Source organism: Cnephaeus nilssonii, assembly GCF_951640355.1.
Source record: "Cnephaeus nilssonii genome assembly, chromosome: 3".
NCBI classification, from domain to species: domain Eukaryota; kingdom Metazoa; phylum Chordata; class Mammalia; order Chiroptera; family Vespertilionidae; genus Cnephaeus; species Cnephaeus nilssonii.
The window spans coordinates 109,340,914-109,629,271 of NC_137074.1; the positions used below are offsets into that span (position 1 = coordinate 109,340,914).

At 41.7% G+C, this 288,358-nt stretch overlaps 1 protein-coding gene across 2 annotated transcripts; it reads left to right on the forward strand.

Annotated features, from left to right (window-relative positions):
* Positions 1 to 2,832: 2,832 nt before the first annotated feature.
* On the forward strand, positions 2,833 to 237,603 carry PLOD2 (procollagen-lysine,2-oxoglutarate 5-dioxygenase 2). Of its 2 annotated transcripts, XM_079765498.1 has the most exons (20): positions 2,833 to 3,495; positions 88,589 to 88,680; positions 98,729 to 98,865; positions 119,761 to 119,924; positions 133,757 to 133,869; positions 135,872 to 135,935; positions 140,732 to 140,829; positions 165,924 to 166,025; positions 190,842 to 190,967; positions 192,619 to 192,740; positions 197,208 to 197,312; positions 209,754 to 209,879; positions 213,114 to 213,255; positions 214,378 to 214,440; positions 216,241 to 216,354; positions 229,548 to 229,613; positions 231,197 to 231,301; positions 232,888 to 233,034; positions 233,144 to 233,269; positions 236,285 to 237,602. In XM_079765498.1, exons 1-20 carry the CDS (start codon positions 3,387 to 3,389, stop codon positions 236,438 to 236,440), a joined length of 2,277 nt encoding a protein of 758 aa, XP_079621624.1. In that variant the 5' UTR covers positions 2,833 to 3,386; the 3' UTR covers positions 236,441 to 237,602. The 2 variants fall into 2 exon arrangements, with proteins under 2 accessions (XP_079621624.1, XP_079621625.1); XM_079765499.1 differs by lacking the exon at positions 214,378 to 214,440 and having other exon boundaries at positions 236,285 to 237,603.
* Positions 237,604 to 288,358: the final 50,755 nt, after the last annotated feature.

Consider the following 288,358-nt stretch of genomic DNA (forward strand, 5'->3'; position numbering starts at 1 on the left):
CTATGAGCAAGTTATTTAGTACACAATGTTAAAAAAAATTGAATCTGCCCTCTGCCAATAAACAAACTAATAAAAATATGTCAAAAATGAGAGAGGTTTGTTTAAAGAGTAAGCATAGAACAGGGGGTAGGCTGAGGTACTCAAGTTGGGAGGAGGAGAATTTTAGAGAAGAGCTTTTTAGATAGAGAGATAACATGAACAAGAGCAAGCTCTAGTCACCTACTGTCGAATATTTAATAATGCATCCATTACAGCTAACTTCCCTTTCCTGTATCACTTTGTCTTCCACTATCCCTTTTCCTTCAAACTCTCAACAAACTGCTGGTCATTAAATCTGGGTTCCGGGCTGGCCTCTGGAAGACCCCAAATGAAGACAGTGATTCTCACCCAAACTCTAGAGAAAAAACGACAGTCTTTGGGAGATAATACAGCAAACCAGATTGGCTGGATACAGGATTTGATTAGATTTGATAGCAAAGGAACTTGAATTCTAGGTTAAGGGATTTGTTTAGATTGTTTCCAATTTCTTTATGAAATCTTTGAGTTTGGGGATGAGGTAACCAAAAGGATATCTGAGTCTGATGAATCTAGCTGTGGCATCTAATGGTATAATACTGGAGGCAAGGAGAGTCTACAGGGAGGAAACAATTCCAACAGCATAGTTAGGGTAGTCAGAAATGTATTAGTGAGGTGGCAGTGAGCATGGAAAGGAACAGATGAAGAGAAAATGTGAAAGAAAAAAATGACAGGATTTGTTGTCAAGCTGTGTGTACTGTAGGGTTGTGTGTGTTGCAGGACCATGTATGTTAGAGAGCAGAATTGTCATTAATAGAGATGAGGAAACTGTGCGTGGGATCTGGATTTGATGAGTTAAAGACATTTGCACTTTGTGCCAGTGGAATGTTCAAGTAGAGATGTTCAGCAGACAGCTGGAAATACAAGAAGGCAGGAAGGATTTTGTTTCAGAATTGGGGCTCTTTCAGATGGTGATACATGTGTCTGGCTATTTTGAAAACCTCAAAGAAACACTTGCTTTATACAATTCTTACAGTCCTCACCTTGTGACTCTCAATAGAGAAGGGTGAATGTCATGGTAACCTGCAATGCTTGGCAGACTTTGTAGTAGAAGCACGCACACGCTGTGATGTGGAGAGACTGTAATTGTGCATGAGAATATGAGGGCATGAGGGAAGGCAAAAAGCTAGGTTTTCACCATGCAAGTTCTTGAAGATATTGGACAATAGGAAAGCAAGAAATCAAGTTTAAGGAGTTTGACAGAGTCTGACTCAGTACACAAGTTAGGAGGCTGAGATGTGGCCAAAAGACCAGCCATTCGTAGCAGAGAATTCAGACTCAGAGGATTAATGCTATTTGCTTTCTGCCTAGTTTTTTTAAAAAATGTTTTTATTGATTTCATAAAGAGGAAGGGTGAAGGAGAGATAGAAACATCAATGATGAGAATCATTGATCTGTTGCTTCCTGCATGCCCCATACCGCAGATCGAGCCTACAACCCCTGCACATGCCCTGATTGGGAATTAAACCGTGACCTCCTGGTTCATAGATGGATGCTCAACCACTGACCCACACTAGTCAGGTTCTGCCTAGTTTTATAGAGTGGCGCTGGCCACACACTGAGGGCTATTAAGGAATCCATCTCTTAGCTTTTTTCTCCATTCTAAATAAAGCTAATTTGATTCTCATAGGTCATACTTACCATTTCTTTACTTGTTACTCTTCTCTGAACTCTCTCCAATTTTCCTTTTAAAAAATTGAGACCAAACCTTTAAAGCACTGTAACAACTGGCTTAGTTCTGGGCACAGGAAATTATTCTTTTCTAAAATGTCACACACCAGGCAACATTTCTTTGCAGGTTTTTCCACCTGTTTTTATTTGATTGATGAGAGAGAGAGAGAGAGAGAGACAGAGAGAGAGACAGAGAGAGAGAGAGAGAGAGAGAGAGAGAGAGAGAGAGAGATTTGTTGTTCCACTTATTTATGCATTCATTGGTTGATTCTTGACCTGAATGAAACATGCGACCTTGGTGTATTGGAGTGACACTAACCAACTGAGCTACCCAGCTTGGGCTTCCACTTTTTTTTTTAATCATGCTAATTTTATTTTATTTTTTTCATCACCATTTATCTACTCTATGCCTTCTTCCATCTTCACCCACCCCTCCCTCATATCATGCTAGTTTTAGACAAAATGTGATCAAATTGGGACATATCTTTTTCAATAATTTTTTTGTTTTAACTTCAAAGGTTCAGAGTTGGAAAGGGTATTGGCTCAAATCAGGCTTCCCCACCCCTTTTTAGGAAGAGAGATGCAGAATACTGCCATACTGCCAGTCTGAGTCTTTTTGTCCCATTAAACAGCTCATGTCAAGAAATATATGAGGCAACATCCTCACGCTTTCTCCTTTCTTTGTGTTTTTGCCCCTGCTCATCCCCGCAGAATAAACACCGGATTAGCTAAAATGTTGAGAAGTAATACAGAAAAAAGAAATTTGCTTAGAGATGAATAAAAACTGGAAGCAGGGGAGGACGCCCAAGGACGGCTCGGAGATCCCTGGGCGCAGCCTTCCAGGTGACCTGAGGCCGGTCTGGTAAGGAAGGCAGAGCCCCAGGTGACCCCGCTGCCTCCAGGCACGCAGGATTTACAGCCGCTGTCTGTGGCTCTCCTGGCACTGGAGAGGAGATGTTCACCGGACAGTAAGAACCTTCAGTTTGCACGGCAATCCAAACGGGGCCTCCTTCTGCAGGGAGAAGAAACTGGACCCCTGAAGCTCACAGGGCGGAGCGGAGGGACTCATTTCCCGGCCAGCGGCTGGCCAGGCGCCCGCGCTCTCAGACGGATGAGCATTCACAGTCACTGGGACAGGGCAGGCTCCAAGGCGGAGCGGGGCCCAGGCTCAGCCTCGGGCGGACGGAAAGAAAGCAGAGCGTCTGGAGCCGGGGCGGCCGAGGCCGGGGGGCGGCTCCTCCCGCCGCAGGCCCACTCCCACGCGCAGCGCGCGTCCGGTTCCAGCGGGCCTGCGTGCGCCTCCACACGTAGCCGCGGACGGTCCCTCCCGAGGTCTGCGAGGAGCCCCGTCCCGACGCGGGGCCGGAAGCCGGCCGCCCGGGCGCGCCGGCCAATAGCCGGGGCGCGGCCCGCCCATCGCCGCCCCCGGGGAGGCTATAAGTTGCCCGCCGCGCCGGGGCGCCTCCGCGAAGGACCGACCCGGCTGCTGCCCGGCTGCCCGCGCTTGGCTCGCTCTTTCCGGCCGTAGTCGCCGTAGGGGTCGGCCGGGAGGGACCGGGACTCTCCGCGCTCTCGCGAGAAGTTCGCCGCCGCCGGGAGGTGGGGTGCCCGAGCACGCGCGGGCCTTCGAGGGGCCGAAGATGGGGGGTTGCCCCGTGAAGCCGCAGCTGCTGTTGCTGGCCCTCGCCCTGCAGCCCTGGAGCCCCTGCTCAGGTGCAGACGCGGAGAAGCCCTCCCGCATCCCCGCAGGTGAGCACCCGCCGGGCAGTCCCTTCGTCCTGCGTCTCTGGGGTCGGGCCTGGCCAGGTGAGCAGCTGGGTAGTCCGCCCCCCCAGCACCGCGGGGCTCAGTGGATTCCCTGCGCCCTCCAGCCCGCCGAGGTAGGTGGGATGGACTGCTCCTCCGCGCCGGACGGTCCCCTCCGGAACAGCTCTCCGCGATGCTGGTCCCGGGGCAGAGTGGGGGTGCCCTCTCTCGCTGCTCCTGGAATTCCCAGTAACCTGAGCGCAGGGATTTTTGTACTGCAAGTTGGGATTTCCTTTTGGTCTTGCAGGTCCCTAGGCACCAACACCTTTCCTGCAACTCTCCTTTCTCCTTTCCTGGAGGTGCATGATTCATCCGTGTTGGACGAGGCCGTACTCCCTCCCCGACCTAAACAGTGTACTTTCTGATTGATGGTGACACATTCCTTCCAAGCGCCCCGGGAAGCAGCCGGTAACACCTAACTTCTTGCCAAAAACAACGCTCACAACTGGTTGTTTTCAGTAGGCTGCCTAGCTACTCAATACCTTTAGGCAGCAGCTTTCCTCCTTGGGGATTTGGAGGGGCAGCTGTGGACACAGATTCTCCCCTTAGCCGCCCTTTCCCTAAACCTGGTGCGGGTTCTTGTTTTCAGAAGCTGGATTTGCAGTGAATTGGCAAGTTCATGTAAAACAACACTTTTTACATTGAGCTAGATTAAAGACAGTCTCACCACATGTTTGTCTGAACATAACTTTGCTGCCATTTGTCACACATGAGGTATTCTTGCAGTTTTCCACTTTTGTGCTTTAACTCTAGGCTCAATGATCTGAAATTAGATATTGCATGTAAATGTCCTGCTATACTTTTTTTTTTTTTTAATTAGGATCATTTTGGCTTTCTTTCTTTCTTTCTTTCTTTCTTTCTTTCTTTCTTTCTTTCTTTCTTTCTTCTTTCGGTAAGTACAGAAGCCACTTTTCTGCTCGAATTTTGCTTTCAGGCTTAAACTCAGAAGTAATAGTTTTGTCTTTTTTTAAAAATTTTATTTATTTATTTATTTTTTTAATATATTTTATTGATTTTTCACAGAGAGGAAGGGAGAGGGATAGAGAGCCAGAAACATCGATGAGAGAGAAACACCGACCAGCCGCCTCCTGCACAGCCCCCACCAGGGATGTGCCCGCAACCAAGGCACATGCCCTTGACCGGAATCGAACCTGAGACCCTTCAGTCCGCAGGCCGACGCTCTATCCACTGAGCCAAACCGGTCTCGGCAATAGTTTTGTCTTTATCTTTAAAATCCTCACCTGAGATATCTATATATCTATATAATTTTTTTTATATATATTTAGAAAGGAGGAAGAGAGGGAGAGAGAAACAGCCATGTGAGAGAAAAACATAGGTTGCCTTCCTTATATGCCCAACCAGGCATGGAACCCACAAACTAGGCGTGTACACCGACCAGGAATCAAACCTGCACCCTTTTGGTGCACAGGAGGAGGCTCCAAACAACTGAGTCACCTGGCCAGGCCCTATCTTCATCTTTAAATGTTTAAGAAGACTTAAATGGGTAAACATGTTTCTACATTCCTGCTTTGATAGCTTGAGAAACTTCACATTTAAATGGGTTTCTGTCAGTTAATACAATGCTTTTCTTTCTCTCAGATATATCTGATGGTTTCAAAATGCATTTCTGACCCCTGTTTGGTTCCTTTAAATTTGAACTGAATTTTTTCATAACAAACTTTTTCTTTTAGTGTAACAGCTAGAAAATAGGCAAGTAAATGTCTTTAGCATACTTGGAAATGGAAACATTTCAAAAAAAAATTCACCAGAAAAATGACTTTCTTTGTGAAACACCCAAGGAGTCTTACTGGGAAATAAAATAACCTCTAAGGACTTTGCTACTTTTATAGAGACCTCTTCAGCCTTTGTCTATTTTATCTCATTAAATCACCAACACCCTTTACTTTTTATAGAAGACATTTTTTTTGTTGCTGCCTTTAAGTTTACATCCAAATCACCTTCCTTTCCCACTCTGGTTTTTAAATTTCATGGGGCTGCACAGTAAAGTTTTAATGAACTATAACATCAGAGAAAGGGAATTTCAGATATGAATGTTTTCCTAAGAAAATGACCATATAAAACCCATTGCTGAAATCTGAGGACTGGTTGCTTTTGGTGGGTGGCCATGGGAAATTCAATTAACTCCTAAATACAGAAAAATATTAATTTATAATACATAGAGCCAGCAGTAGCCAGTTTGGTTATGAACTTTTTTAAGGTAGATGTGATAAGCTAATAGATATAGATGGCACACTGATTGATACTATGGCTAGAATTCTGGGCTATGCTTCATTTTCTCCCTAAAATACTTCAAGTGAAAATTACTTAATAGGAAACTTTTATTTGTCTATGGAAATATCAAGTAAACTCTAGAACTCTAAGTTATGTAGCTTCATAGGAGGTCTGTAAGAAGAGTGCTTATCATCTCTAACTTCCTGTATTTGTCACCATGTCCCAGCTAGCCGTGAAGAAATAGAGTTTCTTGGGCCTACTGACATTTTGAGCCAGATAATTATGTATTGTAGGTGTTGTCCTGTCCTTGTACTTGGTTTAACAGCTACCTTGGCCTCTACCCACTAGCTGCCAAGAGCACCCTCTTCCTGGTGTGAGAACAAAAAAGGCCTCAAAGTGAAAATTGGCCAAATGTCTCCTGAAGGGTTGAAAACCACTGGATTAGGAAAATATGTATGTGAGGCAATGTTGCATTATAGTGTTATTAGAATGATAATAGCAACTCTCTTTTTGAAAGTAAACATTTATAGTGATTTTCCACTGAAGTAAAGAATGTACTAGTTGAATCACATTAATCAGAATTTGAAATAAAGTTTTTCCTAGCTTTGATGCTGTGTATTGACCAAAGTTAAGAACACTGCTTTTTGTTACGGTTACTGAGCATTCTGCTGTGTGCTATTTTTATTCCTTTTTGGTTGTCACTTTGTTTTTACCATGGAAAGAATCTAAATAAGATTCTGGTTAAAAACAATCATTTTTCTCCTAGATTCATTTATGGAATTTGACCTTAAAATTATATACCCTGGACCTCCCTGGTCACAGGGCTGACTGGAAGCCATTTCTATTTGTTTTTCCATGGTGATTCCCTGAGACCCCACCCCATCCAGTTTGCAGCCCCACCTGACCGGTGTGCAGCGGCTTTTGCATGTGAATGGCCTGTCCCTCCTCAGGCTTCAGACTTTGCTAAAATCTCTCAAACAAGCTGCAGCTGGGTCAGGGAGCCCCAAACCTATTAATAAAAGACCCAAGACCTGGCAGTAGTACCAGCCTGCCTTGCTTCATAGCTAGGCCTTGCCTGGGCACTTCCAAACCCAATACAAAAAGGAGGAATCTGCGGATCTCTCTGTAGCTCCTGCTGGGTGGCTCCAGGCAGTGGCTGACTTTGCACTTCCCCAGAGACCCAAGAGCCAATGCAACTAGTGGTCAGTGTCAGACTATACAAGATTGTAGCTCTACATATGCAAGTGACACACTCAAGGGGCAGACTCAGTGAGCACCAAAGCCCCACTGAAGCAAGAGCTTCTCCATAGGGATGTCTCCTGCACAGCTGCTCTCCCACTGTAGTCTCTGGTCTCCACAGCCAATTGGCCTGGAGTTCAGTTCCTCCCAGTGACACCAACAGCAATCAAATCTCAACTACAACAAGACTGTGCACACAGCCCGCAGAGGGGTGCACCAGGAGTGTCCACCTCAGGTTATTGGGGAGGCTGAGCCACTGGGCCCTATAGGACACATACTACACAAGGTCACTCTATCAATTCAAGGAGACATAGCAGCTCTACCCAATACATAGAAACAAACACAGGGAAGCAGCCGAAATGTGGAAACAAAGAAACATGTCACAAATGAAAGAAATTGAAGAAAGCAAACTATGAGATATAGAGTTCAAAACCATTGTTATAAGGTTACTCAAGAATCTCCTTGAGACCTCCAAGGGACTTTAGTGAGCATACAAAGACTGAAATAAAGAATAATTTACAGGTATTCAACTGTAGAATAGAGGATTCTGAGAATCAAATCAATGATTTGAAATATGAGGAAGCAAAAAGCACCCAAACAAAAGAGCAAAACGGAAAAAACTTTAAGAAATGAAGAAAGTGTAAGTTTGACATGCTTGATGTAAGGATCTTCTGGGACAAATTCAAGCATACCAACATTTGCATCATGGGGGTGCCAGAAAAAGACCAATATATTGAAAACCCATTTGAAGAAATAATGACAGAAAACTTCCCCCACCTGGTGAAAGAAATAGACTTACAAGTCCAGGAAGCATAGAGAGTCCTGAACAAGAGGAACCCAAAGAGGCCCACATCAAGACATATCATAATTAAAATGCTAAGGGCTAAAGACAAAAGAGAGAATCTTAAATGCAGCAAGAGAAAAGCAGTTGGTTACCTACTAGGGAGCACCCATAGGACTGTCAGCAGATTTCTCAATAGAAACTAAGCAGGCCAAAAGGGAGTGGCAAGAAATATTCAAAGTGATGAATAGCAAGGACCTACATCCAAGATTACTCTACCCAGCAAAGCTATCATTTAGAATTGAAGGTCAGATAAAGAGCTTCACAGACAAGGTAAAGCTAAAGGAGTTCATCACCACCAAACCAGTATTACATGAAATGTTGAAGGTTATTCTTTAAGAAGAGGAAGAAGAAAAAGATAAAAAATCCTATATAATAAAGAGGTAATATGCAAATTGACCATCACTCCAACACACAAGATGGCAGCCCCCATGTGGTCAAAGATGGCTGGCAGGGGAAGGCAGTTGGGGGCAACCAGGCCAGCAGGGGAGGGCAGTTAGGGGTGACCAGGCTGGCAGGGGAGGGCAGTTAGGGGCAATCGGGCTGGCAGGGGAGCAGTTAGGCATTGATCAGGCTAGCAGGGGCATGGTTAGGGGGTGATCAGGTTGGCAGGCAGAAGCGGTTAGGGGCAGTCAGGCAGGCAGGCAGGTGAGCAGTTGGGAGCCAGCAGTCCTGGATTGCGAGAGGGATCCCAGATTGGAGAGGATGCAGGCTGGGCTGAGGGACACCATTCCCCTCCCCCCATGCATGAATTTCATGCACCAGGTCTCTAGTATAAACAATAAAAAGGCAATAAATACATATCTATCAACAATTGAATCTAAAAATCAAAATAAATAAGAATCTAATGAACAGAATAAACTGGTGAATAATAATTGAATCGGAGGCATGGAGATGGAACAATAATAATTGAATCAGAGGCATGGAGAGAGAAAAATATCGATGTGAGGAATCTCAGAAGGAAGGCACGGCGGGAAGAGATTAAACAAAGATGGTATATGCAAGTATACATTACCTGTGGACACAGACAATAGGGTGGCAAAAGCCTGGGGTGGGGTGGGAACCCCAGGTGGAGGGGAGAAATGGGGGGAAAAAAGGCCATCTGTTATACTCTCAACAATAAAGATTTAAAAATAAATTATATCCCCATGGAAGCTTTTGTGGCAATACCCTCCAAATGAGTGTCAAAAAAATTGGGTTCATACCTTGCTTTATCTTTCCTGCACTTTTTTTACCTTCTAGATGTGAGGAGAAGAGTGAATGCATTCCTGCCAGGGATTTGCAACCAGATCTCCAGACCTGGATCAGATTTTTTTTTTTAATTGTGATGCAAATTTTAATACAAGTAGAAATCTTCCCAAAGATCATGAATCAGTTTTCATTAGAGACTTAGAGTAATTAAAAAATAATTCAGGCAAATAAGCTGTGATTTAACATTAAAGTGTTTAACTGTCCTGTCGAGGCACCATTTTACATTCCAGCCACATTGCTTTCTTATTCAGTCTGAGAATTTCTGCCCTTTAAAAAATTAATCCTTGCTTGAGGATATATTTATTGATTTTAGAGAGAGAAGGAGGGGGGAGAGAGAGAAAAACATCAATGTGAGAAACATTAATCAGTTGCCTCCGGTTTGCACCCTGACCAGGTATCAAACCCACAACCTAGGTATGTGCCCTGACTGGGAATCGAACCCTCAACCTTTTGGTGTACAGGACGATGCTCCAACCGACTGAGTCACTCAGCCAGGGCAAATTTCTGCCTTTTTAAAGCAGGATTCAGACTTTTGGGGGATTGCTCATTCTGAAGGTCTTGAGTGTCCCTTTCTTCCTTGGCCTCAGGTAATCCTCACATATGAGCATTGTGGATCAGAATTTTTGTGTGTTTCCTAAGGCATCTTGACTTTCGTAATCTAAGTTTGGCAGAAATCAAGTTTTGGGCAAAAATGGAGGAAATGGTTTCAGATATTTCTGTCAAGACCAGTATTTTTCAACCATGTTCATTTATAAACTCTTTAAATTACTCAGGCACATTCAAGGAGGAAAGAAGAGGTTTGTCTCTAACTGCTGATGTAAACCAGCAATTAACGGGGTGGAGAGGGAAAGAACAAGTTCCCAGAGAAACCTCTGGAAGGAAGAGAGAGGCTATCCTCTGTTCACTTTCTGTGTCTTGGGCTCCAGCCACATACAACTCCTCATTCTTAAACATACTGTGGCATTTATTTCATAGTATAGAAATAGACATATGAAACAGCTCTAGACAATGTGAGGATAGGAAATAAAAATTAAAATGAGATACCCTTTTCTACCCATCACATTGGCTAAAGTATTTTAAAATGAACTCTGATTACATACTATGTGTTGTAAAGATGAAAACTCTCAGACAGTTGAAAGAACAACATCTTTGGAGAATAAATCAGTAATGTCTAGTGACATTGAGAATCCTCTTGTCCTACAGTCCTATAGTATAATCAGCCCTCTGTATCCATGGGTTCTATATCCGAGGGTTCCGCATCCTCAGAATCAACTGGCCGTGGACTGAAAACAGTCTTTTCAACCTGCAGGTGGGAATCCATGGACTGCATACATTGTGTGTGTGTGTGTGTGTGTGTGTGTGTGTGTGTGTGTGTTTAGAAGAGACTGTGATTTTATTTTCAAATTTTTGGAAATAGTTTGCATACATTGTTGTACACCATTTTATTTAAGGGATTTGAGTATTGATGAGTTGTGGTATCTGTACTGTACTGTCAAATTTCTGTCTGCCTGTTCTTTTTTTTTAAAGGGATGGAAATATATATATATATATATATATATATATATATATACACACACATATATATTTGAACTTAATGCAGTTAGTTTATACTAATCATACCTGCTTTGTATGATAGATGTTTATGTTTATTAACTTATAAATTTTTTGAAGTAAGGGCTGAGTCTTAATCATCTTTGTGCTCTTCACAGTACTTCCCTATTTTTGAACATAGAGAAGATTCTTAATTTATGTTTGTTACTTTTAGTCCACTCAGAGAATTATGAAAAGTGTCATGCAGTCAGTGAGATTGCTAGCTGCTTCTTTTCCTAGGATTTAATTAAATTCACTGAGTTTCCTTTCTCTACCCAGGATCATACACTACACTACCATGGTCTCGCAATTTACCAGTGAATCATCAGGCAAGGCCTTGTTTCTGAATTGTGGTGGGCAATTCTTCTCCAAATGTTATATTTTTTGCTCATTTCTGAATTACCTGCTCATTTCTGAATTACCATCCCTGCTCATTTCTGAATTACCTTCAGAAATGCATTCATTGGTTGGATACCATGATCCTCTTTTTATACATGGTGAAATGGAGATTTGGAATGGTTATATAACTTGCAGAAGATCACATAGCTGCAAAGCAACATGAGAGGGGCACGTGCCCTTTCTTCAGTCCGTGCTCCATGTCTTTCTTGACCTCTTTATTGTTTTGTTGGACTTTGGGACCTGTGGGCATTAGAGACCTAAAGAAGCAAAGGAACTCATTGCTAAAAGAAAAGGCACATACCTTATAGGTTTACATTATGGGGGGATAGGTAAAAAGTGAAGGCAAACTGTGACCTAGGTCAGGGTGATAAACTATGAACCAAGGGCCAAATCCCATGGGACAGATATGGCTACTTGTTTAAATATGGTTGGTGAGTTAACAATGGTTTTTATATTTTTCAATGGTTGAAAAATAGCAAAGGAAAACTAATGTATTGTTCCATGTGAAAATACATGAAATTCAATTTTCAGGGTCCATAAAGTTTTATTGGCTCACAGCCACAATCATCCATTTACATATCGTCTGTGGTTGCTTTGGTGCTAAGTGCAGAGTTGATTAGTTGTTTAGACTATATGACCTTCTGCCCTGTAGACAAAAGTTGTGCCAGCCTGTGCCTTAGAAGGCGACAGTCCCACTTAAGCTGTGGCTTATGCAGATCTTCTGCTCCCTTGGAAAGAGCCAGACTTTGGACATTCGCTGTGGGCTCTGGGCATTTGAGAGACCTGTTATTTATTGATTTATTTTTTAAAGATTAAGGTGCACAACCTGATAAATTGATTTACATATAGTGTGGAAATTATTACCACATTAGGTTCAGTTCACATCTATGTACTCATATAGATACAATAAAAGGAAGAGGAAAACATTTTCTTCGTTGATGAGAGCTCTTAGGATTAGTTCTCTAAACAACTTTTCTATATAGCGCACAGCAGTGTTAACTGTAGTTAGCCCTAATACTTATTTATCTTATGACTGGACATTTCTACCTTTTGGAGAGGCCTGTTTTTCATTTTAGACCTTTGAATTCAAACATAGAACTTCTCTGTTACACCATTTTAAACATGGCATTTGATGCTAACTAGACAAGTACTTTGGTGTAAATAGTGTGCTTATGATCAGAAATGAATGAAACACTCTGATGGCTCTTTGGAAAGGAGATGCATATTTCTTCAGAGCATGTGTGTGTGTTTTTTTTAGAAATTTGGTCTAGAAACTTGATTATAAATTTGTGGCTAGGTTCCTGGCAGGAAATGATTAACACATTTATCAATGGGTATTTTTATTCTTCAACCGTTGCCATAAATTAGGCTAAACTGAGACATTGGTTACTTTAAAAGTGGAAGATATTTTTCTGTTATACTAGCTTTTTTTGTGTACGCTATGTGCTTACCTCACTAAACTAAAGTGAAATGATCGAACTGGTAATCAGAGCTATTGAGATTTTAGTTACCCAAGAAATAGATATCCAGAGCAGTAGAATCGTAAACAGTGTTATGGTTTGTTGTCCTTATACTACTTACTAGCCAAGACCCATCTGTTGCCACCTGTGTTTTGTAATCATGCTACTGAAGGTGGTCTAGCATTACAGAACTGATTATTACCCTACTAGAGGCCTGGTGCACAAATTCGTGCACCAGTGGGGTCTCTCGGCCTGGCCTGCGGGATTGGGCTGAAACCAGCTCTCCAACATCCCACGAGGGGTTCTGGATTGTGAGAGGGCACAGGCCAGGCCAAGGGACCCCACCGGTGCACGATTGGGGCTGAAGAGGGATGCAGGAGGTTGGCCAGCCGGGGAGGAACCACGGGAGGGCTCCAGAGCGTGTCCAGCCCATCTCACCTAGTCCCTATTGGCTGGACCTCAGCAGCAAGCTAACATACCAGTTGGAGCGTCTGCCCCCTGGTGGTCAGTGCATGTCATAGCGACTGGTCAACCGGTTGACTATTTTCCCCCTGGTGGTCAGTGCACATCAAAGCGAGCGGTTGAACGGCCTTAGCATATCATTAGCTTATTATGCTTTGATTCGTTGAATGGCTGACTGGTCGACCAGACACTTAGCATATTAGACTTTTATTATATAGGATTAACAGTGTCACAAGAACACCCCTTCAAAAAATACCGTTTATAATTTAAAAATACAGTAACTTCAAATAACTTTAAAAAATATGTTTTTATTGATTTTAGAGAGAGAGGAAAGGAGAAATACAGAGATAGAAACATCTATGGGAGAGAAATACCTATGGGCTGCCTCCTGCACTTTCCACACTGGTGATCAAGCCTGCAACTCGAGCATGTGCCCTGATTGGGAATTGAACAGGTAACCTCTTGGTTCATAGGTTGACACTCAACCTCTGAACCATCCTGGTCACGTTCAAATATCTTTTAATGTTTCCCACTCAGGGTAACTTTAAAACAAAATTCAAACTGCAGAGGTATGTTCAAACAACTAACATGGGAAACTAAATGGTGAGGAAATGTTTGTAACAAACATGGTTGAGTTTCTAAAGTGGTCCAGAGTTGAAATTAAATTTCATTTGTGATATTAATTATCATGTTGACTTTACTATTGCTTTTATTATTTTGGATGCATAAGACATCCTAGTGTTTATTACATTAATTGCTCACCTGTGCATTTTCTTTATGGTTACATTCTCAAACATTTAAAAGGAATTGTATTTATTTTCTAGTTACTACTATTATGTAATTACTAGAGGCCCGGTGCATGAAATTTGTGCACAGGGGGGTGTCCCTCAGCCCAGCCTGCACCCTCTCCAATCTGGGACATCCCTCTCACAATCCAGGACTGCTGGCTCCCAACTGCTCGCCTGCCTGCCTTCCTGATTGCCCCTAACCGCTTCTGCCTGCCAGCCTGATCACCCCCTAACCACGCCCCTGCCAGCATGATTGATGCCTAACTTCTCCCCTGCCAGCCTGTTTGCCCTAACTGCCATCCCCTGTAGACCTGGTCACCCCTAACTGCCCTCCCCTGCAGGCCTGGCCCCCCTCAACTGCCCTCCCCTGCAGGCCTGGTCCCCTCCAACTGCCCTCCCCTGCAGGCCTGGCCCCCCTCAACTGCCCTCCCCTGCAGGCCTGGCCCCCCTCAACTGCCATCCCCTGCAGGCCTGGGTCCCCCCCAACTGCCCTCCTCTGCTGGCCTGGTCACCCCTAACTGCCCTCCCCTGCAGGCCTGGCCCCCCTCAACTGCCCTCCCCTGCAGGCCTGGTCCCCTCCAACTGCTCTCCCCTGCAGGCCTGGGTCCCCCCCAACTGCCCTCCTCTGCTGGCCTGGTCACCCCTAACTGCCCTCCCCTGCAGGCTTGATTGCCCCCAATTGCCTGGTCCCTCCCCTGCTGACCTGATCGCCCACAACTGCCCTCCCTTGCAGGCATGGTTCCTCCCAACTGCCCTCCCCTGCTGGCCATCTTGTGGTGGCCATCTTGTGTCCACATGGGGGCAGGATCTTTGACCACATGGGGGCAGCCATATTGTGTGTTGGAGTGGTGGTCAATCTGCATATTACTCTTTTATTAAATAGGATAGAGGCCTGGTGCATGGGTGGGGGCCGGCTGGTTTGCCCTGAAGGGTGTCTTGAATCAGGTTGGGGGTTCTCTTGGGGCATGGGGTGGCCTGGGCGAGGGGCCTGTGGTGGTTTGCAGGCCGTCCACACCCCCCTGGCGACCCAAGCGGAGGCCCTGGTATCTGGGATTTATTTATCTTCTATAATTGAAACTTTGTAGTCTTGAGCAGAGGCCAGGGCAGGCCAGGAAGCTTGGCTTCCTCCATCGCTGGGGAAACCCAAGCCTCTTGCTCGCTCCGTGGCCGCAGCCATTTTTGTTGGGATTTATTTATCTTCTATAATTGAAACTTCGTAGTCTTGAGTGGAGGCCAGGGCTGGCCAGAGTGGGTGGGAAGCTTGGTTGGGTTATTTTGCATTCTTGCTCCTGATTGGCTGGTGGGCGTGGCTTCTAGGCATAGCAGAGGTACGGTCAATTTTCATGTTTTTCTTTTATTAGTGTAGATTACTATTTTTTAATTCTCACCTAAGGATATCTTTAGAGAGAGGAAGGGAGGGAAAGGAATATTGATGTGAGAGAGAAACATCAATCAGTTGCCTTTCCTACGCACCCCAAACCAGGATCAAACCGACAACCTGGGTATGTGCCCTGACCGGGAATCAAACCTGCAACCTTTTAGTGCATGGAGCAACGCTCAACCAACTGAGCCACCCAGCTAGAGCAACTTACTACTAATCCTAATATATAAAAAGCCAAGGGCCGTCACGACCTATGACCAGACAGACAACGGAACAGCAGGCTGTGTGGGGCAACCAGGCCAGCAGGGGGGGCAATAAGGAGTGACCAGGCCTGCAGGGGGGCAGTTGGGGGTGACCAGGCCAGCAGGGGGGCAGTTGGGGGTGGCCAGGCCAGCAAGGGGGCAGTTGGGGGCAATCAGACTGGCAGGGGGGCAGTTTGGGGTGACCAGGCCGCCAGAGGGTGCAGTTGGGGGCGACCAGGCCAGCGGGGGGGCGGCAGTAAGTGGTGACCAGGCCGGCGGGGGGGCAGTTAGGGACAATCAGGCCAGCAGGCAGAAGTGGTTAGGGGTTATCAGGCTGGCGGGGGGGGGGGCAGTTAGGGGTGATAAGGCAAGCAGGCAGGTGAGCAGTTAGAAGCCAGTGGTCCTGGATTGTGAGAAGGATGTCCGACTGCTGGTTTAGGCCCAATCCCCTAAACTGGCAGTTGGACATCCCCTGAGGGATTCTGGAATGGAGAGGGTGCAGGCTGGGCTGAGGGAGGCTGGACTGAGGGGACCCTCCCCTCCCCCCGGCCCCCCGTGCACAAATTTCATGCACTGGGCCTCTAGTATGTTATAAAGTTCTTTCCAAAGACAAAGAGGGTTTTCCTCCGATTTAAAAGCTGTGTTTTGCTCCTCTGTGCTATGACACCCATTTGGTAAAGATTCTTGTGGCACAAAGAGACTTTCAAACACATGCAGTTTATTGCTCTCCCACCACTCCTAGTCAGCCCCAGACATTCAAGGACACTAAAGTGATTTAGAAAAGGAATTTTGCCACACAGCTTCCCCCTCTGCAGGCACAGCAGGAAGTGGAAGAAGTTTGTGGAATCCTGGTAGTCTTGGGTTTCTTTTTTTAAATATATTTTTAATGATTCCAGAGAGGAAGGGAGAGGGAGAGAGAGACAAAGACATCAGTGATAAGAGAATCACCTATTGGCTGCCTCTCTCATGACCCCCCTGGGGATTGAGCCTGCAACCTGGGCATATGCTTTGGCTAGGAATCAAACCGTGACCTCCTGGTTCGTAGGTTGATGTTCAACCACTGAGTCATGCTAGCTGGGCAGTCTTGGGTTTCTAATTCTGAGACATTGTTCAGGAAAAGTCCCAGAAGCTATACTTCTTAATTCCATTGACCACCGAGTCCCAACACAGAGCCCGTGTCCTATCAGCCCACTGACTAGTCTGTTTTGCTGTTTTGAAGCCAAACTTGCATGGGTCCTTAGGGTGTTAATTACTCAAAGGTGCAATACACTGGACTAAGAAGGGAGCCAGTTACTTTTAGGTATTTTAAATCTATTCTCTAGCTGTTTTTTGTGTTTGTTTTGTTTTTTTAGTTTTCACTAGAGGAGTGAGGCTATTTTATTTTCTCCATTTTTAGAGAGTGGAGGGAGGAGGGAAGAGGAGAGAGAGAGCAAAGAGAAAGATCCATGTGAGAGAGAAACATGGATTGGTTGCCCCCTCCACCATGCCCCGACTGGGGGCAAGGATAAATCAGCAACCTAGGTGTGTGCCCTTGACTGGGAATTGAACCTGTCACCCTCTGGTGCTCAGGCTGATGCTCTAACCAATGAGCAATGCTGGCCAGGGCTCTAATTGGATTTTTAAACATGTAATCATATTTTTTTCTGATTCTAGCAGTATACTAAACACCAGCACTATTTTAGCATCCCCCCCAAAAGGAGCAAATACAGAATTTAAATCATTTCTTAAAACATAGAAGCTGGCTAACAGTTTAGAGGCAGACTAAAATGCTCTCCCTAATGCCTTCCCTGGGGAAGTCTTAAAGAGCTAATAAGATGAGGGCAAACTGGCCCTTTGATGGGATTTTCCAGTCATGCCCACGCCAGCTGTGAGGCCCCTCGTCTTCAGAGGTCTTCTCTCTCCATCTCTAGCCTTGCTGGGTCATTTCTAGCCTCGAGTTGGCACCACAGCTGTGACCAGAGTGCCCTGCCAGTCCAGACTCTCTGAAATTCCTGTCAACCATGTCTGGAGAAGGACAATTCTCCTTTTCTTCTTCGTTTAGTTTAAACATGGTTGGAATTTTTTAAACAGTGACTTTACTAAGCAACAGAGGGCAAAACAAAAAACCTGGAACTGGAAAACCACCAAAGCAAAGAAATGAGCAGACTTACAAAGTAGGGACTCAGAATTCTGCTCTCCTCTGACTCTAGCTGAGACCTGCATACCTAGCATCCTAGTGGCTCAGGTTCTGTGACCTCGCTCAGCTTTTCTTTCTCCACTCTTCTATTCCACTCTTTACTTCTCATCGCTTTCTTTTACCACAGCTCTTTCTTCTCCAGGCTTGGAGTGCAGGAAGTCCATGGGTAGATAGTTATTAATAAGTCATGAAATAATAAAAATATATATATTTGGTCTCTGCCCCCAGTTCCTGCTAATATTTGGTGTTTGACTTTGGTTCCAGACACAAGGCTCTTGGGTGATAGGAGCATTTTTGTTCTAATGAAACAGCTCTTGGTAGGCTCTGGGATAGAGGCTGGTTACTAGAAAGACAAAGCCAAGATTAGAAGCCTAGAACTGTGAGTCCCACCCACCACCTTCTGAAGAGGGAAAGGGGTTAGAAAATAAGTAATCATTCATGCCTACATGATGAAGCCTCTATACAAATCTCGGAAGTACAGGATTTGTAGAGCTTCTGGGGTGGTGATGCATTTATAATCCAGGAGGGTTATAACTCTATGGGATCCTTTCTGACCTTACTCTATGTATCTCTTCATATAGATATTCACTTGTATCTTTTAAAATACTCTTTGTAGCCCTAGTTGGTTTGGCTCAGCCGATAGAGCATCGGCCTGCGGACCAAAGGGTCCCAGGTTCGATTCCATTCAAGGGCACGTACCTTGGTTGCAAGCTCCTCTCCAGCCTGGGCCCTGGTCAGGGCTTGTGCTGGAGGCAACCAATCGATGTGTTTCTCTCTCATTGATGTTTCTCTCTCTGTCTTTCCCTCTCTCTTCCAATCTCCCTAAAAATCAATGAAAAAAATATCCTTGGGTGAGGATTAACAACAAAAAAATAAAGTAAATAAATAAATAAACTAAAATACTCTAACCCAGTGATGGGCAACCTTTTGCGCTTGGTGTGTCAAACTTTGCCAAAAAACTGAGCATAACTCGGGTAGTGTGTCACTTTGAGGAAAAAACATTATTTCGCAAATGTTTCATCCTCAGGAGCAGCAAATGTTTCATCCTCGGCATGCGGCCACCTCGGAGGCCGCGTGTCATCAGAAATGGCTACGTGTGTCAGTGCTGACATGCGTGTCATGGGTTTGCCATCACTGCTCTAACCAATTATTGAACCTGAGAGGGTCTTGGTAACCTCTGATTTGTAACCAAGTCATACAGAAGTTGTGGATAACAGGGACTTACTACTTGCAATTGGCATCTGAAGTGGGAGCAGTTTTATAGGATTAGTAATTTTAATCTGTGGGGTATGCAGTCATTCTGGTTGAATTAAATTGAATTAAATTGAATTACAGGATACCCAGTTGGTGTGGGAGAATTGATCAGTGTGTGTGGGGAAAGCCGTATCTCTTGTCGCAAGTGTTGTGTGTAAGTAATGTAGGAGAAATGGTTTTTCCTAGACATGGGGAAGCTAGACATTTTTATACTTTCATAAAAATGATATGAAGGACATATCAGCATAACCGTAGCTGGTACCAGGGGTGGAAAAAGTCTGGCCCATAGGCCGAATAAGGCCCATGAAATCATTTTGTCTGCCAAGCATTAGGGGTGAATTAATTAAATGTTTGACCAAATATAGCAGGCTAATTTTTGAGTTGATAATTTCATATGGCCCACAAATGATGTTATAAATATCCAAATGGCCCTTGGCAGAAAAAAAGGTTCCCACCCCTGGTTAGATAGTCTGTTTTTTTTTTTTGTTGTTTTTTTTTATAGATGAAAGTTTCATATATTTTTGTCTGTAAGTCTTTTGGTATTGCTTTAATTCTTGGTTTTGAGTAATTTACATTTGCTAACATGAATTGACATACTTTCATAAATCTACATTTATTTAATTAACTAAACTTCAAAAATTCTCCCAGAATTCATTTTCTCTCTAGAAGTAAATATCTCTTCACTTCTTTTTTTTTTAAAAAATAATTCCCCCCTTTTTATTCCTTAAAATAGTTCACAGTATAAACATGTTTTCATGTTTTAAAAGCTTAAATCATAAGTTTACGGTAAGGATAAAGAAAAGTGTTCTTTAGAAGATAAACACTTATCCAATAATTTTTATGAAACATGAAAACTTTCCATTTTTCCTTAGTTGTCAGAAAGCTGAAAGCTGTCTCAGTGTTTAATTTCAGAGATGTTGCTTTCAAAATTCTTAATAGTTATTCATCTTGTAACCTTTATCATTTAACAATATATTGTGAATATTTTAAGGTAGTACTATACATGACTTTTAATGAGTGCTTAGTATTCTTCCAATGGATGTACCACAATTTACTTACACATTGTTCTAATATAATATAGCAATGGGCATCTTTGTTTAGAGATGCAGTTAATTCCGCAGGATAAATTTTCAAAGTGGGTTTGTTCCCGGAAAGGTGGTACCACCATATTCATTTTTTTCATAGAAAGTAGAGAAGTAAAATAAATATCAGTAGAATATTGCTACTTTGACAGGAACACTAAACTACAGTTGTATACATATAGTAGTTTCCTGGGAAAGGTCAGTTGGTTGACAGTTGAGCTGTCCTCGAAAAGTCATTTGGCAGTTCTGATTTCCCATCTGCTTTCTCATTAACTGGGCAACGGGCATATTTTTTTATTTTTAAATTATTTTTTCTTTTTTTCCCCCTTTATTGATCAAGGTATTCCATATGTGTCCTTACCCACCATAAGCCCTCCACCCCCCGCTCGTGCCCTCACCCCCTGGTGTCTGTGTCCATTGGTTAGTCTTATATGCATGCATACAAGTCCTCTGGTTGATCTCTCCCCACTTCCCCCAACTGCCCCTGCCTTCCCTCTGAGGTTTGATGGTTTGATCCATGCTTCTCTGTCTCTGGATCTGTTTTTGTTCATCAGTTTATGTGGTTCATTATATTCCACAGATGAGTGAGATCATGTGATATTTATCTTTCTCTGACTGGCTTATTTTGCTTAGCATAATGCTCTCCAGTTCCATCCATGCTGTTGCAAATGGAAATAATTCCTTCTTTTTTACCGCAGCGTAGTATTCCATTGTGTAGATGTACCACAGGTTTTTAATCCACTCATCTGCTGATGGGCACTTAGGCTGTTTCCAAATCTTAGCTTTGGTAAATTGTGCTGCTGTGAACATATGGGTGCATATATCCTTTCTGATTGGTGTTTCTAGTTTCTTGGTATATACTCCTAGAAGTGGGATCACTGGGTCAAATGGGAGTTCCATTTTTAGTTTTTTGGGGAAACTCCATACTGTTCTCCACAGTGGCTGAACCAGTCTGCATTCCCACCAGCAGTGCATGAGGGTTCCTTTTTCTCTGCATCCTCGCCAGCACTTGTCGTTTGTTGATTTGTTGATTATAGCCATTCTCCCAGGTGTGAGATGGTACCTCATTGTCATTTTGATTTTCATCTCTTGGATGATTGGTGACTTTGAGCATGTTTTCATATGTCTCTTGGCCTTCTGTATGTCCTCTTTTGAAAAGTATCTATTTAGGTCCATTGCCCATTTTTTAATTGGATTGTTTATCTTCCTTTTATTAAATTGTATGAGTTCCCTGTAAATATTGTATATTAAACCCTTATCGGAGATAACATGGGCAAATATGTTCTCCCATGCAGTGGTCTTTCTTGTTGTTTTGTTGATGGTTTCTTTTGCTGTGCAGAAGCTTTTTATTTTGATGTAGTCCCATTTGTTTATTTTCTCCTTAGTTTCCATTGCCCTAGGAGCTGTATTGGTGAAGATATTTCTTCTGCAGTGTCTGAGATTTTGATGCCTGTGGATTCCTCTAAAATTTTTATAGTTTCCAACCTTACCTTTAAGTCCTTTATCCATTTTGAGTTTATTTTTGTGTATGGTCTAAGTTGGTGGTCTAGTTTCATTTTTTTGCATGTATCTGTCCAGGTTTCCCAACGTAATTTATTGAAGAGACTGTCTTGACTCCATTGTATGCTCTTGCCTCTTTTGTCAAATATTAATTGAGCATAGTGGTTTGGATTGATTTCGTAGTTCTCTATTCTATTCCATTGGTTTATATGTATGTTCTTATGCCAGTACCAGGCAGTTTTGAGAACAGTGGCTTTGTAATACAGCTTGATATCTGGTATTGTGATCCCTCCAACTTTGTTCTTATTTCTCAGGATTGCTACAGCTATTCGGGGTCTTTTTTTTATTCCAGATGAGTTTTGGATAGTTCATTCTAGGTCTGTGAAATATGCTGTTGGTATTTTAATGGGGATTGCATTGAGTCTGTAGATTGCTTTGGGTAGTATGAACATTTTATGATGTTGATTCTACCAATCCATGAACACGGACATATTCTTCCATCTGTTTATGTTTTCCTCTATCTCTTTTTTCAATGTCCTGTAGTTTTCTGAGTACCGGTCTTTTACCTTCTTAGTTAAGTTTATTTCTAGGTATCGTATTTTTGTTGTTGTTGTAGTGGTAAATGGGATTGTTTTTGTAATCTATCTTTCTGTAAGTTCACTATTGGTGTATAAAAATGTCATAGATTTCTGGGCATCATTTCACAGGAATGATGAAAGTGGGCATCTCTGTCTTGTTCCTGTTCTTAGGTGAAATGGTTTTAGTTTTTTTTTTCCTTTTATTAAGGTTTTATATGTGTACATATCTTACCATTGTAGTTTTTGCCCATTGAGTATGATGTTGGCTGTAGGTTTGTCATATAAAGCCTTATTATGTTGAGGTATGATCCATCTATTCCTACTTTGCTGAAGGTTTTTATCAAGAAAGGGTGTTGGATTTTGTCAAATGCCTTTTCTGCATCAATTGATATGACTATTTGAATTTTATCTCTCAACTAGAGGGCTGGCGCACGAAATTCATGTGCAGGTACGGTCCCTAGGTCTGGCCTGAATTCAGGGCCATCTTTCCCAGCTTCCCGCAGCTGACCCTGCCCCCCACTGCCACCCACCCTGACTCCCCGTTCGCCATCAGGCAATCAGAGCCTGATGGCTGGGGGAAGGGACCAAGAGGTCGACCGTTCCCATCCACTCGTGGTCCCCCCTCTGCCATGGATTTCCCTCTGTGTGTGGGGCAACTGGTGGGGCGGAGGCCTTGCCCTGGTGCTACCTGCATCCCCCACCACCCACCTCCAGTTCTCCGTTCACCATGAGATGGTCATCACCTACCGGCCCGGGAAAGGGACCAACAGGTGGTCAGTGCACCTCATAGTGAATGGTTGAGTGGTCGTTCTGGTTGTTCCACCATTAGAGTCAATTTGCATATTACCCTTTTATTATATAGAATATAGGCCCAGTGCCCAGGTGGGGGCCGGCCGGCCTGCCCTAATGGGTGCCCCTGATCATGGTGGGGGTCCCTGCTGTGGGGCCAGACTGGCTGGGGTGAGAGGTCATGGGGTGTTTGCAGGCTGGCTATGCCCCGATTGGGGTGGGGATCCACACTGGGGAGTGGGCCTGGTCGGGGTGAGGGGCCAGGGGTGGTTTGATGGCTGGCCCCATCCCTGATTGGGGTTGGAGTCCCCACTGGGGGGCAGGGCCAGCCATGGTGAGGGGCCACGGGTGGTTTGCAGGCTGACCATGCCCCCAATGGGGTGGGGGTCCCCGCTGGGGGCGAGGCCGGCTGGGGCGAGGGGCCGTGGTTGTTCTGGTCTCTGGTTGTTCTGGTTGTTCTGCCGTTTTGGTTGCTGGGCTTTTATTATATAGGATATTGTAGTTTTTCCTTCAGGCGCTGAATTAGAACATACTTTAATATTGCTTATTTCCTAACTAACTTTTGATTTAGAGGTAAGAAAGTAAGGCCAAGAATAACTGGAATTAAATTTACATTTTAAAATATTCCAGATGTTTTAATATGATAGGAGAAAGCAGTCTGGTGTTTACATGAAGCTATTTTTTTTTTTTTGTCTTCTGTGAGGAATGAAGTACTTTTCAGTACATTTAAACATTGCAAGCTTTAAAAAAATAACTTTATATTTCTCTGTTTCATTCCTGACTGTTTAAGTCATATTGGTTAACAAAAATAGTGCTGGTAACTCTTTAGAAGTTAAAAACGTTTTTTACATAAACGTGCTATTTAAAAATTAGAGGCTGTCTTCCAAATTGTTCCTGGGAGTTACCAAATCTCCTAGATCTGCTTTTTAGATGCATTAAATATCTCTAAAATATGATTGCATTTAGTAAAGTAGGAACACGGTAAATAAAGTCTGTTTATGGGAGAGAAGCAGTATTTGTGTGTGTGTGTGTGTGTGTGTGTGTGTGTGTGAGTGTGTGTGTGTGTAAAAGCATGTGTGTTTCTCGCTGCAGAGACTACTGTTAGACCTTGAGAGTGGAGTAGAAGGTTGGAATGCCGTTTGATCTGCCCTTTTCTTTGATGTGCTGCTCAGTTGCCCTCTCAGTGGAATGCAGAGTGCGTGCCTGCACCTCTGGAGTGGAGCACATCTAGTGAGTGAGAGTCTGAGACTCGGTTCCTGGAGGAGAAGGTGGGGTCTTTTCCCCCATAACTGTTTGTAGAGGGATTTTATATGAAGTAAAGAAAGCAGTTCAAATAAAACAATTGTAGGAGGAGAGGGTGGCTTAATTTAAAAAATATATACAGTTGTTACTTTTTCAAGGGTAAGATTATGGGAGATCACAGTACCATTTAGTCTGGATGTTGTTTTTGGAAATTAATTGTGATTTATTGAATAAACAAGTAAATATTAGTTGATGGTTGTACTGTATAGTAGGTAAGCTTAAAGAAAAATCTTTTAAATAATACAGTAACCTTTGTATTACTATTTAATATAAAGTAGTTGGTATTTTTATGTTTCTCAAGTGTACATGTAGGGTTTTATCAGATGGTGTGAAATCCCTAACATCCAAGCCCGTCACTGAAAGGCTCTTCACCAGAACCAGCAGCACTAGGGTTACAGCTTATGGCTTAATGGGTGGCTAGGATTTTTCAGTTTGAGGTAAAAGTTAAACTAAGAAGCCTACTTTAAATCATACATATAAACTTAAGTAATGAATACAGATGTTACTTATAGTATATCTCCTTTTTCATAAATGGATTTAAATTCTTGTAGTTACAAAGTACAAATTTTTCTTAGTGTCAGAAAAGTCCACATTTGAATTAGTGTCAAACATATTCAGATTGTAGAAAATCCTTTTGAAAATGAGCTTTATTCAGTGTGAAGAGGTGATAGGGTAGAGGATAAGGGGAGAATGGGGGTGAAATTGCTTGCAAGCATGTTAGAAAATTATAAAATACTAGAGGCCCGGTGCACGAAATTTGTGCACTTGGGGGGTGTCCCTCAGCCCAGCCTGCGCCCCCTCAGAGTCTGGGAGCCCTCCGGGGATGTCCGACTGACAGCTTAGGCAGTTGGACATCCTTAGCGCTGCCGTGGAGGTGGGAGAAGCTCCTGCCACTGCCGCTGCGCTCACCAGCCGTGAGCCCGCCTCAAGTTGAGTGGCTCTCTGCCTGTGGGAGCACACTGACCACCAGGGGGCAGCTCCTGCATTGAGCGTCTGCCCCTAGGTGGTCAGTGCGCATCATAGTGACTGGTTGTTCCACTGTTCAGTCGATTTGCATATTAGTCTTTTATTATATAGGATCTTTTATTTCTAGAAGTTTCTCTTTGCTCTTTTTTATATTATATATATTTTTATTTCAGAGAGAAAGGGAGAGGGAAAGAGAGATAAAAGTACCAATGATGAGAGAGAATCAGTGATTGGCTTCCTCCTAAAAGCCCCCAATCGGGATCAAGCCAGCAATCCAGGCATATACCTTTGACTGGAATCGAACCCAGGACCCTTCAGGCCACAGGCCAACGCTCTATCCACTTAGCCAAACCACCTAGGTTACTCTTTGCTCTTTTCTATATCTTCTATTTATCTCCTTATTATGTTCATGCTCTCCTTAAGTTCCTCAACATATTTATAATAGCTGTCTAAAATTCTTGTCTGCTTTCGATCATTATTGTTTTTTTTTTTTTTTAGTCTATTTGTATTTCCTGATTTTGATTCTCACTTTCCTGCTTCTTCCCAGTAATTGCTAAGTGTCTAAATTTTTTGTTCTTCTTTTAAAGAACAGCTTTACTTGGAAGACAGTTAAATTGCCTGCAGATCAGCTTTCAAGACTTGAATTTAAGCTCTGTTGGTATGGACTTACAGTGGCCTTTAATCTAGGGCTATTTAGCCTTAATATCAAGGCATGGCCCTTCTGGCGTCTCTGTTAACTGTACCAGATGTTCAAAAAGGTCTCATTACTGTCTGGGGTCAGAACTCTACCATCTCTCAATTCTTTGTTAGTGCTGGGACTTGTTTAGCTTATAGCTTCCTAGTAGTTTGTTCTGTTCTCAGTAATTGTTCTTTGACCCACCACTTGAAAATCTCATTCTAAGTATGCAGGGCACAGTATTCAGCTAGAGACTCAATGAGACCCTATGCCAGTGATGGGCAACCTTTTGCGCTTGGTGTGTCAAACTTTGCCAAAAAACTGAGCATAACTCGGGTAGTGTGTCACTTTGAGGAAAAAACATTATTTCGCAAATGTTTCATCCTCAGGAGCAGCAAATGTTTCATCCTCAGGAGCAGCAAATGTTTCATACTCGGCATGCGGCCGCCTTGTCATAGGTTCGCCATCACTGCATGCAGATGTTTGGGGCTCTTTATCTGGGCAATGCCCTTCTCTCTGATACACTGGCCCACAAAGTCCAGCCACTGCCAGCCTCCCTGGTCCCCAGTCTGTTTCCCCAACTCATTGAGACCACCATGCTTTGTTTAGAATCCCCTTCCACGTACTATTTATGATCCAGAAAGTTTCTCCAGGAAGAAAATCAGGGACGTACTTATTAGGGTTTTCTCCCTTTGTTTCCTTTCTTTCAGTGATCAAAATTGTGCATTGCCAGTTGTCCAGTGTTTGCAAACAGATGTTTCATAGACTTTGTCCAGTTCTTTCTTTATTTACAGTATAATGAAGAAAGGCAGCTGGGATCCGGCTTCCCTTGCAGCCCTGGCTTCATCCAAAAGAATGTACGGTCTAATGAGCATATTACACTTTTATTATTATAGATGTGACTTAAATGTGGGGTCAGACAATTAGTTCAGAAAAACCAGAACTAGAAGCCACTGCCCCAAATGCTGGCAAAGGGGAACTTTATTCATGTAAAATTGGACATGCCCTAAGCAGAGATATGGTATGAGTAGCTTCATGCTAGGGATTTATTGATCAGGGTTATGCTAACTAATGACATAGTGTTTCATATTAACCATAATAAATTGTATATCCCAGCCGTTCCTGCCATGCCTCCCAGTCTGCAGTCCAATGTGTGTTGACTCTGGCAGGACATGCACACTGAGATAGTGTGTGGTACTAGATTTGCTTTTCATATGGATGAAGGAGTTAGCTAGTTGCCCTGGTGATCAGCAGAGGTTCAGAAATATGGACACTATGACAGTGGTGCCAACCATGGATATATTCCATCGTGGAAGAGGGTACTTCACATCGCTTGGCATTTCTAAATTGAGGTACATGTCTGTTGTGCTTTGAATTATATATAAAGCTGTATTGGTCTCACTTTAATCCTGAATATATTATTAAGAATTTGAGAAAGATGCTACCTTGCTCTTCAGACCTTAGGGAAACTGCAGAAATAGTGTAGAAGAGAGTGTTTGCTTTTTAGATCTAGTCAGAGAGGGTTTGCCATACAGGAAGAGGGCTAGGTGCTTCTAACTGAATTAAAGGTCTATATGAACTTGTTGGCTTACTGGTATACATGGTTTATTTTAGGGCCAGATGCTCATAAACAGCTTGCATGCTAATTATGAAAGATGCCCTGAGGGAGATAGTGTAGGGTAATGGATAAGGGGTTGAGGTTTTGGAATCCAGTAGTCTGAATCTAAATCCCATCTCTGCTCTGGCTGGTGTGGCCCAGTTGGTTGGAGCATGGTCCAGTACACCCAAAGGTTTGCAGGTTTAATTTTTGATCAGGGCATATACCTAGGTTTCGGGTTTAGGTATGTGGGCACAGGAGGCAACCAATCCATGTTTCTCTCTCTCTTCCTCTCCCTTCCTCTCTAAAATCAATAAAAAGCCCTCAGTGAGAAAAAACACATTCTATCTCTAACACTTATTTGCTGATTATCCTTGGAGTAAGTTACTTGTCCTCTCTGAGTTATAGTTTCTTTCTAATGGTGATTGCCTTCTAGAGTTGATTTGTGGGTTAAATGTGATAATTCCAGTAAACAGCTTAGTACAGAGTCTGCAAACGGAAATTGTTCAATAAATGCTGCTAACTGTTGTTATTATTTTAAACAGTAAACTTCTAATTAGCATTTTTCTAAAGTGAAACCAAGAATATATGGAATTAATTATTGTGTTTTAGTTGATGATGGGGAGAAAAGTGTAGGCTGGCCAACGAATTCTGGAAAATAAGTTGGCTCTCCATATCTCTGAGTTTCACATCTTTGGATTCAACCAGCTGCAGGTTGAAGGTAATATTTTCCATCCACAGTTGGGAATCCATAAATGTGGAGGGCAACTGTATGCATTATTCTGCATCATTTTATATAAGGGACTCCAGCACTCATAGAGTTTGGTATTTTGGGGATCCATAAACCAATCCCCTGTGGATACCAAGAGTCATTTGGGGGAGTCAAAAGTTACATATGGAGGTTTGACTGCATGGTGATTGGTGCTCTAATCCCCATGTTGTTCAAAGGTGAGCTGTGATTGCATCTTAAATTACTATCCTTGCCTAATTTTTCTCATACTAATCTTGTGTTGAGTCCAGTGGCTCTTACACAAGGGTAATATTGTCCCCCATTGGATACATGATAATGTCTAGAAACATTTTGATTGTCATGAATGGTGGGTACCTCTGGCATCCAATGGGTGGAGGCCAGGGAAGCTGCTAAAACATCCTACAATGCATAGAATGCCCCTCACAAGAAATAATGATCTGGCCCTGATACCAGTAGAACCGAGGTTGAGAAAATGTTCTAGCCTGATAGCACAGTTCTCATTTCCCTGCCCTGCTTCCAGTGCTTCCCCTATTTCCAAATGTACTTATCCTCTTTATCCTTATTTCCCAATTTTTGCTCGATATCAGCGATTTTTAGCCTTTTTTCATCTCTTGGCACACATAAACTAATTACTAAAATTCTGCAGCCTACCAAAAAATATATCTTGTTGTGTTGGCTGTTGTCACATTTTTATTTGACAGTCTAAGGGAAAAGAGGTCAGTGCCACTGATTAAATAGTCAGGTATTGAATGTTTTAAAAATTCTGCGGCACACCAGTTGAAATTGCTGCACTGTATAGGTACTGGTCTCCTCACTGTCCAGTCACAATATGCTTTCACTATCTTTTTTTTTTTTTTAGTAATTCTAACCCAATGATATTTTTCCATTGATTTTTAGAGAGAGTGGGAAGGAGGGGGGTGAGGGGGGAAGAGAGAGAGAGAAACATCGATGTGAAAGAAACACTTTGATTGGTTGCCTCCTGCATGAGTCCTGACCAGTGCTGAGGATCAAACCTGCAACTCAGGTACTTTCTCATGATCAGGAATCGAACCCGAGACCCTTCAGGGGGTGGGCCAATGCTCTAACCACTGAGCAACAATGGCCAGGGCATAATGTCACCTTTTAAAAGTCCTATCTGTTTTTCCAGGTCCCTCCCACTGTCAAAATCCTACTTATCATTTCTAAGGCCTCTATCTTGGCCATTCATAAAGTGGTTTTTGATCATACCAAAATCCTTTTTTAAGTACTGGAAACTTTAAAAGGAAGATATATTTTAACATTTTCCCTCATTAGTGTCCCTACTTCACCAATCCAAGAAACTGAATGTACAGTCATGTTGTACATTACATCCCTAACACTTATTTGTCTTACTAGAGGCCCAATGCACAAAATTTGTAAGAGTAGGCCTTCCTTCTCCCAGCTGCCAGCACCGGCTTCCCTCTGTCACCCGGGACCCAGGCTTCCCTCCGGCCGCCAGCAGGCACCCGGGACCGAGCTTCCCTTGCAGCCCCAGCTACATCTGGAAGGTCGTCCGGAAGGACATCCACTCTAATTAGCATATTACACTTTTATTATAGACTGGAGGCCCGGCACATGAAATACATGCACGGGTATGGTCCCTAGGCCTGGCCTGTGATCAGTCGCAGAGCAGAGGGAGGCCCTTCCCACCCGGCCTGGGCTCCGCCATTCGTCACCGCCCACAGGGAGGCCCTGCTTACCCTGCCGGGGCTATGGGATCAATCGCAGAGCAGAGGGAGGCCCTTTCTACCCAGCCTGGGCTCTGCCACTCATTGCCACCCCCAGGGAGGCCCTGCCCTCCCTCACCACCCTGCCGGGGTTCTGTGATCAATGCTGCGCAGAGGGAGACCCTGCCCACCAGCCGGGGCTCTGTGATGGGCCCTCCCAGGGCTTGCCTCGGTCCTCCCAGCCGCAACTTTGTCTGGAAGGACATCCGGAAGGTCGCCCGGAAGACGTCCGGTCTAATTAGCATGTTACCCTTTTATTAGTATAGACTAGGGCCAGATGCTCATAGGGTTTTATATACTCTTATATGCTCTTATATACTACAGATATTAACCCTCTTCAGGCGGCCTGCACAAATTTGTGCACAAGTAGGGTTCTAAGGGGGGTTTTGGAGGAGGCAGGACCCCATCAGCCCTCTGGGTGGGCAGTGGGATGCCCTTGCCGTCCTGGGATCCAGATCCATCCCACAGATGTTCCTGCCAGTTGTCAGGAGCCACCTGGCAGCCCCCCCCCCCTTTTTTTTTTTTTGACACTTCAACTGTTTATTCCATAATCAGAAATGGATCTATGTTACCACAGAGGATGAAACCCCACTGTAAATAGATTGAAAGCAGAAAAAGGTAATTTCACACAATGTCCCAGTTATCAACCCAGATGGGTGCACAGGTACAATAACACACGAATGAGAAAAATCTAACAGGCTGAGGGGTTCAAGAAGAATGTCACCCACATGGTAACAAAATCCAAGTGCTCTAGAGACCAGCACCAGGCTGGCCACAGGCCTCACTTCACAGGACGGCCTTAATGTGCACGGGGTGCTGGGCTCTGTGGTGGCTGTGGATCTTTCTGTGTAGCTGTCTGTGGGCCAGCTGCTCTCTTCCTTCTCACTTAGGCCCAATGTGAGGGCATGGTAGGGCAGAGCACGCTGTCGTGGAATGCAGAGGGCTTCCCTGAGCTGAGGGGCGTGGCCGGGCCCACGGGGTGAGAGGCGGACAGAGAGGATGCTATCTTACCCAATTTTGGGGCGGGCTGGCCGGCCTTCATCTGCCTGACCCCACCCAGGGAGGGACCGAGCAGGGTGTCCGCCTCTCCATTCTCCATCCTTCCATCTGTGACACCTGTCACCCTTGCCAGGCCTCCTCCAAAGTGAGTTCAGCTCAATCCCTGAATGTAAAAGGGCAGGGGGAGCAGGGGGCTCCACTCCAGAGCCCCCTGATTCCCAGCGACAGGACCTGATCTCAGGATGGTGGCCACAGCTGCAGAACATAGATTTGTTTCAAGAAAAGTTGGGAATGCAGACTTTCCTATGAGCCCTTATTCCAAAAGGTGGCAATTTATTCACATTGTGGCAAAGACACCTTCAAGAGTGACATAAGTGGGTAAAGTCAGGGCCAAACTGGGCCATTTCCTCATCCAATCTCTCTGAGGCACATGGACAAAACCAAGATTCAGCTCTTTGCGGGACACTTCCGGGGTTTTTTTTAAGCCTGAAGGACAGTAGTCTGTCTCCATTCTTGTTCTTTGGGATTTTTTCATCGTCGGATAAAAGGATATGTACATTGGGGCAATCCTCTTGAGGTACAATATTCCAGTTGCACCCATGTGACAATGACAGCGCCCCTCAGAGGGAGTGAGCCAACAGATGGGGAGCAGGGAATTCTGAAAACCAAAGCAATGACAGAGATGCTAAGCCTATCCTTCACTCATCTGACACCCCTCTTCAGACGGCCTGCAGGCCGGGCGTCTGCTGGACCTTTACCACTTGGTGTCCTGGCAGGCTGCCCTGGGCCCTGCTAGGTGGTGTGCAGGACTGCCTGAGTCCGGGGGGAGTCGCCCTCCCCCCCAACCCTCCAGCCACTCCTGGTACAGCTCCTGCACATGGGTGCTGGTCTCCGGGGGCCACACCGGCATGGCAGCGTAGATGCTTTCCATCTGCCGCAGCAGTATCCTGTCTGCATGCCTTTCCTCCGCTTGGGCCTGACCCCTGCCGCTTAGGCATCTCCGGCACAGGCCCGGACCTCCACGAAGCGACAGGGGAACTTGCCCCTCTACAGCTTCAGGACCACTTCTGGATGTTCCGAAAACCGTAAACAGCCTCAAAGCATAGCAGAACCTCTCCGTCCCTTTCAAGGGTGACCTCCTGGAAGTCTTTGTTCCTCAGGGTGCGGTAGGTGTAGGTGAGCACCCCCACCTCCTCGTTGGAACAGCTCCTTGGCTGTGTTCCTGAAGATGCGTGCCAGGTACCCGTTGGAGCTGCCACCCTCGTGGAGCCTCACCTCCTTCTCCTTCACGTCTCCAAACAGAGTGTCCATGGTGGTGGTGTTTGAGGCGAGGTCATTTTGCTGAATTATCTGGACAATTTCACCTGAGGGTAACACGCAGTCAGCACCCCAGGAACTATGCAAACTGTGGGAACATCTTCTCGAAGGGCCTCCAGTGTCTTGTCATAACACAGGGGCACAATGACATGGAAAATCTTGGGGACAGGTTCTGCCATCTGGCGAAGTAATCCTGCACCAGAGAGCCCATAATCTGCTAGGGAGACTTGGCCATGCAGAGGTGGGGGGTGATGGGGTGACCCAGCACGGGGCAGGCGGAGGTCAGCATGGGTATCTGGGGCTCTTCCTCTCGGTGCTGGCAGTGCCAATGCACAGATTCCTTCTGACTCTCCAGGATGCTGAAGTCCGCAGCTATCTTCATGTCAAAGACAGTGCGCCCCAAGGTTTTGAGGAAGCTACAGAGCCTTCTGGATGCATCAGTGATGCTGAGGCTGAATTTAGCAGCAAAATAAGGCAGAGACTGAGAACATACGGACACTGCCATCACCTTTCTTATTAAGGTTCAGAACACGGAAGAAGTCCTTGGTGTTCTGCTGAGAAACTTGGACTCCTTCCTCTGCGGTCACACAACTGTCACACGCCAGGCAGTCACTCAGAAAGATCTTGGCATCGGCCAACTTATGCAATTCTTCCTTCTCTGTTCTCCTGAGCCGGACTCCGGACGTTGACTGCGGCATTCTCTTGGTCATCGGTTTTTGTTTTTTTACTACATTCCTTCTGTGTGCAGTGCTCACACGTCATCTGGAGTGGGGTGGGCGGGGGCCGGCTCGAGTGACCTGGAGGAAGCATGGCGAGAGCAGTCACCGCTGGTCACCCCTGGTGCTGCTGGTGGTATCCTATCTTCCCTGTGGAGCGTCTAGGGAGGGGAAGTGGCCGCAGTGCCCGAGGCTAAGTTCCAGGAGGCCGGCAGTGCTGTCGGGATTGTGCCGGCGGCGCTGGTTATTGGTGCCTGGCCTGTCCTCTGGAGATTGAACCTGCTGGACTACTGAGGGAGCCAGTCCCCAGTTCTGCCCCGCCTCTGCCACCGATTGATTGGAGCATGAGGGCTGGGAGGAGGGACCAAGAGGTCTGCCTTCCACCCGCTCCCCAGTCTCTGCTGTGCCACTCACCCTGGTTCCCCCATTAGCCATCCCCTGATCAATCGGAGCCTGAGGGTGGGGAGATGGATCTCATGGTGACCGGTTGTTTGGTCATCACAGTCATCATGGACACTAGCTTTTTATATATATAGATAACTGGAAGTTTATACCTTTAGTCCACTTTTTCCAATTCTCCCTCCCCCATCATTTATCTCTGGAAACAAGTCTGATCTATTTTTCTATGTTTTTTTATTTTATTTTAGATTTCTCATATACGCGAGATCATTGCAGTATTTAAGTATTTATCTTTCTCTGTCTGACTTATTTCACTTAGCAAAATGCCCTCGAAGTCCATCTGTTACTTGACTGGGTGTGGGCCCGGGACTGGTCTGCCTAGTGCAGTGATGGCGAACCTATGACACGCGTGTCAGCACTGACACGCGTAGCCATTTCTGATGACAAGCAGCCGCTGAGGCGGCCACATGCCGAGGATGAAACATTTGCGAAATAATGTTTTTTCCTCAAAGTGACACACTACCCGAGTTATGCTCAGTTTTTTGGTGAAGTTTGACACACCAAGCTCAAAAGGTTGCCCATCACTGGCCTAGGGTCTGTGTGTGGGTTCTTGACTTCGTGTAGGAAAGATTTCACAATAGGAGTCCAGGTGATTTTAAGAGTGTGTTTATTAAAGCTGGGGACAGTGAAACAAAGGAAGGGCTTAAGGCAGGAGAAGCAACAGGAGAAACTCAGGGAAAAGGGGACGTTGGAGACAGGCTCGGGGGTTAGCCCAGGTCAAGCTGCCACTGCTCCCCTGGTTGCACATGTCTTGGGGTCCCTTAGAGTTTAGGAGAAAAACATCAATGATACAAGGCATGGGCATGCTCTTGTGAGAGCATGCTGTAGGTAGAGTATGTGTATTACTGAGGACAGTGAAATGAAAGAAGGGCTTAGAATAGAAGAAGAAACAGGAGAAAGCCAAGGCAAGACTGCTCTGGCTTTCTGAGAAATTAAAGTCACAGTGTCAGAAGTGAGCTGACTGGGAAGTTAGAGAGAGAAGGGGGCCTTGGAGACAAGTTCAGGAGGAAAGCCCAGATGAACTGCTGCTTTCCATTGCTCCCCTGGTTGCAAGTCTTAGGAGGTCCCTTAGAGTTTAGCAGATGCATGCATGTGGAGCAGAAAGTGAGGGAAGAGAAAGGTGTGGGCCTGCTCCCAGGAGGAAGAGCACAAGAGCAGGTTGTGGATCTTTAGTCTTGAAGCTTTTTATCTTTCCTTGGCTGGTGGAATCCTAGGCGGGATATCAAGGGAGGGTCTTAACATAATATTCATTAGCTTCTCAAATGTGTCTTTTAATATGCTTATTCATCAAAATATGTGTATAGAGGGACCAGGTTATTTTCTGGTTAAAGAACATTACTGAAGAAGGACTGGGACTGAGACCAGTCTGCCCCATGATGGTTTGGAATGTGTAAACCATTTGATCCTGTCTCCTTGGTTAGGGAAGATAAACCTTGTGATTTATTAGCTGGCTGTAAATTGCTCAAATTGTTTGGCCTTGTCTAATTATTTTGTCTCAGTTTCCCTTATTCCACTTTTCAAGGAATTTCCCTAGCTTTTTACTACCCTGCCTCACATCCATGTTGTCACACATGGTAGGATTTCCTTATTGTTTAAATGGCTGAATAATATTCCATTGTATGTACACCATGGTTTCTTTATCCATTCATCCATCTATAGACACTTAAGTTGTTTCCATGTCTCAGCTATTGTAAGTAATGCTGCTACGAACATGGAGCAGTTATCTATCTTTTTGAGTTAGTGTTTTTGTTTCCTTTGGATACATTCCTAGAAGTGGAATTGCTGGATCATGTGGTAATTATATTTTTAAATTTGAGGGGCCTCCATACTGTTTTTCACAGTGGCTGCACCAACTTACATTCCCACCAGCAGTGCATGAGGGTTCCCTTTTCTCCACATCCTTGCCAACAACTTGTTTGTTGATTTATTGTTGATAGCCGTTCTGATAGGTGTGAGGTAATATCTCATTGTGGTTTTAATTTGCATTTTCCTGAGCACTAGAGATGTTGAACTTTGTTTTATCTTCCTATTGGCTATTTGTATGTCTTTGAAGAAATGTCAATTCAAGTCCTTAGCCCATGATTAAATTGGCTTGTTTTGTGTGTTGGGTTTTTTTGTTTTGTTTTGTTTTTGCTATTGAGTTGTATGAGTTTCTTATATACTACAGATATTAACCCTTGTCAGATGTGTGGTTTGAAAATATTTTTCTCATTCCATAGATTTTATTTTTACTTTGATGGTTTCTTTTAAAAAAAATACATATTTTTTATTTATTTTCTTGATTTCAGAGAGGGAGGGAGGGTTGAAAGGAGGGAGGTGGAAGATAGAGATAGAGAGAGATAGATAGAGAGAGAGAGATCAATGATGGGAATCATTGATCGACTGCTTCCTGCACAACCAATTTGGGGATGGAGTCTGAAACCCAGGCATGTGCCCTGACTGGGAATTAAACCGTGGCCTCCTGGTTCATAGGTCAAAGTTCAACCATTGAGCCACACTGGTTGGGCTGATGGTTTCTTTTACTATTTAAAAGTGTTTTAGTTTGATGTCACCCCATTTGTTTATTTTCAACTTTGTTGCTTATCCAAACAGTCATTGCCAAGATCCATGTTGAGGAGCTTTATTCCTATGTTTTCTTCTAGGAGTTTCATGGATTTAGGTCTTACATTTAAGCCTTTAATCCATTTGAGTTAATTTTTTTGTGAGTGGTGTAAGGTATGGCTCTAGTTTCATTCTTTCACATGTGAATATCTAATTATCTCAGCACCATTTATTGAAAAGACTATCATCTCTCCATTGCTATTCTTGGCTCTCTTGTCAAGTATTAGTAACCACATATGCATAGGTTTATTTTTGGGCTCTTTATTTCATTTCATTGGTGTATTTGTCTGTTATTATGCCAGTACTGTACTGTTTTGTTGACTAGCTCTGGAAGTTTGTTTGCCTGTGGACCCTACAGAGGCGTAGTCAGGTAACCCATGGCTCACCCTGGTTGCAGCTGACGAGACAAGTGGGCACCTGTGTTTGTCAGGGTGCCATTCAGCAAAGAGAAGCCATTTTATTTTATTTTTTTAGCAGTTAATTGATTTTTAGAGAGAGAGGAAGGGAGAAGACAGAAACATCAATGTGAGCTATGCATCAATTAGCTGCCTCCTGCATGCCCCCCACTGGGGATTGAGCCTGCAACCCCGGCATGTACCCTGATCGGGAATCAAACCAACAACCTTTCAGTGCACAAGTTGAAGCCCAACTAACTGAACCACACTGGCCAGGGCAAAGAAAAGCTGTTTTAGATATCTGGAGCCAGAATTACAGGCTTACATAATTACTGGAAAGGCTTTAGTCTGAGGCTCATCATTGACTCCTAGAACAGTACAGATTGCTGACCAAATTAGGAGGTTACTACCTTAATCCTAATTAGGGACTCAGTAGCCCTCCAGTAGAACTGGTATGTTATGAATTTTCTATAAATGTAATTCAGGGATCAGGAAGCTGGTGACTAGACTCCAAAAAGCAGTGTTGTGGAGCGGATGCGAGTGAATGACCACTGGAGCCCAGACCAAATTAAAATTTAGGGAGCCTTTATTAGCCGGGTGGCTGGGCGACCCGGCGACTGCTCTGCCATTCTCCATGCAGGGAGACCAGAGAGCAGCAGCGACCCTTTGTGTAGGACCGCTTTTAAGCACATTAACCACATCCGGTTTTTGCAGATCAAGTAACCCAAGACAAAACAGTTTTTCCCAAGCAACGTCAGGATCATGCCAATGACGACCATGTTATTCACAGGGTCATCCTGTTCTTCAGAAAGCTGACAGTGTTCTGTGAAAGAAGGCTACGTGCTGGGAAGGGGCCATGAGACCATATCTCAAGGCTTGGCCTGGTGTCAGCACTGACATCTCTATCTGGAGCACAGTCCACGGTCTCTCTGGAAGCATGCTCAAAAATTCCCACTCTCCAACAAGCAGAATCTAGCTATTGCCTCTGCAATGTGTCTTTCTGTCTTTCTTTTCATCTCCTTACTTTCTTTCCCTCCATCTCCTTTCCCTCTTTCTCCCTCCCTCTTTCTCTTCCTCCCTCCATCCCTCAGTTCCTCTCTTCTTCCCTATACAAAATAGAAGACTGGAACACTAATGGAGAATGACCCCACTTCTTTTGAACATGCTTACCAATAGAAATGGCCAAAAGTATTGGGGAGAGGACAGTCTTGTCTTCCAAAATCATACAACTTCACCTCAAAGAAGGGGCATAGTTTTCATCTAGAAGCTTAACTCTGAAGGAGTTGGGGAATGTAGCTTTAATATCTGTATTTTTCCATGCCTTTCTTTCTTCAGTATTGTTCTTCTCAAAGCTTTACAATTCACTCAGTAATTTTAAAATGTTATGTTTTTGATAGTAGGGAAACAGTTATGGGCTCAGCATTACATGAAAAACATACTCTACTTATTAACATGGGGTCTTTTTATAAAGTTTTAAGATTCTTGAATGCGTTCTCAAGTTTCAGAAGAACAACTATTGAAGATAGTTATGAGGAAAATGAGGTAAAACTACAAAATAGAGGCTGCCAAGTAATAGGAATTTATCTCTCCTCATCCTCCTCCCCCCCCCTTTTTTTTAGGTCAGAGGATCTTCACTTATGTGGGGGACTGGATAGTGTAGCTTATCTCTAATTACAATTTTATAGTATTTGTTTGACTTTCAGCTACTTAGTCATTTTCTTATTTTCTAGTGCTTTCATTTTATACAGCACTATTAATTTTCAGTAAATATTTGACTAGCTTCAGTCACTTTTCTGAGATGAAACAACTGGGGCTTACTCAAGGCTTCTGGAATTTGAGAAGGTCAGAGATAAGAAGAAATTCTGGCTCATTTAGGAAGGAATGATTTAATTGAACTTCATTTCTTAAGTATTCATGAGAGAAAAAGTACAAAAGAAAATTTTATGGATCATCATAACTACACTTCATAATTATAGATTTATTTCTAACTAGAGGCCCGGTGCATGAAAATTTGTGCATGGGGGAGAGGGTGTCCCTCAGCCCGGCTTGGCCCCCCCTCACAGTCCGGGAGCCCTCACGGGATGTCCTACTGACGGCTTAGGCCCGCTCCCTGTCTGGCCTCCCTCTGCAGGAGGCGACCGGCCAATCAGGTATATAGATACTTTCTGGAGGCAGCACGGACTCCTTCCTTATTTCTTTCCTCTGTGGTTGGAGAACAGGGGACTAAAAGGTGGAGACAGAACTGTGGCCGGGTCTGGGGCTTCTGTAGGCAGCCTAAAGAGGGAGAGGGCTGGGGAAAGTCTAGACACATTTCCTTCGATTGTTCTCCCTTCCTCTGGGCCCCTCCCTCCGTTTTTTCCTTCTCGTGGTGGATGCTCAGGCCTCGGACCGACTGCAGCCCACCAACAGTGGGGTTCAGCCCCCTCACTTCTCAGCTGAACGTACAGCCGCCTCACATTCCAAGTGGGGCTGTTTTCAAGTGACTAAAGCACTGGGAATGCACAGCTCCCGGCTTCTCTCCTCTCGGTTTCCTCCTTGGGTTGGTTGCAAAGTTCACCGGCCGAGACACCAAAGCAGCTCTGTGCTGGGGAGCGGGGGGACACATGCAGGCAGTGCCATGTCCCAGGTCAGGGACACAGGCAGACAGGGTCATGTCCCTGGCCAGGGATGCAGGCAGGCAGCTTCACCTCAGCACTGGGCAGGCCTGGCCATGCCTCCGCTGGGGGCGGAAGTCCCCGCCCCCCGTCCTGCCCCCCAGCCCCTGTGCATGCACAACCCCTGGCTGGGTGTGACTTGGTCACTAGTAATGGACAAATTAGCATATTACCTCTTTATTATATAGGATTTTTTTTTTTATTTGAAAGCTTTCTTTTTGTGTAATCCTTTCTTTACTTTTATAGTTTCTTTGCTTATAGCAGAGAAACTATAAATAAACTTGTGACTGAATTCTGCTGAGCAAATCTACAGAGGAGTGTCTTGCATTAGAATTAGAATGTTGGTCTTCCTCAAAAGTATTTGAAGTTGGGACATGCAAATGTTGGCTCATTTTACTTGACTTCTCTACTACATGTGGCATTTATTTGTTTTTAAATTGTATTTGTTTTGCTTATTGTTTATGACAAGTTCAGTTGGTAAGTAAGTACACACATTTCAATATTAAAATGAATAAACAAACAAAGCTAGATTGGGAATGAATGGGTTAGATTAAATAATCCTATCTAATAAAAGAATAATATGTAAATTGACCATCACTCCAACACACAAGATGGCTGCCCCCATGTGGTCAAGGATGGCCACCCACATGTGGACACAAGATGGCCACCACAAGATGGCCAGCAGGGGAGGGCAGTTAGGGGCAACCAGGCCTTCAGGGGAGGGCAGTTGGGGGCGACCAGGCTGGCAGGGGAGGGCAGTTAGGGGTGACTGGGCTGGCAGGGGAGGGCAGTTAGGGGCAACCAGGCCTGCAGGAGAGGGCAGTTGTGGGTACCAGGCCTGTAGGAGAGGGCAGTTGGGGGCAGCCAGGCCAGCAGGGGAGGGCAACTAGGGGCAATATGGCCGGCAGGGGAGCAGTTAGGCATCAATCAGGCTGGCAGGGGAGTGGTTAGGGTGTGATCAGGCTGGCAGGCAGAAGTGGTTAGGGGCAATCAGGCAGGCAGGCAGGCGAGCGGTTGGGAGCCAGCAGTCCTGGATTGTGAGAGGGATGTCTGACTGCCCGTTTTGGCTCAATCTCACTGGTATTGGGCCTAAACAGGTAATCGGACATCCCTCGAGGGGTCCCAGATTGGAGAGGATGCAGTCTGGACTGAGGGACACCTCCCTCCCCCTGTGCATGAATTTCGTGCACTGGGCCTCTAGTGATACATATAAAAATGTTTGCTTTTATTTTGGTGGCGATAATAAGTATTTGAATCTGGATTTATTTTTATGGTGTGTACCCAATATAATAAAATGTGCCCAGTATTCAGTCAGTTTAGCTCTTTCTAATAATGATTTTCATCTGTAAATCATTCTGAATGCTACAGTAAGAAATTACAGATATCCTGTAAGAAAGTTGAGGCACCAGTAAGAATCAGTTAAGCACTAGGATATAATGGACTTCATGAAGATGGTATAACTTCTAAAAATTGTATTTTTGGTTTTAAGGAAAAACTTGTTTATAACTAAAAATGAAGACATTTAAGAAGATTAAATTAAATTTTTCCATACTCTCATTATCATTGATAAACAATGTAAAACATTATGATAGTACTTTTTTTTCCCCGTTCATATATCTTTGTGTGTTTTATTTATAAAATCAGGATACATGCACTTATTTATAAGCACAAAGAGATAGTTTGTATTTAACCTTACTCATAAAACACTATATTGTAATTATTTCCATATGGCTTCACATACTCTTCAAATCATGATTTTTAAGTAACATGTTAATGTTTGTCATTGGATTATACCATAATTTGTATGAACCATTATTTTTGGAATATAGTTTACTATTTTGTACTAACAAAATAACATTGTAGGGATGTTCTTCAAAATGAGTTTGGTTTCCATCTTTGTAGAATAGGTGCAAGGAACAAAGTATTGGAATCAAAGGATATGAATTCTTATATCTCTTGTTCTTTATTATCAAGTTGCTACACCAGTACGGTCCCAGGTGGTCTGTTGTATAAAATTCTCAGCAGCACTATTTTTAAAAGAAATGTTTTCCAATTTTAGGGAAAAATAGGGTTCGATTTTCTTTATCCTCCTTTTTTATTTTTTAAATAAATAGCGATTTATTTCTTTACTTTTTTTTTGTCACTGCTATTTTTTCTGTGAGTTGCATATTCATGTCAATGGAACTTATGTTCTAGTGGCATTAAAAAGGACGTTAAACAGATGTACTTGGTAGATATAAGTCCTAAGAAGAAAAATAAAATAAGATTAGGGGAGAGAGTGCTAAGTTTGGAAAGGTGGTTTTAGGTACTGTTTTCAAGGGAGGCTTCTCATACTGATTACATTTGAACAGCAATTTGAAAAGGAGGCGTTGTTGCTAGGAGAAGCAGCATTGCAGGCAGCGAGTGCTTGATGTGACCCTGCAGTAGGGATTGGGAGAGGCTGGTGGTTGAAGAAATCGGAATGACAGTCAGGACTCAATCTCTGAGGGACTTAGAGGCTATGATAAGGAGTTGGAATTTGAGAACAAGAAGGAAACCATTGGAATATTCTGAGGAAAAAAGGGACAAGATCTCTGTGAATTAGAACGGGTTACCTCCTCCGATTGGAGGAGGGCTGGATTTCAGCCTCCTTTTCCCTTTGGCCCTCTGCTGGGTGGCTGTGTTCAGTACAGCTGCTCAGCTGCACATTGTAGCCCTCAACTACTGGAGTGTAGTCGTGTCGCTGTAGTGGCAGTGTGAAAGTGGATTGAAGTGGGCAAGGTAAATGCAGGGAGGCCATCTCAGTAGTCCAGGGAAGAAAGGATAGGGCCCAGGTGTAGGCCAGGCCCAGAGAAGGTGGTTAGGTAAGGCTGGATTCTATACTGCTGAGAGAATTTTCATATAGATAGGATATAGGGGGAATGTGAGAGGAACAGAGGAGTTAATATTTTTCCTGTTAAAAGTTTAAATTTGCCTAAGCCTGCATAAATTAGGAATACATTCTGCCTGCCATTCTTCACATTCTCACTCTTGTTTTACATGGATTGGACCTTCCTTAAGAGACTTCGGTGACTATTTTACAGTTTCTTTAATAATTACCGTTATTAATATTTTTATGTAGTAGTATTTTTATGGCTATAATGTTGTTATTCAGTGGAGTATATTGTAGAAAACAGGCCCCTACAACAGGAATGGTGCAAGGGAAGTCTTAGTGCTAACCTCTAGGAAGAAGGCCAGAACAGCTACTGCTTGTTGAGCTGAGTGTGGGAGAGAGCACACTGGAGAATGGTAAAGTGCTGAAAAATTACAGAGCAGCTTGAAACAGATTTCTAAGTTTACATAAACTGTCAGAATCAAACCAAGGAAGAGGGAACAAATGGGAGCCTGGCACAGGGCTGTGGGAACAGTGCTGCGGCCACGTCTGCGTGACCACAGTTGCACCAGGCATCATTGTGCTGAACCTGATAGGTGGGAATGTGCTTGTGGACTGTGCCCCTCTCATACAACTCATGCAGTGTACTAATTAAAAACCTTTCCTTTGAATTTAGTGTTATTGTTTCTTATGTGTTATGCTTAAATTATGTTTAAGGGCAAGAACTTGGGAGATTTATGTGCCTGGAAAAGATTTCCCTCTTTCTTGGTTTCCGTTTAGTTCAATGGGAAAATTAGTCTTGTAATAGAAAAGGTTTGTGTTTGTAGTATTTTCACTGACCATGCTTTTCATAAAAATGCAGCTACCCTGTAGTTGGCTATTATTATAAGTGCCACTTAATTTTCTAGAGCAGATGGAGGGGAAAAAAACAACAGGTAAAAGAGAGTGGAAATGAGTCTGCAAGGAGAGGGAAAAAATAGTAGAGAGAAGCATCAGCAGGGAATAATTTGATACAGCTGAACAGTGAATTGGCCACTAAAATTTTTGCTAATTTACTCAAATGAGGAAATTTGTTGGATTACATAATTTTCTCTGTACTGAAAAAGGAAAATGCTATGCACATATTGATGTAAGCTACAGAAATATGTGTAGAAAAAAATCAGTTTTTTAAAATAAAGTATCCTATCTAATAAAGAGGGAATATGCTAATTGGCCATCACACCCTCACAAAGATGGCGGCACCCACAGCCAATAAGGAGGGAATATGCTAATTGACTGCCATGCCCTCAAAGATGGCAGCACCCACAGCCACAAGATGGCGGCGCCCAGTCCCCTCAGCCCCGCTGGGGTGGCAGGCGTGCAGCACGGCCAGGCCCGCCCTCAGGTGGGTCTGGCTGCTCCACGCACCTGCCTTCAGAGTCCCCCAGTCCCCTCAGCCCCATAGCCACGGAGGGCCGGCCCGAGGCACAGGCAAGCCTTGGATGGCAGCTGCCCAGCCAACACCCGAGGCACAGGCAAGCCTTGGATGGCAGCTGCCCAGCTGCCCAGGGCCGCCTGAGGCTCAGGTAACCAGGGCCGGCCGAGGCTTGTACTGCTGGCAGTGGCAGCAGCAGAGGTGTGATGGGGGCGTCGCCTTCCCCTGATTGCTGGGTCGCTTCCTACCCCTGAGGGCTCCTGGACTGTGAGAGGGGGCAGGCCGGGCTGAGGGTCCCCCCTCCAGTGCATGAATTTTCATGCACCAGGCCTCTAGTATTAAATAACAGTAGATAGTAGCTTCAGTTGTAGCTATTTAGAGTTACTTTCAAATGGATGCATATTTTCTTCATCTTTTTGAAAAGTAAGAAAGAAATTGTGTTCAATTATAACTTTGTAATTGCTATATTTATTTATTTTTCTTTATTGATTAAGGTATTACATATGTGTCCTTATCCCCCCACTCCCCCGCTCACTCATGCCCTCACCCCCCTGGTGTCTGTGTCCATTGGTTATGCTTATATACATGCATACAAGTCCTTCTGTTGATCTCTCCCCCTTACCCCCACCCTCGCCTACCTTCCCTCTGAAGTTTGACGGTCTGATCGATGCTTCTCTGTCTCTGGATCTGTTTTTGTTCATCAGTTTATGTTCTTCATTATATTCCACAAATGAGTGAGATCATGTGATATTTATCTTTCTCTGACTGGCTTATTTCGCTTAGCATAATGCTCTCCAGTTCCATCCATGCTGTTGCAAATGGTAAGAATTCCTTCTTTTTTACTGCAGCGTAGTATTCCACTGTGTAGATGTACCACAGTTTTTAAATCCACTCATCTGCTGATGGGCACTTAAGTTGTTTCCAAATCTTAGCTATGGTGAATTGTGCTGCTATGAACATAGGGGTGCATATATCCTTTCCGATTGGTGTTTCTGGTTTCTTGGGATACATTCCTAGAAGTGGGATTAAAGGGAATGGCAGTAAATATTCGAAGGGATGAACAGCAAGGACCTACAACCAAGATGATTCTACCTAGCAAAGCTATCATTTAGAATTGAGGATCAGATAAAGAGCTTCACAGATAAGAAAAAGCTAAAGGAGTTCATTACCACTAAACTAGTATTACATGAAATCTTGAAGGGTATTCTTTAAGAGGAAGAGGAAGAAGGAGAAGGAGGAGGAGAGATAATAAATATTAACAATAAAATTGCAACAAATACGTATCTATAAACAATTTAATCTAAAAATAAATAAAAGTCATCTAATAAGAAATCTAGTAAACAAAATAAACTGGTGAATAAAATAGCATCAGAGACATGGACACATGGAGCAGACTGATGAATCTCAGAGGGAAGGTGGAAGGGGGAATGGGAAGAAAGTAACTAAAGATCTTACCTATGAACACAGACAGTATGGTGGTGAAGGCCTGGCGTGGGGCAGGAACTAGGTGGAGTGGAGTAGTGGTGGTAAAATGGTGGATATATGTAATACTCTCAACAACAAAGATTTTTTAAAAATGGTTGTTGAGGGGCAATGGGGAGGTAAGGACACATATGTAATACCTTAATAAAGATATTAAAAAAATAATTAACAACTAAAAAATGGTTGTTGGATTTTGCCAAATGATTTTTCTGGGTCTGTTGATGTAATCATGTGATTTTTGTGTTTCAGTTTGTTCATGTGATGTACCACATTTATTGATTTGTGAATATTGTTCTAGCCTTGCATCCTTGGAATAAATCCTACTTGGTCATGGTATATGATCTTTTTCATGTATTGCTGGATCTGATTAGCTAATATTTTGTTGAGGATTTTAGCATATATGTTCATCAGGGGTATTGGTTTGTAATTCTTTTTCTTTGTAGTGCCTTGGTTTGGTTTTACTATTAGGATAATGCTAGCCTCAACAAAAGAGCTTTAAAGTGTTCCTACCTCTTGGATTTTTAATAATATTTTGAGGAATATAGATATTAGTTCTTCTTTCAATGTTTGGTAAAACTCCCTGTAATGCCATCCATAACAGGGCTTTTGTTTTCTGGAAGTTTTGTTTGTTTCAGTTTCATCAGTTGTTTTCGGTCTATTGGGGATTTTTTATTCTTCCTGATTCAGTTTTGGGAGATTGCATTTTTCTAGGAATTTTTCTATTACATTCACAGTGTCCAGCTGGTTGGCATATAGTTGTTCATAGTATTTTGTTACAATCTTGTATTTCTGTGGTGTCAATTGTTACTTCTCCACTTTCATATCTGACTTTATTTATTTGCTTACTCCCTTTGTTTTTTGATGATTCTGGCTAACAGTTCATCAATTTTGTTTATCTTAAGAACCAGCTCTTGATTTCATCGATCTTCTGTATTTTTTGTTTTTTAGTCTCTGTGTCATTTATTTTTGCTCTGATATTTATTATTTCCATCTTTCTACTTACTATGGGCTTTTCTTGTTGTTCTTTTCCTAATTCTTAAGTTGTAGGGTTAAATAATTTATTAATTTTTCTTGTTTTTAAGGTAGGCCTGTAGTACTATGAAATTCCCTCTCAGTTCTGTTTTTGCTGTGTCCTAGAGATTTGGGATTGCTGTGTATTAATTTTCATTTGTTTCCAGGAAGTTTATTATTTCTTTTTTATTTACCTCATAGGTAAACCACTCATCCTATATAATAAAAGAGGTGATACGCAAATTAACCCTCACACCCTCACAAGATGGATGCCTACAACCAGGCTGGAAGCAGGGTTAGTGAGGAATGACCAAACGCAGGCTGCGTGGGGCAACCAGGCCAGCAGGGGGGTTAGTGAGGGACAACCAAACGACTGAACAGCAGGCTGCGCGGGGTGACAAAGCTGCGGGGGGGGGGGGGCGTGAGGGGCAACCAGGCTGGCAGAGGGGGGCAGTTGGGGGTGACCAGGCCGGCAGAGGGGGGCAGTTGGGGGTGACCAGGCTGGTAGGAGGGTGCAGTTGGGGGAGACCAGGCCAGCAGGGAGGGCAGTTGGGGGTGATTAGGCTGGCAGGGGGGGCAGTTAGGGGCAACTAGGCCAGCAGAGGGGGGCAGTTGGGGGTGACCAGGCTGGTAGGGGGGCAGTTAGGGGTGATTAGGCCAGCACACAGAGGCAGTTAGGGGTGACCAGGCCAGCAGGGGAAGGCAGTAAGGGGTGACCAGGCTGGCAGGGGGTCAGTTAGGAGTGACCAGGCCATCAGGGAGGGGGCAGTTGGGGGCAACCTGGCTGGCAGGGGGGCAGTTAGGGGCAATTAGGCTGGCATGCAGAGGCAGTGAGGGGTGCTCAGGCTGGCAGCGGGCAGTTAAGGGCGACCAGGAAGGCAGGCAAGTGAGCACTTAGGAGCCAGTGGACCAGGATTGTGATAGGGATGTCTGACTGCTGGTTTAGACCCGGTCCTGGGGATTGGGCCTAAACCATCAGTTGAACATCCCCCGAGGGGTCCTTGATTGGAGAGGGTGCAGGCTGGGCTGAGGGTACCTCCTCCCCCATGCACAAATTTTGTGCATCGGGCCTCTAGTTGTTTAGTAACATGCTATTTAGCTTCAATGTGTTTGAATAATTTGGGGTGTTTTTACTGTAATTGGTTTCTAATTTTATTCCATTGTCATCTGAGAAGATGCTTTATATGATGTCAATCTTCCTGAACTTGTAGAGACTTGTTTTGTGTCCTAAAATGTGGTCTATCTTTGAGAATGACCCATGTGGACTTGAGAAGAATGTATATTCTGCTGTTTTGGGGTGAAAACTTTATAAATGTCAATTAAATCCATCTGATCAATTGTTTCATTTAAAGTCTCTATTTCCTTGTTAAATTTTTATCTGGAAGATCTGTTCATTGAGGTCAGTGTTGTGTTATAATCCCCTGCTATTATGACTATATTGCTGTTGATCTCTCTGTTAAAGTCCTCTAGAAGTTTTTATTATATACTAGAGGCCCGGTGCACAAAACTCATGCATGGGGGCGGGCTGTGTCCCTCAGCCCAGCCTGCACCCTTTCCAATCTGGGATCCCACTCACAAATGGGCAGTCAGACATCCCTCTAACAATCCAGGACTGCTGGTTCCCAACCGCTCGCCTGCCTGCCTTCCTGAGTGCCCCTAACCACTTCTGCCTGCCAGCCTAATCACCCCCTAACCACTCCCCTGCCAACCTGATTGATGCCGAACTGCTCCCCCACTGGCCCGATTGCCCCTAACTCTCCTCCCCTGCATGCCTGGTCGCCCCCAACATCCCTCCCCTGCTGGCCCGGTCACCCCTAACTGCCCTCCCCTGCTGGCCTGGTTGCTCCCAACTGCCCTCTCCTGTAGGCCTGGTCACCCCCAACTGCCTTCCCCTGCAGGACTGGTACCCCTTAATATCCTCCCCTTCAGGCCTGGTTGCCCCCAACTACCCTCCCCTGCTGGCCTGGTCAGCCCTAACTTTCCTCCCTTGCCAGCCTGGTTGTCCCTAACTGCCCTCCCTTGCCAGCCCAATTCCCCCTAACTGCCCTCCTCTGCAGGCCTGATCACCCTCAACTACCCTCCCCTGCAGGCCTGGTCACCCCTAACTGTCCTCCCCTGCAGGCCTGGTCACCCCTAACTGTCCTCCCCTGCAGGCCTGGTCACCCCTAACTGCCCTCCCCTACCAGCTTGGTTGCCCCCAACTGCTCTCCCCTGCAGGCCTGGTCACCCCCAACTGCCCTCCCCTGCTGGCCTGATCACCCACAACTTCCCTCCCCTGCTGGCCATCTTGTGGCGGCCATCTTGTGTCCACATGGGGGCGGCCATCTTTGACCACATGGGGGCGGCCATCTTGTGTGTTGGAGTGATGGGCAATTTGCATATTACCTCTTTATTATATAGGACTAGAGGCCCAGTGCATGAGATTTGTGCATGTGGTGGGGCATTCCTCAGCCCATCCTGCACCCTCTCGCAGTCTGGGACCCCTCGGGGGATGTCTGACTGCTAGTTTAGGCCCGATCCCTTCTCGCCTGACTCCCTGCCTGATCACCCCTAACCACTCTACCTGGCTGCCTGATCACCCCTAACCACTCTGCCTCAACCCCTGCCACCTCGGCTTTGTCCAGAATGACATCCCGAAGGTTGCTCGGCTGTCTGGTCTAATTAGCATATTACACTTTTATTATTATAGATTTGGATGCTCCTATATTGGCTGCATATATGTTTTGTTTTGTTTTTATATTTTATTGATTTTTTACAGAGAGGAAGGGAGAGTGATGAGAGTTAGAAATATTGATGAGAGAGAAACATCAATCAGCTGCCTCCTGCACACCCCCTACTGGGGATGTGCCCGCAACCAAGGTACATGCCCTTGACCGGAATCGAACCTGGGACCTTTCAGTCCGCAGGCCGACGCTCTATCCACTGAGCCAAACTGGTTTCGGCTGCATATATGTTTACCATGATTATATGCTCTTGTTGGGTCAATCCCTTTAGTATTATGTAGTGACCTTTATTGTCTCTTGTGATGGCCTTCATTTTGAAGTGTATTTTCTCAGATATGAGTATTGCTATCCCAACTTGTTTTTCTTTTCCATTTGCCTGGAAACATTTTTTTTTTTATCCCTTCATTCTCATACTGTTTGAGTCTTTTGTTCTGAGGTTTTTTTTCTTATAAACAGCATATAATTGGGTCATGTTTTTGTATTCATTCAGCTACCTTATGTATTTTGATTGGAGTATTTATTCCATTTGCATTTAAGGTTATTATTTGTAGGTACTTACTTATTACCCTTTTAAATTTGTATGCCTATGTTTCTTCCTCTCTCTATTTCTTCCTATTATAGCAATCCCTTTAGGATTTCTTACAGTGCTGGTTTGGTGGTGATAAACTCCTTTAGCCTTTTTTTTTTTGTCTGGGAAGCTCTTTATTTTACTATCTATTTTGAGTGCTAGCCTTGCCAGATATAGTAATCTTGGTTTCATATCCTTACCTTGTGTGCTTCATGACATTCCCTTCTTGCCTGTAGAGTTGCTGATGAGAAATCAGTGAAAATCTACAGGAGCTCCTTTGTTGGTAACAAATTGCTTTTCTCTCGCTGTCTTTAAGATTCTTTGTCTTTAATTTTTGGCATTTTACTTATGATGTGTCTGGGTGTTGGCCTTGCTTGGGACTCTCTGTGCCTTCTGACTTGTGTGACTGTTTCCTTCACCAGATTAGGGAAACTTTTCTGCCATTATTTCTTCCAACATATTCTCTATCCTTTTCTCACTTTCTTCTCTTTTTGGCACTCCAATTATGCAAAAATTATTATGTTTTATGTTGTCCTACAGCTCCCTTAAGCTGTCCTCCTGCTTTTTAATTGTTTTTTTTTTTTTTCTTTTTGGTTTCTGCTTGAGTGATTTTTTTTTCTACCATATCTTCTAAGTCACTAATCCAATCCTAAGCTTCCTTTAATTTTCTGTGTATTCCTTCCAATGTGTTCTTTACTTGTGCTATTTCATTCTTTCTTTCTGACTGATCTTTTTAAATAGTTACTATCTATGTTTTTTTTTAATGCGGTTCAGTATCTTTGCCATCATTATTCTGAACTCTATATCTGATAGATTTCTTATCTCCTTTTCTTTTATCTCTTCTTCTGGAGAATTCTTTTGTTCTTTCATTTGGACATTGTTTTTTTTTGTCTCTCCATTTTGTCTGCCTATTTGAGTTTCTGTCTGTGTATTAGGTACTTCTCCTATGACTCCCAATCTCTAATGCAGGAAAATGTCAGATGCTGTTTGTGACCCGAGTGCCCTCTTCGGTGCTTTCTTCAATCAACAGCTTGTGGCTTCCTCTGTTGGGGTTGGGTGCTTTTGGAAAGGACCAAGATGTGCTCCATGGTCTGCTTTTTCTTGCTCCAGGCCCCAGATTAGATCAGGAAAAGGTTCAAAGCCTCCAGAGACCAGGATCTGCCTACAGTCCCATTGATACTCAGTTTTTATTTTGCTCAGGCTATGGACCACAGGATGGGAGAGAGGTCTTCCAACAGGGTGTGCCTCATTCAGAAACCACCTGGATAGCAAAGGTCTGCTGGAGAACAATGTCCTCCGCAGCTTGAGGGGATAACTCAGCACAGGAAACCAGGGTGGCTGCCCTCTGACCTCCAACCCCAGACTCCCCAACCCTGGACTCTCCTTACACAGCTCCGGTCCACTCTGCACTCTCTCTGCCCTCTCTCTTGCAGAGCCCAAGGTGAGTGGCTACACACACAATTTTGGACGTTGGCTCTTTAAGAGGATACCTGTGTTTCCAGCCATCTCTCACTAGTAAACAGCAACCCTACTGGTTTCACAGCCAGGTGAATGTGGCCACCCTTCTGAGTTCTGGTGCTCTAGGCTTGGGAGCTCACTTTGGGGTTTAAAATCCATAGTTCTCAGTGGGGACCCCCTACAGCTGAGATATCTCCACCACACCCACCCGCCTCCCCCCGGACCCTTAGCTGCTGTCTGTGGGAGCCTGGTCTGCCTTTTCATGCCTCCATAGTTCCTACCAGTCTCTATGCGGTCTCCACTTTCTATCCTTAGTTATCAGGGTTCTCGCCAGCTAGTCTTCAGTTGATTTTTCAGGGTGGTTTTACTGTATTTTAGTCGTATTTCCAGTTTGGTCCTGGGAGAATGTCAGTGTAACTTCCACTTACTCTACCACCATTTTTTAAATTTTCCTAAAATATTTATTGAATACTTACTATGTGTCAACTTGGAATTGGGGTGCCTTTGCTGCTGGCATTTACTGTCCTACATTTTTACCATTAACTCTAACATTTCTCACAGTGCCTGTTTCACAGAGAACAGTCAGTAACTATTTATTGACGAAATGAAAATGAAAACCATGGAGGATTATATGCAGGGTCCCAAGGAGAAGTGGAGTCAGGGTTTAAATCTATAGTGTGGGAATAAACTTCTTTCAAGGCTGGGCCTCCTTCTCTCTTTCCCAAACTGAAGTTTCCAAGTATATCTGCCTCTGTGGTACACCTGTGGTGCACAGGAATTCTCTGCCTCTCTGAAACTGGAAATGCGAAAACCCAGCAATTCTGAGTGATTAATTGGTGTGACTGAGGAGGGTCCCAGACATTAGTATTTTTAAAAGCTGTTTAGGTATCATACGGGGTCCAAAATTACTATCCTAGTGAAAGAAGAGTATGGAGTTTATGTCTAAAGGGTTCTTTCCTCTTTAAATACTACTGTTTTATTTTGGAAGAAGAATATGTAGGTAGGGTGTGTGCATTTATGTGTATGTATTTTTCCCCCAAGAGTTTCAAAATTTTTCCATGCCATTCTAATAATTATTAGAGCAACATGACTTTTCACCAAATACTGTGGAAGCCTGAGGTAATTTTCACTGCGTCAGCCTGAGAATGTTTTAGGTCAGTCTGACTTTTCTTTCAATAAAAACTAGAACATTTCTAATGTTAGATCTTATTTTGTAAACTGTATCTGGGGAGTGTTTACTGTTTAAGATGTAAGATAAATTTCTACTTCATGTAGTAGTGATCCTTTTACTATTGGCGAATTTATGAAATATACCCTTTTTAATTTAATAGTTATATTTGTACTTTTTTTGCCCATAATTAATCTAAACATCCAAGTGTTTCTTTATATTGCTTATGGTTAAAGATAAGAAAACCATTTACTGACTTTATTTAATACACAATATGAACAAATGAATTTTCTCCCTCTTAATACACAATATAAAAATTCTAGGAGGCAGGATTAGAGAAGCATGCTGTGCCATTGACATAGGCAGGCATGCTTACTCTCAGACACTAAATGGCGACCAGGGAAAGAGCTAAGGAGCAGCATGTGAAAAGCATTCTTTCTTGGATAGTTATTATGGGGATTAATAGGTCTGTAGAATAAGGTGTGTTTTATAGAATTACTGTATCTCTGGAAAGTACAGTAAGAAATCATAAAACATCAGGAAGCAGTTATATTTGTTTGGTATGCTTTGCTTAATTATACCCTTTTATATTAAAACTAGAGGCCCAGTGCATGAAAACTCATGCACTGAAGGGGGGGGGGTCTGTGGGCCTGGCCTACCCCCGCTCACAGTCCAGGAGCCCTCAGAAGTGGGAGGCAACCTGGCGATCAGAGGAACACGCCACCCCCATCATGCCTCTGCTGCTGCCACTGCCGGCAGTGCAAGCCTCAGCTGTCCCTGGTTACCTGAGCCTTAGGAGGCCCTGGGCTGCTGGGCAGCCACCATGTGAGGCTTGCCTGTGCCTTGGGCTGGCCCTGGGTGGCTGGGGGGCGGAGGGGACTGGGGTACTCTGGAGCAGGTGCGCAGAGTACTATGGGTGGGCCCGGCCGTGCTGTGTACCTGCCGCCCCAGGGGGGCTGAGGGGAGTGGGTGTCACCATCTTGTGGCTATGGGCGCCGCCATCTTTGAGGGCGTGGCAGTAAATTAGCATATTCCCTTCTTATTGACTGTGGGCGCTGCCATCTTTGTGAGGGTGTGACAGTCAATTAGCATATTCCCTCTTTATTAGATAGGAAGTGTTTAGTAAAATATCAGAAGCTCCATGGTTTAACTAACTGGAATGCTCAATGTCTAGAAGAAAGTACTTTGTGAATTTAAGAAATCTTTTTTATTTTTATATTAAGTCACATTTTATATTTCTGAAAAATTACACAAATAGTGGTTTAATCTCAGTTATTTGAGGTACACACATTTTTAACAGTATATGGCTTTATGACATTATTATAGATTTTCTTTTACTTGGAGAAATTCTGCAATTAAGAGTGGGTGAAGAGTGTTGGCAAAGTCATTCATGCTAAGAAAATCCTGAATGCTTCCCCTTCCTTCCAGGTCACAATGAAGTTAGACCTTCCTCAGGTGCAGTTCTGTGATGAGTAATGCTAGGACCCTGGTCAGCGGGGGGTGGAGGGGAAGGGAGGGGGCAATCTCCTCTTTTGACTTGAGTGCAGTGGCTTCTTGAGAGCTTGGACTTTTGAGGCCTCCTTGCAGCATCTGGACCCTTGTGAAGCTGGCTGAGCTTTCCAGCCATGGTATCTGGTTCTTGTTAAACAGATTTCCTGAATGAGCTGCTGACTTGTCCAGATACACCCTGACCCAGTACATTGGAGCTTGCTGCCCTGTGTGAATTTAAAATGCTGATATTTGATTGCATTCAAAAGCACTAGTTTATAAATATTTTTTAAAAATATGTATCTTGTTTATGATGACTCACTGTGTTTTTGTTCTTCTTGAAGAACAATTCATTTTTAATATGTTGCAGCTAGATACTGATTGAATATAATATTCTGAGAGACAGAGAGAAAGTGGGAGGGAGGGTCAGCTTTTCACAGTGACCTTCCTCTGACAGTATTCATTGCTAACTGCTGATTTCTTTTCCCCAGTTGCTTTAAAATGTACACGTTCCAACCCTTGTTACACAGTTCTTACTAATGCTTAAAGTGATGGCATTTATACAGGAATGTGCAACTATGGCTTGCTTATTCTACAAATAGGTTTTTATAAAATAAAGAACCCTGCATATTGATTTCTGCTAAAACCAGTAAATATCTAAGTGAAGTATTAAAAGGTACAGCAAAGCTTTATATTTTAGGATGAGTTCAGTCACTATCCTGTTTTAGGTATTATGATAAAACTAGAGGCCTGGTGCATGGAAATTCATGCACTAGAGGGGTAGTCCCTCAGTCCGGCCTGCCTCCTCTCAGTCTGGGAGCCCTCAGGGGCGGGAGGCGACCTGGCGATCAGGGGAAGGCGATGCCCCATCACACCTCTGCTGCTGCCACTACTGACAGTGCAAGCCTCGGCCAGCCCTGGTTACCTGAGCCTCGGGCAGCCCTGGGCAGCTGGGAAGCCACCATCCGAGGCTTGCCTGTGCCTCAGGCTGGCCCTGGGCAGCTGGGGTGCTGAGGGGACTGGGGGACTCTGGAGGCAGGCGCCCCGGCAGGGCTGAGTGGACTGAGTGCCGCCATCTTGTGGCTGTGGGCGCCGCCATCTTTGAGGGTGTGACAGTCAATTAGCATATTCCCTTCTTATTGGCTGTGGGTGCCGCCATCTTTGAGGGTGTGGCATTCAATTAGCATATTCTTTTCTTATTGGCTGTGGGTGCCACCATATTTGGGGGTGTGACAGTCAATTAGCATATTCCCTCCTTATTGGCTGTGGGCGCCGCCATCTTTGCGATGGCATGAGGGTCGAAAAGCATATTTCCTCTTTATTAGATAGGATACTTAAACTACATTTAGGGCTCTGGCTGGTGTGGTTCAGTAGATAGAGCATTGGCTGTTGAACTCAGGTTCAATTCCCAGTCAGAAGCATGTACCTGGGTTGCAGGTTGGATCCCAAGCCCCAAGTAGGGGGGTGCATGTGGGAGGCAACCAATCAATGTGTCTCTTTCACATTGATGTGTGTGTCTCTCTCTCCTCTGTCTCTCTCCCCTTCCTCCCCTCCTTTCCACTCTCTCTGAAAAGCAATGGAAAAAATCTCCTTGAGCGAGGGTTAACAACAACAACAACAAAACACCACACACACAAAAACAAATAAAAACTAAATTTGGGTTATTTGATAGTTATAGGGACTATATCCCTTCAAGATAGGGAATATGGCATTTAGATTACTTACCATTTAGAAGGTCATAGTAAAACTTTTTTTAAAAAAATTCTCACTGAAGGATATGTTTTCATTGATTTTTTTTAGAAAGAGGGACGGAGGGATGAAAAAGAGAAAGAGAAACATTATTGATGGTTTGCTTCCATACTCATATGCACTTGGACCAGGGATTAAATCTATAACCTAGATATGTGCCCTGACTAAGAATCTGACCCACCACCTTTTGGTTACATTCTAACATAGGTAGACAAAAAGCAAACAAAATATTTTCCTGTAAATTATATGGCTAAAGAGAAAGGGGGAGGGGCACGGGGCATCTTGAATGTGTTGCAGTTTGGGATAGCATAACCAAGTTTCACTGGGAGTGTCCCATGAAGCATAGGAAGTGAGCTAGCTATGCAGATATCTGAGGGAAATCTTTCTAGTAAGAGGAAATTATAAATATAAGAATCTTACTGAGTCCGGTTCACATGTGGTGAAGGAGAGAGGAGGGACACTACGGGCCCCAGAATGGTCAGGAGAGACTAAGCAAGACAGAAAGTGAGGCGCGTTCACACGTTAGAGGGAATGGATTGTGTAGAGCCTAGCAGGCCATTGCAAATATTTTGGCTTTTACTCCAAATACAATATGAAGCTATTGGAAAATTTTGAGTAAAGGATAACATAATAGTGTTAAAATACTATTATTATTGGTAATGATAAGGGTCTACTATGTAGATTGTTGGGGTGAAGCCCCAGAAGACTAAATTCAGCAACAATTCAAAAAAACTGGCAGGTAGCCATATTCAAATTCTGGCTTTAATAGGAGAAACTTACAATGGGCAAAGCAACTGTTCCCACTGGTGGCTGCTGGGAAGAAATCCACCCCCTTTCAGGACAGGGTCTCCTTTTTATAGGAGGTTAATAATAAAACCATATGGTGGGTAGTCACATGGGCCACCAGAAAGAATAATGCATTCCTAAGCTAACAGATGACATCATGCAGTTATACTTGACACATTTATTAAACTCCTTTGTAGGGGCATGATGTTCATCTTTGGGTGGCATTCTAGTTTTCTGGGTAGTCAGCCAAATCTGAGGCTACAGAGAATTGAGTCCAACATTTCCCAAGATGCCTTTGCTACTGGAGCCATATTGCATCTCTGAGTCCCCCTACATAGATACAATTAATTTATTTAATCCAAGTACTACAGCTATTCCAATTTTACACTTAGTTATTTTATGTTGTCCAAAATTAAATAGACTATAAATATCAAGGGCCTAGAGTTGAACCCAGACAGCCTGTCTCTAGAGTCTGTGCTCATAACTGCTGTACAAATACAGGGTGGGGCAAAAATAGGTTTACATGGAATATAATACTATTACTTTGTTTTGTTTGTATGGAAAAGAATACAATAAAAAATGATACAAGAATAAAGTCTGTATTTCACATGCTCAAAACTGTATATCTACTTTTGCCCCAAACTGTACTTACAGAGTTCCTCCTTACAGAGCCCAGTGCTCTTAGCCTTGGCCTCCATGGTCTGTCCCAGCTCAGCTTCCAGCTGTGCTCTCTCACTTCTAAATGATGATTTGCAATTAACTATTTCCTATCATTCTGGATACTGATGACACTGTTATTTCACCTATTTCTGACTAGCTAAATCTTAGCCCATCTTTGAGGCCCACCTTAAATTTGCTTTCTCTGGCACTATCCCATCTGCTCCTATTTGTTATTAATCCTCACCCAAGAATATTCCTTCCATTGATTTTTAGAGAGAATGGAAGGGAGGGAGGAGGGGGAGAGAGAAAGAGACAGACACATCGATTGGTTGGCTCCCACACTGAGGTAAGTGCCTTTGATTGCAATTGAACCCTCGACCCTTCAGTCCATGGGCCAATGCTATAACCACTGAGAAACACTGACCAGTGCCCATCTCTCATGATTTCATCTTTCATTGTTTAACCTCCTCACTGGGCTGTTTTCTAGAATCAGAGATACCTAAGTGTGTATATTCACTGGCATACCTAGGATATAGTTCTTTTTAATAAAATCTTTATTGTTGAAAGTATTACATAGGTCCTCCTTCCCCCCACCCCCATTGAACTCTTCATGTAGAAGACCTTTCTAAAGTATAATACAAAACCTAGAAAATGACAAGGCCATTAGAACACTGTCAACAGAAAAGGAATTCTGCCTGCCAAAATCATAGTCAAAACAGAGTCAATAGATGAATTGTAAATGGAGGAAAATGTTTGACCCAGAACTTCTACTTGGAAGTTATTCTACACATGCAGTCTTACATGTAAGAAATTACTTACATATCATTATCAGTTGCAATTTATTTATTTATTTATCCTCACCTGAGGATATTTTCCCATTGATATCTTAGAGTGGAAGAGAGAGGGAAAGACAAAGAAAAATATCGATGTGAGATAAACATCGATTGTTTGCCTCCTGGCATGCGTCCTGACCAGGGCCCCAGCTGGGGAGGATCCTGTGATTGAGGTATGTGCCCTTGACTAGAAGTGAACCTGGGATCCTTTGGTCCGCAGACTGACACTCTATTCACTGAGCCAAACTGGCTAAGGCCAGTTTTTTTTTTTTTTTTTTAAAGTACAACATTGGATTAGAAACAATGTAAATGTCTGTTATTAGCATAGTGGTTAGTTAAGTTATGGTTCATTCATATGATGGAATACTCTATAGCTAGATGTCATTTGAAAATATCTCAAAGATATGCAAATTTTTAAAAAGATGCAAAATGGGTATAGAGTGTAAGGTATTTGCTTGTATATGTATTATCATGTGTCTTGAAGCATTGTAAGAGCAATGTCATATTTATGTCCTGAGGGAAAGTCAGCTAGATGTCTGGGAGAAAGTGCTGGGAAAGAGTATCTCTTTCTATATCATCTTCTTATACAAAAAATTGAGTTACAAAAAAGTGGCTGGCAAAGAAAAAAAACCAGTCCTTTGTGTTAGTATATACAAATATACTAGGGGCCTGGTGCACAGGCTCTTCGACATCCCTCGAGGGGTCCCGGATTGTGAGAGGGTGCAGGTCAGGTTGAGGGACCCCACCAGTGCACCATCGGGGCTGAGGAGGGACCGCGGGAGGGCTCCAGGGCATGTCTGGCCCATCTTGCCCAGGCCCGATCAGCCGGACCCCAGCAGCAAGCTAACATACAGGTCGGAGCGTCTTCCCTCTGGTGTTAGTGTGCATCATAGTGACTGGTGGAATGAATGGTCAGACACTTAGCATATTAGCCTTTTACATATATAGATATTTTAAAACCTCTGGTTTGGCACAGTAAATACTAGAATGTTTATAATACAAAACAGATAATACTAGAATGTTCACAATCTAAAACAAATAATAAAGCTCCATTTTTTTTGGAGTCTTGTAATTCTATAGGATATACCTTTAATTGTAGATTTGTCCCTAAAATACCTAATATACTGATTCACTTTTCAAGTATTCTCTTAATAGAAACTTCAGCTTGTTGAACAATGTAGAGAACTAGCAAGTTTGGAGGGAAGATTCTTAGTTACAAGGTAGATGCCGAAAAACTCTCAAGACAGTGAGGACAGGCTACCGTTCAGATTAAATGTGCTAATTCTATGCAAGGTGCATAGAACAGAAAAATGTCCTCAGAGGATATGTTTTTACTTATTTTAGTGAGAGAGGAGGGGAGAGAAGATAGGGAAAGAGAAAGAAAGGAAACATCGATGTGAGAGAGAAACTGATCACTCAGTTGCCCTCCATAAGTGCCCTAACTGGGGATGGAACCTGCAACTTTTGTATGTGCCCTCCCTGGGAATCGAACCTGTAAACTTTGGGTATATGGGATGATGCTCCAATCATCTGAGCCACACCGGCCAGGGCTGAAAGGTCCTCTTTTTAAAAATATTACTTTGACTTTGGGTGGTGGGCACACAGTGTCCTATACAGATCTTGTATCATAGAATGCTACACCTGAAACCTATATGATCCTATTAACCAATGTCACCCCAGTAAATTTAATAAAAATTAACTGTTTTTAAAAAGTATTGCTTGTTTATGGCACTGTGGAGTGGAAGATGCATATGTTTCACTATACTTGAAGATGATGAATAAAAGTTATGACTTTCTCCATTCTTATTTCCATTTCAGCCATACCACACTTTATCAGAACTGCTTTTGGTTTTTTGTTGTTGTTGTTGTTTTTTGAGGGGGTGAGGGAGGTAACTATATAACATTACATTTAATTAGGATACTAAATTATAAACTTTGAAATTATGCACAATTAAGTGCCCATTTAAACTATCCTATATCATAAAAGCCTAATATGCAAAATGTTCGACCAGGAGTTTGACTGCTCTCTGACATGCGCTGACCACCAGGGGGCGGCGCGGAACATGGCGGGCGCTGGCAGCTGGTGGCAGTGGAGGCACTGCCAGCCCCTATGGGCCCCGATAAGAGCAGGGCCACGGCGGATTGGTGGAGCAGGTGAGCAGGCCATGCCAGGCCAAGACGAGTGTGAGCTGGGGGCCCGATCGCCCCGCTGATTGCCCTGCAGACAGCAACCAGCAGTGGCAGCAGGGGGAGGGCCGCCACCCAGCTCCCAGGTGCCGAGGGAGCCGGGCAAGGGGCCTGGCCCTGATCGCGATCACCCCGCAGATGGTGACCAGCAGCTGGCAGGCCCTGATCGCCCAATCAAGGTTGGGCCCTGGGCTAGGATGGGGACCTGGGAGTGTATGGCAGCAACCAACCTCCTGCGGTGCCCAGGTCAGGGGTTACGACCTCTTGCTGGCTACTTGAGGGTGGGGTTGACGGGGACGGAAGTGCAGTGAGAATGCGGGGTGTTTGCCAAGCTCGCTCTCACTCCCCTGCTACCCTCCCCCAGGACACTAGGGCTCACATGCTGGGGAAGCTCCTGCGCTCAGGTGCTGGGCACCCACCAGGAGCCTGCCCCGCACCAACACAGCCTCTTCCAGATGAGCCAGGCCGCATCTGCCAGTACTTCAGGGGCTGGCCGGGCCCCCTGTGGGTTCGCTCAGGAGCCGGTCTGTGAGGCTGGCCAGGAGAGAGCACGCTGCCCGCCTGGCTTCTGTGTAGCGCCGCTGGCTGGCCCAGAGGCCCATGATGTGCCCCGGCCTGCAGTGTCTGGCTGTGCTCACTGCATCTCCACGTGGGGACTCAGGCACCATGACTCAGGTGGAGGGAGGTGCATGGGGGCCTGGAGACCCAGGTGCTGCCCAGGGCCCAGAGGCCAGCTGGCACCTGCCATCCATGCCAGATGCTCACACTTTTATCGTTGGCCAGACCTAGGGACCACACCACACAAATTTCATGCACTGGGCCTCTAGTCTATATATATAAAAGCCTAAGCAACTGTTCGACCATTTGACCGGTAGCTATGATGCACACTGAGCACCAGGGGGCAGATGTTCCAACCGGTAGGTTAGCTTGCTGCTGGGGTCTGGCCAATCGGGACTGATCAAGATGGGCTGGACACGCCCTAGAGGCCTCCCTTGTTCCCTCCCAGCCCCGATCATGCACTGGTGGGGTCCCAGATTGCAAGAGGGTGCAGGCCAGACTGAGGGACCCCACTGGTGCATGAATCCATGCACCAGCCCTCTAGTCCTATGTAATAAAGAGGTAATATGCAAATTGACCCTCATGCCTTCGCACAAGATGGCCGCCTCCATGTGGTCAAAGATTGCCGGCAAGGAAGGGTAGTTGTGGGCGATCAGGCCTGCAAGTGAGGGCAGTTAGGAGTGACTGGGCCTGCAAGGGAGGGCAGTTGGGGGGGTCAGGCTTGCAGGGGAGGGCAGTTGGGGGCAATCAGGCTGGCAGGGGAGGGCAGTTAGGGACAATCGGATCTGCAGGGGAGAGCAGTTAGGGGCAATTCAGCCAGCAGAGGAGGGCAGTTAGGGGCAATCGGGCCTGCAGGGGAGCAGTTAGGTGTTGATCAGGCTGTCAGGGGAGTGATTAGGGGGTGATCAGGCTGGCAGGCAGGTAAGCGGTTGGGAGCCAGCAGTCCCAGATTCTGAGAGGGATGTCCGATTGCCCGATCCCACAGGCCTAAACCTGCAGTTGGACATCCCTTGAGGGGTCCCAGATTTGAGAGGGTGCAGGCTTGGCTGAGGGACAACCCCCACAGTGTATGAATTTTGTGCACCGGGCCTCTAGTCTCACATAAAATAATGAGTTTTGTTTGAATACTGCTAGAGGTATAAGGTAAGTGATCCAAGAGAGGTGTAGGGAAATAGCACAGGATTGTAATAAATCATCTATGGATTCAACACACTTTAGCACTACAACCTCCTATGTTACAGCAAATTGCTCTATCACTTTATTGTACCACCTGAACACATTATTTTTATAATGTGATTGACTATGTCACTTTCAATTTTACATTCCAAATTCATTTATTTTCATTTCTTTTGATTAGGAAGACTTCTTTAAAAATATTTTTCTTTTTCCATTATGGAGAAGTAAAAGCCATCTTGTTAGACACCTTACCCTTACAACTTTCTCTTAAAGCTAACCACAAGTTCATCTCAAGGTGGCCTCTGCCCTAGGGCAATTCTTCGTTTGTAGGCAAATGAGCAGTAATATATTATCTCAGCCCCTGCTGTTGTGCTCTGGTTGTTAAATTTACTAATGAAGCTCTTTGCTTATGAGTGTGGGAAATATTTTTAGTGCCAATGTAAAACATGGAATAAACAGCAAGAGATCAAGGTTGAATAAACTACCAGATTTCTGGCAGGCAATTCATAGTCTCTGCTAAAGCATTTGGCCAGCAGATGAATTACATAGTCCCACTCAAAGGATGTTCTCATTATTGGAACATCTTTCTATGTTGGAGGTTGCTGCAACCATGAACCCTTGAAATTTAACAAATTAAAATATGCTCACCCAGCTGGTGTAGCTCAGTGGTTGAGTGTCAATCTATGAACCAGGAGGTCACGGTTCAATTCCTGGTCAGGGCACATGCTGGGGTTGCACCCTCAATCCCTGGTAGGGTGCATATAGGAAGCAGCCGATCAATGATTCTCATTCTCATCATTGATGTTTCTATCTCTCCCTCTCCCTTCCTCTCTGAAATCAATTAAAAATATATATTTTTAAAAAAACAATAAGTCTGCTCTGTCTGAAAGGGGCAGATCTCTTTTCCCTTGACATTAAAACTACATTCGAGATACAAATTTTATAACTTTTGAAAGGATTAAGTGTGCTCTCTAGTTCATAAATCCTGCAAAATGGTCCTTTGCTCTTTGTATTAATTTTTGTAGAGATAGTAAACTGCTTCTCCAAGACAAGTCCATTCATTCTACATTCTTTTACTTGTACTTTGTATTTGCTATGGTCTGAATATTTCTCCCCCCCGTTCCACAAATTCATACTAGTATGTTGAAATCCTAATCCCTAACGTGTGTTAGTATTAAATGTGGGACCTTTGCTTAAATCATGAGGATAGTCCTCACAAATTGGGTTAGTGGTCTTATTAGAGGTTCCAAAGAGACTGCAGCCCTTCTACCATGGAGGACACAGCAAAGGCACCGACTGTGGCCAGGGAGAATGCTCTCACCCGACCATTCTGGTGCCAGCCTCCAGAACTGTGAGAAATTTCTGTTTTTCTATAAACTACCGGGTCGGTGGTATTTTGTTATAGCATTTGAATGGATTAAAACAGTGTCAATATAAAATCTCTGTCCTCTCCATGAATTCTTCCCCAGCCAGGAGATAGCTAGTTACTGTAAAATAAGATGAAGGAAAGCTACTTTTTCTCTTCAAATATGAGGAGATGGGGAAGTGCTAAACCTCTCTTTTTTTTCTGATAGAAAATGTTTTAATCCCTCAACTATTCCTAGCTTCTAGGAATTCTTTTTTTTTAAATATATTTTATTGATTTTTTACAGAGAGGAAGGGAGAGGGATAGAGATTTAGAAACATCGATCAGCTGCCTCCTGCACACCCTCCATTGGGGATGTGCCCCCAACCAAGGTACATGCCCTTGACTGGAATCGAACCTGGGACCCTTGAGTCCGCAGGCTAACGCTCTATCCACTCAGCCAAACCGTTCAGGGCACTTCTAGGAATTCTTGAGCAGATTAATAGCCCTTTTGACTCTGTCTTGAGATTTTATATATATATATATATATATATATATGTATATATATATATATATACATATATATATATATATATATATATGTATATATATACACACACACACACAAACATGCGCTTGCACGCACACACACATTCAGAAAACATGGGTATCAAAAAAATCAGAAAAAAAGAAAGCTTTTAGTTTTAATATGTGTACATCATTTTTTTTTTGTTTGGAAAAAATGTTTAAAAACATATATTATGATTTGAGTATTTATGAGGGACAGAGTTGATCGCAGTCCACTTTGACCTGCTAGGTTCCTCTGGTCCTGTTTCACTTGATTGCTGGTGTTGGTTGACATTCTGGTCTAGAGGAGTTTATCCTTCATTTACTGCCCTTCTACCATTTGTCTCCCAGATCATTTCTCATCCAGTCTTTTATATGTATCTGGTGATACCCTGTCTAGTCTTATTCACATACTGCTAAGGTGACCAACTCACGCTGGTTTGCCCAGAACTGTCTGTGTTTAGAGCTAAGGGCCCTGTGTTTTGGCAGTCTCATTAGTTCTGGGCAGACTAGGATGGTTGGTCATTTTACATACTATCTCCCCCCACGACCTTACAGCACATATTATTTGCTGTATGTCTGTGTATTGTCCACAGTGGAATGTGGAAGCTCAGGCTTCTGTCTGAATGCTAATGGTTGAAAGTTACTTTTCTGAAGCATTTGTTTTTTTCACCCCCTTTCCTAAAAAAATGCTAAAGTATCCTCTGATGTCTCTTTGATGCTCCTTTATAGGTTTTTCCCTAGTTGAAATTGTGGTGTGAATTGCTCTTGAGGATTTTCTGTCTTGAATTTCTTTCAACAATTCCACAGAATAAAAATTGTTTTCTTGCTACCTAGGATCTATGGCTCCAGTTTGTCATATTGTTTGGGTGACTTAGTACTTAATAAAGTAAAACAGTTGTACAATTAAGCCTTTGGAAAGCCATATTTTTAGTAATTGGGAACCCTGAGTTCAGTTAGATTGGCCACCAGCTCCCTGCAGGACTTTGGACAAGTCTAGTTTTCCCTTTAGATCTTGGATCACTCCTATGTAAAAGAGGTGGGCTTTGCTAGATTGTTCACAAGGCCAGTTTATGCTGAAACAAAATGACTGTCAGTGGGAAGCAGGGTATCATTGCCGTATGTAACAGTTCTTTTCTGGAGTCTGTTGGGAGGTTTTTCTAATCTCTCTGTAGCCTGACCTCTGAGCCCAGAACCCAATATCCAACCCTCTATTAGACCATCACCAATTAGTCCCAGAGGGCCTCTTTCAGATGAAAACTTGCTGCCTGTAGCTAGAAGCATAATGGGAAGGGCATCCCCAGGTTTAACCTTTCACCAGGAGGACTCAGAGGATTCAACTTACAGTCATATTCATGGTATCATTTAGTATAGTGGAAGGATACCAGGCAAAATCATCCAAGGGAAAGGCACATGGGTGAAGCCTAGGGAAACTAGACACAGCTTCCGACAGTCCTTCTCTAATACTCACACAGGATTTGGTTGATTTCCCCCAATAACTAGTTGTGACAACACATGTGAAATGATATTTTTCAGGAAAGCTTATTAGAAACTCGGTACCCAAGGTTTTTATTGGGGGCTGGTCAAAAAGGCACCCTCTGTTCCAAAATCCCCAGTGTGTTCAGTATACATATATTATTTGTGCAGTTTAGACCAGTGAACCATTCTTATCTGGGAATGGGGGGAACCCTCCTCAAATTTAACTTTCTAGATGCCAGCCAAGGAGCAAGGCTGCAAGCAGGTCTTTGTAAGGATAGGAGTCTCAGGGTTTGCTACAGTATCTCTTTTCTGCACATGTAATAAAATTCAAAGTTTACCCCTGGCCTCTTGACTCCTCACCCCAAGTAAAGCCGCATGACACCTGGGAAATTAGACTTTGAGGAATAGTTGAAGGTCTCCTGGCTCTGCTTGTAACTGGGTTACTTTGGCTAAGTTGCTTTACAAACCTGACCTTCATCTGTGAATTAGAGATAATAAAGCTAACTACATAGGGGTTTTATTGAGAATACATTTTTTTATACACACATACATCTGAAACACATCATCACTTGTCCCTGAATCCACTTATTCAACAAATTTTTATCTAGAACGTACTATGTGATAAACATTGTGATGGGCCCAGGAGGTGTAGTGCTGAGCAAAAGACATCCTGCCTTTCTACAGTTTATAGTTTAGTAGGGAGAGAGACTTTAATAATAACTATGAAAGTTAGTATACTATTAGAGCAATAATCTGTGGTAAGTGCATAGATAGAGGTAGTTATATAATGTGGTTACTGACCTATATTAGTAGGTCAGGGACAGCCTCCCTGAGGAAATGGCATATATGTAACAATCTCAAATTGGAACCTGCAGTAGCTACATTAAGAAATCAGGAGAGCCCTACCAGTGTGGCTCAGTGGTTGAGCATTGACCTATGAACCAGGAGGTCACAGTTCAATTCCCAGTCAGGGTATATGCCAGGGTTGGGGGTTGGGCTCAATATCCAGCAAGAGGCAGCCACTCAGTGATTCTCTCTCATCATTCATATTTTTATCTCCGTTTCCCTTCCTCTTTAAAATCAATAAAAATATACTTTAAAAAATAAGGAGAGATACTAGATAATGGTTTTGCATAGGCTCTTTTCTTCTGGTGGGAGGGAGCAGGCAGTGTTGGAAAAATAAAAAAAGGCCAGTGTGATTGGCATAGAGAGAACAAAGGGGAGAGAGATGGTGGATGAGATTGGAGAGGATAGAGGTAGTTAAGGACCACTTTTAGATAAAGGAGCTCAGCCACCATCCTAAGAGCAATGGAAAGCCATTTAAGGGTGTTTAGCAGTGGGTGACATGTTCAAATATCGAAGTGTTTTAAAAAAAGACCACCCTGCCTACTTTGTAGAGATATTGGAATAGATAAAGTGGTTCAGGGGGCTATTGCAGAAGCCTGGGCTAATGATGATTATAACTTGAGTCAGTGCTAAATACAGGCAGTCCTCGGGTTACGTCAGACTATGCATACGTTGTTTCGTGGTTACACCGCTATCTCCCATTTATTTATATATAAAAAAGTTCCGTCATTTCGATGTATGTACAATGTGCTTTCTGTTTTTTATTATTACCACAAATAAAGGTCAGGAATTGTTATCTTTTAAATTTTTTTTTACTGTTTCACTTCATTACTGCTGTGTATGTGCTCCATATGAGTGATGTAGGTGCTTATGCAGGTGGGTTCCGACTTATGGCTCTTGTTACATCATGTCATAGGAATGGATCTCCGACATAACCCAAGGACCTACTGTAGCTTGCTTGGAGCTGAAGAGAAATGTAAAGATTTGAGGAGGTGTATCTACAGTTACTCGCTGAATTATTTGAATCAATAGCTTCAAGTTGAACAGTTTTTACTATTTTTTTTTTACCTTTACTACTATAAAATATTGAGTTGGAAGAGATATCAGATTCTTTTTTTTTTTTTTAATCTTCACCCAAGGATACTTTCCCATTGATTTTTAGAGAGAGGGAAAAACAGAGAAATATTGATGTGAGAGAAACACATCGGTTAGTTGCCTCCTGCATGCACTCTGGCCACCTTCCAGGCCAGGGAGGAGCCTCCAACTGAGGTATGTGCCCTTGACCGGAATTGAACCCTGGACCCTTCGGTCCACAGGCGAACACTCTATCCACTGAGCTAAACTGGCTAGGGCAATATCAGATTCTTGAGTGTATAATTCTTGTAAAGAAAGAGATGAAGTTATACACACATTCATCTGAAATTTGCACAACTACAGCCTACCTTATCCATGCATCTATTGAGTAGAAATAATAAGGAAGATACAGGAAGAGAGGGGAAGATGGTGGCTGGCACGATGGCAGTGAGGAAGAGAGTGAGGGAGCGAAATGGGAGTGTGTGGATGTGGTGTGTGTGTGTGTGTGTGTGTGTGTGTGTGTGTGTGTGTGTGTGAGTGTGAGTGAGGGACAGTTAGATCCTGCAAGGCATTCCGGGGCTGGTGGACCAGGATCTCATAGATGGGGAGCCCCCACTACCACTGCAAGCACTCCCTAGTGGTGGTGCTGGCACAGAAATCATGCCATCTTGAAGGGCAGAGCTGCTGTGACTAGGAACCCAGCCTCATCACCACTCAGACTGGCCTCAGACAAAAACTAAGATCCTAAAGCCACTCTGGACAAAGACCTGCTATCACAGCTGCAGACCCACCGACCCTGAGACTCAAGCCACCCTGGCCTCGAGCACTTGTGAGTCCCGGAGGGTGTTCCTCTCCTGCCTACCTGCTGTGGAAGCATAAGTTCCACGCATCTCAAGCCACTCCTGACAGTCTGTGTGTGCAACTCCCGCTGGCTGCACCTCCCGGACACCCAAGACGGCCCCTGGCTGTTGGTATACAGCTCCCGCCAGACTGTGGCAGCCACCCCTCTCCCCGGAACCTAAGCTGGCCCCCGACTGTCAGCACACGTGCCTCCCACCAGACTGTGGTGTCCACACATATCCTGGGAACCCGAGCCAGCCCCTGACTCTTGGTGCACACAGGGCTCTCCCCAGCCTGCGGTGGCTGAGCCTCCCAATACCCCAAGCCCACCCTTGACTGTAGGGGTGTGCTACACTCCTGCCAAGCCCACCACTGCAGCTCAGGTCCCACACAAGTCGGCAATTGGACCATTCAGCGATAGCAAAAATGGGGAGACGAAAAAAGCAACCCCAAAATGAAAGAAAAGGAGGAATCACCCCCCCCCCACACACACAAAAGGAACTAAATAAAACGGAGGAATGCACTATGTCAGAAAAAGAATTCACAATAATGGTCATACAGTTCATAAACTGGATGGATGAGAAAATCAATAACCTATGTGATAATCAAGAAGAAATCCAAAGTGATATGGCTAAAATAAAACAAATGATGGGAGGTTTCAACAGTAGACTAAGAGAAGCAGTAGACTGAATTAGTGAGGTAGAAGATAGGGTAGAGAAACAAGTCCAATTTGAACAGCAACTGGAGAAAAAAAATTGGACAAGAGGAGGAAAGCCTAAGGGAGCTTTGGGACAACATGAAACGTATAACAGGGGTGCCAGTAGGACAAGAATTGAAGCAAGGATTAGAGAACCTATTTGAAGAGATAATGGCAGAAAACTTCCCTGACATGGGGAAGAAGAAAGTCACACAAGCTCAGAGAGTGCCAAACAAGATGAAACCCAAAAGACCTACACCAAGACTCATTGTAACTACAATGGCAAATGTTAATGACAGAGAATCATAAGGGCTGCAAGAGGAAGACAGAGTTACCTACAAAGGATCTCCCATTAGATTATCAAATGATTTCTCAACAGTAACACATCAAGCCAGAAGGGAATGGAATGAAGTATACAAACTAATACAAAGCAAGGGACTGAATCCAAGAATACTCTATTCAGCAAGGTTATCATTCAAAATTGAAGAGGAGATAAGGAGCTTCACAGACAAAAAAAAAAAAAAAAGGCTAAAGGAATTTATCAATACCAAGCCAGCAATGTAAGAAATGCTAAAGGGACTATTGTAAAAAGAAGGAAAACATAAAAAAGGGAAGAAGGAACACAGGGACAAACAATAAAAATGGCTATAAACAAGAACCTATCAATAATAACTTTAAATGTAAGTGGACTAAATTATCCAATCAAAAGATATTGAGTAGCTGAATGGATAAGAAAACATGACCCATATACACCCATATACATGCTGTCTACAAGAGACCCACCTCTGAACAAGCAACTCACAAAGACTGAAAGTGAAGGGAAGAAAAATATCTGTCAAAGTGAAGACCTTAAAAAGAAATAAGGAAGGCCACTTCATAATACTAAAGGGATAGATACAACAAGAGGATATAACTCTGGTAAACATATATGAACCCAATGCAGGAACACCAAAACACGTAAAAAGGAAAACTTCTGGAAGATATCAAGGGAGAGATCGACAGCAATACAATCATAGGAGGGGACTTTAATACACCACTGACATCACTGGATAAAGTCTCTAGACAAAAAAATCATCAAAGAAACCGCAATTCTAAATGACTCACTAGATCAGATGGACTTAATTGACATCTTCAGAACATTTCACCCCAAAGCTACAGAATATACATTCTTCTCAAGTGCACATGGGACATTTTTGAAGATAGACCACATATTAGGACACAGGCAAAATCTCGTGAAATTCTATTAACCCTTTGCACTCGCTTGCTTTTTTCTCGATTCCTTTATTCTAATGCTAACCGTGTCGAGTCACACTTGACATCTGAGTGCAAAAGGTTAATATACCTATAATTATAACTGCAAAGCTTTACCACAAATCCTTCATTTTAGTTACATCCATGTTTCAACAATTTTGAGATTTTAAAGCCAATTATTATTATCCAAGGCATTTACTTTGGTAAATTCTGTAACAGAGATACTTTACTATCTTTCTGGTGGCCTTAATGTTAACTTTGGAATGTGGTCCATTACTATTCAAAAATTACCCTTTAATATGGAAATACCAGTCTTATTGCTTGGAACCTAGACTGTATTTTTTCATTTGGTCATCTCCGCCATCTTTTTGAGGAAAAAACAGTGTTGGATTCATTCTGTAGCATCCATAAAGAGATTAAACTTAGCTCAAAACCTTGTCCAATATTGAATGGAGCGCTCTTTTGTTTTAAGCTAACTTTCTCTCTCTATGAGTACAGAAATCCCAGATGCATTCCTAAATTTTGTAAAATTTTTAAATGACGGACCTGGAAAAAACATGGCGGAAATGGGATTTTTCTAATAGTACTCTCGGAAGTGGGCATCCATTTTACAGGATGGTTCCATTTGCTATCACCATGTGTCTCTCCACCCCCACATCCTGCTTCCTTTGGGGGAAATTTAGTAAATGGTCTGGCCACTCAGGTAAACAAAGCATCAGAGAGTTCCTCTGCAAGAGAGCTGATGGCTCCACCCTGTCTAGCTGCTCTTGAACCTCTCAACACCAGAAGCAGAGGATCCGGCGGCTTTTTAGAAATTACAGACTTTTGATCCCAAATCTGAATTAGGCATTTTGCAATTAGAATAAGAAGCAACATTAAATATGACAATGGCACTCCTTTTCCTTGAGCCAGATTTTAAAAAGTGCCTTTTGACATTCCAATTTCTTTATCCTTGAGCATACAAGCTAAAAATTTACAATGATATTTTTGCCTTTGAACCGAATTCTTCCCAATTATAGTCTGGCTTGACACAAAATATGTTCCTGCCCAGTCTGGATTAATGACTTCCAAAGCTAGTGCAGGCTTTATGCACAGTTAATCTCCTCACCAAATTTTCGGTGACCCCCTCACCTTTACTGGTGATTAACTTCTTTCTTCGCTCAGGTGAAATCTTCTCCAGATGTCATTGTCTCGGGGACCATAAATGCTGGGGTCTTATCTGCATCTACAAGGGTTCAGGAATATGGAGAAGGGGCTGTGTATAAATGAATAAAGAGGCTAGAGAAGAAATATGATTTTGAAAGGCATGGGGGAAAGCCAGATGGAAACTTAGTTCTAGTGACTAAGCTCCCCGAATGTCCAGACACCTAGCTTTTTAACACATTTTGCCCTAAAGCAAAGCAGATATACTTATCAAAGGTAAGGTTTGGTATCAGGTTGGGGGAACTACCCTCAGCAATCTGGCAGCAGGCAACAATATGTAGATCTTCAGCCCTGCTGAAGCCCCAAGGTTCATCAACCTTTTGATGAACTTCTTACATTTATGACCTGCTGGAATTAGCCTCCAGCATGTACTCTATTTTGTTTATTTCTGTTCTGACATTTATCATTTCTTTCTTCTGCTCCCTCTGGGCTTTGTTTGTTGTTCATTTTCTGTTTCTTGAGATTTTTCTTATTTCTTTAGGTAGGCCTGTAATGCTATGAACTTCATCTCAGGACTGCTTTTGCAGTGTCCCATGGAGTTAGGATTGTTGTATATTCATTTTCATTTATTTCCAGGTAAGTTTTTTTTCCTTGATCTCATTGGCAACCCATTCATTGTTTAATAACATGCTATTTAGCCTCCACGTGTTTGAGTGTTTTAGAGGGGTTTTTAAAATATATGTTTTATTGATTTCAGAGAGGAAGGAAGAGGGAGAGAGAGAGAAAAACATTAATTATGAGAGAGAATCATTGATCGGCTGCCTCCTGCCCACAACCCACGCATGTGCCCTGTACCAGAATCAAACCTGGGACCCTTCAGTCTGCAGGCCAGCGCTCTATTCACTGAGCCAACCCGGCTAGGTCTAGAGTTTTTTATTGTAGTTGATTTCTCATTTCATACCATTGTGATCCTAGAAGATGCTTGATATGATTTCAATTTTCTTGAATTTATTAACACTTATTTTGTGTCCTAACATAGTGGTCAGCAAACTCATTAGTCAACAGAGCCTAATATCAGCAGTACAACGATTGAAATTTCTTTTGAGAGCCAAATATTTTAAACTTAAATTATATAGGTAGGTACAAAGTAATGATTAAAACTTTCCGCAAATGCTCATTTTTTTTTTTTTTTTGGCAAGAAATTCGACATTTTTAAGCGTAAAAATGCATGAGTACAACCCTTCAAGCTGGAGGGGGCAGTGTTATGGTTTGGGGCATGTTTTCCTGGCATGATTTGGGCCCTTTAATCTATGATGTTAACACCTTCAGAAAATTTGACATATGAAGTTTTGAAGCTTGCTATCAATACATCAAAATAGCATACATATCAAATCGCATATACACTGAGTGGCCAGATTATTATGACCACCCATAAGTACTTCGTTGGGCCACCTTTTGCCTTCAATACTGAGGCGATTCTTCTTGGCATTGACTCCACGAGTTGTTGAAGGTGATGTGAGGAATCTGACACCATGCCTGATGAATAGCACTGTCCAGTTCTGTGAGATTTGATGGTTGTGGAACCAGCTGCCTGATGGCTCTTTTAACTTTGTCCCATAAATGCTCAATTGCATTGAGATCTGGTGATTGTGGGGGCCACCTAAGCAAGGCAAAGTATCCCTCATGTTCTTGAAACCACTCCTGCACAATATAAGCACTGTGGCATGGCGCATTGTCTTGTTGGAAGAAGCCATCTCCATTGGGAAATGCCATCAACATGACAGGATGAACTTGATCAACAATGATACTTAGGTATGTTGTGCTATTCAGATGTTGTTCCACACGAATTAAAGGGCCCAAATCATGCCAGGAAAACATGCCCCAAACCATAACACTGCCCCCACCAGCTTGAAGGTTTGTACTCATGCATGAGGGGTGCATGCTTTCATGCTGTTTCCATGAAATTCTCACTCTGCCATCTGCATGATGCAACTGGAAACGTGATTCACGGACCACATGACTTTTTTCCAATGCTCGACTGTCCAATCCTTGTGTTCCTGTGCAAATTGGAGATGTTTTATCTTGGTAACTGCAGACAGCAAAGGTGTTCGAACAGGCCTTCGGCTTCCATATCCCATACAATGCAGTGTACGGCTAATTTGCCTACAAACGTCAGTGGGCATAATAATCTGGCCACTCAGTGTATATCAACATATGTGTAACTCCATCTATTGAAAAAAATCTGCATTATAACTGGTACACCTAGTAAATCTTTTGGTTAATCTCCCCCCACACTCCCCCCTACCCCTCACCTTCTCAATGAGGTTGGATGGTCTGTTCGATGGTTCTATATCTCTCAGTCTATTTTAGTACATCAGTTTATGTTATTCATTATATTCCACAAATGAGTGAGATCATGTGATATTTATCTTTCTCCAGCGGGCTTTTTTCACTTACACATACTCTCTAGGTCCATCCATGCTGTTGCAAATGGTAAGAAATCCTTCTTTTTTACTGCAGTGTAGTATTTCATTGTGTAGATGTACCACAGTTTTTTAATCCACTCATCTGCTGATGGGCACTTAGGCTGTTTCTAAATCTTAGCTATGGTAAATTGTGCTGCTATGAACATAGGGGTGCATATATCCTTTCTGATTGGTGTTTCTGGTTTGTTGGGATATATTCCTACAAGTGGGATTACTGGCTCAAATGGGAGTTCCATTTTCCACAGTGGCTGCACCAGTCTGCAGTCCCACCAGCAGTGCATGAGAGTTCCCTTTTCTCCACATCCTCACAAGCACTTGTAGTTTGTTGATTTGTTGATGATAGCCATTCTGACAGGTGTGAGGTGGTACCTCATGGTTGTTTTGATTTATATCCCTCTGGTGATTAGTGACTTTAACGATGTTTTAATATGTCTCTTGTTCTTCTGGATGTCCTCTTTTGTAAGGGGTCTATTTAGGTCCTTTGCCCATTTTTTGATTGGATTGTTTATCCTGCTTTTGTTAAGTTGTATGAATTCTCTATAAATTTTGGAGATTAAACCCTTATCAGATATCACATTGGCATATATGTTCTCCCACATGGTGGGCTTTCTTGTTGATTTGTTGATGGTTCCATTTGCTATGCAGAAGCTTTTTATTTTGATGTATTCCCATTTGTTTATTTTCTCCTTAGTTTCCATTGCCCAAGGAGTTGTGTAGGTAAAAATATTGCTATGACTTAATTTGGAAGAAGCCATCTCCATTGTGATACGCCATCAACATGATAGGTTGAACTTGATCAGCAATGATACTTAGGTATGTTGTGCTATTCAGACGTTGTTCCACACGAATTAAAGGGCCCAAATCATGCCAGGAAAACATGCCCCAAACCATAACCCTGCCCCCACCAGCTTGAAGGTTTGTACTCATGCATGAGGGGTGCATGCTTTCATGCTGTTTCCGTGAAATTCTCACTCTGCCATCTGCATGATGCAACTGGAAACATGATTCACGGACCACATGACTTTTTTCCAATGCTCGACTGTCCAATCCTTGTGTTTCTTCTAAGATTTTTTTGATTTCCCATCTTACGTTGAAGTCCTTTATCCATTTTCAGTTTATTTTTGTGAATGGTGTAAGTTAGCACTTTAGTTTCATTTGTTTTTGCATATATCTGACCAATTTTCTCAACACCATTTATTAAAGAGACTGTCTTAACTCCATTTTATACTCTTGCCTCCTTTGTCAAATATTAATTGAGCATAATGGCTTGGGTCAGTTTCTGTGTTCTCTGTTCTGTTCCATTGTTTATATGTCTGTTCTTGTGCCAGTACCAGGCAGTTTTGAGAATAGTGGCTTTGTAATATAGCTTGATATCTGGTATTGTGATTCCTCCAACTTTATTCTTCTTTCTCAGGATTGCTACAGCTATTTGGCATCGTTTTTTATTCCAGATTAATTTTTGGAAAATATTTTTTCTAGATCTGTGAAATTTGCCATTGATATTTTAATGGGAATTGTATGAATGTATAGATTGCACTGGGTAATATGGGCTTTTTAATTATGTTGATTCTACCAACCCATTACCATGGTATATTCTTCCATTTTTTTTTATGTCTTCCTCTATCTCTTTTTTCAATGTCCTGTAATTTTCCAAGTACAGGTCTTACTTATTTATATATTATTTTTATTTTTTTAAAATTAAATTTAATTTTTTTACTAGAGGAGCGGTGCATGAAATTTGTTCATGTGGGGGTGTGTGTGTCCCTCAGCACCCTCTCCAATTTGGGACCCCAGCCTGCACCCTCTCCAATCTGGGACCCCTCGAGGGATGTCCGACTGACCAGTGGGATCGCGCCTATACAGGCAGTCGGACATCCCTCTCACAATCCATTACTGCTGGCTCCCAACTGCTCGCCTGCCTGCCTTCCTGATTGCCCCTAACCACTTCTGCCTGCCAGCCTGATCACCCCCTAACCACTCCGCTGCCAGCCTGATTGATGCCTAATTGCTCCCCTGCCAGCCTGTTTGCCCCCAACTTCCCTCCTCTGCCGGCCTGGTCACTCCTAACTGCCCTCCCCTGCAGACCTGGTCCCTCCCCAACTGCTCTCCACTGCAGGCCTGGGTCCCCCCCAACTGCCCTTCCCTACATGCCCGGTCACCCCCAACTTCCCTCCTCTGCCGGCCTGGTCCCTCCCAACTGCCCTCCCCTGCTGGCCATCTTGTGGCAGCCATCTTGTGTCCACATGGGGGCAGGATCTTTGACCACATGCGGGCAGCAATCTTGTGTGTTGGAGTGATGGTCAATCTGCATATTACTCTTTTATTAGATAGGATAGAGGCCTGGTGCATTTTTCAAATGCTTTTTCTGCATCAATTGACATGACTATGTGATTTTTGTCTCTCAATTTGTTTATGTGATATATCATGTTTATTGTCTTGTGGAGATTGTCCTAGCCTTGCATCCCCAGAATAAATCCTACTTGGTCATGGTGATCTTTCAAATGTAATGCTGGATCTGATTTGCTAAAATTTTATTGAGCATCTATGTTCATCAGGGATATTGGCCTATAATTCTCTTTCTTTATAGTGTCCTTACCTGGTGTTAGGATTAGGGAAATGCTGGGTTCATAGAAAGAGCTTGGAAGTGTTCCTTCCTCTTGAATTTTTTTGGAATAGTCTGAGGAGGATCGGTTTTAGTTCTCCTTTGAATGATTGGTGAAAGTCCCCTGTGAAGGTGTCCAGACCAAGGCTTTTTTTTTTTTAAATTACTGCTTCAATTTCATCAATAATTATCAGCCTATTCAGGCTTTTTTTATTCTTCCTGATTGAGTTTTGGAAGATTTTATTTTTCTAGAAATATGTCCATTTCATCAAGGTTGTCCAGTTTTTTGGAGTAGAATTGTTCATAGTGTTATTTATTTTTATTTTTATTTATTTACAATCCTTTGTATGTCTGTGGGGTCAGTTGTTACTTCTCCTCTTTCATTTCTGATTTTATTTACTGGGGTCCTCTCTCTTTGTTTTTTGGTGAGCCTGGCTAGAGTTTATCAATCTTGTTTATCCTTTCAAATAACAATTGGTTTTATTGATCATTTGTATTGTTTTTTTGGTCTCTATGTTGTTTATTTCTGCTCTAATCTTTATGATTTCTTTCCTTCTACTTATTGTGGGTTTTTCTTGTTGCTCCATTTTTAATTCTTTAAGTTCTAGGGTTAGATAATTTATTACCTTTTCTCTTGTATTTTGAGGTAGGCCTGTAGAGCTATGAACTTCCCTCTCAACACTGCTTTCACTGTTTCCCATAGAATTTGGATTGTGTTTTCATTGTCATTTGTTACCAGGATGCTTTTTATTTCTTCTTTGATCTCTTTGGAAACCCAGTCATTGTTAATTCGCATGCTATTTAGCCTCCAAGTGTTTGATTTTTTTCCCATTGTTTTTATTATAGTTGATTACTAATTTTCTGCCATTGTGATCTGAGAAGATGCTTGGTATATTTTCTGTCTTCTTGAATTTGAAGAGAATTTGCCTCTGTCCCAATATGTGACCTATCTTTGAAAATGTCCCATGTGCACTTGAGAAGAATGTGTAATCTTTTGCTTTGGGATGAAATGTTCTGAAGATGTCAGTTAATTCCGTCTCATGTAGTGAGTCATTTAGCATTCCTGTTTCTTTGCTGTTTGTTTAGAGGATTTATTCAGTGGTATCAATGCGGTATTAAAGTCTCCTACTATGACTGTATTGCTATCAATCTCTCTCTTGGTATCTTCTAGAATTTTTTTTATGTATTTGGGTGCTCCTGTATTGGGTGCATATATGTTTACCAAAGTTACATTATTTTGTTGAATTGCCCCCTTTAGTATTATAAAGTGGCCCTCTTTATCTCTTATTATGGCCTTCATTTTGAAGCCTATTTTGTTAGATATAAGTATTGCTACCCAAGCTTTTTTTTTTTTTTTTTAAATTTCCATTTGCCTGAAAGTTTTTCCATCTGTTAACTATCAGTTTATGTTAGTACTTTGTCCTGAGGTGGATCTCTTGCAGACAGCAAATATATGGGTCATGCTATTTTATCCATTCAGCTATCCTGTGTCTTTTGATTGGAGCATTTAGTCCATTTACATTTAAGGTTATTATTGACTAGAGGCCCATTGCACGAATTCGTGCACCGGAGGGATGCCTCTGCCTGGCCTGCACCCTCTCGCAGTCCGACATCCCCTGAGGGATGTAGTAGTGTGCATCGAAGTGGCAGGTGGTCAGGGAGGAGCCCGATATGGGGCTGGGTGCCTTGCTGCTCCCATTCATCCCTTCCCTGCTGCACCTGCCACCACTGCTTGGTATCGTGCTGCAGTGGAGGCTCAGAGGCTCCTGCCACTGCAGCTGTGATGCCCAGCCATCAGCCCAGTGTCTGGCACCCGTCAGTCAGCTGATCAGTACTCCCACTGTGGGAGTGCACTGACCATCAGGGGGCTGCACCTGCGTTGAGCGTCTGCCTCCTGGTGTTCAGTGCACTTCATAGTGACTGGTTATATGGTCATTTGGTTGTTCGGTTATTTGATCGCTGGGGCTTTTTTATATATGGGTAGGTACTTGTTTATAGCCATTTTTATTCTTTATGCCTGTGTTCCTTCTTCCCTTTCTATTTTTTCTTTTTACAGCAGTCCCTTTAGCATTTCTTGCATTGCTGGCTTGGTGGTAATAAGCTCCTTTACTCTTTTTGTTTGTTTGTGAAGTTCCTGACTTCACCTTTAATTTTGAATCATAGCCTTGCTTGGTATAGTATTCTTGGACTCAAGCCCTTAGTTTGCATCACTTTGAATATTTCAATTAATTTCCTTCTGGCCTGATGTGTTTCTTTCGAGAAATCATTTGATAGCCTAATGGGAGATCCCTTATAGGAAACGTTCTGTCTCTCACTGCAAGCCTTTACATTTTTTACTTTGTTGTTTATATTTCCCAATTTAATTATGATGTGTCTTGGTGTCAGTCTTTTCAGTTAATCTTGCTTGGAACTCTGTGTGCTTCTTGAACATGAGGAAAGTTTTCCATCATTATTTCTTCAAACAGACTTTCTATCCCTTGCTCAGCTTCCTCTCCTGGCACTGCTCTTATGTGGATGTTGGTTTATTTCGTGTTGTCCAAAAGCTTCCTTAGGCTCTCCTCCTGTTTATTAAGTTTTTTTCCCAGTTGCTGCTCTGTTTGGTTGTTTTTCTACTTTGTCTTCTAACTTGCTGATGTAGTCCTTAGCTTCTTCTGGTCTACTGTTGAAGCCTTCCATTGTGTTCTTTATTGCAGCAATCTCATTCTTCATTTCTCCTAGATTCCTTTTTAAAGTTGACATTCTCATTCAGCTCCTTATAATTCTCATTGAGTTGTGTGTATTCCTCATCCAGCCATTTGAGCATCCTTATAACCATTACTCTGAATTCTTTCTCTGACAAGTTACTTGCCTCCATTTTAGTTATATTCCTTTTCTGGTGATTCCTTTTTTCTTTCCTTTGGGGATTGTTTCTTTGTCTCCCTACTTTTGCTATAATGTTTTAATAGTTTTTATGTCTTAGATCCAAATTCTATGCTACCCATGTACTTTTGAGGGTGGTCCTATGTAGTTGGTTATTTTTGCGATCCATTGGTGCTCAGATCTCCTGAGCTTGGTGTTCTAGTGGAACCCCCTACCTGAGTTATTTGGGTTCTCCTGATGTAGTTGGGTCTTGAATGTTAGTTTCTCATTAATGGATATAGTCTCATCATGGGTTGTCTGGCAATGTGACCCCCCCCCCCCCGGCCTCGTTGTGCAAGCTGTTCTGGATATGCTTGTGGTTCCGGCTCTTGTGGAAAGAGTTGCCTGAGGTCTCACTGGTATATGCTCACTGTAAGATCCTGGAGACCACGGCCTGGGAAGAAGGAGTCTCATGGTCTGAGGCTCAGGTAGTGTGACTTTGGCCTGTGTTGTGTGACTCTTGCTGGGGTAGCATCACTCTGCAACTCACTATGAGGGTGCTGGAGCCCGTGTTGGTGGCAGGCAGATGTCCAATAGTCTGTGGTTGAGGCCGTGGGACTCTGGCCTGGGTGATTGCCTGGGTTGGATACACGCATGCCCAGTGGCAGCTTACAGAGGCACCCAGGAGCAGCCTGCTGGGGCAGTGGGCTCAGGGGGACCACACGCTGGAGTGGTGCAATGGTTTTCGGAGGCCCAGGAGCTGCCTGCTGGGACGGTGGGCTCAGGGCCCCCACATGTGCACCTGGAAGCAGCTCACAGAGGCGCCCAGGAGCTTCCTGCAGGGACAGTAGGCTCGGGGAGGCCCGCACACTGGAGCAATGCAACCGCGGTGTCCAGAGGCTGGCAGCCGGGGAGGGGGAAGTCCCAGTGTCTGATGAGGGAGCCGTGTGCCCTTGGAGGTGGATTCCTGGGGCTGCAGGTCTGTGGGTGAGGCAGCACAACCTTGGCTGGGGTGGCTGCAGGGTCCCAGGCAGTGTCCAAGGCCAGTCTGAGTGGCAGTGAGGCTGGGTTCCTAGTGGAGGCCACTCTCCCCTTCAAGATGGCATGGGCTCCGTGCCCAAGCCCTACAACCCGGGGAGTGCCTGCAGCGGTGGTGGGGGCTTCCTGTCCAGGAGAGCCTGGTCTGCCAGCCCCTGATACTCCTGCAGAATCTAACCGTCCCTCACTCACATACACACACCACACATGTCTATACATGCTCCTTTCACTCCCTCACTCACTCACACCCTCTCCCTCACCTCATCCTGCCAGCTGCCATCTTTAGATCATTCTCGCCTTCAGTTTTAAATGATTGTCTTGCTGGATAGAGTAGTCTTTATTTTAGGTCCTTGCTTTTCATTACTTAGAATACTTCATTCCAATTTCTCTTGAAAACTCAGCTGACTGCATTATCCTTATAGTAAATAAGTGTTTCTTTCTTGCTGCCTTTATGATTATCTCTGTGTCTTTAACCTTTGCCATTTTAATTATGATATGTATTGTTTTGTGTCTTTTTGGGTTCATCTTTATTGAGACTCTTGGGGCTTCCTAAACTTGTTTTCCTTTTTCCCTTCACCAAGTTAAGGAAGATAATTTGTCATTCTTTCTTCAAACAGGTTTTCTCTCCCTTGCTCATTTTCTTCTCCTTCTGATTGCTGTGGTTCATGTTGTTCCAAAGTTCTCTTAAACTGTCCTCATTTTTAAAAAGTCTTCATTTTCTTTGTTGGTCTGATTGTTTTTTATTTTTCTACTTTGTCTTTCAAATTGCTGATTCAATCCTCTGCTTCATACATCCTATTTTTAATTCCTTCCAGTGTATTCTTTTTAAAAAAATCTTTATTGTTGAGAGTATTACAAATGTCCCTCTTCTCCGCCCCCCCCATTACCCCCCTTCACCTAGTTCCCACCCTGCACCAGGCCTTCACCACCCTACTGTTTGTATCCATAGGTAATGCATATAAGATTTCTGGTTAATATCTTTCTACCCCCTCATTCCTCTTCCCTCTGAGATTTGTCAGTCTGTTCCATGTTTCCATTCCTTTGTTTCTATTTTATTCATCAGATTATTTTGTTCATTAGATTTCTTGTTTGTTTATTTTGATTTTTAGATTGAATTGTTGCCAGATATGTATTTATTGTCACTTTATTGTTCATATTTTTATTTTTTTCTTCCTTTCTTCCTCTTCTTAAAGAATACCCTTTAACATTTCATGTAGTACTGGTTTCTTCCAGTGTATTCTTGAGGTCAGATACAGTATTCTTCATTTCTGACTGGTTCTTATTCGTAGTTTCTATGTCCTTTTTCAGGCTGATGTAGTTTCTTGTAGTTTCCATTAAGTTTCTTGTAGTTATCACTAAGTTCCTTGAGCATCCTTATAACCATTACTTTGAATTCTGTGATAAATTGCTTGCCTCCATTTCATTTAGCTGTTTTTCTGGTGATTCTTCCTTTTCTTTTATTTGGTGGTTGTTTCTTTGTCTCCTCATTTTAACTGTCTCTCTGTGTTTGTTTCAATGTATTAGATATCACTGCTATGACTCAGAGTCTTCATGTGGTGACTTTATGTAGTATCTGTCCAGGCTGCTGCTGGAAGGGGCTGGTGCCTCTATGACTGTACCTCAAGTGTGGGTTATTTGGACTCTCCTGTTGTAATTTGGTCTTGATTGTTTTTATCCCATTCTCTCCTGCCAGAATATTTTTCTGACCTTGGCAGGGTGGGATCTCTCCTCGTCATACAAGTTGTTGTATAGAACAAAAGAAAACAAGAATCAAAACAAAACATACAGACACACACAATTACAAAAATAACCACAAAAGAAAAAATAGAGAACAAGAATAATACAAAAATTTTGAAAAAAAGAATATGAGAAGGAAAGGGGGAAAGAAAAATGAATATGAAAGGAAAGAAGGGAGAGAAAAAATATAGAAGAATAAAGAATAACAAGGCCTGGCTGGTGTGGTTCAGTGATTAGAGTGTCAGCCCCTGCAATGAAGGGTTGCAGGTTCAATTTCTTGTCAAGGGTGCATACTTGACTTGTAGGTTCTATGTCTGGCCCTGGTTGGGGCTCATGCAAGAGCAACCAATTGATGTTATCGCTTTCACATTGATTTTTCTCTCTCTCTTTCCCATCTCTCCCTCCCTTCTACTCTCTTTAAAAATCAATAGAAAAATATCCTCTGGTGAGTATTAACAAAAAAAAAAAAATAAGATCAGCAAAAGAAAAAATGGTAAAAAGAAAAGACAAAAATTAAAAGGGAAAAAGAAGAGAAAGAATAATATTAATTAAGAAAAGGGGAAAAAAGAGAAAAAAAGAGTAAGAAAAGGAAAGGGAAAAATAAAAGGTGAAAGAAAAGAGAAAATAATAACAAAGCAACAATAAAGAAAATGAAAAAACAAAGCAAAAAATAGAGTTTTTCTTGGCTGAATTTAGGGCCTGCTGGGATCTCTCTTTGGAACCTGCACTTATGTTCTCTGAGGCTTACTGTTTTGTGTGTCAGTTCTGGACTTCCAAGGAGGTTGTTTGGTGAAAGCCAATGCCAGAAACTGTCCACATTTGGCTCTCAATAAACTGTTCAACCTTTAAGTGATCCACAGTTCATGGCTGCTGTCTCCACTGGCCTTGGCTGTTCATGGGAGGGGCCAGGCTGCGCTCCACGCTGACTTTAGAGCAGGCCCAGGGGCATGTCAGAAAACATCCCAAGGAACTGTGGGATCTGCCTCTGCCCACCTCTGCCTGTTGGTTGGCTGTCAGACACAGTCACTTAAAGGCCATTTCTGAAAATGCTTTTGGCAGAATCAGGAGAATGGAATCTCTAGGTCTACCATGATGGTGAGGTGCTGTTCAGATTTCAGGCAAGAAGGGGTGTGTGTTCCCCTATCCCAGAGTCACATGTCTGAGTCTGTCTCAGAATATTTTTCTGACCTTGGCAGGGCAGGGCCCCTTGAATGCAGCTGGTGGGGTCTGTTAGAAACCAGGAGTTTCTCTCAGATTTCCCTTGAGGGGGAAGTGCCAGTCAGGTTCCTGAGAAAGTAGGTGTAATGGCTCCACTCCAAAGCCGGTCACTGACAGCCCCTGAGCTTGCCCATACCTGTGAGTCCAGCCACTGCTGCTGCCTTCTCAGCAGGGATTGAGAATCAAGGTAGGGTGACCTGTATCCTCAAGGGCAGTGTAATTGCCTTTCTCCAGGCTGCTGCTGGAGGGGCTTGTGCCTCTAATGGAAAATGGCTGTTGAGATATTGGGGGCGGGGGATGACTGATCACAGGGATCCTGGCAGCTGATCTCCCATGTCTCTTTCCAATGTCTCCCATCCCTGAGTCTCCTCAGGTGACTCCAGTCTGCACCACCCTCACTCTGCCAAAGCCCAGGGTGAGTGGCTGCAAATGAAAACCCTGTACCCTTAGACAACAAAAGTGTCTTTGTCTCTGGCAGGCTCCATCTCTCCCTGGTGGATAGAAACCCCGTTTTCATTGCTGGATGTTATGTGGGTAGCTATTACAAGTTCTGGGCTCCATGCCCTATAGCCCAGCCTGGGGTCTAGGTCTCACTCTTCTCAGGGGGATCCCACCGGGAGCAGAGATATCTCTCTGAAACCTCAGCCTGCCCCCCCCCCCCCCCAGTAAGAATGGGATCACCCCATCTCCCAACCCGGCCTTTCCTACCAGTCTCCCAGTGCTTTCTGCCCTTCCTGTTTTAAAAGTCTCCCCTTCAACTAGTCTTCAATTGGTAATTTAGGGTGAATGTTCCTCAATTTAGTGGTTTTTTTTTAAAAAAATATGTTTTTAATTATTTTAGAGAGAGGAATGTAGAAGGAAAGAGAGAGAAACATTGTTAAGAAAGAGAAACATCAACTGCCTCCATTATGCCCCCTATTAGGGATTGAGCCCCAAACCTAGGCATATGCCTTGACCAGGAACCAAAACTCCCCTTGCATTTGACAACACTCAACCAACTGAGCCAAACTGGCCAGGGCCCCAATCTGGTTTTATTTCCATTTTGATTTTCAGAGGAGTGTGAGAAAGAGCAATCTACTCTGGTTGCATTATTGAAACTTCTATGGTTCATTCTTATACAGCAAAAGTTTGCTGCTCCTGTGCTCTGCTAACCCTTGTAAGAAAGCATTCCTTTAGTAAAAGTTGAGAGCTACTGATCTTCACAGAAGAAGGACATAAAATCAGTGAGTTGCAGAATGAGAACAATGAATTCAGAGTTCCTGTGGTAGAATTCTAGATATTTGCAAATTTTTAATTAGGGACTGATTTGACTATTTGTAGAGAAAGTTTCTTGGGAAGAGAGGAGATTTATCCTTCAGTGGTGGGATCAAAGGCAGATGGGTTTTCAGATGGTTTTTATGTGCTGATTTAGCATTTAGATATAGGATCTATGAGCAAAACATATGTCTGTTTTAAATCCATGGTTTGTATTTGAAAGAAAAATTAGATCAGCACTAAGTACTAATAAATTCTGCTCTTATACCAACAACTATTTGTAAAAAAAATGGACTCTTAAATAATGCATTTCCCTGGCAGAACTGTTGAGTGCATTCATGACAGAGACATTGCATGTTTTGACCTTTCTAAATAAATTGACTTCTTGATTTTTGGAGAAATTCTGATATTCATCTGAATTTTTGTAGAAAGTTTAATAGTTAGCTACTTCAATATTTATTAAATCTTATACTAAACTAGAGGCCTCATGCACAAAATTCGTGCATGGGCAGAGGGGTCCCCTCAGCCCAGCCTGCATCCTCTCCAATCCAGGACATCCCTGTCACAATCCAGGACTGCTGGCTCCTAACTGCTCACCTGCCTGCCTGCCTGATTGTCCCCAACTGCCCTCCTCTGCCAGCCTGGTTGCCCCCAACTGTCCCCCCCACCAGCCTGGTCACCCCCAACAGCCCCACTCTGCTGGCCTGGTCACCCCAAATGCCCCCCTGCTGGCCTGATCACACCACGCAGCCTGCTGTTAAGTCATTTGGTCATCCCTCACTAACCCCCTTGCCAGCCTGGTCACACCACACAGCCTGCTGTTCGGTCATCCATCCAGTTGTTTCAGTCGTGATGGCCTCTGGCTTTTTATATATTAGGATGATAGGCAGTTTACAGGATATTGTAAAGATGATTACAGAAGTTTTTGTTGTTGTTTTTCTGTGATGTGATTTTCATCGATAAATGGTTGTTCTAATCTACCACACTATAGATGCAGTGCATGTTTCTTGTTCATGCAAACTGTATTAATCTGTTTTCTATTAGACTCACACAGTGGCTATGGAGGTTATATTTGGCCACAGTTGAGCTTCCATTGCCTTTTCTTTGATATAGATTAGTTTTGGTAATGTTTGATGGGTGTTTGTTTTCAAGCTCATTCCCCCTATCATCTCACTTTATAATTTCAGTTATTGTGAATGCATTGGATAAGGTACTAATTATAGTTGTTTAAATTACAATTTATTTTGGTTAGAAAAGTTCTGCTTTCTCTCTATTTCATTTTTCCTTTTACTTAGGTGACTTAGACTGTTACAATTTTTTATTTTGAATATTTTTGTCATTTTTCTGGTAGGAAGATTAGGGACTGTGCATAAAGTTGAACTCTTTGTTTTTAATTATAGGAATTTCCAAACCTATACAACAGGAATCTAGTTTTAACAATCATCACATATGGCCAGTCTTGTTTCATCTTTATTCTTTTTCTCCATTGCCTTTCATCCAACCCCAAATAATGTTGAAACAAATTGAAAACACTGTATTCTTTAATTGTGTAAATACTTTTGTACCTGTCTCTAAATTATATGGACTTAAAAAAATCAGTATCATTAGCATGTTAAAAATTTAGTAATTTCTGAATATCAACAAATATCCAATTAGTGTTCAGATTCCCTGAATCTTCTCATATATACCTTTTGCAGTTAGTTTTTCAAATCACGACCCAACAGAATTCCATGATTTACCTTTAGTTGAATTATCTCTTAATTCTGTTAATATATGTAACAGTTTCCCTTCCTTTTTTTCACATTTGCCATTGATTCTCTAGGTCAATTGACTTGTCTTTTCTATTTAGGTAAATTTATAGTGTAAATTTTAGTGAAATCTAAAGTATGTATATCAAATATAGGTTAATTTTTTTTTCAAGAACACTTCATAAATTGTGAGCAAGTTAGACTTTTGATTTGGTTGGAGAGAGCTTGGGAGTGGTACATGTCAACACTTTCTTATTCTACTTCCCCCAATTGAGTAAGATTTATTTCTCATCACAATAATGATACTGATTATCAGGTGAGAGGAAACAGGTGTTTATGTATAATGTTATTCAACATACCTTCAGTTAACAAAATTACTTATTAGTATTTTTTTGTAATTAGCAACAGTATTGGAACAGCAGGAGTCCTCATTTGGCATGAGATTGCCAGACTACACATTTTTAGTTTTGCCTTCTGAGTCATTGCATTAGGTAACATCTCTCTGCTCAAGGGTCTGGCCAACATTATTTTTCCTGTTAAGGATGCTGAAATAAATGCTGTTAATTTTATATAGGAAATGGTAAGTATAAAATCTATTCAGTCAAAATCTAAACTTATAGCTAATTCTTATGATTTATATAGAGAAAGTTAAGAAAGAAAGCTACCTTTAAATAGTCATTATATTACAGAGAAAAGATACTTTTAAAAGCATGTTCTTTACTTTCATAAAATAAAACTTAGTGTTCACTATTTCAGATTTTCTTCTGAATGGTAATATGTCAGATTTTCTTAATCAGTTACTGTTTGAAACATTACAATTGATTTTTTTAAATAAAAAAGAATAGTTAATTGAAAAAGTACTCTTAATATTTACTTATTAAAATGACTTACTTTTCCTTGAATATTTATTTCTCAGAATGGTGAGAAATATCTTAACAGAAAAAAAAATCTGAGAATGCTGATATTTATTTTCATGGAACTATTTTTCTTTTTTGGTTGATTAATGAATGTGTGAATGTATTCTTTATATATATTGCACTTATTTATGTTCTGTGGTTTAAATTATTTTCAAATTTTGATGATTACCTTGGATCATATGAAATTGTTTTTAATTGATTTCTTTAATGCCACTTTATTGGCATTAAGTTCTGTTGTCAATGATTGTATACTGCTTAGGGGACACTTAAGACAGTCTGGATTTTTTTCTAATTCATAACAGGCAAATGACAATCAAATCATAGCTCTGTGCCAGTGCCCTGAATGTCAAAAAGATGTTAGTTTTGCTTTCTTAGTCCACTGGCCATACTGTATGCTCAGGTTAAAAAAGAAAAGAAAACGTCCTAGCATACTTGGCACTTGCTGATGCAGTTGTGTTTTCTTTTTTTTCTTATGCATTTTAAGACATGTATTTTCCTAATAATCATTTGCTTTAATAGCTTCTATAGGTATTTTGAAATGACTCCTTAAATCTACCTACTGTTCTACTAAGAGGGAGTGTTTTGTTGGACTGAAAATAATAATCCAGTATAAAATGGGGATTAAAACCTCTGTATTTACCAGGCAGTGCTGATTCTGGTTCCTTTTATTCTTTTTTTTTTTTTCATTGTTTAAAGTATTGCATATGTCTCCTTTTTCCCCCATCGACCCCTTCCTGGCCACTCTCACCCTCCAGGAAAAGCCCCACCACCCCAGTGTCCATGTCCATTGGTTATGCTAACATGCATGCATTCAAGTCCTTTGGTTGATCTCTTACCCACCCGTCCCCATCCTCCCCGGCCTTCCCTCTGAGGTTTGATGGTCTGTTCGGTGTTTCTCTGTCTCTGGATCTGTTTTTGTTCATCAATTTATGTTGTTCGTTATATTCCACAAATGAGTGGATACTTATATATTTCTCTGACTGGCTTATTCCGCTTAGCATAATGCTCTTCAGCTCCACCCATGCTGTTGCAAATGGTAAAAGTTCCTTCTTTTTCATAGCAGCGTAGTATTCCATTGTGTAGATGTACCACGGTTTTCTAATCCATCCATCTGCTAATGGGTACTTAGGGTGTTTCCAAATCTTAGCTATGTACTGCTATGAACATAGGGGTGCATATATCCTTTTTGATTGGTGTTTCTGATTTCCTGGGATATATTCTTAGAGGTGGGATTACTGTGTCGAATGGGAGTTCCATTTTTAACTTTTTGAGGAAACACCATACTGTTTTCCACAGTGGCTGCACCAGTCTGCATTCCCACCAGCAATGCAAAAGAGTTCCTTTTTCTCCGCATCCTCGCCAACACTTGTCGTTTGTTGATTTGTTGATTATAGCCATTCTGACAGGTGTGAGATGGTACCTCATTGTTGTTTTGATTGCATCTCTCAGATGATTAGTAACTTTGAGCATGTTTTCATATGTCTCTTGGCCTTCTGTATGTCCTCTTTCGAAAAGTATCTATTTAGGTCCATTGCCCATTTTTTTAATTGGATTGTTTATCTTCCTTTTGTTAAGTTGTATGAGTTCCCCGTAAATGTTGGAGATTAAACCCTTATCGGAGATAACATTGGCAAATATGTTCTCCCATGCAGTGGTTTTCTTGTTGTTTTGTTGATGGTTTCTTTTGTTGTGCAGAAGCTTTTTATTTTGATATAGTCCCATTTTTTTATTTTCTCTTTAGTTTCCATTGTCCTAGGAGCTGTATCAGTAAAGATGTTTCTTTTATTCTTTAAGAAAAAACAAAAAGTGTTGAATGATGTAAATGTTGCGTTTACAGACTTATCATATACAAAAGTTCATTAATAGTAAGAAAAAATTGATTGTGTCTCTAAGTATTTGCTCCCAATTTATCATAACTTATTTTTTAAAATTAAGACCAGTCTCATGATTGGATCTTTTATTTTTGTACATGCTAGTGTTTTGAGTAATATCATGTGGTTCCAGACCTCACTGATGTGTAATAGGTCAGTGATGATTTATAGGTGACAGTGAAGCTGGTTGATTAGATAATACCTAAGAAAGTTTATCTTTACAGATAAAATTTTTGTGTATTTTATGGAAATGATTTTTTTTTGGGGGGTGGGGTGAAAATCTTGTCAAGGGTGTGCTTTTTTGAAAACATTATTGTATTTTCTTACCATTAAAATTATTCCTTTGCTGTGGTTCATCATTTGGCAGTAGTATAACCAGCTTGAGATGCCTATTTTTTCAACAGCTCTTTGTTTATCCTTATGTAGATTAGTAATCTGGAGCATTCCCATGGGTGGAAGTCATTGTAAAGTGGGAGCACTTAACTTCTTTCTTGGTAAACCATCTTATGACATTTCCTTCTATCTTTGCAGATAAATTATTAGTTATAACTGTAGCAACAAGAGAAAGTGATGGATTTCACCGGTTCATGCAGTCAGCCAAATACTTCAATTATACTGTGAAGGTATGGTATAACTTTAATTCATGGAGACGTTAAAATATGTGCCTAAAGTACATTTTTATAACAATAGTAACAACGGGAAGTGTAATCCAAAGGAGGAAGGTGAAATTTGGTTACATAGTTGCTATTAAAATTTATATATGCTTGATTGTTTTAAAGACACATTTTGGCCTTATTAATACTCTGCCACTCAGACAATAATTTCTTAATATTTGCTAATGCTTTAACTATATTTGTTAATGCTTTGCTATAAACATGTTTATACAATAACAGAAAATACGTTTATATATTTATATTTCTTTGGTGGGGATGTCATGTGTAGGTACAACATAACTAAGATTTGACAGTAATTTTTTTTGTCTGCTTCAGTGTATTTGTTATAAAGAATTGGAAACATGACTAAAGGGGATGCCTTTTCTTTCACTTATGGAGAATTGCTTCTTCTGTATTTTGTTTGTTTTAGGGGAGTTTGGGAATAAAAAGGCTTTAGAAGACATCTTCAGGGTAATATTTCATTGATAAATGATGAGAAGAAACCTGAAGAATTTGGTAGAACTAGTAAACTGAGGTGTGAAAAGCCTTTTGTTTTTGTTGGCTTTTTAAACTTATTTTTTAATAGAATGAGGATCTGTCAGCCAGTTTTTTTTTCCCCACAAGTAAGAGGAGAGTGGGGATGAATCCCAGGTAGGAAAACAACCAAACAAACAAATTAAAATATTTATTAAAAAAAGAAAAAACCCAAAACCTTAAAAGGGCGGCACGGGGCTTTGCCTAGGGAAAAAATTAGCTGTTCCAGTATGTAATGTAGAAAGAAGGTAGACTTTGGGAGAGAGTGTGAGTGAGTGAGGGAGCTAAAGGGGAGCGCGTAGATGTGTGGCATGTGTGTGTGTGAGTGAGGGACAGTTAGATTCCACAGGACTTTTGGGGGATGGTGGACCAGGCTCCCCTAGCCTGGCAGCCTCTGCTACCACTGCAGTCTCTCCCGGGGCGGCTGGCTCTGTCACAGAGAACACACCATTTTGAAGGGGAGAGCTGCTGTGATTGGGAGCCCAGTCTCACCTCCACCCAGGGTGTCCTCAGACACCACCCAGTACCCTACAGCAACTCCAGCCAGGGATATGCTGCCTCGGATACAGGCCCATGAACCCTGAGACTCCAGCCTCCTTGCCTGCAGGCTTCTGTGAGTTCTGGAGCGTCGTGACCTGAGCATAGCGACTACGTGCAAACAGCCACAACTTACTCAGCCACCCCAGGCGACCTGTTCGTGCACAAAAACCCAAGCCTTACACAGCAACCCCAGGAATCCCATCTGCGTATGAACACCCAAGCCTTACGCAGCAACCCCATACGCCACAACTGCAGTAGCTGCCGCCAAGTTTGACGCAGCAACCCAAGGCACTGCAACTGAGTGTGAGCAGCCAAGCCCTACTAAGCAACCCCAGTACATCAAGCGGCAAGCCCAGATGCTAGCCGTTGCCACACCTGAGGCAGCAACCCTCTGCGTTGCAACCAATGTAGGCAGCCAAGTCCTACTGGGTGCCTCACACTGCAGCCCCAGGCACCGTGACCACACAAATTGTGGCCAAGCCTGATGCATCGACCCAAACCCTGGTGACCGTGCGAACCACTGCCAAACTGGCCACTGTAGTCATAGGCCCAATGTGACTCAACGCCTGGATCCTTTGGTAAGAGCAAAAATGGGGAGACAAAAAAACAACCCCCCAAAAACAGAAAGAAGGAATCACCAGAAAATGACCTAAATGAAATGGAGGCATGCAACTTGTCAGAAAAATAATTCAGAATAAGGGCCATACAGTTCATAAACCAAATGGATTAGATAATCAACAACTTATGTAAGAATCAAGAGGAAATAAAGAGTGGTACAGCTATGAAAAAACCACTATGGAAGGTTTCAACAGTAGACTAGAGAAAGTTGATGACCGAATTAGTGATTTAGAAGACAGGGCAGCAAAACACTTCCAATCTGAACTACAGTTGGAGAAAAAAATTAAAAGGCAGAAGGAGAGCCTAAGGAAGCTTTGAGAAAACATGAAACAAAGCAACACACATATAATAGGGGTTCAGAAACAACAAGAACAAGGGTTAGAAAACCTACTTGAAGAAATAATGTTAGAAGACTTCCCTGATTTGGGGAAGAAGAAAGTCACACAAGCACAGAGAGTCCCAAACAAGATGAACCCAAAAAGACCCACACCAAAACAATCATAATTACAATGGCAAATGTTAATGACAAAGAGAGAAACTTAAAGGCTGCAAGAGAGAGACAGAGAGTTACCTACAAAGGATCTCCCATTAGATTATCAAAAGATTTCTCAACAGAAACACATCAGGCTAGAAAGGAAGTATACAAAGTGATGCAAGGCAGGGGCCTGAGTCCCAGAAGACGCTATACAGCAAGGCTATCATTCAAAATTGAAGGGGAAATCAGGAACTTCACAGATAATATAAGTCTACAGGAATTTATCACTACCAAGCCAGCAATACAAGAAATGCTAAAGGGACTGTTGTAAAAAGAAGAAATAAAAAGAGAAGTAGGAACACAGGAACAAAAAATAAAAATAGCTACAAACAAGTACCTATCAATAATAGCCTTTAACGTAAATGGATTGAATGTTCCAATCAAAAGACATTGATTGGCTGAATGGATAAGAAAGCATGATCCACTCCACACAACCACATTTGACTGACTTAAAAAAAAAAGAAAAGAAAGCATGATCCATATATATGCTGTCTACAAGAGACCCACCTCAGAACAAGGGACTCACACAGACTGAGAATGAAGGGATTGAAAAATATCTGTCAGGCAAATGGAAATGAAAAAAAAGCTGGGGTAGGAATACTTCTATCAGACAAAATGGACTTCAAAGTGAAGGCCATAGCAAGAGACAAGGAAGGCCACTTCATAATACTAAAGGGACCACCACAACAAGAAGTTATAACTCTAGTAAACATATATGCATCCAATACAGGGGTACCCAAATACATTAAAAAAAAAGCTTCTGAAGAAATCAAGGGGGAGATTGACAACAATACAATCCTAGTAGGCAACTTTAATACCTCACTGGCATCTCTGGATAAATCCTCTGCACAAAAAATCAGAAAGAAACAGCAATCCCAAATCACTCACTAGATCAGATGGACTTAATTGACATCTCCAGAACATTTCACCCCAGAGCTACGGAATATAATTTCTCAACAACTGCACATGGGACATTATCAAAGATAGACCACATATTATTAGGTCACAAGCAAAGTCTCCCCAAATTCAAAAAGATAGAAATCATGTCAAGCATCTTCTCAGACCATAGTGGCATAATATTATAAATCAACTACAATAAAAGCAATTTAAAATATTCAAACACTTGGAGGCTGAATAGCATACTATTAAACAATGATAAGGTTACCAAAGAGATCAAAGAAGACATTTAAAATTCTGAAAACGAATGACAACAAAAACACAAAAATCCAATATCTATGGGACACAGTGGAAGCAGTCCTGAGAAGGAAGTTCATAGCTCTACAGGCCTACCTCAAAAAATAAGAAAAAAATGATAATAAATTGTCTAACCCTGGAACTTAATTAAAAAGAGAGCAACAAGAAAACCCCAGAGTAAGTAGGAGGAAGGAAATAAACAACATAGAGACAAAAAAAAAAAAAAAAATCAATGAAACCAAGACCTGGTTCTTTGAAAGGATAAACAAGATTGATGAACCTCTAGCCTGGCTCATCAAGAAACAAAGAGAGAGGACCCAAATAAACAAAATCAGAAATGATACGGGGGAGTAACAACCGACCCCACAGACATACAAAGGATTGTAAAAATATACTACAAACAACTCTACTCCAACAAACTGGGCATCCTTGATTAAATGGACATATTTTTAGAAAAGTACTAGCTCCCAAAACTCAATCAGGAAGAATAAGAATACCTGAATAGGCCGATAACCACTGAAGAAATTGAAGCAGTAATAAAAAAAAAAAAAACACATAAAAAAACCCCCCAAAAAAACAAAAAAAAAACAAAGCAAAACAAAAACAAAAAAAATCCAGGAAACAAAAGCCCTGGACTGGATGGCTTCACACGGGAGTTTTACCAAACATTCAAAGAACTAAAACGTATCCTCCTCTGACTATTCCAAAAAATGCAAGAGGAAGGCACACTTCCAAGCTCTTTCTATGAAGCCAGCATTATCCTAACGCAAAAACCAGATAACGACACTACAAAGAAAGAGAATTATAGGCCAATGTCCCTGATGAACATATATACAAAAATCCTCAACAAAATTTTAGCAAATTGGATTAGCATTATATAAGAAAGATCATACATCATGACCAAGTGGGATTTATTCCAGGGATACAAGGCTGGCACAATATCTGAAAACCAATAAACATGACACATCACATAAACAGATTGAGAGACAAAAATCACATAATCATATCAATTGATGCAGAGAATGCATTTGACAAAATCCAACACCCTTTTCTGAGAAAAACTCTCAGCAGAGTGGGAATAGAGAGCTCATACCTCAACATAGTAAAGGCCTTATATGACAAACCTACAGCCAACATTATACTCAGTGGGCAAAAACTAAAACCATTTCCTCTAAGAACAGAAACAAGACAGGGATGCCCACTTTCACCACTACTATTCGACAGAGTACTGGAAGTACTGGCCATTGCGATCAGACAAGAAGAAGAAATAAAAGGTATCCAAATTAGAAAAGAAGATGTAAAACTGTCATTATTCACAGATGACATGATACTGTACATAGAAAACCCTAAAGACTCCATAAAAGAACTACTAGACTTAATAAATGAATTCGGCAATGGAGCAGGATACAAAATTAACACCCAGAAATCTATGCCTTTTTTATACACCAATAATGAACTCACAGAAAGAGAAACTAAAAAACCAATCCCATTTACCATTGCAAAAAAGCAATTAAGATACCTAGGAATAAATTTAACCAAGGAGATAAAGGACATGATCTCAGAAAATTAGAGTACTTTGAAAAAAGAGATAGAGGAAGACATAAACAAATGGAAGAATATACCATGTTCATGGACTGGTAGAATCAACATCATTAAAATGCTCATACTACCCAAAACAATCTATAGACTCAATGCAATCCCCATTAAAATCCCAATGGTGTATTTAAAAGATTTAAAACAAACTCTCCAAAAATTCATCTGGAATAAAAAATGACCCCAAATAGCTGCAGCAATCTTGAGAAAGAAGAACAAAGTTTGAGGGATCACAATACCAGATATCAAGCTATACTACAAAGCCACTGTTCTCAAAACTGCCTGGTACTGGCACAAGAACAGACATATAGACCAATGAAACAGAACAGAGAACACAGAAATCGACCCAAGCCATTATGCTCAATATTTGACAAAGGAGGCAAGAACATACAATGGAGTCAAGACAGTCTCTTTAATAAATGGTGGGGCCCCTACGTTCATAGCAGCACAATTTACCATAGCTAAGATTTGGAAACAGCCTAAGTGCCCATCAGCAGATGAGTGGATTAAAAAACTGTGGTGCAGCTACACAGTGGAATACTATGCTGCTGTAAAAAGGAAAGAATTCTTACCATTTGCAACAGCATGGATGGACCTGGAGAGCATTATGCTGAGTGAAATAAGCCAGTCAGAGAAAGATAAATATCACATGATCTCCCTCATTTGTGGAATATAATGATCAACATAAACTGATGAGCAAAAGCAGATCCAGAGACAGAGAAGCATCGATCAGATGCTCAAACCTCAGAGGGAAGGTAAGGGAGGGTGGGCGTAAGAGGGAGAGATCAAACAAAGGACTTGTATGCATGCATATAAGCCTAACCAATGGACACAGACACCAGGGGTGTGAGGGCATGAGTTGGGGGTGGGGGGTCAATGGGGTGATAAGACACATATATAATACCTTAATGAATAAAGAAAAATAAATAAATAAATGGCATTGGGAAAATTGGACAGATACATGCAAAAAATAAAACTAGACCACCAACTTACACCATACACAAAAGTAAACTCAGAATGGATAAAGGACTTAAACGTAAGACGGGAAACCATTAAAATCTTAGCGGAAGCTATAGGCAGCAAAATAGCAGACATTTGTCATAGCTATATCTTTACCGACACAGCTCCTAGGGCAATGGAAACTAAGGAGAAAATAAACGAATGGGACTACATCAAAATAAAACGTTTCTGCACAACAAAGAAACCATCACCAAAACAATAAGAAAACCCACTTCATGGGAGAACCTATTTCCCAATGTTATATCCAGTATGTGCTTAATCTCCAAAATTTACAGAGAACTCATATAACTTAACAAAAGGAAGATAAACAATCCAATCAAATAATGGGTAAAGGACCTAAATAGACACTTTTCAAAAGAGAACATATAGAAGGCCAAGAGACATATGAAAACACTAGAGGCCTAGTGCTGGAATTTGTGAATGGGTGGGGTCTGGCCGGCCTGCTCTGATAGGGGCTGATTGGGGCGGGCCTACTGGGGGAGGGGCTGTGGGTGGTTGGTGGGCAGGCCCCGCCCAGAATCAGGGTTGGGGGAGGCGATCGTGTGTGGGGCTGGCCGGGGGAGGGGGCTGCAGGCAGTTGGCCAGCCCTGCTCCTGATGGTGGTGGGGAGAGCCGATCAGGGGCAGGGTCTGTCGGGGGGAGGGACTGAGGGTGGTTGGCCGGCCGGCCCCACCTTCTGGTCGAAATCCCAGTTGAACTCGTGGTCTAACTCCTAGTTGAGGGGATAATTTGCATATTAGCCTTTTATTATATAGGTTGCTTAAAGTCACTATCATTCGAGAGAAGCAAATCAAAACAACTGTAAGGTACCATCTCACACCTGTCAGAGTGGCTATCATCAACAAAGCAACAAAGGACAAGTACTGGCGAGGATTCGGAGAAAAAGTAATCCTCTTGCACTGCTGGTGGGAATGCAGACTGGTGCAGCCACTGTGGAAACCATGTCGTTTTCTCAGAAAATTAAAAATGTAACTTTCTTTTGACCCAGTAATCCCACTTCTAGGAATATATCCCAAGAAAACAGAAAAATCAGTCAGAAAGGATATATACACCCCTATGTTCATAGCAGCACAATTTACAATAGCCAAGATTTGGAAACAGCCTAAGTGCCCATCATCAGATGAGTGGATTAAAAAACCGTGGTACATCTACACAACGGAATATTATGCTGTGGTAAAAAAGAAGGAACTTTTATCATTTGCAACAGCATGGATGGAACTTGTGAGCATTATGCTAAGAGAAATAAGGCAGTTAGAGAAAGATATAAATATCACATAATCTCACTCATTTGTGGAATATAATGAACAACATTAACTGATGAACAAAAACAGAACCAGAGTCATAGAAGCATTGAACAGACTATCCAACCTATGAGGGAAGTTGGGGGATGCAGGGGGTAAGAGATTAATCAAAGGACTTGTATGCATGCATATGAGCAAAACCAATGGACACAGACAGGGAGTGAGAGCATGTGCTGGGGGTGGGGTTGTCCAGGGAGTGGTCAATGGGGTAAAAGTCATCTTAAGTAATACTTTAAACAATAAAGAATTTTTTAAAAAAGAAGGTAGACTTTGCTGCCACTGGAAATCTAGGTACAGATGTTAATATAGAACAGTTGATAAAGAGGTTGAACTTTGCTGGAAAAGAGATCTAGTATTAACAAGAGGTTTAATGCAGGATAAATGAGAACGATGTTGTAAGTTTGTTAGGATAGAGAAGAAATACTAGTATAGTAGAATGCACTGATAGGAGGCATATGGGAGTAACAGAAAAATCAGGGGAAAATAATGCTGAAATACAATGAGGGCAGCTTTAGAGTTCAGGCTGGGGAGAGCAAGGTATGTTTCTTATGGGTGATGCACCATGTTAGGAACTTTATATATGGTGTGTTCTTGATTCATTAAATGAACTATGAAAGTTAGATACTACTTTGCTTATGGGTACGGAAAACTTGCCCTAGACTCTAACAGATAAATTAAAAGGTGTTCAACTTCACTAGCTATTAGGGAAATGCAAATCAAAACTACAATGAGATACCACCTCACACTGCAGTTTTTAAGGATCTAGGGTAAGGAGCTATAACATCAAATCTTGAACCCCAGTCCTATTCAACTGACTGGAGATTTGATCCTCCTGTCTTCCCATTATAAATGCAATGGTTCTCAGAGTTCATTAGCATCATCTGGGAAATAGAAATAATGATTTTCAGATGCCACCCGAGACCTGCCGAATCAGGAACTCTGGGAGCAGGATGTGGAAATCTGTGCTTTAACAAGCCCTCCATGTGATTCAGATGCAGGGTCTAGTTTGATACACTGATTTAGTGGAATGAAAGGAGAAAATCAAGCACAATTGAGCCTACTATAGTGGGCACGGTATTACTGTGGTATCGGAGAAGTCCAAGAGGGCTGTGGAATCAAAGTATAATACTAGTAAATCTCCAGGCCAGAGGAGGCCACTTTTTGTTGTTGTTGTTGTTGGTAATCCATATCAGAGGATATATTTTCCATTGATTTTTAGAGAGTGGAAGTATAGGAGGGAGGGACTGAGGGAAAATGGGAGGGAGGGAGGGAGGGAGAGAAACATTGAAACATTGATGTGAGAGACACATCGATTGGTTGTCTCCCACATATGCCCCAACAGGGGATGGAAACTGCAACCCAGGTACATACAGACTCTTGAGTGGGAACTGAACTTGAAATCCTTCCATTCACAGGCTATCACATTAACCACCAAGCACACCAGCCAGGGCAGAAGCCCACTTTAAAAAAAATGTTTTCATTGATTTTAGAGAGGGACAGATAGAAACATTGATGAGAGAGAAACACCATTGATTGGCTGCCTCCTGCATGCCCCCTACTGGGGATGGAGCTCACAACTCGGGCATGTGTCCTGATTGAGAATCGAGCCAGTGACTTCTTGGTTCATGGGTCAATGCTCAACCACTGAACCACACTGGCCTGGCAGGAGGCCAGATTTTAGGGCCAAAACTAAAATATCTACTAGATTAGCCTCAGTATTAATCCAGATTCACAGCAGTTTGTTTTCTTGGTTAACCTTTTTCCTCCAACCTTCATGAAGTGATAACTAGAGAGGTAAGGCTGGGAGCCCATGGACTTTGCCAGCCAGGTTTATATTTGGTTCAATGTTAAGTAAAATTGAAACCAATACTATTTATTTTCTAAATTTATTTTATCCTTTTCTTTTGTATTTATTTTTTATTTCATTCCACCTTAATTTCAAAAATCTGCAAGTATATCATTATTTTGGGAATTTCAATCTTCAGATGAAACAATGATACAAGGTTTATGTTTGGGGGAGGGGCAATATACTTCTTGCTCCCTCACAGCTAGGCACATTGTGTCACCTTGCACTTTTAATTCAGGAGAGATCTGCTTATTGAGAACAGCTCCAAGTTTAGTTTTGATTAATTGTGCTTAGGCGTTTTCTTGCATAGATGAGTTACTGTTAAGCTTTTGAGGGTAATGTATAAAGAAGGGAATATTTGATTGATGCCCCCACCCCTTGTGTTTCCCTCATAAACCCATTCTGGTTCAGTAGGAAAACTGTCTGTGGCCCCATCAGGAGTCACTGAGCTTTAAGGGCTTTCAGTGTTTCTCATACTGATTTTTTGCCCTATTGAAAAGAGTTATGGAAACTCTCTTCATTTTTTTAAAAATCTGGACAAATAGAAATAAAATATGAGAAATACTTTCTGTGACACCCCACCTACCACCCCTCTCCCAGATTAGAGTCTACTTCGGAATGATAAAATTGGGAATGGTATTTTTATGGGGTGGAAAACATTAAAGAATTATTATCTGACTTAGGTATCACGTTGTTTGCTTTCTCGTTTTATGATTTAGTGAAATGTTTAAAAAGTGGTTACTGTGTAATACTATGCAAGTTACTGATGACTTACAGTTTTTATGGTACTGTCATTTGAAATTTTGCTCAGGGATGAAATGTTGATTTTATTTATAGGTCCTTGGTCAAGGAGAAGAATGGAGAGGTGGTGATGGAATTAATAGCATTGGAGGAGGCCAAAAAGTAAGATTAATGAAAGAAGTTATGGAACATTATGCCAGTCAAGAGGATCTGATTGTCTTGTTTACTGAATGGTAAGAAAAATAACCTATGATTTTTAAGTCTACATTAAATTATTTTTTAAAAGAGTTTAAATGCATATGTATAGATTACATATTAAATCATTTTATTCACAAGGAATCATTGTTTTAAGAAGTAGGTTTTACTCATAATTATAAAACCACGGTCTGACATAGTTATGTAATATGATCAAATCTGATGAGTTACTATAAATACCAATGAGAAAACATGGCATGAGCTAACACTTTTGTGAAATTTGTGTCTTAATCTTAATTTAGAGAAAGAGTAAAGATCATGCTAAGCTTTTCTATTGAGCAGAGTAACTCAAGGGATTCTGGTCAACCAGGAGGAAATAGATCATGTAAAGTTGTAACTGAGAAATAAAAAAACCTGTGTTTATTGAAAGAGAAAAGCCTTTCCAATGTGTAAATATCTTTTTATATGTGGCTCTACTTTGCTTCTATTTAATTTTATGTCTCTACTGTCTTTATTTACCTTCCTACATGTTTTTAATAATGTCATCTGGTAATGAGGCACTAGTGGTTGCCATATATTTCCACTTTCTCTATCTTTTTAAAATTTTTATGTTTTGGTCATTGATTGCTCATTTGAAACCCCCATGCACTTTCTCCTCTAACTTAGGAAAGTTTCTTAATATCTCTACTACAATTTGAACATCTAAAACCACAAACTATTGCAGATGAAAGTAAGACTAATGCTTTTTATGCAAATATGTAAATAGCAAAGGCATCTATTTTGAGAGGAAAATATATGCAGTGAACTCCTAATGCCATCAAAACTTAAAAGTTTTGAAAGGGTCTATATACTTGCATCTCTAAAATTTTCCTAATATCTGGTACACACAAAAAAAATAAGTCCTGCTTATAGTTACCTATTCTTGCAACATGAGATGTAGTATAGCTGATGTTAGCTTGTGTATTGGGATATTTCTATTATTAAATACTAGAGGCCCGGTGCACGAAATTCGTGCACGGTGTGTGTGTCCCTCAGCCCAGCCTGCACCCACTCCAATCTGGGACCCCTCGAGGGATGTCCGACTGCCCGTTTAGGCCCTATCCTGGTGGGATCAGGCCTAAACGGACAGTCGGATATCCCTCTCACAATCCAGGACTCCTGGCTCCCAACCGCTCACCTGCTTGCCTGCCTGATTGACCCTAACCGCTTCCGCCTGCCAGCCTGATCACCCCCTAACCACTCCCCTGCCAGCCTGATCGATGCCTAACTGCTCCCCTGCCGGCCTGATTGCCCCTAACTGCCCTCCGCTGCAGGGCTGGGTCCCCCCAACTGCCCTGCCCCTCAGGCCTGGTCCCCCCCAACTGCCCTCCCCTGCAGGCCCAGTCACCCCTAACTGTCCTCCTCTGCTGGCCCAGTTGCCCCTAACTGCTCTTCCCTGCAGGCCTGATCACCCCCAACTGCCCTCCCCTGCTGGCCTGGTCCCCCCCAACTGCCCTCCCCTGCAGGCCTGGTTCTCCCAACTGCCCTCCCCTGCTGGCCTGGTTCCTCCCAACTTCCCTCCCCTGCTGGCCTGGTTCCCCCCAACTGTCCTCCCCTGCAGGCCTGATTCTACCCCAACTGCCATCCCCTGTAGGCCTGGTTCCCCCCAACTGTCTTCCCTTTCAGGCCTGGTCCCTCCCAACTGTCCTCCCCTGCTGGCCTGATCGCCCACAACTGCCCTCCCCTGCCAGCCATCTTGTGGTGGCCATCTTGTGTCCACATGGGGGCAGCCATCTTTGACCATATGGTGGCAGCCATCTTGTGTGTTGGAGTGATGGTCAATTTGCATATTACCTCTTTATTAGATAGGATATTTTTATCCTTGGCAAAAGAGTAGGAAGCTTATAATGTGCTTAGATTATATATTAAGTGTGTTTTGGTTTAAAATCACTGTGGATTTCAAACAACCATTTTGGGAAGCTTGAACTTGCCACATGTAGATTTTGATTTTGACCTTGAGGTAGAGTCTTCTTGTAAAAGTTACCTATCACATATTAGTGATGGTTTTAAAAAGAACTTTCGCTCTGTCTTTACCCACCTATCCCATACCCTGTCCAGTCACCCTTATCTAAGATTTAGACTTGAAAGAAACTGGTTTAATAAGGAGCCAGTTTGTTTCTAATGAGGGAAGGGGCACAGAGATACCTGAAGACTCCTTGAGGTTACATTTGTTTATTTAGATGAGGAGACGGATGTCCCTCAGCCCGGTCTGCACCCTCTCGCAGTCCGGGACCTCTCAGGGGATATGCACCTGCCAGCTTAGGCCCGATCCCTGGGGAGATCGGGCCTAAGCTGGCAGTCCGACATCCCTCTGGCAGCCCGGGAGCCCTCGGGGGATGTCTGACTTGGCTCCCCAGGGGGAGCAGGCCTAAGCTGCAGTCGGACATCCTTAGCGCTGCCGAGGAGGTAGGAGAGGCTCCCACCACCGCTGCACTTGCAGTCATCAGCCTGGCTTGTGGCTGAGCGGAGCTCTTCCTGTGGGAGTGCACTGACCACCAGGGGGCAGCTCCTGTGCCGAGTGTCTGCCCCCTGGTGGTCAGTGCACATCATAGTGACCAGTTATTCCCCCATTAGAGTCAATTTGCATATTACCCTTTTATTATATAGGATACTTTAAGATCCCACTTGGTAAAAAAGACTGCAACAAAATTTTAATGGAAAGTCACTGTGTACCAGGCATTATTAGTGTTTAAACTATATTAGTGAACCAAACAGACAATATTTCTGACACCTTTCTCTGTGAGAGTAGCCAGCTAACTGAAAACATGCAGCCTCGCCCAAGCCAAGTCATTGTCTAAGAAGAATCATTAACATTTTCTTTATCAACCACCTCTGTCCTGGAAAAATCTAGCAATGATGAGCAAGTAATCAAGGAAAAGAGGGATGGACAGTTGTGCCACTTTAGAGCTTTTTTCTCTATTTTTTAAAAAAATAACTCCCTTTTTAAAAAGTATCATGTACAAAATCATCAATACAATTGAAAATTATTATGAATGAATGAGAAATGAATTAGGTTGTTTGTAAATTATTTGAAATAAGATACCCATTCTATTTAATATAATTGCTAATCTAATTAAGCTTACATCTGGTTAAGGTTAGAATTCAGAATACATTAATTTTAATAAATCAAACAAATTCCTATTTCTTACATGATTTTTTTTGGACCATTCAACTGTGATAGTTTTATGAAAGCATGGGCAACTACTATATGAAAAAAATACAAAGATTTATGTACTTAATGGTCTAGATAGGCTTCTTTAAACAACTAGAGGCCCAGTGCACGAATTTGTGCACCAGTGGGGTCCCTCAGCCTGCCTGTGGGATTGGGCCAAAACTGGCTCTCCAACATCCCTTGAGGGGTCCTGAATTGCGAGAGGGTGCAGGCCAGGCCGAGCAACCCCACTGGTGCATGATCTGTGCCAAGGAGGGATGTGGGAGGTTGGCCAACCGGGGAGGGACCATGGGAGGGCTCCAGGGCATGTCTACCCCATCTCGCTCAGCCCCGATTGGCCGGACCCCAGAAGCAAGCTAACCTGCTGGTCGGAGCACCTGCCCCTGGTGGTCAGTGCATGTCATAACAACTGGTTGACCAGTCGACTGTCTGCCCCCTACTGGTCAGTGCACATCATAGCAAGTGGTTGAGTAGCTTTAGCATATCATTAGTATATTACACTTTTATTGGTTGAATGGATGACTGGACACGTATCATATTAGGCTTTTATTATATAGGACTAGGGGCCCAGTGCACGAATTAATGCACCCTGAAAGGAACTATGGGCCGCGAGGCTGCGGTGGATATAGGGGTGGGTCTCGGCCCATGATCCACGCCCGCACCTGACCCCTCCTGCCCCAGCCCCTGGTCCTCTGTCTGCCACCAGCCCTGCTCCTGCCGATGCTGCTCCCACATGCTGACAGTACCTGCCCCACTCGCACCCGCTGACGGCACCAGCAGCAGGTACGAGCGGGGCCAGCGCCAGCAGTGGGTGCAAGTGGCAGCTGGTGCCCGATCACCCCTCAGGAGCAGGGGTAGGTGGAGAAGCCCTCAGGGGCGATCGGGGCCAGCAGCTGCCACTTGCACCCGCTGACGGTGCCAGTTCTGCTCTTACCTGCTGAGGGCACCGAGTGATCGGGACCAGTGCCAGGTGTCACAGTGGGTGTGAGTGGCAGCTCTGGCACTGGCATTGAGTGCTAAAGGGGCCAGCACTGGCAGCAGGTGTGAGCGCTGGGTGGGATTGCAGCGTGCGGGAGCAAAGAATTTTCTGTAACCACCAGAGGCTCCCCCTGAGGACAGCAACCAGTGACCCACCTTGGTCTGGAGACCACACTCATCTGCTCCACCATCCTGCCATGGCCAATGCCTGCCATGTTCCATGCTCTGCCGCCTGCTGCCGACGCCTGCCATGTTCCACGCGCACCCCCGGTGGTCATCACCCGTCATAGAGATGGGTTATTTGGTGGTTCGGTTGTTCTGCTGTTTGGTCTATTTGCATATTACCCTTTTATTATATAGGACTAGAGGCCCATTGCACGAAATTCGTGCACAGGGGGGTGGGGTGTCTCTCAGCCCAACCTGCACCCTCTCCAATCTGGGATCCCTTTCACAATCTAGGACTGATGTCTCCCAACTACTTGCCTGCCTGCCTTCCTGATTACCCCTAACCGCTCTGCCTGCCAGCCTGGTCACCCCCTAACCACTCCCCTGCCAGCCCGATCAATGCCTAACTGCCCTCCCCTGATACCCCGGTCACCCCCAAATGCCCTCCCTTGCATATTCCCTCTTTATTAGATAGGGTTTTTTCTTTAGCAGATTGGACAGTCCTAACTGGTTTGGCTCAGTGGATGGAGCATTGGCCTGCAGAATCAAGGGTCCCAGGTTTGATTCTGGTCAAGGGCATGTACCTTGGTTGGGGGCACATACCCAGTGGGGTGTGTGCAGGAGGCAGCTGATCGATGTTTCTCTCTCATCGATGTTTCTAGCTCTCTATCCCTTTCCCTTTCTCTCTGTAAAAAAAAATCAATAAAATATATATTATAAAAAAAAACAAAAACATTTAAGATTCCTCCATATCTGCCTGGCTGGTGTGACTCAATGGTTGAGACCCCAGGCTGCCACCACTGGAAGGGGATTGAGCCCTGGCCAGGCTGAGACCCCAGCCCAGGCTGCCGCCTCAGCCAAGCCAGGCTGAGATCCCTGCCCAGGCTGCCATCTCAGCCTGGCTGGGGATAGCCCGGAGGGGGTGCACGGCTCCAGCCCAGGCTGCCTTCGCTGGCCTGAAGATAGCATGGTGGGGATGCACCGCCCTCCTGGCCTGAGACCCCAGCCCAGGCTGCTGCCACTGGCTGGGTGATCATGCAGTGGGGGTGCCCGGCCCTGCAAGCATGAGATCCCAGCCCAGGCAGCCAGCCCGGCCAGGGGATCCTGCGGCTTGGGGGCAGGGTCTCAGTCCAGCTTGCCAGGGGATCCTGTGGCTTGGGGGCGGCTGAGACCCCTGCCCCCAAGCCGCCCCGCTTTGCCAGGGGATCCTGCGGCTTGGGGGCGGGGGTCTCAGCCCGGCTTGCCAGGGGATCCTGTGGCTTGGGGGCGGCTGAGACCCCCGCCCTCAAGCCGCCCCGGCTTGCCAGGGTATTGCGAGGCTTTGGGGCGGGGGTATCAGCCGGGCTTGCCAGGGGATCCTGTAGCTTGGTAGCGGGGGTCTCAGCCCAGCTTGCCAGGGGATCCTTCAGCTTGGGGGTGGCTGAGTCCCCCGTCCCCAAGCCGCCCCGGCTTGCCAGGGGATCCTGTGGCTTGGGGGAGGCTGAGACCCCTGCCCCCAAGCCGCCCCGGCTTGCCAAGGGATCATGAGGATTTGGGGCGGGGGTCTCAGCCGGGCTTGCCAGGGGATCCTGCAGCTTGGGGGTGGCTGAGACCCCCGCCCCCCAGCCACCCTGGCTTGCCAGCGATCCTGCGGCTTGGGGGTGGCTGAGACTCCCGCCCCAACCACTGAGTTATGCAGGCTGGGCTTACTTATTTATTTTTAATATGTCTTTATTGATTTTAGAGAAAGGAAGGGAGAGGTGTAGAGAGGAACACTGATGAGAGAGATACATGGATTACTGCCTCCTGCATGCCCCCTACCTGTGATTGAGCCAGCAATCCAGGCATGTGCCCTGACTGGAAATCTAACTGGTGACCTCTTGGTTTATGGGTGGGTGCTCAACCACTGAGCAACACCAGCCAGGCATGACCAGGTTTTTTTAAAGAATTATAGGTAGCCTAGTATGTAAAAAGAAGTATTTGAGTAGTTGTGAATAAATTTGATACATACTAACTATTCCTGCAAACTTATTCTGTGACTAGGGGCCCAGTGCACGAATTCATGCATCTTGAAAGGAACTGTGGGCCGCGAGGCTGCAGTGGGCACAGGGGCGGGTCTCAGCCCATCCTCCATGCCCCTGCCTAGCCCCTCCCGCCATGGCCCCTGGTCCCCTGTCAGCAGGCAGCCCCACTCCCGCCGCCACCAGCCCCAGCCCCACTCGCACCTGCTGATGATACAGAGTGATTGGGGCTGGCACCAGCAGTGGGTGTGAGCAGTAGCTGCTGCCCCGATCGCCTCTCAGGAGCAGGGGGAGGTGGAGAAGCCCTCAGGTGCTATCAGGGCCAGCAGCCACCACTGGCACCCGCTGACAGCGCCGAGCAATCGGGACCGGCACTGGGTGCCAGGCACCGGCAGCGGGGATGAGCAGTGGCTCCAGCACCAGCTATAGGTGTGAGCAGGGCCGGCACTGGCAATATGTGCGAGTGGTGGCTCTGGCGCTGGTAACAGGTGCGAGTGGTGTCGACGCCGGCAGCAGGTTTGAGTGCCGGGCAGGACCATGGCATGCACGAGCAAAGCATTTTCAGCAACCACCAGAGGCTCCCCGCCTTCGTCTGGTGTCCCCACTGACCTGCTCCAACATCCCGCCATGGCCAACACCCGCCATGTTTCGTGCTCTGTTGCCTGCTGCCGACACCCTTGTGGTCAGCACACATCATAGTGACTGGTTGTTCTGTTGTTCGGTTGTCACGCTGTACAGTCTATTTGCATATTAGCCTTTTATTATATTGGATGAGTACAGTAAGATAAATATAAACCAGCAGGGTAAATCCTAAAATAAGTATGTGGAAGAATCCTTTTGGGTTTCAGATAAATGTCTAATAAAAATTTTGGTTATTTGTTTTATTCTTTTTATTTTAGACTTATGAAAATTCTTTAGAGGAAAAGTAGTTGAAATAAAGTTGGTGCAATTATTTGAATACTAGTGACCCGGTGCACGAAATCCATGCACATTAAAATGGAATTAATTAGAGGAAATATTTTAATACTGCTATTTTCCCTTTCTCTATAACAGAAGTGTCAGAGATGAAAGAAAATTAGTAAAATGTATATGAAAATCTTCCTCTTGTCAGAGTCTGGGGTGCGCCATAGGAACCAGAGTCAAGTCTCTGCCCACCCACATGCACCTTGAAATCGTGCGAGACCCAGACCCAGCTGCACCCCCCCCCCCCATTGGGCTACATCCAGACCCAGCCGGCCCCACCCCCGTCAAGCCTCGCTGGGTAGGGGGGGGCTCAGCCTTAGGTCCTCCATCCCGGCGCCGGGGTGGGGTGCACGGCCTGAGGTCCCCCGGCCCGGGCCAGGGCAGGGGGCATGCCTTGAGGTCCCCCGTCAAGCCCTGCAGGTGGGGGGTGTGGCCTGAGGTCACCCGTCAAGTCCCGCATGGTGGGGGGCCTTGGCGCCAGGGTGGGGGTGCAGCCTCAGGTCCTCCAGCCTGGCGCCCAGGTCGGGGGCATGGCCTGAGGTCCCCCGGCCCAGCACCAGGGTGCGGCCTCAGGTCCCCTGGCCTGGTGCTGGGGCAGGGGGTGTAGTCTGAGGTCCCCCGTCAAGCTCTGCTGGGTGGGGGATGCAGCCTGAGGTCCCCCAGCCTGGCACTGGGGGTGGGGGGGGGCAGGCGGTGCAGCCTGAGGTCCCCTGTCAAGCTCCGCCAGGTGGGGGGCGCAGCCTCAGGTCCCCTGCCCCGGCCCAGCACCACGCAGCCTCAGGTCCCTGCTGATTGCTCATTAAGGCTCATTAAGGGAACTCGGCCTCTGCTTTGGGCTCAGCCATCTTGTGTTACGGGGTCCGTGCCTCTGCTGTGGGTGCAGCTGGCTTGTTATAGTGTGACGGTCAATTTGTGCATTCCCTCTTTATTAGATAGGATAAATTTAGACTGAGCAGACATTTATATATTTTTGGCAGCACTATTACACCATTAATCAGAATGCAAATGTGCTCCATTTTGAAAGACTCCCAATTTATGAAATATTTGAAAGACCTTTCATTGGTGGTTATTTGCCTCACCAAAAAGAGTATTTTTTTTTTTTTTTTATGAAACATCTACTCAAGCATTTTGGTGTATGAAACTCCCAGTTTATATTTGTTTAAAAATGATTAAATTAATGTTGTAATTTATGGGCTATTGCTAACTAATGATAGCAGTAAAAAAGACTACTAGAATGTCACTTAAACTAGAATGGTAGTCAATGTTACAATACAAAAGTTATGTAGAATTAAAATGAATATAAAATAAAGCCATTATTATGGTCATTTTATGAGTGGCTCTGGTTTGGGAGATTGATCCAGGCTGAAAATCTTGGTCACACAAATATTTGCTGTTAGGGTGTGTACCTTATCACTTTGATTCTATATTGCTAGCTTTATTCACTTACCAAATTTAATTGTAATTGTTTGTATGTTTCAGACAGTGAAGCTGGGGGCTGTACCTGATTTACATTTTGTCAGGGTAGAAGCAAGGAATCAGTAATATTAGGTAAATTGCAGTAAAAGAGGGAGAAACTGAACTTCCAAGAGGGAGAAATAAAGTGGATGCTTTGAAACTAATTTTAAAGTTTGTTCTTCATTCATTTAGAGAAATAAATGATTACAAAAGCAGAAAAACATTAAAATTTTTTAAATCTCAAAGATTGAAATTATTTAAAAATGAATTTAGATTATAAACTATGAAAATAATGCTCTTTCATATCAGCCAGTATTCATTTATTTTGGCTGGTAACTGACCCAGGCATTGAATTTATCACTACAGAAAAAGAGATAAACACAGCTTCTACCCTCAAGGAATTCTCATATTGTACCTATTCTGCAAACAAAACTGAGCAAACCTAATTTGGAAGAAAAATGTAGGTTTTACTATTTATTTATTTATATTTTTAAATATATTTTTATTGATTTCAGAAAGGAAGGGAGAGGGAGAGAGAGATAGAAATATCAATGATGAGAGAGAATCATTGATTGGCTGCCTCCTGCATGATCCCTACTGGGGACCAAGCCCACAATCCATGCATGTGCCTTGACCAGGAATCAAACTGTGACCTCCTTGTTCCTAGGTCAATGCTCAAATACTGAGCCATGCCGACCAGGCAAAAAATGTAGGTTTTAAAAATTTTTTTAATGTTGGCATAATCTCCTTAGAATCACCTACTTTTAGAAAATTGTGAAAGTTGACTTTATTGATTAGTTTGCTAATGTGAAAATATTTTTATGATTTTCTTATTGTCATAAGTATAATTTATATGTATTATTCTTCAGCTCATCACATTTCTATCTTATTTTATTGTACAAAATAAATATTTTATGCCTCTCATAATTCAGGTTACATATCCAATATGCATACATTTTATATTATCTTACATAGTTTATAAAAAAGACAAAGTAAAATTTTTCTGAAAGCAGAGATTTTCAGGTATGATGGCTATACTTTTAACAAACTATGCCAGATTTATTTGATAGACTTCTCCATTCTGGCAATGGTGACAATTAAAGTCTGCAGACATAAAGAACTTTGTCATCAGTGGTGGAGAACAGTTCATTACATTATGATGAAGGAAAGCCAAAACACATCCACGTTGTCTGTCTCTACTGCCTCCCCCCTCTTTTTGAAGGAAAGATTGAGTCATTAGCTGTTACTTAAATATATTGCACTGCCTTTTAGAAATTACATAGGAAATGCATGACTTATTTTTTCAAAGAGTTCAGATGTTCTTATTAATATTTACTGAGTGTGTTAGTGGATATGTTGGAATGAGGAAGGAACAGATTGCATGCAAAAGAAGCATTGGATGTTGATATATATTTAGATTGACATATGGTACTCTTGTATGACAGTAATTTATTTTATGTGTATGTATATGTGTGTGTATGTATACATACATATGTATGTGAGTATACGTGTGTGTGTGTGTATGTATTCCCTCCCCCCCCAAAAAAATAAAAAACACCTGATTGTTTACTGTGGGAATTTAGTTTTTTGAGTAAACATTTATTAAGCATCTGTTAAGTGGAAAATATGGGGGGCTGACTTGGACAGAAACCTTCTCCTCTGCATACATTTTTCTATTCATAGCTCTCTATATCGCCAGATATAGATTATATTATTCTGTTCTAGCTACATAATAATAGATTCTAGGGATTATAAAAAAAGGTTTCTTTATTTCTTGCCTGGATGAATACATATTGTGCACTAAATATGTGTCAGTTCTAAGTACTCACGTTGCAGAGATTATATTTAACTATCATTTTAAAACTAAAGGGAGATTTTCATTAATTAACCATATATTAACATTTATTTAAAAAATAAAGAGGCTGACCCAGCCACAAATGCTGGTGATTATGGTCCTGCAAATAGCCAGCAGTTGGAGCAGTTTTTTTGTCTTCCCACCATTGTCTCCTTAGCTGCCTCTCTGCTAGTTGTTATTCCAGCACTAGGCCACACGCCAAAAATAATCTAGAGAAAATGACTCTCCAGCCAAACCCTGTCGAAACAATTATATTCCATTTAGAAGAAAATCTTCACAGTAATATTTCATTTAAAAAATGGTACCTACTTTTCCATGGCTGGTGTGGCTCAGTTAGTTGGAGTGTTGCCCAGTGCACTCAATTTATGGCATATACCCAAGTTGTGGGTTTGATCCCCAGTCAGGACGCCTGTGGGAAGCAACCGATCAATGTTTCTCTTTCCCTCTCCTTTCCTTTCTCTGGAAAAAAAAAGTTAAAAAAAAGGACCTACTTTATACAAGCTGATTCTTTCCATTTCCTCCAAAATGTCTAGAATAATTTAATCATCCCACTTCTGAAATTTAATTTAATTGCTTCCACTGTGATTTTATTGTAATTTATTCTGCAGGTTCAACTGGGTGGACATTATCAACTTTTTTGGGGGTGTAGGGGTGGTTTCATCATATTGGTTTATAGTACTAATTATCTATGGAAATAGATATGTATTTAAGGTGGAGGCATGATTAAAGGCAGCATAGGTGTGTTGCTACTTGTATGCTTCACTTTCATCAACTTTAAGCTTTTAAACACTAGCCACTACTAGTTTGGATGATTACAGCTTTTGGCTTAATGATGATGAAGAAAGTGTTGGATTGAGGAGGAACAAACAGAGAATTAGGGAACACTTCTGTTGCTTTTTTTCTAAATACCCAGCTTTTTGTTGAAACTTGGGATTAATTTATTCATTTACTTGTTCAACAAATATTTATTGGCTATCTTCAAAATCTAAGATTAGAGGAATACACAGATAAATAAAGATGTGGATCTGACATACGAAAGAAAACCATGCCGTCTGGTCCCAGCACAAAAAGAAAAAACGTTCTGTGAAAGGGGAGAGGAAATGAGCTGTGGAAGTTAAGAGGAAGGAAATGATCTTTTCCATTTAGGCTGATGCAGGATAGGTTTGAAGAGGAGGTGACATTTGAAATAGACCTTGAGGTTGAATGGTTTGGACCTCTTTGGGAAAAGACATGCTAAGCAAAGGAAATACCATGAGTAAAGACATGGATGAGAGATCAAATACTTTAGTTTGTCTTTAGAACAGGTTATTTAATGGAAAGTTATTAATGTGAGGTTGATTCGTTTAGACTGTTCTATAGGCCAGGATGGGAAACTGTGGTCTGGCCCACTGCCTGCTTTTGTACATAGTTTTATCAGAACACAGCTATGCCCATTTGTTTACATATTTCCTGGCTGCTTTTGGACCATAACAACAGAGTTGAGTCCTTGCAACAGAGACCATATGGTCCATTGGGAACCATTGATCTATTCTGAGACAGGCACAGAATGGTTTTCAGGAGAGGTGTCCGTCCTTATTAGAAGTGGAAAGGGGATGGGTAACATGGAGCCCGTTTTACGGGCTTTTGAATTAATCTAGGCCAGGGTCTTCTATGGGAGTGGAGAGGATTTGAATGCTAAATAGATTAAGTGTATTGAATCAATGGTATTTGGCAAACAATTTGAAGAGAGAAGGCAAGGGAGAGAAAGGGAGTTGGCAAGGTTGCATGAAAGATTTTCAGTTTGGGTGACTATGGTTGATGATGCCACCAAAACAGGGAAGACTCTAGAACAGTGATGGCGAACCTATGACACGCGTGTCAGCACTGACACGTGTAGCCATTTCTGATGACACACAGCCGCTGAGGCGGCCGCATGCCGAGGATGAAACATTTGCTGCTCCTGAGGATGAAACATTTGTGAAATAATGTTTTTTCCTCAAAGTGGCACACTACCCGAAGTTTGACACACCTAGCTCAAAAGGTTGTCCATCACTGCTCTAGAAGGACAAATGGTTGTAAAAGTTTCAGTTACCCATTTAAGATAGAACACTGACCAATTTGATCCAGGACTCAGTCTGACCCCACAGGCAGAACCTAAGTGTTTTTGCATGACCCAGGAATATTTACCACAGTTAACTGTATAAAGTTTTATTTTGTTCTTCATATTTAAATGGACTGAGTTCCTCCTATGAGAATTATTTTTCTGACCTTTTTGACTACTTAGGTTTTTGTAGCCAAAGTAATTTTAAATAGAAAAACTTGAATGAAAAGTTTTAAATTGATTCAAAGAAATATTCTAAAGTAGTTAAACACAGAAATAACAATGGCATTAGAATAAAATGGAAATATTTCAGCAACCTTAAATTAAAAAAATAAAATTCTCATTTTATTATGAGAATAAAATACTTTTGCCTTCACAGTTTGCTTTAAAATAATTGCTTTTTGTTACAATGGTAACACATGCTTATAAAATACTAAATTATAAAAGTAAAAGTTGCCACAATTCTTCCTTTTCAAGCTATTGACTTCTGTAAATACTTCATATGTACTGACTGTGTAGATCTTGTGTCCTTCCCTAGGCTTACAGAGACAGAAGACATTCGCTTTCCACATGTGCATGTATAACTTTGAATCTGTGATGCTGCCTGCAACATTTTTTAATCAGTTTGGCCCAAGTCTCCACTCATGATTCTCTGATATAAGCACTTTGTGTCCAACTCCAGACAGTGTGTTGGGGCTCCTCTGCCACCTGCCGGACATTCCCAGTCTCGGATGGTTTGGTTCATTTGCCTCGCCTCTCATGGCTCAATGACTGATAAAACTAGTCTTATTTCCTAATATTTACTAATAAAATTATATCAACAAATAGTAGTCTTGAGGAAAATTCCCTTGTTAGAAAAGATAAAATTATCTCAGGGGGCAGAATTTGAAAGTGGCCATACTGAGGAAATAACTTGTACTTATTTATAAAAAAAAAAAAAATAGAAACGATATTGTTATATAAATATTATTTTGTGAAGTCAGATTAATTCAATATTTTATGTCAACAGTCAGAAAATTGTTTTGAGGTTTTAGTTAGAACATATTTATTTTTATTTAAAATTTATCTGGCCAAAAATAAAATTATTTTATTTAATTAATTAATTTTTAAAATATATTTTAATTGATTTCAGGGAAGAAGGGAGAGAAACATCAATGCTGAGAGAGAATTATTGATTGGCTGCCTCCTGCACACCCCACTGGAGATCGAGCCCACAACCTAGCAATGTGCCCTGACCAGGAATTAAATCGTGACCTCCTTGTTCATAGGTCAACACTCAACCATTGAGCTACTCCAGCTGGACAAAAAATAAAATTATTTTAAATTATAAATTGGTGTAAACTCAAAGGGGACTTTTTCTCCAGCTGCCCCTCTTATTTCAGTCCCTTTCAGTTAATTTTTGTTAACTTTATTGTGTTAATGTGTTGTTCTTAATTTATATTTTTTACAATAACGATGAGATAGATGCTACTTTCTCTTTGATTTTATACATAAAGAACTGAAGCATAAATAATTTAAGTAACTGACTTGGTTAAGGTCAGATAGCAAGTGGCAGAACTGGGATTTGAAGGAAGAAAAAGTATTTAAATTAAAAAAATAAAATAAAATAAATAAAAAAGTGAAGTGTTGTTCATTTCAGCTGTTTTAATGCCCTATAAGGGCTAGTTTAAGACCCCACTCTTCGGTTCTGGCTGCCACTTCTCAGTTTCCTGTTAGGTAGTGAGCACCCTGTTGAAGTACCAAGGGATCCACCGCTCCTCTGTTTGTGTCTGTGTCCACAGCATTGGCTGCAAGCAGGTGGGACCAATCTGCCCGCTTTGCCTGTCTGCCTGTTGTTAATCTTAATCACTCAAGCATCTGTTTCTGACAGGGCTTTAGGTGGGGGTGGTGCTGTATTGAACAGCCCCTTTTTAACCCAGTCCCTGAGGGCTCTTCAGAGTCTTTGTGTCCTTTGTACAACTCAAGGTGTAGGCTGGGTGTGGCTGTATTAGCTGTCTAGAGGCTGCCTTAAGGGGCTGGTTCTTCAGGAAAAAAATTGAAAAGCAGGAGAGACTAAAGGAGCTTTGGGACAATAGGAAATGAAACAACATCTGCATAATAAGGGTGCCAGAAGGAGAGGAAGCTGAGAAAGGAATAGAAAACATGTTTGAAGAAATAATGACAGAAAACTTCCCTGATTTGGGGAAGAAAAAAATCGCACAAGCCCAAGAAGCACACAGAGTCCCAAACAAGATGAAACCAAAGAGTTGGACACCAAGACACATCATAATTAAATTGGCAAACATCAATAACAAAGGAAGAATTTTAAAGGCTACCAGAGAGAGAGAGAAAGTTACCTACAGGGGATCTCCCTTTAGACCAGCAGTCTCCGAACTTTCAGACCTCATGGACTACCAGTGGTCCTCGGACCACCGGTTGGTGACCACTGCTTTAGACTATCAACTGATTTCTCACTAGAAACACATTAGGCCAGAAGTGAATGGAATGACATATACAGAGTGATGCAAATCAAAGGACTGAATCCAAGAATACTGTACCCAGCAAGGCTATCATTCAAAATTGAAGGTGAAATCAGAACCTTGACAGACAAAAAAAGGCTAAGGGAGTTTATTACAACCAAGCCAGCAATGTAAGAAATACTAAAGAGACTACTGTAAAGAGAATGTTATATTGTAAATCAGAAGGTGCCTAAATCAATAAGCCAAATTAAAGCTGTTCATTCCACTAGCGCTAGCAGGCCCAGAGGAAAATCTTGCTTCTCAAATTCTGGGGCCCAATATGGTGGAAGTCTCCCTTATATATGTTTTTCAGCTCTTTGTTTTCCAAATTTGGAATGAGACTTCCGGACCTTCTGAGAAAAAGTCCTGTTTGCTGGGACAGGCCGTGAGACCATAACTCAAGGCCTGGCCTGGCACCAGCACTGACAACTCTGTTTGGGGCATGGTTTATGGCCTCTCTGGAATGGGAGTAGTCTTATTTTCCCTATTATTTAAGCAAGCAAATGTTTACAGAAGCCAGAATAGCAGGGTTAAATTTTAAATAGCAGTTTTTACCCAAGATGGAGGTTACTATGCTTCAAGAAGAAATAGAAAGAGAAGAAGGAACACAGGAATAAATAATAAAAATGGCAACAAACAAGTACCTATCAATAATAACCTAAAATGTAAATGGATTAAATGCTCCAATCAAAAGACATAGGGTAGCTGAATGGATAAGAAAACGTGACCCATATATTTGCTATCTACAAGAGACCCACTGCAGAACAAAAGACTCACACAGACTTGATAGTTAAGGTATGGAAAAATTTTTTTTCAGGAAAATGGAAATGAAAAAAAGAAGCTGGGGTAGCAATATCTGACAAAATAGACCTCAAAGGGAAGTTCATAACAAGAGGTAAGGAGGGCCACTTCATAATACTAAAGGGAGAAATTCAACAAGAGTATATAACTCTGCTAACCATATATGCACCCAATACGGGAGCACCAAATGCATAAAAAAAACTCTGGAAGATATCAAGGGAGAGATTGACAGCAATACAATCATAGTAGGGGACTTTAATACCCCATTGACACCACAGGATAAATCCTCTAAACAAAAAAATCAGCAAAGAAACAGCAATTTCTAAACTAGGTATCTTGCAAAGGATTATGAAAAAATACTTTAAACATCTCTGTTCCAACAAACTGCACAACCTAGATTAAATGGACATATTCTTAGTAAAACACAAGCTTCCAAAAATTAATCAGGAAGAATAAAAAAACCTGAATAGGCTGATAACTACCAATGAAATTGAAGCAGTAATCAAAAATCTTTCAGCAAATGAAAGCCCTGGTCTGGACAGCTTTGCAGGGGAGTTCTACCAAGCATTCAAAGAAGAACTATAACCTATCCTCCTCAGACTATCCCAAAAAATTCAAGAGGAAGGCACACTTCCAAGCTCTTTCTATGAAGCCAGCATTACCCTAATTCCAAAACCAGAGAAAAACACTACAAAAAAAAAGAACTACAGGCCAATGTCCCTGAAGAGCATAGATGCTGAAATCCTCAACAAAATTCTAGCAAATTGGATCCAGCATTACATTAGAAAGATCATACACCATGACCAAGTGGGATTTATTCTGGGGATGCAAGACTGGTACAATATCCCCAAATCCATAAATGTGATACATCACATAAACAAATTGAGAGACAAAAATTACATGAGCATATCAATTGATGCAGAAAAAGCATTTGACAAAATTCAACACCCTTTCTTGATAAAAACTCTCAGCAAAGGGGTAAGGGAGGAATCATACCACAACATAATAAAAGCCTTATATGACAAACCCACAGCCAACATCATACTCAATGGGCAAAAACTAAATCCATTTTCCCTCAGAACAGGAACAAGAAAGGGATGCCCACTTTCACCACTCCTGTTTGACATAGTACTGGAAGTGCTAGCCATAGTGATCAGACAAGAAGAAGAAATAAAAGGCATCTAAATTGGAAAAGAAGTAAAACTGTCATTATTCACAGATGACATGAAAACCCCAAAAACTCCATCAAAAAATTTTAGACTTAATAAATGAATTTGGCAATACAGCAGCATACAAAATTAACACCCAGAAACCTATGGCTTTTTTATATATCAATAATGAACTCACAGAAAGAGAAATGAATAAAACAATCCCATTTACCATTTTCTGTGGGATTGGTTGTTATTTCACTCTTTTCATTCCTGATTTTGTTTATTTGGGTCCTCTTTCTTTGCTTCTTGGTGACCCTGGCTAGAGTTTCATCAATCTTGTTTATCTTTTTGAAGAACTACCTCTTGGTTTTGTTGATCTTTTATATTGGTGGTGGTGTGTTTTTTTGTTTTATTTTTTTGCGTGTTTTTTTTTTTTTTCTGTCTCTACGTCGTTTATTTTCTCTCTGATCTTTATTATGCCCTTCCTCTGCTTACTCTGGGCTTTTCGTGTTGCTCTCTTTATAATTCTTTAATTGTAGGGTTAGATAATTTATTACCATTTTTTTCAAGATCAATATGTTTATTTATTTTTTTAATTTCTTTATTGATTAAGGTATTACATATGTGTCCTTATTCCCCCATTAACCCCGACTCCCCATTCATGCCCCCACTCCCCTGTTGTCTGTGTCCATTGATTAGGCTTATATGCATGCATATAAGTACTTTGGTTGATCTCTCTCCCTTACCCCCACCGTCCCCTACCTTCCCTGAGGTTTGCCATTCTGATTGATGTTTCTCTGTCTCTGGATCTGTTTTTGTTCATCAGTTTATGTGGTTCATTATATTCCACAAATGAGTGAGATCATGTGATATTTATCATTCTCTGCCTGGCTTATTTCACTTAGCATAATGCTCTCCATCCATGTTGTTGAAAATGGTAAGAACTCCTTTTTTACTGCAGCGTAGTATTCCATTGTGTAGATGTACCACAGTTTTTCTAATCCACTCATCTGCTGATGGGCACTTAGGCTGTTTCCCAATCTTAGCTATGGTGAATTGTGCTGCTATGAACATAGGGGTGCATATATCCTTTCTGATTGGTGTTTCTAGTTTCTTCGGATATATTCCTAGAAGTGGGATCACTGGGTCAAATGGGAGTTCCATTTTTAGTTTTTTAAGGAAACTCCACACTGTTCTCCACAGTGGCTGCACCAGTCTGCATTCCCACCAGCAGTGCATGAGGTTTCCTTTTTCTCCACATCCTCGCCAGCACTTGTCATTTGTTGATTTGTTGATTATAGCCATTCTGACAGGTGATTTGTTGATTATAGCCATTCTGACAGGTTGATTTGTTGATTATAGCCATTCTGGTACTGTATTGTTGTTTTGATTTGCATCTCTCTGATGATTAGTGACTTTGAGCAGGTTTTCATATGTCTCTTGGCCGTCCTTCTGTCTTCTTTTGAAAAGTATCTATTTAGGTCAGTTGCCCATTTTTTGATTGGGTTATCTTCTTTTTGTTTAGTTGTATGAGTTTCCTGTAGATGTTGGAGATTAAACCCTTATACTTGATATCATTGGCAAATATGTTCTCCCATGCAGTGGGCTTTCTTGTTGTTTCGTTGATGGTTTCCTTTGCTGTGCAAAAGCTTTTTATTTTGATGTAGTCCCATTTGTTTATTTTCTCTTTCGTTTCCATTGCCCTAGGAGCAGTATCAGTGAAGAAATTGCTTCGGCATATGTCTGAGATTTCTCTGCCTGTGGATTCCTCTAGAATTTTTATGGTTTCCCGTTGTATGTTTAAGACCTTGATCCATTTTGAGTTTATTTTTGTGTATGATATAAGTTGGTGTTCTAGTTTAAATTTTTTGCATGTATCTGTCCAATTGTCCCAACACCATTTATTGAAGAGACTGTCTTGACTCCATTGTTTGTTCATGCCTTCTTTTTCAAATATTAATTGAGTATAGTGATTTGGGTTGATTTCTGGGTTCTCTATTCTATTCCATTGATTTATATGTCTGTTCTTGTGCCAGTACCAGGCTGTTTTGAGAACAGTGGCTTTGTAATACAGCTTGATATCTCATATTGAGATCCCACCTACTTTGTTCTTCTTTCTCAGTATTGCTGTAGCTATTCAGAGTCTTTTTTTATTCCAGATGAATTTTTGGAAAGTTCATTCTAGGTCTGTGAAATATGCCATTGGTATTTTAATGGGAAGTGCATTGAATTTATAGATTGCTTTGGATAGTATGGACATTTTGATGATGTTGATTCTACCAATCCATGAACATGGTATGTTCCTCCATCTGTTTATGTCTTTCTCTATCTTTTTTTTTCAGTGTCCTATAGTTTTCTGCGTATAGATCTTTTACCAAAAAACGACTAGACTTACTAAATGAATTCGGCTATGTAGCAAGATACAAAATTAACACCCAGAAATATATGGCTTTTTATACACCAACAGTGAATTCAGAGAAAGAGAAACTAAAATATAAAAATCAATCCCATTTACCATAGCAACAAATAAATTAAGATACATAGGAATAAACTTAACTAAGTAGGTAAAAGACGTATACTCAGAAAACTACAGGATGTTGAAAAAAGAGATAGAAGAAGATATAAACAAATGGAAGAATATACTGTGTTCATGGATTGGTAGAATCAGCATTGTTAAACTGTCCATACTATCCAAAGCCATCTATAGATTCAATGCAATCCTCATGTATAATTCTTTTTACTACAAAGAATTTAAATTTTCATGAAGTTACTAAATGTTTCTTGATGTATTACTACTATCCTAGCATATTAACAAGCTCCTTGAGAGGAAGTCTAGCTTGAAGAGGCAGCCTCTTTCCTCCTCCATTTAGATGTCACAGCAGTGCCTCTGGACTATTGACTTGAGGAAGACATGGTGCTGAATTAAAGAGCATTAGTTTGCTTTATTGTTTGTTACCTGGGATGTTAAGTCATAAAGTTTTCATCTTTGGAAACCTTTGGCCTTGAGGTACTCTGATGTAAAATAGGAAAATGCAAAAGAAGTTGTGGTTATAGCAAGAATAGAGAACTTATTATAGAGTAGGAATATATTAGGTAGTGGCTTTTATATTTCATATTTTGTTATGTCATTTTGATGCTGTAAATAGGCTCTGAGGAATAAAGTCTGTATAAAATCAGTGAAACTATAGACATTAAATAAAAGTATCAATTTTTATATTGTTTTTCAAATTTATTGAGGTTTAAAAAGATGTGCTTATCTATACACTATTTTAGGATTTCAGGCTTAGTTGTGATTAAAATATAAATTTCATATATAAATATTGATGACACTTAGTAGTTGGTCACATTTTTTTTCAAGGCAATGAAATCTTCAGAAATTATAATGGATGGGTACAAATTAAATTGAAACATTAGGTAGTTACAATGGTAAGTTCTATCAATGATTGTGTCTATATTATTAGATAGCAAGCTACTGACATTTTAACATTTCAACACTTAAAATTTTGATTTAGTTGAACAAGTGATTAATGAAAAATAGTAAGACTAATACTACAAAAGTTGTCTTTATATGGACCTCAATTTTCAATGTAATGCAAACACTAATAATTTAATACTATGCATATACTTTAAGTTGAGGTAAACTTTTTTGGTGTATTCTCTAAATAGTTGGTGTTAATCTTGTGTTGTAGTCTAAATTCTGACTGTTATTAGAGACTGTTTCTTGGTTTATGTATGTTTTAAAATATATTTTAAAATGTTTTCCCTTCACTAAACAGCTTTGATGTCATATTTGCTGGCAGTCCAGAAGAAGTTTTAAAAAAGTTCCAAAAGTCAAACCACAAAGTGGTCTTTGCAGCAGATGGAATTCTGTGGCCAGATAAGAGACTAGCAGACAAGTATCCTGTTGTACATATTGGGAAACGCTACCTGAATTCCGGAGGTGGGTAAGATTCTGGCAGAAAGTGTAATGTAAGTTATAGTAATTATATATAATTATGAAACCACCTTTTTATATGTATAACTGTAGACATAGTTTTAAATAACCATTATCTTATTACTATGGAAAAATTACATACTATCTAATAAAAGAGTAATATGCAGATTGACCATCATTCCAACACACAAGATGGCTGCCCCCATGTGGTCAAAGATGGCTGCCCCCATGTGGACACAAGATGGCCAGCAGGGGAGGGCAGTTGGGAGGGACCAGGCCTGCAAGGGAGGGCAGTTGTAGGTGATCAGGCCAGCAGGGGAGGACAGTTGAGAGGGACCAGGCCTGCAAGGGAGGGAAGTTGGGGGTGATCAAGCCTGCAGGGGAGGGCAGTTAGGGGTGACCAGGCCGGCAGAGGAGGGAAGTTGGGGGCGACCGGGCCTGTAGGGAAGGGCAGTTGGGGGGGAACCAGGCCTGCAGGGAAGAGCAGTTGGGGGAGACCAGGCCTGCAGGGGAGGGCATTAGGGGTGACCAGGCCTGCATGGAGGCAGGAGAGGCTACCGCCACTGCCGCTGCGCTCACCAGCCATGAGCCCAGCTTCTGGCTGAGCAGCGCTCCCACTGTGGGAGCACACTGACCACCAGGGGGCAGTTCCTGCTTTGAGCATCTGCCCCTGGTGGTCAGTGCACGTCATAGTGACCAGTCATTCTGGTCATTCCGCCATAACGGTTGCTGGGCTTTTATATAATAGACTAGAGGCCTGATGCATGAAATTCATGCAAGAGAAGGCCTTCCTTCCCCTGGCTGCCGGCACCTGCTTCCCTCCAGCACCCAGGACCTGGGCTTCCCTCCGGCCGCTGGCAGGCACCTAGACCTGGGCTTCCCTCCAGCCGCTGGCAGGACCCGGGACCCAGGCTTCCCTCCAGCCGCAGCAGACACCCGGGACCCAGGCTTCGCTCCGGCTGCTGGCAGGCACCCAGGACCCGGGCTTCCCTCGCAGCCCCAGCTTTGTCTGGAAGGTTGTCTGGAAGAACGTCCGGTCTAATTAGCATATTACACTTTTATTGTTATAGATAATGCCCCTAGCAACATTAGACAGTGTGTTATTATTTCCAAATTATAAGTGAAAAAACTTTGTTCTCCCAATTTAAGTGACTTCATTGAATGACTTTAAGTGTTAAAAGAAAAATAATATAGATCCAGGTCTTCTGGTTATAGTGTCATTGAGAATTTTCTGGCTATAGGACAATGCATTTAGTAAATTCTCTAACTTACAAAAAAAGTACAAGCTACAATCAGGTAGCTTTAAAAAATAGGCATTGCTTAATTTTATCTATGTTTTACATATATTGGAATAAATGAGTAATTTGCCTTGAAATTCACTAGTCAAAAAGATTCAACTTGCAATGTCTGATATACTTCAAATGTTGCATTAGCTATGCCACCATGGATTAATGGAACAAATTATCTCATTTTTCCTTTCTTTTCAAAAAAAAAAAAAAAGAAAGAAAGTAAAATTTGACATTGGACATTATTATGACTCAAAGAGATTTTTTAGACTGAGGTTAATGTAAACATCTACCCAGAAGGTATACTCAAACAAGATGGGGGGACATGTTAGACATGCAAGCTGCATTGGAAGAATAGATGTTTTTCAGTGATTTACCTATAGCTATTTAGGCTAGTTAAAATACGTGCTCCTTTAAGTAGCAGCATGTCTGAATTCTAGGCTTTGCTCAGCCAGTTATGGAATGAAACCTTTAGCAAGTAGTTTAACGTTCTTTGAGATGCCTCAGTTCCAGCTCTTTTCATCTGCACTTTAAAAAACATGTTTATTGATTTCACAGAGGAAGGGAGAGGGAGAAAGGTATAGAAATATCAATGATGAGAGAGAATCACTGATCGGCTGCCTCCTGCATGCCCCCTACTGGGGATCAAGCCAGCAACCTGGGCATGTGCCTTGACCAGGAATTGAACCATGACCTCCTGGTTCATAGGTTGATGTTCAACCCTGAGCCATAACTCATAATTGTACCTGGGAACTTTGTTAGCCCATATAAATATTACACTTCCAAAACCTTAAATTCCAGTTTGTCACTCCATCTTCATTGTCTTAGCAGCTTCCCTTAGAGTTCCAGTTCATGCACTGGCAAAGCCTCTCTCTCAGGAGGCTTCTCACTCTTGACTTCTTGTCTGAACACTAGCATTGTAGATTGGTGCTACTTCTGCCTCCAAACTGTCAGGCCTTCAGTAAGACTAATCTTTTAAATTATCGTTAAGTTCTAGGTAGTTTAAAAACCCATTTTGCTGTGGAACTCTGTGATGTTTTATTTTGTATTTATGATTTTTTTCCCAACCATAACATGTGTAATGAAATATGTAAATTCATCTAGATCATGAGATAGCTACTCAGGAGTTTAATTTCAGACAGATGCACAGTACTGTAGACATAGCAAAAAGACACCTACCATGTGAGTGCCTCTGTGAGCAGGTTTCACTAAGGAAAAGTATTTATTAAGTGGGAAAGAGATCATACAAGGGCATCAAAACATAATGCTCATACTTCTATATATATAAAAGCCTAAGCGACTGTTAAGACCAAACGACCGAACAACCGGTCAACTGGTTGCTATGACACACACTGACCTCCAAGGGGCAGATGCTTAATGCAGGAACTGCCCCCTGATTGTCAGTGCTCTCCCACAGCCAACCTCCCACAGCCGGCCAATCTCCCGCGGTCCCTCCTCCTAGCTGGCCAACCTCCCGCGGTCCCTCCTCCTAGCTAGCCAACCTCCCTCTGTCCCTCCCCTCAGCTGGCCAGCCCGCCCCCCACCCCCCATGGCCCTGATCACCTGCCAGGCTGAGGGACTCCACCTATGCATAAATTCGTGCCTCTAGTTTTGTAATAAAATACTTAAAGATATGGTAGAAAATCTAAATACGCTCAATAAAAGTTTATGTAATTTTATGAATGAAATATTTTAAAAAAATAGTTTTATTGATTTTCAGAGAGAGGAAGAGACATAAAGGGAAACATCGACATCAATTGGCTGCCTCCTACAAGCCCTCTAGCTGGGATTGTGGCCATGTGCCCTCACCAGGAATCTAACCAACAACCTTTTGGTGCAGGGGACAACATGCAACCAACAGAGCCACACTAGTCAGGGCCATTAATATATTGAGAGTTATTTAAGGGACATGAGTTTAGTTTCTGGGTATATCATTAAATTTAAAAAATCTCCATCATGGAGAGTGAACATGTTTCCATATAAGGAAAATTTCAGAATATGAGAAATTTTATTTATTTGAAATATTTGAGTTTAATAGAAAAATATAAATCATATAAAATATATATCACGTACTATGAAAATATATGCACATTTGACCTTTGGACAGAATGGGGTTAAGTGTACTGATCCTCCCATAGTAAAAAATTCACACATAACTTTTGACTCCCCAAAAACTTCAGTAGTCACTCAGTGTCTGAGAGAAATTGGTTCCTATTAGCAAAATCCATGGATACTCAAGTCTTATATAAAATGGTGTAAAACAGTGCATATAGTCAGCCTTCCACATCTGTTGATTCTCAACCTTGGATCAAAATTGCTATTTTCCATCTACAGCTGGTTGAATACATATATAGGAAATCCAGGGAAATGGAGGGCCAACTATATATTTATTGAAAAAAATCCATATCTAAGTGGACTTAGGTAGTTCAAACCCATGTTGTTAAAGGGTCAACTGTAATTACTTTTCATTTTTTTAGGATGTTTGGGACTTATACAAAAAATAAGGGAATATAATTTTTGAAAAACAGTAAAATGTCATGGTCTGCTTGCATGTATTTTTTATCAGAGAAGGTTGATCACATGATTAAAAATTGCATTGTTCAGTGTTTTTTTGTTTGTTTGTTTTGTTTTTTAATCTTTATTGTTGAAAGTATTACATATGTCTCCTTCCCTCATCCCCATCAACACCCTCCAGCATTTCCCCCCCCCCCGCCCCCGCAGGCACTTACTACCCCACTGACTGCATCCATGGGTTATGCATATATGCATACAAGATCTTTGATTGGTTACCTCCTACCCCCATCTTCCCACCGAGATTTCACACTCTGTTCCATACTTCCATGTCACTGGATCCACTCCAGTCATCAGTTTATTTTGTTAATTAGATTCCACATATGAGTGAGATCCTGCAATACTTTTCTTTCTATGACTGACATATTTCACTTAGCATGATACTCTCTAGGCCTCTCCATGCTGTCTCAAAGGGTAAGAGATTCATCTTTTTAACTGCTGTATAGTACTCCATGGTATAAATGTACTACAGCTTTTTTATCCACTCATCTGCTGATGGGCACTTGAACTGTTGTAAATGGTGCTACTATGAACATAAGGGTTCATACATTCTTTGATTGGTGTTTTGGGTTTCGTAGGCTATATTCCTAGAAGTGGGGTCAAATGGCAATACCATATTTAATTTTTTTGAGGAAACTCCATACTGTTTTCAATAATGGCTGCACCAGTCTGCATTCCCACCAGCAGTGTACTAGGGTTCCCTTTTCTCCAACAGCACTTGTCATTTGATGATTGGTTGATGGTAGATGTTCTGACAGGTGTGAGATACCTCACTGTCATTTTAATTTGCATCTCTCTGATGATCAGTGACTTTGAGCATGTTTTCATATGTATCTTGGCCATCTATATGTCCACTTTGGAGAAGTGTCTAGTTAGGTACTTTGCCCATTTTTTAATTGGATTGTTTGTCTTCCTTTTGTTAAGTTGTGTGAGTGCCTTATATATTTTGGATGTTAACCCTTTATCAGATGTATCATTGCCAAATATGTATTCCCATAAAGTGGGCTCCCTTTTTGTTTTGTTAATGGTTTCTTTTGCTGTGCAGAAGCTTTTTATTTTGATGTAGTCCCATTTGTTTGTTTTTCTCCTTAGTTTCGTTGCCCTAGGAGATTTATCTGCAAACATAATGCTATGAGAGGTGTTTGAGATTTTGCTGCCTATGGTTTCTTTTAGGATTTTTATGGTTCCACGACTTACATTAAGCCTTTTATCCGTTTTGAGTTTATTCTTGAGTATGGTGTAAGTTGGTGGTCTATTTTCATTTTTTTGCATGTATCTGCCCAATATTCCCAGCACCATTTATTGAAGAGAATGTCTTGACTCCATTGTATGCACTTGCCTCCTTTGTCAAATATTAACTGAGCTGAATGGCGTGGGTCTATTTCTGTGCTTTCTGTTCTGTTCCATTGATCTCTATGCCTGCTCTTGTGCCACTACCGGGCTGTTTTGATTACGGTGGCTTTGTAGTATAACTTGATATCTGGTATTGTGTTTCCTCCAACTTTGTTCTGCTTTCTCAGAATTGGTACACCTATTCGGGGTCTTTTTTAATTCCATATAAATTTTGGGGGTATTTTTCTAGTTCTGTGAAATATGCTGTTGGTACTTCAATGAAGATTGCATTGAATTTTTAGATTGCCTTGGGTAATATGGACATTTTATGATGTTGATTCTACCAATTCATAAACACAGAATATTTCCCCCTTATTTATGTCTTCATCTATCTCTTTTACAATGTCTTGTCGTTTTCCGAGTACAAGTCTTTTACCTCCTTAGTTAAGTTTATTCCTAAGGATCTTAATTTTTTGTTACATTGGTAAATGGGATTGTTTGTTTAGTTTCTCTTTCTGAGAATTCATTATTGGGGTATAAAAAAGCCATTGATTTTTGGGTATTCATTTTGTATCGGGCTACATTGCCAAATTAATTTATTAAATCTAGTAGTTTTTGGTGGACTCTAGGGTTTTCAATGTACAATATCATGTCATCTGCAAATGATGAGAATTTTACTTCCTACTTTCCCATTTGGATGCCTTTTATTTCTTCTTGTTGGATCGATATGGCTAGGACTTCCAGTACTATGTTGAATAAGGGTGGTGAGAGCAGACATCCCTGTCTTATTCCTGTTCTTAGGGAAAATGCTTTTAGTTTTTGCCCATTGAGTATGATGTTGGTTGTAGATTTATCATGTAAGACCTTTATCATGTTGAGATATGCTCCCTCTATCCTCACTTTGCTGAGAGTTTTTATCAAAAATGTATGTTGGATTTTGTCAAATGCTTTCTCTACATCTATTGATATGCTCATGTGATTTTTGTCTTTCAGTTTGTTTATGTGATGTATTTGTTTATTGATTTGTGAATATTATAACAGCTTGCATCCCTGGAATAAATCCCACTTGGTCATGGTATATGATCTTTTTAATATATTGCTGGATCTGATTTGCTAATATTTTGTTGAAGATTTTAGGATCTATGTTCATTAGGGATATTGGCCTGTAATTATCTTTGTAGTGTCTTTACCTGGTTTTGGAATTAAGATAATTCTAGTCTCATAAAAAGAGCTTGAAAGTGTTCCTTCCTCCTGTATTTTTTGGAATAGTTTGAGGAATACAGGTGTTAGTTCTTTGAATGTTTGCTAAAACTCCCCTGTAAAGGCATCCGGTCCTGGGCTTTTGTTTGCTGGCAGTTTTTTGATTACTGCTCTATTTCATTAGTTGTTATTGGCCTATCCAGGTTTTCTGATTCTTCCTCATTCAGTTTTGGAAGATTGCATTTGTTAGGAATTTTTCCATTTAATCCACATTGTCCAGCTTGTTGGCATATAGTTGTTCTTAGTATTTTCTTACAATCCTTTGTATTTCCACAGTGTCAGTGGTTACTTCTCCACTTTTATTTCTGATTTTATTTATTTGGGTCATCTCTCTCCGGTGGGTAATGGTTCATCAGTATTGTTTATTCTTTCAAAGAACCAGCTCTTGGGTTCACAGGTTTATTTATTTATTTATTTATTTAGTCTCTGTTATTTATTTCTGCTCTAATCTTCATTATTTCCTTCCTTCTACTTACTCTGGGCTTTTTAAATGCATTTTATTGATTTTTTTACAGAGAGGAAGGGAGAGGGATATGGAGTTAGAAACATTGATGAGAGAGAAACATCTATCAGCTGCCTCCTGTACACCCCCTATTGGTGATGTGCCCACAACCAAGGTACATGCCCTTGACCAGAATCGAACCTGAGACATTTCAGACTTCAGGCCGACGCTCTATTCACTGAGCCAAACCGGCCAGGGCTGTGCTTTTCTTGTTGTTCTCTTTCTTTAAGTTGTAGGGTTAAATAGTTTATTATTAATTTTCCTTGTTTTTTTGAAGTTGTTCTGTAGTGCTATGAACTTCCCTCTCAGGACTGCTTTTGCTATGTCCCAGAGATTTTGGGCTGTTTTCTTTTTTCATTTTCATTTGTTTTCAGGAGGTTTTTTATTTCTTTCTTGATCTCATTGGTACCCATTCATTGTTTAATAATATCCTATATAATACAAGTCTAATATGCAAATTGTCCCCTCTGGCGGTCGTTCGACCATTCGCTATGACGTGCGCTGACCACCAGGGGGTGGCGCGGAACATGGCAGGCGTTGGCAATGCAGCACTGGCAGAGGGCGGCAGTGGAGGCGCTGCCAGCCCCAATAGGCCCTGACAAGAGTGAAACCGTGGCGAGAGGGTGGAGCAGGTGAGCGGGCGGCACCAGGCCAAAGCAGATGCGAGAGGGGGCCCAGGTTCTGCCCAGGGCCCAGAGGTCAGCTGTGACCTGCCCTTCCATGCCAGATGCTCATGCTTTGATTGCTGGCCAGGCCTAGGGACCACACCCATGCATGCATTTCGTGCAACAGGCCTCTAGTTGTTTAATAACATGGAATGTTTTTGTGTGTTTTTACTATAGTTGATTTCTAATTTCATTCCATTGTGATCTGAGAAGATGCTTGATATGATTTCAATCTTCTTGAACTTGTAGAGATTTGATTTGTGTCCTAACATGTGGTCTCTCTTCGTGTATGATCCATGTGCACTTGAGAAGAATGTGTATTCTGCTGCTTTGGGGTGAAATGTTATATAAATGTCTATTAAATACATCTGATCAAGTGTGTCCTTTCGAGTCACTGTTTCCTTGTTAAGTTTTTGTCTAGAACATCTATCCAGTGAAGTCAGCAAGGTGTTAAAGTCCCCTACTATGATTGTATTTTTGTCAATTTCTCTGTTAAAGTCCTCTAGCAGTTTAAAAAAATATATATTTAGGTGCTCCTATACTGGGTGCATATGTGGTATATTTATCATGATTATATCCTCTTATTGGATCAATCCATTTAGTATTCTGTAGTAACCTTTTTATTTCTTGTTATGGCCTTCATTTTGAAGTATATTTTGTCATATGAGTATTGCTACTCCAGCTTTTTTTTCTTTTTCATTTGCATGGACAATTTTTTTCCATCCCTTCACTTTCATTCTGTGTGGGTCTCTTGTAGACAGCATATATAATTGGGTCATGTTTTTGTATCAAACCAGCTACCCTTGTTATAGAAGACCAGAGAATAACCAAGCATTGCTGTGTAAATGGAGTTACACAGCTTTATAATGCCAGCGGACTCAGAGGAGGTTGCCTCTCAAATTCTGAGCCAACCAATATGGTACAAGCCCCTCTTTTATACCCTTTTGGTGTCTTTGTCCCCATAATATGGATTATACTTCCAGACCTTTCACGGGCTTTGCAAAAAGCGCCAGGTGTTGGGGGTCTTGAGAACATACCTAAGGGCCTGATCTGGCGCCAACGCTGATAACCCCCCTCCAGCGGCATGTGTCATGGTTTATGGCCTCTGTAAAATGTGAGCACTTAGGTAACAGGTCTTGCAAGACCAGTTTGTGGAGAAAGGGGCAATGACTTAATTATAGGTTATCAAGAATGTACATTAGATTGCTGGCACAGATTCAGATTGATTGCTAGCCCCCCCAAATATCAGGGTTACATTGGAATTAGCCTTTTAGCCTAATCACCCTATGTCTTTTGATTGGAGCATTTAATCCATTTACATTTAAGTTTATTATTGACTAGAGGCCCAGTGCATGAGATTTGTGCCCACGTAGGGTCCCTCTGCCTGGTTGGTGATCAGGGCCAATCTGCAGGGCGACCGGCGGGGCGATGGGGGTGAGGGGAAGCCCCTGCTGGTACCTGTCTTGGCTAGCCTGGGGCCTGCAGGCTGGGGGCAGCTCCTGCATTGAGCGTCTGCCCCCTGGTGGTCAGTGTACGTTATAGTGACCTGATGTTCCATGGGTCATTCCGCCATTTGGTCGATTTGCATATCAGGCTTTTATTATATACGATATGCACTTATTTATTTATTTCCATTTTAATTCTGTATGCCTAGATTTCTGTATTTCTTCTCATTATAGCAGTACCTTTAGCATTTCTTGTAATGCTGGCTTGATGGTGATGTACTCCGTTAGCCTTTTTTTGTCCAGCAAGCCCTTTATCTGACTGTCTATCTTGAATAATAATCTTGCTGGGTATAGTAATCTTGGTCTCAGATCCTTTTTTCCATTACCTTGAGTACTTCATGCCATTCCCTCTGGCCTGCAGAGTGTCTGATGAGAAATCGGTGTCAGCCTTATTGGAGCCCCTTTGTAGGTAACAGTTTGGTTTTCTCTTACTGCCTTTAAGATTCTCTCTTTGTCTTTTATTGTTGGTATTTTAATTATGATGAGTCTGGGTGTGGGTCTTTTTGGGTTCTTGCTTAAGGTTCTCTGTGCCTCCTGGACTTGTGTGACTTTTTCCTTTACTAGGTTAGGGAATTTTCTGCCATTGTTTCTTCAAACACTTTATACCCTTTGCCATTTCTGCTTCTTCTGGCACTCATGCTATTCTAATATCTTTACGTTTCACATTGTCCCACAACTCCTTTAAGCTGCCCTCCTGTTTTTTTCATTGTTTTTTCTTTCTGGTTTTCTGATTGAGTGATTTTTTTTCAACACTGTCTTCTAATTCACTGATTCAATCCTCAGATTCCCCTAATCTGTTCTGTATTCCTTCCAATGTGTTCTTTATTTTTGCTATGTAATGCTTTATTTCTTTTTTCATAGTTACTATATCTTTTCTCATGCTATTGAGCATCTTTACCATCATTATTCTGAACTCTGTATCAGATAAATTTCTCATCTCCATTTCATTTATCTCTCCTTCTGGAGAATTCTCTAGTTCTTTCACTTATGGGTTGTTTCTTTGTCTCCTCATTTTTGCTGCCTTTGTGGGTTTGTGACTATGTATTAGGTAGATCTGCTACACCTCTCAATCTCTAGTGCAGGACAGTGTCAAGTGCTAATTAGACTGGGAAATATTCAATTAGGTCAAGGAAATACTCAAAGCCTCCAGAGACTGCCTCTGCCTACAAACTGATAGGATTCCATCTTGAATAGCCCTCAGGCAATCATCTATAGGTGTGGTGATAGTTTTTCACAGAGTGGGGCAATTGCTTCTGTCTGGAAGCTAATTGTTATTTCAGTCTATTAATGGGTCTCAGAAATTCCACCCAGTGGGGCAAGGTGTTTTCCAATAAGGTGGTCAGCTGTCTTTCCCCCAGGCAAATCCACATGTATAGCCAATGTCTGCATTAAGGAATGAGTCAGCACAGGAGACTAGGGTTTCTACCTTCTGAAATCTAACCCCAAAGCCCCCGATCCTGGCTTCTGTTCACATAACTCCAGTCCACTCTGCCCTCCCTCTGCCAGAGCACAAGGTGATTGGCTCCACAGGGAATTTTGTGTGTTGGCACTTTATGAGGGTGCCTGCATTTTAAGCCATCTCTCCATGGAAGACAGCAACCTCACTGCTTTTCACAGCCACATGTTATGTGTGTACCCTTCTTAGTTCTGGTGCTCACTGCTGGAGGTCCCAGCTTGGGAATTAGACCCAAGAATTCTCAGTGGCAATCCCTCACAGCTGAGATATCTTTCCTGAACTTCAGTTGTTATCTGTGGGAGCCCACCAGCCCACCAGTGCCTCCTCCCCTCCTACCAATCTCTTTGCGCTTTCCTCTTTACATCCTCCAGTATCAGGATTCTGTTCATTGAGTCTTCCATTGATTATTCATGAAGTTTTTCTGTATTTTAGTTATAATTCCAGTTTGTTCCTGTGTGTGTGTCCATGCAGCATTGACTTACTCCTCATTCAGAGTTTCCATTTTTCAGTGTTTTAAGATTTTTTTTTAATTTGGTAAAAATAATTAAAATGAGCAACCAGTGGTTGATTTAGCCATGTTCTTATTTTGTCTTATTTTCTCTAGGTAGCAGTAAAATTGCTGGACTTATTTCGTTTATTCTTTTATGACATTTTAATATTAAGGGTAAAATTCAGTTTCTTTTAATTCAAAGGAATAATATTGGTCTTTTTAAAAAAGTATTGCATGTCAATGAGACATGGTTTGGCTGCATTTCTGAAACTCAGAGGAAGACTCAACCAAGGGAAAAATGATCCCGTTGTCTGTGTTTTTTATAGACAGTTGTTGTTGGCAAACTTAATGCTTATGTTCTGAGGCCAAGGGGAACAATCCTATTTTAGACTTCCTTTCTCCAGACTATGACACACAAAAGCTAGCCAGAAAATGGATTAGCAGGCACTGTAATGACTAGCTAAAGTAAAGGAAAAATTACCAAAATGTCCCAGCTATAACATTCCTTTGAGATGTTTATAGTCGGTGACAAATCCAGCATTTGATTGTGTTAACATCTCTGGTACAGACATGAAAACAACTGTAGTAGAGATTTTCTTTTTCAGAAACAGTGAATACTGTATAAAGGATCCAAGAAGAGCATTTTAGAAGGTCAAAAAGAGCATTCTTTAGTCTATTTTTTTCCTAGTAACTGGAACATATTAGTTGCCCCTCTTGTATTGTTGCAGAAGACCAAAGAAAAACCAAGCAACGCTTTAAAGTAGAGGAGGGACACTGTTTAATACACCGGTGGACTCAGGGAATAGCTTTCCAAATCTGAGTGCCGAAACATGCATGGGGCTTCTTTTTATATGTCCCTGTGGTCTTTGTTCTGCAAATATGGATTATGCTTCCGGTCCTTTTCACGGGCCTTGCAAGAAGGCCCCCAGGTGTTGGGGGTCTCCAGGCCATATCTGATGGTCTGGCCTAGTGCCAGCATTTAATAACCCTCCCTCCAGGGCAGTGCACTGTTCAGTTTTATGGTCTGTAAAACAGGTTCTGCAAGACCAATATCTGGGAAGGAGGTAGTGACTTAATTATAGGTTATCAAAAATGTACACTGAGCTTGCTGGCATGGATTCAGATCACTAGGCCCCAAATATCAGAGTTACATTGGAATTAGCCCTTTTTAGCCTTCTCAGTATAAGTTAATTTAGGGGCTATATTTATTGAAAGAATCTTTGATTTGCAATTGGTATTAAAACTCACTCTATTTCAATCTATACTAAGAAGAGAAAAATATGATAATTGACCGTCATTCCGCAATGCCCTCAGACAATCAGGAGGAAATATGCAAATTAGCGGGACAAAGATGGCGGCGGCCACAGAGCCAACTGGAGAGGGTGGGAGGCTTGGGTTGCCCCCAGTGATGGAGGAAGCCAAGCTTTCTGCCCACCTGGGCTGGCTGCTGAAGGAGTGGTCTGTGGGCGGCAGCCACGGAGCCGGCCTGAGTGCGCAGGAGGCTTGGGTCGCTGGGGCCCGCCGCTGAGAGAGGGGCTTGCAAAGGCCCTTAGCCCCTCACCCAGGCTTGCCACACCCCCATGGGGTGAGGGTTTCTGCTGGGGGTCTGGCCAGCCTACAATCAGCCCCTCATCCAGGCTGGCCAGGCACCCCAGCAGGGACCCCCACCCTGAAGGGGGTGTGGACAGCCTGAAAAAGGCCCTCAGCCCCTCACCCAGGCTAGCTAGACACCCCAGCAGGGACCCCTACCCTAAATGGGGTATGGCCAGCCTGCAAACTGCCCCAGCCCCTCGCCCAGGCCAGCACCGTCCCCAGTGGGGACCTCACCCCAATGGGGGTATGGCTGGCCTGCAAACCACCACAGGCACCTCACCCAGGCCACCCTTCCCCCTAAGGAATTCCCACCCTGATCCGGGACACCTTTCAGGGCAAACTAGCCAGCCCCACTCATGCACCAGGCCTCTATCTATACTAATAAAAGGGTAATATGGTAATTAGACTGGGAGACCTTCCAGGAGACCTTCCGGATGTTCTTCTGGACAAAGCCATGGTGGCGGGGCCAAGGTAGTGGCGGTTAGGGGCCAAGAGGGGAGGGCAGTTGTGGGTGATCAGGCCAGGATGGGACAGCAGTTGTGGGTGATCATGCTGGTATGGGGGGCCATTGGGGGTGATCATGCTGGCAGGGGGGCAGTTGGGGTTGAGCAGGCCAGCATGGGGGGGCAGTTGGGGCAAGCAGGCCATCAGTGGGGGTCAGTTGGGGGTTATCAGGCCGGCGGTGGGGCTGTTGGGGTTGAGCAGGCTGGCAGGGGGGCAGCTGGGGGTAAGTAGGCCGGCAGGGCAGTAGTTGGGGGTGATCAGGCTGGCGGGGGGCAGTTGGAGGCGAGCAGGCTGGCAAGGGGGCAGTTGGGGGCGAGCAGGCCAGCAGGTAGAGTGGTTAGGGGCAATCAGGCAGGCAGGCAGGTTAGCAGTTAGGAGCCAGCAGTCCCAGATTGCGAGAGAGATGTCCCCTGAGGTATCCCAGTTTGGAGAGGGTGCAGCCCAGGCTGAGGGATCCCCCCATGCATGAATTTTGTGCACCGGGCCACTAGTTTACATATAAAACAAAGGAGTCTCAATAACTCATATTTTTCTCATGGTGAGCTGTGATGTTCCAGCCTAAGGATTTGACCTAGTGGGTTCTATAACTGTGTAGTGGGTCAATGGGATTAACATACACATGAGTTTTGGTCTTTGACTACTAAATTCTCTATTCTCTCTCTGTTGTATTGCAGGATTTATTGGTTATGCTCCATATATCAACCGTATAGTTCAACAGTGGAACCTACAGGATAATGATGATGATCAGCTATTTTATACTAAAATTTATATTGATCCACTGAAGAGGGTATGTAATAGCTCCTGCTCCCACTTTCAATGTAACCCCCTTGTCCAAGAAGGCTGCTGGAGCTTCCCGGCAGTTAGCAGGCAGAAGAGTAAGTAAGGGACCATCTCAGTTTTGTCAACTCCCTTCTCACAAAATACTTTCTTGTATTTTTTCTTTGACTGCAACATATTTGTGTGGCTACACATAATATGCAAAGAAAATGCTGCCTTTTATTTCTAGTACATGTATCCTGCTAGAAATCTGAATTCTGTAACTAATGGTGGGGGGAGTGAAGTTGGGGCAAATAGCAATCCTGAGATTGACTTAAATGAAACTTCGGAGAAAAGCAAAACCAAAGCTCAAATGCAACAATATTTTTAATATATGTACCTAATATAACTGTTATAGTTCTAGAATTTACTGAATTGTGTATTCATGGATGTTGTCATGATGAAACAATGTTTTCTTAAAAGTACATTTTACAGTGAATTTGCAGCTATATTGTTTCTGTTTCTTAGATAAGTACTTCAGTCACCTAAATATTTTCATTAGACACTTCATACTTAAGATATTCAATTCTTAAGCTATTTTTCTTCATCTCTGTATTTTACTTACCCTCTGTGTGCCTGCTATGGCAAGCCTGAGGGACTTGGCCTCTCATCTGGAGAGAAACCTCCTCTTGGTGTGGGTGCAGCATGCTGCTACTCTTGTAGTTCAACTAGGAAAGTGCTTTGAGTCTTATTTAGTTGTCTTTGCTTAGGGTGCTTCCTCCCTGTTGTCTTTGTAATATTTTTGTTGTCTAAATCCTGTTTAAGTTTCTCTCTAAGCATAAGAGTATGCTTAGTATGTGTCTTAGTCTGCTTGGATTGCCATAACCAAATACCATAGACTGAATGGTTTAAACAATAGAAAAAGTTATTTTCAAAGAGTCTAGAAGTCTGCGATAAGGTGGCCAGCATGGTCAGTTTCTGATGAGGACTCTCTTCCTGGCTTGGAGATGGCCATCTTCTTGCTGTGTCCTCACATGGGATAGATAGAGGAGGAAGGAGACAGACAGAGGGGGAAGGAAAGGGAGTGGGAGGGCAAACACAGGTGTGTAAACACTCATTTCTTCTTATAAGGGCAACATTTTCATCATGAGGGCCCCCCTCTTATAACCTGAACTTAACCCTCATTAGGGTTAGAGGTTCAACATAGGAATTTTGAGGGAGCACAAAGTTTCAATCTACAATAGCATGCAAAACACTTTTAGGAATATTATTGTGAAGAGCAATGTAGCTACTGCATTGAGAATTATAAGGGTTTTTTTAAATATATTTTTATTGATTTCAGAGAGGAAGGGAGAGGAAGAGAGAGATAGAAACATCAATGGTGAGAGAGCATCAATGATTGGTTGCTTCCTGCACACCCCACACTGAGGATCAAACTGGCAACCTGGGAATTGAACCCTGACCTCCTGGTTCATAGGTTAATGCTTAAACACTGAGCCACACCGGGCTGAGTGAGAATCATAAGGTTTGTAAAGCAGATTAATTGCCAGCCTGTTGACAGTCAGGCAGTTTATGCTGCAATAATAACCCTCAAGCTCAACAGCTTAACACAACAGGGGTTCCTGCTCATTGTAGTCGTTTGGTAGAGGGGGCTGGGGCCCTTGCTGATGGAGCAGCTATCTCCAACCTTGCTGGTTCAGGTGCCAGAGAGAAGGAGCACACTTAGGGTCCCCAACTGGCGATGACATCTCCAGGTGGGAAGTGATTCATTTTACTTCTGCTAACGATTCACTGGTCAGAATTAGTCAGAAGGTAGAGATGTGGAAATACTTGGAAAACAGCATGAATGCTTTCCCATACATTCTATCCTCTAATTTAATCAACAGTAAAATTATAGTCTTTCTGAAAAATATTGCTGGAATAATTAACATATGGAATTTAAAATTTTTTTAAAAGAACAAACTATATTAACATGATAGTATTGTTTGTTGTTTCCATTGTCGTTTTTAATATTATCTCTGTTCTTATTTTAGGAATCTCTTAACATCACATTGGATCACAAATGCAAAATTTTTCAGACTTTAAATGGAGCTGTAGGTATGCTTCCAAAATAATGAATTGCTTGTGGATACAAATGGACACCTGTGTTTTCAACTATGCTGTTTAGTATATCCATTTTGGGGCTATGACTAAGGTTTACTGTGTAGATATTGCAACTATTAAAAAATACTGGACTTGAGCTTATTGATGCAGTTAAATACATTCAGTTCAAGTCATTGCCTCAGAGTGATGTAAAAAAAGATAAGCTTCTGGCCTTAGGTAACATAGAATTTAGTATCTCACCATCTGGAACTATAGATGTAGCTTTAAATTAATTATACCTACTGTTACACATTTTTCATTATAAGTTCTCTGTATTGAGAATTACTCAGGAATGGTAGAGTATAAGAGTATTTTTCACCTAGCTGAAAGGTACCTGATAACTGGGCACATTCACTGTGGAGTGTGTGTGTGTGTGTGTGTGTGTGTGTGTGTGTGGTGTGTTTTCCTAAATAGACATATATCTTGATGAAATACATTAATGCATTAAAATCAATTAATCAATACATTAAAAATCAACACACATTAATTCATTAATACATTATACTTAAAATTTAAAAATACTTTGCAATTCAATACGATTCTTCAAGGCAGTACATGGAGTAACAGGTTTCTCAGAATAGAAAGAATTTAGTTTGGAGTGCTCAGGAAGTGAGGGAAGGAATCTAAAAACAAAAATACCTCTCTGCTCCCATATGACTTGTATATTCCTAGAATTACATTAAGCCTGATTTTTTTTCTTTTCCTTTTTGTTGAATTTATTGGGATGACACTGATTAACAAATTATTCTACAACACATCATCTGTACACTGTATTGTGTGTTCAACACTACCCCTCCCCCCCGCCCCGCCAAGTCAAGTCTCTTTCCATCACCATTTATCCCCTCTTTACCCTCCTCCACTTCCCCCCTGTCCGGTAATTACCACACTGTTCTTCATGTCTGTGAGTTTTTTTCTCTCTCTTTTTTCTCTTTTATTTGTTCAACCTCTCCATCATGCCTACACCCCAGACAGCTGTCAGCTTGCTCTCTATCTACGAGTTTGTCTCTATTTTGCTTATTTAGTTCATTTTGTTCATTAGATTTCACATATGAATGAAATCATATGGTACTTGCCTTTTTCTGACTGGCTTATTTCACTTTGCATGATACTCACAAGTCCCTCCATGCTGTCTCAAAGGGTAAGAGATCCTTCTTTTCTACAGCTACATAGTATTCCATCGTATAAATGTACCAGAGTTTTTTTTATCCACTCATCTACTGATGGACACTTGGGCTGCTTCCAAATCTTGACTCTTGTACCCTACAATGAACAAAGGGGTGCATATATCCTTTCAAATTAGTGTTTTGGGTTTCTTTGAATTTATTTCCAGATGTGGAATTGCTGGGTCATAAGGCAGTTGCATTTTTAATTTTTTGAGGTAACTCCATAATGCTTTCCACAGTAAACCTGATTTTCAAGAGCTGGAAATACTATCAGTCATGGCCAAGTGTAGAAACCTTGCTTATTGTGCTTGGCAGTGTTCTATTTGCCTTACATATATTGTTATTATCTTCATAATAACTTTGAAAGGCAGGCAGGGATCCCATTTTACAGATGAATAAATTGTGACAATAATTTAACTCTTCTAAGATCACATCACTATCAGGAGGTAGAGGCAGGATTGCGAAGTTGCTTTCCTTCCACCAGACACTTCAGTGGCTCAGCACCTCAGTCTGCTGGTGCCAGGTTGGAGTATGTGAGGTGCTCAGAATCTCATTCTCTGTCATTTGGGTATCTGTTGACTTGGAGTAGGCCAAGTTACTAAAAGTGTAGTAGCACATGATAGCATGAATGCATGAGCAAATTTATAACAATAAGAAAGAAATATATGTGTGTATATATATATATATATATATATATATACACACACACACACACACACACACACACACTAGAGGCCCGGTGCACAAAATTTGTGCACTGGATGGGGTCTCTCAGCCTAGCCTGCACCCTCTCGCAGTCCGGGATGTCTGCTTGCCGGCTTAGGCTCATTCCCTATGGGGAACGGGCCTAAGCCAACAGTTGGAAATCCCTCTCACAGTCCGGGACCCCTCTCTCCTTACCGCCCGCCTGCTCACTGCTCCTTACCACTCAGCTCGCTGCTCCTTCGCGCTGCCACGGAGGCAGGAGAGGCTCCTGCCACTGCCACTGCACTCGCCAGCCGTGAGCCCTATCTGTCTGTGTAGCTGTCTGTGGGCCAACTGCTCTCTTCCTTCTCACTTAGGGCGAGCAGCATGTGAGGGCAGAGCACGCTGTCGTGGAACGCATAGGGCTGCCCGGAGCTGAGGGCAGTGGCCGGGCCCACGGGGTGAGAGGCAGACACAGAGGACGCTTTCTGACCCAATTGTGGGTAGGCTGGCTGGCCTTCATCTGCCTGACCCCACCCAGGGAGGGACTGAGCAGGGTATCTGCCTCTCCATTCTCTATCCTTCTATCTGTGATACCTGTCACCCTGGCCAGGCCTCCCCCAAAGTGAGTTCAGCTCAATCCCTGAATGTAAAAAGGCACGGGGGGACGGAGCCTCCACTCCAGTGCCTCCTGATTCCCAGCGACAGGACCTGATCTCAGGATGGTGGCCACAGCTGCAGAACATAGATGTTTCAAGAAAAGTTGGGAATGCAGACATTCCTATGAGCCCTTATTCCAAAAGGCAGTTTATTCACATTGTGGCAAAGACACCTTCAAGAGTGACATAAGTGGGTAAAGTCAGGGCCAAACTGGGCCATTTCCTCATCCAATCTCTTTGAGGTGCATGGACAGAACCAAGTCTCAGCTCTTTGTGGGACACTTCCAGGGTTTTTTTAAGCCTAAAGGACAGTAGTCTGTCTCCATTCTTATTCTTTGGGATTTTTTCATCGTCGGATAAAAGGATATGTACATTGGGGCAATCCTCTCGAGATACAATATTCCAGTTGCACCCATGTGATGACGACAGCGCCCCTCAGAGGGAGGGAGCCAACAGATGGGGAGCAGGGAATTCTAAAAACCAAAGTAAAGGTTCAGAACACGGAAGAAGTCCTTGGTGTTCTGCTGAGAAACTTAGACTCCTTCCTCTGCGGTCACACACTATCACACGCCAGGCAGTCACTCAGAAATACCTTGGCATCGGCCAACTTATGGAATTCTCCCTTCTCTCTGTTCTCCAGAGCCTGACTCTGGACGTTGACTGGCATTCTCTTGGTCATCGTTTTTTGTTTGTTTGTTTTGTTTTTGTTTTTCCCCAAAAACGTTACAAAGTTTATATGGATGTAACATACAAAGATGCATCCTCCTTTGTAGGAACAGGGAAGGAAGGGGTGGTTCAGTAAGGCACACAGAGCTGCAGCAAGCACCAGCTGTGGGGAGGGCTAAGGGGGAGAGGAGGTTGGCACTGGGGCCGAGGCCCTAGAGCCATTGCTGGGGAAGTAGGGATCCCCTCTGAGTGCCACGTTCTGAGGCTGAACTAATTGGTCAAGCTGAGGCAGAGATGGGTAGCCATACCAGCCATCTTTGGTGCTATTTACCCTTTCCCACCCCAGCTCTGTTGTAAAACCCCAGAGCCCTGGATTCCAAAGGCCCCATCCAGAGCAGAGGCCCTGGAAGGGGGTGAGAGGAAGTGAGTAGGGCAAGTTTGAAAGCTGATATGCCTGTGTGCTGAGGGATGGCGGAGACAGTGGTGAGAGGCATCAGGGGAAGGGCTCTCATACATACTCTTCTGTGGGGGCCACAGGTGAAGGAGGCCAGGGGAGCAGGGTAGGGATGGGGCACCATGGCCCCACCTCTTAGGCATCCCGGTCTGCCCTCTGCAGTGCACATGGAGGAAAGGGACTGCCTCTGAGGAGGGGCCAGGCCAGGTGACCATCTTGAGTTCTGGCTGAGGTGATGGTCCTCACCCTGAGATGGCTTCTAACTGGTGATGGACCCAGGCCTGACTCCTGCTGCTGTGGGTGCCCTGAACCCAGGCCTGACCCTGCTGCTGCGGGCGCCCAGGACCCAGGCCTGACTGAATGCCTGCCACCACACTGCGGGCGCCCAGGACCCAGGCCTGACTGAATGCCTGCCACCACACTGCAGGCACCCAGGACCCAGGCCTGACTACCACCACTGCAGGCGCCCAGGACACAGGCCTGACTGAATGTCTGTCGCCATGCAGTGGGCGCCCAGGACACAGGCTGACTCCCACCGCTGTGGGCGCCCGGGACACAGGCCTGACTGATTGCCTGCCCCCAAGCCATGGACCCAGGCCTGCTGTGGGCTCCTGGGCACAGAAAGTTCCCCTGCTGCCAGAGCACCCTCCTGCTGGCCTGTTAATATGCAAATTGGTCATTACTGTGAAGCTGTTAGGACCAATTTGCATATTACCTCTTTATTATGTAGAGCCTATCTAATAAAAGAGACACATGCAAATTGACCGTGCCTCTGCTACGCCCATAAGGAGCGAGTATGCAAATTAACCCAACCAAGATGGCGGTTAATTTGCATATCCAGGTGCAGAGCGAAGACTGAAGACAGTGTAGAAGGAAGCCAAGCGCTGCAGAAGGGAGCAAAGCTGTGGAGAAGCAAGCAGGGCAGCAGGGAAGCAGTTGGGGCTATGGAGAAGGGAGGGAAGCAGGCGGGGCTGCAGAGAAGGGAGGGAAGCAGGCGGGGTGGCGGAGGAGGCCACAGGAAGCCCTATTCTTGCAGGAATCTTCCTGCAACCAGCCTCTAGTATGTATATATGAATATACATGCACATTTTAAATTACTAAAACCTGTTTTTCTTTTTAACTCAGATGAAGTTGTTCTGAAATTTGAAAATGGCAAAGCCAGAGCTAAGAATGTATTTTATGAAACATTACCAGTGGTAATTAATGGAAATGGACCCACTAAGGTGAGTCACAGTGACTTTTCCCTATTTTCTTATTTTTTGGAGATAGACTATGGAGCAATATGTAGAACTTCTTTAAGAGGCTTTATTGTGGTGCCAACAATTAAATGGCTTTATCTTTTACACAGTACATTATCTGATTTCATCTAGATTAGCTGATGACTTTTTCTCAGCAATGATAACTTTTTACGCTATTTAAAACACATTTCACTTCAGTGTTTAATAATAACAGTTAACTGGAGAGTGAGCCATGCTTCCTTCATATAGGGCAGTGGTCGGCAAACCGTGGCTTGCGAGCCACATGCGGCTCTTTGGCCCCTTGAGTGTGGCTCTTGCACAAAATACCATGGCCTGGGCGAGTCTATTTTGAAGAAGTGGCATTATATGAAGTTTAAATTTAAAAAATTTGGCTCTCAAAAGAAATTTCAATCATTGTACTGTTGATATTTGGCTCTGTTGACTAATGAGTTTGCCGACCACTGATATAGGGTATCCTCTCCTAATAGGAATTATTGAGGTCGTTAAGGGATCATTTGTTTCACCTGAGTCACCATATTTTAAAGTAACAACTCTACTAAGATGGAGATGTAATTATATGCCCAGAATGCTTCCTTTTGCACTTATTTTCAACCTGGGTTATAGTTGACAAACACAACTTGACTAATGAAATTTTGGATGCTTTTCAACTGTATATAATTGAGCTTGCTAAAAATGTAATTGACTGCAAATTTATAGGTAAGTTGGTAAAGTTCATATAGCTGGTATCCAGTTAAAATTGAACATGATTGTGTATGTATGTGTGTGTGTGTGTGTGTGCGCACACGAGCTGAAAACCATGTTCTGAGATACTGAGTTGGCTGGTTTACTCATAAGTATATGGAAAAGAGATTAGAAGTAAATTTGCTTTGTGGGAAGGCCAAGATGGGAGATGTGTGCTGTTTCAGAGAAGTCAGAATTCCAGTAAAAGATATACGCATCGGAAGAAATTCAAGGGAAAACTCACTTTGGCAGTATTTCCAACATAAAAATGGAAGAAGACTCCCCTTCTCCACTATTTAATCTTTCTACCTTGCCTTATATCCCATTACAGTTCTATAAAGCTGGCTTTCCCGTGTGCTCTCCTTTCTCTATTGTGTATCAATTTCCCCAGGTGCATTATCCTTCTTATCAGCATTTTAAAGACCCTCAAATATTTTCCATTCTCTAAACAAAACAAAACTGAGCCAACACAAACTATAATATCCCCCTCAATCCACATTGCCTGCCAGCCTTCCTGTCTTTTCTCCTCCACATCACAACCAGGGTGCTTCTTTTTTTTTTTTTTTTTATAAAGTACTTGTTTTATTTCATACATTTTAATACAATATTCAGTCAATTAATTATTGTATGGGAAGTGGTTCCCTGATACATAAATGTGGAAGAAAAAAATGAATACTAATTTCATTACATCATATTTTAGAAAACTCATGATTTAAACTATAATTTGCCAAACATTTTATTTAAAGTGTGTTTTTCGCCCTAGCTGGTTTGACTCAGTGGATAGAGCATCAGCCTGATGATTGAAGAGTCCTGGGTCTGATCTTGGTCAAGGGCACATACCTTCATTGCAGGCTTGACCCTGGGCTCTGGTCTGGGCATGTGGGAAAGACAACCAATGTCTTTCTCACATGGATGTTTTTCTCTCTGTGTGTCTTCCCTTCCTTGCACTCTCTCTAAAAATAAATGGAAGTCCCTGGCTGGTTTGGCTCAGTGGATAGAGCGTCAGCCTGTGAACTGAAGGGTCGCAGGTTTAATTCCGGTCAAGGGCACATGGCTGGGTTGCATGCTGGATCCCTGGTGGGGATGTGTGCAGGAGGCAACCAATAGATGATTCTCTCCCATTATTGATGTTTCCACATCTCCCTCCCTCTCCCTTCCTCTGTGAAATCAATAAAAATCAATGGTAAAATATCCTCAGGTGAGGATTAACAACAACAACAAAAATCTTAAAGTAAGTTTTTGTAGGAGGTAACCATTCAAGTAAAAGTTTCTTTTACTGCCACAAATGCGCCCAGGTTTACTTCTTCTCTGTCTGCTTAAGAGATCATCAGAAGAAAAAGGCAACTGATCAGTCTCTCTCTCTTCCTCTCTCTCTCCTCCCTTCCTCTATTTCTAAAATCAATAAGCATGTCCTCAGATAAGGACTAAAAAAAACAAAGTGTGAAATGGGATATTGAGAGACATCGAGAAGAAGAATCATACCTCTCTACTGCAGCCAGAGGCATCGGGTATGAGGATGAGACACTTTCTGTGATTAAGGTCCATCATCCCAGTCAGTATCTTGTATTCCTGGATTGTGAAGGATGAATTTGCTTCACTGGTATTAGCCCTTTTATAGTCAGTACATAAAATGGAATTCTGAATAGCAAATTGCTGAAAGATGAAACAGAGGGCCGGAGACCATGGGATACCAGGACACAGGCTTTATTGGAGATCACCCTGCCAGCCGCCTTCCAGAGGGGAAACGGGGAGAGAGAGAGAGAGAGAGAGAGAGAGAGAGAGAGAGAGAGAGAGAGAGAGAGAGAGAGAGAGAGAGAGAGAGAGAGAGAGAGAGAGAGAGAGAGAGAGAGAGAGAGAGAGAGAGAGAGAGTGTGCCGGGGTGAGAGTGCCTTTTAAGGGGAGGAAAAGAGGGGACGGGGCTTAGGGCACTCAGCACACGCTGATTGGTGGTTTCATGTAAGGCACATGGTTAGGGGCCTAGGGATTTAGGAATTGGGGGCTTAGGGTATATGGCAGGTGCTGATTGGTGGTTCAATGTACAGTCCATATAAGGTGTTCAGGAATGTCCGGCTGCAGGTGGAGTTTACGTCATACTCCGTCCATCAGTCGGGGGAAGGGAGGATCTATCATTCCAGGCTTTTGTTAATATTAAAAAAAATTGAGAGTCCGGGCAAGGTCAGGGGGTGAAGGTCTATCTTCTGTAACTTCTTCCAGCTGAGAGGGGGCGTCGTTAGGGGTGTCTACCCGGGGTCTCAAGGGTTCTGGTGTTAGGTTCTGAATTCAGTGCCAGATAGATTTCTCCCACCTTCTGGTTGGCGAACGCCTGCATTCTGTTCTGCAAGAGAAACTAGTGACACAGCGCATGAGAAAGGGGGTAAAGAAATAGACACCAGTTGGCCTAATGATGGGAGGCTGGACGAGGAGTGCAGCAGCATGATTTCCCCAAGAGACTGGTTGGTGAAGTCTCGAGAGCGATCCTGTTGAGTCACTTGGGAGGTAAAAGCTGGTCCTGAGGCTGCCACAGCGTCACTTGTCTGGTTTTGCCACTTTTCTGGGCCTGGAGCTGAAAGACAAATGAGACCTAGATGTTATTTTTAGGGGGGAAAAGAGTAGGGTTTCAGTTGCCTCACTAGTGATATGAAAGGGGAGAATAGGTTACCCTGGGAGTGAGGTTCTTGCTTTCCCAGTTTTGCCCCTTGCTGGGCATCCACATGTTTCTTGTAGGTCCTGAGACAGGGTTTCAAAGTATGGATAGAGCAGTGGTTAAGCTCCCTGTGGCAGTTCCAACTCCTGCTGTGATGCTGAGGGTTAGGGAGGAGAGGGATGATCTGGACTCCTCTTTTGTGTCAGATATGATGGGTTACGGGACAGGTAAAGACTGATTATTGGGGGCTGCATAGAGATAGATGAGAGTACAGGTTCCTGTCCAGCTGATGGGGAGACAGATGTATGTGTTTTTCCCACAGGGGAAGAAAAATCCCTGATCATGGAGACAAGTTGAAAGGTGTAAGGACAGGTTTTTAGTTCCGCACTACAAGCTGAGAGGGTGGTCACCATGGCGCTACCAATAAGGGGTGACAGATGAGTGATTGAGATTGTGTTGCAGTGAAAGTGGGAGGGAAAGGGAAGGAAAGGAGTAGTGAGAGCCAGGGACCTGGATGGTTGGATAAGAGGTTAGACACTGAATATTCTGGTTTAGCTTAAGAAGTATCCAGCAACCTTGTCCTGTCAAGCTTAGAGACTGAATCCTCATTTTCTTGCTTAGAGTAACTTCCTTTCTTTCTACTTTTCTCTGTTCTATCTCATCACATGCACAAACCTTCACAAAAACCTTCACAATTTCAAATTAGCCTTCAAACCTTCCTTCTATGTCCTTCAAAAATGCATAACCATGCCTCAGACCTTCTATTAAGTCTTTCTAAAAGGCAGGGGGCGGGGGAAGGAGCAGGCTCCGTAGCCCGTTCCCAGGCTTGCCAGGCCTCTAGCTGTTTAAATCCCAAACGGGCGCATTCTTCCTACAGATAATGATCACAGAGGAGATAAGGAGATAAGGCGTTTACCGTCCAAGGAATGGCTTGGCCTTTTGGGGTAAGAGAGTGAAACTGAGGTAGGTGACTGTGGTTTGGAACAACTGGGTTTTTATGAGGGGATGCATGGTAGCCCTGGCTGGGCACCAAGATAGAATGGGAAAAGAGTGAATGGGGGAATTTATTAAGATGCAATATAGACGTGAGGTGGCTAATGGCTGTGAGACTAATCCGTCAACCCCCATAATAGAGACTGAGGAGTGGACAAGGGTCCCAGGGAATTCAGAGAGGGCGGAATAAGTGGCCCCAGCGTCAATTAAAAAGGAGATCGGCTTACCTGCCACCACAGTCGTTCCCCGAGGCTCTGTCCTGGTGATGTAAGTCTGTGGGGCCCTGTCAGGGCCTGGGCAGCTTCTTCGGTGGCCAGTCCCAGGAGGTCTGGGAGCTCCAAACTGGATCCAGAGGGTGGCCATGTTGGACTGGCTGAGGCCAGACCCGGAGGAGCCAGACTACAGTCTGATTTCCAGTGGCCTTCCCTCCGCACCTTGGGCAGAGCCCAGGCGGGGATCTTGGGTTTGAGTAGGACTTGGCTCAGTGTCCTTCCTTGCTGCATTTGAAGCATGGGCCCGGAGGAGGCTCAGCCCCTGACTTACCCGCGGTTGGAGGACCGGCACTGGGTTTGGGGTTCGTGAGAGTGGTGGCTAGGAGCTGGAAGGCCCCCTACTGGGCCTCTGCCTTGGCCTGATCTCGCCTTTGGTTTTGGATTTGGGTCTCCTTGTCTCTATTATTAAAGACCGTAAAGGTTAGGTTAATGAGGTCTTTTTGAGGGGTTTGTGGACCTGCAGTTGCGGCATATGTCGGGGAATAAAAGGTGGTCAGGTCAGTGGGAAAGGAAACCTGAGATGCCTCTCAATCTGTGAGGCTGGACATAGAGAATGGGACGTGGACTCAGAGTGTGCCCTCAGTTCCTGCTGCCTCCCTCAGGGGTAGAGTGGACGCGAGAGTAGAAGAAGCTGTTGAGGAAGGCAGTCTTTGGGCCTGAGAATGAGTGTTAGATGGAAAGGCTGTTTTGGAGCTCAGGTTCTCAGGATTTGGGCTCAGGGACTGGGGAGATGGTGGCTGCTGGTTAAGAGGGTCTGAAGAGAAAGCGTCTAGGCGTTTTTCAATTTGAGAAAGGTCAGAGAGTGAGAAGGGAAATGGTCAGCCACCTGTGAATTTGTTTGCTGGAGGCCACAGGAGCGGAGATTAGGTGGAGAGCACAGGGGAAGGTGGGGGGTGGGGTGTTAGAATTCTCAGAGGTAGAAATGCCCCACCCTACCTCCCATAATGAGGGCGGGACCTGGAGGGGCTTTGCAGGGAGACTGAGGACTCAGGAAGCGAACACCCTGAGGGAGAGGACGGGCCTGTAAATGCAGCAGCCCCTGCCGACACTGCTGCTGCTGCCGGTCAGTGGGCGGGACCAGTGAGTGTAAAGGAAAAAAAAAAGGTCAAAACTACTCCCGGAGTCCTCCAAGGACTCCTGCACTCCACTCCGGCGTTGACCTGGGAAAAAGAGTGCTTAGTCAGAGAGGGACAGGTTTAGGATTGTAAGGAGGTGGCGAGATTGAGACATGTGGATAGAAACAATCCGCTGGGTTGAAAGAGTCAGAAGACAGAGAAAGGGGTTTGAGAGGACAAAGAGGACTTCCAGAGGAGGGTCTGATGGGTGGGACCTGAGTAAAGCAAGTAAGGGAGAGCAGGAGGGTGGGTGGGGAGGGGAAAGCCTGTTCGTAGGAATATCGAATGCTTCCCAATCCGGTGGCAAAAATTATCTAGATCTCAGAGGATATTGGAATTTTCAGGCCACAGAGAGACATTGTCAAGTTTATATTGTGGCCAGGTAGAGCTTCTTTGAGATTACGAGAGGATTGAGGGGTTCTCATGACCAGATGGAAAGGGCCACCTAGAAGTTGGGGAAGGAATAAGAAGCGTCCTTCTTTTCCCTCTGCCAACCTGTAGAAAAAAGGACGAGAGGTTGCAAGGTCGTCACCCCGAACCTTTCCTGTGGAGTAGAACAGAGTTTTCCCAGCCAGGTACCTGGGCTTTCGTAGAACGTAGAACGTAGAATGTAGAACATAGAACGTAGAACGTGTAGCCGTGTAGTCGGGAAAGGTCATTGCTTAATAGCATGCTATTCAGCTTCCAAGTGTTTCAATTTTTTCTATTCTTTTTATTATAGTTTATTTCTAATATTATGTCATTGTGGTCTTAGAAGATGCTTGATATGATTTCAGTCTTCTTGAATTTGGGGTGACATTGCCTGTGACCCAATATATGGTATATCTTTGAAAATGACCTATGTGCACTTGAGAAGAACGTATATCCGTGGCTTTGGGGTGAAATGTTCTGAAGATGTCAATTAATTCCATCTGATCTAGTGACTCATTTAGGATTGCTGTTTCTTTACTGATTTTTTCTCTGGAGGATTTGTGCAATGGTTTTAGTGGGGTATTAAAGTCCCCTACTATGATTGTATTGTTGTCAATCTCTCCCTTGATATCTTCCAGTTTTTTTTATGTATTTGTGTGCTCCTGCGTTGGGTGTATATATGTTTATCAGGGTTATATCCTCTTTGTTTTATCAATCCCTTTAGTATTATGAAGTGGCCTCCCTTATCTCTTGTTATGGCCTTCACTTTGAGGTCCATTTTGTCTGATATAAGTATTCCTACCCCAGCTTTTTTTTCATTTCCATTTTCCTGACATATTTTTCCATCCCTTCATTCTCAGTCTGTGTGAGTCTCTTGCTCTGAGGTGGGTCTCTTCTAGACAACATATATATGGGTCATGAATTTTTATCCATTCAGCCACTCAATGTCTTTTGATTGGAGCATTTATTCCATTTATGTTTAAAGTTATTATTGATAGGTTCTTGTTTGTAGCCATTTTTATTTTTGTGCTTGTGTTCCTTCTGATGTGCATTATCTGTGAAGCTCCTAATTTCTCCTTCAATTTTGAATGATAGCCTTGATGGCTTGGATTCAGGTCCTTGCTTTGTATCACATTGTAAATTTCCTTCCATTCTTTTCTGGCCTGATTTGTTTTTGTTGATAAATAATTTGATAATCTAATGGGAGATCCCTTGTATGTAACTTCCCATCTCTCTCTTGCAGCCTTTAAGATTCTCTCTTTGTTCTGAACATTTGCCTTCGTAATTATGATGTGTCTTGGTGTGGGTTTTTCAGGTTCATATTGTTTGGGAATCTCTGTGCTTGTGTGACTTTTTTCTTCCCCACATCAGGGAAGTTTTCTGATATTATTTCTTCAAATAGGTTTTCTAATCCTCGTTCCTCTTCCTGTTATTCTGGCACCCCTATTATTCATATATAGGTTCATTTCATGTTGTCCCAAAGCTCCCTTAGGCTCTTCTCCTGTCTTTTATTTTTTTTCTCCAATTGCAGTTCAGATTGTTTGTGTTTTCCTTCCCTGTCTTCTAATTCACTAGTTCATTCCTCCACTTCTCCTAGTCTACTGTTGAAACTTTTCATGTTTTTTTTTTATTGCAGCTATATCACTCTTTATTTCTTCTTGATTCTTACATAAGTTGTTGATTTTTTTATCCATCCAGTTTATGAACTGTATAACCCTTATTCTGAATTCTTTTTCTGACATATTGCATGCCTCCATTTCACATAGCTACTTTTCTGGAGCTTCCTTCTTTTTTTTTCTTTGGTGGTTTCTTTGTCTCCCCATTTTTGCTCTCCCTGAAAGATCTGTGTTGAGTCATGTAGAGGCTGATTCCTGGGTGGCAGTGGCTCCTTGGGCGGTGGCTGCTCCTCAAGTGGTCATGGCAGTGGCTCCTCCCCAGTTAGCGGCAGCTCTTCTGGTGGGTGCTGTTCGCAGCAGTGGTGGCTCCTCTGGCTGGTGGAAGCAGGCTGCTCCCGCAGCTGTTGCTCCTCGGAAGGGGGCGGGCTGCTCACGTGGCTGCTGCTCCTCTGATGGGGGCGGGCTGCTCACGTGGCTGCTGCTCCTCTGATGGGGTGGGGTGCTCCTCAGATGGGGGCATGCTGCTTGCACAGCTGCTGCTCCTTGGACAGGGGTGGGCTGCTCACGAGGCTGCTGCTCCTCGGATGGGGTGGGATGCTCCTCAGACAGGGGTGGGCTACTTGGATGGCTGCTCCTCCTCGGATGGATGCAGGCTGTGTGCAGCTGCTGCTCCTCGGATGGGGGCTGGCAATGCAGGGCTGCCACTCCTCGGTCGTGGGCAGGCTGCTCATGTGGCTGCTGGTCCTCGGGCAGGGGCGGGGGGCCTGCTCCTCAGACCAGGCCGGCTGCTCTCGGGGCTGCTGCTCCTCAGATGGGCACAGGCTGCTCATGTGGCTGTTGCTCGTGTTTCACAGTGCCCTGGGCATTCTCCAGGCATCCTCTGCCCTTCCTGGCTGCAGATTGTCTCACCAGCTGTGTCTACTTTGCCAGTTTGGGGTGGATGTTGTTCGATTTAATGTTGCTCATTCTGACTGCTCCAGGACAAGGTTCGGGACATGTCCATCTATTCCACCAACATTTTGTCTCCCTAGACAGACTTTTTAGGCACCTGCCTCATTTTTGATGTTTTTATCTCTCTCTCCCTCTCCCTTCCTCTCTGAAATCAATAAAAATATTTTTTTAAAAAAATTGCTGTGGATCACCATAACTGTCTCTAGGCAAATTTTACAAATGGAGAAATTTTGTCTAGAAAGCCCTTTACACTGTGTGTGTGCATGTGCATGCATGTATGTGCTTGTGTGTGTGTGTGTGTGTTCTCAATTTCTCTGTTAGCCTTCTGTCTGATAACTTGGTGCCAGTTAGCAAGGTTTTTACAGACATCTATAACTAAATATTGTGCTGTTCCTTTTTGGTAGTATACTGTTTTAATCAAATTTAAATTTTATTACATTAAATCAAATCAAATTTAAATGTCTTAGAAGAGGGAGCATGGTCCTGTGAATTTAGCTATTGTGAGTTCAGTGGTTTTAATGTGATCAGCAGTTTCTTACGAATTCCCAGGCTAACCTGATTGGAGTTTTACAAAGTGACTAAAGGATTTCTCACAAGAAAAGGTTCACTAATCCTTAATCATTTAGAAAGAACTATGTGTACTAAGAAATTTTAAGTCTCCTGGGAAACATTTTCAGTTTGGGCTATCATTATTTCTGGCATTTTGATTTTTTTGTGTGTGTGTTAACTGTAACTGTTTTTATTGAGGGTATTACACATGCCCCTCTTATTTACTCCCCATTGCCCCCTCCACCCAGTTCCTGCCCAGCCACAGGCCTTCACCACCCTATTGTCTGTATCCATAGTTAATGCATATATGCATGTAAGAACTTTGGCCAATCTCTTCCCACTACCCACTTCCTTCTGAGATTCACCAGTCTGTTCCATGTTTCCATGCCTCTGTTTCTATTTTATTTTGTTCATTAGATTTCTTGTTCATTTATTTTCATTTATAGATTCAATTGTTGATAGATATGTGTTTATTGCCATTTCAATATTCATATTTTGTATCTATTTTTTTCTTCTTCTTCCTCTTCTTAAAGAATACCCTTCAACATTTTCTGTAATACTGGTTTAGTGCTGATAACTCCTTTAGCTCATTCTTGTCTGTGAAGCTCTTTATCTGACCTTCAATTCTAAATGATAGCTTTGCTGGGTAGAGTAATCTTAGTTTTAGGTCCTTGCTATTCATCACTTTGAATATTTCTTGTCACTCCCTTCTGGCCTGCATAGTTTCTGTAGAGAAATCAGATGACAGTCCTATGGGCACTCCCTTGTAGGTAACTAACTGCTTTCCTCTTGCTGCTTTTAAGATTCTCTCTTTGTATTTAACACTTGGCATTTAATTTTGATGTGTCTTGATGTGGACCTCTTTGGGCTCCTCTTGTTTGGGACTCTCTGAGCTTCCTGGACTTGTAAGTCTATTTCTTTCACCAGGTAGGGGAGGTTTTCTGTCATTATTTCTTCAAATAGGTATTCCATATCTTGCTCTCTCTTTCCTTCTTCTGGTAACGCCATAATGCGAATGTTGGTACACTTGAAGTTGTCCCAGAGGCTCCTTACACTTTCTTCATATTTTTTAATTCTTTTTTCTTTTTGTTATTCTTATTGGGTGTTTCTTGCCTCCTAATATTCCAAATCATTTATTTGATTCCCAGAATCCTCTACTCTACTGTTGAGTTGCTGTAAGTTATTCTTTATATCAGTTAGTGTATGCTTAATTTCTGACTGGTCCGTTTTCATGTCTTTGACATTCTCACTAAGATCCTTGAAAGTCTCATGAAGATCCTTGAGTAATCTTATAACCATGATTTTGAACTCTGTATCCATTAGTTTACTTTCTTCCATTTCTTTCATTTGTGATATGCTTCTTTGTCTCCCCATTTTGGCTGCTTCCTTGTGTTTGTTTCTATGTATTGGGTAGAGCTGCTATGTCTCCTGGAATTGGTAGAGTGACCTTGTGTAGTAGGTGTCATGTAGGGCCCCAGCCACCTGAACTGGGCACTCAAGGTGTGCTGCTGTGTGGGCTGTGTGCACAATCTTGTAGTTGAACTTTGATTGTTATTGGCATCATTTGCAGGAATTGACCTTCAGGCCAATTGGCTGTGAGGACCAGCTGTGTCTGCAATGGAAGAGTATCTCTGCAGGAGACACCCCTATGAAGCAAGACTTGCTTCAGTGGGGTTTTGGTGCTCAATGAGTCTGTCTCTCGATTGTGTTGCTTGTGGAGATTTAGGGTTGTAATTTGGTATGGTCTGATGCTGTCCATTGTATTCACTGGCTGTGTAGACTCCCAGGAAGTGCAAAGTCATCCACTGCCTGGGACCACCAGGCAGGAGCTACAGAGAGTTCTGCAGATGGCTATTCCTTGTACTGGCCATATGAAGTGTCCCGGTAAGTCCAAGCTGTGAAGCATGGCAGGCTGGGGTTAGTGCCAGGTCTTCTGTCTTCTATTAATAGGTTTGGGGTATGCTGATGCCAGGTGCTGCTTATTTAAGAGATTTTAGCAAAGTCTAAAGCCAGAGCCAGGATAGACTCTTTGTATGGAAAAGCTGATGCAAATAGTTTGAGTGGGGCTGCAAATTAGATGGGCAGAGTCTCAGGGAATCATCATGGCAGAGCAGACACTTAACCTTTTGCACTCGGATGTCGAGTGTGACTCGACACGGTTAGCATTAGAATAAAGGAATCAAGAAAAAAGCAAGCGAGTGCAAACAGGCAGGCTGTTGGGAACTCAGAGATGGCTGCAAGTCAGCTTTGTGATGGGGAGGTCCCAGCACAGGAACCCTGTTAACACCCCTGTCTGAGAGAAAACTGCCCTGGAATTCCTGCTGCAATGCCAGATAATCCAGTTCCTCCCCATATGTCCCTGTGTTCCCCAAAGCCACCTGGCACTGGAGCTTAGAGGGATCAAGTCCAAGTAAGTTTGTGTGTTGGCCCTTTAAGAAGAACACCTGGGTCTCCAGCAGCCTCCATGTCACTCAGCCACAGTTCTTGCTGATTTTTACATCCCAGAGTTATGGGAACTTTTTTCCCCAGCTCTGGAACCCTAGCCTGGGGTCTGGTGTGGGGTTGGAGCCCCTTGCTCCTCACACAGGGCCTCTGCAGCCAAGAAATCCCTCCCAATTTACAAAAGTCACACCTGTGTGTCAGACCAGCCCGTTCTGTGCCTCCGCCCTCCTACCAGTCTCCCTGTGCTTTCTTCTTTACTTCTCTAGTTGTAGGACTTACATTCAGCCAGCTTTCAGGCAGTTCTGAATGATAGTTGTTCTTATTTTAGTTGCAATTTTGATGTGGTTGTGGGAGGTGGTGGTACTGGCATTTACCTACACTGCCATCTTGGTTCCCCTCTGTTTCTGACATTTTAATCAGTATGATGATCCTATTTTATTTTCTCTGACATAATCCAAGCTAGTCTATTTTCCTATGATTTTATTTGGCATAAAAAATGAAGTTTTCTTTTATTATTTGGTATAGTATAAAATTTTGAGAAAAGACTATATAAAAAAGAATTCAATTAATGCTAATATATCACACTTTTCCCTGTGTACAGGCTAACAGTGAAAGAAAGTAGATTACTCTTTAGACATAATAACCATAAAAAGTAAAACATTTTTATATGAGTTATATAAGTTAATTTTAGTTATTATTTTATTGATTGAGGGATGAATATAATGTCAGTGGGTTTTGTGCCATAACATTTAACTCAATAAAACCTAGGCCATTTTGTTCAGTGTATGCCTGAAACAGTGAATAGTACCAAACCCTATATATACTGTGTTTTTTCCTACATATACACACTTTTTCACTTAAAGAAGCACTTCCAGCTTCTCATTGTTGCATACAAATTACCAGTATCACTCCCCTGGCATTTGAGGGTCATTGTTAAGTGACTAAACAGGTGCAGAGCGTATACAGGTTTCATACCTGGAAAAGGGATGATTCACGTCCTATGCAGGAGCGAGCCAGATGGCATGAGATTTCATTATGCTACTCAGAACAATGTGCAATTTAAAACTTATGAGTTGTTTATTTCTGAAATGATTCTTTTAATATTTCAGATCAAGGTTGACCAGAGTAGCCTTGATCTGAAATATTAAACTGTGGGTAGAGGAACTACTGTATACATATAAAATGTAAATGATAAATTGTTTGTAGTGTGTTTATAGACCAAAGTATATAAAAATGAGTTAATTTCTTTTTTATTGTTGTTGTTAATCCTCACCTGAGGATATTTTTCCATTGGTTTTTAGAGAGAGTAGAAAGGAGGGGGAGAGAAAGAGATCAACATCAATGTGAGAGAGACACATCAATTGGTTACCTCCTGCACTTGCCCCTACCATGGCCAGAGATCCAGCCTGCAACTGAGGTACATGCCCTTGACCGGAATTGAACCTGGGACCCTTCAGTCCGAGGGCTGACATTCTATCCACTAGGCCAAACCAGCTAGGGCAGTTAATTTATTACTTAGTTACTTTCTCTAAATCTCATGCTATTATTAGGAAGAACAATTTTAAAATAATTTTTAGCTCAGTTGCTGTGGCTCAGTGGTTGAGTATTGACCTATGAACCAGGAGGTCATGATTCGATTCCCGGTGAGAGCACATGCCTAGGTTGCGGGCTTGATCCCCAGTGGGAGGCGTGCAGGAGGCGGCAATCAATGATTCTCTTTCATCGTTGTTGCTTTTATCTCTCCCTCTCCTTTCTTCTCTGAAATCAATAAAAATATATTTTAAAAAATAATTTTTAAAATAACTGACAGCCTCACTAACCTCCCATATTGTTTTCATTCATAACTGCTTTCAGTTTTATGTCCCTTCAGAATACATCCATGAGCACCCATATTTTTCATTTGTTTTCATAATGGTTTATAAACAATTTTGTGTGTTTTTTTTAAACTGTATTGTTGATACTATTACAGATATCCCCATTGACCACCCCTTTGCCTACCTCTACCCTTCTCCGCCCCCCCCCTTCCCTCTGGCCATCACCACACTGTTGTCTGTGACTATGGATTATTCATATATATTCTTTGACTAATCCCTTCACCTTCTCTCATCCATTTTGTGATTTTTAATTAGCATTTTATTTTAAATATAGAGTGTCCCAAAAAATGATTTTTTTCTTTTTAGATTTAATCCACTGGAATTAATAATTCTTCAAAATGTGTATACATTTCTTTGGGACACACTGTATGTTTCTATATCCTATTTAATTTTTATATTTGTCTAGATAAAATCTAATATAAATCAGTTTTTAGGTAGAAACTATGATTTCTGGTTTAAAGCATTACTTTTATTCTTGAAGCAAATTTATTGTTAGTAGCATATCATAAGATGCTTTAAAACAAAACACACAAATGTTGGAGATTCACAGGAGATGGCAGCATGGTTAAATGCCTGTACTCACCGCCTCCCACAACCACATCAAAATTATAACTAAAATACAGAACAACCATCATCCAGAGCCATTGGAAAGCTGGCTGATAGGAGGTGCGGAGGCATGGAACAGGCTGGTCTGGCACCCACATGTGCAGCTTTTTTAATCGGGAGGGAGATCATCTTTGTGGAGGCCACTTGGGGGAGCAAGGGGTCCCAGTCCCACATCAGACCCCCCAACCCAGGGTCCCAGAGCTGGGAAAAGTGGTCCCCATGGGTATTAAGAACTATGGGCTGTAAAAACCAGTGTGGATTTGGGCTCAGTGACAGAGAGGCTGCTGGAGACCCAGATGTTCCTCTTAAAAGGCCAGTACCATGAACTGAACTGACAAGGTCCTGCTCCCTCTGAGCTCTAGCATCAGGGCGAGGCTCTGAGGAACACAGACACGTATGAGGAGGAACTGAATTGTCTGCATCAGGGCAGGAGCTTGGGGGCGGCTTTCTCCCAGATGGAATGCTTGCAGTTTCTGTGCTGAGACTTCCTGGGTCGCAGGGCTGACCACTAACCACTTCTGTTTGCTCTGCCCTGGTGATTCTTTAAGACCCCACCTCATCCAGTTTTCAACCCCACCTAAGCTGTGTGCAGCAGCTATTGTATATGAAATGGCCTGTCCTTGCTCAGGCTAAAATCTTTCAAACAAGCTGCAGCTGGGTCAGGGAGCCCTAAACCTATCAATAAAAGGCTCAAGACCCGGCACCAGCACCAGTTGGCCTTACTTCATAGCTGGACCTAATCGGGGCACTTCCAAACCCGATACAAAGAGGAGGAATATGCAGATCTCTCTAGCTCCTGCTGGGTGGCCCCAGGCAGTGGCTGACTTTGCACTTTCTTGGAGACCCAAGAGCCAGTGTACCCAGTGGTCAGTGTCAGACCATCCAGATTACAACTCTTCACATCCATAAGTGACACACTCAAGGGGCAGACTCAGTGAGCACCAAAACCCCACTGAAGCAAGTCCTGCTCCATAGGGGTATCTCCTGCACAGCAGCTCTCCCACTGTAGTCACAGGTGGTCCTCACAGTCAGTTGGCCTCCCAGTGACACCAACATCAATCAAGTCTCAACTAAAACAAAACTGTTCTCACAGCCCACAAAAGGGTGCACCTAGAGCTCCCAGCTCAGGTGACTGGGGAAGCTGAGCCACTGGGCCCTATAGGACACCTACTACACAAGGCCACCCAACAACTCAAGGGGACATAGTAGCTCTACCCAATACATAGAAACAAACACAGGGAAGCAGCCAAAATGGGGAGACAAAGAAACATGTCTCAAATGAAAGAAATGGATGAAAGCAAAATACTGGATATAGAGTTCAAAACCAGGGTTATAAGGTTACTCATGAATCTTCTAGAAACCTCCTCCCCGCCCCCCCCCAAAAAAAAGGAAAAGGACCAGTCAGAAATTAAGCATACACTGACAGACATAAAGAATAATATACAGTGACTCAACAGTAGAATCAAGGATTCCGAGCATCAACTCAACTATTTGAAATATGAGGAAGCAAAAAACACCCAACCAGAAGAGCAAAAAGAAAAAGGAATCTAAAAATATGAAGATAGTATAAGGAGCCTCTGGGACAACTTTAAGTGTACCAACATTCGCATTATGAAGGTGCCAGAAGAAGAGAGAGATTAAGATATTGAAAACCTATTTGAAGAAATAATGACAGACAACCTCCCCTACCTGATGAAAGAGATAGACTTATAAGTCCAGGAAGCTCAGAGAGTCCCAAACAAGAGGAACCCAAAGAGGACCACACCAAGATCCATCATAATTAAAATGCCAAAAACTAAAGACAAAGAGAGAATCTGGAAAGCATTTAGTTACCTATAAGGGAGTGCCCATACGACTGTCAGCTAAATTCTCAACAGAAACTATGCAGGCCAGAAGTGAGTGGCAAGAAATATTCAGAGTGATGAATAGCAAGGACCTAAAACCAAGATTATTCTACCACTAGCAAAGCTATCATTTAAAATTGAAGGTCAGATAAAGAGCTTCACAGACAAAAAAGGCTAAAGGAGTTCATCACAACCAAACCAGTATTACATGAAATGTTGAAGTGTATTCTTTAAAAAGAGGAAGAAGAAGAAGAAAAAGAAAAAGATAAACAATAAAAAGGCAATAAATACATATCTATCAACACTTGAATCTAAAGATCAAAATAAACAAGAAATCTAATGAACAGAATAAACTGATGAATAAAATAGAATCAGAGGCATGGAAATGGAACAGACGGAAGATTCTCAGAGGGAAGGTGGGGGCAGGAAGAGATTAAACAACGATCTTATATGCATACTAGAGGCCCGGTGTATAAAATTAGTGCATGGGGGGTGTCCTTCAGCCTGGCCTGCACCCGCTCCAATCTGGGACCCCTCGGGGGATGTCCAAATGCAGGTTGAGGCCCGATCCCTGGCCTCACAATCCAGGACTGCTGGCTCCTAACTGCTCTCCTGCCTGCCTGCCTGCCTGATTGCCCCTAACCACTTTTGCCTGCCAGCCTGATCGCTCCTAACCGCTCGCCTGCCAGCCTGATTGATGCCTAACTGCTCCCCTGCCAGCCTGATCACCCACAACTGCCCTCCCCTGCCGGCCCAGTTGCCTCCAACTGCCCTCGCCTGCCGGCCTGATTGCCTACAACTGCCCTTCCCTGCCAGCCTGGTTGCACCCAACTGCCCTCCCCTGCAGGCATGGTCACCCCCAGCTGCCCTCCCCTGCAGGCCTGGTCACCCCTAACTGCCCTCCCCTGCAGGCCTGATCTCACCCCCAACTGCCCTCCCATGCCAGCCTGATGGCCCCCAAGTGCCCTCCCCTGCCAGCCTGGTCACCCCCAAATGCCCTCCCCTGCTGGCCCGGTCACCCCCAACTGCTCTCCCCTATAGGCCTGGTTGACCCCAACTACCCTCCCCTGCCAGCCCAATCGCCCCCAGCTGCCCTCCCCTGTTGTCCTGGTCGCCCTCAACTGCCCTCCCCTGCTGACCTGATCTCGCCCCCTGCAGGCCTTGTCGATCCCAACTGCCCTCCCCTGCCAGCCTGATCTCGCCCACAACTGCCCTCCCCTGCCGGCCATCTTGTGGTGGCCATCTTGTGACGATGTGAGGGCGGCCATCTTGTGACAATATCAGGGCATCGCGCGAAGGCACGAGGACCACCTGGGCTTTTATTGGTATAGATATGCATTACCTATGGACACAGACAATAGCATGGCGAAGACCTGTGGCTGAGTGGAAACCAGGTGGACGGGGACAATGGGAGGAAAAAAGAGGGACATTTGTAATAATCTCAACAATAAAGATTTTAAAAAATAATCTATATATATAAAAAGCCAGCAACCAGAATGCTGTAATGACCAGAATGACCAGTTGCTATGATGCCCACTGCAGTCAGCGAAGGGCCTGATCAGGGGTGGGGCCAGCCAGCCAACCTCCTGCAGCCCCTCCCCCCTGCCCCATCCCAGATAGGCCCCCCTACCCTCATTAGGGGCGGGGCCGGCCAACCGCCCATGGCCCCACCCCCCGGCTGGCCCCACCCCTGATCAGCCCCCCCACCAATCAGGGGTGGGGCCAGCCGGCCCACTGCCCACAGCCCCTCTCCATTGTCAGCCCTACCCCCAATCAGCCCCCACCACTCCGATCGGCCCATGGCCCCTCCCCCCAGCTGGCCCCGCCCCTGATTGGCTCCATACACACCAACACACCAATTGGGGGTGGGGCTGGCTGGCCCACAACCCACAGCCCCTCCCCATGGCTGGCCCTGCCCCTAATTGCCCCCCCACACCCCAATTGGTAGTGGGGCCTGCTGGCCAATCGCCCACGGCCCCTCCCCCCTGGCTGGCCCAGCCCTGATTGGGCCCTGATCAGGGCAGGCCAGCCAGCCAACCTCCTGCCATCTCCTCCTCCCAACAGGCCCAGCAACGATCCACCCCAATCGGGGCTGGGCCGACCAGACCCCACCTGTGCACGAATTTGTGCACTGGGCCTCTAGTAAAATTAAAGAGAAAGCAACAACAAAAAAAGGGAATAGTCTGTTACACATACAAGAAAGGTAGCTCTCAGCAAGTTTTTATAAGGTTGGAAGAATTCAGAACCCTTTAGTAGAACGAAAGATTTGGGATATATTTTGGATGAAATATACTTTTAGTTGTTATTTTTGGTAAATTTGTAAAAACTGGGCAAATTTCCTGACCTAATACTCAAATTTTTCCATCTCTACTTTGAATTGTATTTGAATTTTCAATATGCAATCACATTGAAAATCTTTAGAATCTTTTAGAAAGTAAAATATAGGCATTACTCAATAATCTACTAATTTAATGTTATACCAGGTTGCTGTGTCATCAGATCTGTACCCAGATGCTAATATTATTACAGCAATATGCTGTGAGCATGCTATGATCAAATCTCTGAGGCTATTTTGAGGCCCAACACACTTAAATTCCAAAAACCTAACTTACAATAAGGGGATTAACATTAAGGAGAAAATATTTGCCTAATGTGGAAAAGCTTAGAATTATAATTTTGCAGTGGATATCCTTAATAAAATAAAAATTTAAATCTAATAAAACAAAATTCACTGGGATAAATCTGTATATTAGCAAGACATTTTATAACAATGGAAATAAATGTTTTACCTTGGTTCTGTGCTTGAAATGCTGGACATTTTTCTAAACAGCTAACAGGGGTAAAGACTTCAGTGTAGTCCTGAGTGTAAGATGGCTTCCTTGACTTCAATTTGGGAGTTTGGGTTTGAACTTGAAACAATTTCTTCAAATTCACAGTTAATCTGAGTCACCATTCTTATAACTGTTTTTCTATAACATTATACAATTACTGATTTTATGTATGTCCTATTTTAAAACATCTTTATTAACAAATAGCATATATTCACTGTAGAAAAAATAGCTAATTCCAACAGATTTAGAGAAAAAATTACTCATAGCCCCACCACTTAAGAAATGAATTTAAAAATTATGTATTTTTGCAGTTATTGGAATATTTTTAAACCAAAGTGGATTAATGTACATAGTATTCTGTAACCTATTCTTCTCTTCTAAACAGTAAAGCATGAGTACATTTACATGTTAAAATAAAAAGTTGTTTGATTATTTTATTGAGGCTATTTCAGCCTGCTTTTCTTTCTTTTTTTTTAGATGCTTTTTAAAGACAACTTTTATAAGAGTTTATGAGCCAAACTGATGACATATGTCAAGGAGCAAGATCTCACCTGTTCCTAAGGTGTTTATTTTAATACGAATGGGAAAAGATATTTGCAAACAACAGCTCCAAAAAGGGGTTAATATCCAAAACATATAAAGAATTCATACAACGCAACATGAAACAATCCAATTAAAAAATGGGTAGAGAACACTTTTTCCAAGAAGACATATAAAATGACAAACAGATGAATGCAAAGATGATGCTCAATTTCACTAACTATTGGGGAAATGCAAATCAAAACTATATGAGATGCCACTTCACACCTATTAGAATGGCTCTTATCAACAAAGCAGGCAGTAACAAGTGCTGGGGAAGATGTGGACAAAAAGAAAGCCTTGTTCACTGCTGATGGGAATGTAAACTAGTGTCACTATGGAAAACAGTATGGAGGCTCCTCAAAAAATTAGCAATAGAGTTAGTGCCCTGGTTTGGCTCAGTGGATAGAGCATCGGCCTGAGAACTGAAGGGTCCCAGGTTCGATTCCAGTCATGGGCATTGAGCCTGGGTTGTGGGCTCAATCCCCAGTGTGGGGCGTGCATGAGGCAGCCGATCAATAATTCTCTCTCATCATTGATGTTTCTATCTCTCTCTCCCTCTCCCTTCCTCTCTGAAATCAATAAAAATATATATTAAAAAAATAGAGTATAGCGTTAGTTATCATATGACCCAGCAGTTCCTCTTCTGGGTACCTGCCCAAAAAAACTCAAAAACATACATTTGCAAAGATATATGCACCCTTGTGTTCATTGCAGCATTATTCATGGTGCCAAAAACAAAAGTGTCCTTCAATAGATGATTGGCTAAAGATGTGGTCCCTATCTACGCTGGAATCCTTCTCAGCCATAAGGAAGATGAAATGCCCAAACTTTTCTTTTTTTAAAAAAAATGTATATTGTTGAAAGTATTACATGTCTCCTTTTTCCCCCCACTGACCTCTTCTAGCCTGCACCTACCCTCTGCCCAGGACCTTCACCACCCTATTAACTGTGTCCATGGGTTATGCATATATGCATACAAGTTCTTTGGTTCATCTCATCCCACCCACCCTCTCTCACCTTCCCTCTGAGATTCCGCAATCTGTTTCATGCTTCTATGTCTTTGGATCTATTTTGTTCATCAGTTTATTTTGTTCATTAGATTTCACATATGAGTACGATCATGTGATACTTGTCTTTCTCTGACTGGCTTTTTTCACTTAGCATAACACTCTCCAGGTCCCTCCATGCTGTCTCAAAGGGTAAGAGATCCTTCTTTTTTATAGCCGCATGGTTCTCTCCCTATCTTCCATCCTTGGTTATCAGGGTTCTCTCCAGCTAATCTTCAGTTGACTTTTCAGTATTTTAGTTGTATTTCCAGTTTGGTCCTGGGAGAGTGTCAGTATAGCTTCCATTACTTCTCCATCATTTTCTAACCTCCCTCCATTCTTTTCTTTTAAATATCATAAAATATCCATATTGAGGTAATCATTATGAAAGTGGTACATTTTCATAGAAACAAGTTTAACAGAACAAGATCAAGTCACCTAGTTTGCACATGAAACAAGTCATTTCTGAAACTAATTTGACTTGTAGTAAAAATTTACTTTTTGTATAAAAACCACCATGCCTTGGTTACTATGAACATGAATCGAATGATTTGGGAAAAAAAGAAAGGATATGGTTGGAAAAGTTTCTTTGCCAATGAAATGACATGATACTTGGAAACATCTTGAAATTGAGAAAGAAGTATTAGGAAAGCACTGCCATCTAGTAGCTGGGGCCTTCCCAGAACAGCCTAACTACTTAAACAGTTTTCTGTACTTTTCTTAGCTGCCAGCATAAATGTTTGCAATTTTTAATGAAGAAAACAGATATAAATGGAAGGCCAGTGTGGTGGGTGACCTTTGCCTATGTGGTGAGAAATCCAAGAGGGAGGTTTCCAGTCAAAAGTCATGGTTTTAAATGTATCTTAATTATCTATGAAATTAAATTGAGGTAGAAATGTTAAGAAATAAAGGTTTCCAGTCAAAAGTCAAGGTTTTCTTTTTTTTTTTTTAAGGTTTTCTTATATCTTAATTATCTATGAAAATGAATTGAGGTAGTAAGGTTAGGAAATGAAGTTTTAATTTTGAGAACTAAAACTAATGAGTTTTATGCTCAGACCTTTTAAAAATATTTGTCATTTTCATATTCACTTTGGGATTCTAATAGACTGATCAATAATGCATGCAATATTTAATTTTTTGTGAGGTGTCTGAGGTGAGGGAAGTACTAATGTTTATATATAGAGGGGAATTTTAGGTATGGCCAACTATTTGGGGACCTTTTTCTTCCTTTAAAACATTATTTCCCAGGATATTTTAAACAAAACTGTATATTTCCCACTAACCTTAAAAAAATCTCTTTTGTAAATAATACTAAATTAAAGATTTATTTTCACATGAATTGCTTTATTTTTTCCTTCAAAAACAATTTAGTATAGAACATGAATAATTAATGTTTGCATCTGTAAGTTTACAGCTTCAAAAAGTTTTTGTTATATAGGCACATCAAAGTGACCATATTGATTCTTGAAGTGACATTAACTAATGCTATAACTACATATTTCCTGCCTTGGAATTTTTTCCCTGAAATATATAGTTTGTAAGAAATGTGAGTGTTCATGTCCTCGGTGTGCTCTACAGATTGAATGTAACTCAGTCTACAATATCTAACACAGATTTTCCCATTGTAATTGATACTGTACTTGTTTTAACAGCATTTTTAAGTTTTAGTACAATAGAAATATTTGGATGGAATCTCAGATATTTTGGAGGATTTTTGTAGAATTGTACTGGACTGATTACCTCAATTGTCCTATACCTTAAGATCTTTTTTAGAGTCTTAGGAAGCTAGAAAAATTTACTTGGCACTTATGTATGTTTTCTACCAGCATATTTAATGGATAGACATCTTTTTCTTTTGAGTCCATTTCACCTTTCTAATGAAGAATCAATGATATAAGCATAATAAGGATTTCAGTTGCTTCCTGTTAAAAGTAAGAAAGTCACACCCAAAGTTAGTTTGCTACAGCTTCACTGTCTTGAAGTAAAATAATTAGTTTGTGAAAAGAAATAATAAATAATAAAAAATAAAGATCTGCAGATGTTCATACCACTATATGTATTAATATTGCAGCAGAGCCCGGCTAGCATGACCCAGTGGTTGAGCATCGACCTATGAACCAGGAGGTCATGGTTCAATTCCCAGTCAGGGCATATGCCTGGGTTATGGGCTCGATCCCTAGTAGGGGGTGTGCTGATGTTTCTATCTCTCTCCCCCTCTCCCTTCCTCTCTGAAATCAATTAAAAAAATTTTTTTTTCACAGTGCATCAGAAAGTGTAGTAACTTTCTGTTGTTAATCCTCACCCAAGGTTATTTTCCATTGTTTTTTAGAGAAAGTGAAAGGGAGAGGGAGAGACAAACGTAGATGTGGGAGACACACATTGGTTGGTTGCCTTCCGACCAGGGCTGGGATGGAGCCTGCAACTGAGGTATGTGCCCTTGACAAGAATAAAACCCAGGACCATTCAGTTCACAGACTGATGCTCTGTTCACTGAGCCAAATTGGCTTGGGCAAGTGTAGTAATTTTTTATAGTAAATTGGCAGAATTTTCCCTAAGATGTTTAAATCTAGGGATATTGAAGATTTGTTTGAGTGCTGAGAACATATCTTACAGTGTTTATCTCTTTTCTCCATCCATATGCTCTCACCCTTTTCCTCATCAAGAACACAAGGATACAGATTTTACAGAAAACAGGAATGCCAACAGGTGTTTAAGGAGAGGAGAAGGAGTTACAAAAGAGATGCTCTGATAGATCTGAAGGGGGTGGGTGGGAAGGAGTATTGTACTTTAGTTTATTGTTGATTGGATTTGTGGGATGGCTGTAATTAGGAGCTTGTTCTAGATTTGTTTTCGGGCAGTTGGAGATCCCTCTCACAATCCAGGACTGCTGGCTCCCACTGCTCGCCTGCCTTCCTGATGGCCCCTAACTGCTTCTGTCTGCCAGCCTGATCACCCACTAACCACTCCCATGCCAGACTGATTGATGTCTAACTGCTCCCCTGCCGGCCTGTTTGCCCCCAACTTCCCTCCTCTGCTGGCCTGGTCACCCCTAACTGCCCTCCCCTGCAGGCTTGATTGCCCCCAACAGCCCTCCCTTGCAGGCCTGGTCCCTCCCAACTGCCCTTCCCTGCTGGCCAGCTTGTGTTCTGGAGTGATGGTCAATCTGCATATTACTCTTTTATTAGATAGGATAGAGGCCTGTGCATTGGTGGGGGCCAGCTGGTTTTCCCTGAAGGGTGTCCCGGATCAGGGTGGGGGTTCCCTTGGGGCATGGAGCGGCCTGGGCGAGGGGCCTGTGGTGGTTTGCAGGCCGGCCATGCCCCCCGGCAACCCAAACGGAGGCCCTGGTATCTGGGATTTATTTATCTTCTACAATTAAAACTTTGTAGCCTGGAGCAGAGCCAAGCCTTCTGCTCAATCCGTGGTGGCAGCCATTTCTGTTGGGATTTATTTATCTTCTATAATTGAAACTTTGTAGCCTTGAGCAGAGGCCAGGGCTGGCCAGGAAGTTTGGCTTCCTCCATCGCCCGGGAAACCCAAGCCTCCTGCTCACTCCATGGTCACAGCCATTTTTGTTGGGATTTATTTATCTTCTATAATTGAAACTTTGTAGCCTTAAGCGGAGGCCTGGGCCGGCCAGGGTGTGCGAAAAGCTTGGCTTCCTACATCGCCAGGAAAATCCAAGCCTCCCTCCTGCTCTCTCTCTGGCTGCAGCCATCTTAGTTGGGTTAATTTGCATACTCGCTCCTGATTGGCTGGTGGATGTGGCTTGTGGGTGTGGTGGAGTGATGGTTAATTTGCATATTACTCTTTTATTAGATAGGATTTGTTTTGTGTGGTGATGATTGGTTAGAGATCACACTGCCCCCTTCACTGTAATTGTCTGTGCTGATCCTTTAAACTTTTATCTTATTACTAATTTACTCTTCACATGACTGCTTTTACTTGTGGTGTTTTTCTAATAAGTCTCATTAACCTAATTCAAAATGTATGTTTCATTGTTTGACATTTTTCTTTAATTGTGTCTCTTCTGGTATCATTCCTTATGTAATGAAGCTAGAGGCCTGTGCGCAGGTGGGGTCCCTTTGTCTGGCCTGCGGGGATCGGGCTGAAACCAGCTCTCCGACATCCCCCGAGGAGTTCCGGATTGCGAGAGGGTGCAGGCCAGGCCGAGGGACCCCACCGGTGCACGTCTTGTCCAGTCCCAATCGGCATGCTAACCTACCGGTCAGAGCGCCTGCCCCCTGGTGGTCAGTGTATGTCATAGAGACTGGTCAAACATTCAAATGGTTGGAGGGACAATTAACATATTAGCTTTATATAGAGAGAGATTAAATGACCTATATAATTTATAATTCATTTTTGGCATTTCTAGAGAAAGTTTGACCTACTTTATGATTCATTGTCTGGAGATAACGTTGTTCAGTGTGTACCTTTAAGTGAAAAATATTAGTAGAATTATTAAAGAAATGTACCCAGTTACATGTACCAATTACATGGAACAAAAGTACATTGAGAGTAGAGGATTACTTTTGTTGAAACAGTTCTCCTTTATTTACTAGATTCTCCTGAACTATTTCGGGAACTATGTACCTAATGCATGGACACAGGACAGTGGCTGCACTCTTTGTGAACTGGATACAATTGACTTGTCTGCAGTAAATGTGAGTACAATTGAGTGTGTGTGGAATTTAGTAACAAAAAAGACATTGTCATGAAATATAGTGATTTGTAAAAAAGTGATAATATAGTCTTGATAAATAGATAATGGATTTATAAAGCTAAAACAATGATTCAGATAATTGCTAGATTTTTATATATCTGAACTATTTTTTAAAGCAAAACCAGCTAATAATTGACCTCCATAAAGGGGATTGGTTGCTAATATTTAATAGCTTGCTATAATTTGGTGTTCTTGTTTTATTTTAGTCTGCTAACTTGGTAAAACATTGAGGAAAAATGGTTATAGTGCTTCAGCATTTTTACTGACTAATTTTATCTGTGCTTGATTTTAAATTTGATTTAAAATAATAATATATAACTAAGGACTATTTTAAGTATTTTACATATACTAAAAACTCATTTAAACTTCATAAAATTTTCAGTAGATAACATTATCAACTAAGTTTTATGATGAGAAAACTGAGGTATGTACACAGGTTAAGTAACTTGTTTAAGGGTATATAATTTTTGTGTTGGAAGTAGGAATTGAACTGTGGCAATCTGGCTCCAGATCCTATCTATAATAATAAAAGCGTAATATGCTAATTAGACTGGACATCCTTCCGGAAGACCTTCAGCAACAAAGCCGGACTGTGAGGGAAGCCCGGGTCCCAGGTGCCAGAGGAAAGCCGGTGCCAGCAGCTGGGGGAAGGAAGGCCTACTCTTGCAGGAATTTCATGCATCGGGCCTCTAGTATATATGTAATTAATTTCAGAGAGGAAGAGAGAGGGAGAGAGAGAAATAGAAACATCAATGATGAGAGAATCATTGTTCAGCCGCCTCCTGCACATCACCTACTGGGGATAGAGCCCACAACCCAGGCATGTGCCCTTGACCGGAATAAAACCGGAGACCCTTCAGTCCGCAGGCCAACACTCTATCCACTGAGCCAAACCAGCCAGGGCCAGATCCTATCTTGATCACTGTACAATTTTGGCCAGATATCATGTACGTCATATATGCCAGGCACTGTGCTACTTATATATACAGTGTGAAAATAATGTAGTAATCCTACTTAATAAAAGAGTAATATGCAAATTGACCTAACTCCGCTACACCCACAAGCCACGCCCAAAAGCCACACCCACCAGCCCATCAGGAGCAGATATGCAAATAAACCCAACCAAGATGGCTACAGCCACAGAGAGCAAGTTTCCCAGGCAACGGAGGAAGCCAAGCTTTCCGCCTGCCCTTGCAGGCCTAAGCCTCCACTCAAGCTACAAAGTTTCAATTATAGAAGGTAAACAAATCCAAACAGAAATGGCAGCAGCCACGGAGCTGGAGAGAGCAGGCCAGGGTTGCCCCCGGCAATGGAGGAAGCCAAGCTTTCCACCTGTCCTGGCTGTCCTAGGCCTCCACTCCAGGCTACAAAGTTTCAATTATAGAAGGTGAATTAACCCCAATAGAAATGGCTGCCAGCCAGGAGCGAGCAGGAGGCTTGGCTCCACTCCAGGCTACATAGTTTCAATTGTAGAAGGTAAATAAATTCCAGATACCAGGGCCTCTGCTTGGGTGGCCAGGGGGCATGGCTGGCCTGCAAACCACCACAGGCCCCTTGCTCAGGCCGCCCCATGCCCCAAGGGAACCCCCATCCTGATCAATCTGGGACATCCTTCAGGGCAAACCAGCTGGCCCCCACCCCTGCACCAGGCCTGTATCCTATCTAATAAAAGAGTAATATGCAGATTGACCATCACTCCAACACACAATATGGCTGCCCCCATGTGGTCAAAGATCCAGCCCCCATGTGGACACAAGATGGCCACCACAAGATGGCCAGCAGGGTAGGGCAGTTGAGAGCCACCAGGCCTACAAGGGAGGGCAGTTGAGAGGGACCAGGCATGCAAGGGAGGGCAGTTGGAGGCGATCAACCCTGCAGGGGAGGGCAGTTAGGGGTGACCAGGCTGGCAGAGGAGGGAAGTTGGGGGCAAAAAGGCTGGCAGGGGAGTAGTTAGCCATCAATCAGGCTGGCAGCAGAGTGGTTAGGGGGTGATCAGGCTGGCAGGCAGAAGCGATTAGGGGCAATCAGGAAGGCAGGCAGGGGAGCAGTTGGGAGCCAGCAGTCCTGGATTGTGAGAGGGATGTCCGACTGCCCGTTTAGGCCCGATCCCGTTTAGGCCCAAGCCCCTATCATGGATCACGGACCAAGGCAGGTGGCATGAGTTAGCACCCGCAGCTGTCTGATCAGGTCCACGATCACGGATCAAAGACAAGGGCAGGCAGAGTGGGTTAGCGCCCGCAGCACCTGACCAGGTCCTCGATCATGGATCACGGACCGGGGCAGGTGGCATGGGTTAGTGCCCACAGCCGCCTGCCCAGGTCCGCGATCACGGATCATTGACCGGGGCAGGTGGCATGGGTTAGCGCCTGCAGCCGCCTGCCCAGGTCCACGATGGGGGCTTCGAGCGGCTGACTCAAAGCCCCTATCAGGGATCACGGACCAGGGCAGGCTGCGTGGGTTAGCGCCCGCAGCCGCCTACCCAGGTCCGCAATCATGGATCATGGACCGGGGCAGGCCGCATGGGTTAGCGCCTGCAGCCACCTGCCAGGTCCGCGATAGGGACTTGGAGTCTAGCATAACAAAAAGAATATTCAGCAAAAGCAGGGGACAAGGTTTCATAAGTTCTCCCCCAGGTCACCACTGTTCTCTTATACATTTTAATTATCCCAGACTTTGCCTGATGGGATTTGATTTGAATTATGCCTGATAGAGATTACATGGCATGAATTGTAGGCTCATTCTTTTTGTGGTTGCCTGACTGAGAAAGGCCTTGAAATGAGAGAAGGCGCTTTTATTTTCCTTTTTCATTCTTTAGAGGCTGAGGAATTACAGTTATATGAAGAAATTAGTGAGAGAATGAAAGTCTCATGCTGTATTTTTCTGTAAGTTTTATCATGTGGACTATCAAAAACTTGGTGGGATCCTTTTCAAGAGGTGTTACAAAAATTATGTTGAAATTAACATTCAAGAATAAAAGGAGAGAAGTGAGTGGTGGGTAAAGGAAAGAACTTTGTCCTAGAAACCAAATAGAAGCCACATAAACCTTCAGATTCTTATTCATTGTGCTTTGGAGGTATTAAAGGATAATTTTTTAAAAAGGTAAAATCATGACTCATAATCTGTATAGATAAAAGGCTAAGTGACCGACATTTGTCCATCTGTCCGACCAACCGGTACATATGACACACACTGGAAATTCAAAAATAAACTTTGACTCACACACGTGCCATACATATAAAGCTCTCACTGGCGCTAATTTGAATGTTGCATTTGGTGGGAAAGTTCTTTTCAGAGGGGATTTTTGTGCTGCCATGCTATACGATTGGCCATAGTACAAATAAGTTTAAAGTACTGTAGTGTTTGGGGATGTTTCAGACAGTTGTCTCTTAAAACAAATATGAGATCAGAGGATTCTGCTTATAGTGAATGTTAGTAAAACTTGGATATGGCAAACTTGATAGCAGTTTTCATTTAGGAATGGATATTATTGAAATTCCCCATGAAATGATTTTTAATGGATCTATGATTAAAGCCACCTTTGTAAATAGTATATCTATAGATAATATTAAAAATATATCTAAACGTGCAATTCTTTGTCCAAAAAATGAGCACGTTCAAAAATTAAATGAAGAAATTTTTGATATACTTGATGGAGATTTTCACACCTATTTGAGTGATGATTCCATTGACTCAACAGATGATGCTGAAAAGGAAAATTTTCCTATTGAATTTCTTAATAGTATTACTCCTTCTGGAATGCTGTGTCATAAATTAAAATTGAAATCTTAATAGTAAATAGGGTCTTTGTAATGGTACCAGATTTATTATCAAAAGATTGAGACCTAACATTATCAAAGCTGAAATATTAACAGGATCTGCAGAGGGAGAGATTGTTCTGATTCCAAGAATTGATTTGTCCCCATCTGACACTGGCCACCATTTAAATTAATTCGAAGATAGTTTCCGTTATGCCAGCATTTGTGATGACTATTAATAAATCACAAGGACAAACTCTAGACAGAGTAGGAATATTCCTACTTGAACCCGTTTTTGGACATGGTCAGTTATATGTTGCTTTCTCTCTCTTTTTTTCCCCCAAGGTATTTTTAAAAATATTTTATTGATTTTTTTACAGAGAAGAAGGGAGAGGGATAGAGAGTTAGAAACATTGATGAGAGAGAAACATCGATCAGCTGCCTCCTGCACACCTTCTATGGGGGATGTGCCCGCAACCAAGGTACATGATCTTGACCGGAATCGAACATGGGACCTTTCAGTCCACAGGGCGACGCTCTATCCACTGAGCCACACCAGTTACGGCTGTTGCTTTCTCTTGAGTTCAAAGAGCATGTGACCTTAAAGTTAAAGTTGTAAATACTTTATCTCAAGGGAAATTAGTCAAGCACTCTGAAAGTGTTTTTACTCTTAATGTGGTATATAGGGAGATATTAGAATAAGTTTAATCACTTTATCAGTCATTATTTGCATCATTGTTGTTTTTATATTATGAGTTTGTTTTTGTTGTTATATCATTTTGTTATTGTTTAGTTATTAATAAAATTATGTATTATTTTCATATACATTGTACTCATTTCCTTTCATCTCTCACACTTTTATTATAGAGAAAGGGCAAATAGCAATATTAAAATATTTCATCTAATTAATTCCCTTTCAATGTGCATGAATTTCGTGCACCGGGCCACTAGTATATATATATTAGAGGCCTGGTGAATGAATTCGTACATGGGTGGGGTCTGGCCAGCCTGGCCAGGGGGAGGGGACATGGGCGGTTGGCCAGCCTGCCTGCTGGTAGAACTCCTGGTCGAGGGGACAATTTGCATATTAGCCTATTATTATATAAGATATACACTGAGTGGCCAGATTATTATTCATTCAGAGACCATAATAATCTGGCCACTCAGTGTGTATATATATAAATTTTGTTTTACATATATGTATTTAGATATATTTTACTAATTTTTTACAGAGAGAAAGGGGGAGGGATAGAGAGTTAGAAACATCGTTGAGTGAGAAACATCAATCAGCTGCCTCCTGCACACTCCCTACAGGGTATGTGCCCGCAACCAAGGAAATGCCCTTGACCACAATTGAACCTGGGACCCTTGAGTCCACAGGCCAATGCTCTAGCCACTGAGCCAAACCAGTTAGGGCTACATACATATTTTTAATATATAAAATTTTATTTCACATATATATTGTGTGTGTGTGTGTGTGTGTGTGTGTGTGTATGTGTATATATATTTCATTTTTGTATTTTGTTTTTTACTTTTTTTCTTATACACTCATTCTCTTGCTACATTCTCTATACTGAATTGTGGCTATTTCTCCATTCATTCAATTTCTTGACCTTACCTTATGGAAATAAGTTCTGCCTCCTCAGATATATCTGGGTGTTTGCTGTTTGGAGGTTTGTTGTGTGCATTATTTGGATTAGTTGTTGTTTATAGTTTGCATTCATCTCTGGGTATTTGTTGTTTATATTTTTTGGATTAGTTATTTTATTGGCATTTTCTACCCATATACATATATTTTCCCCTTCTTTCTCTTCTCTTTCTCTTCTCTCTTACATTTTTTTTTCCTTTTCTCAATATCATTTTTGAACTCTTTTCTATTCCCTAATTCTCTTTTCTCTGGTGGTCACCTTTATTTGGGGGTATTAGTATTGTGAATACATTTGTGTTTGGTGCCCCATGCATTGTGTCTTGTGTTGCATTTTGTGCCTTTAAGTCAATGCAGGAGAGAGCTACATAGCCAGAAACCATGAGAGGAAAAATAATGGGGAGACAAAGAAACAGACCTCATACAAAAGACATGTAGGAATCACCAGAAAAGGAAGTAAATGAAATGGAGGCAAGCAATATCACAGTGAAAGAATTCAGAGCAATGGTCATAATGTCACTGAAAAGGATGGGAGACAAATCCAGCAACATGTGTAAGAACCAAGAGGAAATGAAGAAGAACCAAGAAGAAATGAAAAATGACATCAATGCAATAAAGAACTCAATAGAAAGCATCAACAGTAAACTGGAAGAAGTAGAGACTGCATCAGTGAGCTAGAAGACAAGGTAGGAAAAAATACCCAAGCAGAACAGCATCTCAAAAAAAATTAAAAAACAGGAGGAGAGCCTAAGGGCAATTTGGGGCAACACAAAATGAAACAACATCCACATAATTAGGGTGCCAGAAGGAGAGGAAACTGAGCAAGGAATAGAAAACCTGTTTGAAGAAATAATGACAGAAAACTTTCCTGATATTGGGAAGAAAAAACTCACACAAGTCCAAGAAGCTCACAGAGTCCCAAACAAGATGAACCCCAAAAGATAGACACCAAGACACATTATAATTAAACTAGTGGCCCGGTGCACAAAATTCATGCATGGGGTGGGTGTCCCTCAGTCAGGTCTGCAACCTCTCCAATCTGGGACCCCTCAGTGAATGTCCAACTGCCGATTTAGGCCTGATCCCAGGGATCGGGCCTAAACCGCAGTCAGACATCCCTCTCACAATCCAGGACCGCTGGCTCCTAACCGCTTGTCTGCCTGCCAGCCTGATCACCCCCTAAACACTCCCCTGCCAGCCTGATTGACCCCTAACTGCTCCCCTGCCGGCCTGATTGCCCCCAACTGCCCTCCCCTGCTGGCCTGATCACCCCCAAGGCTTTTATTAGTATAGATATGACACTTCACATAAAATTTCACTAACCCTGCTTTACAATAAGGACTTGATGATTGAATCATTGGGGCCAGATACCAAGATTTTCATTCTTTGAATAGTGGAGGGAATAATTATCTTGTCTTTAAGTTGCCCTGAACATCAAATGAGATAATGACTTAGAAAAGTATAAAAGCACCATATAAAGACAACTGTCTTTTTCATTTACTGAAAAGACAATAATGTGGTAAAATGAAAAACACTATTTTTATTCTCTCCCTTCCTTCCTTTACAGCCTTTATTTTAACTGTGAAATTTATAAAAATTTCACTTCTATTTTCATTTCTTTACATTCAATATTATTTTGTATTAATTTCAGGTTTTATATTAGTTACAGAGTAGTGGTTAGACAATCATATCCTTTACAAAGTGTTCCCTGATATTTCCAGTACCCACCTGGCATCATACTGTCATTAAAACACTATTGACTATATTCCCTATTTAAGTGACAATAGGTTTACAGTTTCCTTCCAATCTTTTCTTTTGTGTTGCTCATCCTTCCTTTTCTTTTTCATTTCTTCCCTCATTTTCTTTATTTAGTATCTCAATTGGCCCTCAAAGCTCAGTGAAGGCACTTGGACAGGCATAATCCATTTTACAGACCAGGAAACTGAGGCCAATTCCAGTTGGCTGCAGAACTTGACTCAGCGTGCAGGTTGCCCTCACAGCCATGCTACCTCTGTCCTTCCAAATGGGCAGCCACAGGGCAAACAGAACAAACCTTCCCATCAGGCTTCTGAGCCTCATTATCAAGCACCTCTTCATTGCAGACGCTCCACATTATTTCCTCTCCTCCACCCTCACCCCCATTCTTTACTGCCACCCCTTCTCTGGAGCAGGTGGTAGGCTTCACACTCACCACACAGGTGTGGGCCTCCGTGGGGCAGGGTGGGCACGGGCTTGCTTTTGGGCCAAAGCAGGAGCAGGAATCACCGCCTCTGAAGTGGGAAGCCTGCCTGGGCAAGGCCTGGTTAGCACCGTGAGCTCCTCTGAATCACGTCAGTCAGTCAGGTACTCTGCAGTGCAGCACCCCTCCACTAGGTGGCGCCACGCCTCAACCCCCGCCTCAGGACAGCGGGTCCACGCCCCTCCATTCAGGCATCCTTCCATGCCCCTTGTTCCCCGCCGGGCCGACCCACGTCTTGGGGCCACTGCAGAACCTTGTTCTCTTCAGGTGAGGCAGATCCCCACCCACTGGCCCCCTGCCCCTGCCCGAGTTCCCTCTGGTGCACCCCGCCTTGCCAGGTTTTTGCCTTTGATCTGTGGCACTGGTGACAAGCACACTCCTAGCAAGCCTGGTACCCAGAGGCGCACAGGGTCAGTTCTTTGCCCAGAATGTTAGAGGTTTCAGTCGCATTTGCTGATGTCGCTCAAAGCTTGCTGATGAAGGCATCGCCTGTGTGGCGTGTCCTCATAGAGGGATGGTGTAGTGCCGCTCTGTTCCCCTTGGCCCACCTGCCTCCTGGCCACCGCTTCACCAAAGCCACCGCGCTTGCAGGGGAGTCGCCACTCAGGTGCCCCGCAGTCTGCCTCACGCCTCTGCTAGGTCTCCACCCTCACCTGGGTCACGTCCTTTCTTCCACATTCGGCCTTCATCCATCTCTCTCTCCTGCAGTGTGTGTTCTCCAGGCCCAAAAGAAAAAGACCAAGGCCAAGAAGGACAAAGCCCAAAGGAAGTAAGCCTTGAACCCCTACATCCCATTCTCTGGATTTCCTCCTGCACCTTCTCTCTGTGTCAAATCTTGAATGGACATCCTGTGGCCCAGGCACTTGGCCTCCAGGCAGCCTGGTACAGTCGGTCTCTGCAAAGCTGTGGATCTGTGGCCAGAGCCCCGGCCTGGGGCTCAGCAACCCCATGACTGCTGGAAAGGGCTGTTGGAGGAGGACTGGAGCCCATCAGTCATTAGCTCCCCAACTCCAGAGGAGGCACCACAGGCTCATGTCCCAACCGCAGGCACCGCTTTGCCCTCCCCCACCCCCGGTGCCCCTTGCTAAGCGGTTGTGACCATTACAGAGTCCCCACCAAATCTGCATATTCCTCTCTTCTTATATAGGATTGGCAAACACCAATGACAAAGTAAGAATCTTAAAGGCCATCAGAGAGAGACAGAAAGTTACCTACAAAGGATCTCCCATCCGACTATTGACTGATTTCTCAACAGAAACAAATCAGGCCAGAAGGGAATGGAATGAAATATACGAAGTCATGCTAAGCAAGGGTCTGAATTCAAGAATACTGTACCCAGCAAGGCTATCAATCAAAATCGAGGGTGAAATCATGAGCTTCATAAACAAAAAAGGACTAAGGGAGTTCTTTACCACCAAATCAGCAACATAAGAAATGCTAAAGGGTCTGCTGTAAAAAGAAGAAATAGGAAGGGAAGAAGGCACACAGGCATAAAGAATGAAAATGGCAACAAACAAGTACCTATCAATAATAATTTTAAATGTAAATGGATTAAATGCCCCAATCAAAAGACATAGGGTAGCTGAGTGGATAAGAAAACATGAACCATATATCTGCTGTCTACAGGAAACCCACCTTAGAACAAAGGACACACACAGACTAATCGTAAGGGATGGAAAAAGGTTTTTCAGGGAAATGGAAATGAAAAAAGAAAAGCTGGGATAGCAATACTTATATGTGACAAATTAGACAAAGTGAAGGCCATAACAAGAAATAAGGAAGGCCACTTCATAATGCTAAAGGGAGCAATTCAACAAGAAGATATAACTCTTGTAAACGTATATGCACCCAATACAGGAGCACCAAAATACATAAAAAACAAACAACTTCTTGAGGGTATCAAGGGAGAGATTGACAGCAATACAGTCAGAGTAGGGGACTTTAATAGTCCACTAACACCACTGGACAAATCCTCTAAACCAGGGGTCCTCAAACTTTTTAAACAGGTGGCCAGTTCACTGTCCCTCAGACCGTTGGAGGGCCGGACTATAGTTTTAAAAAAACTATGAACAAATTCCTGTGCACACTGCACATATCTTACTTTGAAGTAAAAAAACAAAACGGCAAAAACACCCGCATGTGGCCCATGGGCCGTAGTTTGAGGAGGCCTGCTCTAAACAAAAAATCAGCAAAGAAACATGAATCCTAAATGATTCACTAGATCAAATGGAATTAATTGACATCTTCAGAACATTTCACTCCAAAGCCACAGAATATGCATTCTTCTCAAGTCCACATGGATCATTTTCAAAGACAGACCACATATTGGGGCACAGGCAAAGTCTCTTCAAATTCAAGAAGATAGAAATCCTATCAAGCATCTTCTCAGATCACAATGGCATAAAACTAGAAATCAAATACAATAAAAACAAAAAACAAAAAAATAAAACACCTGGAGGCCAACTAGCATGCTATTAAACAAAAATTGGGTTATCAAAGAGAACAAATAAGATATAAAAAGCATCATGGCAACAAATGGTAATGAAAACACAACAACCCAAAATCTATGGGACACAGCGAAAGCAGTCTTAAGAGGGAAGTTCATAGCTTTACAGGCCTATTGCAAAAAACAAGAAACAATTGTAATAAATTATTTAACCCTACAACTCAAAGAGTTAGAAAGAGAGCAATAAGAAAAGCCCAGCATAAGCAGAAGGAAGGAAATAATAAAGATCAGAGCAGAGATAAATGACATAGAGACAAAAAAAAATACAAAAGATCAACAAAACCAAGAGCTGGTTCTTTGAAAGGATAAACAAGATTGATGAACCTCTAGCCAAGCTCACCAAGAAGCAAAGAGAGAGGACCCAAATAAACAAAATCAGAAATGAAAGAGAAATAACAACTGATCCCACAGAAACACAAATGATTATGAAAAAATACTACGAACAACTCTATTCCAACAAAATGGACAACCTAGATGAAATGAACATATTCTTAGAAAAATACAAGCTCCCAAAACTCAATCATGAAGAATAAAAAAATCTGAATAGGCCAATAACTACCAAAGAAATTGAAGCAGCGATCAAAAATCTTATAAAGCAAACAAAAGCCCTGGTCCAACATCTTTACAGGGGAGTTCTAACAAGCATTCAAAGAACTAAAACCTATCCTCCTCAGACTATTTTAAAAAATTCAAGAGGAAGGCACACTTCCAAGCTCTTTGTATGAAGCCAGCATTACCCCAATCCCAAAACCAGATAAAGACACCACAAAAAAAGAGAACTATAGGTCAATATCCTTAATGAACATAGATGCTAAAATCCTCAACAAAATTCTAGCAAATTGGATTCATCAGTACATTAGAAAGACCATGACCAAGTGGGATTTATTCTGGGGATGAAAGGATGATACAATATCTGTAAATCAATAAATGTGATATATCACATATACAAACTTAGAGAAAAAAATCACATAATCATATCAATATCAATTGATGCAGAAAAAGCATTTGACAAAATCCAACACCCTTTCTTAATTAAAAATCTCAGCAAAGTGGGGATAGAGGGATCATACCTCAACATAATAAAAGCCTTATATGACAAACCTACAGCCAACATCACACTCAGTGGGGAAAAACTAAACTCATTTCCCCTAAGAACAGAAACAAGACAGGGATGCCCACTTTCACCACTCCTGATTGACATAGTACTGGAAGTGCTAGCCATAGTGATCAGACAAGAAGAAGAAATAAAAGGCATTCAAATTGGAAATGAAGGAAAACTGTCCTTATTCACAGATGACATGATATTGTACATAGAAAACCCAAAAGACGCCATCAAAAAACTACTAGACCTAATAAATGAATTTGGCAATGTAGCAGGATACAAAATGAACACCCAGAAAAAGCTGGAAAATGTGGATGAAAGCTAGAAAAATACAATCTCCTAAAACTGAATCAGGAAACCTGAATAGGCCATTATTGAAATCAAAGCAGTAATAATAATAATAATAACAAAAATCTCCCAGCAAATAAATGCATGGGTTAGGACGGCTTCACAGGTGTTTGTTTGTTTTGTTTTTACCAAACATTCAAAGAACTAACAACTATATTCCTCAAATTATTCCAAAAAAATCCAAGAGGAAGGAATACTTCCAAGCACTTTTTATGAGGTCAGCATTATCCTAATTAAAAAACCCAATGAAGACACTATAAAGAAAGATATTTACAGGCCAATATTCCTGATGAACATATGTGAAAGATGTGACAGCCATGACCTGCATGGCTAGGGGTCAGGACCTGGAAAAGGGCCACGCACAAATGAAGAGACTAGACAAGAAATATGAATTTGGAAATCACAGGGGCCAGGCAGAGAACCCAACTCTAGTGGAAGGGCTTCACTGGTGCCCAGGCCCTGCTGGCTTTTTATTCAATTTTAGATACTCATCTTGCCCTTAGTCAGGCAGGCAATTCTGGTAGCAGACAAACTATCTTAAAGGTCAGTAAATATTAGTAAAGATTCACTTTGAGACTATTAGGTCAGAAAATTGCTTGAGCCACCATTGTCTTGACTAAACAGTCGGTGCATAGCTTTAGCCCTTGCCAAACTCAAGGTCCATCAGCCTTCTGGGTTCCTTGTTTACCCTTTCCTGATAGTGTAGACAATGGATAGCTTCCAGCAAACATAAATCCTAAAATCCTCAACAAAACATTAGCAAATAGGATCCCTTAATATACTAAAAAGTTCATACACCATGACCAACTGGTATTTATTCCAGGATTTCAAGGCTGGTATTCACAAATCAGTAAGTGTAATACATCATATAAACAGATTGAAAGACAAAAATCACATGATCATACCAATTAATGAAGAAAAAACATTCAACAAACTCCAACACCCATTTTTTACAACTCTCAGTAAAGTGGGAATAGAGGAATCATACCTCAACATAATAAAGGTCAAATATGACAAACCTACAGCAAACATAATATTCAGTGGGCAAAAATTAAAACCATTTTCCCTAAGATCAGGAACAAGACAGGATGTCTACTTTTACAACATTCACTCAACATAGTACTGGAAGTGCTAGCCACAGTGATCATAACAAAAAATATAAAAGGCATCCAAAACTGGAAAGGAGGAAGTGAAACTGTCATTATTCACAGATGACATGATATTGTACACAGAAGACTCTAAAGAATACCAAAAACTACTCGATTTAATATGTGAATTTGGCAAATAGCAGGATACAAAATTAACACCCAGAAATCTATGGCTTTTTAATATACCTTATAGTGACCCAGTGCACGGATTCATGCACATTGAAATTAATTAGAAGGTAGCTGGTGGGGGGGACTGGGTGAGATGGGCCATATATGCCTTGGAGTCAACCTCCCGCCTGCGGTCCGTCCCCGGCCGGCTGCACCTGGGGTTGCCCCATGGCTTGAAGGGCATCTGCAAAATGAGTGGGGTCCCTCCAGCAGGTTGGGTCCCTCGGCCTGGCCTGCAGGAATTGGGCCAAAACTGGCTCTCCGGCATCCCTTGAGGGGTCCCATATTTTGAGAGGGCCATTCTCAGGTGATGCAACTGGAATGGGGCTCCCTCCTCTCTGGTTCCAGGGTGTATCACTCAAGAACTGCTGCTGCCAAATCACTGCATCTCGGCAGCTCCTGTGTTGTACGTCTGCCCCTTGGTGGTCAGTGCACATCATAGCTACTGGTTGGATAGTCAGACTGTCACTTAGCCTTTTATATATATATAGATAGATATAGATAATGAATTCTCAGAAAGGGAAACTAAAGAAAAAATCTAATTTGCCATAGCAACAAATAAATGAAGATACTTAGGAATAAATTTAACCAAGGAGGTAAAAGACTTGTACTAAGAAAACTACAGGAGCCCTAGCTGGTTTGGCTCAGTGGATAGAGCATTAGCCTGCAGACTGAAAGGTCCTGGGTTTGATTCCAGTCAAGAGCACGTGCCTGGGTTGCAGACTCGATTCCAGTAGGGGGCCTGCAGGAGGCAACCAATCAATGATTCTCTCTCATCATTGATGTTTCTATCTTTCTCTCCTTCTCCCTTCTTCTCTGAAATTAATAAAAGTGTGTGTGTATATATATATATATATATATATATATATATATATATATATATATATATATATTTAAATAAAAATACAGGACATTGAATAAAGAGATAGACAAAGATATAAACAAGTGGAAGAATATACCATGTTCATGGATTGGTAGAATTAACAACATTAAAATGTCCATATTACCCAAAGCAATCTATAGATTCAATGTAATCCCTATTAAATTACCAACGGCTTATTTCACAGGTCTAGAAGAAATACTCCAAAAATTTATATGGACAATGGGGGAAAAAAGGAGATACATGTACTACTATTTGCAATACTTTAAACAATAAAATAAAATTTAAAAAAAATTATATGGAACCAAAAAAAGACCCCACATAACCATAGTAATCTCAAGAAAGAATAATAAAGTTGGAGGAATTACAATACCAGATATCAAGTTATACTACAAAGCCACTGTAATCAAAACAGCTTTATACTGGTACAAGAAAAGACAGACATGTAGATCAACAGAACAGAACAGAGACCACAGAAGTCAATCCAGGCCATTACACTCAATATTTGACAAAGGAGGCAAGAGCATACAATGGAGTCAAGACAGTCTCTTCAATAAATGGTGTTGGGAAAATTGGACAGATACATGCAAAAATAATGAAACTAGACCACCAACTTACACCATACACAAAAATAAACTCAAAATGGATAAAAGACTTTAACCTAAGTCATGAAACCATAAAAATCCTAGAAGAAACTATAGGCAGCAAAATCTCAGACATCTCTCGTAGCAATATGTTTGCAGATACATCTCCTATGTTAAAGGAAACTAAGGAGAAAATAAACAAATAGGACTACATCAAAATGAAAAGCTCCTGCACAACAAAAGACACCATCAACAAAATGCTAAGAGAGCCCACTGTATGGGAGAACATATTTGGCATGATACATCTGATAAAGAATTAATATCCAAAATATATATAAGGAACTCATACAACTTAACAAAAGAAAGGCAAACAATCCAATTTAAAAATGGGCAAAAGACCTAAATACACACTTCTCCTAAGTGGACATACAAATGGCCAAGAACCATATGAAAAAATGTTTGGCCTGGCTGGCATGGCTCAGTGGCTGAGCGTCAACCCATGAACCTGGAGGTCATGGTTCAATTCCTGGCCAGGGCAGATGCCTTGGTTGGAGGCTCAATTCTCAGTGTGTGTGTGTGTGGGGGGGGGGGTATGCAGTAGGCAGCCAATCAATGATTCCATCTCATCATAGATGTTTCTATTTCTCTCTCCCTCTCCCTTCATCTCTGAAACCAATTAAAAATATTTTTTAAAATGTTCAAAGTCACTGATCTTCAGATATATCCAATTAAAACCACAATGAGATATCACCTCACACCTGTGAGAATGGCTAGCATTATCAAATCAACAAATGACAAGTGCTGGCAAGGATGTGGAGAAAAGGAAAACCTAGTGCACTGCTGGTGGGAATGCAGACTGGTACAACCATTATGGGAAAGAGTATGGAGTTTCCTCAAAAAATTAAATATAGAACTGCTATTTGACTCAGTGATCCCACTTCTAGGAATATATCCTAAGAAACCTGAAGAACCAATCAGAAGTAATGTATGCACCCCTATGTTCATAGCAGCACAATTTACAATAGCTAAGATCTGGAAACAGCCCAAGTGCCCATCAGTAGATGAGTGAATGAAAAAGCTGTGGTACGTTTATACTATGGAATACTATGCAGCAGTAAAAAAGAAGGATCTCTTACTCTTTGAGACAGCCTAGAGGGACCTGGAGTGTGTTATACTAAGCAAAATAAGCCAGTCAGAGAAGAGAAGTATCACATAATCTCACTCATATATGGAATCCAATTAACAAAATAAACTCATGAACAAAATAGATCCAGAGACATAGAAGCATTGAACAGACTGTTGAATCTCAGAGGGAAGGTTGGGGTTTGTGGGTGGTTGGGAAGAGATCAACCAGAGAACTTGTATGTATATATGCATCAATAGGGTGGTGGATACCTGGGTTGAGGGGCTTGGGTGGGCTATATGGGGTCAATGGGAGAAAAAAGAAGACATATATAATAATTTGAATAGTAAATGTTTAAAAAATAAAATAAAATAAATTGCAATATAATGGTAAAAAAAAAATAGATACAAGAAAAATGTGTGTTGAGGAGAAACAAAGATGGCAGCATAGGTAAACACCTGAACTGCTGCCTCACATAACAACTTCAAAACTACAACTAAAAGACAAAACAGACATCATCCAGAACCACAGGAAGGCTGGCTGAGTGGAAATTCTACAACTAGAAGGAAAGAGAAAAGCACACTGAGACTCAGAGGAGCTGCGGAAGGAAAGGCAGAGGTATGGAGGCTTGAGCACGGAGAGGGCTGGCAACTGAGTACGTGGCTGTCTTTTTCAAGTGGGAGGGAGACAAAAGCTCCCGACTGCTCTGAACTCCAGTTCCAGGTGAGACTCTGGGGACCCAGACTCATACAGGGAGAAACTGGACTGTCTGGCAGTGGGTGAAACTCGAGGGCAGCTTTCTCTAAGAGGTGCTTGCAGCAATTACCATGGGACACTGAGACCCGGGTGGCCTCTTAGGGCAGGGCTGACAGGAAGCCATTGCTGTTTGCTCTGCCCTGAGACTCTGCCCCATCCAAGCTGAACACAGAGGGTTTTGCATATGAATGGACTGGTCCTTTGAATTCTAAACTTACCTAACAAACTGCAGCTGAGTCAGAGAGACCCAGAAGATCCAAAAGAAGGCCCAAGGCCCCACAGCAGCTTTCATTGCTTCACAGCTGGGCCTCATCTGGGCACCTTCAAAACCCAAACAAAGAAGAGAAATCTTCAGATCTCTCCATAGCTTCTGCTGGGTGGCCTCAGGCAGAGGCTAAATTAGCACCTCCTTGGAGATCCAAGAGCCAATGTACCCAGGGGTCAGAGTAGGACCATCCAGATTACAACTCCTCAGATCCATAAGGGGTGCACTCAGGGGGCAGACTCAGTGAGCACCAAAGCCCCACTGAAGCAAGTCTTGCCTCGTAAGGGTGTCTCTAGCACAGAAGTCCTCCCATCATAGACACAACTGATCCTCACAGCCAATTGGCCTGGAGGTCAATTTCTCCCAGTGATACCAACAACAATCCAGGCTTAACTACAACAAGACTGTGCACACAGCCCACAAAGGGGTGCAACAAGAGTGTCAGGTAACTGAGGAGGCTGAGCCACTGGGCCCTATAGGACACCTAGCACACTAAGCCACTCTATCAACTCAGGGAAGCAGCCAAAATTCAAAGACAAAGAAACAGGTCACAAATGAAAGAAATGGAGGAAAGCAAATGACTGGATATAGAGTTCAAAACCACGGTTATAAGGTTTTCCAAGAATTTTCTAGAAAAAGTCGATAAATTTAGTGAGACCCTTGAGGATATGAAAAAGGACCAACTAGAAATTAAGCATACACTGACTGAAATAAAAAATAATATACAGAGATCCAACAGCAGACTAGAGGATCACAAGAATCAAGTCAAAGATTTGAAATACAAAAAAGCAAAAAACACCCAACCAGAAAAGCAAAAAGTAAAAAGAATCCAAAAATCTGAAGATAGTGTAAGGAGCCTCTGGGACAACTGCAAGCGTACCAACATCCGAATTATAGGAGTGCCAGAAGAAGAGAGAGAGCAAGATATTGAAAACCTATTTGAAGAAATAATGACTGAAAACTTCCCCCACCAGGTGAAAGAAATAGACTTACAAGTTCAGGAAGCACACAGAACCCCAAACAAGAGGAATCCAAAGAGGACCACACCAAGACAAATCAAAATTAAAATGCCAAGAGCAAAAGACAAAGAGAGAATATTAAAAGCAGCAAGAGAAAAACAGTTAGTTACCTACAAGGGAGCACCCATACGAATGTCAGCTGATTTCTCAACAGAAACTATGCAGGCCAGACGGGAGTGGCAAGAAATATTCAAAGTGATGAATAGCAAGAACCTACAACCAAGAATACTCTACCCAGCAAAGCTATTATTCAGAATTGAAGGTCAGATAGAGAGCTTCACAGATAAGAAAAAGCTAAAGGAGGAGTTCATCACCACCAAACCAGTATTATATGAAATGCTGAAAGGTATTCTTTAAGAAGAGGAAGAAGAAGAAAAAGGTAAAGATAAAAATTATGAACAACAAATACATATCTATCAACAAGTGAATCTAAAAATCAAGTGAATATAATATCTGATGAACAGAATAAACTGGTGAATATAATAGAATCAGGGGCATAGAAAGGGAGTGGACTGATAATACTCAGGGGGAAAGGTGGGTAGGGGGTGCGGGAAGAGACTGTACTAAAATCGTACACCTATGGATGAGGACAGTGGGGGGAGGGTAAGGGCAGAGGGTGGGGTGGGAACCGGGTAGAGGGGAGCTATGGGGGGGAAAAAGAGGAACAATTGCAATAATCTGAACATTAAAGACTTATTTAAAAAAAAGAAAAAATGTGTTAGTGAAAGAAAATAGCTTTCCTATATATAATACTAGAGGCTGAGTGCACTGCACTCTCTCCAATCCGGGACCCCTAGACCTTTTATCTAGCTAACCTCTTCACATTAAAAAAAAAATTAACTGAAATACCACCTACTCTATGCAATCCTTTTTGAACAAATCTCTTTACAATCTGTATTTTCATAGTATACCATTCTTTTTCTTTAGCAGCAACTTAAGAGTGGATGCAATCTGCTTCTCATTCTTGCCTCTGAATTCTTTCTTGTTGCTCTTGCTATCTATACCAGATATCAAGTTATGCTACAAAGCCACTTAATCAAAACAGCTTTATACTGGCACAAGAAAAGACAGACTTATAGATTTGCCTTTCAAGGGCTTGTATTTGGTTCAGTTTCTATTTGGCTCCCTGCATTTTTTTTTTAAGCAATAAACTTGGGTTGTGATAGTAAACCTCACTTGTAATCAAGCCTGTAGGTCTCCCTATCTGAATATTTCTATAATACCTATCACTTTAGCATACCAGAGATTGTGTTCATTTATAGAAAATAACAAGGAATGTCACCTGATCATTTGATCTTCTAGTAATATTTTATAGCAAGATGTATTCCCGTAATTTAACTATTATAAAACAGGCATACAGAAATAAATCACATTGAACAATAAAGAATGTCTCAAATATCAAAGCACAGTACACTTAGGGCCTCTCTTGTCCTGTGCCTCAGATATCATAGCACAGTACACAGTTCACATGGAACTCAGCTTCCTTTAAAATAGGAAGGATGCCATACTCAAGAAGCAGCTACTTCCACACATATTTTTTTTATTTAATTCACAGCACATACTCTTTGTACTAATGGTTGGAAAATCATCCTTACAATTGCCTCTGTTCCTCTCTGTATTGTTGCCTTACATTCTGATGTCATTACTGCGCTTTTATCATCCACTCGCTCTAATAAGATTGTGAATTATTTAAGGGCACAGATCATGACATGAGCTTGTGTTTCTCTGTCATGGTACCTAGATAAATACTCAAATGCCATCCAGTCCAAATGACTGTGATGAGAGAGGCCCACTGTTGCTGGAGACTTCTGATCTTTATTTAAGGGGCCTCATTTGTTCTGTGCCTTTACAGAGGGGTGAGTAGGGGCTGAGGGAATTTGAGGAAACCCAGACAGAATTCTCCTCCTAAAAGATTTTGCTAAGCTGGCGCCAGGACCGCCAGGCATTTGTCCAATTAAAACCCGACACAAAGCAATAACAAAGGCACTGGTCTCCTAGGGCTAATGTGTGGGGATCAAACCCCAGCATGCGGGAACTCACCCCTGTGGTCAGGACTGGGCCAATGGGTGGACCTGGGCTGGTGCTCCTGACTCTGGGGCGAGGGAGACTTCCCCTGACTCAGGAAACTACTGTCAACCAAAAAAATCAGAGAAGCACAGAGGATGATTCAAAACCACGAAATATAACACTGGTGATTCCTTTAATCTCTGGGGTAGCCCTGAACAAATCAAAACCCTGAACTTGTATACGCATGCGCAGAAAAACATTGCTCAAGGGAATAGCGATTCAGACCCAGGCTGGAGGACTGCGGACTAGAGGCTCTGGATGCCGCGCCACGTGCGAAGGTTCTGCGCCAGGCCTAGGCTGAGCAACCAGCAGCTGATGCATGGGAGCTGCACACAAAGGCCACGGGGGCTGGCGATACCCCTAGCCTGCACCTCTACCAGAGCCCTTTCTTCCTATGCAGTGAACATGGCAGAGCGCTCCAGGGCTCCTGGACTGTAGGGCTGCAGTGCACACGCTGGGGCCGGGCCTGAGGCAAGCGTGCTTGCCAGCCCTCTCCTCCTGCTGACCACCTCAGGTGCTGTGGCCTCCAGGCGGCCACCAGGCCATCTGCCTTCCCCCTTCTCCTCACCTGCAGGGTGGCCTCTCACTTACTGGCAGCCATTGAGTGCTTGGGCTCCAGCACTTCCCCGAACAGGTCCATGGTGGAGGCTGGTCGGAGGAGCGGCTTCTTCACCAGGGACTGCTGGGCGGCTTCTTTGCCTAGGACCACAGGAGTCTTCTTTGCCCGGCACCTCAGACAGCTTATCCTGGGCCAGCCACAGCCGCAGGCACCCGGGCCCTGCTTTGTCAGGAAGGACGTCTGGAAGGTTGTCCAGAATACATCTTGTCTAATTAGCATACTACCTTTTTATTAGTATAGATAATTATGAAGTAAAATAGTACTTCGTTTTGTTTTAAAATAGTACATTTGTTTCTACAATGAAGAAAGTAGCACTTCATTTCCCATATAGGAAAAGATATATATATATATATATATATATACGCTAGAGGACCGGTGCATGAAATTATATATATATGCTAGAGGACCGGTGCATGGCGGGTGGGGGGGTCCCCTCAGCCCAGACTGCACCCTCTCCAATCCAGAACCTCTCAGGGGATGTCCGACTGCAGGTTTAGGGGGATCGGGCCTAAACTGGCAGTCGGACATCCCTCTCACAATCTGGGACCAATTAGAGTGGATGCAATCTGCTTCTCATTCTTGCCTCTGAATTCTTTCTTGTTGCTCTGGATATCTATACTAGATATCAAGTTATACTACAAAGCCACTTAATCAAAACAGCTTTATATTGGCACAAGAACTGCTCACCTGCCTGATCACTCCTAACTGGCCCCCACCCCCTGCTGGCCCCCCTCTGCCGGCCTGGTTGCCCCATGCAGCCTCCTGCTCAATCATTTGGTTGTCCCTCACTAAACCCCCTGCCGGCCTGGTCGCCCCACGCAGCCTGTTACTCAGTCGATTAGTCGGTACTCACTAAACCCCCTGCCAGCCTGATTGCACCACACAGCCATTTGGTCATCTCTTTGGTTGTTTCAGTTGTGAAGGTCACTTAGGCTTTTATATACACTGAATGGCCAGATTATTATGATCTCTGAATGCATAATAAACTGGCCACTCAGTGTGTGTGTGTGTGTGTGTGTGTGTGTGTGTGTGTGTGTGTGTGTGTGTATCCTATCTAATAGAAGAGTAATATGCAGATTGACCATCACTCCAACACACAAGATGGCTTCCCCCATTTGGTCAAGGATCCTGCCCCCATGTGGACACAAGATGGCCACCACAAGATGGCCAGCAGGGGAGGGCAATTGGGAGGGACCAGGCCTGCAAGGGAGGGCAGTTGGAGGCAATCAAGCCTGCAGGGGAGGGCAGTTAGGGGTGACCAGGCTGGCAGAGGAGGGAAGTTGGGGGCAAACAGGCTGGCAGGGGAGCAGTTAGACATCAATCAGGCCGGCAGGGGAGTGGTTAGGGGGTGATCAGGCTGGCAGGCAGAAGTGGTTAGGGGCAGTCAGGAAGATAAGCAGGCGAGCAGTTGGGAGCCAGCAGTCCTGGAATGTGAGAGGGATCCCAGATTGGAGAGCGTGCAGGCTGGGCTGAGGGACACCCCCACCCCGTGCACGAATTTTGTGCACCTGGCCTCTAGTGTGTGTGTGTGTGTGTGTGTGTGTGTGTGTGTGTGTATTAGAGGTCTGGTGCATGAATTCATGCATGGGTGTGGTCCAGCCAGCCTAGCTAGGGGGAGGGGACATGGACAGTTGGCTGGCCTGCCTGCTGGTCGAACTCCTGGTTGAGGGGACAATTCTCATATTACCCTGTTATTATATAGGATATACACTGAGTGGCCAGATTGTTATGCATTCAGAGATCATAATAATCTAGCCACTCAGTGTATATATATGTATATACTTGAGTCCTAGTGCATGAAATTCATGCATGGAGGGGGTGTTGTCCCTCAGCCCAGCTTGCACCATCTCCAATCTGGGACCCCTTGAGGGATGTCCTCCTGCCCGTTTAGGCCCGATCCCATCGATGTCTGACTGCCCACCGGGATCAGGTCTAAATGGGCAGTCGGACATCCCTCTCACAATCCAGGACTGCTGGCTCCCAACTCATCTCCTGCCTGCCTTCCTGATTGTCCCTAACCTCTTCTGCCTGCCAGCCTGATCACCCCCTAACCACTCCATGCCAGCCTGATTGATGCCTAACTCTCCCCTGCCAGCCTGATTGCCCCTAACTGCCCTCCCCTGCAGGCCTGGTCACCCCTAACTGCCCTCCCCTACAGGCCTGGTCCCCCCCAACTGCCCTTCCCTGCAGGCCCGGTTGCCCACAACTGCCCTCCATTGCAGGCCTGGTTTCTCCCAACTGCCCTCCCCTGCTAGCCATCTTGTGTCCATATGGGGGCAGCCATCTTGTGTGTTGTAGTGATGGTCAATTTGCATATTACTCTTTTATTAGATAGGATAGAGACCTGGTGCATGGTTGGGGGCTGGCTGGTTTGCCCTGAATAGTGTCCCGAATCAGGGTGGGGGTTCCCTTAGGAGGTGGGGAGGCCTGGGCGACGGGCCTCTGGTGGTTTGCAGCCCAGCCACACCCCCCAGTGACCCAAGCAGACGCCCTGGTATCTGGGATTAATTTATCTTCTATAATTGAAACTTTGTAGCCTTGAGCGGAGGCTAGGGCAGGCCAGGGTGGGTGGAAAGCTTGGCTTCCTCCATCACCAGGGAAACCCAAGCCTCCTGCTTGCTCCGTGGCCGCAGCCATTTTTGTTAGGATTTATTTATCTTCTACTAGAAGCCCGGTGCATGATATTCATGCATGGGGGTGTGTGTCCCTCAGCCCAGCCTGCACCCTCTCCAATCTGGGACCCCTTGAGGGATGTCCGACTGCCCATTTAGACCCGATCGCGTCTAAATGGGCAGTCGGACATCCCTCTCACAACCCAGGACTGTTGGCTCCTAATTGCTCGCCTGCCTGCCTTCCTGATTGCCCCTAACCGCTTCTGCCTGCCAGCCTGATCACCCCCTAACCACTCTCCTGCCAGCCGGATTGATGTCTAACTGCTCCCCTGCCAGCCTGTTTGCCCCTAACTGCCCTCCCCTGTGGGCCTGGTCACCCAGAACTGCCCTCCCCTGCAAGCCTGCTCACCCCTAACTGCCCTCCCCTGCAGGCCTGTTCCCCCCAACTGCTCTCCCCTGCCGGCATGGGTCCCCCCCCAACTGCCCTTCCCTGCCGACCTGGTCACCCCTAACTGCCCTCCCTTGCAGTCCTGGTCCCTCCCAGCTGCCCTCCTCTGCTGGCCTGATCGCCCACAACTGCCCTCCCTTGGAGGCCCGGTCCCTTCCAACTGCCCTCCCCTGCTGGCGATCTTGTGTTGGCCATCTTGTGTCCACAAGGGGGCAGGATCTTTGACCACATGGGGGCAGCCATCTTCTGTGTTGGAGTGATGGTCAATCTGCATATTACTCTTTTATTTGATAGGATAGAGGCCTGGTGCATGTGTGGGGGCCAGCCGGTTTTCCCTGAAGGGTGTCCCGGATCAGGGTGGGGGTTCCCTTGGGGAGTGGGGAGGCCTGGGCGAGGGGCCTGTGGTGCTTTGCAGGCCGGCCATGCCCCCCAGTGACCCAAGCGGTGGCCCTGGTATCTGGGATTTATTTATCTTCTACAATTGAAACTTTGTAGCCTGGAGCGGAGCCAAGCCTTCTGTTCCCTCTGTGGCGGCAGCCATTTCTGTTGGGATTTATTTATCTTCTATAATTGAAACTTTGTAGCTTTAAGTGGAGGCCAAGCCAGGCCATGGTGTGCGGAAAGCTTGGCTTCCTCCATCGCCGGGGGCAACCCTAACCTTCTGCTCTCTCCAGCTCCGTGGCTGCCGCCATTTTTGTTGGCATTTATTTATCTTCTATAATTAAAACTTAGTAGCCTTGAGTGGAGTCCTGGGCCTGCCAGGGTGTGTGGAAAGCTTGGCTTCCTCCATCGCCAGGGAAACTCAAGCCTCCCTCCTGCTCTCTCTGTGGCCGCAGCCATCTTGGTTGGATTAATTTGCATACTCGCTCCTGATTGGCTGGTGGGTGTAGCGGAAGTACTGTCAATTTGCATATTGCTCTTTTATTAGATAGGATATGTGTATATGTATATATGAAAATTAGATTATATATAATAAATTATATTAAAAGAGATATTCAAGGAGAGAAATAAACTTCCAGAGCCTTTTTGTTAGGACCTTTATTTCTACAAATTATCCACTGACCTTGTAAGCCATGGAAACAAAAGGAGAAACACAATTAGCATTCTGGTTTCTATGATGATGTACAAATAGATGCAGATCTGAAAGAAGTTTCTTTATGACCTACTGTAAAGGAAGCTTTGAATCATAGAGTAGGCTATATCCTTAATGATATCTGTGTAATAAATATGATAGTGAATTTCCTCTTTAAACCTAATTCATAATGCCAATGTGTGATGTACTAAAATCAATCACTTTGATGGTCTACAAAAATGTATTTCAGGTATTAGAGAATTGCCATTGGCTCACTCAAATTTAGCAGATTACATTGAATTGATATTCTAGTATATTTGGTGTTCTAAGTAAGACTTGAATAGAATTTAAATTAAAATCATACTAATGATAATTTTTCTTATGTTTGCTATAAAACAAAGGTCTATCCAAATGTAACAATAGGTGTTTTTATTGAGCAACCAACCCCTTTCCTACCTCGATTTTTGGACACACTTTTGACACTGGATTACCCAAAAGAAGCACTTAAAGTCTTTATTCATAACAAAGTAAGTATTTGAGACATTAATAGTTTATGTAAAAAGTATTTTTAAATTAAATCTTTAAAGTATTTTTTTATTTTCTTTGGAACTATTTGTTATTATTTATTTGTGTCTGGAAAAAATCCAATCAGCTAAAATAAGTAGGGGCTTTTTGGAGTAATTACTGCCCTGATTTTTTAAGACCTAAGGATAAGAGTCTAAAAACTAGTATAATAATATTGGGATAAGCCTCATGAAACTATCACACTTTGTAGATCAAAAACTTTTGAATATCAGCCATTTCCAATGGCTCAACTTAGTATGTGATAAAAAGATGTCAGAGGTCCTTATATTGCTTTACCTTTGTATTAGTTCTGGCACTTTGTTTTTAGAATCTATCATTAAATTGTTTGCAGCTAATAGTAACACCATGGCATTAGAACTTGAAATATCTTGCAGCTAGAGTATTATTTTGATTAATCGCACAATGGCATGCTCTTCCCCAAAGGATTGAATAGTTTCCTTTCCTTCAGAAATATTCAGAGCTTCCCAAACACCTCTCACATATTATCTGAACTTAATGACTTTTTTTCCTCAATACTTTTCCATACTTGCCTCTTTCCTGTTTAAAACAGTTAGTATTTAACATCATCTAGAAAAACTCATTAGCTGTTAAGTATGCTGTTTTCTCTCTTCTGTCCTAATAATTTTTTTTACCACTATTCTTTCTTCCTCATGTACATGTCAGCTAATCATTTGCCTTTTCCAGATAATATTCTGGGGCAAAAGTTTACAGTTGTATGTGAAACAAAGAGTTTATTCTTGTATTATTATTTATTAATTATTGTGTTATTTTCCATATAAATAACTGTAAGCTTACATTTGCCCCACCTTGCATTATCTTTTATTTATCCCTTCCTTCCTTTCATAGGAAGGAAGAAAAGATTAACTCTATGTAGTTTTTATGCTTCAAGTAGTTTTAACAATCTATGAAAAACTTTTTAAAATGCTTAATGAGACTTGATACATAAAAAGCTCTGAGGAAGACATAATCTTATCGAAGTTTTAGCACAGTTTAATGAAACTAATTTGATGGCTTTATGTTGGTAGTTTTCCCATCAATAAAATTTTGTTAAATACTGTTTTTGTAAAATAAAAAAAGATATTCACTGTTTTATATATGACCATTATTTTTGTTCCTCTAACTTCACAGAAGATTGAAATATTTATTTCAGAAAATTATTATTTATAACTTAGATTAATATTTACTAGGTTTAATATGCATTTTAATGGCTATTTATAACACATTTCTAACATTCTCAGCCCATAAGCCATTTCTACACCATTACCCCACACACATACTCCCAGTTAGAAACACTTCAAAGAACCCAGGATTTAAATATTTATCTAAGTACCTGTCTAGGAGTAAATGTTAAAATAATATTGAGATACCTTCTCTTTAAAAATATTTATATGTATTTATTTGAGCTTCTATGTGTGACATTTAGATGATATTTAAATGAAGCATGCTTAATTTGGTTATCATTTGGTCTGTGAGTGAATATGTGCATTGTGGAATTCACCTCTTTGAATGTGACCCCACCCCTACATATGAATACTTCAGTCATCTTATTGTCTTCTTTTCTCACTAATTTTATCTTTTAAAATTTTGTTACAGGAAGTTTATCATGAAAAGCACATCAAGGTATTTTTTGATAAAGCTAAACATGAAATCAGTACTATAAAAATAGTAGGACCGGAAGAAAACCTAAGTCAAGCCGAAGCCAGAAACATGGGAATGTATGTTTTAATAAATTTAATTTAAACAATTTGTACTAAATAAACTTTAAAAAAAAATTAGTACCCTAAACTTGGATGTCTCAATTATGTGTGTGTGTGTGCAAGCACAGGTGTGAACATCCTCTACTGTTAGACTCTATCTGCAATTGTATTTAAAGGGCCATGGAAGTTACTTACATTCTTCTTTTAATGGCTAAGAGATTACATACTTAATTAAACTTTTAATTAAACTACAGATCAAGATTTTAAAAAATACTCAGACAAATGTATAGTATGACTTACGTAAGCAGTGATTTAAATGTTTATTATCTGAAGGATGTGTGTGGTAAAAATGAGTGTCTTAGACTAAGGGGGAAAAGGGTATTCCTACATTCTAGTTACCTACTGATCTAGAAGATACTGTAACAAAGAAATATTTTAGGTCATTTGTTTAGGCCTTTTAATACTTCAGACAGATTACTAATAAAATTATTTGAATAGTAAAAACATTCTTTGCCCTAGCTGGTTTGACTCAGTGGATAGAGTGTTGGCCTGAGAACTGAAGGGTCCTGGGTTCGATTCCAGTCAAGGGCACATGCCTGGGTTGCAGGCTAGATCCCCAGTGGGAGACAAACAGGAGACAGCCAATCAATGATTCTCTCATCATTGATGTTTCTATCTCTCCCACCCCCTTCCTCTCTGAATAAAGATATTTAAAAAAAAGTCTTTTATTCAGTAAATGTTAATTGAATATTCCAGGCAGTGGGTTAATAGCTGCTAATGCAAAGGCAAATAAGTTCTGGTGACTTCCTGTTCCGTGCTGGGAAAGCCTAGGGCTCAGTGGGATGGATACTGCCTGGGGAGAAGGAGGTGTATGTGGGAAAACAGATCTCAGAAAAACCAAACTGATGCTTTTACTAACAATGCTATAACTTTTAAAATATCTTTACTGTTGGGAGTATTACAAATGTTGCCCCTTCCCCTCCGCCCCCCTTGCCCTCCTCCAACCAGACCCTGCCTCACCCCAGGCCTTCACCACTCTATTGTTTGTGCCATGGGTAATGCATATATGCATATAAGTTCTTTGGTTAATTTTTTCCCACCTTCCCTCCCCCTTCCCTCTGAGATTCATCAGTCTGTTTCATGTTTCTGTGCCTCTGGTTCTATTTTATTCATCAGTTTATTTTGTTCATTTGGTTCCTTGTTCATTTATTTTGACTTTTACATTCAGTTGTTGATAAATATGTATTTATTGCCATTTTATTGTTCATATTTTTAACCTTTTTTTCCTCTTTTTCTCTCTCTTCATCATTTCATGTATCATTGGTTTGGTAGTAATGAACTCCTTTAGTTTTTTCCTGTCTGTGAAACTCTTTATCTGACCTTCAATTCTAAATGAGAGCTTTGCTAGGTAGAGTAATCTTGGTTTTAGTTCCTTGCCATTCATCACTTTGAATATTTCTTGCCACTCCCTTTGGGACTGCAGTTTCTATTGAGAAATCAGCTGACAGTCCTATGGCACTCCCTTATAGGTAACTAACTGCTTTCCTTTTGCTGCTTTTAATATTCTCTGTCTTCAGCCCTTGGCATTTAATTATGGTGTGTCTTGGTGTGGTCCTCTTTGGATTCCTCTTGTTTGGAACTCTCTGAGCTTCCTGGACTTGTAAGTCTATTTCTTTCACCAGGTAGGGGAAGTTTTCTGTCATTATTTCTTCAAATAGGTTTTCAATATCTTGGTCTCTCTCTTCTCCTTTCAGCACCCCCATTGTGTTAAAGTTGGCATGCTTGAAGTTGTCCCAGAGGTTCCTTACACTATCTTCATATTTTTGGATTCTTTTTTTCTTTTTGCTCTTCTGATTGGGTGTTTTTGCTTCCTCATATTCCAAATCTTTGATTTGATTCTCAGCGTCCTCTACTGTTGATTCCCTGTAAGTTATTCTTTATTTTAGTTAGTGTATCCTTCATTTCTGACTGGTCCATTTTCAAGTCTTTGATGTTCTTACTAATTTTCTTGAAATTCTCACTAAGTTCCTTGACATTTTCACTAATTTCCTTGATGCTCTCATTAAGTTCCTTTGAGCGTCCTTATAATCATTGTTTTGAACTCTGAATCTAGTAGTTTGCTTGTATTTAGTTCTTTTTCTAGAGATTTCTTTTGTTCTTTCATTTGTGACATATCTCTTTGCCTCTGCATTTTGGCTGCTTCCCTGTATTTGTTTCTATGTATTAGGTAGAGCTGCTTTGTTTCCTGGAATTGGAAGAGTGGCTTTGTGTAGTAGGTGTCCTGTGGGGCCCAGTGGCTCAGCCTCCCGAGTCACCTGAGCTGGGCACTTTAGGTATGCCTTGTGTGGGCTGTGTGCACTGTCCTGTTGTAGTTGAGGCTTGATTGCTGTTGCCATCACTGGGAGGAACTGACCTCCAGGGCAATTGGCTGTGAGGACCTGCTGCAAAGAGCTGCTGTACAGGAGACATCCTTATGGAGCTGGACTTCCTTCAGTGGGGATTTGGTGTTCACTGAGTCTACCCCTTGAGTGTGTGGCTCATGGATGTGGTAGTGCTGTAATCTGGTGCAGTCTGAATCTGTCCGCTGGGTGCACTGGCTCTGCGGCCTCCCAGGTACAAAGTCAACCACTGCCTGGGACCACCTGGCATGAGCTACAGAGCAATCTGCAGATGGTGGCTATTTGTGTTATGCTAGGAAGTGTTCGGGAGAAACCAAGCTGTGAACCTTAGCAAACTGCTGCTAGGGTTGGCCTGGGGCCACTTATCAAGAGGTATTGAGCACACGGAGTACAGCTGTTCCTTATTTGAGAGATTTTAGGAAAGTCTGAAGCCTGAGCCCAGAACAGGTCATTCATATGGAAAAGCCACTGCAAACAGCTTGGGTATGGCTGCAAATTGGGTAGGGCAGGATCTCAGGAAATCACCAGGGTGGGGCAAACAGCATGGACCAGGTTGATGGATACTCAGATTTGGTGTCTGTCAGTCAGCTCTGTTTGTGGGAGATCCCAGCACTTTTGTCTGGGAGAAAGCTGTCCCGAATTCTTGCCAGATGCCACACAATTTAGTTCCTCTCTGTATGTCCCTGGATCCTTTAAAGCTGCTGCCCCAGCACTGGAGCTCAGAGGAAGTGAGTCCAAGAAAGTCCATGTGCTGGCCCTTTAAGAGGAACTGCCTGGTTCTCCAGCAGCCTCCGTGTCACTCAGCCACAATCTCTGCTGGGTTTTATAACCTGAAGTTATGGGGACTTCTCTTCCCAGCTCCGGAATCCTGGGCAGAGGGGTCTGATGTGGGGCTGGGACCCCTTGCTCCTCATGGGAGGCCTCCTCTGCCAAGATATCCCCCCGATTCAAAAAAACACAACCTGTGGGTTTCAGACCAGCTCATTCCATGCCTCCGCCCCTCCTACCAGTCTTGATGTGTTTTCTTCTTTACTACTCTAGTTGTAGGACTTCCATTTAGCCAAATTTTAGGCAGTTCTGAATGATGGTGTTTCTGTATTTTAGTTGTAATTTTGATGTGGTTGTGGGAGGATCCAAGTATCAGCATTTACCTATACCACCATCTTGGTTCCTCAGTTCCAAAACTTCTTTATTGGAGTATCCTTGGGTCCATATTCAAAACTTATTTTAAAAAATTACATGTAAAAACTTAACTACTGCCTGGTGTAGTGGTTTGATAGTTGCTTAGAAACAAATGTGGTGTGGAGATACACATTGATAATACCTGAAAGTGATGACTGGGGGCCCAGAAAGAGAAGACCCAAAATGCAGAACCATAATACTGGGAAGAATTTCATGTATCATAGGTGGTTCATTCCACGGTGTCTTGATTGGGCACTGAAAACTACCAAGAAAAGCATTCATAATAGTCAGTGTCCCTAGTAAGAAGCAGAGGAGTAACAATCTTAGAAAAAATGAAATAAACTGAAATCAAATGAAATCAACTTCCCAAAGTTTTAATACCTAAAGAGTCATTGACTTGTATCTCCAGGATTCAGTAAAAGCTGAGCTGGTGGATATACAATATTTTGCAGTGTGTGTGTGTGTGTGTGTGTGTGTGTGTATTTGTGTGCATGTGCAAAAACGTTTTTTTTACAATATTGTTAATAAATACATTGGGGTAAATTATTGTAAATTATTGGGGTAAAATATTGTTAATAAATACATTGGGGTAAATTATTTTTGCCTTTCACAGAGGATTTAATTATAAATTATAAATTGCCATTCTGACTGGTTGATTTATGTCCTAAAATATTTACTGGTTGAAAACATATTTTACCTGCCTAAAATTTTTAATGTTGATCTATCTGTGAACATCTATGTTGATAAATTGACCTTTTTGAAGTTGAAGACAATATTTATCCTTTTGAATATTATCTTTGAAAACTATGTTAGAGAAACTTTATTTTACATATAAGCTTTATATTAACATTTTTCAACAGCAAATACATTTTTTTTCTAATTCTTATTTCTTTTTCTATGTCAGGGATTTTTGCCGTCAGGATGACAGCTGTGATTATTACTTCAGTGTGGATGCAGATGTTGTTTTGACAAATCCAAGGACTTTAAAAATTTTGATTGAACAAAACAGGTATCATATAAAATTTAATCACAGTTTATTTGGAAAATGATCATTTTCTTCATCAGTGTGGACACACTGTAATGACATCTGTGGAATGAACAAATAGGAAGGAGCAAATTGAGGGAACTCACACTAAGTTATTTTCTACACCTTATAAACTTTCAATTCTAATTAACTAGTTTGCCTATAAGGAAATCAAATAGAAAATAACCTGATAACAAATACAACTTTTTATTGTTAGTTACAATCACAAATGTGATGTTTGTCTATTATATTTGTCCTATTTATCTATGTAAAGATGAATGAAATTATGATATATCGGATGCCTATAAAATTTGGAATTTTAAATTTTTCTGTCGATATTTTAAAAGTAGAATTTCATAAAACTTTTGACCTAAAAACTTATTGCACACAGAGTTGTAGTTCTTAGAATTTGAAATGTCAGAGGTACAAATTACTTTATAGCCTGATCTGTGGTTTTATTTAGTACTGAACCACATCACTAGTCTATACCTATTTTCATTTAACTGAATTGAAATGGAGAAAAGACATCATCTGTAACAGCTTATAATGATGATATTAAACCTTCCCTTATTAATACTACTGCTACCACTACTAGTAGTATTAATACTTGTACTAATAGTCCACCTTTTTTATTTGTTATTGTTAATCCTCACCCGAGGATAATTTTTCCCTTGATTTTTAGAGAGAGTGAAAGGAAGTGGGGGGAGAGAGAAAGAAAGAGAGAAAGAAACATTGATGTGAGAGAGACACATCGATTGGTTGCCTCCCACACTCGGCCTGACCAGGGCTGGGGATTGAATCTGCAACCCAGGTATGTGCCCTTGACCCTTCAGTGTGTGGGCCAATGCTCTAACTACTTAAAACACCAGCTAGGGCCTACCTTTAATGAGTGCTTATTAAGTGCCAGGTATGTTTACATATTAACACAATTATTTCTCATAACAGGTAGAATGGTTAGCAGTCGAATGTTAGTTACTGTTTTTATTTTTCCAAGTAAAATATATTAAAAATCTATTATGCTCTACTAACCCACTCTATCCTATATAATAAAAGCAAAATATGCAAATCAACTGAACGGCAGAATTACCTCGGCGGGGGGGTGGGGCTGGCAAGCAGGAGGCCAGCGGGCAGAGGGAGGGGACAGCGATGGGGGGGTGGCGATGACCAGCGGTAGTGTGATGGGGGCTGGCGCCATCCCCTGATCATCCACCAGGTTGCCTCCCTCAGAGGGAGGCCACCAGCGACCATGGCAGGGCAATTTGGGTCACGGCCGGCCACTCGCCATCCCCAGATAGGCCCACCGGGGTCGCTCCTGCAGAGGGAGGCCAAGGTGGCGGTGGTGCAATGGGGGATGGGGCCGGCCGCTTGCTGCCCATGCCATCCCCTGAGCAGCCCGTCAGTCACCTCCCGCAGAGGAGCGGGCCTACGCCATTAGTTGGACTTCCCCTGAGGGCTCCCAGACTGTGAGAGGGCACAGGATGGGCTGAGGGCCCCCCTCCCCGAGTGCACCAATTTTCGTGCACCAGGCCTCTAGTGTATACATAATCTGTCAACTTAAAAATCTAAGACTTCTGAGCTTTAACCTGTATATACATAGTCCAAGTATATAGCTATTAATAGACACATATCTATCTACGATAATTATAAATTTCAGGTAGTTTTCACAATATATATAAAGTTTTAATCATCATGCAAGGAAAAGCATATGGAAAAGAGTTGTAACGTATAATTCTTTTTTTTCAGTTTTATTTTATTTCAAGAAAAACGATTTTAAATATAGTAATGTTACATGCCATAAACGTTAATATTTCAAGTAAAACAATGTTAATATAATAATGTTACATGCAATAAACATTAATAACCCAAGAAAAAAATGATGTTAAATATGATATTATAAGCAATAAACACCAATTATTCAAGAAAAATGATCTTACAAATAATAATATTACATGCAATAAACATTAATATTTTGAGAATAAAAGGATTTAAAGTATAATAATATTACCAAAACTGTACTAACAGTGTATCACAAAAGTTGTAGGAAATACTAAAAATCTGCAAATAACAGGATTACTTCTATTATATTCTAGAATATTATTTCCCCTCTGGCTCTATTTTTGTTCATCATTTTATATTGTTCATTATATTCCACAAATGAGTGAGGTCATATGATATTTATATTTTTCTGACTGGCTTATTTCTCTTTGCATGATGCACTCCAGTTCCATCCATGCTGTTGCAAATGGTAAGAATTCCTTCTTTTTTACTACAGCGTAGTATTGCAATGAGTAGATGTACCCCAGTTTTCAACTGCTGATGGGCACTTAGGCTGTTTCCAAATCTTAGCTATTGTAAATTGTGCTGCTATGAACATAGGGGTGCATATATCCTTTCTGATTGGTGTTTCTGATTTCTTGGGATATTTTCCTAGAAGTGCGATTCCTGGGTCAAATGGAAGTTCCATTTTTAATTTTTTGAGGAAACTCCATATTGTTTCCCACAGTGGTTGCAGCAGTCTCCATTCTCACCAGCAGTGCACAAGGGTCCCTTTTTGTCCATATCTTCACCAGCACTTGTCGTTTGTTAATTTGTTGATGATAGCCATTCTGACAGGTGTGAGATGGTACCTCATTATTGTTTTGATTTTCATCTCTTGGATGATTTGTGACTTTGAGCATGTTTTCCTATATCTTTTGGCCTTCTTTACATCCTCTTTCGAAAAGTGTCTGTTTAGATACTTTTCCCATTTTTTGGATTGGATTGTTTATCTTCCTTTTGTTAAGTAGTATGAGTTCCCTGTAAATTTTACAGATTAAACTCTTATCAAAGATACCATTGGCAAATATGTTCTCCCTCGCAGTGGGCTTTCTTATTGTTTAGTTGATGGATTCTTTTGTTGTGCAGAAGCTTTTTGTTTTGATGTAGTCCCATTTGTTTATTTTCACTTTCGTTTCCATAGTCCTAGGAGCTGTATCGGTAAAGATATTGCTATGGCATATATCTGCTATTGTGCTGCCTATGGATTCTGCTAAGATTTTTATGGTTTCCCATCTTACACTGAAGTCCTTTATCCATTTTGAGTTTATTTTTGTACATGGTGTAAGTTGATCTAGTTTCATTTTTTTTGCATGTATCTGTCCAATTTTCCCAACACCATTTATTAAAAAGATTTATCTTGACTCCATTGCATGCTCTTGCCTCCTTTGTCAAATATTAATTTAACATAATGGCTTGGGTCCATCTCTGGGTTCTCTCTTTGGTTCCATTGGTCTATATGTCTGTTCTTGTGCCAGTACCAGGCAGTTTTGAGAACAGTGATTTGTAATACAGCTTGATATCTGGTATTTTGATCCTTCCAATTTTGTTCTTCTTTCTCCAGATTGCTGCAGCTATTTGGGGTCTTTTGTTATTCCAAATGAATTTTTGGAGAGTTTGTTCTAGGTTTGTGAAATGTTCTGTTGGTAGCTTAATGGGAATTACATTAAATCTATAGATGGCTTTGGGTAGTATGGAAATTTTAATTATGTTGATTCTACCAATCCATGAACACGGTATATTCTTCCATTTGTTTATGTCTTCCTCTATCTCTTTTCAATGTCCTGTAGTTTTCTGAGTATAGGTCTTTTACCTCCTTAGTTAACTTTATTCCTAAGTATCTTAATTTTCTTGTTCAATGGTAAATGGAATTGTTTTTACAGTTTCTCTTTCTGTGAGTTCATTATTGGTGTATAAAAAAGCCACAGATTTCTGGGTGTTAATTTTGTACCCTGCTACATTGCCGAATTCATTTATTAACTCTAGTAGTTTTTTGATGGAGTCTTTGGGGTTTTTTTATGTACAATATCATATCATCTGGGAATATTGACAATTTTACTTCTTTTCCAATTTGGATCTTTTATTTTTTTCTTCTTGTCTGATCGCTTATGGCTAGCACTTCCAGTACTATGTCCAACAGGAGTGGTGAAAGTGGGCATCCCTGTCTTGTTCCTGTTCTTAGGGGAAATGGTTTTAGTTTTCACCCATTGAGTATGATGTTGGCTGTAGGTTTGTCATATATGGCCTTTATCATGTTGAGATCTGCTCTTTCTATTACAGCTTCCCTGAGAGTTTTTATCAAAAATGGGTGTTGGATTTTGTCTAATGCTTTTTCTGCATGTATTGATAGGATCATGTGATTTTTTCTTTGAATTTGTTTATGTGAAGTATCATGTTTATTGATTTGCGAATATTGTACCAGATTTGCATCCCTGGAATAAATCCCACTTTATCATGGTGTATGATCTTTTTAATATATTGTTGGATACAATTTGCTAATATTTTGTTGAGAATTTTAGCATATATGTTCATCAGGGATATTGGCCTGTAATTCTCTTTCTTCGTAGTGTCTTTGTCTGGTTTTGGAATTAGGATAATGCTGGCCTCATAAAACGAGTTTGGAAGTATTCCTTCCTCTTGAATTTTCTGAAATAGTTTTAAGAGGATAGGTGTTAGTTCTTCTTTGAGTGTTTGGAAAAACTTCCCTGTGACGCCGTCCAGACTTGGGCTTTTGTTTGGTGGGAGTGTTTTCAGTACTGTTACTATTTCATCAGTTGTTATTGGCCTATTCAGGTTTTTTTATTCTTCCTGATTCAGTTTTGGGAGATCGTATTTTTCTAGGAATGTGTCTATTTGATCCACATTGTCTAGCTTGTGGCATATATTTGTTCATAATATTTTCTTACAATCCTCTGTATTTCTGTGGTGCCCATGATTACTTCTCCACTTTCGTTTTTTACTTTACTTATTTGTGTCCTCTCTCTTTGTTTCTTGATGAGTCTGGCTAATAGTTTATCAATTTTGTTTATCCTTTCAAACAACCAGCTCTTGGTTTCATTTATTTTTTTCTTGTTTTTTAGTCTCTATGTTATTTATTTTCGCTCTAATCTTTATTATTTCCTTCCTTCTACTTACTCTGGGCTTTTCTTATTGTTCTCTTTCTAGTTCTTTAAGTTGTAAGGTTAAATAGTTTATTGCTGATTTTTCTTGTTTTTTTTTAGGTATGCCTGTAGTGCTATGAAGTTCGCTCTGAGGACTGCTTTTGCTGTGTCCCAGAGATTTTGGGTTATTGTTTATTCATTTTCATTTGTTTCCAGGAAGTTTTTTATTTCTTTCTTGATCTCGTTGGTATCCCATTCGTTATTTAATAACATGTTATTTAGCCTCCATGTATTTGAATGTTTTCAGGTGTTTTTACTGTAGTTGATTTCTAATTTCATTCCACTGTGATCTGAGATTGCTTGATATAATTTCAATCTTCTTGAATTTTTAGAGCCTTTTTTTGTATCCTAATATATGATCTATCTTTGTGAATGATCCACGTGCACTTGAGAAGAATGTATATTCTGCTAAGTTGGGGTGAAATCCTATCTAATAAAAGAGTAATATGGAAATTAACCATCACTCCACTTACACCCACAAGCCACGCCCACCAGCCAATCAGGAGCAAGTATGCAAATTAACCCAAATAAGATGGCTATGGCCATGGAGCGAGCAGGAAGCTTGGGTTTCCCCGGTAATGGAGGAAGCCAAGCTTTCCGCACACCCTGGTTGGCCCAGGCCTCCACTCAAGTCTACAAAGTTTCAATTGTAGAAGATAAATAAATCCCAGATACCAGGGCCTCCACTTGGGTCGCCGGGGGGGCATGGCCGGCCTGCAAACCACCACAGGACCCTCGCCCAGGCCGCCCCATTCCCCAAGGGATCCCCCACCCTGATCCAGGACACCCTTCAGGGCAAACCACCCCTGCACCAGGCCTCTATCCTATCTAATAAAAGAGTAATATGCAAATTGACCATCACTCCAACACACAAGATGGCTGTTCCCATTTGGTCAAAGATGGCTGCCCTCATGTGGACACAAGATGGCCACCACAAGATGGCCAGCAGGAAAGGGCAGTTGGGAGGGACCAGGCCTGCAAGGGAGGGCAGTTGTGGGCAATCAGGCCAGTAGGGAAGGGCAGTTGGGAGGGACCAGGCCTGCAAGGGAGGGCAGTTGGGGGCGATCAAGCCTTCAGGGGAGGGCAGTTAGGGGTGACCAGGCTGGCAGAGGAGGGAAGTTGGGGGTGACTGAGCCTGCAGGGAAGGGCAGTTGCGCGGGACCCAGGCCTGCAGGGGAGAGCAGTTTGGGGGGACCAGGCTTGCAGGGGAGGGAAGTTAGGGGTGACCAGGCCTGCAGGGGAGGGCAGTTAGGGGCAAACAGGCTGGCAGGGGAGCAGTTAGGCATCAATCAGGCTGGCAGGGTAGTGGTTAGGGGTGATCAGGCTGGCAGACAGAAGCGGTTAGGGGCAATCAGGAAGGCAGTCAAGCTAGCAGTTGGGAGCCAGCAGTCCTGGATTGTGAGAGGGATGTACGACTGCCGGTTTAGGCCCGATCCCAGTAGGGCCTAAACCGGCAGTCGGACATCCCTCAAGGTATCCCAGAGTAGAGAGGGTGCAGGCTGGGCTGATGGACACACACTCCTGTGCACAAATTTTGTGCACCGGGCCTCTCGTGTTCTATAAATATCTATTAAATCCATCTGATCCAGGGTGTGCTTTAGAGTTTCTGTTTCCTTGTTAAGTTTTTGTCTGGAAGGTCTGTCCAGGGAAGTCAGAGGGGTGTTAAAGTCCCCTCCTATGACTGCATTTTTGTCAGTTTCTTCATTAATGTCCTCTAGACGTTTTTTATATATTTAGGAGCACCTATATTGGGTGCATACATGTTTACCAGGGTTATATCCTCTTGTTGGATCAATCCCTTTAGTACTTAGTGACTTCTATTGTCTCTTGTGATGGCCTTCATTTTAAAGTCTATTTTTTCGGATATGGGTATTGCCACTCCAGCTTTTTTTTCTTTTCCATTTCAATGGAAAAATTTTTTTCCATCCCTTCACTTTCATCCTGTGTGTCTTTTATTTTGAGGTGGGTCTCTTGTAGACAGCATTTAGTTGGGTCATGTTTTTGTATCCATTCAGCTACTCTACACCTTTTGTTTGGAGCATTTAATCCATTTACATTTAGGGTTATTATTGAGAGGTACTTATTTAAAGCCATTTTAATTCTATATAGATAGTTTTCTCTCTGTGTTTCTTCTCAGCAATCCCTTTAGCATTTCTTGTAATGCTGGTTTGGTGGTGATGAACTCCTTTAGTGTTTTGTTTTGTTTTTAATCTGGGAAGCTCTTTATTTGAAATTCTATTTTGAATGATGGCCTTGCTGGATATAGTAATCTTCATCTCAGATCCTTGCTTTTCATTGCCTTGAGTACTTCATGCCATTCCCTTCTGACCTGTAGAGTTTCTGATGAGAAATCAGGTGTCATCTTATGGGAACTCCTTTGTAGGTAACAGTTTTCTTTTCTCTTGCTGCCTTTAAGATTCTCTCTTTGTCTTTAACTTTTTGCATTTTAATTATGATGTGTCTGGGCATGGGTATGTTTGGGTTCTTCTTGTTTGGGGTTCTCTGTGCCTCCTGAACTTGTGTGACCTTTTCCTTTACCTGGTTAGGGAATTTTTGTACCATTATTTCTTCAAACACCTTCTCTATGCCTTTCCCCCTTTCTGCCTCTTCTGGCACAGCTGCTATTCTAATATTGTTAGGTTTCACATTGTGCCACAGCTCCCTTAAGCTGTCCTACTGTTCTTTAATTGTTTTTTTTTTTTTATCTTTGGTTGTATAATTGAGTGATATTTACAACTGTCTTCTAATTCAGTGATCTGATCCTCAGCTTCCCCTAATCTGCTGTGTATTCCTTCCAATGTGTTCCTTATTTGTGTTATATCATTCTTTATCTCACACTGTTCTTTTTTCATAGATACTATATCTTTTTTCATGCTGTTGAGCATTTTTACTATCATTACTATGAACTCTGTTTCAGATAAATTTCTTATCTCTGCTTCACTTATCTCTTCTTCTGGAGAATTCTCTAGTTCTTTCATTTGGGGATTTTTTTGTTTCCTCATTTTGGTTGTCTGTTTGGGTTTGTGACTATGTTTTAGGTAGATCCTCTACACCTCTCAATCTCCAGTGCAGAATAGTGTTAAAGGCTGGATCAGGCAAAGACTCAAAGCCTCCAGAGACCACCTCTGTCTATAGACTACTAGGATTCTGACTTGAATTGCCTCCAGGCAATCATCCTCAGGTGTAGTGAGAGTTTTTCAACAGGGTGGGGCAGTAGCTTCTGCCTGGAGGCTGATTGTTACTTTTAATTTCTTAAGTTGTCTCAGGGCAAGGGGTTTTCCTACAGGGTGTGTCAAATGTCTTCCCTCCAGGCAAGGCAGATGTCTACATGGGAAAGATGTCCTCTGATGTGGAGGGAATGACAGCCCAGGAAACTTGGGGTGTCTGCCTTCTGAGTTCTGTCCCCCAAATTCCAAGTTCTGGGTTCTGCTGTCACAGCTCCAGGCCACCTCACCCCCCTTTGCCATAGCACAAGGTGGGTGGCTCCACAGGGAATTTTTGTGCGTTGGCCCTTCAAGAGGGTTCCAGAACTTGCAGGTGCCACTCCCTGGCAGACAGCACCCCACTGGTTTTCACAGCTAGATGTTATCTGAGTAACTTCCTCAGTTTGGTGCTCTCTGCTGGGGAGCCCAGCTTCGAGATTGGATCCCAGAGTTCCCAGTGGCACCCCTCCCTGCCACAGCTGAGATACCTCTCCAGGACTTCAGTTGCTGTCTGTGGGTGCCCAGCCAGCCCTTTCGTGCCTCCACTCCTCCTACCAGTTTCTATGTGGTCTCCATACCTTTGGTCGTTGGGTATAAGGATTCTTTCCTGTGAGGTTTCCGTTGATTATTCAGGAAGCCTTTCTGTATTTCAGTTGTTATTCCAGCTTCTTCCTAGGAGCATGTCCATGCAGTATCAACTACTCTGCTGCCATTTTAATCTCTCCTGTTTAATTCTTAAAACCCGGTGGAATTCAGTAACATTTTCTTGAAATTGCCATGTTAATTTCTTCTTAATTTGATTTAAATTTAATACTGTAAAATATACACTAGGGGCCCAGTGAACGAATTTGTGCACCTTGAAAGGAACTGTGGGTCGCGAGGCTGTGGTGGGCACAGGGGCGGTCTCGGCCCATCCTCTGTGCCCCTGCCTGGACCCTCCCCCCACAGCCCTCAACCCCCCCTGTTTGCCGCTCCCATGCACTGACAGCACTGGCCCCGCTCACACCCGCTGACAGCATGGACCGATTGGAGCACCATCAGTGGGTGCAAGCGGCGGCTGCTGCCCTGATAGCACCTCAGGAGCAGGGGGAGGTGAAGACCTCAGGGGCGATTGGAGCTGGCAGTAGCCACCCACACCCGCTGATGGCGCCAAGTAATCGGGAATGGTGCTGGGCGCTGGCAGCGGGTGTGAGCGGTGGCTCCAGCTGTGTGCAAGTGTGTCTGGTGCCAGCAGTGGGTGTGAGTGGCAGCTCCAGTACTGGCATCAGGTGCGAGCGGGGCCATTGCTGGCAGCGGGTGCAAGAGGTGGCTGCCAGCCCCGTCGCCCCTCAGGAGCAGGGGGAGGTGGAGAAGCCCTGAGGGGCGATGAAGGCTGGCAGCCACCGCTCGCACTCACTGATGGTGCCAAGTGATTGGGGCCGGCGCTGGGCGCCGGCAGCGGATGCGAGCAGCGACTCCAGTGCCAGCAAGTGGATGCGAGTGCGGCCGGCGCCGGCAGCAGGTACAAGCACCAGGTGGGACCCCGGCGCACGGTAGCAAAGAATTTTCAGTAGCCACTAGAGGCTTGTCCTGATGACAGCAACTGGACCCCCACTCACCTGCTCCGCCATCCTGCTGTATCTGATGCCTGCCATGTTCCACAGCTCTGCTGCCTGCTGCCGATGCATGCCATGTTCTGGGCGCACCCCCTGGTGGTCAGTGCATGTCATAGCAACTGGTAGTTTGGTTGTTCCACCGTTCGGTCTATTTGCATATTAGCCTTATATTATATAGGATATGCTTTTAATAATATTTAATGTTTTTATTATATGACACTTGGTAGGTATTTATTAATTCTTATAGTAAATTGTTAATGAATTCATATACATATTTAACATATATCCTTCTTAATATTAATCTAATGCTTTAAACCTTGTCAATTATAAAATTTTCTTCATAAGTAAAGAGTCAATAAAACTTTGGTTATTTCTCCAGTTTCATAAATTTCTGTTAATTTTCTAAGGATTAGGTTAACATGATATGCACCTGCATCCAAGCATGTAGTTTCCATAAAGCATTGACATAGACCAAGACTCTTGCAAGATTTAGTAGACCTGACTGAAGGCTAGAGGGTCAGGGGATGGGTCACATCTTAAGGCATGTGGCTTTCCAGCATCTCATCAGTTCTCTTGTTCCTCTCCTCTTCTTATCTCTGCTTTTGACTGCAGTGCTCCAAATTTTACTCCTTTAGTTATTTAGTCTCCCAGCTGTTATTCTTTTTTTTTTTAAATCCTCACCTGAGGATATGTGATTTGAGAGAGAGAGAGAGAGAGAGAGAGAGAGAGAGAGAGAGAGAGAAAACAATGAGAGAGAGAAATATTGATTGGTTGCCTCCTGTAACCAAGTGAGTTCAAACTTGAAACCTGGGTATGTACACTGACCAGGAATTGAACCTGTAACCCTTCAATGCATGGGACAATGACCCAATCAACTGGACCACACTGGCCAGGGCCCCAGCTTCTATTCTTGTATTCCCATGCTCAAAACCATTGAGGCACACTTCAGATAGATTTTGATTTTCAACATTTCTTTTCCCATCCATCTTTGGGAGGCAGCTGAGATTTTAATTACAAGATTTTTTTTCTATTAAATATTTGTTCTTCTCAGTTATTAACATTGAATTATCATTCTTAAACATAATATATAGTTTCTAATTTATCCATGTATTTTAAACAAATCAAAGTATAAGTGTTTCTTGTTAATATTTCATTATTAATAGGAATCAGGAAAAATAAACCAAAATTATTAATTGCATATTATGTATTTTACTAGAGGCCCAGTGCATGATTGAATCATGCACGTGTAGGGTCCCCTACACGCTTTCGCTTTTCACGGTGGAGCTGGGTGCCTGTCCGCCGAGCCAGAGGCTTCTGAAAGGCCTGGTGCCGGAGCAGACAGGTACCCAGCTCCCACGCTTTTGATGGTCTGAGGCCACTGAGGGGGGCTACCCTGCTGTTGAGAGGCGCAGGGGGCGGATCTGGCCGTTGAGAGGCGCAGGGGGCGGGAGTCCCGCCCCCTGCCCCTCTCAACAGCAGGGTAGCCTCCCTCAGTGGCAGCGGATCTGTGCCTCTCAATGGCCGGATAGGCCACCCCGAGTCCCGCCCCCCAGCCTCCCGCCGCCCAATCGTGGGCGTAGCGGAGTGATGGTAATTTACATGTTACTCTATTATTAGATAGGATAGACTAAGTTTTATTTTTTTATGGTAAGAGAAAGGTAACGCCTGGTCTTCACAACATTGGCGTGTTGTGAGAATAGTTGTTTTTTTTTTGTGGAGAACAGTTGGTGCATAAGCTTTCTCTTGGAGAAGTTTTGTGAGCTTTTCTTAAAAATTGTGAGGTACCACTGCAGGGCACAATACATTAGAAGTAATTTTAGAAGAATGTCAGATTTTGTGAGCTTATTTGGAAAATGTTGACACGTTGTAAATTAGATTCCCCTAAGAAGATATGTGACATGTTTTGGATTTGTAACATGCTTTTCTCAAAGGGACTATTTCCTGGTAGGTGGTTAGAGTGCTATGGCAGTTATCTACTCTTTCATTTTCTAGAATAGTTAAAGGGCCAGAAAAATGTTTCCTGTTGCCAGGGTTAGCACAACCCATTTTAAAAGCTGTAAAAATTATAAACATACTTTATTTTTTATTTTATTTTATTTTTTAAGGTATTACAAATAGTAGCACATATGTCTCTTTTTTTTTCCCCCCTATTGACCTCCCCCCGGACTCCCCTACCCCTCAGCACTTGCCCTCAGGACTTAACTTTAGGAAAACTGACCTATGTACAAGATTTTAGCCCATCATCATTCATTTCTTGTTCAACAGATATTTATTGGACACCTTAATGCACCGTGGACTATTATGAAATATTTGATTTTATATATTATAGTTTCTGAAATACTTAAGTAATTAAGATAGTCTCACCTTTTTGGACATAAGAAAGGGACTTTTAAAAAGTCCTTTATATACTTTTATTCACATTTTGAGTTACTTTTGTTACTCTTTTTAAGAAATATCACTAAAAATCAGCAGTGTACTCATTTAAGAAAAAGTGTCGGGAAGCAATTTCTCTATTTTACTTTTAGTTTTATGGACTAACTACATGTTTGTTAAATGAACTTGAATGTTTCTGTGTCATGCTAAGTTCAGAACTATAATTCTGTGGTGATTAAAACAAATAGTTACCTGGATTTTTTTTTTCTTTTTCTTTAGAAAGATAATTGCTCCTCTTGTAACTCGCCATGGAAAGCTGTGGTCCAACTTCTGGGGAGCCCTGAGTCCTGATGGCTATTTTGCTCGATATGAAGATTATGTGGATATTGTTCAAGGGAATAGAGTGTAAGTTAGTTAATTTAATCTTTTAATGTAAAATACCATGAGGTAGAGATGGGACTTGTTAATATTACCTGAATTTTTTTTTTTTTTACTATTCATCTTTTTTTTTTTTTTTATGTTTAATGGAAATTTGGGAACCTGGGAATGACTTGGATCCTGACATATTAGTGTAAACAAGTATTTTACAAAAAATGTTTTTAAAATTCTAAATCTTAAAAGGAACAAACTCATAGTTGTGGGAAATTCTAATAAACAATATATGGTTACCATGGATAGCAATCTTATGATTGATTATTAGAAGAGTAATATTCTTCAGTTAAAATATTAGAAAGCAAATTTAGTTTAACTAATTTATTTTGTGACCAGGATGAAGGCTGTTTTGATAGCTTTTAAAATTTATAAATGAACAAATAAAAACAAGACTCAGAATCATTTCCTATTGCAGGTATTTTCTGTATTAAATATTCTACTTTAAAAATCAATTTCTTCACTAATATCTGAATTCAATTTCTAGAATTTGAAAAGAATATACTTGTTACAAAGTGTGTGTATGATTGATATTTTTTTCCTGAGACAATAGTTATTTAAAATAGATATTTTTAAAACTAACAGTCACAATTGAAATAGGTTTTTTTGCTAAGGTAATATTGCAGGAGACTGTCATTCTTTTTCATACGGATGATGGACCAAAGTGGCTGAGACATACATACTTTGCCTAGTTTCTCAAATATGTCAGCCCAATTGAAAAGGAAAACATTTTTTCATAACTAAAATATGTGCCCTTAAATTTAGGAAGAAAATCATATACATACTACTTATTCAACAGTTGAACGTTAAAAAGATGTTGTGTTTGTGAAAATAGTAATAGTAAATTTGAGTGATATAAATATGATGAAGGCTTTTGTTAGCTGCAATTAAGAAGCAGATAGCTGAGAAAATGCTAAGATTATATTCTGTTATTTCAAAGTACTTATTGTCTCTAGGATTATTTGTATAGACCATATGCCTGATAGTGCCTGTGGGTATAGTAGAAATAAGAGTTCACAGAAGTAGAATAGAAAATTCATGTTTTATTTAAGTTGCTGTATAAACGTGATTTTCTCTCTAACCTCCTGTCATTGTCTAAAATGTGAGAATAAGAAGGTAGAGCCCTGACTGAGCAGTGGTTAAAGCATTGGCCCGCGGACCAAAGGGTCATGGGTTCAATTCCCGGTCAAGGGCACATACCTGGGTTGCAGGTTCATTTCCCTGCCCTAGTCAGGGCTTGTTCAGGAGGCAACCAATCAGTATCTCTCTTACATTGATGTTTCTCTCTCTCTCTCTCTCTCCTCCCCCCCTCTCTTTCCCTCCCTCCCTTCCACTTTCTCTAAAAAAAGAAAAATCAATGGGAAAATATCCTCAAGTGAGGATTAACAAAAAACAAACAAAAAAGGTAGAGATTTTTAATCTAGTTAATACACGTGTACATTCCTTCATGTACAAAAACTGCATGAAGGAATGACATGACAAATTTGTGTGTGTTTTCTTTTTCTTTATTTTTTATGACCATTTATCTTAAGGCTCATCTAGTAAGAAAAAAATGATATCATATTTTTTTAATATGTAATTTTTTTGGTCAAGATCTTCCCTTTCTGTTCTCTAAAAGCAACAGGCACATATATCCCTTCAGGCGAATCCTTTCTTATACTGTTCTTATGAAGGAGTCATATTGAGAGTGAGGAGATGGGTCTGTGGGAAGAATGAAGGACAAAATAATGTACATCCCATTTTCTTCTGATTATATTTCTTCATATCTTTCCTTTTTAACAAAATTTGAGGTGGCTTAATGAATTTCAAGAGGATATATTTTAGGAGGATTTTAGGCTATATTGAGTAGTGTGCTGGTAAATGTTTAACAGCTGGTTCTTGGGGTTGGAGGATGTCCTGGTTTATAGTGTTTGCCAATTTCTAAGGTGTAAATACTTCTACCATGGCTGATTTCAAGCTTCTAGTGTGAAGTCACTGAGCATAAACTTAGTGAAGTTACAAGTCATCACTGGGGAGCCAGTGTAAACTAGCTCTGGAAAACCAGTTGTATGGCATTATTTTTTTCTATCAAACTGCTGAATCTTAAATGCAAACACCTTCTGTACAACAGAATATTATACTCTAACTGTAACAACTGAGGGGTGACAGTCAAAATGCCAAACATATATCAACCTTAAAATAAAGTTTCTCTAGGGAGGGTAGTGATTTACCTCATAGCAATGTAGTTTATACCAAACTAGAGGCCCAGTGCACGAAATTCATGCATGGGGGATGTGTCCTAAGCCCAGCCTGCACCCTCTCCAATCTGGGACCCCTTGGGGGATGTCTGATTGCCAATCCCCGTGGGATCGGGCCTAAACTGGCAGTCAGACATCCCTCTCACAATCCGGGACCGCTGGCTCCTAACCGCTCGCCTGCCTGCCTGCCTGCCTGCCTGATTGCCCCTAACCACTTCTGCCTGCCAGCCTGATCGCCTCCTAACCACTCCCCTGCCAGCCTGATGACACCTAACTGCTCCCCTGCTGGCCTGATTGCTTCCCAATGCCCTCCCCTGCTGCGACTCACCTCCTCTGCCTGGACCCGCCTCCTCCACGAGAGGTGGTGGAGACGCCGGGACTGGCCTCCTCCGTGCGGCGCAGAGCCACAGGACCCCCACGCCTCACCGTGCAGAGTGGCCACCGGGCCCTGCCTCCGCTGTGCAGGTGGCCATCTTGTGGCAGCCATCTTGTAAGAATGTCTGCGAGGGCATCACGTGAGGGTGTAACGCCACCCAGGCTTTTATTATATAGGATAATCTCATATATAGGATGTCCCAAAAATGTAAACACAATTTGCATAATTAAAAAGGCAGAGTTTGTACTTCAATTGCATTTTCAAACTTCCAGTAGCATTTTAGGATGCATTTCCTTTGTTTAAAACTTAGTCTGGATGAAAAGAAAGAAACATCAATTCAACTATCAGCTGTTAAAGTGTGTGTACATGTTTTGGGGACATGCTGTATAAATATCATGTATGGATATGTGTGTGTGTGTGTGTGTGTGTGTGTGTGTGAGTGAAATGGCATTAAGTATGTTTGTATTTGCATGTAATTTGATTCAATAATTTATATATATAATTTAAAACATGTAAGTCATTTATTTTTAAAACAAAAGTAAAACTTTAAGTATTTTATATTTATGGTATTTTGGAATGTCTTCTCTTTACTTTCAGAGGGATATGGAATGTCCCATACATGGCTAATGTGTACTTAATTAAGGGGAAGACACTTCGATCAGAGATGAATGAAAGGAACTATTTTGTTCGTGATAAACTGGATCCTGACATGGCTCTTTGCCGAAATGCTAGAGAAATGGTAGGGTATATGATGATGGCTTGTTTGGTGTTCTTAGAAGATGCCTTGCTTTCCCAATTGATGTGCTATTTTCTTTTGATGTCCTTTTTCTTTCTAGTTTGTAAATACTAGCCGATTTTTTTGATTCTGTGTTGGGAAATTGGAAACAATTATGGAGAATAATTTGTGAATATTTACCTATGAAACACTTGAAAAATTAGGCTAGTACTTAAACTAACACATCAGCAACAGTGGGATTCAATAATAAATATAAATTTGTTACAAATCAGCATAGCATTTTTAAGAATTAATCTCTACTTTCATTTGTAATTCTGTATTGAAAACTTGATCTCATTAAAATTAATTAGAGAAAGCCTAGGTGAAATGATTATTTACACATTTAAGAACACACTTTTGCTCTGAAAATCAGTGTCCATACTTTATTATCAGTATCTCTCCATGTCTTACCACTAAACTGGGAGACGGATTGAGGTATGTAGTATATTTAATCTATGTGAAAAATTAATGATAAATTGCTATTCTACAAATCTACTTTCATTATATAACTTAAATGACTATAGAAAATAATTAGTTTTTCAAAATGTATAAATATCTTTTTAAACATATTTATACGGTTTTCTGTTTTAGAAAGGATTTGATTATTGTATTCAAATTTATGTAAGCAAATGTAATTTTGTGAACAATCAGAAAAGTTGGCAAGTATTTTTTATTAGTTTAATAAGGCATGTGTTGTGTGAATATGTTTGTTTTTTCTACAAACCTATGTGCATTGTTATTAAATATCCTCAGTATCTATAATTGTAATCTGTGCTCATGTTTGGCTAATTTTACTCAACAGCGCATCCCGGAATGGCCTCTCTTACACATTTTTCTCTTTGTCTTAATTTTATGTCTAATGGAAATTATACTACTGAATGAGCTTGGATTTATGTTTCACAAGGGGAAAAAGGGGGCTAGAGTTGTTTCTTTGTGTGCTCTATAAGCTTTGCTTGTTCTGCATGTTTTCTAAGAGGGACATTTCAGAATGTCAACTTTTCATGAAGGGTTGCTATTTTACTACCTGAGAATACATGAGAGAGTGGGTTTGCAGGTCAACTTACCCAATGCTTCTCTTCATTTTAGACTTTACAAAGGGAAAAAGACTCCCCTACTCCGGAAACATTCCAAATGCTCAGCCCCCCAAAGGTGTTATTTTTATTTATTTTTATTTGTTTTTGTTTATTGAATATGGTATATTGTCTAGCAATAAGTTACTTAAAGAGTCTTCTTTCCATTTAGCTTGGTAAATTGTTGTTATACACTGGTTCTGAATCTAAATATGTGCTTATAAGCTTTGTGTATTGGGGGTGGGCAATGTAGGATGTTCAACTCTCAATTCTTTGGGCTGATTTATATTTATGGCTGACATATTATGATAGATAAGAAAATGAAACATAAATCCCTTTCACTCATTTTTGTTTTTTAAGGGAGAGACAGGGTAGGAGTAAGTATAAAGTACATCTTGATAAAAATTAGAATTGGGTACTCTTCATGAGTTTTTTATTATTAACTAGAGGCCCGGTGCACGAATTCGTGCATGGGTGGGGTTCCTCTGGGTGGCCTGCAGGCATCGAGCAGAAACCTGCAGTCCAATGCCACCTGCAGCTCCTACCTGCCACTCCCACTCATCCTGTCCCCACTGTGCCTGCCGTGGCTTGTGCCCGATCAGTCCCGATTGGGAGAGGCAGCAGTGCTTGCCAGCCACAAGCCCTGCATCTGGGACCTTCCCAAGGGGAGTGGCCTGCAGGATCGGGCTGAAACGGGCTCTCCGACATCCCCCAAGGGGTCCCAGATTGCAAGAGGGCTCAGGCCAGGCTGAAGGACACCACCGGTGCATGATCAAGGTGGGGGAGGGACTGCAGGAGGGCCCCATGGCATGTCTGGCCCATCTCACTCAGTCCCAATTGGCCAGACCCCAGCAACAAGCTAACCTACCAGTCGAAGCATCTGCCTCCTGGTGATCAGTGCACATCATAGCGACTGGTCAACCAGTTGACTGTTTGCCCCCTGGTGGTTAGTGCACGCATAGCAAGTGGTGAAGCAGCCTTAGAATATCATTAGCATATTACACTTTGGTTGTTCAGTTGTTCTGCCATTTGGTCTATTTGCATATTACCCTTTTATTATATAGGATAACTAACTCCTTTATCATTCAAACAGGTACAAAAAGAAACAACCTTACCTTAGTGGTGTTGCCACATTTATTTGGTTTGGGACAAGGATATGAGACTGATTTTTAGCTGCCTTATAATGTATGAGTAGTTTCTGTGTTCAGTTTTTAAACATCTATAATAATAAAATCATAATATGCTAATTAGATCAGACGTCCTTCCAGACGAAGCCAAGGCTGCCAGAGAAGCCTGGGTCCCGGGTGCCTGCCTGCGGCTGGAGGGAAGCCCAGGTCCCGGATGCCAGAGGGAAGCCAGTGCCGGCAGCCGGGGAAAGAAGGCCTACTCTTGCATGAATTTCATGCATCAGGCCTCTAGTTAGGACATTAAAAAAATAAAAGACTGATGAAAGAATGTTGATATTTGAATTCTTATTTAAAAATGTGATGTCTTCTTTGAAAGGGTAAGAAGCCAAAAGAGATACAGTTCATTGCACATTGCCTCAAAAATACTTCTGATTTCAAACAGGAATTTTTTCCCCGATGTCTACATCTAGGATCAATGAGAAAAGGACAAAAAACAGTCCATTCTGGCTGTTCTTTTTTTCAGTTGAGTGGCAGTGCAAGCAATTTGTTTTGTGTGGTGTCTGAATTCATGATGAATAAAAAAAATATTTCTTTAATTTTTAATCATGTACATTTTATATGAAAAATAAAAATTCATGTTCATAAGTGAAAATATAAAAATTGAAATTGATATGTCATATTTTTCTGTGGTTAAATATGTTTTCTTGTACTTTATTCTATGATTGTTAATATTATTATTTTTTGACATATAGGGTGTATTTATGTACATTTCTAATAGACACGAATTTGGAAGACTATTATCAACTGCAAATTACAATACTTCCCATTATAACAATGACCTCTGGCAGATATTTGAAAATCCTGTGGTATGTATTTCACACTCAACTTTATTTATTACTTATTTTCCTGTAACTTTAAATGGTTAAAATAAATTGGGTTAATAATATGAAAATGTGCTAAGAGGCTTTAAAATTTTTTAAATCATATCAATTTTAAAAATATGTAATTAATTATATTTTATTTCTATAGAGTAGATCTAAACCTGCCAAATAACTTTTTTTATAAAGATATATATTAGGTTTGGGGAAGGAAATTTATTTCTCCAAGTATTCTACTTATATGTTGAAGAGCACATCAAATTTTTAACCACAACTTCAGAATAAAATGATTACAAGTAGCTCACATATGATAATATTACATTTTGATTTTCAGAAAGAAAAATCAAGCATTAGTTTGGGAAAATAAATTGTATTTTATAATTTTTATTTTTTACCATTTTGTGTAAATTTTTTAAAATTCTTTATTGTTGAAAGTATTACATATGTCTCCTTTTTCTCCCATTGACCTCTTCCCACATGCTCCCTCCCATAAGCACAGGTCCTCATCCCCTTACTGTCCATGTCCATTGGTTATGCTTATATGCATACATACAAGTCCTTTAATTGACCTGTTATCACCACCCCTCCTACACTTCCCACTGCGGTTTGATGGATTGTTTGATGTTTCTATGTCTCTGCATCAATTTTTGTTCATCAGTTTATGTTGTTCATTATATTCCACAAATGAGTGCGATCATGTGATATTTATCTTTCTCCGACTGGCTTATTTCACTTAGCATAATGCTCTCCAGGTCCATCCATGCTGTTGCATTCCCACCAGCAGCGCACAAGGGTTCCTTTTTCTCCGCATCCCCACCAGCACTTGTCGTTTGTTGATTTGTTGATGATAGCCATGCTAACAGGTGTGAGATAGTACTTCATTATTATTTTGATTTTCATCACTTGGATGACTAGTGACTTTTTCATATGTCTCTTGGCCTTATGTATGTCCTGTTTTGAAAAGTGTCTATTTAGGTCCTTTGCCCATTTTTTGATTGGATTGTTTATCATCCTTTTGTTAAGATGTAGGAGTTTCCTATAAATTTTGGAGATTAAACCCTTATGAGAGATAACATTGACAAATATGTTCTCCCATGCAGAGGGCTTTCTTGTTGTTTTGTTAATGCTCTCTTGTGTTGTGCAGAAGCCTTTTATTTTATATAGTCCCATTTGTTTTCTCCTTAATTTCCATTGTCCTAGGAGCTGTATTGGTAAAGATATTGCTATGAGAGACATCTGCTATTTTGCTGCCTATGGATTCTTCTAAGATTTTTATGGTTTCCCATCTTAGGTTGAAGTCTTTTATCCATTTTGAGTTTATTTTTGTGAATGGTGTAAGTTGGTGGTCTAGCTTTATTTTTATTTTTTTTTGCATGTATCTGTCCAATTTTCCCAACACCATTTATTGAGACTTTCTTGACTCCATTGTATGTTCTTGCCTGCTTCGTCAATTATTAATTGAGCATAATGGCTTGGGTCAATTCCTGGGTTCTTTGTTCTGTTCCATTGGTCTATATGTCTGTTTTTGTGCCAGTACTAGGCAGTTTTGGGAACAGTGGCTTTGTAATATAACTTGATATCTGGTATTGTGATCCCTCCAACTTTGTCCTTCTTTCTCAGGATTGCTGAGGCTATGCGGGGTCTTTTTTTATTCTTTATACATTTTTGGAGAGTTTGTTCTAGGTCTGTGAAATATGCTGTTGGTATTTTAATGGGGATTGCATTGAATCTATAGATGGTTTTGGATAGTAGGGACATTTTAATGATATTGATTCTACCAATCCATGGACACAGTATGTTCTTCCACTTGTTAATATCTTTCTCTATCTCTTTTTTCAACATCCTTTAGTTTTCCAAGTATAGGTCTTTTTCTTCCTTAGATAGGTTTATTCCCAGGTATCTTAATTTTTTTGTTGCAATGATCAATGGGATTGTTTATTTAGTTTCTCTTTCTGTGAGTTCATTATTGGTGTATAAAAATGCCATATATTTCTTGGCGTTAATTTTGTATCCTGCTATCTTGCAAAATTCATTTATTAAATCTAGTAGTTTTTTGATGGAGTCTTTATAGTTTTCTATGCACAATATCATGTCATCTGTGAATAATGACAGTTTTATTTCTTCTTTTTCCAATTTAGTTACAATTTTTTTCTTCTTATTGTCTGATCACTATGGCTACCACTTCCAATACTATGTCGAACAGGAGTGATGAACGTGGGCATCCCTGTCTTGCTCCTCCTCTTAGGGGAAATGGTTTTAGTTTTTGCCCATTGAGTATGATATTGGCTGTAGGTTTGTCATATAAGGCTTTTATTATTTTGAGGTATGATCCCTCTATTCCAGTGGTTCTCAACCTTTTTAATGCCACGACCCTTTAATACAGTTCCTCATGTTGTGGTGACCCCCAACCATAAAATTATTTTTGTTGCTACTTCATAACTGTAATTTTGCTACTGTTAATGAATCATAATGTAAATATCTGTGTTTTCCGATGGTCTTAGGCTCTACAGCAGCAGTTCTCAACCTGTGGGTCAGGGCCCACAGGTTGAGAACCGCTAGCAGAGTCCCCTAAGACCATCGGAAAACACAGATATTTACATTATGATTCATTAAAGTAGCAAAATTACAGTTATGAAGTAGCAACAAAAATAATTTTATGGTTGGGGGTCACCACAACATGAGGAACTGTATTAAAGGGTCGTGGCATTAAAAAGGTTGAGAATCACTGCTCTATTCCTACTTTGCTGAGAGTTTTTATCACAAAAAGGTGTTGAATTTTCTCAAATGCTTTTTCTGCCTCAATTGATATGATTATGTGGTTTTTGTCTTTCAATTTGTTTATGTGATATATAACATTTATTGATTTGCAGATATTGCACCAGCCTTGCATTCCTGGAATAAATCCCACTTAGTCATGGTGTATGATCTTTTAATGTATTGCTAGAATATTGTTGAGGACTTTAGCATCTGTGTTCACGGGGATATTGACCTGTAATTCTGTTTCTTTTTAGTGTCTTTATCTGGTTTTGTAATTAGGGTAATACTAGCTTCATAGAAAGAGCTTGGAATTGTGCCTTCGTCTTGAATTTTTTGGAATAGTTTAAGGAGGATCGGTATTAGTTTTTCTTTGAAAGTTTGGTAAAAGCACCCTTGTGAAGTTGTCTGGCCCAGGGCTTTTGTTTGCTGGAAGTTTTTTTTTAATACTGCCTCAATTTCATCAGTTGTTATCAGCCTATTCATGTTTTCTGGTTCTTCCTGATTGAGTTTTGGAGGATTATATTTTTTCTAATAATTTTTCCATTTCATCCAGTTTGTTGGAAAAGAGTTGTTCGCAGTATTTTTAGAATCCTTTGTATTTCTCTTGGGTCAGATGCTACTTCCCCTCTTTCATTTCTGATTTAGTTTATTTGGGTCCTCTCTCTTTGTTTCTTGGTAAACCTGGCTAGAGATTGATCAACCTTGTTTATCCTTTCAAAGCACTGGCTCTTGTTTCTATTGACCTTTTGTGTTGTTATTTTGGTCTCTAAGTCATTTATTGCGGCTCTGATCTTTATTATTTCCTTCCTTCTACTTACTCTGGGCTTTTCTTGTTGCTCCCTTTCTAGTTCTTTACATTATAGGATTAGATAACTTTATCAGTTTTTCTTGTGCTTTTTTTTTTGTTTGTGTTTTTTGTTTTTGTTTGTTTGTTTGTTTATTTAGGTAGGTCTGTAGTGCTATGAACATCCCACTCAGGACTGCTTTCACTGTGTCCCATTTATTTTGGATTGTTGTTTTTACATTTTCATTTGTTTCCTGAACGTTTTTCATTTATTCTTTGATCTCTTTGGTAACCCATTCATTGTTTAATAGCATGCTATTTAGCCTCCATGTGTTTGATTGTTTTTATTGTATTTCATATCTGATTTTATGCCATTGTGAAATAAGACAATGCTTGATGTGATTTCAATCTTCTTGAATTTGTAGAGACTTAGCCTGTGTCCTAATATGTGGCCTTCTTTGAAAACGTCACATGTGCACTTGAGAAGAATGTATATTCTGTAGCTTTGGGGTGAAATGTTTGGAAGTTGTCAGTTAATTCCATCTGATCTAGTGAGTCATTTAGGGTTGCTGTTTCTTTGCTGATTTTTTGTCTAGAGGATTTTTCCAGTAATGTCAATAGGGTATTAAAATCCCCTACTATGATTGTATTGCTGTAGATCTCTGCCTTGATATATTGCAGTGATGGCAAACCTATGACACGCATGTCAGCTCTGACATGCGTAGCCATTTCTGATGACACACGGCTGCATGCCGAGGATGAAACATTTGCTGCTCCTGAGGATGAAACATTTGCGACTAGAGTCTTGGAGTTAGTTTTTTCCTCAAAGTGACACACTACCCGAGTTATGCTCAGTTTTTTGGCGAAGTTTGACACACCAAGCTCAAAAGGTTGCCCATCACTGATATATTGCATAAGTTTTTTATGTATTTGGGTACTGCTGAATTGGGCGCATATATGTTTTCAAGAGTTATATCCTCTTGTTATATTGATCTCTTTAGTATTATGAAGTGGCCTACCTTATCTCTTGTTATGGCCTTCACTTTAATGTCTATTTTGTCAGATACAAGTACTGCTACCCCAGCTTCTTTTTTCATTTCCATTTGCCTGAAAAGAATTTTCCATCCTTTCACTTTCAGTCTGTGTGAGTCCTTTGTCCAGAGGTGGGTCTTTTGTAGACAGCAAATATATGGGTCATGTTTTCTTATCCATTCAGCTACCCTATGTCTTTTGATTGCAGCATTTAACCCATTTATATTTAATGTTATTATTGATAGGTACTGTTTGTTGCCATTTTTATTCTTTATGCCTGTGTTCCTTCTTCCCTTCCTATTTCTTCTTTTTATAGCAGTCCCTTTAGCATCTTTTGCATTGCTGGTTTGGTGGTAATAAACTCCCTTAGCCTTTTTTTTGTCTGTGAAGGTCCTGATTTCATCTTTAATTTTGAATGGTAAACTTTCTGGCTAGAGTATTCTTGGATTCAGTCCCTTACTTTTCATCACTTTGTATATTTCACTCAATTCCCTTCTGTCCTGATGTGTTTCCATTGAGAAATCATTTTATATTCTAAAGGGAGATCCCTGTAGGTAACTTTCTGTCTCTCTCTGGCAACCTGTAAGATTCTCACTTTGTCATTGATGTTTACCAATTTAATTATGATGTGTCTTGGTGTCGATATCTTTAGGTTCATCTTGTTTGGGGCTCTGTGTACTTTTTTGGACTTGTGTGATTTTTTCTTCCCCAAATCAGAGAAATTTTCTGTCATTATTTCTTCAAACAAGTTTTCTATTCCTTTCTCAGCTTCCTTTCCTTCTGGCACCCCTATCATGTGGATGTTGTTTCATTTCATGTTGTCCAAAAGCTCCCTTAGAACTCTCCTCCTGCTTTTTAATTTTTTTCCAGTTGCTGCTCTACTTGGGTGTTTTTTCTACCTTGTCTTCTAACTCACTGATTTGGTCCTCAGCTTCTTCTAGTTTCCTGTTGAAACCTTCCATTGTATTCCATTGCAGCTATATCATTCTAAATTTCCTCTTGATTCTTACAAATGTTGGTGATTTCTGATCCAACCATTTGAACATCCTTACAACCATTACCCTGAATTCTTTCTCTGACATATTGCTTCCATCCATTTCATTTATTTCCTTTACTGGTGATTTCTCCTTTTCTTTCATCTCCCCATTTTTTGTTGTTCTTTTGTATTTGTTTCTACGTATTAGATCAAACTGGTATGCTACCCAGCTTTTTTCAGTTGGTCTTATGTAGTAGATGTTTTGTGGGACCTAGTGATGCAGTCTCTCAGGTCTTCTGGACTGGGTGTTCCAGGGAATCCACCTGCTTGAGATATTTGGGTTCTCCTGATGTAGTTGGGTCTTGAATATTATTGTCCCATTTGTGATTGGAGTCTCCTCTCAGGGTTTCTGATTATGCAGTTCACTCTCTACCACATCATGTCACCCATTGTGGAAGTATTGATCGAACAGCACAAAATACAATATGACACAACACAAAAGGAACAGAACATGAAGGTACACAAGACAACTAAAACCCCAAAAAAAGTGACCACCAGAAAAAGGATAATTAGGAAAGAGAAAAGAGAACAAAAATGATATTGAGAAAAGAAAAAATAAATAAAAATAAACCCAAAACCTCAAACAGAAAACCCAGAAAGGGGGTTTAGGGGGCAGAATCTGTAGAGGCACAGCTTAAGTACAAAAAGGTTAATGAATTGGATGAATAGGGGAATTATAGAGGAGGGAGAAAGAGAATGGTTTATTGGTTTATTATAGAGGAGGGAGAAAGAGAATGAATGGACAAGAAGAAAAGTTTTTTAATTTGTATTCATTTACTAGAAGCCTGGTTCACAAAATTCATGTATGGGGGATGGGGGTCCCCTCAGCCCAGCCTGCACCCTCTCCAATCCAGGACCCCTTGGGGGATGTCTGACTGCCGGTTTAGGCCCAATCCTGGGATGGGGCCTAAACTCTGCTGTCAGCCATCCCTCTCACAATCCTGGAACACTGGCTCCTAACTGCTCACATGCCTGCCTACTTGGTCACCCCTAACTGCCCCCCCACTGGCCTGATCGCCCCTCATTGCCTCTTTGTGCCATCCTGATCACCCCTAACTGCACCCCCACTTCCGGCCTTGTCGCCTTTTACTGCCCCCCCCCTGCCGACCTGGTCACCCTCAACTGCCCCCCCCCGCTGGTTTGGTCACCCCTCATGGCCCTCCCGCCTGCCTGGTCACCCCCCACACCGGCCTGCTGTTCAGTGGTTTGGTCGTCCCTCACAGACCTCCCTGCCGGCCTGCTTGCCCCATGCAGCCTGATTGTTCAGTCATTTGGTCATCCCTCACTAACTCCCCTGCTGGCCTGGTCATAGGCAGCCATCTTGTGAGGGTATGATGCTCAATTTGCATATTACCTTTTTATTATTTAGGATTTGAAAAGGAGAATAGAGAAGAGAGCATATAGGCCTGAATTTAGGAAGTGAAACCAATTAAAAAATTAGGAGAAGACAAGAGCCAGAGAGTAGAGAAAAAAAGAATTGAGTAGTGCAGAGAAATAAAAAAGAAGGGGAAATGAAGTTAGGAGAGCAGGGAAGACCAAGTTAGCTGTATGACTAAGCCAACAGAGACTACTGTAATAATAAAACATCAATAAAACAGATAAAGATAAATTTTTAAAAAGGGGTAAAAAGAAAGGAAAGAGATAAACTAAAATGGGGAAAGGAGAAGAAAAACAGGATGAAAAAAGGAGAAGCAAGGAAGAAAAAGGTGAAAAATAATAAATCAAAATTTTAAAAATAATAATACTAAAATAAATTAAAAAGTGAAATGTCATTCACTTCAGCTGAGTTTTAATGCCCTGTGGCAGCTTGTTTAGAATCCCACTCTTCTGTTCTGTGTGCCAATTCTGGGCTTCCTTTTAAGTAGTTAGGTGCTGACCACTGTGAGACACTATCTTTTGGCTTTTTTTAATTATTGATTTTTTACAGAGAAGAAGGGAGAGGGATAGAGAGTTAGAAACATCGATGAGAGAGAAACATCGATCAGCTGCCTCTTGCACACCTCCTACTGGGGATGTGCCCGCAACCAAGGTACATGCCCTTGACCGGAATCGAACCTGGGACCCTTGAGTCTGCAGGCCGATGCTCTATCCACTGAGAAAACCGGTTTCGGCCCGGGGTGGGGGGTTCTTGATTAAAAATTTGGTCTATATTGTAATTGCTTTTGGTTTTTTTAATAAAAGGAAATTCACTTCTTAGATCATCATTGAATTTGCACCCTCTTTTCTTACTCATTATGTTAAAAATCTAAAAAAAATAATTTAAAATTATATTATAAATTATTATATACATATTGCTTAAAAACACAGTAAGTAGGTACATAATTACATGAACATATTTTATTGTTAGTTTATAAATTAAATTAATTTGATTGTTATAAAGTAACTATATTTTAAAAATTATTTTAATCCTATATTTCTTTCTAAATAATAACAATACTAACTTGTATTATTTTTCCTCTGAATTTGCCATAACGTAAGTCGTTAAGTGTCACTTTCAAGGCCGGCACTAGACTTTTTGCTGCCACTATAAAATATAAATAATACGAGTACTGTCTGCTAAATTCAAGAAAATTTATGGATTTATGAAATAAATAAATAAATTACTTACCTAAATTATCTGAATAGCTGATTTGTAATGACATCACTTGTTTAACTAGCTTACTAGCACGCAGTACGATGTGTATCATCTGAGAGACAGTTACAAAATGTTTTCGTCGTTGCCAATCCCAAAAAATGCCATTGTTCATTAAGTCCAAACAATGGTGGTCGAATTCTAACAACTGATCAACAATGCCAACTTTGATAAGCAGTTCTTGATAATCAGTTCTCAACAATTATTTGTTATTATTAAAGTTTAACATTATAAAATTAACAAAAATAATATAAAACTCATATCCTGGCTAAATAGCCACATGGCCGCCGAAAACCGTATATTCCCTTCCCGTTCTCCCGCTGTTCCCTAGCTTGTCGTGCATTCTTTCCAAAAATCGGGACTTTTTTAAAACGCTGCGGGACGCGGGACAAATTGTTAAAAATCGGGACTGTCCCACCAAAAGCGGGACGTCTGGTCACCTTACTTTAGGAGCAGGTGATGCTGTTTGGCTTTCTGGGAATCAGATGGATGTTTTTTCCCTGACCCAGAGGTACTCCTCAGTGAGTGGCCCAAAATATTACTCTGGCCTTGTTTATTCAGAGATCCTTGTATGGAGACCAGTGGGATTGGCTAGCAATCTGGAGTTTTTATCAGTCTGGTTCCCATAACAGCAGGGTGGACCGGCATGTCTTCCTCTCCAGTTACTGAGGGCTCTTTGGGCCTATTCAGACTTGTAAACTTGGCCTCTGCCTATTTTCCTTCGCATAGCTCAAAATTCAGGCAGGGTGTGGCAGGCTGTATTACCTGTCTTGTGGCTACTGGGAGGGGCTAGCTCTTCAGAAGAGAAATGGCCACTTAGGTTTGGAAGCTTTAAGAATGTCCCAATGCAGGAGTCCTGGCCATGTCTCTCTGCCATACTTCCCTCCCCAGCCTCTCCCATGCTCCTCAAGTTTGTGCTTTCTCCCTGCACAGAAGCCTCAGGTGAGTGTTTGCAATTGAAAAGTCCTATGTTCTGGGTGTAGTGCATAATAGCTCAGACAAAACAAAACCAAAACAACCACTACACTGCATGTTTCTCTTCCCCTGGCACTGCGCTGCTCAGGCCGCCTCAGCCTTGTGTGGCTGTGGTCTTATGTCCGGATTTCCATGCCAGCATCAGCCCTGTGGCTTTTCTTCTTCACCGTTGGATATTATGCCTGTTGCCAAGGGACGCAGCTTTGGTGCACCACAGCTTCCTCCTCACCCTGTCGGCCCACTGGCTGGCTGGCCCTCTTCAGTCCAGATCCCCATTCCTACCGTTCTCCAGGCGTCCTCTGCCCTTCCTTCTTGTAAATTGTCTCCTCAGCTGTGTCTAACTTGTTAATTCCAGGTTGATGTTCTCTGACTTAATTGCTTTTCCAGTTTGGCCCCAGGATGAGGTGCATGACACATCTGCCTATTGGGCCACCATTTTCTATCCTTGTTTATTTTTAAAAACAATTTTGTGAATATATACTAACTAAAGATAGCCAGAGAAAATTGCAGAGTAACTGGATTTAACATATAAAGAAAGTCTTGAGTTGGGAAACAATTTCCTTTTAAATTTTAAAATTATTTCTTCTCTGAAAGATTTGAATCTATAGGAATTAACTTTTTTATTATTATTTTTTTTTTTGGTCTGTTCTTTGTAGTGAAGTCAGCACATTTATTCAAGGGAAAATACTCTCTTAAAGGATCATCTTTGTAATACTACTATTTAGGATTTTCCCTTGCCAATAGTAAAAGTTTTAAATTACAAACTCTTAATCCACCTGATCAGAATTCTGTTTTATTTTGTAGGAGTAATTGACAACCAGGAATAGGAAATTTAATGGTCTCTGAATACTCTGTTGAATAAAAAATAAATATTATAAAAAGTATTTTCACCAATTGATGTCTCTTTGACATCTATGTTTATCTATCTATTATCTTTTTCTCTCTCTCTCCTTCCCTCCTTCACTTCCACTTTCTCTAAAAATCAATGGAAAAATATCCTCAGGTGAGGATTAATAAAACATAAATCTATATGTATAAAAGCCTAAGTGACTGAATGACCAGTCGACCGGTCGCTATGACATTCACTGACCACCAGAGGGCAGACACTCAATGCAGGAGCTGCCCCCCTGGTGGTCAGTGTGCTCCCACAGCGGGAACGCTGCTCAGCTAACCAACTGGCACCAGGCGCAGAGCTCATGGCCTGCGAGCGCCACTTCGGCAGTGGTGCGAGCCTCTCCTGATCAGGACTGACTGGGCATGAGCCTGCAGCAGGAACAGCAGGGTCAGGATGAGCAGGAGCAGCAGGCAGGAGCGGCGGGTGGCATTGGACTGTCGATTTCAGCCTGATCCCCGCAGGCCACCTGCCTGTGGGTATCAGGCCTAAACTGGCAGTCCAACATCCCCCTAGGGGTCCCAGTTTGCGAGAGGATGCAGGTCAGGCCGAGGGACCCCACTGGTGCACGAATCTGTGCACTGGCCCTCTAGTAGATAAATAAAGGATAGCACCTCCAGTTCATTTAGCTTCACATCTTCATGGACTTAAGAAGAAGCTTTTTTAATGGTGAGGGTGGAATTACATATTTTACTTTAGTGCTAAATTTCTTGTTATTTTGAAAAAGAGTATTATTTGATTTCTTAGGTAATGTTAGCTTCCTGAAAAAATATTCCAGATTATGTCCTGAATTGTAGATGTTTGTGTAAAAATTCAATTCTTTGGAGACTATCCTAATATATAAAAAGCCAGGGGCCGTCATGACTGAAATAACCAGACAGATGACCGAAGAGCAGGCTGCGTGGGGTGACCAGGCCGGCAAGGGGGTTAGTGAGGGACGACCAAATGACTGAGCAGCAGGCTGCGTGGGTGACCAGGCTGGCATGGGGGTTAGTGAGGGATGACCAAATGACTGAACAGCAGGCTGCGTGGGGCAACCAGGCTGGCATGGGGGTTAGTGAGGGACGACCAAACGACTGAACAGCAGGCTGTGTGGGGCAGTCAAACTGGCAGGGGGGTTAGTGAGGGACGACCAAACGACTGAACAGCAGGCTGTGTGGGGCAACCAGGCCAGCAGGGGGGTCAGTTGGGGGAGACAGGCCAGTGGGGCAGGCAGTAAGGGGTGACCAGGCCTGTGGCGGAGGCAGGTAGGGGCAACCAGGTCGGCGGGGGGGGGGGGGGGGGGGGGGGCAGTGGGCAGTTGGGAGCGACCCAGTTAGCAGGGGAGGGCAGTTGGGGGCGACCCAGTTGGCAGGGGGGCAGTTAGGGGTGATCAGGCCAGCAGGCAGAGGCGGTTAGGGGTGATCAGGCTGGCAGGCAGGTGAGCAGTTAGGGGCCAGTGGTCCCGGATTGTGAGAGGGATGTCCGGCTGCCAGGGATTGGGCCTAAACTGGCAGTCGGACATCCCCCGAGGGGTCTCAGATTGGAGAGGGTGCAGGCTGGGCTGAGGGGACCCCCTCCCATGCATGAATTTCATGCACCGGGCCTCTAGTGCAATGATACTATCACAAGTGAGTTGGAACAGCTTTTCTTTCTATGGCTTTACTTAGTTGTTGTTTACTTTAGAAATTCACCATATAGATATACCACTGGCCTGTCTCCCCCATCTGCCCCCCCCCCACCCCCCGCTGGCCTGGTTGCCCCACACAGCCTGCTGTAGAGGATATGCATAACAACATATTTATTGATTTTCCCATTATCAGAACTTCTAAGAAATTAGTAAGGTCACAGTTTGTTCAATGATATTTGAAAGGTAGTCAAAATGAAAAATTAATGTAAAATCTTAGGGGCTTTTTTCTTTAATTTCAGTAATGATACATAGGAAAGAATACAGAAGGATTCTGAAATGTTATGAATGATTATTTACTTCTAATTTTTCCCCATATTTTGAAATCCAAACACTAATAAGTATTTGAGGGAGTAATGAGATAATATAGTAATTTGATCCTTATAATTATATACTGTAAATGAAATTTATTAAAGAATTTGAAGATAGTTTGGGTTCTCTATATCAGAAATATCTTAGGTACATATAAGCAGAGATATGTTAAACTAAGAATGTACATAAATTATCTGGATCCTTTGAAATCTTGCCTCAAAAAGTATATTTCAGACAAATATTTTTTGGAACATGTTTTGATTAGAATTATCTTATGTCTGTACCTCAGTTCTTTCCTGTCACTTTCCTATATTTGTACTTTATAAAGAGAAAATTAAGAATTTTGTTAGACTGCCTAAATATATTTAAGAAGAGATCTTTTTAAATAATAACTCCATATTTTAATATATACCCTCTAAATAATTGGGATTTTTAATGAAACACTTGACCCAGGGAAAGGACTTCTTAGCTGCTATTGACAAAAATTGAGGTATTTAAGTCTGTGCTTTATGTGTCAGAGATTGGTCAAAGAGGAGAGTTGGTTCATGAATTAACATCAAGAGGATCTATTTTTACTATATCTTAAATTTAGTAACTTCAGGAAGTGAATGTGTTAGGAACCCTATGATCATTCTTTGACATATTAAAAACTGAAGTGAAGGAAGAAATTTTGAATACATTTTTAAAATTGAAATTATTTTAGAGTAATTCACTATATAAGTAATACTCAAATTGACTAATGTGTTAATATTTACTAATATTTGTTGATAGGATTCTGTATTGTTCATTTTTAAACACATATTTAAACACATTATGTAGATGAATAGAATATAGTATACAAATCTAATCACTTTAATATTTTTCACATTTTTAAATTCTGATAAACCAAAATTTTGTGTTTCATAGAAAGATATGATCATACATAGAATCAGGCAAAGATTAAAAAATATAAACTGTGGTTTCTGAGAATTATTTTGTCTAAAACACAGTCATGTATAAGTTGAGTAATTTCTAAAATGCATATACTTTATATTGTTTATTCAAGTATTTGTAAAAGTATTTGCTTTAATCTGTGCAATTGAATTTTTTTTGTAGGACTGGAAGGAAAAGTATATAAACCATGATTATTCAAAGATTTTCACTGAAAATATAGTTGAACAGGTTTGTATTAATAATTATTATGATATGTAGACTTTTTTGCTGTATTTTCCAGAATGGCATATTATTACTACAATACTGCTTTAGTGGGCGATGTTTTGAATGTGCAGAAATTACCCTTTAGGTAAAATTTATATGGCTTGATTCCCAATTTTATAGCCTTAAGGATCATATAGTTATAAAACTGTAGAATGTGGAGATGAACAAAAATTTTAAGATCATGCGTTTTTTTAAAGCATGCTCTCAATGTCATGGCTTTCTTTTTGTTTTATTTTTTCTTTATTTTATTTTTTCCCCATTACCACTTATCCCCCATATACCCTCTTCCACCTCCACGCCCCCCGCCTCATACTCTCCCCCTAGAATCACCACACTGTTTCGTGTGTCCATAAGTTAATGTTGTAGCTTTCCCAAACCACTAAAAATAAGGAGCCATTGGCAGATATCTTTCAGTGAAAGTTTACCTTTGAAAGAAATTGGGCTCCAAGAATCTCTTCTCAGAGATGTCTTTTACAAAATGAACTCTGTTTTAGATTAGTAGTATCCCAAACTATTGCTAATACCTTTTTTAGAGAATATAAGGAATCTTTGATTCTAAGTTATCTCTTTATTTTGTATACTATGATAAAGAAAAATAAAATACTGCCAATTAAACTATGACACAATGTTTTCTAGTCCTTTAGAATTTTTTTTATTTTATACATATTGAAAGAGTTATTTTACACTTATTAATGAATAGATGTTATATGTTCTAGTGCACTGCATACATAATAACTTTTCATTTATGTCACAAATTATAGTGTAAATCATTTTAAAAGACATTTTAAAGGGCAACTCAGTTCAGCAAATGCAACACCAACTAAATACATGTATGCAAAGGACACACAGATGTGCATATGTACTCACACAGGTGACGGTAGAATGGATGTTTTACCAAGCACCGTGGCATTAAAACTACATCACAGTGGCTGCTTGGCTTTGACTTTAAGACACATTTTTAATTTACTGATGTTAAAATGTAAAAAAAACCACCAAAGTCTCCTAAGTGTTAAAAATCGCCAAAACTAGTATCCTACCTAATAAAAGAGTAATATGTAAATTGACTGCACCTTCACTACGCCCAAGCCACGCCTACCAGTCAAGCTACGCCCACCAACCAATCAGGGCGAGTATGCAAATTACACCAACCAAGATGGCGGTTAATTTCCATATCAAGACAGCATAGAAAGAAGTCAAGAGCTGCAGAAGGGAGCAAAGCTGCAGAGAAGCAAGCAAGCAGGGCGGAGGAGAAGGGAGGAGAGCAGGGCTGGGGGAGAAGGGAGGAGAGCAGGCAGGGCCGGGGGAGAAGGGAGGAAAGCAGGCGGGGTGGGGTAGATTGCAGTAGGAAGCCTTTTTGCAAGAATCTTCCTGCAACGGGAACGCTAGTTGTTTATAATAGTAATGTCAATAATGTGGGACAGACCTCTTAAAAAGGACATCTAAGTGAGATAAATATTGAATATTCTGCCCTATTACTTTTAAAATGCTAGTTATTAGTTAAAAGACACAGAATGTTATTCTCTTAATGGTGATGCCATGCTTTATAGCCTTGTCCAGATGTCTTTTGGTTTCCCATATTTTCTGAAAAAGCCTGTGATGAGTTGGTGGAAGAAATGGAGCATTATGGCCAGTGGTCTGGAGGGAAACATCATGTAAGTTGTAATTTCACACAGAAAACTGAAATGTGTATGTGGGGTTGGGGGAAGGGTAGGTATTTAGAGAATTTAGGGTGGATTTGCCCTTTTTGTTGTATATCTCTGAATAGACCTGAATAGTAGGCTAGCCAAGGCTGTCAGGAGAGCTGTGTTTAAGTCTAATTCTGCCATTACCTAATGAGTGTTTAACATTTGATCTTCCTGGGCCTCAGTTTCTCATTTATGCATGTAATTACATTGGTTAGTCTGTAAGGATCATGTCCCAGGCTAGAGATGGTGAGGTCATGTATGTCTTTACTGTGTGATGTTGTTCTTGAGGCCACTTTTTATTCTCTGCATTTTTACAGTGAGCTATAGTGAAAAATACTAAGTTTATCTGGTTGATTATCAAAGCTTTTTGTATAAAATATAAGAAGGAATCTGAATGCCTTCAGTGTAAGTCAGTTTTTTATTTACATTCAGTGTCAAGGACTTGGCAGGAAGTCTCACTGTCAGTGGTTCAATGTGTTTCTTTTTTCTCTGAGAATTCTCACATGCCAGCTCCTTCCCAATACCAAGATATTTAAGTGGAATACTCTTGAATATTACTGCCTCTGTTAAATTACAAACCTCAGCTAGTTAGCTGACCAGGGATACAGAAGTTCAAAGAATGATGAAGAACTTGAAGTCAGCAGGTTGCAGGCAGGATAATGAAAACCTGTCATAGAAAGACTGGTGCCATAAAGTAGAAGTGAGAAACGAAGCAGGGAAAGCTTGTTTCTATGGTAGATAATCCATCAAATTTATGCCCATCAAGCAGCTAACACTGCCTGAAGGGTCACTGTAAAAAACTCATTCTTTAGGAGGCTTGGGAGGACTTTGGAAATTAACTTTATTTACTTTATAGTCAGATCTTAAATACACATTTGTAAAAATACTCTAAATGGAGCCACTTTAAAATGGAATTGGAGATGCCACCCCAGAATCTTTCATATCTTATTCCGCAAATCTTTGGAATGTTAAAAGGGCAAAATAACCTCGGGCTAGACCCAAGAGTAGCATTGTATCCCAAACCATTGTGTGCAAAGATAACAAGAAAGAAGATGCTATGACTACCTGGACTGAAATTAAAAACATTGTTTATCATTAGCATCACTGTGCTAGCTTATTTGCACCTATAGAAATACTTCCTTCTATTGTAATTGTTCTCCTAGCCCTTCTCATAAATACCCACTGCTTTTGTTTCCTAATCAGAACACTATTTGGGTTTCTGTCTGCATCAGTGCTTTCTGAATAACTACTCTTTTGGATCTCAAATAAACACTTGTTACCTCTTACTTTGGCCTTTTTATTTTTGGGTTAACACATTAAATAAGTAGGAACAGAGTCTACTAAACTCTGTTATGTTTTGCTTCATGAATATATTTGCAAAGCCATTTTACCTAAGTTTTTCTTGATAGTTTTGCAGTTAAAGCAGATGGTGTGCCATAATTAAACTGTTAATTTCTTTATTTCTAATGATCTTGGGGTTGAAAAAATTCCAAGATAGTATAAACGTGGATTGCTGTGGACCACACTTTATGATGTCCTTAATTTGTTTTTAGGATAGCCGTATATCTGGTGGTTATGAAAATGTCCCAACTGATGATATCCACATGAAGCAAATTGATCTGGAGAATGTTTGGCTTCATTTTATCCGGGAGTTTATTGCACCAGTTACACTGAAGGTCTTTGCAGGCTATTATACAAAGGTTGTTATTCTCCCATTCCTCCTGCCTACCTCTTACCAGTTTTTACACACATATGCTATTTTATGTTTTTATTGCTAAGCAAATCCATTCATTTACTTTGCCTTTTTAGGGATTTGCATTATTGAATTTTGTGGTAAAATACTCCCCTGACAGACAGCGTTCTCTTCGCCCTCATCACGATGCTTCTACGTTTACCATCAACATTGCACTCAATAATGTGGGAGAAGATTTTCAGGTAATTATGGGTTTTATTTTTTACATTTCTCAGTCATTACAAAAAGGCCTTAAACCCCCCTCCCTTTTTTTTAAGTTTCTTCTTATATGGCATAATTTGAATTTTGCCAATCTATATATATAAAAGCCCAGTGACTGTTACAGCGGAAAGACCAGAATGACCGGTCAACCAGTCACTATGATGCTCACTGATAACCAAGGGGCAGAAGCTTAACCCAGGAGCTGCCCCCTGGTAGTCAGTGTGCTCCCACAGGTGAGTGCCGCTCAGCCAGAAGCTGGGCTCATGGCTGGTGAGTACAGCTGCAGCGGCGGGAAGCCTCTCCTGACTCCGGGGCAGCAGGCACCCAGCCTGGTTTGGGCTCCTCTCTAGCCATCTGCCACTTGGTGCACTGCTATGTCCCTCCAGGGATGTCCAGCTGCCAGTGTGTTCCCGATCCCTCCCAGGATTGGACCTAAACCTGCAATCAGACATACCCCGAGGGGTCCCAGATTGAACTTGGGTGCTATGGGTGCTCCTGTAGAGCAAGCGATTACCACGGACGGGTTCCATGTAAGCCCAATTTCAGCCTGTTTTTTTCTTAACTATTCAAACATATGACCTTAGAGCACAGCCCCTCTCAGAGCGGGCAGAAGCAGCCAAGACATTGGAGGGCCGTGTCTGGGAGAAGGGGCATGGGAAGGAGTGTTGGGCGCATGGCTACCTGGGGTTAGGGATAGGATTGGAATCTCTTTCTCCGTACGCAGAGGAGAAAAGATAGGAACCACTGATTTGGTGGCTGCACATGTCTCCCCCTGGAGCCCTGCGGCACAGCAGGTTTCCATGCTGTTTGCAAACATGACATTCTGCACACAAGTGCAGAGAAGGCGAGCCCGCACTGCCTCGGGAGTCTCTTCAGTGGGTCTCTCCCTCCAGGAGCGGGGTTTCTTTGATGCAAATTACATGAGATCTGAATTTAAATGTGGAAGGCAGCGCCCCAGGACTGAGTTCCCAGAGGGAGACTGCACCCTGGTTACCTTCGGGCAAAGGCACTGGGAACCATTCTTGATGTTGGGCACGTGTTCGCTAAACTGCAGGGCCCACGGAACTGTGCCAGTACCCGGGCATAGTGAGCGGAGGAGGGAAAGAGGGGCAGACCTGCAGGGCCGCTGGCCTCCAGGGTCTGAGTGTTGGCCGCAGCTGGGAGGTGGCTGAGAAGGGCTTCAGAAGCCCGCAAGTGAGCCCGGGGTTCGGGAGTTTGGGATAGTGCAGAGGTCGAAGGAGTACATATAAGCAGTCCCCGCACAGCAGCATCCCCTCCCAAGGTGTGCGCGATGGAGGCGGGAGGGTTGGAGGGAGGATCTGGGAGGGCCCCTGGACTGCCCGCTGAGGCACAGACCAGCAGGTGCAAGTGGGAAGACAGTTTGGCTCTCACTGAGCCCAGTTGGGCTGTTTAACCTAGGTGGCTTCCTGAAGGCTTTTGAAAAATCTCTTTCTAGGGAGCTTCCCCCCCCCCCCCCCCCCCCCCCCCCCCCCGCCACCTCAGCAGCCGCAGAGTCACCACCCGGGAGCCGTCCAATTTTTCCCATACCCAGTGGGATTGAGTCTGGTGTGCAGCAGGGCAGAACACCCGGAGCCGCTGGTTGCTGGTGGGGGTGGGGTGTGGGCACCTTGGAGCTGGACCACCCGGCCCCCAGCGTGCTCTCTGCCTGGAGGCGTCCTGCTGCAGACCTCAGACCCCATTAACTGGATCAGTGGCGGGGTGGAAAGTGACCTGGGAGGGTGAGGAAATGAAACTTGGGGCGAGTACCACAGGTGCAGTCCCTGTGACCTCCCCCTCCCGGGATAATGCTGCACTTCCTAACCTCCCACACCTAGAGATAAATGTGGATTCGCAAAGAGGCAGGCCCCCAAGGAGCTTCAGCTGGGGGACAAGAGGAGTTACTCACTTCTGACACCCCCACCCTTTGCTTTAAGGCTGCATTCTCCTTCCCTAATACATGTTGCTTGAAGTACAGGATGGTTTGTGTTTAGATATGCATAAAACGTGGGGAAAGCAAAGTTTTTTGTATTTTAGAATAAAACAGTCTGGAGTCTTTGGGGGGTTTCTCTCTCTCTCTCTCTTTCTCTCTCTCTCTCTCTCTCTCTCTCTCTCTCTCTCTCACACACACACACACACACACACACACACACACACACACACACACACACACACATTCCTTCCTCCCCTCTTCCCTGGCCTGGCAAATCTTCACACAGAAAGTTAACCCTAGCTCCTCAGAACCCACCCTCGCTGGAGTGGCCTCTGTTTTGTTTTGTTTTGTTTTTTCTCTCACAAGGTTTTTTTCTAACCTCTAAACTGACAGTTGGACATTCCCCGAGGGGTCCTGGATCGCGAGTGACTATGTCATAGCTTATAAACGGCTACATCCCACACACAGTTAAGGAAGGTGGCTTCTGCAATATTTGAAAAAGATCTGTGGCTGTTTGGTCCTAATTCATCAGAAGAACCTCCAAACTGTCCACATCCTGTTTATTCCACATGGGGATGAACATGCGTTCCTATATATTGGGAACAGTCTCTTAGATTTAAAAATTAAAACCTGGCAAGGCTACTCTAACACTGAAAAAAACAGGATGATGCAGCGATGACGTGCATGAACTCTGGCTTGCACATTTTTTGGTCAGCCCTGATTCTGACACATAACTGTGTGACAAATCCAATTACTTAACTTCTCTCTGCTTCAGTTTTTCCACCCATAAGATGGGGAAAATGGTACTACTGCCTCATAAGGATCATGTTATGTACTACTTTTTATAATCAGGGCAAAAAACATGTAGCTGCCCATACAACAGCAAGATGCCTTTCACCTGTATGAAAAGTATGATCACTGGTGTATGAGACATCCTGGATTGCAAGAGGGCACAGGCCAGGCTGAGGGACACCCCCCTCCCTGCACAAATTTCATGCACTGGGCCTCTAGTGATAAAATATTAAACATAATAGAATGATACATTTATTTGTTTGATCTCTTTTAGGGAGGTGGATGCAAATTTCTACGATACAATTGCTCTATTGAATCACCAAGAAAAGGCTGGAGCTTTATGCACCCAGGGAGACTCACACATCTACATGAAGGGCTTCCTGTTAAAAATGGAACAAGATACATTGCAGTGTCTTTTATAGATCCCTAAGTTATTCACTTTCCTTTGAATCACTGCTCCTTTTGGAATGGATGACTGGCATGAACATGTTTGAAGTTACTTGAGAAGATGAGAGGAATATTTAAGTAACATCACCAGAACAACTTCACTTTGGGCCAAACATTTGAAAACCTTATAAAAAATTGATATATCATAATGTCTGCTCTGAGCCTTAAAATACAGATTGAAGAAGAAAAAAAAGGAAAAATATTAAAAGCAAATATTTATTTCTTTGCCTTATTGTCTCTGAGAATAATGACAATTTTTCTGAATATGTGTTTCAGTTGGTAAAATATTCAGGTACAAATGCATCAATGACAAATGAGACTAGTATTTTCTTATTTAACAATACCTGGGAAGAATTTTATTTATCATCATGTAGATAAGATGGCTATAAGTGAAAACTGGTAATTTTTTAAATGTTGGAAAACTGGAATTCTCACTGAATTTTTGTGCAATTGTGTAAGTACTTTTTTTTGACCTCCTGTGTAGGTATGTTTTACAGTACTTCCTGATGGAATATAAAGAACAGTATTGCACAATGTTTGTCCTTAAGAAATTTAGTACAAAATATAGTAAGTTGCATATCCAGTTGGAAGCCTTTTTGTTTAGATTGTTAAATTTTTTTTACACTTGTATTAGAAATAAAATCCTGTGTTCCTTCAGATGAATTTTTTCAAGGTGGATTATATTATGTAGATATTAGATTTAGAAAAGCAAACCTTTCCATTTCTAAGTATTGACTTAAGATCACTGACTATCCTTAAGTAAAAGAGGTTATTGTTTTTTAATTCTAGAAAATAATGAGGATTACTTTTTCTTTTAGATGAGTAGCAGCATTTTATGATTAAAAAAAACTTTTAAGTACTTGAATTTTATATCAGGAAAATAAGTTAGTGAGCCTTTCTTTTGCTCTTTGCCCCCCCTCTTTATTCTCTTTTAGGGAGAATTACTCACTTTTCTGTCTTCCCAGCATGGTCTCTATTTTATCCTTCTTACTCTTTTTATTAGCTTTTTAAAATCGCACTTTGAAATAATTTCCCTCCACAAAAGAATTTGTGCCTTGATTTTCAGCATTTCTCTGAGTGAGGTTTAAATATCCTTAGTGTAGCTACTGTGTTTAATTTAAAGGCTAAACTTGAGAAAAAGTTTTAAGTCATGGTACCAAAGTTCATTTTTCTAACACCATGTGTTAGAAAATTCTTAAAAATAAAATAATTTAAAATAAGTTTCTATTGTTTTATTTATTATTGGTGAATAAGTAGCTTAAGAAGATACTTATAATTGAGGAGCCTGAAAGAATATCTGGAGATAATAGGCTATGACTTTTCATTTTGCTTGGTAAATTTACTGCTATCATAACTTAATGAAAATTCATTTTATTTAATTACAAGTGGAATTAATATCTTCAATCTCAGAATGACTAGGAATTTGATCTAACTTATTTTACAAGTGAGGAAATAGAGATATATATTATTTCATTCATTTTTCTATATATTTTTTATTTTATTGATTTTAGATAGAAGAGGGGAGAAAAGGAGAGAGAGAGAAATATTGATTTGTTGTTCCACTCATGTATGCATTCATTGATTGCCTCTTGTATGTGCCCTGACTGGAGATCAAACCCACAACCTGGGCATATGGGGACAATGCTCTAACCAACTGAGCTACCTGGCCAGGGCTCAATACATATTTTATTTATTCAATTGTGTTTTTCAAGTTTCTACTGTAGGCCAGGAACTATTATAAGCATTGAGGATGTGGTGAGGAGTAAGGTGTTACAATTACTGGGAGATGCACATAGGAAATAAGGGTTCTCCCTCTGTTCTTCATAGCACTTAATACCTAGAGTAAATTCCTCCTATCCATGAAGTTCATTGAGGACACATTTTAGTAATGATTTGTGGTTTATATTTAGTACTAGAGGCCCGGTGCACAAAATTCATGCACAGGGGTGGGGAGGTTGTCCCTCAGCCCAGCCTGCACCCTCTCCAATCTGGGACCCCTCAAGGGATGTCCGACTGCCTGATCCACCAGGATCGGGTCTAAACGGGCAGTCGGACATCCCTCTCACAATCCAGGACTGCTGGCTCCCAACTGCTCACCTGCCTGCCTTCCTGATTACCCCTAACCACTTCTGCCTACCAGCCTGATCACCCCATAACCACTCCCCTGCCAGCCTGATTGATGTCTAACTGCTCCCTTGCCAGCCTGTTTGCCCCCAACTTCCCTCCTCTGCCGTCCTGGTCACCCCTAACTGCTCTCCCCTGCAGGCTTGATCGCCCCCAACTGCCCTCCCTTGCAGGCCTTGTCCCTCCCAACTGCCCTCCCCTGCTGGCCATCTTGTGGCGGCCATCTTGTGTCCACATGGGGGCAGGATCTTTGACCACAAGGGGGCAGCCATCTTGTTTGTTGGAGTAATGGTCAATATGCATATTACTCTTTTATTTGATAGGATAGAGGCCTGGTGCACGGGTGGGGGCCAGCTGGTTTGCCCTGAAGGGTGTCCCGGACCAGGGTCAGGGTTCCCTTGGGGCATGGGGTGGCCTGGGCGAGGGGCCTGTGGTGGTTTGCAAGCCGGCCATGCCCCCCGGCGACCCAAGCGGAGGTTTTGGTATCTGGGATTTATTTATCTTCTACAATTGAAACTTTGTAGCCCAGAGCAGAGCCAAGCCTTCTGCTCGCTCCGTGGTGGCAGCCATTTCTGTTGGGATTTATTTATCTTCTACAATTGAAACTTTGTAGCCTTAAGCAGAGGCCAAAGCAGGCCAGGGCTGCAGAAGCTTGGCTTCCTCCATCGCCGGGGGCAACCCTAGCCTCTTGCTCTCTCCAGCTCCGTGGCTGCTGCCATTTTTGTTGGGATTTATTTATCTTCTATAATTGAAACTTTGTAGCCTTAAGCGGAGGCCTGGGCCCACCAGGGTGTGCAGAAAGCTTGGTTTCCTCCATCGCCAGGGAAACCCAAGCCTTCCTCCTGCTCTCTCTGTGCTGCAGCCATCTTGATTGGGTTAATTTGCATACTCACTCCTGATTGGCTGATGGGCGTGGCTAATGGGTGTATCAGAGTGGTGGTTAATTTGCATATTACTCTTTTATTAGATAGGATACTTTAGGGATGTTATTCCAAATATGTAACAGCTGGTATGTTGTGGATGCTACCCAGTCAAGACAGACTCTGCTTATAAAAATAGATAGAATTCTACTAATGCAAGCAAGCATACTGTGCCTGTAGCACATTTCAGAGGACAGATGTACCAGGTCCTGGTTCTTTTCAGAGGTAGTATCCATGGGTGCTGACCTTTATTCACTATTTTAATCACATGCAGTGTTTCCAGAATTTGGATGGAGTTGGTCAGCTGGGTGCACTTTTTATTTTCCTTCTCATTCCAGATTTAATGAAATAATACATGTACTTTTAAAAGAAAAGTTCATGATTAGTGAAGGAAAGTGAGAAATTCCCATAAGTAGATCAGGAAATTTGAAAGATGGAAAAGAGACAGGAGTGGATGGATGGAGAAAGCTACAGCTTGAAACTTGCTCAACTTGGGCAACCATCAATCTGTACTGTGTTTTCATGAGTTCACATTTTTTAGCTTCTACATATAAATGAGAAAGCATACAGTACTTGCCTTTGTCTGACTTACTTCACTCAACAACACCCTGAAAGTTCATCTATGTTGTCACAAGTGGCAGTATTTATTTTTTAAAAAAATTAAAAAAATATTTTTATTGGTTTCAGAAAGGAAGGGAGAAGGAGATAGAAACATCAATGATGAGAGAGAATCATCAACCAGCTGCCTCCTGCACACCCCCACTGGGGATTGAGCCCACAACCTGGGCATGTTCCCTGACCTAGAATCAAACTGTGATCTCCTGGTTCATAGGTTGACACTCAACCACCGAACCACACCGGGACAGGCTGTTTTTCCTTCTTTTTTATGGTTGACTAATACACCAATGTGTGTGTGTGTGTGTGTGTGTGTGTGTGTGTGTGTGTGTGTGGTATAACTTCTTTACCCATTCATCCATCAGTGGACACTTAAGTTGTTTTCATGTCTTGGTTATTATAAGTAACTAGAGGCCTGGTGCACAAAAGTTCGTGCACTGGGGGAGGGTTCCTCAGCCCAGCCTGCCCCCTCTCACAGTCTGGGAGCCCTCTGGGGATGTCCTACTGACGGCTTAGGCCTGGGGATCGGGCCTAAGTCACAGTCTGGCCTCCCTCTGCGGGAGGCAACCGGGCTGATCAGGGGAAGGAACCACCCCCATCACCCCGCTGCTGCTGTCACTGCCAGCAGCAGCGGCTGCAAGGCCTGAGCCCCAGGCCTCACAGCCACCGGGGCTCACGGCTGCCTGAGCCCACGGCTGCCTGAGCCCCAGATGATGTGACATTTGTCTTTCTCAGATTGGCTTATCTCATGTAGCATAATATTCCCCAGGTCCATCCATGCTGTCCCAAAGGCTAAGATATCTCTTTTTTTACAGCTGCATAGTATTCCATTGTGTAAATGTCTCACAGGTTTTTATCCATTCATCTACTGATGGGCATTTGGGCTGTATCCAAATCTTAGCTATTGTAAATAATGCTGCTATGAACATATAGGGGTGCATATATTCAGAAAGTTCACTGTTTAGGGGTTTTTTAGGATATATTCCCAGAAGTGAGATCGCTGTGTCAAACAGAAGTTCCATTTTTAATTTTTGAGGAAACCATACTGTTTTGTATAGTGGCTGCACCAGTCTGCGCTCCCACCAGCAGTGTACTAGTGTTCCCTTTCCTCCACATCCTCACTAGCAATTGTTTGTTGATTTTTTAATAATAGCCATTCTGATAGGTGTGAGGTGATATCTCATTGTCATTTTAATATGCATTTCTCTGATGATTAGTGACTTTGACATTTTTCCATATGTCTCTTGGCCCATTGTATGTCCTCTTTGGAGAAATGTATATTCAGGTACTGTGCCACTTTTTAATTTGATTGTTTGTCATCCTTTTGTTGAGTTGTATGAGTACTTTATATATTTTGTATATTAACCCCTTATCAGATATATCATTGGCAAATATGTTCTCCCATACTGTGGGTTCCCTTTTCATTTTGATTTTTTTTGCTGTGCAGAAGCCTTTTATTTTGATGAAGTCCCATCTGTTTATTTTCTCCTTAGTTTCCTTTGCTGACTCTAGGAGATGTATTGGCAAAACTTCTGCTATGTAAGATGTCTGAGATGTAACTGCCTATGTTTTCTTCTAAGATTTTTATGGTTTCATGCCTTACATTTAAGTCTTTTATCCACCTTGAGGTTATTCTTATGTATGGTGTAAGTTGTTGGTCTAGTTTCATCTTTTTGCATGTGTCTATTACAACACCATTTGTTGAAGAGACTGTCTTTACTCCATGGTATGTTCTTGCCTCTTTTGTCAAGTATTAATTGACTACAATGATGTGGGTCAATTTCTGGGATCTCTGTTCTGATCCATTGGTTTATTCACCTGTTCTTGTGCCAGTACCAGGCTGTTTTGGTTATATGGCTTTGTAGTATAATTTGACATCTGGTATTTGATTCCTCCAACTTTGTTCTTCTTTCTCAAGATTGCTGCAGCTATTTGGAGTCTTTTATGGTTCCATATAAGTTTTTGGAGTATTTGCTCTAGTTCTGTGAAGTATGCCATTGATATTTTAATAGCGATGTGTTGGATCTATCGATTCCTTTGGGTCATTTAGACATTTTAATGATGTTAATTCTTCTAATCCATAAACATGGTGTACATATCCATTTGATTGTATCTTCATCTATTTCTTTTTTCAATGTCCTATAGTTCTCTAAGTATAAGTCTTTTACCTCCTTGGTTAAGTTTACTCCTAAGTATCTTAATTTTTTGTTGTTGCAGTGGTAAATGGGATTTTTTTTTTAGTTTCTCTTTCTGAGATTTATTGGTCTGTAACAATGTTATCAATTTCTGGATGTTCATTTTGTATCCTGAATTCAGGTATTGCTGAATTCATTTGTTAAGTCTAGTAGTTTCCTGGTGGAGTCTTTAGGGTTTTCTATGTACAATATCATGTCACCTACTAATAATGACAGTTTTACTTCCTCCTGTCCAATTTGGATGTCTTTTATTTTTTCTTCTTATCTGATCATTATGGCTAGGACTTCCAGTAATGTGTTGAACAAGAGTAGTGAAAGTGGACATCCCTGTCTTTTTCTTGTTCTTAGTGGAAATGGTTTTATTTTTTGCCCATTGAGTATGATGTTGGCTGTAGGTTTGTCATATATGGCCTTTAATATGATAAGGTATGATCCTTCTATTCTCACTTTACTGAGAGTTTTTATCAAAAAAGGGTGCTGGATTTTGCCCATTGCTTTTTCTGCATCAATCGATATGATCACGTGATTTTTATCTTTCAATTTGTTTCTGTAATGTATCACATATATTGATTTGCAAATATTGTATCAGCCTTGCATCTCCAAAATAAATCCCACTTGGTCATGATGTATGATCTTTTTAATGTACTGCTGGATTTTATTAGCTAATATTTTATTGCGGATTTTAGCATCTGTCTTCATCAGGGATATTGACTTGTAATTTTCTTTCTTTGTAGTGTAGTTATCCGGTTTTGAAATTAGGATAATGCTGGCCTCATAAAAAGAGCTTGGAAGTATTCCTTCCTCTTGAATTTTTTTAAATAGTTTGAGGAGGATCAGTGTTAATTCTTTGAATGTTTGGTAAAATTCTCCTATAAATTCACCCAGTCCAGGACTCCTGTTTGCTGGGACTTTTAAAAGTACTGCTTCAATTTAATCAGTTGTTATTGGCCTACTCAGGTTTTCTGATTTCTGATTCTTCCTGATTGCATTTTGGAAGATTATTATATGTTTCTAGGAATTTGTCCATTTCACCCATGCTGTCCTGTTTGTTGTTCACAGTATTTGCATACAATCCTTTGTATTTCTGTGGTGTCCATTGTTATATTGCCTCTTTCATTTCTGATTTTATTTATTTGTGCCCTCTTTATTTCTTGATGAGTCTGGCCAGGGGTTCATCAATCTTGTTTATGTTTTTAAAGGACCAGCTCTTGGATTTATTGATCTTTTGTCCTATATTTTTAGTCTCTGTCATTTTTTCCACTCTGATCTTTATTATTTCCTTTCTTCTACTTACTCTGGGATTTTCTTGCTGTTTTCTTTCTAATTTGTCTAGTTGTAGGGTTAGTTTAGTTGTGCTTTTTTTTTCTTTTTTTTTTTTGAGGTAGGCCTGTAATACTATGAACTTCCCTCTCAGGACTGCTTTCGCAGTGTCCCATAGATGTGGGGTTGTTGTATGTTCATTTTCATTTGTTTCCAGGAAATTTTTAATTTCTTGCTTCATCTCATTGGTACCCATTTATTGTTTAGTAATATGCTACTTAGCCTCCATATATTTGGGTGTTTTTCATTGTAGTTTATTTCTAACTTCATGCCATTGTGTCCGAGAAGATGTGTGGAATTATGTCAATCTTCTTGAATTTGTATAGACTTGTTTTGTGTCCTAAAACGTGGATATTACATGTGCACTTGAGAGGAATGTATATTTTGTTGCTTTGGGGTGAAATGTTCTGTAAATATCAGTTTGATCCATCTGATCTAGTGTGTCATTTAAGGCGTCTGTTTCTTTGTTGATTTTTTTGTCTGGAAGATCTATCCAATGATGTCAGTAGGTGTTAAAGTCCCCTACTGTGACTGTATTGCTGTCAATCTCTCAAAGTCCATAAAGACTTTTATTATGTACTTGGTTGTTCTTATATTGGGTACATATATGCTTATAAGGGTTATATTTTCTTGTTGAAACATTCCCTATAGTATTGTGTAGTGGCCTTCTTTGTCTCTTTTTATGGCCTTATTTTAAAGTCTATTTTGTCTTATATGACTATTGCTACCCCAGCTTTTTTCTTCTTTCCATTTGCTTGGAATACATTTTCTCCATCCCTTCCCTCTCAGTCTTTGTGTACCCTTTGTTCTGAGGTGGGTCTCTTGTAGACAGCATACATAGGTCATGTTTTTCTAATCCATTCAGTCACCCTATGTCTTTTGACTGGAGCATTTACTCCATTTACATTTAAGGTTTTTATTGATAGGTATTTATTTATTGCCATTTTTATTTTCTTTATAACTATGATCCCCTCTCTCTCCTTTTATTCTTCTTCTTAAAACAGTCCCTTTAACATTTCTTGCATTGCTGTCTGGGTGGCAATGTACTCCTTTAACATTTTTTTGTCTGGAAAGTTTTCAATTTTAAATGATAGCTTTGCTCAATACAGTATTCTTGGATTTCAACCCTTGCTTTTCATCACTTTGAAAACTTCATGCCACTCCCTTCTGGCCTGAAGTGTTTTTATTGAGAAGTCATCTGCCATTCTAATGGGAACTCTTTTGTAGGTCATTTTCTATCTCTCTCTGGCTGGCTTTAAGATTCTTTCTTTCTCTTTAACGTTTGTCATTTTAATTAAGATGTGACTAGGTGTGACTCTCTTTGGATTCATCTTGATTGGGACTCTCTGTGCCTCCTGATCTTGTGTGACACTTCCCATCTCCAGGTTGGAGAAGTTTTCTATAATTATTTCTTTAAACAGGTTCTCTGTTCCTTGCTCACCTTCTTCTCCTTCCTGGTATTCCTATAATGTGGATTTTGTTACAGTTCATGTTGTCCCAGAGCTCCTTTAAGCCAACTTCCTAATTTTTAATTCTTTTTTTTTCTATTTGTTGCTCTAATTAGGTATTTATTTCTACCCTGTCTTCCAAATCACTGATACAATCCTCTGCTTCATCCAATGTACTTTAATTCCTTCCAATGTGTTCTTTTTTAAAATTTTTATTTTATTGTTTAAAGTATTACAAATAGTAGTACATATGTTTCCTTTTACCCCCCATTGACCTTCCCCTAGTCTCCCCTGCCCCCTGGCACATTCCCTCACTCCACCCCACCAGTGTCTTGTGTCCATTGGTTATGCTTATATGCATGCATACAAGTCCTTCAGTTGATCTCTTACCTCCCCCCCAACTCCCACAACACTCCTAAGCCTTCCTGCTGTAATTTGACAGTCCGTTCGATGCTTCTCTGTCTCTGTATCTATCTTTTTATTCATCAGGTTATAATGTTCTTTATTTTCCATAAATGAGTGAGATCATATGGTATTTTTCTTTTCTTTTTTTAAAAATATATTTTATTGATTTTTTTACAGAGAGGAAGGGAAAGGGATAGAGAGCTAGAAACACTGATGAGAAACATCGACTAGTTGCCTCCTGCACACCCCTCACTGGGGATGTGCCTGCAACCAATGTACATACCCTTGACTGGAATCGAACCTGGGACCTTTCAGTCCGCAGACCGTCGCTCTATCCACTGAGCCAAACCGGTTTCGGCGTCATGTGGTATTTTTCTTTCACTGCGTGACTTATTTCACTTAGCATAATGCTCTCCAGTTCCACCCATGCCACTGCAAATGGTAAGAATGCCTTCTTTTTTATAGCAGTGTAGTATTCCATTGTGTAGATGTACCATAATTTTCTAATCCACTCATCTGCTGATGGGAATTTAGGCTGTTTCCAAATCTTAGCTATTGTAAATTGTGCTGCTATGAACATAGGGGTGCATATATCCTTTCTGATTGGTGTTTCTATTTTCTTGGGATATATTCCTAGAAGTCGGATCACGGTGTTAAATCGGAGTTCTATTTTTAGTTTTTTGAGGAAACTTCATACTGTTCTCCACAGTGGCTGCACCAGTCTGCATTCCCACCAGCAGTGCACGAGGATTCCTTTTTCTCTGCATCCTCTCCAGCACTTGTCATTTGTTGATTTGTTCATGATAGCCATTCTGACAGGTGTGAAGTGGTACCTCATTGTTGTTTTGATTTGAATCTCTCCTATGATTAGTGACTTTGAGCATGTCTTCATGTGTCTCTTGGCTTTCTGAATGTCTTCTTTCAAAAAGTGTCTATTTAGGTCCTTTGCCCATTTTTTTATTGGATTGTTTATCTTTCTTTTATTAAGTTGTCTGAGTTCCCTATAAATGTTGGAGATTAAACCCTTATCAGAGATAACATGGCAAATATGTTCTCCCATGCAGCGGGCTTTCTTATTGTTTTGTTGATGGTTTCTTTTGCTATGCATAAGCTTTTTATTTTGATGTAGTCCCATTTGTTTATTTTCTTCTTAGTCTCTCTTGCCCTAGGATCTGTGTCTGTACAGATATTGCTATGACATATGTCTGCAATTTTGCTGCCTATAGAGTCTTATAGGATTTTTATGGTTTCCCATCTTACATTCAAGTCCTTTAGCCATTTTGAGTTTGTTTTTCTGTATGATGTAAGTTAGTGATCTAGTTTCTTTTTTTTTTTCTTTTTGCATGTATCTGACCAAATTTAGCATCACCATTTATTAAAGAGGCTGTTTTGGCTCCATTGTATGCTTAGCTCCTTTGTCAAATATTAATTGAGTATAATGGCTTGGGTCAATTTCTGGGTCCTCTATTCTGTTCCATTGGTCTATAAGTCTGTTCTTGTGCCAATACCAGGCATTTTTGAGAACCGTGGCTTGGTAATATAGTTTGATGTCTGGTATTGTGATCCCTCCAACTTTGTTCTTCTTTCTCAGGATAGCTGTGGCAATTCTGGGTCTTATTTTTTTTATTCCAGATGAATTTTTGGAGAGTGTGTTCTAGATCTTTGAAATATGCCATTGGTATTTTAATAGGTATTGCATTGAATCTACAGATTGCTTTAGATCAGTGGTTCTCAACGTTTCTAATGCAGCAACCCTTTAATACAGTTCCTCATGTTGTGGTGACCCCCAAACATAAAATTATTTTCGTTGCTACTTCATAACTGTAATTTTGCTACTATTAATCAATCGTAACATAAATATCTGTGTTTTCCAATGGTCTTAGGCGACCCTGCTAGTGTTTCTCAACCTGTGGGTCATGACCCACAGGTTGAGAACCGCTGCTGTAGAGCCTAAGACCATCAGAAAACACAGATATTTACGTTATGATTGATTAATAGTAGCAAAATTACACTTATGAAGTGGCAACGAAAATAATTTTATGTTTGGGGGTCACCACAACATGAGGAACTGTATTAAAGGGTCGCAGTATTAGAAAGGTTGAGAATCACTGCTTTAGATAATATGGACATTTTAATGGTGTTGATTCTACCAATCCATGAACATGGTATGATCTTCCATTTGTTTATGTCTTCCTCTACCTCTTTTTTCAATGCCCTGTAGTTTTCTGAGTACAGGTCTTTTATGTCCTTGGTTAAGTTTATTCCTAAGTACCTTAATTTTTTTGGTGCAATTGTAAATGGATTTGTTTTTTTCTTTTCTCTTTCTCTGACTTCATTATTGGTGTATAAAAAGGCTATAGATTTCTGGGTGTTAATTTTGTATCCTGCTACATTGCCAAATTCATTTATTAGATCTAGTAGTTTTTGATGGAGTCTTTGGGGTTTTCTATATATAGTATCATGTCATCTGCAAATAAAAACAGTTTTACTTCTTCTTTTCCAATTTGGGTGGCTTTTATTTCTTCTTCTCTGATCGCTATAGCTAGTACTTCTAGTACTATGTCAAACAGGAGTGGTGAAAGTGGGCATCCTTGTCTTGTTCCTGTTCTTAGGGAAATGGTTTTAGTTTTCGCCCATTGAGTATGATGTTGGCTGTAGATTTGTCATATATGGCCTTTATCACGTTGAGATATGCTCTTTCTATTCCAGCTTCCCTGAGAGTTTTTATCAAGAAATGGTGTTGTATTTTGTCAAATGTTTTTCTGCATCAATTGATATGATTATGTGATTTTTGTCTCTCAGTTTCTTTATGTGATGTGTCACATTTATTAATTTGTGAATATTGTACCATCCTTGCATCCCTGGTATAAATCCCACTTGGTCGTGGTGTATGATCTTTCTAGTGTATTGCTGAATCCAATTTGCTAGAATTTTGTTGAGGAATTTGGCATCTAAGTTCATCAAGGATATTGGCCCGTAGTTCTCTTTTTTGTGGTGTCTTTCTCTGGTTTTGAGATTATGGTAATGCTGTCTTTGTAGAAAGAACTACAAATTGTTCCTTCCTCTTGAATTTTTTGGAATAGTCTAAGAAGGATAGGATTTAGTTCTTTGAATGCTTGGTAGAACTCCCCTGTAAAGCCGTCTGGACCAGGCTTTTGTTTGCTGGAAGATTTTTGATCACTGTTTCAATTTCTTTGGTAGTTATTGGTCTATTCAGGTTTTTTATTCTTCTTGGTTGAGTTTTGGGTGCTTGTATTTTTCCAGGATTATGTCCATTTCATCTACATTGTCCATTTTATTGGAAATGAGTTGTTCATAGTATTTTTTCATAATCGTTTGTATTTCTGTGAGATCGGTTGTTATTTCACCTCTTTCATTTCTGATTTTGTTTATTTGGGTCCTCTCTCTTTGCTTCTTGGTGAGCCTGGCTAGAGGTTCATCAATCTTGTTTATCCTTTCAAAGAACCAGCTCTTGGTTTTATTGATCTTTTGTATTGCTTTTTGGTCTCTATGTCATTTAACTCCACTCTGTTCTTTATTATTTCCTTTCTTCTGCTTACTCTGGGATTTTCTTGTTGCTCTCCTTCTCACTCTTTGAGTTGTAGGGTTAGATAATATATTACCATTGCTTCTTGTTTTTTGCTGTAGGCTTGTATAGCTATGAACTTCCCTCTCAACACTGCTTTCACTGTGTCCCATAGATATTGGATTGTTGTGTTTTCATTGTCGTTTGTTGCCATCATGCTTTTTATTTTGTCTTTGATCTCTCTGGTAACCCAGTCATTGTTTAATTTAGCCTCCAGGTGTTTGATTTTTTTTATTGTTTTTATTGTAGTTTATTTCTAGTTTTATGCCATTGTGTTCTGAGGAGATGCGTGATATGATTTCTATCTTCTTGAATTTGAATAGACTTTGCCTGTGACCCAATATATGGTCTATCTTTGAAAATAACCCATGTGCACTTGAGAAGAATGTATATTCTGTGGATTTGGGGTGAAATGTTCTGAAGATGTCAATTAATTCCATCTGATCTAGTGAGTCATTAAGGATTGATGTTTCTTTGCTCAATTTTTTGTTTAGAGGATTTGTCCAATGGTGATAATGGGGTATTAAAGTCCCCTACTATGACTGTATTTCTGTCAATCTCTCCCTTGATATACTCCAGAAGTTTGTTTTTGTTTTCATGTATTTCGGTGCTCCTGTATTGGGTTCATATGTTTACAGAGTTATATTGGCTTGTTGGATTTCTCCCGTTAGTATTATGAAGTGGCCTTCGTTATCTCTTGTTAGGTCCTTCACTTTGAGATCTAATTTTTCAGATATAAGTATTGCTAATCCCAGCTTTTTTTCATTTCCATTATCGTGATAAACCTTTTTCCTTCCCTTCACCATCAGTCTGTGTGTCTCCTTTTTTTGTGAGGTTGGTTTCCTGTAGATAGCAGATATATGGGTCATGTTTTCTTATCCACTCAGCTACCCTATGTCTTTTGATTGGGGCATTTAATCCATTTACATTTAAAGTTATTATTGATAGGTACCTGTTTTTTGCCGTTTTTGTTCTTTACACCTGTGTTCCTTCTTTGCTTCCTAGTTCTTCTTTTTTTTAAAATATATTTTATTGATTTTTTACAGAGAGGTAGAGAGAGGGATAGAGAGTTAGAAACATCGATGAGAGAGAAACATCGATCAGCTGCCTCTTGCACACCTCCTACTGGGGATGTGCCCGCAACCAAGGTACATGCCCTTGACCGGAATCGAACTTGGGACCCTTGAGTCCTCAGGCCAACGCTCTATCCACTGAGCCAAACCGGCTTCGGCCTAGTTCTTCTTTTTATAGTAGACCCTTTAGTATTGCTTCCATTGCTGGTTTGGTGGTAATAATGTCCCTTAGTCATTTTTTTATCTGTAAAGCTCCTGATTGCACCCTCAATTTTGATTGATAGCCTTGCTGGGTACAATATTCTTGAATTCAGACCCTTCCTTTAAATGACCTTGTATATTTCATTCCATTCCCTTCTGGCCTGATGTGTTTCTGCTGAGAAATCAGTTGCTAGTCTGATGGGGATCCTTTGTAGGTAACTTTCTGTCTCTCTCTGGCCACTTTTAAGATTCTTACTTTGTCATTGGTGTTTGCCAATTTAATTATAATGTGCCTTGGCATCGGTCTTTTGGGGTTCATTTTGTTTGGGACTCTGTGAGCTTCTTGGATTTATGTGAGTTTTTTCTTCCCTGTATCAAGGAAGTTTTCTGTCATTATTTCTTCAAACAGGTTTTCTATTCCTTGCTCAGTTTCCTCTTTTTCTGGCACCCCTATTATGTGGATGTTGTTTCATTTCATGTTTTCCCAAAGTTCCCTTAGGCTCTCCTGTTTTTTAAGTTTTTTTTTTTTTCTAGATGCTGCTTTGCTTGGGTATTTTTTCTATCTTTTGCTCTAGCTCACTGATGTGGTCTTCTGCTTCTTCTAGTCTACTGTTGATGCTTTCTATTGAGTTTTTTACAGCAGTGATGTCATTTTTCATCTATTTTTGGTTCTTCTTCATTTCCTCTTGGTTCTTACACATATTGTTGAATTTGTCCTCCATTCTTTTCAGAAACCTTATGACCATTTTTCTGAATTCTTTCTCTGACATATTGCTTGCCTCCATTTCATTTACTTCCCTTTCTGGTGATGCCTCCTTTTCTTTCATATGTGGGCTATTTCTTTGTCTCCCCATGATCTCTCTTCCAGTGTGTTCTTGATTTCTGATATATTATTCTTCATTTCTGTCTGGTTCTGTTTAATGGTTTCTATTTCCTTTGTCATGCTGTTATATTTCCCAATGAGTTCTTGTTATATGCACTATATTCCTTATTCATCTCTATAACCATTGCTTTGAACTGTACATATGATAGGTTGCTTGATTACATCTCATTTAGTTCTTTTTCTCAAGATTCCTTCTTTTCTCTCATTTGGGGGTTGTTTCTTTGTCTCCCCATCTTAGCTGTCTCTTTGTATTTGCTTCTATGTGTTAGATAGAAGTCTTATGCCTCCCAGTCTTTGTTGGATGGTTTTATGTAGAAAGGGTCTTGAGTGGTCTGGTGGTGCAGTTTCTTTGATCCCCTGAGCTGGATGCTCTAGGATTGCCCTGTGTGTGCATAATTTGGGCTCTCATGTTCTAATTGGGGCTTAATTGATGATGTCCTATTCATGGAAGGGATCTCCCCTTCAAGTTTCTGATAGTGATGTGCAACCCCAATGTCATCATGCCAGCTGTTATGTGGGTGCTGACAGATGGAATAAGACACAACAGGACCAAACAAAAACACCATGAAAATCAAGCCACTGAATGCAACAACAGGAAAGACTAAAAAGGAAAAATAAAAGAAAGAAAAGCAAAGAAAAAATAAAAAGAATACTAAAAAAAGTGTGACCAAAGACTTAGAGGGGATATAAAGAAAAAGGGAGAAAGAAAAAGAAAAAAAAAAAGGCTAAATGGAAGCAAGGAAGAAGCTAAAAGAACTGGTATAGGAGGAAAAGAGAAAAGAAAACAGAAAGTAAATGAAATAATAATAATTAATTTAAAACATGGTAATAATGGATATATTAAGATATAGATAGAAAAAATAAAAAAGAGAAACAAAATAAAAATTAAGCAGAACAAACAAAAGTAGAATAGAATGAAAGGAAAGAGAGAAATTAGATATATAAGAAAAAAAGAGAGAGAAGAAATAAAAAAGGGGGAAAAACAAACCATAAAAAAAAATAGTCCATTCACACACACACCAAAAAATAAAACCACACACTCACAAACCTTTGGATCTGCTGTTTGTGGATCTCACTGGATTTTACTCTGATGTTGTTGAATCTGGTCCCTTGTTATGTCTATCCTGGGCCTCCTGGGAGTTGCTGTAGTGCAAGTGAATGTGAGTCATTGTCCATTTGTGGCCCTGGGCAAACTGATTGAGGTCCGAGAGGCTGAAGCCCCTAGTAATCCAGCAGGCAGGGACTCTTTAACTCAAAGCCTGTGTCTGCCTTGAGATTCACACCTTGATTGTCTGTGTTCTGAGCTGTTCTCTCTTCCCCCACAGAGCTGGTTCTAGAAGTGACAGCTGCAGTTGCTCTGGATCCTTCTTATGTTCACTTAGCTGTGTGGTCCAGGCAGTGTCTGCTGCAGATGCACACAGGGTCTGGATTGTGGTGTGCCTATGGGTTCATGCCTGAAGTGTGGCTAGTCTGGGTGATGGTGATGCAGGGCACCTAGCCAATGCCACTCCCCACAGCCTCTTTCCTAAGAGGAGGAATTTGAAGATCTCTCTATAGCTCCTACTGGATGACCCCAGGCAGTGGCTGACTTTGCACCTTTATGGAGACACAAGAGCCATTTTACCAGTGGTCAGTGTCAGACCATACCAGATTATGACTCTACACATCCACAAGTGACACACTCAAGGGTCAGACTCAATGAGCACCAAAGCCCCACTGGAGCAAATCCTGCTCCAGAGGGATTTCTCCTGTACAGCAGCTCTCCCACTGTTGTAGCTGGTCCCACAGCCAATTGGCCTGGAGGTTAATTCCTACCAGTGACATCAACAGCAATCAAATCTCAACTAAAGCCCACAAAGAGATGCACCTAGAGTTCCCAGCTCAGGTGACTGGGAAAGCTGAGCCACTGGGCCCTATGGAACACAAGGCCACTCTACCAATTCATGGAGACATAGCAGCTCTACCTAATACACAGAAACAAACACAAGGAAGCAGCCAAAATGGGGAGACAAGTCACAAATAAAAGGAATTGAAGAAAGCAAACTACTAGATATAGAGTTCAAGACTACAGTTATAAGGTTAGTCACAAATTTTCTAGAAACCTCAAAAAAAAAAAAAAGGAAAAGGACCAGTCAGAAATTAAGCATACACTGAATGAAATAAAAAATAATATACAGAGATTCAACAGGAGAGTAGAGGATTCTGAGAATCAAATCAATGATTTGAAATATGAAGAAGCAAAAAACACCCAACCAGAAGAGCAACATGAAAAAAAAAAGAATAAAAAAATATGAAGATAGTGTGAGGAGCCTCTGGGACAATTTCAAGCATACCAAATGTTGCATTATGGGGGTGCCAGAAGAAGAGAGAGGCAAGATATTGAAAACCTATTTGAAGAAATAATGGCAGAAAAACTTCCCCTACCTGGTGAAAGAAATAGACTTACAAGTCCAGGAAGCACAGAGTCCCAAACAAAAGAACCCCAAAGAGGATCACACTAAGACATCAAAATTAAAATTCCAAGGGCTAAAGACAAAGTGAGAATCTTAAAAGCAGCAAGAGAAAAGCAGTCAGTTACCTATAAGGTAAGGGCTAGGGCTAGGATTAAAGTTAGGATTATGTTAGGGTTAGGCATAGGGCTAGGGTGAGGGTTAGGTTTAGGTCTTAGGGTTTAGTTAGGGTTAGGGTTATGTTTAGGGCTAGGGCTAGGGTTTGGATTAGGGTTAGGGTTAGGGCTAGGGTAGAGTTAGGGTTAGGGTTACTGTTAAGATTAGGGCTAGTGCTAGGGTTAGGGTTAAAGTTAGGGATAGAGATAGGATGAAGTTTATGGCTAGGGCTCAGCTTAGTGTTAGGTCTAGGGCTGGGGCTATGGTTATAGTTAGGGTTAGGGCTATGGTTAGGATTAGTGTGATGGTGGGTTAGATCTAGAGTTAGTGTCTGAGTTCTTCGCTGCACAATGGAATCACCTGGAGAGTTAGGGTTACAGTTAGGGTTAGGTTTAGGCTTAGGGCTAGGGTTAGTTTTCAGGGTTGGGTTAGGGTAAGGGTTATGGCTAGTGTTATGGTTAGGGTTGGTGTTATGGTTATTGTTGGCTCTAGTGTTTATGTTAGGGTTAATGCTAGATTTATGGTTAGGATTAGGACTGGGATTAGTGTTAGGGTTGGTCTAGGGCTAGAGTCAGTGTCTGGGTTAGGGTTAGGATTATGGCTAAGTCTCGGGTTAGGATTAGGGTTAGGGTTCCTTGGATGACATTGGAGCATCTGGTTCCTTGGATGACATTGGAGCATTAGTGTTAGAGATTATGGTAAGGCCTTGGGCCAGGATTAGTGTTAGTGTTAGGCTAGTATTAGGGCTAGGGATAAGGGCTAGGGTTAGGGTTAGTGTTAGGGTTAGTTTTAGGGCTAGGGCTAAAATTAGGTTTAGGGTTAGGTTTAGGGCTAGGGTTATGGTTAGGTTTCAGGTTTGGGTTACTGTTAGGGTTAGTTTTATGGTCAGGACTATGTCTATGCTTAGGTTTAGGGTTAGATCTAGGGCTGCTTTTAGGGTTAGGGTCAGTGTTAAGATTAGGGCTAAGGTTAGGGTTATGGCTGGTGCTAGGGCTATGGTTAGGGTTAAAGTAAATGTTAACAATAGGGCTAGGGTAAGGTTAGGGTTAGAATTAGGATTAGGTTAAGTTTAGGTCTAAGGCTAGGGTTAGTGTTATAGTTAGGGTTATTGCTACAGCTAGGGCTGTGGTTAGGATTATGGTTACATGAGGGTTAGGGTTATGGTTAGGACTAGGGCTATGGATATGGTTAGGGTTAGTGTTAGGGCTAGTGCTAGGGCTAGTGTTAATTTAGGCTTAGAGCTATGGATATCGCTAGGATATGGGTTAGTATTAAGATTAGGGCTAGTGCCAGGGCTACCATTAGGGTAAGGGTAGGGTTAAGATTAGGGATTGGGCTAGGGTTAGTTTTAGGGTTATGGTTATGTTGACGGCTCTACTTTCTGTTAGGTTTAGGTTTAGGATTAGCATCTGGGTCCCTGACGGGACATTGGAATCTATTGAGATGGTTAGGTTAGGGTTAGGGTTAGGCTTAGTGTTCGGGCTAGATCCAGTGGTGGGATAGGGTTAGGGCTAGGGCTATGGTTAGCGTTAGGGCTACGATTATGGTTAGTGTTAGGGTAGAGTTAGGTTTATGATTAGTGTCTGGGTCCTTGGATGCAAATTAGAATCACCTGGAGAGGTTGAGTTATGGTTATGGTTAGGGTTAGGGCTCAGGTTATTGTTATGGTTAGGTTCTGATTAGGGTGAAGATTAGGGCTAGAGCTCGGGTTAAGGTTAGGGTTAGTGTTAAGATTAGGGCTAGTGCTAAAGTTAGTATTAGTGTTAGGTTTAGGGTTAAGGTTAGGGCTAGGGCTAGGGCTTGGATTAGTGTTAAGTGTATGGCTAGGGCTAGGACTATGGTTAGGATTAGGTTTAAGGTTAGTATTAGGGCTATGGCTAGTTAGGATTAAGGTTAGTGTTAAGATTAGGTTTAGGGCTTTGGCTAGCATTCAGGTTAGGATTAGGGCTATGGTTAGGTTTAGTTAGGGTAGGGTTAAGTTTAGGGTTAGTTTCTGCGACCTTTGCTGCACATTGGAATCACCTGCAGAATTTTTATTAGGATTAAGATTACTGCTTGGACTATGGTTAGTGTTAGGGTTAGGTTTATGTCTAGGGCTTAACTTAGAGTTATGGTTAGGGTTTGGGTTAGCATTTGGGTTCTTGTCTACAAATTTAAATTACCTGCAGAGTTTGGATTATAGATAGGGTTGGATTAGGGTTGGGGGCTATGATTAGGTTTAGGTTAGGGTTAGGGTTCTGGCTAGGCTAGGGCTAGGTTTAGGGTTTGGTTTCATGGTTGGTTTAGTGTTGTGTTTAGGTCTAGGGCCGTGGTCAGCAAACTGCAGCTTGCGAGCCACATGCAGCTCTTTGGCCCCTTGAGTGTGGCTCTTCCACAAAATACCACAGCCTGGGCGAGTCTATTTTGAAGAAGTGGCATTAGAAGTTTAAGTTAAAAAAAAATTGACTCTGAAAAGAAATTTCAATTGTTGTAATGTTGATATTTGGCTCTGTTGACTAATGAGTTTGCCGACCACTGGTCTAGGGGTAGGGGTTGGGGTAGGGTTAGGGTTGGACTAGGGTTAGCATTAGTGCTAGGGATACAGTGAGGGTTAGGGTTAGTGTTAAAATTAGGGCTAGTGCCAGGATCAACATTAGGGTTAGTGTTAGGATTAAGGTTAGAGCTTGTGACAGCTTCAGTGTTAGGGTTTTGGTTATGGCTTGGCTTGGTTTTAGGGTTAAGGTTAGTTTTACCATGGGTCCTTGGCTGAAAATTGGAATCACTTGGAGAGTTAGGGTTAGGGTTAAGGTTAGGGTTAGAGTTAGCGTTAGTTTTAGGGTTATGGTTAGGTAATGTTTAGTGTAGGGTTAGGACCAGGGATAGGGTTGGGGTTAGGGTAACTAAGATTAGGGCTAGTGCTAAAGTTAGGATTAGGGTTAGGATTAGAGTTATCATTCTGGCTTTGGCTGGGGTTAGGGTTCGAGTTAGAGTAGGGTTAGGGCTAGCATTAGGGTTATGATTAGGGCTAGGCCTAGGGTTATGACTTGGGCTCAAGTTAGTGTTAGTGTTAAAGTTAGGGTTAGGGTTACGGTTAGCGATAGAGTTAGGAGCTGGGTTAGGGTTAACATCTTGGTCCTTAGCTGCACATTGTAATCACCTGATGATATAGGGTTTAGGTTAGGTTTAGGTTTAGGGTAGGGCTAGGTCTAGGATTAGGGTTAGGGACAAGTTAGGGTTATGTTTAGGACCAGGGATAAGGCTAGGGTTATGGTTTGCTTTCAGGGTTCACTTAGAGTTAGAATTAGGGTTAAGGCTATGGTTAGGGTTACTGTCAGTTATGGTTAGGGCTAGGGCTAGTGTTATGGTTAGGGTTCTGGGTAAGTTTAGATTTTCCAGATTTTCAAGTGTTTTAAAACACTTTTGTACACAGTATCCAGCTCTTAACCAGTGAACTCTCTGTGTTATCAAACATTTTCTACAGAGTTGGAAGTTTTTTTAGCAGTTATTTCCAAGGTCTTTCATACACTCCTCTCCACAGTTTCTAGTTCATTACCAGTAAATTTCAAGTGTTTTCAAACACTTTCTTACACAGTTTCCAGCTGTTTACCAGGGCTTTTCAAACACTTTTCAATAGTCTTCAGCTCTTTTCCAGTGAATTCCCTGTGTTTTCAATGTTTTCTACACAGTTTCCAGCTCTTTATGAGTAAATTCCTGTGTTTTCAAGCCGTTTTATACTTGGATTCCAGCTTTAACCAGTGATTTCCAAGTGTTTTCAAATACTTCTGTACCTTGTTTCCCAGTCTCAATCAATGATTTCCAAGTGTGTTTAAACAGTTTTATAGAGAGTTGGCAGCTTTTTTAGCAGTTCACGCTTGCTCAAACATTTTTCTACCAAGTTTTCAGCTCTTTGCCAGTGTTTTCAAACAGGTTTGTACCTAGTTTTCAGCTTTTAACCAGTGATTTCCAAGTATTTTGTTATCAAACAGTTCTTTATAGAGTTTGAAGCTTTTTAGCTGTTAATTCCAAGTGTTTTTAAACTCTCTTCTCCACCATTTCCAGCTCTTAACCAGTGAGTTCCAAGTGTTTTCAAATACTTTTGACAGTGTCCAGCTCTTTACCCATGAATTTCTAGTGTTTCCAAACATGTTTCTACCTAGTTCTATCAGTGAATTCCTGTGTTTTCAAACTGTTTTATACATGGATTCCCACTTTAACCAGTGATTTCCAAGTGTTTTCAAACACTTTTGTACCTCATTTCCCAGTCTCAACCAATGATTTTCAAGTGTGTTTAAACAGTTTTCGACAAAGTTTCCAGCATTTTGACACTGCATTCCCAGGGTTTTGAAACATATTTCTACCTAGTTTCCAACTCCAGTGTTTTCCCGCAGTTTTCAAACACTTTCCTACACAGATTTTAACTTTTCACCAGTGGTTTTGAAGCACTTTTCAACAGTCTTCAGCTCTTTGCCAGTGAATTCCCTGTATTTACAATCTTTCTTCTCCACAGTTTCCAGCTCTTTACCAGTGATTTCCAAGTGTTTTCAAACACCTTTTATAAAGTTTCCAGGGCTTTGCCAGTGAACACCCAGTGCTTTTTAACATGCTCTTTACTAGTGATTTCTAAGTGTTTTCAATTAGGTTTCTATAGAGTGGGCAGCTCTTTGTCAGTGATTTCCAAATGTTTTCAAACAACTTTTGACCAAGTTTCCAGCACTTAAGCACTGCATTCCCAGTGTTTTCAAACATGTTTCTATCTAGTTTCCATCTCAATACTGGTTATTTCCAAGTGTTTCCAAACACTTTCCTACACTTTCCAGCTCTTATTCAGTTAATATCAAGTGTTTTCAAACACCTTTTCTACAGTTTTCAGCTCCTTACCAATGAATACTCAGTGTTTCCAAACAGGTTTTTACCTAGTGTCTAGTTCTTTACCAGTGATTTGCAAGCATTTCCCAATATGTTTCTATAGAGTTGGCAGTTCTTTATCAATGATTTCTAAATGTTTTCAAGCAATTTTTGACACAGTTTACAGCTCTTTACCATTGCATTCCCTGTTTTTTGAAAACGTGTCTGCCTAGTTTCCAGTTCCACTGTTTTCCCAGTATTTTCAAACACCTTTCTACAAGTTTCCATCCCTTTACCACTGATTTCCAAGTGTTTTCAAACACTTCCCTACCAAGTTTCCAGCTCTTAACAAGTGAATTCCCAGTGTTTTCAAATACTTTTCTAGAGTTTCCAATTCTTTACAAGTGAATTCTAAGGAGTTGGATTCCTTTTAGTAGTTATTTTCAAACACTTTTCTACAGTGTCCAGCTCTTTACCCGTGAATTTCCAGTGTTTTCAAACACATTTCTATTTAGTTTCTAGCTCTTTACCAATGAATTCCTGTGTTATCAAACCGTTTGTACCTGAATTCATGCTCTTAACCAGTGATTTCCAAGTGTTTAGAAACAGTTTTATAGAGACTTATAAGCTTTTTAGCAGTTACTTCCAAGTGTTTTCACACACTTTACAATGTCCAGCTCTTTACCAGTGATTTCCATGTATTTTCAAACACTTTGCTACACAGTTTTCAGCTCTTTACCAGGGATCTCCAAGTATTTTTAAAATCTTTTCTACACTGTTTTTAGCTCTTTACCAGTGAATTACTAGTATTTTCAAACACTTTTCTCCTTGTTTCCAGTTCTTTACAAGGAATTCCAATGTTTCCAGCTCTTCACTAGTGAATTTCAAGGCTAGGCCTAGGGTTAGGTTTAAGGTTATCAGCTGCGTCATGGGCTGCACTTTGGAATCACCTGGAGAATTAGGGTTACGGTTAGGTTAGGGCTAGGGCTACATCTAGGATTATGGTTAGGTTTTAAGGTGGGGTTAGTATTAGTATTATGGCTAGGGTTATGGTTAGTGTTATGATTATGTTTAGGGCTAGGGCTAGTGCTAAGATTAGGATTAGGATTAAGGTTAAATTAGGGCTAGGGCTAGGGTTAGGTTTTAGAGTTGGGTTAAGGTTAAGGTTAGGGTTAGCCTTAGTGTTATGTATTGGTCTAGGGCTATGTTTAGGATTAGGGTAGGATTAGGGTCAGGGTTGGAGTTAGATCAAGGGCTAGTGCTAGGGTTAGGTATAGGTTTAGCATTAAGGTTTAGTTTAATTTAGGGCGAGGGCTAGGGTTGGTATTAGGGTTAGGGTTATAAATATGGCTTGTAGGGTTAGTGTGCCACACCAGCACAGCCAAGGGTTCGGCGAGCCTGAGGGAGGGCTGGCGAAGGATGAAGAAAAGACAGATAAAGAGAATAAGCTGGGTCTAGGTGGATCTTCTGTGCCTGGCTGAGACCACAGAACAGATCCAGACTGCAAGCTGAGCCATTTTATAGTCAGAGGTAAACAAGGTAATTTACAATGTTCTTGTAAGTTTCACTTGTTTTGGCAGCATTTGCTGCACCTCCCACAGCCCATTAGCTACCCAGGAAAGATCTAGGGAGCAGTCACAAGATCAAGCTTAATTATGCTAAGAGGGCTGTGCCCTCTAAGCTGGGACTTGTTTGCAGCTTTGCCAGCAGGTCAGTCCAAGGCTTAACCCTATAACCGCTCCCTACAGGTTAGGGTTAGCTTTAGGATTAGGTTGGCTTCTGAGTCCTTGGCTGCACAATGTATTCACCTGGATAGTATAGTTAGGGTTTTGGTTATGGTTAGGTTTAGGATTAGAATTAGGGTTGGGGTAAGAGCTAGAACTAGGGTTAGGGTTAGGTTTAGGTTAGGGTTAAGGTTAGTCTAGGACTAAGGTTAGGGTTAAATTTTATGGGTAGGTTAGTGTTAGGGTTAGGGCTATGTTTAGGGTTATGGTTAGGGCTAGCATTAGTATTATGGTTAGGGGTAGGGCTCACGTTATGGTTAGGGCTCGAGTTAGTGTTATGCTTAAGGTTAGGTTGGATTTTGTGCTAGCATTAGGGTTAGGGCTAGGAGTAGGATTTCTGTTAGGGTTAGGGACAGTGTTAAAATTTGGCTAGTGCTATGGTTCAGATTAGATTTAGGGTTAGGATTAAGGTTAAGGCTAGTGCTAAGGTTATCATTAGGGTTAGGGTCTTGATACGGTTCCTTTTAGGCTTATCATCCAATTCCTTGGCTTCACATTGAAATCACCTGGAGAGTTTTGGTTAGGGTTAGGGTTAGGGTTAGGTTTAGGGTTAAGGCTAGGGTGAGGGCGAGGGGTCGTGTTAGAGTTAGGTTTTCCAGTTGGGTTAGGGTAATGGTTAAGATTAGTGTTATGGTTTAGGCTAGCATTGTGGTTAGGGTTTGGGTTAGGGCTAGTGCTAGAATTAGGGGTAGGTTTCGTTTAGGCTGGGGCTTGATTTAGTTTTAGTGTTAGGGTTAGCATAAGGGTTAGGGTTATGTTTAGGGTTAGGGTTAGGGCTGGTGTTAGGGTTAGCATCCAGGCTGCACATTGGAATCACCTGGAGAGTTTGGGTTAGGGTTAGGGTTAGTTCTAGGATTAGGGTTAGCATTAGAGTTAGGTTGTAGGATTCGGTTTGGTTTTGTGTTAGGGCTAGGGTTAGTGTTATGCTTATGGTTATGGTTGGGGTTAGGGCTAGAGTTAGGAGTAGGATTAGGAGTAGGGCTTCAGTTAGGGTTAGGGATAGTGTTAAGATTTGGGCTTAGTGCTAGAGTTATGGTTAGGGTTAAGATTAGAGCTAGGGCTAGAGTTAGTGTTAGGGTTAGGGTTAGAGTTAGGGCTATGGCTTGTTTTAATCTTAGCATCGACATTGTTGGCTGCACATTGAAATAACCTAAAGAGTTACAGTTAGGGTAAGAGTTAGGATTAGGGTTAGGGTAAGGACTAAGGCTAGGAATAGGATTAGGGTTAGGTTAGGGTTAAGGCTAGGACTAGAGCTATGGTTATGTTTCTGGCTAGGGTTAGGGATAGGTCTAAGGCTACTGTTAGAGTTAGTGTTAGTGTTAAGATCAGTGCTAGGACTAGGGTTAGGTTAGGATTATTTTAGGGTTAGGGCTAGGATTAGGGTTAGCTTTAGAGTTAGGTTTTAGGGTTGAGTTAGGTTTAGGGTTAGGGCTAGTGTTAGTGTTATGGTTAGGCATAGGTGTAGGAATAGGGTTAGGGTTAGACTTATGGTTAACATAGGGGTCCTTGGCTGCACATTGGAATCACCTGGAGAGTTAGGGTTATGGTTAAGGTTATGGTTATAGTTAGGGTTAGGTTTAAGCTAGGACAAGGGCTAGGTGTAGGGTTAAGGTTAGGGTTATAGCTGGGACTAGCATTCAATTTAGGGCTATGGTTAGGATTAGGGCTTTGGGTAGGTCTAGGACTAGGATTAGGATTAGGGTTAGAGATAAGGATCAGGTTGTTGCCAAGGCTAGGTTTAGTGTAAGGGTTATGGTTATGTCTACTGCTTGGGTTAGTGTTAGTTTTAATGCTAGTGTTAGGGTTAGGGTTGGGGCTAGGATTATGGTTAGGGTTGGGCTAGGGTTAGGTTTAGGGTTAGAGCTAGGGCTACAGTTAGGGTTTGGGTTAAGATTAAGATTAGAGCTAGGGCAAGGGTTAGGGTTATGGCTAGAGCATGGTTAATGTTACTGTTAGGGTTAGGGTCAGGGCTAGGGCAATGGATAGTTAGTTAAGTTTTAGGTTTAGGTTTGGGTTAGTGTTAGGGTTTAGGGCTAAGGCTAGCATTAGGGTTAGGGCTATAGTTAGGGTTTGGTTAGGGCAGTGATGGCGAACCTCTGACACGCGTGTCAGTGCCATTTCTGATGACACGTGGCCGCCAAGGCGGCTGCATGCCGAGGATCAAACATTTATGTTATTTAAACTATAAATATCGTGAAATAATGTTTTTTTCTCAAAGTGACAAACTACCCGAGTTATGCTCAGTTTTTGGCGAAGTTTGACACACCAAGCTCAAAAGGTTGCCCATCACTGGGTTAGGGCTATGGTTAGGGTTTAGGTAATTGTTATGATGAGTGCTTGGTCTAGGGTTAGGATTAGGGCTAGAAATAGGGTTAGAGGTAGGACTATTGCTAGGACTAGGGTTAGGGTTAGGTTATGTTTAGGGTTAGGACTATTGCTATGATTAGGTTTAGGGTTAAATTAGGTTTATTGTTAGGGCTAAGGTTAGGGTTAGGTTTCAGAGTTGGGTTTGGGTTATGGCAAGGGTTAGGGTTAGGGTTTGGGCTAGGACTATGGTTATGGTTAGGATTAGTGTTAAGATTATTTCTAGGGTTATGATTATGGTTAGAGTTTTAGTTAGAGATAGTTTTAGGACTAGGGTTAGGGTTAGGGTAATTGTTAGGGTTAGGGATATGTATATGTTTAGTGTTAGGGTACAGATAAATTTAGGGTTAGTGTTTGGGTCCTTCACTGCACAGTGGAGTCACATGGAGAGTTAGTGTTACCATTAGAAATACATTTAGGATTAGGGCTAGGATTAGAATTAGGAATAAACCCTAACACTAGCCATAGCCCTAACAATAATCTAATCCTAATCCTAATCCTAGCCCTAACCTGAAACCTAAATCTAACCCTAACCCTAACTCTCCAGGTTATTCCAATGTGCAGCCAAGGATATAGACACTGACTATAACCCTAACACTAACACTAACCCAAGCATTAGCCATAATCCTAACACTAACTCTAACCCTAACCCTAGTACTAGCCATAGCCTAACCATACCTCTAACCCTTATACTAACAATAGTCATAACACTAAACCTAACACAATCTTTACACTAACTCTCATCCTAACACTAATCCAAGCCCTAACTCTTGCTCTAACCTAACCCTAACCATAATTGTAGCCCTAGCCCTAAACATAATTTTCTAGATTTTTCCAATATGCAGCCAAGAATCTCAATGCTAAACATAACCAAACAGTAGGCATAGTCCTAAATCAACCCTAAAACCTAACTCTAAACCTAGCTTTAGCCCAAGCCCTAAACCTAACACTAACCATAGCCCTAATCTTAACCCTAACCCTATCCTAACCGTAACCCTAAACCTACCCATAGCCCAAACTCTATTCCAAAACCTAGCCCTAACCATAACCCTAACACAACCATAAAACCTAACCCTAACCCCAGGCCTAGTCCTAGCCCTAACCCTAACTCTAACCCTAACCCTAACTCTCCAGGTGATTCTAATGTGCATCCAAAAACCCAGATGCTGAGCTTAAACCTAACCCTAAATTTAAACCTATCCTAACACTAACCCAAGCCCTAGACTTAATCTTAACACTAACTCTAACCCTAACTGTAGCCCTAACCCTAACCCTAGCCATAGCCCTAACCATAACACAACCCTATCCCTAAACTGAAGGCTAACATTAACCTGAGCCCTATCCCTAATCTTAATTATTGCTAACCCTAAATCTAGCTCTAAAAATAATACTAACCCTAACCCTAAACTAACCCAATCCTAAAACCTAACCCTAAACCTAGCCCTAGCTTTAACCCCAAACCTAACCATGACCCCAAACCTAGCCCTATAGCCCTAACCTTAACCCTAACCCTAACTCTAATCTTAACCCTACCCTGAATATTAACATGAACCTAACCCTAATTATAACCCTAGACATACCCCTAACCCTAAACAAACCCCCAAACCAAACGTAACCCCAGCCCTAGCCATAGCCCTAACCCTAATCCTAACACTAGTCCTAGCCCTATCCCTAACCCTAAGTGTAACGCTAACCCTAATCCTAATTTATCTGATGATTGTAATGTGCATCCAAGAAACCAGATGATAACCCTGACACTAATCCTAAACTTAAACCTAATGCTAACCCAAACCCGAGCCCTAGGCCTAATCTGAACACTAACAATAAACCTAAATGTAGCCCTAGTCCTAACCTTAACCCTAACCCTAGACCTATGACTAACCCTAACCCTAGCCTTAGTCCTAAACATTCCACTAACCCTAACCTTAACCCTAGCACAACCCAAACCCTAACCCAACCCTAAAACCTAACCATTACCCTAGCCCTAACCATAACACTATCCCTAGTTCTAGCCCTAACCCAAATCCTAACCCTACTAACTCTCAAGCTGATTCCAATGTGCATCCAAGAAACCAGACACAAACCTTATCACTAATCCTAAACCTAAACCTAATGCTAACATTAACCCGAGTCCAAGCATTGATCTTAATACTGATCTTAAACCTAACTATAGCCCTAGACCTAACCCTAGCCCTAACACTAACCCTAAACCCTAACCCTAGCCCTAATACAACTCTAAACCCTAGCCCTAGCCCTAATCTTAACACTAACCCTAACCCTAGCCTTAATCCTAACCATGAGACTAACCCTAAACCTAACCCAACCCTAACACTAACCCTCTCCCTAGCCCTAGACATAACCCTAACCCTAACCTATCTTAAAACTTAATCCTAGCCCCACCACTAATCTTAACACTAATCCTAACCCTAGCCTTAACCCTAACCCTAACCCTAACCCTAGCCCTAACCCTAACCACCATTTTTTGTTAGTCAACCTATGGTTCTCCATCCCCCAATTCCTCTGTGGGTGACATTACCTATTCCTACTCATCATTGAAAGCACAGGTCACTGCTCCCAGGAGGTCTCTTTTGACCTTCACCTCCAGCTCCAACCAGGTAGGGGAATGGGTCCTACAGCACCCTGAAACCTTAGAGTGTCCACAATATGCTCTCACTGCTCTGTAATGTGAGACCTCCATCAGAGGACTCACTTTTTTGCTCGTTAGAATCAGCAAGAATCTCTTTGAATACCCAGAACCCTGGCCACACTTCAGACCAGTTAGTTCAATCTATGGGGGTAGGACTAAGGAATCCAGAGTTCTTAAAACTCTCCAGGTGATTCCATTGTGCAGCCAGGGCCCCAGATGCTAATCCTAAACCTCACCCTAACCCTAACCGTAGCACTAGCTTTAACCCTAAATGGAGCCCTAGACTGAACCTTAAAACTAACCCTAACCCCAACACTAGACCTACTTCTAAACCTACCCTAACCCTAACCCTAACCCAAACCCTAATCCTAACCCTAGCCCTAACCCTAAATGTAACCCTAACTCTAAACATATCTGTAGCCCCAACCCAAACCATAAATCTAGCACTATCCCTGTCCATAACAGTAAGCCTCACAGTAACCCTGGCCCTAACCCTAAACCTAACTCTAGCCCTAGCCCTAGCCCTAACCCTAACCCTAGCCTTATCCCAAACCTCAACCCTAATCCTAACCCTATCCCTAGCCCTAATCTTAACACTAATTCTACCTTTAACCATAGCCCAAGTCTTAATCCTAACCCTATCCCTAAACCTAACTGTAGCCCTAGCTCTAACCATAACACTAAACATAACCTTAACGCTAATCCTAACCTTAACCCAACTGCTGGAAGCTATCCATTGTCAACACTATCATGAAAATGCAACATGGAACTTGGACGGCTGATGGACCTTGAGCTTTAGCAAGAGCTAAAGCTATGCACCGATTGTTCTGTCGAGATAATGGTGGCTCAAGCAATTTCCTGACATTATAGTCTCAAAGGAAATCTTTACTAATATTTACTGACCTTTAAGATAGTCTGTCTGCTACCGGATTGCCTGCCTAACTGAGGGCAAGATGTGTATTCTAAAATTGAATAAAAGCTAACAGGGCCAGGGCTTCAGAGAGCCTCTCCACTAGAGAAAGGTTTTCCACATGCCCCCCCCCCCCATGCCTTCTAAATTCATATTTCTTGTCATATTTCTTGTATTCATTTGTGTGTGGCCCCTTTTCCAGATCCTGAACCCTAGCTGCAAATGAATGCAGCATTCACATCTGGTGCACAAATAGGCATCTGGAGAAGAAGATTCACCTGAGCGAAAAACAAAGAAAAAAGGAAATTCACCAGAAAGTTGGGAGGTTCACTGAAAAGGTGGGGAAATTCACCACGCATGAAGCCCATGCCAGCTTCAAAGTCGTGAACCATAAGTGGGTGAGAAAGTCTTTTATTTCAGCCAGGCTATAATGGGGATGAATTCGAGTAAAAGGCAAAAACATCATTGTAAATTTTTAGCTTGCATGCTCAAGGATAAAGGAATTAAAATGTCAAAAGTTACTCTCTTAAATCAGGCTCAAGGAAAATGAGTGCCCTTGTCATCTTTAACTAGATGGGCTCTTGTTTGAACTGCATTATAACCAATTCATATTGGGGATCAAAAGTCTGTAATACCTAAGGCCCCAGATCCTCTGCCTCCAGTGTGGAAAGGCTCAACAGCTAGAGAAAATGGGGCTAACCGTCCTATCCTTTTACAAAGGGACTCTTTAATGCTTTGTCTGAAAATTATATCTGAAAAGAACTCTCATTTATTAAGTCTTGTCTATGTGTTATGGGTGCTTGTCTGTTGATTGTTGTTTTATCTGTCTTTATTGTTTGGTTTAATTTGTTTATCATTATTCTATTAAGCATGCCTTTAATTTAATTTAATAGAAAAGAAACAGTAAATGGCTAAACCATTACTAAATTTCCCCAAGGCAAACAGAATGTGGGGATGGAGAGAAAGAATATAAACAATACACCTAGAACCTGTGGCCGATAACACAGGTTCTAGGAAAATTCTCTAGACAAAGGGAAGTAAAAAAGGCCCCAGCCCATTAATTACTAGTCTTTTGCTGATCCTGTAAAATGGACACCCACTCTCGAGAGTGTTATTAAAAGTCTCATTTTCGCCATGTTTTTTTTTTCCCAGTCGTCATTTGAAATTTGAATAGATGAGACATTTCTCAGAATTTAGGGTTGTGTCTGGGATTTCTGTACCCATGAAGAGAAAAGGGCTAGCTTAAGAGAAGGTGTGCCCTGCCTGATTTTGTGTGGCCTCTTGGACTGAACCCCATCTCTTCACGGATGCTATAGAATAAACCCAAGACTGTTTTTTTGTTTAAAAGATGCCGAAAATGACCCAAGGAAAATATGCAGGCTGTGTTTGGGCAGTAGAATAAGTGTTTCCATAATATTGGGTAGTTCTTGATTAATAATGGACTGTATTCCAAGGTTGCCTCACAGATCCCAGGGGCACTCGTGTTTTTATAAAATAAAATAATACTTTAATATTACAGCCACTGAAAGTCAGTGAGTTATCTCTATTACAGAATTTGCAAAAGGAAAAGCCTGGGATAATAATAATTGGCTTTAAAATATCAAAGTTATTAAAACATAAATAAATAAATGTAACTAACATAAAGGATTTGTAATAAAGCTTTTCAGTAATAATTATAAATATATTATTAATGTCACTCAAGAGGAGACTGGCTGTATTCTTTATTAGAGGAAAGGGCCAGTCCCATAGAAGCTGCAGCCACAACCTTAGATGTTATCTCTGAGGAAGAACGTGGCAGTTATAAAATTCAAATGGATTAGAGGCCTGCTTCCCTTTCCCCCTGCCTTTTCACCAGAAACATAGTTTTTCAAAGTCTTTGGTAACTTAAAACTTTAGAACACTGGTGAATTAAATAATAAAAATTATTAAATATCTAGGTATTTTAAAATGACAAAATAATATTAATACTGAAATATTAATCTGAGTTTGCCTCATATGAAAAATCTAGAGGACAGAATTGAATCTATTAATTAAATACATCTTGTATTTTATTTGAAATATATCCTTAAAATATAAAAATATTACCAATCTGAGAAATGCTAAGTATTTAATTTGCCACCTAAAATTTAAGACTTCTAAAAGTTTAAAGTTCAAATTAAGTTGGAAGAGATTATATGGTTGTGATAACAAAATGCATAAAGTATAGAAATTCATTTTTGAGAAAAATAATTCTTATATTTTCTCTGGAGAAATTAGTAGTTCAAAATATGCATTATAGTCCTTATATGTACTACATGTGGTAAAATTTCAACCTAGAATATATTATTTTATTGGCCTAATTAAAAAATAGGATTAAGGAAGATGGCTGCTGACAGGAAGGCAGACTGCAAGATAATGTGTCAGTGAGAAAACAAAGGGAGAATGTGTGGTCGCACGGGGAGTGTTGGTGAGTTGAGGGACAGCTATACTCCAGGAGACTGTGGAGGACTGCTGGACGGGGCTCCCCTGACCAGGCAGCCCCCATTGCTGCTGGGATCCCTCCCAGAGTGACTGGCTTGGACGCGGAGACCCCGCCATCTTGAAGGGGAAAGTGGATGTTATCGGAAGCCTGAGAAGCCCGTGGAATCTACAACTATGGCACCCACTGAACAGCTGCGAACCCGAGAACACTAGTCCCCAAGTGCCACAAGCACACGGATTCAGAGGAGCTCTACACTCCCTCACAAAAAGGTCAGATTTCGCCTGGGATAGGGTGAGGTCTGTGTTCCCAGCAGGAGAGAGAATCGCGCACACAGGAGGAGCTGGAGACCTGGGGAAGTCTGCGCCTAGAAAAATCCATGGCTGTTGGGGCTGGCATGATCTGTGAATGTGGAAGGAGGTCCGCAGAGCTGCTAACAGAAGGGAACTCTAAAAAAGCAACCCATTTTGACCTGGGCGCAAAAGGACAGCCTAAAAATTTTAAGTGTGCTGGCTGCTTAGACTCAAGGGGAAAAAAGACTGCACAGACTTGCATGCAGCCCCAGAGTTTACACACTTACTCTGACTCTTTTTTTTTTCTCCTTGAATCTTTGCTTCTGATTGCTGGGCCCAATACATAGGATCACCCAATTGGGGACAATCTAAGAGACTGCAGGGGAAAGTTGTTTTTCTGGAACCTGGGGATCGGAGCAGAGAATAATCATCAGAGAACCAGCTCTGGGGCAACCCACTTTCCCAAGCCGGTATTGGGTGCCACAGGGAAAACAAAACTGAAACACTAGCTAGAGAGGACCTATAGACCTGGAGGTCAATCCAGAAACACTGCCACCCAGGGGTTGAATCACAAATTGACTCTTGTGTAAATGTAAACCCAAATAAACTGCCTGCTTAAAAATCAGGACTGGCTTACAACACTGAGGAGCAGTGGAACACAGGGAACTTCAATACCGTCCTGACTAGGAAACAGGTGTGCCAAACAGAACAGTAGAGGAAGTGAATGACCTTCACTACTGCACATTTTTTTTATTTATTTCATCTTTTACTTAATAAACTAATTTTTTTCTTTTTTCCGCACTTGATTTTACCTTTTTAGGTATTACATTTTTATTTTCAATCAGTATTATTACTACTACTATTTTACCTTTTTTTTTTTTTAAGTGTCATTTTATTTTCTCTTTATTTTACTTTGGGATTAGTGTTCTACATTCTATTTTCATCTTTCCTTTGGCATCATTTTACTCTATTTCAACTTTACCTTTATGCCAACATTCTCTTCCTCACTTTTCCCCTTTTGTTGTCCTGTTTCTCTTACCCTATTCCTGCTTTAGATTTTCCCTATTCCTACTTTTTACCCCCTGATAAAATTTCACCCTATTTATATATCTAATTTCCAATCCCCTGCTCCAAGTCCATACACACCTCTCTCTTCTCTTTCATCACTATCCAAAATTTTTAAAATTTATTTTTATTTTTTTCTCTCTGTTCTTTTGTTGTTGTTTGCTTGATCATTGATTTTTTAGCTTGTTTGCGAGATTGTTTTGCTTTTTCTTTTTGTTTTTTTCTTTCATTTTTGTTTGTTTTTTGCTTCTGTTTTCCCTTGCCCACTTGATATTAGTTGATGTTTGTAGTTTGCATTCATCTCCAGGTACTTGTTGCTGGCATGTGTTGGGATCAGTGGCTATTCTATTGGAGTTTTCTCCTCATATGTATAGTTTTTCCCCCTCTTCTTTCTTATTCTATTTTCTCTCTTACTTTTTTTTTCCTTTTCCCAATTTCATTTTTGCACTCTTTTTTTTCTGTCTTCCCCTTTCTCTCCTATCCTCTAATTCACCTTTCTCTGGTGGTCACCTTTACTTGGGGTTATTAATATTGTGAATACATTTGTGTGTTGCTTTGTGTGTTGTACCTTGTTGTGTTGTATTTTGTGACTTTAAATCAATGCAGAAGAGAGAGAACTACATAACCAGACAACCAGAGAAGAGAGATCATGGGGAGACAAAGAAACAGCTTGCATATGAAAGAAAAGCAGGCATCACCAGAAAAGGAAGTAAATGAAATGGAGGCCAGCAACCTGTCAGAGAAAGAATTCAGAGAATTGATCATAAGGTGGATGAAAAGAATGGAAGACAAATTCGACAATATGTGTAAAAAACAAGAGGAAATGAATAAGAACCAAGAAGAAATGAAAAATGACATCACTGCTGTAAAGAACTCAATAGAAAGCATCAAGAGTAGATTAGAAGAAGCAGAGGACCGCATCAGTGAGCTAGAAGACAAAGTAGGAAAAAATACCCAAGTAGAGCAGCTTCTATAAAAAAAATTAAAAAGCAGGAGGAGAGCCTAAGGGAACTTTGGGACAACGTGAAACAAAACAACATCCACATACTAAGGGTGCCAGAAGGAAAGGAAACTGAGCAAGTAATAAAAAAACCTGTTTGGAGAAATAATGACAGAAAACTTCCCTGATATAGGGAAGAAAAACCCACACAAATCCAAGAAGCTCACAGGGTCCCAAACAAAATGACCCCAAAAGATCGACGCCAAGACACATTATAATTAAACTGGCAAACACCAACGACAAAGTAAGAATCTTAAAAGCGGCTAGAGAGAGACAGAAAATTACCTACAAAGGATCCCCCATCAGACCAGCGACTGATTTCTGAACAGAAACACATCAGGCCAGAAGGAAATGGAATGAAATATACAAGGTCATGCAAAGGAAGGGTCTGAATCCAAGAATACTGTACCCAGCAAGGCTATGAATCAAAATTGAGGGTGAAATCAGGAGCTTCACAGATAAAAAAGGACTAAGGACGTTTATACCACCAAACCAGCAATGCAGGAAATGCTAAAGGGTTTGCTGTAAAAAAAAAAAAGGAATAGGAAGTGAAGAAGGAACACAGAGGTAAAAAATAAAAATGGCGACAAACAAGTACCTATCAATAATAACTTTAAATGTAAATGGCTTAAATGCTCCAATCAAAACACATAGGGTAACGGATTGGATAAGAAAACATGATCCATAAATTTGCTGTCTACAAGAAACCCACCTCAGAAAAAAAGACGCACACAAACTGAGGGTGAAGGGATGGAAAAAGGTTTTTCAGGCGAATGGAAATGAAAAAATAGTGGGGGTAGCAATACTTATACCTGACAAATTAGATCTCAAAGTGAAGGACATAAAAAGAGATAATGAAGGCCACTTAATAATATTAAAGGGAACAATCCAGCAAGAAGAAATAACTCTGGTAATCATATACGCACCCAATACAGGAGCACCCAAATACATAAAAAAATTCCTGGAGGATATCAAGGGAGAGATTGACAGCAATACAATCTTAGTAGGAGACTTTAATACCCCACTATTACCATTGGACAAATCCTCTAAACAAAAAATCATCAGAGAAACATCAATCCTAAATGACTCACTAGACCAAATGGAATTAATTGAAATCTTCAGAACATTTCACCCCAAAGCCACAGAATATACATTCTTCTCAAGCGCACATGGGTCATTTTCAAAGATAGACCATATATTGGGTCACAGGCAAAGTCTCTTCAAATTCAAGAAGATAGAAATCATATCAAGCACCTTCTCAGATCACAGTGGCATAAAAATGGAATTCAACTACAATAAAAACAATCCAGAAAAATCAAACACATGGAGACTAAATAGCATGCTATTAAACAATTACTAGTTTACCAGAGAGATCAAAGAAGAAATAAAAAACATCATGGCAACAAACAACAATGAAAACACAACAATCCAAACTCTATGGGACATGGAGAAAGCAGTCTTAAGAGGGAATTTTATAGCTCTACAAGCCTACTGTAAAAAAACAAGAAATAATGGCAATAAATTACCTAACCCTACAACTCAAAGAGTTAGAAAGAGAGCAACAAGAAAAGCCCAGTGTAAGGAGAAGGAAGGAAATAATAAAGAACAGAGTGGAGATAAATGATATGGAGACCAAAACAACAATACAAAGAGAGAGAGCAGATAGACTTTAGTGAGTGAAACTAATTAAGCAATTAGGAGATGAGAGAGGTAAAACAAAAGCAAACAAAAATTAACTAGTGAAGAAAGAGAAAAGAGAAGGGTGCATGGACTTGGTGCAGGGGAGAAGAAATTACATATATGAGTAAGCCAACAGAGAGTACAATAAAAATAATGCATAAATAAAGCAGATAAGAAGATCAATTTTTAATCTCCTTTTCCAAAAATAGATGAACACATAGATGAATTATTATTTTCTTTTTATATTTTTATTTAGTGATTATTTTGTTTTTTTACCTTTCTTCTTATCCACTCATTCTCATTCTACCTCCTCTATACTGAACCATGGCCATTCTCCTATTCATTCAGTTCCTTACCATACTTTCTGGATATAAGCTGTGCCTGTATAAATTTTGCCCCCACTTTTTTTCTGGGTGCTTGTTATTTGCATTTTTTTTGTTTATTTGTTTGTTTTGTGGCATTTTCTCCATTTTTCCTTCTTTTTCTTTTCTCTCTTACCTTTTCTCAATGTAAGTTTTCTCTCTCCTAATTCTCTTTTCCTGTTGATTTATTAGGATTATCAGTGTCGTGAGAACACTAGTGTTTTATTCCCTTTGTGTCATGTCTTGTCAAATTGTACTTTGTGTTGTTGGTCAATGTGGTAGAGAGTGAGCCACATAACAAGACACCCGGAGAGGAGACTCCATCCATGAATGGGACAATAACACTCAAGACCCAACTATACCAAGAGAATGCAAATAAACCAAGTAGGGGTCATCCCTAGAACACCCAGCCCAGAAGACCTGAGAGATTACACCACTGGGTCCTACAAAACATCTACTGTATAATACAAACTCAAAAAAATAATGGTGATATAAAAGTTTGATCTAATACATAGGAACAACCACAAAGGAATAGCAAAAAATGGGAAGATAAAGAAACAACCACCATAAAAAGGAAAATGAGGAGTCACCAGAAACTAAAGTAAATGAAATGGAGGCAAGCAATTTGTTAGAGAAAGAATTAAGAGCAATTATTATAAGGATGCTGAAAAAGATGGAAGACAAATTCAACAACATGTGTAAGAATCAAGAGAAAATTAAGAAGAAACAAGAAAAATTAAGAATGGCATAGCAGCAATAAAGAAAAATAAAAAATATCAACAGTAGACTAGAAGAAGCTGATGATCGCTTCACCAAGCTAGAAGAAGGTAGAGAAAACACACAAGCAGAGCACCAACTGGGAAAAACAACACTTAAAAAGCAGGAGGAGAACCTAATAAAGCTTTGGTATAACACAAGACAAAACAACATCCTCATAATAGGGGTTCCAGAAGGAGAGGAAACTGAGCAAGGAATAGAAAACCTGTTTTAAGAAATTATGACAGAGAACTTCTCTGATATTGGGAGGAAAAAATTCACACAAGTTCAAGAAGCACAGAGTCCTAAACAAGATGAACCTAAAAAGACTTACACCAAGACATATCATAATTAAATTGGCAAACATAAACAACAAACTAAGAATCTTAAAGGCTGCCAGAGAGAGACAGAAAGTTGCCATTAAGGGATCTTCCATTAGACTATCAACTGATTTATCAACAGAAACACATTAGGCCAGAAGGGAATGGAATGAAATATACAAAGTCATGCAAAGCAAGGGACTGAACCCAAGAATACTCTATCCAGCAAGGCTATCATTCAAAACTGAAGGTGAAATTAGGTTAACAGATAAAAAAGGGCTAAGGGAGTTTATTACCACCAAGCCAGCAACACAAGAAATGCTAAAGAGACTGCTGTAAAAAGAAGAAATGGGAAGGGAAGAAGGAACACAAGTATAAAGAATAAAAAGGGTGACAAACAAGTACCTATCAATAATAACCTTAAACATAAATGGAGTAAATGCTCCAGTCAAAAGATATAGGATAGCTGAATGGATAAGAAAACATGACCCATATATCTTCAGTCTACAAGAGACTTACCTCAGAACAAAAGACTCACAGAGACTGAGAGTGAAGGAAAGGAAAAATTTTTTTAGGCAAATAAAAATGAAAAAAAAACCCACAAACACAAACAGCTGGGGTAGCAATATTTATAACTGACAAAATAGACCTCAAAGTGAAGGCCATAACATGAGATAAGGAGGGACATTACATAATACTAAAGGGAGCAATTAAACAAGAAGATATAACTCTAAGAAACATATATGCACCCAATACAGGAGCACCTAAATACATAAAAAATGTTCCAGAAGATATCAAGGATTTGCTCAAGACCAATACACAATGGGGACTTTAATACCCCATTGTCACTACTGGATAAATCTTCTAAATAAAATGAACAAACAAACAAAAACAAACAAAGAAACATCAATCATAATTGACTCACTAGATCAGATGGAATTAATTGACATCATCAGAATGTTTCATCCCAAAGCTACAGATAATATATTCTTCTCAAGTGCACATGGAATGAGACATTTTCAAAGATATTAGATCACATATTGGGACACAGGCAAAGTCTCTTCAAATTAAAAAAGATACAAATCATATCAGGCATCTTCTCATACCACAATGGCATAAAATAAGAAATAAACTACAAAGAAAACAATGAAAAAAACCAAACACTTGGAGACTAAATAGCATGCTATTAAACAATGATTGGGAAACCAAAGAGATCAAAGAAGAAATAAAAAGCATCCTGGTAATAAATTACAATGAAAACACAACAATCCAAAATCTTCAGGACTCAGTGAAAGCAGCTCTGAGAGGGAATTTCATAGCTCTACAGGCCTACCTCAAAAAACAAGAAAAAATGGTAATAAGTTATCTAACTCTATAACTTAAAGAATTAGAAAAAGAGCAGTAAGAAAAGCCCACAGTAAGCAGAAGGAAGGAAATAACAAAGATCAGAGTGGAAATAAATGACACAGAAACCAAAAAAAAAATACAAACATTAATAAAACATGAACTGGTTGTTTAAAAGGATAAACAAGATTGATGAACCTCTAGCCAGGCTCACCAAGAATCAAAGAGAGATGACCTAAATAAACAAAATCAGAAATGAAAGAGGTGAAGAAATAACAGACCCCACAGAAATACAAAGACATATTCTTAGAAAAATGCAAGCTTCTAAAACTCAACAGGAAGAATAAAAAACCTGAACAGATTGAGACCTACTGATGAAATTGAAGCAGTAATCAAAAACTTTCCAGCAAACAAATGCCCTGTTGCAGACGGCTTTACAGGGTAGTTTTACCAAACATTCAAAGAAAAACTATCCTCCTCAGATTATTCCAAAAAAATCATGAGGAAGGCAAATATCCAAGCTATTTCTATGAAGCCATCGTCACCCCTATTTCCCAAACCAGATAAAGACAGTGAAAAGAAAGAGAATTACAGGCCAATATCTCTGATTAAGATAGATGCTAAAATCCTCAACAAAATTGTAGCAAATCGGATCCAGCATTACATTGGAAAGATCATACACCATGACCAGGTAGGATTCATTCTGAGGATACAAGGATGGTACAATATCTGCAAATCAATAAACATGACACATCACATAAACAAATTGAGAGACAGAAAGCTCATAATCATATCAATCAATGCAGAAAAAGTATTTGACAAAATCCAACACCCTTTCTTGATAAAAAAAAACAAAACAAAACAAAAACTCTCAGCAAAGTGGGAATAGAGGGATCATACTTCAACATAATAAAAGCCTTATATGACCAACCTACAGCCAACATCATACTCAAAGGGCAAAAATAAATTCATTTGCTCTAAGAACAGGAACAAGACAGAGATGCCCACTTTCACCACTACTGTTCAACATAGTACTGGAAGTGCTAGCCACAGCAATCAGACAAGAAGAAAAAATAAAAGGCATAAAAATTGGAAAAGAAGAAGTAAAACTGTCATTATTCACAGAGGACATGATACAGTACATAGAAAACCCCAAAGATTCCATAAAAAATCGACAAGACTTAATAAATGAATTTGGCAATGTAGCAGGATACAAAATTAACACCCAGAAATCTATGGCTTTTTATACACCAACAATGAACTGACAAAAAGAGAAACTATAAAAACAAACCTAAAAAAAATTAAGATACCTAGGAAAGTTAACTAAGGAGGTAAAAGATCTGTACGCAGAAAACTACAAGACATTGAAAATAGAGATAGAGGAAGACATAAACAAATGTAAGAACATACAATTTTCATGGATTGGTATAATCAACATCATTAAAATTTCCATACTACCCAAAGCAATTTATAGATTTAATGCAATCCACATTAAAATACCAATGGCATATTTCACAGACCTAGAACAAACTCTCCAAAAATTAATCTGGAATAAAAAAAGACCCCAAATAACCACAGCAATCCTGAGAAAGAAGCATAAAGTTGGAGGGATCACAATACCAGATATCAAGTTATATTACAAAGCCATAGTTCTTAAAACTGCATGGTACTGATACAAGAACATACGTATAGGCCAATAAATATAATAGAACTCAGAAATTGCCCCAAGCCATTATGCTCAATTAATATTTGATAAAGGAGTCAAGAGCATACAATGGAGTCAAGACAGTCTCTTCAATAAATGATATTGGGAAAATTGGTCACATATATGCAAAAAAAATGAAACTAGACCCACAACTTCACAATAATAAACTAAAAATGGATAAAGGACTTAAACATAAGATGGGAAACTATAAAAATCTTAGAAGACTCCATATGCAGCTAAATAATAGACATGTGTAAGAGCGATATCTTTACTGATACAGCTCCTAGGGCAATGAAAACTAAGGAGAAAATAAACAAATGGGACTACATAAAAATAAAACCTTCTGCACAGCAAAATAACCATAAACAAATCAACAAGAAAGCCCACTGTATGCAAAAACATATTTGCTAATTTAATAAGGGTTTAATCTCCAAAATTTACAGGGAATTCATATGACTTAACAAAAGCAAGATAAACAATCTAATAAAAAATGCGCAAAGGACCTAAATAGATACCTTTCAAAAGAGGACAATCAAAAGGCCAGGAGACATATGAAAACATGCTCAAAGTCATTAATCATCCAACAGATGCAAATCAAAACAACAATGAGGTACCATCTCACACCTGTCAGAATGGCTATCATCAACAAATCAACAAACAAAAGTGCTGGCGAGGATGTGGAGAAAAAGGAACCCTCATGCACTGCTGGTTGGAATGCAGACTGGTGCAACCACTGTGGAAAACAGTATGGAATTCCCTCAGAAAATTAGAAATGAAACTCCCATTTGACCCAGTAATCCCACTTCTTGGAATATATCCTAAGAAATCAGAAACACCAATCAAAAGTGATATATACACCCTTATGTTCACAGCAGCATAATTCACCATAACTAAGATTTGGAAAAAGCCTAAGTGCCCATCAGCAGATGAGTGGATTAGAAAACTGTGGTACATGTATCCAATGGAATACTATGCTGTTAGAAAAAATAAGGAACTCTTACCATTTGCAACAGCATGGGTGGACCTGGAGAGCATTATGCTAAGTGAAATAAGCCAGTCTGAGAAAGATAAATATCACATGATCTTAATCAATTGTGGAATATAATGAACAACATAAAGGAATGAACAAAAATAGATCCAGAGTCAGAGAAACACCAGACTGTCAAACCCCAGAGGGAAGACAGGGGGAGGGTGTAAGAGATCAACCAAAGGACTTGTAAGCGTGCATAGCTAGTGGACACAAACATTGGGGAGGTGGGGGCTTTTTCTTGGGTTTGGGAGTGGCTGGGCAGGGGTCGATGGAGTCTACATATGTAATACTTTAAACAATTAATAAAAAAGAAGCAAATTATCTTCCTGTCATGTCAATTCATTGTATTGGATATGGACTCAGGAACTCTCCAATGTGTACCTTCTCTAAGCAAACTGCCTGTTAATTGATTTCACCTGAAGTTCATCTTTCCAATCATCTTCATGATCTTGTTGATTTTTCAAAACTTTGAGAATACATTACAATTGCATAAATGGACATTTTAACCAAACAGTTATAATTAAGTATTCAGCAGTAATGGTCCTCTGTGTTGACTATTCCACTAAGTGAGTTTCTACACCAATGAATTTCTAAGTACAGTTTTTCTTCAGATATTAAAAATAAAATACCTTTTTCTTTAACTTTTTATATGTATACTTGACTGCAATTTTAAGTTTAATAATACATATATTTTGCTTTTTAAAACATTAATTTCCCTAAGAAGTAAAACTGAGGTGCATTTATGTGGAACAATAATAATAATAGTAACTAACATTGATTGAGTGCTTATTACATACAGAAGGTGTTCTCCTATAATTTCATCTATCTCTTTGATTTTTTAATAGGAAGGAATTAGGGAATATAAGTAACTTATTTATATTATCCAACATGACACAACTGCTGAGAAAATGCACATATATTTGCATAATTCAATTTTAATAAAAGAAAGAATACATTATCATAATCTCAAACCATATCTCAAAGTACAGTCTAAAAGTAATCTAACTATACACTAAAAACCTACAAATTTAGCCTTGATTTAAATCACTTTCAAAGATTACATAAAATACAGTGACAATCAGGGAGTTTTCAGTGCATTTTTACTCTCTTCACAGATAAAAGCCCTTAATTATTTTGCATTTCTCAAAAAACAGGCTGTAAATTCAAGTTGGATTCTAATTTCAATTCTATATAAATCAATTGAAGAAAGAAACATAATGGTTAACTATGTTTTAAACAAATCTAAGAGGTATCATCAGAGATCCCAAAAGCCATAATTGGCAGAAAAGATCCAATTTATTTGATTTACTTCAACTGTCCACTCCACATCTTATTTAGGATAAACACAAACCTTGCTCTTCATATCAATTTCATAAGATATTAGAAATAAGACTTTAGGATCCAAGATGGCGGGCAACAGAATGGCAGCCGCCAAGATAGTATGTGAGTAAAAGAGAGAAAGGAGAGTGCATGGATGTGTGGGGAATGTCCATATTTGTGAGTGAGGGAGAGTTATATTCCACAGGACTGTTGGAACTGGTGGACCAGGCTCCCCTGGCTAGGCAGCATCTACTATTGCTGAAATATCTCCCAGAGTGGCCAGCTCTGCCACAGAGAATGTGCCATTTTGAAGGAGAGAGAGGCTGTGATTGGAAATCTAGCCTTTTCTTCAACCAGGGAGACCTCAGATACCTACAACCACAACACCCAGGGAATAGCAGCCTCAGTTGCAAACCCATGAACACTGAGACCCCAGCCTACCTGGCCATGGGAGCCTAAAAAGTTCGTCCAGGGGGAGACATGGAGGCAGCCAAATATGCAGTCGGGCCCTGCACTTTCTCACAGAGTAGATAGAAGGAATAGCTGAATCAAATAACACCCACCTGGAATTGGCAAATTAAACATGGATGTTGAGGCAATCCATGGTTGGAAATGTCAGAGATAACATGGAGACATTCAATGCAGGGGAGAGAGAGCTACATAACCCGACACCCTGAGAGAAGCAAACATAGGGGACAAAGAAACAGCCCACATATGAAAGAAAATGAAGAATCACTGGAAAATGAAGTAAAAGAAATGGAGGCAAGCAATTTGTCAGAGGAAGTATTCAGAGCAATGGTCATAAGGATGCTGAAAAGGATGGAAGACAATTTCAACAATATTTGTAAGAATCAAGAATAAATGAAGAAGAACCAAAAAGAAATGAAGAATGACATTGCTGCAATAAAGAACATAATAGAGGAGAAACCAAGATGGCGGCATAGGTAAACACCTAAACTGTAACCTTGCACAACAATTTCAAAAATACAACTAAAAGTCAAAACGGACATCATCCAGAACCACAGGAAAGCTGGCTGACTGAAACGCCCACAACTAGAAGGAAAGAGAAAACCAGAAGGAAAATCAGAGGAGCTGTAAAAGCCTGAGGTACGGAGACACGGGCAGAGACACGGGCGCGCGCGCGTGCAGGGAGGACGGAGCCAGAGAGGATGGGGCGGCTGAGTGCCTGGCCGGTGTTCTCTAGCGGGAAGGAGATAAAAGCTCCAGATTGCGCTGAACCCCAGCTCCAACTGCACTGAACCCCAGTTCCGGGTGAGACCCTGGGGACCCAGGCTCATACTGGGGGAATCTGGGCTATAAGGCGGAAACTCAGGGGAGCGGCGAAAGGCAGAGCTCCGGAGGCGCGCATGTGAATGCGCGCAGAGGACGGACTGTTGACTGTGCCGCTGAATTGCCTTAGCGTGAAGGAGACAAAAGCTCCGGACTGAGCTGAGCCCCAATTCCGACTGCACTGAAACCCAGTTCCGGGCGAGAATCTGGGAATCCAGATTCATTGGGGGAGAGACTAGACTGTTTGGCAGTGGGCGAAACTCCAGGGGGCCTTTCTCTCAGAAGTGCTTGCAGGGAGTACAGAGGGACACTGAGGGACACTGGGACCCAGGAACATCATAGGGTGGGGCTGACAGGAAGCCAAGGCTGTAGGCTCCACCCTGAAACTCCGCCCCATCCAAGCTGAGCACATAGGCTTTTACAATTTTGCAAGTCTTGTTGAATAAGGCTGTCTCCTGGCGTAGACACAGCTGATCCTCACAGCCAATTGGCCTGGAGGTCAAGTCCTCCCAGTGTACCAACAGCAATCAAGGCTTAACAACACCAAGACTTTGCACTCAGCCAACAAAGGCGGGTACCAAGAGCGACCACCGAGGGAGATTGGGGAAGCTGAGCTACTGGCTCCTATAGGTCACTGATGACACAAAGCCACTCCACCAACACAGGGAGGCAGCCAAAATGTGGAGACACCGAAGCAGGTCACGAATAGAAGAGATGGAGGAAAGTAAACTAATGGACGACACAGTATTCAGAACCACATTTATAAGGTTTCTCAAGAATCTTCTAAAAACAGCTGATAAACTTGAACAGACCTTCAAGGACCTTAATGAGAATACAAAAAACAAAAAACAAAAACAAAAACGGAAAAGGACCAGTCAGAAATTATGCATACACTTTCTGAAATAAAGAATATACAGAAACTCAACTGTAGATCAATGTACCCCAAGAGTCAAACCAAAGATCTGGAACATGAGGAAGCAAAAAACACACAACCAGAGAGGCGGAAAGAAAGAAGAATCCAAAAGTGTGAGGATAGTGTAAGGAGCCTCTGGGACGGCTTTAAGCGTACCAACATCCGAATTTATGGGGTGCCAGAAGAGAGAGAGCAAGATACTGAAAACCTATTTGAAGAAATAATGACAGAAAACTTCCCCCACCTGGTGAAAGAAATAGACTTACAAGTCCAGGAAGCACACAGAACCCCAAACAAGAGGAATCAAAGAGGACCACACCAAGACACATCATAGTTAAAATGCCAAAGGCAAAAGACAAAGAGAGAACTTTGAAAGCAGCAAGAGAAAAACAGTTACCTACAAGGGAGTACCCATACAACTGTCAGCTGATTTCTCAACAGAAACTATGCAGGCCAGACGGGAATGGCAAGAAATATTCAAAGTGATGAATAGCAAGAACCTACAACCAAGACTACTCTACCCAGCAAAGTTATCATTCAGAATTGAAGGGCAGATAAAGAGCTTCATAGATAAGAAAAAGCTAAAGGAGTTCATCACCACCAAACCAGTATTATATGAAATGCTGAAAGGTATTCTTTAAAAAGAGGAAAAAGAAGAAAAAAGTAAAGATAGAAATTATGAACAACAAATATCTATCAACAAGTGATTCTAAAAATCAAGTGAATTCAAAATCTGAGGAACAGAATAAACTGGTGAACATAATAGAATCAGAGGCATAGAATGGGAGTAGATTGATAATTCTCAGGGGGAAAGGGGTGTCTGTGTGGGGGGTATGGGAAGAGACTGGACAAAAATCATACACCTATGGATAAGGACAACGGGGGGGGGGGGAGGGAACCGGGTGATGGGGAGATATGGGGGGAAAAAGGAGAAACAATTGTAATAATCTGAACAATAAAGATTTATTTAAAAAAAAAAAAGACCGACAGCAAGACATATTATAATTAAACTGGAAGATACCAATGACAAAGTAAGACTCTTAACACTGCCAGAGAGAGACAAAAAGTTACCTACAAAAGATCTCCCATCAGACTATCAACTGATTACTCAACAGAAACACATCAGGCCAGAAGGGAATGAAATATACAAAGTCATGCAAAGCAAGGATCTGAATCCAAGAATACTGTACCCAGCAAGGCTATCAATCAAAGTTGAGGGTGAAATCAAGAGCCTTCACAGAAAAAAAGGACTAAGGGAGGTTATTACTACCAAACCAGCAATGCAAGAAATGCTAAAGGGTCTGCTGTAAAAAGAAGAAATAGGAAGGGAAGAAGGAACACAGGCATAAAGAAAATAAATTGTGGAGACAAAATGATGGCAGAATAGATGCATGTGTCCCAAGTCTTGTACTGGAGCAGATAGAACGAGCAACTAAATCAAATAACATCCATCCCAAATTGGCAAAGTAGACACAGCTGGTGAGACAATCCACAGCCGGGAAGGGCAGAGGTCACCTGGAGAAAGGTAAAGCCAGGGATCTAGGCTGGAGAGAACTGTAAGATCTCTGAGCCCAGAGGGTCAGAGGGAAACTGCATGGCACCAAGTCCATGTCCCTTGAGACAGGCACAGTGTCTGACTATGGAATGGAGGTCTGCAGGACTGCTGGGGTTAGGGGATTCTAGATACAGTCCACAGCCACGAAAGACTGAGCTCAGAGGGCGCAACCTGGATGGCTGCACAGGCTGCACTGAGCCAGGAGGAGAGGGTGCAGCTCTTTTCCTTCTTTTTGCTCTTAGCTTTTGTTCACTGAACCTAGTTCAAAGGACCTTTTAGATACGGACACTCACCCGTGGCTCAGGTGCAGGAGGAGGTGTGGACTTGTGGAGTCTGGGGAGAGGCTGGGAGAGGAGAGGGTCCAGGAGAAGTAGCAGCAAGTCTGGCGCTGAGTCATACCTGACACGCGGTACTTAGGTAGCCATTTTTCTCTGAAGAGATAGTCCCTCCCTGCAGTGTCCAGGCAACCAATACAGCCACACTCAGACTACTCCCTGAGTGCTACAAAGGATAAAAAAACAAAAAAAATCTGAATAGTCCCTGAGAATCCACAGGGACTGGCCTAAAGAGAGGCCTTCAGTCCCAGCAACAGAAAACTGAGAAGCCACAGACAGTACAGAAGAGTGGGATCTTAAACCAGCCAAAGGAATGACACTTTACTTTTTCATTTTTATTTTATGACTATTTTGTTATCCTTTTTCTTTATTTTCCTTTTTTCATTTGTTTCTTTATTTTGTATTTCTTTTCGCATTATTTTTCTATCATTCTAATTTATTTTATTTATCTTATTTTTAATTAATTAAAAATTATTATTATTATTTTCTTCTCTTTCTCTTTCTTCATATCCACTCATCCTCTTTCTACTTCCTCTATACTGAACTGAGGTCCTCCCCATATTCATCTAATTCTTAACCTTACTTTCTATATATAAGATTCTGCCCCCATCCTCTTTACTGGATATTTGGTATTTATATGTTATGGTTTACCTGTTTGTTTTCTGATGTTCTCTCTCTCTCTCTCTCTCTCTCTCTCTCTCTCTCTCTCTCTCTCTCTATATATATATATATATATATATATATATATATATATTCTATTTTATTTTCCTTTTTCTTCTTTTTCTCTTCTCTCATACCACTTTTTCTCTCTTCGATATCATTTGTGTTCTCTTTTCTCTACCCTAATTCTCTTTTCTCTGGTGGTCAATTATATTGGGGTTATCAGTATCATGAGTACATTCGTGTTTTGTTCCCTTTGTGTAGTGTCTTGTCAAGGTGAATTTTATCCTGTTTGGCCAATATGATAGAAAGCAAGAAACATAACCAGACACCTGGAGAGGAGACTCCATCCACAAATGGGTCAATAATACTCCAGACCCAACTACAGAGTCAGGAAGAAGGCAGCAGTGAGGGAGAGAGCATTAGTGAGTGAGGAAGCAAAAGAGGAGTGTGTGGTTGTGTGTGGGGTGTGTGTGTGTGACTGAGGCATAATTAGATTCTGCAGGACCTTTGGGGGCAGGCTAACTGGGTTTGCCTAACTAGGCTGTATCTGCTATCATTGCAAACACTCCCGGAGTGGCCGGCTCTTCCTCAGAGGCCTCGCCTTTTTAAAGGGGAGAGCTGCTGTGACTCGGAGGCCAGCCTCACCTCCACCCAGTGTACCCTCAGATAACACCTGGGATTCTACAGCCACCCCGCCAGGGACCTGATGCCCTGGCTGTGGTCCCATGGTCACCGAGACTCCAGCCACCCTGGGAGCAGGCTCCTGTGAGTTCTGAAGTGCCCCCTTTTAACTGGCCCAATGCTTTAATCCAGGGCACTGCAACCACATGAGCAGCAGCCCCGCGAGCAGCCCACCCCAGACCGAGGAGCGGCACCCTCACATGGCCTGCTCCCATCCAAGGATCAGCAGCTGCATGAGCAGCCCACCAGTTTCCGAGGAGCAGCCCACCCCAGCCTGAGGAACAGCAGCTGTGTGAGCTGCCCATCTCTATCTGAGGAGCTACAGCCATGCGAGCAGCCCACCCACATCTGAGGAGCAGCAGCCCCATGAGCAGCCTGCCCCATTTGAGGAGCAGCAGCCGCACGAGCAGTCCACCCTGTTCAAAGAGCAGCAGCCGCACGAACAACCTGCCACCATCCAAGGAGCAACAGTTGCATGAGCAGCCCATCTCCATACAGGAACAGCAGCCCTGAGAGCAACCTTCCCCTGTCCGAGGAGCAGCAGCCTCACAAGTAGCCCGCCCCTGTCCACAGAGCAGCAGCCACACGAGCAGTCCACCCAAGTCTGAGGAGTGGCAGCCCTGCAAAGCCTGCCTCCATCTGAGGAGCAGCACCCACACACAGCCCACACCCATCTGAGGAGCAGTAGCCATGAGAGCAGCCCACCCCCAACTGAGAAGTGGCAGCTGCAAGCACCACCCCTGTCTAAGTAGCAACATCCTCATGTGCCGCTTACTCCTGTCTGAGGAGCAGCAGCCTCATGAGCAGCCTGCCCCTGTCCACAGAGCAGAGGCAAGCAAGCAGCCCACCATCATACAAGGAGCAGCGGCTGCATGAGCAGCCTGCCCCCATCAGCCAGAGGAGCCACCACTGCTGAGAACAGTGCCCACCAGAGGAGCCTCTGCAAACTGGAGATGAGCCGCTGTCACAACTGCCCTAGGAGCAGCATTGCCCGAAGAGCCACTGCCACCCAAGGAGCAGCCCCTGCACGACTCGACACCTAGATCCTTCAGTGAGAGCAAAAATGGATAGACAAAGAAATCCCCAAAGGAAAGAAAAGGAGGGATTGCCAGAAAATCAGCTAAGTGAAACACAGGCATGCAATTTGTCAGAAAAAGAATTCAGAATAAGGGTCATATAGTTCATAAAATGCATGCATGGAAAAAAACAACAACAACTTATATAAGAATCAAACAACTTATATTACTCAGAAATAAAGAGTAATATACCTGCAATAAAAAACACTATGGAAAGTTTCAACAGTAGACTAGGAGAAGCGGAGGACCAAATAAGTGAATTAGAAGACAGGGAAGCAAAACACACCCAAACTGAACTGTAATTGGAGAAGAAAAAAAAAAAAAGACAGGAGAGCCTCAGGGAGCTTTGGGACAACATGAAATGAAGCAACATACAAATAATAAGGGTGCCAGAACAACAGGAAGAGGAACAAGGGTTAGAAAACCTATTTGAAGAAATAATGTCAGAAAACTTCCCTGATGTGCAGAAGAAAACAGTCACACAAGCACAGAGAGTCCCAAACATGATAAACCCGAAAAGACCCACACTAAGACACATCATAATTATGATGCCAAATGTTCAGGACAAAGAGAGAATCTTGAAGGCTGCAAGAGAGAGACAGAAAGTTACATATAAGGGATCTCCCATTAGATTATCAAATGATTTCTCAACAGAAACACATCAGGCCAGAAAAGAATGGAAGGAAATTTACAAAGTGATGCAAAGCAAGGGATTGAATCTAAGAATACCTTATCCAGCAAGGCTGGATAATTCAATATTGAAGGGGGAATAAGAAGCTTCACAGAAAAAAAGGCTAAGAGAATTTATCACTACCAAGCCACCATGCAAGAAATGCTAAAGGGACTGGTGTAAAAAGAAGAAATAAAAAGGGAAAGAAGGAACACAGGCACAAAAAATAAAAATGGCTACAAACAAGTATGTATCAATAATAAGTTTAAATGTAAACGGACTAAATGCTCCAATCAAAGGATATCAAGTGGCTGAATGGATTAAAACACATGATATATATATATATATACTGTCTACAAGAGACCCACCTCAGAACAAGGCACTCACACAGACTGAGAGTGAAGGGATGGAAAAATATATTTCAGGGAAATGGAAATGAAAATAAAGCAGGGGTTGCGATACTTATATAAGACAAAATAGGCCTCAAAGTGAAGGCCATAACAAGAGATAAGTAAGGCCACTTCATAATACTAAAGGGATTAATATAAGAAGAGGATATTAACCTGTTAAGCATATATGCACCCAATGCAGGAGCACCTAAATACATAAAAAAAAATCTCCTGAAAATATCAAGGGAGAGATCGATGACAATACAATCACAGTAGGGTACTTTAATACCCCACTGACATCACTGGATAAATTCTCTAGACAAAAAATCAGCAAAGAAACAGCAATTCTAAATGACTCACTTGATCAGATGGACTTCATTGACATCTTCAGAACATTTCACCCCAAAGCTACAGACATTCTTCTCAAGTGCACATGGGACATTTTCAAAGATAGACCACATATTGGGTCACAAGCAAAGTTTCTCCAAATTCAAGAAATTTGAAATCATATCAAGCATCTTCTCAGATCACAATGGCATAATATTAAAAATAAACTACAATAAAAGCAATAAAAAAATTAAAACACTAGAAAGCTGAATAGCATGTTATTAAATAATGATTGGGTTACCAAAGAGATCAAAGAACAAATTAAAAACGTCCTGGAAATGAAAGACAATGAAAACACAACAATCCAAAATCTATGGGACACAATGAAAGCAGTCTGGAGAGGGAAGTTTATAGCTCAACAGGCCTACCTAAAAACAAACAAACAAACAAAAAGCAAGAAAAAAATGGTAATAAATCATCTAACTCTACAACTTAAAGAATTACAAAGACAGCAACAAGAAAAGCCCAGCGTGAGCAGAAGGAAGGATATAATAAAGATCAGAGCAGAAATAAATGACATAGAGACAAAAAACAAAACAATACAAAAGATAAATGAAACCAAGAGCTGGTTCTTTGAAAGGATAAACAAGATTGATGAACCTTTAACCAGACTCACCAAGAAGCAAAGACAGAGGACCCAAATAAACAAAACCAGAAATGAAAGAGGCAAAATAACAACAGACCCCACAGAACTACAAAATATT

Coding starts and splice junctions, on each gene's coding strand:
- PLOD2 (XM_079765498.1), top strand. CDS start 3,387: ATGGGGGGTTGCCCCGTGAAGCCGCAGCTGCTGTTGCTGGCCCTCGCC. Junction 192,741..197,207: donor GAAGCCAGAAACATGGGAAT/GTATGTTTTAAT, acceptor TTTCTATGTCAG/GGATTTTTGCCGTCAGGATG. Junction 233,270..236,284: donor ATGTGGGAGAAGATTTTCAG/GTAATTATGGGT, acceptor GATCTCTTTTAG/GGAGGTGGATGCAAATTTCT.